The 250,344-nt window shown below is 37.8% G+C and overlaps 3 protein-coding genes and 1 pseudogene across 4 annotated transcripts in view; 2 read left to right on the top strand and 2 right to left on the bottom strand.

The window, feature by feature from the left end:
* Window positions 1–9,702: 9,702 nt before the first annotated feature.
* Window positions 9,703–95,105, top strand: npnta (nephronectin a). 2 transcript variants are annotated; one of them, XM_051703271.1, is made up of 13 exons: window positions 9,703–10,007; window positions 32,198–32,298; window positions 49,521–49,613; window positions 56,708–56,800; window positions 67,217–67,336; window positions 76,745–76,864; window positions 79,863–79,997; window positions 80,382–80,504; window positions 87,967–88,404; window positions 91,402–91,491; window positions 92,616–92,714; window positions 92,822–93,081; window positions 94,149–95,105. In XM_051703271.1, the coding sequence occupies exons 1-13, from the start codon at window positions 9,934–9,936 to the stop codon at window positions 94,257–94,259; spliced, it is 1,857 nt and encodes a 618-aa protein (XP_051559231.1). In that variant the 5' UTR covers window positions 9,703–9,933; the 3' UTR covers window positions 94,260–95,105. The 2 variants fall into 2 exon arrangements, with proteins under 2 accessions (XP_051559231.1, XP_051559232.1); XM_051703272.1 differs by lacking the exon at window positions 56,708–56,800 and having other exon boundaries at window positions 9,704–10,007.
* A 1,547-nt stretch (window positions 95,106–96,652) lies between these two features.
* On the bottom strand, window positions 96,653–175,956 carry tbck (TBC1 domain containing kinase). Its single transcript, XM_051703263.1, has 26 exons — window positions 175,820–175,956; window positions 174,060–174,278; window positions 170,945–171,017; window positions 165,992–166,106; window positions 165,073–165,146; window positions 164,429–164,570; window positions 162,272–162,332; window positions 162,104–162,165; window positions 160,052–160,113; window positions 159,504–159,652; window positions 159,008–159,146; window positions 158,765–158,864; window positions 156,712–156,761; window positions 155,152–155,281; window positions 154,472–154,570; window positions 154,021–154,083; window positions 153,605–153,731; window positions 151,731–151,781; window positions 151,541–151,624; window positions 151,043–151,128; window positions 144,712–144,748; window positions 141,696–141,857; window positions 124,005–124,180; window positions 103,591–103,766; window positions 97,794–97,953; window positions 96,653–97,504 (listed from the first exon to the last, which is right to left on the bottom strand). Exons 2-26 carry the CDS (start codon window positions 174,250–174,252, stop codon window positions 97,394–97,396), a joined length of 2,682 nt encoding a protein of 893 aa, XP_051559223.1. The 5' UTR covers window positions 174,253–174,278; window positions 175,820–175,956; the 3' UTR covers window positions 96,653–97,393.
* A 3,841-nt stretch (window positions 175,957–179,797) lies between these two features.
* Window positions 179,798–192,623, top strand: LOC127444283 (aminoacyl tRNA synthase complex-interacting multifunctional protein 1-like; annotated as a pseudogene).
* Window positions 192,624–228,886: 36,263 nt separating this feature from the next.
* Window positions 228,887–250,344, bottom strand: part of LOC127444100 (dickkopf-related protein 2-like) — a 24,238-nt gene continuing 2,780 nt past the window's right edge. The window contains exons 2-4 of the mRNA XM_051703289.1: window positions 237,372–237,522; window positions 237,138–237,263; window positions 228,887–231,913 (exon numbers count right to left, since the gene is read on the bottom strand). Coding sequence (XP_051559249.1) covers window positions 231,663–231,913; window positions 237,138–237,263; window positions 237,372–237,522 — 528 coding nt within the window. The 3' untranslated portion in view covers window positions 228,887–231,662. The remainder of the gene's footprint in view (window positions 231,914–237,137; window positions 237,264–237,371; window positions 237,523–250,344) is intronic.

Genomic DNA, 250,344 nt, shown 5'->3' with positions numbered 1-250,344 from the left:
CCACTGCTCAAAAAAACCAACACATAACCCGACAGTAGTCGACAACTACAGACCAGTCTCTCTCCTACCTTTCCTGTCTAAAACTGTTGAGAGGGTCGTATTCAACCAGTTGTCTGCTTTTCTCTCACAGAACAACCTACTCGACAGACATCAGTCTGACTTCAAAAGTCTGACTGTGGTGGAATGAGATTTCAACCTCCACACAATCTGCTGATACCATCTCAACATTCAAGAACCAGCTGAAAACACATCTGTTCCACGAGCACTTAGCCAATCCACACTAATTGCACTTACTATTGAACTTAACTTGCACGTACTGTACACACACACACACACAAAAATACTACTGATTCTTTCTTCTACGCTAGCACCTATACTACTCCAGCCACCTTGAGAGCTTGGCAGTTCAACACTGTAGATGGTGTTAAAATTTGTATGACAAATTGCTTGCTATGTTCCTCATTTGTAAGTTGCTTTGGAAAAAAATATCTGCTAAATGACTAAATGTAAATTTCACCAGGTAAATTTTTCCAAAACAACAACAGTAGCTACTATCTGCAGAAAAGGAGTACTTCATTACTCTGAAACAACAATAAAAAAAAACACAAAAGTGTCAGACATCAAAAGCTTCAATCCCACTGTTAACAGTTTATAGTACTTAGCAAGTTAAGCCCCATTAAAAAGGGCCCATACAAAATAATGTAATTTCGTTACCTGTCTTGAGGGTATATGTCATCTCTGGCAATCATGTTGAGCAATGTAATAACGTGGGGTTGCATTTATCTTTATGTTTAAATATGTCCACAAATATAGAAGTAAAAGCTGGACACAAACACTTTGACATGCCATGTTTGTTCGTGTTTGAGGTAGTCACGTAAAACTACCACATAGCCACGTAACTGTGATGTCACCATTCGGATTTCAAGTCAGTGGAAAAGCTTGGCCGATTTACGATAGGCTCCAGATTGCCCCGGCTGTGAACCAGCCGAGCACAGGCTCAGCACGAGAACCATCGCAATTTCGGTGGAAAAAGGCTATCAGAGACACGGGTTCTGGTCCCATGGAAACCACAAAGTAATTGTGCTCACATAATTAATGGTGAGCATGATTTGGAGGTTACATTTTCCCTCTAAGATTAAATTTCTACTCCGTTTACGGTTAGGTTTAGGGTTGTGGTTAGGTTACGTTACGTTAGGTTAGGTTAGGGTTAGGGCATATGGTTTGTAAGATATGCATTTCTGTTCACTGTTATATCATATACAACTAAAAACACACCCTTTACAACTCGCTTTTGGTGCCGCTCTGTGGACATTTCACCCCCTGAAACTGGAGCTCACATGTGCCCATTTGTTCAACAACATTTCCAGCTTCAACCACTGGGGGCAGTGGTTCGAATTTCAGTAAGCACAGAGCGATTTTAGCTGAACTTTCAACCTACTGTCGCCAAATTCACAGTGAGATCAGTCCGTTTTAAAAGGAGGAGAAAGTACTTCCCAACTTTTTTGTTGTTTACAACAAAGATTGTGCGTCCAATCAAACTCTACGATATTTTGCCGTAATTCATCTATCACATGGCAGAAGTTGGCCAAATTAGGCAGATTCCAACATGGACAGGTGCATACACCTTCATCCTGAAAAACCATGGACAAAGCCAAACAAGGTTAAAGAAAATACCGTCCAGGCTATGTTAAATAGAGGTTCACTCACAACAAGGATGAACATGTTTTGCGATGTTAAATATTTTTGCCAGTAATCGCGGTGGTACTAAGCCTATTACATTTAGCTATTTCTGATTTTTAGAAACCAAAATTGCAGATTTTCACATATTGTTATTCCTATGAAGTATGTGTTAATATTAATACATTTTAATTAACATTGAATTTCAGATTGATTCTAAGGACAGTTTTGTTGCTTTTTTACAATAAATAGTTTTGGCACACCACTAGATGTTGGGTCGCCACTTGATGTCCAATGTAAAATCTGAGTCCTGAAGCAAAACAAGCTGTGAAACACTGTACTACAGCATACAATGATATGTATACTATTCTTTCTTACTTTACTAAGTTTAAATCCATTTAGTCATTCAGCATGCCTTTCATTCGGTTTGCTTGCTATGGCCTGTCACATGTTTCCCTTCTGAGGAAGTGAACAACCTTTAAGCTTTGAGAAATCAAGCTAGCAAAGCTCATTTGAATTCTGCCAGCAGAGTCAATCTATGTGAGTGTGAAAGACTGGAGACAGGGGCACCTTCCAAGAGCTGGAATCATTTCAATGGGAAATGCTCCTTTTCCCAAAGATTGGCTCTGGGCCCTAGCCAAGTGTACATGAAAAAATGCCTACAGGATAGTCCGGGAAAATAAGTACATAATATAAAGTGATTCTGTGATGTTGATATAAATATATATGTGGTTGATTCTTCTCCATTTAATTAATAATAATAATTCCTTACATTTATATAGCACTTTTCTAGGCACTTAAAGTGCCTTACATAGTATGGGGGAATCTCCTCACCCACCACCACTGTGCAGCATCCACCTGGATGAAATTCTTTTCAACATTTTAAGCAATATTAGCAGCCATAGTGCACCAGTACGCTCACCACACACCAGCTATTGGTGGAGAGGAGAGTAGAGTGATGTAGCCAATTCAGGGATGGGGATTATTAGGAGGCCATGATAGATAAGGGCCAATGGGGGGAATATGGCCAGGACACCAGGGTACACCCCTACTCTTTACAAGAAGTGCCCTGGGATTTTTAATGACCACAGAGAGTCAAGACCTCGGTTTAACGTATCATCCGAAGGACGGTGCCTTTTTACAGTATAGTGTCCCCATCACTATATTGGGGCATTAGTACCCACACAGACTGCCGGGTGAGCATCTCATGCTGGCCTCCCTAACACCCCTTCCAGCAAGGACCTTAGTTTTCCCCAGAAGGTCTCCCAGCCAGGTACTGACCAGACTCAACCCTGCCTAGCTTTAGTGGGCAAACAGGCGAGAACTGCAGTGTGATATGGCTGTTGGCTGCTTTCCTCTGTACCTTTCAAACAGGAAAGTCAGTTTCATTTGAAATATCACAGGAGCAATGTGCAATTTCACCTGTAGCAAGGCGCAGAATTCATGAGCAAATCAAGCCGCAATCCGCCTTAAATTCATCTGTGACAAAACCTAATCAGAAAGCGTGGAAGGCTCTCCAGTTCTGAAGTGGTTGAAAACAAGTTTTCTCCATTGTCATTATTCATTGAGGCCATGGACATATCTCCATGAATTTAGAGTGACCGTGTCTTTTCTTAACGTAATGAAATGTCACCGGCGTAGTTCGTACTCACCTGGACTGGAAATACACATGCAAAAACCAATGCTTCAGATTTAGCTTTGATACTCATGTCAAACTTGAATCCTTTGCTAACCAATACAAAACTACAGTGTATATATTTCTTAGGGGCTACTAGTTACAAATCAAGGGGGTTAAACATAGTGTAAGACACAAAATTGAATTTATTTACACTTTTTGGCTAAAGAAATCTAGTTGAGATTTGATTGATTTAAGTCAGATTTTCCTTTGCTTCATAACAAAATTATAAGATTTTAAGAATGCGAATTGTTTTCCTCACCTACCGTAATACATGCATGGTTTGTTTTCCATTCTGAATCTTTGAATGTTGATCTTTACTGTTTTACCTATCAACATAAACACATGCACATATATTTTCCCTCATCCACCATCCTCTCTAGATTTAAAAACGTAAATATGAAAATGAGCTGACCTGCTTTGAGATACAGGACGTTTATTGTCATGTGTTTTGTGTGCATAAATATGTGTGCTTCATGGCACTCAAAAGCACTTAGGTTGAGGTTGTCATAATTGTGGAACCCTGAGCAATCTAATGAACACACCAACTTGAATACTAAGTAGGTTTTACCTTACTGCATTCTAAGGCTATTGTATGTTTACACTGCAGCTGAATGTAGCCCGTAACTGATATTTTTTCCTCACATATGACACCAATATGTTATGTGTGCGTGTGTGTGTGTGTGTGTGTGTGTATATATATATATATATATATATATATATATATATATATATATATATATATACAGTGGCATGCAAAGTTTGGGCACCCCCGGTCAAAATTTTTGTTGCTGTGAATAGTTAAGTGAGTAGAAGATGAACTGATCTCCAAAAGGCATAAAGTTAAAGATGAAGCATTCTTTTCAACATTTTAAGCAATATTAGTATATTATTTTTATTTTGTTACAATTTTAGAGTGAAGAAAAGGAAAGGAGCACCATGCAAAAGTTTGGGAACCCCAAGAGATTTGAGCTCTCAGATAACATTTACCAAGGTCTCAGACCTTAATTAGCTTGTTAGGGCTATGGCTTGTTCACAATCATCATTTGGAAAGGCCAGGTGATGTAAATTTCAAAGCTTTATACATCCTCAAACCTTGTCCCAACAATCAGCAGCCATGGGCTCCTCTAAGCAGCTGTCTAGAACTCTGAAAATTAAAATAATTGATGCCCACAAAGCAGGAGAAGGCTATAAGAAGATAGCAAAGCGTTTCCAGGTAGCCGTTTCCTCAGTTCATAATGTAATTAAGAAATGGCAGTTAACAGGAACGGTGGAGTTCAAGTTGAGGTCTGGAAGACCAAGAAAAATTTTAGAGAGAACTCCTCGTAGGATTTCTAGAAAGGCAAATCAAAACCACTGTTTGACTGCAAAAGACCTTAAAGAACATTTAGCAGACTCTGGAGTAGCGGTGCACTGTTCTACTGTGTAGTGACACCTGCACAAATATGACCTTCATGGAAGAGTCATGAGAAGAAAACCTTTCCTGCATTCTAACCACAAATTACAGAGTCAGAAGTTTGCAAATGAACATCTAAACAAGTCTGATGCATTTTGGAAACAAGTCCTGTGGACTGATGAAGTTAAAATATAACTTTTTGACCACAATGAGCAAAGGTATGTTTGGAGAAAAAAGGGTGCAGAATTTCATGAAAAGAACACCTCTCCAACTGTTAAGCACGGGGGTGGATCGATCATGCTTTGGGCTTGTGTTGATGCCAGTGGCACAGGGGAACATTTCACTGGTAGAGAAAAGAATGGATTAAATTAAATACCAGCAAATTCTGGAAGCAAATATCACACCATCTGTAAAAAAGCTGAAGATGAAAAGAGGATTGCTTCTACAACTGGATAATGATCCTAAACACACCTCAAAATCCACAATGGACTACCTCAAGAGGTGCAAGCTGAAGGTTTTGCCATGGCCCTCACAGTCCCCGACCTAAACATCATCGAAAATCTGTGGATAGACCTCAAAAGGGCAGTGCATGCAAGACGGCCCAAGAATCTCACAGAACTAGAAGACTTTTGCAAGGAAGAGTGGGTGAAAATCCCCCAAACAAAAACTGAAAGACACTTAGCTGGCTACAAAAAGCTTTTACAAGCTATGATCCGTGCCAGGGGGTGTTACTAAGTACTGACCATGCAGGGTGCCCAAACTTTTGCTTCGGGCCCTTTTCCTTTTTTGTTATTTTGAAACTGTAAAAGATGAATATAAAAAAGTACAATTGCTTAAAATATGAAAGAAATGTGTCAACTTTAAGCCTTTTGGAAATCAGGCCATCTTTTGCTCGCTTTTATATATATATATATATATATATATATATATATATATATATATATATACATACACAGTATATATGTTTGTTTGTTTTTGGATGTCATTGTGAACAGCAAAAATCACAATAAATGACAATTCTGATCTTGGTCACTTTCATATGGGGAAATAAATTGTATACATATCTGATTTGTTTTAATATGAACTCAGTGTGAACTGTCAGGTAGGAATTTATGTGTGTTTTACATCATTCAACTCAGTTGCCATCAATATTGTGTTTTTTTTTTTTTTGCTGTCAAGATGGAGGACAGTGAAAATGTCAAGTAGTGAAATGACAAAGTGTTAGATATTAATGTTTGAAGCTCCTTATTGTGCTGTTAAATATATGTTTTATAATTTTTTGTAGTTTATTTAAAATTATTTTATAATATATACAGTTATATAACTTAGACATACATAAAGTATGATAAAAAAAAAAAAATCCATAAAACTGCCAGGGTAGAGTGTTTTACGCATGTATGTTTAGGTTTAGGAGCGTCACCTAGACTAGTATCTAATATGGGACACATTTAAAAGGTCATATGAACAACCTCACAAAAATAAGATTTCAATAGATAATTGGGATTCACCACATTGGTTTGTGGTGTGATGGTAGCTGTGCCCAGTTACTGTTTGAGTGCAACTTTTTTTCCAATATCTCACTATACTGTGATGTTTCTCCTTTGTCATTTTCTGGAATATATCATACTGAACATGAATATGTGGGACACAGGACTGATTTAAAATGCAGTTGGTCAATATACAATATAGATCTGGACTAGAATACTTATGTTTCTAAGTGTTCACCCTATGAAAATGAAGTTGAAACATAATGACACACTTTGCCATATTTCCCCGAAGTTATGGGGAAACAGAAAGCGAGAGTAACCCTGCACATGACTTGTGAGATGTGAAACTCAAGTGATGAGTTAGAACCATAAATCTTTCTTCCACCAGTTTTACGTGTCAAACACGAGTGCCCTACTGTCTGCAGACTTTTTAGCCAGTGATTTCTTATCAGCATATGTACAGACCAGTTTACCTACAGTACAACCAAGGACTTAAAAAAGAATAATTCCTGCAGTTCCGGCATTCCGTGCCCTCCTTTCCAAATGATAATTGGTTAAAATGAAATAAAATAACGGGTAATAATGATCTTTTTAAAATGACAGTTCTGTGTGCTAAGTGTGGGTGTTATACAAGCTGCAGTGTCACCAGATCTCACAAGAAAAACAAGCAACCTGGTCTGGAAAAACCAGCCCAAACAAGGAACTTGCGTCAACCAAAATAAGTGAAAATAAGCTAATATTATCTGGCCATATAAAATCAATTAATAGCCTACGTGTCTCTCTCCTGCATGTACACACACTGTGTGGGAGCGTTGGACTAAACATCACCTTATGCAGGCCGAATTATTCATAATAATTATTATTATTATTTTAACTTATTTTAAACCTTTGTGTGCCCACAGAGAGCACATGCACAGACCATGTTCTTCTGGTGCTAATAAAGTTCTGAAAATAACTTTATACTGATTTAATAACCAACACTGGGGTAAAACAGAAAGGAGAACAGACTCATTGCTCTTGGATCTTTAGAGGTAATAAGCCATATGAAACTGAACATTATCACAGTCCTATTTAAAGAGTAAACTGTATGTGTAATCGGTCCTGCTCGACCCACTCCAAGAAGGATTTGAACTGGGGTCTCCGGCATGGGAGGCAGGCGTGCTAATGAGGAGGCTAAAGGCTACAGCCTCTAGCGCCAGATACTAGTGCACCTCTTGAGGCCAGGGGAGTGAGGTTTACACACACTGCACAGCACGTACCAGCTGGCTACCGCTACATATGGATAATTTAATTTTACTGCTTCTCAGTCAGAATCTGGCAGTTTCAAATCTGTATTAATGCATTAAATCTAACAATAATTCAGTGAAGACTTGGAAACAACTGAGAAATATTTTTAGCGTATATTTTTCCTTGTATCTTTATTAACCGTGCATGTACATGTAGTAATTATATATAGTTGTCAAGGTTTTTGGCATGTCATGGAAGGCTGCATCCACAATGTGCAATTAGGCAAAAAAAATGTGTTGCAGTGGTTTCCTTCAGAATCAAAGCGCATGCTTTTCTTGTTCAACTAAAAAGACAAAATCCTACATTTTTCAAGCAACAGGAAGAGGTGTAATTATGACAGTTTACTGTGATAAACCCTTCTTAGTCTTTGGTTTCTTGAAAAAATTATTGGAACAAAATTAAACTGTTATTAAATAATGTTTTCACTCTGGAGTAATTGAAACTTTGTTTCCGTTTTTGGTTACGTTCTGCAAAAAAAACAAACAAACAAACAAACAAAAAAACATTCAATTTTGTTTTTTCATTCCCTAAACCACTATTTGTCCTTGCCAACGACAAACATAAAAAACAATGGATGGTCACACGTTGCATTAAATTATTACATTGTAATAAAAGCATAATAACTCAGTAATTACAAAGAGTACTGCATGCAAAAAAATTAACGACACGCGCTTAGTGTTATAAATGTGCAACAGGTTGTAATTGTATCCTGTAATGTGAAAAAAATATCTATGAATTAAATAGTAAACTATAATTGAAAGAAGGCCTCCATCATTTGTTTCACTGAATTTCAATATGAATGCTGTTTTAAACCCTACAATATTGAGAATGTGTATTTTTTCATACTTAAAAAAAGTATACTTGTGGTGGTACACAGTAATGGTAAATGACTGCCAAAGTATACCCTACACTGTAAAAAATAGGAGTGCGGTTTATTTTTTAAAAAAAACCTTTTTTCTATGCTATTTCTATGCAGAAATTGCTACTAAATTTAACAGACCATTTTTTCAAGTAAAGGCTACACACAGTTCTTGGTGGCTTTAATTAGAAATTCTCAAGTTAACTTTGTAATACTCTGTTTCAAGTACATTTTACTCACTCTTTCTTTGTACATTTTACTTAAGCAATGTAGCACTGAATTAAGCCATGCATTTGATAGTGTACTAACATTTCAATGCCTTTTAAACATACTTAGTCATGTAACACATGACACATGGAAGCTTTCCACAGGGTAGCTTAATGCATGCTATGCTTGCTTTTAGACAACATCACCTTGCTTTAATGCTGATAGAAACAAGATCCAGAGCTGCGCACGCAGACCCGAACACTTGGTGCACAAAATACAATGACAGTAACAATCAAAAGATACTTTTTATTGGTCATGAACAGGTCAATTTGAGTAGAAAATGAACTTCAGGCTTCACAAAGCAAGAAGTTCCTAAACTTAACAAAAAAATCAACAATAAAAACCATGTAAATCAACTTGCAAACAGTGAAACCATGCAAGTTTATTAGTTATAAAGCTGGGAACACCAGCTTAGAAAAGTTAAGCAAAATGTACTCAAATTAGCAAATAAATATAACAAGGTTTTCTACTTTAGGAATGGTACATGATTACACACTGTAAAGATAACAAACATTTATAAGTAATATATATATATATATATATATATATATATATATATATATATATATATATATATATATATATACATACATTTTTACATGCTTGAATTGAGTACAAATGTCAATTTACTCAATATTTTCAAGTTCACGCTTAAACTAACTTATTCAGTGTAGAAAGTACTTAATCTTTTCTGTTAACAAAATCATTTCCAGTATATTCATGTAGCTACCATTGTATTTGCATGGTGCTCCAAGGTAGGCTACTTTAAAGAATATGGGGTTTGGTACATTTCCCAAAATGATGGGAACCATGATAATACCGTGATTCTGTTTAGTACTTTTTCTTAGCGAATTCTTTACATTTGTGATGCCACTGTTTTGCTATGAAACTCATATTTACAGTAATGTATAGGCGCTGCAATGCATAACGTTACACTGTAATATGTAGAATGTTAATTAGTGTATAATGAAGTATGCACACTAAAAGTGTGTACGCTCTGGTCTCTCCTTATTGGGCGCACTGCTTGTTCAGAGGGTGTGGAGAGACAGAGAGAGACAGCAGAGCGCACCGACTCCGCGCTTCAGTCCACGGGTCATTCATCTGATGGAGCGGAGCATTGACGGAGCCACAGCGCGTTTCTCTTACAGGTGAACATCAGTAAATGCCTTCTCCAGGACCCACTTTGACGCCTTAAACAGTGTTGGATCTAGCTATCACCATCATTCCCATTTAACCTTTGGAGACCTGCGGCGACATTTGGATATACGGCACCATATAGTAAGCGATGGGAATGTGGATAATAAAGTTCGTGTTGATTTCTACCTGCTGGGTCGGAGTACACGCTGACTTCAATGGCAGGTGAGATGTTCATGTTTGTATTATTGTGATGCAAAGACATTTATTTGAGTCGGTAGATTTGAAAAGCATGTGGTATCCTACTTAAATGCCGTTTTGCGTGATTTAATGCAATTTTATATTAAAGCGTAACAGGTATTGCTATTAAAAAAAACCTAGATGCCAAGTTCAGTGCTGTTGGTGATCGGTTACATTTAGGATGGCTTTAAATAAGTGTTACAATGTCGTCAATTAACATAGTGAACTTGTGAACCGCTGTCTACAGCTGCTCTTAAAGAAATATCCATTTATTTTACAAATGTATTCTGAACTGCTCAATATGTTTAGAATCTAGTCTATATAAAATTATTTCAAAGTTGCAGTTTGCACAAATGTGTTTAAAAATCATTTTCTTTCCCTTGTTGGACAGTGAGCGTACGCGTCCCGGTACGTTTTCGTGTCCCGACATGTAATGTGAAATATGCGGTGAGCAGAAACGTGCCTAAGATTCAAGTATGATTAAAGGGGATCAAATATCCGTGCTTGAAATTAAGTATGCGCTTTTGTAGAAGTGCCGTTATTAGAGGGCTTTCACCTGATCCTCTCACCGGATGTAACTTCTTTCAAATCAGGATCTCAGCGTGTGCATCATGTCATCATATTATTTTGCATAGCTGTATTATGGCGCGTCATTTATTAAGTATGCATACAGAATCTGGTTACTGATTCAGTACATTGCTTAAGCACACTTATTAAGTACGAAATGCAATTAAACTTCTAGTACTTGATAAGTGTGCTTAAGCAATGTAACACTAAAATGGCATTTAATTATGCATAGCTTAATTACATCATGTATTATGAATGCATGGCTTAAGCGCAAGTTCACAGCATCATGCCAGTTTATTATTTTGTATCACTTTATTTATTATGAAGCATCATGTATTAAGTATGCATCACTACATCACATGCTTTCTAAAGTATGTAACCCTTAATTGCGCAGTTACATGCATTTCTTAATTACAAAAGTCTAAAACGCTTAATTTAATGTGTGCATCATATCCGCTTGTTATTTTGAGTTGCTTTATATGTTATGGTGCGGAATTTAATAAGTACCACTGATTAAGTATGCACTGCTTAAGCGCACTTTTTAAGAACAAGACTCCTAATTGCGTAATTTAAATTCGCACACTTTATTCGCACACGCCATTTATTATGTAACACTAAAATACTGCATTTGATTATGCATAGCTTAATTATGTCATGTATTATGTATGCATCGCTTAAGTGCAAGTTCACAGCACCTACATCATGTCAGTTTATTATTTTGCATCACTTTATTTATTATAACGCATCTTTTATTAAGTACGCATCACTAAATCACATGCTTCCTAAAGTATATAACTTTTAATTGCACAATTATATGCATTTCTAAATTACAAAAGTCGAAACGCTTAATATGATGTGTGTGTCATGTCCGCTAATTATTTTGCTTTGCTTTATTTATGGCGCAGAATTTAATAAGTACCACTGATTAAGTATGCAATACGCATTACTTAAGCACACCTTTTAAGTACGAGACGCATCACTGTGTTATTTAAGTTTGCATACTTTTTTTTTTGTTTTGATTTTCTCCCCTTTTCTCCCCAATTTGGCATGCCCAATTCCCAATGCGATCTAGGTCTTCGTGGTGGCGTAGTGACTCGCCTCAATCTGGGTGGCGGAGGATGAATCTCAGTTGCCTCCGCGTCTGAGACAGTCAATCCGCTCATTTTATCACATGGCTTGTTGTGCGCATTACCGCGGAGACATAGCACGTGTGGAGGCTTCATGCTATTCTCTGCGGCATCCACGCACAACTCACCACGCACCCCACCGAGAGCGAGAACCACGTTATAGTGACCATGAGGAGGTTAATCCAACGTGACTCTACCCACCCTAGCAACCGGGCCAATGGGTTGCTTAGGAAGCCTGACTGGATTCACTCAGCGGCCCTGGATTCGAACTTGCGACTCCAGGTGTGGTAGTTAGCGTCTTTACTTGCTGAGTTACCCAGTCCATAAGTTTGCATACTTTATTTACAACATTTATTAAGTATGCAACACTAAAATACGGCATTTAATTATGCATAGCTTAATTACGACGTATTATGAATGCATCGTTTAAGCGCAAGCTCAGAGCACCTGGGTCATGTCAGTTTATTATTTTGCATCGCTTTATTTATTATGAAGCATCATTTAAGTATGCATCACTAAATCACATGCTTTCTAAAGTATGTAACCCTTAATTGCGCAATTATATGCATCTCTTAATTACAAAAGTCTGAAACACTTAATTTGATGTGTGCTTCATGTCCGTTTGTTATTTTGCGTTGCTTTATTTGTTATGGTGTGGAATTTAATAAGTACCACTGATTAAGTATGCATTGCTTAAGCACACTTTTTAAGTACAAGACTCATAATTGCGTAATTTAAGTTTGCACACTTTGTTCACAACATTTATTAAGTATGTAACACTAAAATACGGCATTTAATTTTGCATAGCTTAATTATGTCATGTATTATGTATGCATCGCTTAATTGCAAGTTCACAGCACGTGGGACATGTCAGTTTATTATTTTGCATCGCTTTATTATGACACATCGTTTATTAAGTACGCATCACTAAATCACATGCTTTCTAAAATATGTAACCCTTAATTGCGCAATTATATGCATTTCTTAATTACAAAAATCAGAAATGCTTAATTTGATGTGTTTGTTATGTCTACTTATAATTTTGCGTTGCTTTATTTGTTATAGTGCGGAATTGAATAAGTATGCATAGTTGAATCACATGACTGATTAAGTACGCATAGCACACTTATTTAGTACGAAAGGCATAATTGCATCATGTACTGAGTACGCATCCTTTATTTTCATCATTTAAGTGTGTAACACTAAAATATGGTTTTTAATTATGCATCGCTTAATTCATGTATTAAGTGTGCATAACATAAGCACAAGTTCTCAGCACCTGTCATGTCAGTTTATTATTTTGCATCGTTTTTTTTTTTACTATGATGTGTCTTTACATGCTTCATAAAGTAGGGCTATATAATGCTTAATTGGATAATGTAAATATGTATTGCTTAATTACTCAAGTACAAAACGCTTAATTGTGTAATGTATTAAGTATGCATCACTTAATAGCACTGTATTAAGCATGCATTGCTTTATTACAAAAATGATTATGTAGCACTTAAATACGTAATTTAAGTATGCATCGCTTAATGTAATTTATAAACCAAGAAGCATTTAAATACGTAATTTGTATGCATCGGTTGATTACGTCATTTGTTAAGAATGGATTTATCTTTTTTTCTTATTAGCAACACAGCAGAATTACAAAAATAATGTTTTCTGAAAACTCCCCCATCATCCATCAGTCTGATAGTCCTGCTACAAACTCATACCATTGGTTGAGCCAGTGTTGCTATGTTGGGCTGGTCGGGATGCCCATACAAACAGAGCAATATTGTGATTGCACCTCAGAATTTACACTTTTCGAGGGGATCAGCCAAGAAATGACTCTCGCATAGTTGTATCCGTATATTAAGCTGGGATAGGAGAAAGCATTTTAAAACTGAAATAATTACACATATCACCTCTAAGTTTGCAATGCTTAATTACTTCCTGTATTAAGTATGCATCGCTTAATTGAGTCATGTATTCAGTATGCAATCCTTTATTACATCATTTATAAAGTATGTGACAATTAATTACATAATTTGTCAAGTATACAATGGTTAATTTTACTTTTATAGTCACCAAGCTTCAACAATGCATTCTGCTGAGACACTGTGGCAGAGTGTGGAGTTCTATCTGAATACAACTCATATGGTGGTCTTCATGACATCTTTGTTTCTACTCTGTTGGGAAGCATTTTATCTTTTGGCAAGATGAGCAATAGCTGTCCGTCCAAATGGACTGGAAATGTATTTACCACCATAAGTATTTTGTGGGTTAAAACTAGGCTTGGCTACTTTATTTCTATATGTTTGCCTTATTTATCATCATCAGTTGCCTAGAGGGAGAGCTATGTGGTTTCACTAACGCATCCATAAGCAGTTAGGGGCACATTAATAACAGGCTTTCTGTAAAATATTTCCAGCACTATTTCAGAGACATAATGAATAACCAGTGCATACTTGTTTGTCATCTGTATTTGTCTACAGTACCTAACCATGCTCAGATGGCAAAATACTGCAATTACTTGCTTTTTATACATTAAAACTTCTCTGTGTCCTCCCATGCATCATAAGTTTAATGTTTGTGTAAGTCTCAGACTGTCAGGGTTATATGTGTTTTGTTCCATGACATGTTTGTTCCTGTTTCCTTGTCATGTGATCTTGTCATGTGGTCCCCTGGTCATGTGATTTCATGTTTCTCTCCATGTTCATGTGTCTTGTTTTCATTGGTTTATTGTCTAGTTACCTTGTTATCAGTTCTGTCTTGTCATTGGTTTTCATTGTCATGTTTCTCCCTTGTCCATGTATTTAAGCCTCATGTTTGCCATTGTCCATTGTCAGGTATTGTTTGTGTAACGTCGTGTTATTGTTTATGCCAAGTTCATAGTCAAGTCATGTTAAGTCAAGTTCATGTTTATGTTTTGTTCAAGTCAAGTTTAGTCAAGTTCATGTTTTTATTTTGTTCATGTTTGGAGTTATGGTTTTTGGATATCACGTTTGTAAATCAAAACTGCACTTGGGTTCATCACACATCATCGTCTCTTCGACTACATTACAGAATACCTGACTGACCAAAATGAACCCAGCAATCTAGCTTCTGCATCTTCACCAGGGGAATCGATCCCTGGAAAATTATGTGGAGGACTTCTGCGCTCTGGCCTGCCGGGTGGACTTTAATGAAGTCGCCCTCAAGGACATTTTCCGGGTGGGATTGAATGAGCCAGTCTCTTCCCTGATGCCTGGCGGTCGCAGTCCCATCAATCTGGCTCAGTTTATCGACCTTGCCCTGCAGATAATTGGTTCTATGTTCACTGTGGGGGAGGCGGATGTCAAGCCCGAGTCCCACGTCATGGCCGTCAAGCCCGAGTCCCACGTCATGGCTGCCAAGCCCGAGTCCCACGTCATGGCCGCCAAGCCAGAGTTCCTCGTCATGGTTGCTGAGCTAGCGCCATCTTTTGCCCCGGATCCTGAGTCTGTTCCATGCCATGTCACAGCAACGCCTCAGCCTGCTCCATGCCATGTCACAGCAACACCTCAGCCTGCTCCATGTCACAGCAATGCGTCAGCCTGCTCCATGCCATGTCACAGCAACACTTCAGCCTGCTCCATACCATGTCACAGCCATGCCTGAGCCTGCTCCATGCCATGTCACAGCCGCGCCCCTTTCTGCTCCATGCCATGTCACAGCTGTGCCCCTTTCTGCTCCATGCCATGTCACAGCTGTGCCCCTTTCTGCTCAATGCCATGTCACAGCCGCACCCCTTTCTGCTCCATGCCATGTCACAGCCGCACCTGAGCCTGCTCCATGCCATGTCACAGCCGCGCCTGAGCCTGCTACATGCCATGTCACAGCCAAGCTTCATCTGCTCCATGCAATGTCTCAGGCTCACCTCTGGTCAACGAGCCAATGGCCATATCTGCCACGGTCAACAAGCCAACACCCACGTCTGCCACGGCCAATGAAGCAGCGTTGCAAACCTCGTCCGTTCCAGAGCCATCTCTCACTGGGCTATTTAAGTTGGAATTGGTTCCCACCCTTGTGCCCACCCTGAGTTCTCCTGATCAGCCAGTTCCCCTCAACCCACCAGCTCGATCATCGCCCTCTGAGATGTCCCAGATACAGAGAACTTTTGAACCTCCGACTCCGCCTAGACCCTCCGAGCCCTGGACTCCGCCTTGGCCTGTCGATCCCTCGACATCACCTTGGCTCTACGTTCCCTCGGCTCCACCGCGGTCCTTCAGCCTGTCAGCTTTACCAGGGTCCCTCATCCCTCCAGCTCCTCCTTGGTCTGTCGGTCACTTGGCTCCGCCTTGGCTCTCCGATCCCCTGGCTATGCCTCGTCTCTCCAATCCTTCAGCTCCACCGGGGATCTCCTTCCCTATGGCTCCGCCTTTGTCCTCAGCCCCACTGGCTCCACCTCAGTCTTCCGATCCCCCAGCTCCACCTTGCTCCTCCGATCCCCCAGCTCCGCCTTGCTCCTCTGAACCTCCGGTGCTGCCTTGGTCCTCCCTGCCTCCGGCTCCACCCTGGCCCTTCGAGTCTTCGGCTACTCTCTGGGTATCCAGTTCTCCATGGTTTCACCCCTCAAGCCTCTCACGGCTCCACCTTCCATGGATCTGCCCCTCGAGCCTCTCATGGCTCCACCCCCAATGGGCTCCACCCTGGTCTCATGCTCCATGCCATGTTTTCACCAGACCACGCCCCACACATTGTTTCACCATGTTTACATGTCCTGCCAAGTAACCACATCAAGTCGCTACACCCCCCCCAGCTCCCTCTTGAACATTGCGTTTTTGTAGAGGGGGGTGATATGTCAAGGTTGTATGCGTTTTGTTCCATGCCATGTTTGTTCCTGTTTCCTTGTCATGTGATCTTGTCATGTGATCCCCTGGTCATGTGATTTCATGTTTCCCTCCATGTTCATGTGTCTTTTTTTCATTGGTTTATTGTCTAGTTACCTTGTTATCAGTTCTGTCTTGTCATTGGTAATCATTGTCATGTTTCTCCCTTGTCCATGTATTTAAGCCTCATATTTGCCATTGTCCATTGTCAGGTATTGTTTGTGTAACATCGTGTTATTGTTTATGCCAAGTTCATAGTCAAGTCATGTTAAGTCAAGTCAAGTTCATGTTTATTTTTTGTTCAAGTCAAGTTTAGTCAAGTTCATGTTTTTGTTTTTTTCATGTTTGCAGTTATGGTATAAAACTGCACTTGGGTTCATCACACATCATCGTCTCTTCGACTACGTTACACAGACACAATGTTGATGCTGTTCTGCTGGGCATGGCTTGCACTGGCATTTCAGGAGCTGGATCTGCCCACTACAATGAACATGTACATTAACCTGTTGGCATATGTTATTAATTTCAGTCGTGATGGAGGGAGCTTGTCACCAGGGCCATTATTTGCCAATTTGCCCTCTTATAAACCTGCTTCACTGCCCCCATCTAAATTCATACAGTGAAAATAGTGCAAGAGGGCATTGCAAGAGGTCCATTCATTATCTTCCGGCCCTTAGCAGGGGCCGTTAAGCTGCTGTCTAATGGCTTGTGCCATACCCGAGGGATGGCTCCCTGTTAAGCTGCAAACTTGTCATTTGGTGACATGATAACAAGTGTAATCAATTATGGAGAGAGTCTTTAAAGTGTCCAAGTTCCCCCTCTGAGCATTTCGCCATCCATTCAGGAGGTCTGAGCGCCCATTTGAAATTTGGCAACTGCCATGACATTGTTGATGCGCATTTCACGGAAACTTCAGTGTGAACTGACCATAGAATTTACTGTCTCTTGCTATTTCCTGTGTAGTATCGGTTAGCCAGATTTTGACAATTAGCATAAAGTCTGGTACACTTTGCAGCTTATTCTGGCAAAAAAGCTCTTTTAGACAGGAAGAAACCATCTAACGAGTGCTTTAACAACTAATCGATAAATCCAAATAATTGATCATGAAAACAATCGACAGTAAATTTGATTATTGATTAGTTGGATATGTGTGGCATGCATGGAAAAACGTTTTCAGTGACGTTACTGTACAGTAGGTAAAAATACGTTTGCAAGACAACTCTGATGGCGAAGACAAGTTGAAGCTTTAAAAAAACATGACCAAAGTTGTCCAGCGTATGGGAGCACTTTGTGCAAGAAATAATATTTTAGAAGAACAGTAATTAACTGCACAGAGTCCCTTATATTTATAGAATAAGACATTACAACATTCTACCTCTTACAAGTTAACACTTAGATTGTGTTTTTTTTTTTTTTTTCATAATTGAGTGGTATAAATTGACTTGCTGCATCAAAACTGAGGACAAACGAAATTTTAAAAACAAATTGCATGCAATTTATATTGTAACATTGATATTTTAAACCAATGTATAGCATTCAGTCATAGTTCTTTAAATTAATAAATGTAATAAAATGCAGAAAATAAAATTAGGCTTTTTTATCCGATTAATCGAAGAAATAATCAAAGTTTAATCGATTATCAAAATAATCATTAGTTGCAGCCTAAAAGTAGTAAGTAATGAATACTTATCAGATAAATTTTGCTCGAGAATATCTATTTTACTTGCATGATCACACAGGAAATCAAATATTGGTTCCGAAAGTTCATGTATTCCGAAATCAACGTCATTCAGCCAGATCACTGAAATGCGCAATCCTTCAGAAATTTTTGCATCAACTCAAGTGTAATCTCATTTCTCTCTAGTGCAACTTATACCATTCTGGTCCCTTTCGAAGAAGGAAATAATCACGTTTACATAAACAATGATTCAGAGGTTGCATTTTTGCTTTGAAATTAGATTTTTACACCACTGATGGTTAGGTTTAGGGTTAGGGTTAAGGTGTAGGGATAATAAAAGTTGTATTCCTGTTGACTAGGGCTGAAACAATTAGTTGACATTATCGACAACATCGACAACAAAAAATTGTCAACAAAAATGTTTGTTTTCGAATAGTCGTTTGATCTCATTTAACATAGCATGAGATCATATGAAACTCTAATGATGGCGCACGAGAGGAGCACCGCAGCTCACGCCTTACTGAGAGGAAGAAAACACATGTCCAGATGCACTCTAAACTTTCCAAACAGCTTCAGTTGATCTAGATTGCAAAGTATGAGGGAATTATAATGCAAAAATACAAATTAAGTAAATACAGAAGCACTGTCATCGTGAAATAAAGCAGAGCCGGATCTGGTATTCCGCTTAAGCAAAACCTGCATGTCAGAGCGTCTAAAAAGCAAACAACCTGCCGTTATATCTTTGATGCATCCTTTATTAGACAATAAGGAAGTGGGCCATAAACAAACTCAGAAAATGGCATGTCTCTGTGCAGTCAGCGCCGCTTCTATGAGTCGCGTGAAGGTGGAGAGATTGAAACTGCACCAGACTGATGAACACTCTAGCAAGGGGATGCTCATCCCTCGTGCGCGTTTGCTGCAGCTAGATTATAACATGATGGCTTGCGACTTATTGAATCATAATATACTGTAGCCTATGTGTCATGATGTGTATCTTATCGTGAAGAAAATCGGCGTTTTGTTTTTGTGAGTTAAAGATGGATCGAAGTAAACATAAAGGTGAGAGAGTGTAGTCTTAGCCCATTATACACTGCAACAAAATATGTTTTGGATTAGTGTTTTTTGGCTTGTTTTCCAAAAATAATATCTAAAACTCCTTTAAAACAACATACATTTACATTAGGAGCTATACTGCAGAAGAAAAAATTGTTATTGGAGAATGTTGAATACAATATTTAATATTTCATTATTTTAAAATATTAAACAAGATACATTTACCTGAGAAGCAACATATAAGATATTTAGACTTGCTTTTAGAGAATATATCTTGTATATGAGTATATTTTTTTCATTACAACTTTTTCATATTATAAAGTGAAAAAATACTCTTATATAAAAAATACAAGTATATTCAAGATACATTCTCTGAAAGCAAGTCTAAATATCTTATATGTTGCTTCTCAAGTAAATGTATCTTGTTTTAAGGATTCTTAGATATTTTAAATGGAAAACAAGACAAAAACTCTTGATTATAATAGGATTTTTTTGCAGCGATTTTTTTTAATTTGTTTTTACTGAATTAAACTTAATAAAAAAAGAAAGTTTATTTCCTTGTAATTCAATGAATGTCATTTAGAGGTATTTTTAAAAGATGATTTTGTCCTCTTTATTATTAGTAAGCACATTTAATACAACCTTTTAAGTCTAGGCACAAGCTGAATAGTCGGTTAACAGTTAATGATTAATCGTTGCAATAATTGACCGAATAGTCGAATAATCGTTCTAATAATCATTAGATTAGTCGATTATCAAAATAATCATTAGTTGCAGCCCTACTGTTGACTGTATAACATCATTTGCAACTATAAGACAACTCACTTTTGGTAAACATTTGTAACTTGAAAACTGGAGCTCACACAAGCCCATAGGTTCAACAACATTTCCAGTTTCGGACAATGGGGTCAGTGTTTAGAATTTTGGCAAGCATAGACCGATTTCAGAAGCAACATTTTTGACCTACTGTTGCAGAATTCACAGTGTGATTAGTTTGTTTACTGCTACTAAGTGCCTCAAACAAAACCTCTGAAAAAAGATCTGTTTCGACTGACCTGGCAAACAAGCAATATGCTTGTTTAATAAGCAATATGCATCAGATGTTTAGTTAACAGACTATGGTCAATATAACCATAATTATAGGAGTAGTTCACTGTGCTGTCTTGAAATGTTCATCATAGACAGACAGTTTCATGCATTTGGCCCTTAAACCAGAGGAGCATTAATTTCAAACATACTGGCTACATTTAATTGCTGCTTAGCATAGTATAAGCTGGTCTTTGCTTGATTGATATGTCAGTCTGCAAACCCATGTATTCTGAGAGACTGAAACTTCTGAGAGTTTTGAAGACTTGTGTCTTGTCTGTCAGTCCGTGGAGGTGGCAGAGGAATATAAAGGGTTGTAATTGTACTCCCTTGTACTTTACCCGAGCTCCGCTGGATGTCATAATTCATATACACGTGTGAACTCACTATGCAACCACATGAATAGCGAAAGACCACTGCAGGCAAATAGAAACATGAATTCCTTGAATCTTTCATGACTTCTCTTGTCTCAAATGTACCAGAGCCAAAAATAATAGCATCTACTTCTAATTTTGTGACCCGGCTGCCTCATTTGAGCAGCGAGAATTGCATTGTGGAGGTATTCGTCATTTGTGTAATACACAAATCCCAGACCGAGCTGGAAATTGAAACTGGATAATAGCTACATCTTTAACAAGGTGAGTAAAGATAATCTCTCAGGTGACAGGGGATTTGTTGTGACAGTCTTGTTACCTCCACTAAGCAGTGAGTATGGCGCCAGTTTCTCGTGGGCGATGCACTCTCTCTCAGTTTGGTGTCTCCTTGGATCAGGCCCAGAGTTCGCAGATTGCTGACTGGCACGCGATTGCTTGCTCTTGTCTCTTCAGTGGGACAAACGCTGACTTCTTCTGCTCCTTAGATGTGTAGAAAGTTCCTGTGATGAAGGTCTGTCTTTTCCTTCATTGCTATCTGTTTTCTTTCTTTCTTTCTTTCTTTCTTTCTTATGCATTGCAGAAAATATGAATTATACTCTTGCCAGACTAAGTCATTATTATTTATTTAATTTATTATCTTATTATTATTCATATTTTGTCAGGCTTACTGTCTTATTAGGTGTGCTTTCTAAGGCAAGAGTTCCTATTACTTTTTCTCAAACTTAGGGTTAGAGGGGTTTGTATGGATTATATGGATGTATAATAAGTTGAATAGAATAAATTATAGAGGAAATTGATGGAAAATGGCCTGAAATTGTTCATGATATATTTATTTGTTTAGTTAGATACTTTTTTTCAAATAATTTCCTTTAGATGCACTCTTTGTTTTTGTTGCACTGACACCTAGTAGCGTCGATGCAGCATTACATAAAGACAAACTTTTTTAAATGACCATTGCCATTAGGATTGCCCACTGCCCTGTATTAGCAGTGACATCCCGTATTTTGGCATAAATGAAGACATCCTGTACAGGACTCCTATTGTTCCATGTTTTAGTGGATGCCTCATATTGAATGCGCTGTGTACCGTATTGAAATGGTAAAATGCTCAAGGGGGAACCCCTCTCCCAAATATTAAAGCTATTAATATTCGGCTGATCATATGATCTCAACATGGAAGCGTTCATGATTGTTTGCACTGCACCATATGTAGAATAATTCAGCTTTCTCCAAAACTGATACTTTATGACTGGATTCTTCATCTCATGTGTGTACACGATTTTAAGCATGTTTTTCAAAAATACTATTTATTTCTTTTTGTTTAAATGTTACTAATTAGAAAAAGGAAAAAAAGAAAAACATGGAGTGCACCTTTAAATAATATCACTATACCGTATTTTTTTAATGTATTGTCTAGTTGGCTATGAATGCATGGCATCCATTGAGCCTCTGCTGTAAATGTGATTAAATGTGTTTCAGGTGACATACAGAGGAGTGATAGCCAGGAGCTGAACACAACCTTGTTAGCATGCACACTGTGTCTCTAGAGCTGTTGTGAAATCACCTTTCCCTCATAGCTCTGTCAGGCTGCATATACTAACATTTTTCCTCAGCCTGTCATTCTCACTTACTGCTTAGCATCATGGTTTTTTTACCGGAGTGACTGGCAGCAGTAGTGACCACATTAGCATTTTCACTGCCTTGCGATCAAGGCTAACTGAAGAAAATGATGCAGTGTGTGGCAAAAATCAGCAACTTTTTTTTTTTTTTGCACTTACATATAGAGTATAGCACATCCACGCACACACGCTTTGTCTTTTAAGCTGATAAGATGGCGCCACGAATGGCAACCTCGGTGTGGAGCTCTCCAATTCTTTTGTTGTTTTTGTTTGTTTGTCCTGTGTTAGTAATCTTTTTCCAATCAGTTTTACCAGGGACGAACTGCTGAACATTCAGCAGCATATACCAGACAATCTTTTCCTGGTATTTGACTATACGGACGCTTTGCTGGACATTTTAGTCGGAGGCGCAGCTGTGTTGTTTAAGAGATGCAGGCGAGGGAGACGAGCTGGCGCACTGGTCAAGCTCTGTCGGCGCAGCTTTCGAACAGCCCTGCCAAGTATTCATCTAGCGATTCTCCGCTCTCTTCCTAACAAAACAGACGAACTACATCTCCTCACCCATACAAACAAGGACTTTTCAACCTCTGCTGCGTTGTGCTTCAAGGACAGCACGTTACATCTGCCGGGCTAACCCACGTATTCTATATTGAGACTCTGTTAAACAAAGACAGCTTGACTCTCAAGCACATGTTTTGAAGATGTCTGTCTAATTGTCTGTCAGTCCGTGGAGGTGGCAGAGGAATATAAAGGGCTGTAATTGTACTCCCTTGTACTTTACCTGAGCTCCGCTTGATGTCATAATTCATATACATGTGTGAACTCACTATGCAACCACATGAATTGCGAAAGACCACTGCAGGCAATAGAAACATGAATTCCATTAATCTTTCATGACTTCTCTTGTCTCAAATGTACCAGAGCAAATGTATAGAAAAATAATAGCATCTACTTTTAATTTTGTGACCCGGCTGCCTCATTTGAGCAGCGAGAATTGCATTGTGGAGGTATTCGTCATTTGTGTACAAACAAGGACTTTTCAACCTCTGCTGCCTTGTGCTTCACAGAAACCTGGCTGAGTGAAGCCATTCTGGACAGCACGTTACATCTGCCGAGATTTCAGCTATTCAGAGCAGATCGCATCGTGGATTTAACAGGGAAAACGAGAGGCAGTGGAACATGCTTTTACATCAATGAAAGGTGGTGTACAGATGCAACAATGTTAAAGAAGATGAGCTGTCCTAATCTGGAAGCGTTCTTTATTAACTCTAAGACTTTCTACTCACCACGGGAGTTTTCTTCTTCTATTCTGGTGAGTGTTTATATCCCACCACATGCGTGCATGAGTGCTGCAACAGCTGGCTGATCAAATCACAGACACGGAACAACAATACCCAGACTCAGTTATTATTATTCTTGGGGATTTTAACAAAGCAAACCTCACCCGTGAACTGCCCAAATACAAACAGCACATTACATGCCCAACCAGAGACAGAAATATACTGGATCATTGCAACACAACAATAAAGTATGCATATCACTCTGTCCCTAGAGCAGCTTTGGGACTCTCTGATCATTGTCTGGCTCATCTTCTTCCAACCTACAGGCAGAAACTAAAATCAGCCAAACCTGTAGTAAAGACTGTAAAGAGATGGACCAATGAAGCAGAGCTGGAACTACAAGCCTGCTTTGACTGCACTGATTGGAGTGTTTTTGAGGCTGCAGACACGAATTTGGATGTTTTTGTGAGGATATGTGCATTCCTACTAGGACTTATTTAACATACAACAATGACAAACCTTGGTTTACAGCAGAACAAAGGCAGATTCGTCAGGCCAAAGAGGATGCTTACAGAGGTGGGAATAAAGTCTTGTACAATCAGGCCAGGAACACACTGAATAAGGAAATCAGAGTGGCTAAAAGAAACTATTCTGATAAGCTGAAAAACAAGTTTTCAGCTAACGACCCTGCATCAGTGTGGAGTGGCCTGAAACAACTTACGAATTACAGGACTCCTGCCCCCAACACTGTAGGGAACCAACAACTGGCTGACGACTTGATGTGTTCTACTGTAGATTTGAAAGGCACAATCTCACACCCCACACCCGCTCTGACCTTCACTTCACTTCACAAAAACACCAACACCTCCTGCAACCCCCCCTCCTCCCCCCTCCCGCTACTTAACCTGCACTTAAGATCTGTGAAGAAGAGGTGTGCCGTGTCTTCTGAAAACAAAAGACAAGGAAAGTACAGGGCCCAGATGGCGTTTCACCCGCTTGTGTTAAATGCTGTGCTAACCAGCTGGCCCCCATCTTCACACTGATCTTCAATAGATCACTAGAGCAGTGTGAAGTTCCATGTTGCTTCAAATGCTCAATCATCATTCCTGTCCCAAAGAAACCCAAAAACACAGGACTTAATAACTACAGACGTCGCCCTGACATCTGTGGTCATGAAATCATTTGAGAGACTGGTGTTGGCCCACCTGAAGGACATCACTGGACCCTTTCTAGATCTCCTTCAATTTTGATCAAACAAGTCTGTGGAGGATGCAGTCAACATGGGATTGCATCATGTCCTGCAACATCTGGACAGGCCAGGTACATATGCAAGGATCCTTTTTGTGGACTTTAGTTCGGCTTTCAACACCATCATCCCAGCTATTCTCCAGACTAAATTACACCAACTCTCTGTTCCCACGTCTATCTGTCAGGGGAATACCAGCTTTCTGACAGACAGGCAGCAGCTAGTGAGACAGGGGAAATTCACTTCCAGCACCTGTACAATCAGTACAGGTGCCCCCCAGGGATGTGTGCTCTCCCCACTACTCTTCTCCCTGTATACAAATGACTACACCACCAAGGACCCCTCTGTCAAGCTCCTGAAGTTTGCAGATGACACTACTGTCATCGGCCTCATCCAAGATGATGATGTGTCTGTATACAGAAGGGAGGTTGAACGGCTGGCTTACTGGTGTAGTCAAAACAACCTGGAGCTGAACACACTCAAAACAGTGGAGATGATTGTGGACTGGATGATTGTAGGAGGAACACCCCAACACTGACCCCCCTTACCATTCTAAACAGCACTGTGGCAGCAGTGGAGTCATTCAGGTTCCAGGGCACTACCATCTCACAGGACCTGAAGTGGGAGACCCACACTGACTCCATTGTGAAAAAGGCCCAGCAGAGGTTGTACTTCCTTCACCAGTTGAAGAAGTTCAACCTGCCACAGGCGCTGCTGATACAGTTCTACTCAGCAGTCATTGAGTCTGTCCTCTGCACTTCAGTAACTCTGGTGCAGGTATGAAAACGGATATCAGAAGACTACAAAGGACAGTTTGGACTGCTGAGAGGATTATTGGTTGCCCCTTGCCCTCCCTTCAAGAACTATACACTTCCAGAGTGAAGAAAAATGCTGGACAAATCACTCTGGACCTCACTCACCCTGCCCAATACCTTTTGGAACTGTTGCCTATATATTTATATAAATATACACACTACCGGTCAAAAGTTTTGAAACACTTACTCATTCTTTATTATAATTTTTTTTCTTCACATTTTATAATAATATTAATGTCATCAAAACTATGGAATAACATAAATGGAACTATGGGAATTATGTTGTGACTAAACAAAATCCAAAATAAATCAAAACTGTGTTATATTTTAGCATCTTCAAAGTAGTCACCCTTTGCCTAGAATTTGCAGACATGTACTCTTGACATTTTCTCAACCAACTTCTTGAGGTATCACCCTGGGATGCTTTTTAAACAGTATTGAAGGAGTTCCCATCTATGTTGGGCACTTATTGGCTGCTTTTCTTTATTATTTGATCCAAGTCATCAATTTAAAAACTTTTTTTTTTTAAATAAAATGTAAGTTTTATAATGAAATAAATTAATATGGTGGCACAATTATATTTTTGTCTACAAAACTAATTTCAAACATTTAAGCATTTGCTTCAGAGCAAGAGATTTTTAAGATCATGAGAAACATTTCAGTCAAGTGTTTCAAAACTTTTGACCTGTAGTGTGTGTATTTATATATATATATATATATATATATATATATATATATATATATATATATATATATATATATATTATTGTGTATTCTATATATACTTTATTTTCTATTCAATTTTTATTTTTATTCTATTTTTATTTATTTTATTTTTTAATTCTTTTTTATTATTATCCATGTCTTGTTGCTGTATTGTATTGTTGTGCACTGGAAGCTCCTGTCACCAAGACAAACTGTATGTGTAAGCATACCTGGCAATAAAGCTGATTCTGATTCTGATTAAAACCTATAGTGAACTGCCTACAGTAGTTGTCTATTGCCTACCTAGGAAGTTTTCTTCTAAGGCAACTTCATAGCTATTATGAAACCTCATAAGTGAACAATTTTAAATGCTCTACATAGGCAGCAACTCTGTACATCCCGTGAATGAACTTTTAGAATGAGTTTTTAGAGTTAGCATGTTGCTAAGCTAACATCACAATACTAAGTACATAAATACAGTGGCAAGAGAAAGTATGTGAACCCTTTGGAATTAGCTAGTTTTCTTTATTGGTCATAAAATGGAGTGGAGTGGTGGTGGTGTAGTGGACTAAAGCACTGAAATGGTAAGCAGAAGGTTGTGGATTCAATCCCCACAGCCGCCACCATTGTGTCTTTGAGCAAGGCACTTAACTCCTGGTTGCTCCAGGGGGATTGTCCCTGTAATAAGGGCACTGTAAGTTGCTTTGGATAAAAGTGTCTGCCAAATGCATAAATGTGATGTCATCTTCATCAAAGTTACAAGTATAGACAAACACCATGGTGCTTAAGCTAACATCACACAAACAATTATGAACTTTCATGTCTTTATTGAACACATCCCATTAAACATTCACATTTCTGTGGAAAAAGTTAGTGAATCCTTGGATTTAATAACTGGTTGATCCTCCTTTGGCAGCAATAACCTCAACCAAGTGTTTCTGGTAGCTGCGGATTAGACCTGCACAACATTCAGAAGGAACTTTGAACCATTCTTCCTTAGAGAACTGCTTCAGCTCATATTCTTAGGATGTCTTGTGTGAATGGCTCTCTTGAGGTCATTCAGCAGCATCTCTATTGGGTTTAGGTCTGGGCCTTGATTTTGTCTGAATTAATTTTTCCCTCGATGATGGCAAGTGGTCCAGACCCCGAAGCAGCAAATGAGCCCCAAATCATGATGCTCCATCCACTGTACTTCACTGTTGGGATTATGTTTTCATGTTGGTATCTTGTACTCTTTTTAGCTGCGTGTTCTTCCAAAACAGTTCAAACTTAGTTTCATCAGTCCACAGAACATTTTCCCAGTAGCATTGTGGAGTGTCAAGGTAGTCTTTGGCAAACTTCAGGCGCACAGCAATGTTTTCGTTGGAAAGCAGAGCCTTCCTTTGTGGTGTCCTGCCATGGACACCATGCCTGTTTAATGTTTTCTGAACATTAAACATGAACAGGGATGTTAACCAGTTCCAATAATTCCTTCAAGTCTTTAGCTGTCAATTTAGGGTTCTTTTTTACCACATTGAGTATTCTGATGTGTGCACTTTGACTCATCTTGGAAGAGTAGCCACAGTACTAAATTGTCTCCATTTATAGACAATTTGTCTAACTGTGGACAGATGGATATCTAAGCTCATCAAGATAACTTTGTAACCTTTCCAGCTTCATGCAAAGCAACAATTCTTGATCGTAGGTCTTCTGAGATCTCTTTTTAGTGAGGTATGGTCCTCGTCAGCAGATGCTTCTTGTGAATAGCAAAGTCAAAATGTCTGAGTGCTTTTTATTAGTCAATGTAGCTCTAACCTACACCTCAAATCTCGTTTCATTAATTAGTTTTGAATGAATTTTAAGTGTATTTCTAATCAGTTATAAGAAAGGTATCTAAGAAACAGAATAATTATGCTACTTAACTTTTGAAACCATTCGCATTGGGTAGGCAGCTCACTAGGTTTTGTTTTCTCCTCAGCCATAAAACTGTATCTTTCTTTCTTTTGTTCTCATGATCTTCCTTACACTCACTATTTCTTTCTTATTTTCTCCTTTGTTTGGTAATAGAGCCAGGCACTTTAAGTAGAAGTTTAATTTTAGCTTTGCTTTGGCAAAATTTGATGTTTTCCCTGTATTTCTTACCCATGATTCATTTTCCTTACGTCATGTGACCCTTGTTCATTCCCTTTTGCTTATTTTCTCAGACCTTAAATGGTTCTGTGCTCTTACTTCTACACAAAAACATTTAGACTGCTGCTTGTGAAAAAAGAAATCAGTAATCCCAGTTTGAGCTGCCAAGAAACTCTCCGATTCAAAAGCGATTCAACTGCTCCTGTAGCTATACCTTTCTAACTTTGTGGAAAATCGTTTTTAAACAGCCTTTGCATTATGTTTTCAAAAAATATGCCTTGTTCACCCTCATTGTTGGGTCATGTAACATATCTCACTGTAAAAATCATACTATTTCTAACAGCTTCCTGCTAACTTAAGGCTAGACACAGTTTGGGTTATCTCTGCTCTGTGCATCCAGTATCAGCAGATGAGAACATCTGCCCCTGGTATGGCACAGCAGGGTGATAACTCAAGGTGGTCTTAAGACCTGTGTCACAGAGCACAACGGAAGCTGTGTTTCTGTAGATAAGACACCGCTAGATAACTGATGCTAGGATAACCAAACAAGAGAAAAAACAGGAACAATAATAGATGCCTCGTGACTAGCACATGTGCAAGAATCTTTGCCAAATTTGTTTTTTAATAGTATATTTTACTAAACAATGCATGCAAGTAGAACTACGGTATATGGAGGGATGAATGGATAGATAGATAGATAGATAGATAGATAGATCATGTCAGACCTAGAGACTGCATCAGACCCCACTAGACCTCATCAGACCACTTAGAGTCCACATCAAATCCCATTAAGACCAAGTCAGACCCCAAAAAGACCTCATCACACCACCTAGAGCTGGATCCGACCCCATTAGATTGCATCAGACCCCATTAGACCTCAACAGACCCCCTAGAGACCACATCAGATCTCTTGAAAACCATATAAGACCCCAACAGACCTCATCAGATCACCTAGAGATCACATTAGACCCCATTAGACTGCATCAGACACCATAGAAACCACATTAGACCTCATCAGACCCTATTAAACCCCAACCAAACCCACATCAAATCCCATAGACTGCTTCTAACCACATTAGACTGCATCAGACCCCCTAGAGACCACATCAGATCCCCACAGACCATATCAGACCCTAAAACACCTCACCAGACCACCTAGAGACCACATCAGTTCCCCTAAAGACTATATCAGACCCCAATAAACCTCATCAGACAACCTAGAGATTGCATCAGACCACATTAGACCTCATCTGACCCCCTAGAGACCACATCAGATCCCCTAAAGATCATAACAGACCCCAAAAGACCTTATCACACCACCTAGAGCTGATCCGACCCCATTAGATTGCATCAGACCCCATTAGACCTCAACAGACCCCCTAAAGACCACTTCAGATCTCTCGAAAACCATATAACCCACATCAAATCCCATAAAGACAAAATCAGACCTTTATAGACCTTATCAGACTGCCTAAAGCAGTGTTCCCCAACCACTAGTGTGCCGTGAAAGATTGTCAGGTGTGCCGTGGAAAATTATCAAATTTCACAAAATAAATAAATGCATAAATAAAAAAATTACAAATAATCAGGGGTCGAACTCCCGCTTGATTGATTGACAGCAGTAGTCAATCGCATTCTTGGCAACCGCAGTCCTACTGAGGCAGATCGCTTGATTGGTTACAGCTATGGCCAATCGCGTGCATGGCTACAGCAGTGCGTGCACAGTGAATCTGTGTCTGACAGGAATGGAGCTTGAACTCTGAAGAAGAGACACTCGTGAAACTTCTCATTTGTAAACGAGCTGAATGACCTGGTACATGCATCGACCGTCTGAATGAGAGGGGCATGTTCTTCGTACACTTCGGGATCTATCGTCTTCGTTGTTCATCAAAGAGAGAAAAGGGTGGAAGAGCTATGATAAATGTGTTAAAGTGAGAGATGTTTTTACATGTTAAGGGTCTTTCACATGACTCTCATTAGCGCTGCCGAAATCATTGAAGTCTATGAAGTGACGCCACTTTTCACCAAAGTTTTTTTCCACACAGGTTTTTGCTTCACAAATAATGTCTTTGAGAGTACAAAGCAACAAGAAATATTTAAAATCTCTCCAAATTTGTGAAGAGATATTGAATGTTCTTTTAATTAAATATTACCTTATTGTTTCCAAGTATCAGAGACCCCAGTTATTGAACTAATTAAAATTTACCAAGAAAACGCTAAGACCTAAACATAAACAAGTCCTTTTATTACTTTCTGCTATCAAAGCAACAGCCAGTTTTTTTTCTCTCTCTCTCTCTCTTCCAAATACATGTTTTCAATGTTTATTGTACACATCTCCCGCTTTCTTGCATAGCAAACTCTAAAAATCGCCCCTCCGTGGCGCTTTCTGCAACTCTTGTCATGTGGAGGGCAATGCGGCACTTGACGCTGGTGTTGAACGGAGTGTTGACACCTCAACTCAACTCATGTGAAATGCACTTTACAATGATGAAAAAACACTATTTAAACTTAAAATTATTATTATTAGGCTATTATTGTCCTCTTTTCTGATAAAAGTCATGCTCAGCAGTTTAAATAGGCAACTGTAGGAAAATGATACCGTAGATCTGCTTTGTACTTATAATTCTTAAAAAAATCTACTGAAGTCAGTAGATTTGTAGTCAAGCAAGTTTTAATGAAGGAGAAGAACGTTATTAAAACTCACTGTTATTAGACTATTACTGTTGTCTTTTTGGATGAAAAATAATGCTCAACCTGAAGGAATGCTTAAACACTATAAAGTCTCTTCGGTCATAAATGACTCAAAATGATTCAATGACTCACTCATAGCACATAAGATGCTCATTTGTCGCCACCTACTGGCATCTCCAGAAGTGGTCACTGAATTAATAAGTTAATTAAATTGAACAAATTTGTGACACAGAAGCAAGCCACACTAAAATGCCCTTTATTTTTGCAGCTAATTCTGCAAAATTGTGCAGTTAATTTGTTCTACTTGAATCATTATAATCACTGGAATTGGTGCTTTTAGCTAATTGTTAAAAAAAAACAAATGTTCGTGGACCAGTGATTCTCTTACCTTTTTGCCCTTCATGAGTTTGCATTCCTGTAATTTGCTGTGGCATTGCAAGAATTCATTTGCAAGAACAAATCAACAAATTAGAAAAGAAGCAAATTTGTTGTTTTTTCATTACCCAATTAGCGCTCTTGCCACCTGTGACTTCACTACATATAAGTAATGTAGCATACCTACGTGACTTGATAGTGGTGTGCCGTGGTATTTTTTTTATTCGTAAAAAGTGTGCCGTGGCAGAAAAAAGGTTGGGAAACACTGGCTTAAAGACCACATCAGATCCCTTAAAGACCACATCAGGCCCCAGTAGACCTCATTAGATTGCCTAGAGATCACATTAGACCCCTAAAGACCAAATCAGACCCCAGTAGACCTAATCAAACCACCTAGAGACTGCATCAGTCCTCATTAGACCTCTTTAGACTCCCTAAAGAACACTTTAGATGCTGCTCTGGATACATCCAGCATAACATGTTTGTAAGAGTAACATTAAGAGCAGCTGTCACTGTATTTAAGTAATTCTTTGCCAAAGTATGTACATTGTTTTTCCCGCGTAACTGTCTGCTGTGCAGTGATTGGCCAAAAACTGATCAAACTGTCTCCTGACAGGTGGCCCAGACAGATGACCTCATCCAATGGGCTGTGCCGATACGGTGGCCGCATCGACTGCTGCTGGGGTTGGACGCGTGTCTCCTGGGGCCAGTGCCAGCGTGAGTAACTGACGCTAGAGGGGGTGAACAGGGCTTTGTGGGGCTAGCTTTGGGGGCTTTGACTTTTTAGAGCCAACACATAATAACAGCACAGCAAGTCACTAGTTCAGTGGAGTAAATACCTAATTTCAAACATGGGTAGCCTAACAAAATTGTAGAATAATACAGCCAAAAATGTCCTGTCATTATTTACCCCCATTTTGATCCAAAACATATGACTTACTTTTTTCTGTGGAACACAAGAGGAAGAATTTTGATGAATGCTTACTGAGGCTATTACTGAGGCTATCAGTCCCTCCTTAGCATTCTGCTTAAAATGTCCTTTCTTCCACGGAAGAAAGTAAGTCACATGGGTTTGGAACAACATGAGGGTGAGTACATGATGACATTTATGGGTGAACTATTCATTTAATATGAACAGTACTCAATTCAAAGATTGGCACAACGTTTAAAATGCTGAATTGTTAGGATATAATGGATTGGTGACTTGCAACGCCCTTATAGAAGTACTATCTAGCAGCTAGGTCAGATCACTTGGCTAAGCAAAACTTTGTTCTGGGATATATTGCTTCTGAATTTCATGCTAACTAACATTGGGATAGCATAGCTGCAAGAAAATACCTCTATGAAATCCACATTGCCTTCAAGATATTCTACATGACACCCCAAATTTTGTGGTTCAGTCATTTGGAATAAAATGTTGTTACAAATTATTGCTTATACTGTTCAAACCACCTGACTCTAAGCATTAAACTGCAACTCATCCAGCTCAGTTTGTACTATAGACATACATAATTTTCTAAGTGATGTGACGATTTTTGCCTGGCAGACGACAGAAACAGACAAAGAGGAAAATGCGGTAATTTTCTGTCATTGCATTACCTTTTGGCCCTGTGTTGAAGCAAGCATGGATCCTTAAAAAAAAATGTGCTTTCATCTCACTCTAGAAGTGATAAGGCCTCTCAGATTGTTCACCACATTAATCACATAGTGATTTTCAAGCATGAATTAGCTTTTTTTATTGCATTATCATGGAATCAGAGAATGTGCCTTTACTGCCTTTATTAATAGTGTCTAATGTTTCATTCATCAGCTGCCATATTTCTGCTACAAATCCAAAAATGCACTATGTAGCATACTTTTGCACAAGTGTTGGACCATATAACAAAATGGATTCATACTCCGTGATGCATTACAATATTAGCAGGACAGTGTATCAGGCAACTTGACAAATGCTAGATTCTTTGCATGGCTTGTGCATATGATAGCCCAACTGTTGGCTTTGCTGAAGAATTTCAGTTTATCTGGGGTCACACGGTCACAGGCTCAAAAAGGCTTTAGGCTTCAACACTAACACTTCTCTGCATGTAGATTGCTGTTATTTAATTTTTTGTCATACAGTATTTCATCATATTTGAAGCAGTTTGCAATATTTTCTCTGTGTGTTTGATTGTATGCGTGTAAATGTCTCTCACACTTTATGTGGAACAATGTTGGGGAGCAGCTAGCTAACTAAAAGTAGCGACACTTCTAACCTACTGTAACTACATTTTCAGTAGTGTACGTGACAGAAGTTCAGCTGTTTTCAAAACAGAGTAGCTTTTTTAGGAGCAATCTACTTTTTCCAACAAGTGGCGGTGTAGCAAAATGCAACATCACTATTTTTGGTTAAATTGTGTTACATTTTGTCTTAAATTGTCACATGTAGCTTTACAGCTGAGCAAACTGAGGTAAAAATCAAATGTGCTTACTTAAAATATCTATATTTAGTCAAATGGTGCTGTTATCACTATTGTCTATTATGTTTATACAGTTGTGCTCAAAAGTTTGCATACCCTGGCAAAAATTGTGAAATTTTGGCATTGATTTTGAAAATATGACTGATCATGCAAAAAATTGTCTTTTATTTAAGGATAGTGATCATATGAAGCCATTTATTATCACATAGTTGTTTGGCTCCTTTTTAAATCATAAAAATAACAGAAATCACCCAAATGGCCCTGATCAAAAGTTTACATATCCTTGAATGTTTGGCCTTGTTACAGACACACAAGGTGACACACACAGGTTTAAATGGCAATTAAAGGTTAATTTCCCACACCTGTGGCTTTTAAAATTGCCATTAGTGTCTGTGTATAAATAGTCAATGAGTTTGTTAGCTCTCACGTGGATGCACTGAGCAGGCTAGATACTGAGTCATGGGGAGCAGAAAAGAACTGTCAAAAGACCTGCGTAACAAGGTAATGGAACTTTATAAAGATGGAAAAGGATATAAAAAGATATCCAAAGCCTTGGAAATGCCAGTCAGTACTGTTCAATCACTTATTAAGAAGTGGAAAATTTGGGGATCTCTTGATACCAAGCCAAGGTCAGGTAGACCAAGAAAGATTTCAGCCACAACTGCCAGAAGAATTGTTCGGGATACAAAGAATAAACCACAGGTAACCTCAGGAGAAATACAGGGTGCTCTGGAAAAAGACGGTGTGGTTGTTTCAACGAGCACAATACGATGATACTTGAACAAAAATGAGCTGCATGATCGAGTTGCCAGAAAGAAGCCTTTACTGCGCCAATGTCACAAAAAAGCCAGGATACAATATGCCCGAAAACACCTTGACACCCCTCACAGCTTCTGGCACACTGTAATTTGGAGTGACGAGACCAAAATAGAGCTTTATGTTCACAACCATAAGCGCTATGTTTGGAGAGGGGTCAACAAGGCCTATAGTGAAAAGAATACCATCCCCATTGTGAAGCATTGTGGTGGCTCACTGATGTTTTGGGGGTGTGTGAGCTCTAAAGGCATGGGGAATCTTGTTAAAATTGATGGCAAGATGATTGCAGCATGTTATCAGAAAATACTGGCAGACAATCTGCATTCTTCTGCACGAAAGCTGCGCATGGGATGCTCTTGGACTTTCCAGCATGACAATGACCCTTGGCACAAGGCCAAGTTGACCCTCTAGTTCAAGGTTCTAGAGTGGCCATCACAGTCTCCTGACCTTAATATCATCGAGCCACTCTGGGGAGATCTCAAACATGCGGTTCATGCAAGACGACCAAAAACTCTGCATGACCTGGAGGCATTTTGCCAAGACGAATGGGCAGCTATACCACCTGCAAGAATTTGGGGCCTCATAGACAACTATTACAAAAGACTGCATGCTGTCATTGATGCTAAAGGGGGCAATACAGAGTATTGAGGACTAAGGGTATGCAGACTTTTGAACAAGGGTCATTTCATTTTTTTCTTTGTTGCCATGTTTTGTTTTATGATTGTGCCATTCTGTTATAACCTACAGTTGAATATGAATCCCATAAGAAATAAAAGAAATATGTTTTGCCTGCTCACTCATGTTTTCTTTAAAAATGGTACATATATTATCAATTCTCCAAGGGTATGCAAACTTTACTAGAGCTGTCTGAATTAATGTGTTAATGCATGCAATTAATTAAAGTTTAACTTGTTAATTTATCTTAATCGCAATTAACACACTTGCCATTAATATACCAGCATAAACATTAGTTTGAAGGGTGTAGCCTTTGTAATGTGTCATTACATTGACGCACACTTTACAACACACACCAGAGCCCTTCTAGTCTACAAGCTTAGCATAAAATAGTATAACACGCTAGTTGACTGTTACACTCTCTCCTATGATAAAGCAGTGGAGGTTGTTATCTTAGTAAATAAAATAATCTCTGCACACACAACAGCGCTTCCATGATAACATGATGGAGAAAGGACCTCTTAATGCTATTTGATGTACAAAACAAGCCATATGGGACTTGTGATAAAATCAAGTAATTTTAAGCCTATGTAAGGTGCATTTTATTACCACAGAAGCACGTCAATGTAACGTTGGTATGTGGAGAGGAAGAGAGGAGACGCAGGAGTAACTTTTCAGTCTTTTAATGGTAGACGCTGGAGTGGAACAAATGGCATTCAAGGAATCAATATAGGAAACATGCTGGAGTGGAACAAATATCTTACAAGGAATCACACAAGGAAATACGCTGGAGTGGAACACTACAAAGTAACAACTCAACATAACAATACATAACCAACTAGTAACAATTCAAGAACTGACAAAGGAAGGAACAAACTAGAGGGTATTTATACACAAAGGTGCTGATGAAGGAATGGAGAATAGGTGAGGAGGATTGGGAACAGATGGCTGTGATGAGGGCAGTGCATTATGGGGAATGTAGTTCGTGGGAAACTAAGGACAGATGATGCAAAACCATTTCAAAATAAGAGTCCATGGAACAGAACAGTGAATAACTGTGACAGGCAACTATCACCAAAATGCAGAATGAGAAGTTTTTGTCTTCATGTGGATTTCAAAGCAGCACTGGCATTGATGCCCTGACGCGAATCACGAACGTGGCTTCACAATTGCTGTTGCAAAGCGGATAGCCACAGTCTACCAGCAGATTGTGTAGGATATGAGTTTAACAGATTTAATGCCCATTGCAAAAAAAAATGCAACCTATGGGGAGACTAGTTCTTTCAATTTGTCAAACTCCCAATTAGACTTTGGGAAACGTTTAATGTTACTTGAATTGGTGCTATTTTAGTGCATTTCTGTCTTTATACTGTGGAAGGCTTTGTTTAGAAAATGTTAATAATGCATTATATTGTTACATTTTGCTTTGTTTTCTTTCCTAAGATGGAAATAAATGCATTTTGACAGGAAAAGAATTATATATAGCGTGAAATTTAAGCACTTTCAAAATCTGTGATTAATCACGATTAAATAGAAAAAAAATAATGCGAGTAATTGCGATTAAAATTTTTAATCAACTGACTGCACTAGTTTATACATTTTAATATTTTCTAGTTTTATTGAACAGTATTTAGTGTAAATTGATCTGTTCAAGTGCTGTTTTATACCCTAATTACTTATTTTGAAAGGAAATTCATCAAAACAGGCAAGAAAACTGTACCCATCACAGGGACTTCAATGAAGTTAGCAACATTTTAATAATAGCGAGTAGCATTACTAACTAGTTTTTCAATAGGGTATATTGACTGTAGTTAATCTACATTAAATACTGCATAGCTTGTAGCTTGACAAGCTGGAGTTTCAAAGTAGCTTCCCCAACTCTGTGAAAGACGTACACCTTTAGCTGTGCCTCAGTAAATTTCTTATTTGGCCCAGCATGATAATGACAAAGACCTGTATTATTTCTTTAGCCTTAGTAGGGTTGATACAGACAGCTGAAAATGGTAATTGGAAGTAAATAAAAGCGCACAGTGGGTGCTGAACCGACCGACTCTGTATCTTCTCCTCAATCACAGACAGACAGCAGGACTGCCAGCAGTTTGGCTCACTCATTTGAACTTGCAATTTCGGCAGTGAATAGAAAGTGTGCGGGGGGACATCAGGGACTACATAATTACTTATTACAGGATTGCTGCATCTCACATCTTTGATGAAATTGCTGCTGTTTGTTTTGGCCAGTCAGTGATCATACAGGGTGAGGATGCACATTGAGAGTGAAGGCCTTAATGAATGTGCCCCTGAACACAGAGTCCTCTGGGAAAGTGAAGTGCGTGGTTCTGAAATGCCTTTCAAATATGCCTTCATTCAAGTCAATGGCTTTGCAAGGCACTGGTACCATTCACTCTTGGGATGTGGATATTTTCAAAATCGACAAGTCAGAGGGTGGTCTAAACCAGAGTATGTGAGTTGATTGGAGCGACAGTTATTTACCTTCTCCAACCAAAAGTATTCTGTAATCAGTCCACACCAACTCCATTCGGGGTTTTCCATTTCCCCCTTCTTGCTCACAGGTGAAATAAATCCCGCTTTGAGTTTGCTCCATAGCAAAAAAATGTCCAGGTTCTTTCAATATGTTTTCTGTATCATAAACGCTCATGTCATGATGCAACGCTGTAAGCGTGCTAAAACCATCTCCAAGAAGTTGTGTCTCTTAGTTCATCTCCTCAAAATTTTATTTTAAAAGCTAATATCTAGCCAAAATAGTTGATAAACAAGTCCAATGACCATTCTGCCTATCTATAGTTCACACACCAATAACGATGAAGCTGCAATATTTGACTCTCTGAAAACAGCTGCTTTAGGGGGCAGCCCTCGCTTTCATACGCTGAATACTTAATTAAGATTAGTCCTCAAACAACTGAAATTGGATTCCCCACTCATAACACCCTTATCATCTCAAGTTAACAAGATCTGAAGCTCTGAATGAATTTCGATGAAGTTCCTTCAAGAAAAAGATGATGACCCAGAATGTCTGAGAGTGAAATAAGGATGTAGGTAGGGCAAAATATCTCAAAGGTACAGACATCAAGACACTTTTTACTGGAATATATATCTCTCTCTCACTCTCCCTGTCTATTATTTTCTTACCCTTAAAGGTGGATTTGAACTGGAACGATTAGGCCTAATATTAACTTATTAACTTCCCCTGGCATAGAGAGCTTTGATCCCAATAATTCATAGGACATGTCAGAAGTCCTCTTTGCTAATTAGCAATTTGTCACCAATTACTGTTAACTGTCCATGTGGTCAGTGATTGTCCATAGTAAAAAAAAAAAAAAAACTATATATATCTATTATAGTCACAGAAAAGTTTAATGATGGTTACGGGAGGAATGTGTCAAAACACACAGTGTATCGCACCCTGCTGTGTATGGGGCTGCGTAGTCGCAGACTGGTCAGAGTGCCCATGATGACCACTGTCCACTGTCGAAAGCGCCTATGATGGGCACGTGAGCATCAGAACTGGACCTTGGAGCAGTGGAAGAAGGGTCACCTGGTCCGATGAGTCATTTTCTTTTAAATCACGTGGATGGCCGTGTACGTGTGCACCGTTTACCTGGGGAAGTGATGGCACCAGGATGCACTATGGGAAGACGACAAACCAGTGGAGGGAGTGTGATGCTCTGGGCAATGTTCTGCTGGGAAACACTGGGTCTGTCCATTCATGTGGACGTCAATTTGACACGTGTTACCTACCTAAACATGGTATTGCCTGATGGCAGTGGCCTCTTTCAGCAGGATATTGCACCCTGATACACTGCATACATTGTTCAGGAATGGTTTGAGAAACATGATGAAGAGTTTAAGGTGTTGCCCTGGCCTCCAGATTTCCCAGATCTCAATCCGAATGAGTATCTGTGGGATGTGCTGGACCAAAAAGTCCAATCCACTGCGTCTCCACCTCACAACTTACAGGACTTGAAGGATCTGCTGCAATGTCTTGGTGCCAGATACCACAGCACACCTTCAGGGGTCTTGTAGAGTCCATGCCTCGATGGGTCTGCGTTGTTTTGGCGGCACGTGGAGGACCAACAGCATTTAGGCCATAATGTTTTGGCTCATCAGTGTAGATTTTATTGTTTAAGCCTTGTGCCAGACTTTTAATATTAAACTATGAAAATCCATTATAAAAATACAAATGATTACATTTTTAAAACAATGATATTCTAATTTCAATATCTAAAGTGTGAGAATGATTTCTATCAATTTTTCCAAAAATTGTGATTGTCCCACAAACAAACAAACAAAAAACTAAAAAAATAAATAAATACATAAATCTCCTGTGATTCATACACATACAGTGTTTGACGTTGTTTGGAACAAATAAAAAAAATAGTGAAGTTGAATAAAACATCCATACATTGTGTGTAATCTGTTTTGTACTTTTTTGTAAAATGTGCAAATATTTGAAGAATTATATGAAATTATAAAGACATATAGCCAATAATTATTTAATAATTATTTTTTTATATTATAGTCAGCAACCAATAAGATATTATCTATACTGTTTATATAAATTGTAGAAATAAGTTTTACATTTTATTATTTTTATGTTGTATTTCATAACTGAATAATTTTGTATGGATTATAGAAAAATCAGCATTCATACAAAAGCTTCTAGCAATCTATTATTAATCAGTCGATGCTATAAGTGAAACCAGGCATCAAAATATACTATACAGCAGAAATTATAGATAACTGTTTATCATCTGGATAATGGATACTGTACATTTTAATGTGCAGTAGCCATGATGGATAACCCTTTAGTAGACATAGAAATATCGGCCTAATATTTGTAAAATCAGTCTGCCGCTTATATTAAAAAACTATATATATATATATTTTTTTTATATTGACAGATACCAATATGGTCTCAGATATATTGTGCATATTTCTTTTTTATTAACACAGTCTGTCTCTGTTTTGTCATGAAATGGAAATGAATCAGCAAGAAATTACATTTGATTACATTATTATTTGCCATAAATGTAAGGTTTATGTTATATAGCTCATGACCACGTGAAGTGTGAGAGACGAAGCTTTGTTTGTGTCTATACATTGTGTGTTGCTTTTGGAATACTTGTTCATCAACAGCATGGCTTCCAAGTAATGTTTTCATCTCACTTAGACAAAGCTTTCTTTTTTTTTTTTTTTTTTTTTGTCTGGCCGTTTGTTTTGCAGCTCTCTACATCTTAACCCACAGAGTAATCAGGATTAGGTGCCAACCCCAAGGTTAGCACCACATCATATTTCCTTTTCAATCATCTTGACTAAGCATCATTCTGAGCATGCTTCCCAAATTTGCTGTTTATTTATAGTCCACCCATACGCACTTCTCATATGTGTATATCCTGATATCCTGTGAACACTTCACACCTGCTGCAGCTACCATTTAAATCTGGACTCTCTAGTTTATTTTCATACAAGCAAAACAAGCAAGTAAAACCCCTCATTATTTATACCATGATCAATGGAAACATGGGTAAACGCTACAAAACAAAAAGAAACATTTAATTAAAGATGTGAAAAAATGTGACCCAAATGATGAAAAAATATCTTTGTAATGTACCTAATTAGAAGGTCCCTTGTATAATTAACAGCATTAGCTGAGACAGAATTTATTTCATATGTAAGAAAAATGGACATTATGGGCCCTAGTTTAAGAGCGCTTGCACTAAGCATAGCGCTATGTGGTAAGTCATATGCGCAAAGTCAGTTGGGATGGCCATGAAGTTTTGGTATTTTCGTGCAAGCATGCGCTAAGTCTAGGCGCAAGTGGGTTTCGCAAAATTACTCGCACAAAGCGCTAATAGGGTGGGTCAATTGCAATTTAATTCTGAGGTTTTTCTCTGGTTATTGCACCGTCTTTGTCCTATTATATCGTCCATTCCCTTAAGCAACAGCTATATAAACAAAGACAGCACATTCATAAGTTGGTAGTGTAAACAGGCTGTATGCAATATATTAGAAGAATAGAAATACAGACTTGCGTTCTTTTGTACATTCCTTGTTAAATGTCAGGCATATTTCTATGACTCCTTTTTATATGCATGAAAAATGGATTTGGATATAGGCTCCCTTAAAATATAGAGAATGTAAGTATTATTAATCATTTTCATCTACTGACACAATGAAAATATAATCGAAGTAATGAAGTAATGAAAAAAAAAATCATACAAAATCCAAACATTTCACCCTCTATAAATTCTTCTACCGGCCCCTTTTGCAGTGACAACAGGTGGAGAAATACCAGTATAAATGAGATCATAAATACGATTGTAAATATAGCCTAAACATAATAATAATAATAAATGAAAAAATAAACCATGACTTCTAGAAAGTTAAACACAAATCTCATACATGTTTGTTTTATAAAATGGATACAACAGTGATTGTCAAGGACATTATTTGATGTTCTGTACTTTCAGAGTTTGGAAATGAACTTTATTACAACCTACCTGTGGAATCTCCAAACTGCAAATGCAGGAACTGAGTCTAAACTTTGCGCTGACATTAGATGTGCTTCTCAAACATCTTAGCGTAATGACTTATTTCTTAGGAAAATAGCAAATTGTGCTTTGCGCCACTTTTTTATGTACAATACACCCCAAGTTTGCGTGCATGCACCCACAGATAGCGCAAAAACTCCCACCCACCCCTGCTTGCTCTGGTATGAAAATTGCACTTAGAATTAGCGCTCTCACAAAAATAGGATAAGACATAGAACACTGTCATTGTACATAGCATTGCGTGTAGCACTGCGCTTAGCACGGTCATGAAAATAGAGCTCTATAACTGAAATATACCCATATAAATCATAATGGAATCTGAATCAAATCGAGAGCTTGTGAATCAGAATCAAATCGATCAATACGCAGCCCTAAAAGCGAAGCGACTAAACACTGACCCTATGGTCCTAACCTCTACACTTACACAAACCTTCAACTAACCCTCAAATCAGAAGGATTTAATTGTCACGTCTGTGACGTCATCATCCCTTCTTGTTCACGGACTCTTAGTTTGACACTGTCATGGACTTTTATGTTGTAGTTTTTCCCCACACTGCATTTCCCAGCATGCACCATCATCATTACTTTCACCTGTTTCCCATCAGTGTTCCCAGCTGTACCTTGTATTGTGATTTCCTGTGTTTGTATATATTCCCTCGTGTTTCCACACTCGTTGTCTAGTCTCGTCTATTGTGGCATTGAGCTAAAGTCATTCTTTTGTTTACCAAGCCTAGTGCTATTTCTATTTGTATATTGTCAATCATCATTATTAATAACTGCATTTGGGTTCAATCAGCATCTCTCTCCTTGTTCATGCTGACAGAAGACTAGCCCTTCAACATGAACCCAGCAGTTTGCCTTCTACAGTTAAGTCAGGGGAATCATTCCCTGGAGGAGTATGTTGTGGACTTCTGTGAGTTAGCCAATGAGGTGAACTTTAATGACGTGTCTCTTAAGGACCTCTTTTGGGTCCTGGGTAGCTCAGCGAGTATTGACGCTGACTACCACCCCTGGAGTCGCAAGTTCAAATCCAGGGTGTGCTGAGTGACTCCAGCCAGGTCTCCTAAGCAGCCAAATTGGCCCGGTTGCTAGAGAGGGTAGAGTCACATGGGGTAACCTCCTCGTGGTTGCGATTAGTGGTTCTCGCTCTCAATGGGGCGCGTGGTAAGTTGTGCATGGATTGCGGAGAGTAGCATGAGCCTCCACATGCTGGGAGTCTCCGCGGTGTCATGCACAATGAGCCACATGATAAGATGCGTGGATTGACTGTCTCAGAAGCGGAGGCAACTGAGTCTTGTCCTCCGCCACACAGATTGAGGTAACCGTGTCATCACAAGAACCTACTAAGTAGTGGGAATTGGGCATTCCAAATTGGGAGAAAAGGAGATATAATTATTTATTTATTTTTTTAAAAAAAGGACCTCTTTCGATTTGGCTAAACGAACCAGTCAAGTCTCTTATGCCTTATGGCAAAAGCCCATGGACTCGATTTATTGATCTGGCGTTGTTGCTGAGTGGATCAGCCTTCACTGTAGGAGCGATGAACGAGCCCAGGCCTGCCACGGTCAATGAGCTAACGCCCACGCCTGCCACGGTCGACCAGCCAACGCCCACACCTGCCACGGTCGACGAGCCAACGCCCACGCTTGCCACGGTCGATGAGCCAATGCCCACGCCTGCCACGGTCGATGAGCCAACGCCCACGCCTGCCACGGTCGATGAGCCAACATCCACACCTGCCATGGTCAACGAGCCAACGTCCACACCTGCCATGGTCGACGAGCCAACGTCCATGCCTGCCATGGTCCATGAGCCAACAACCACACCTGCCACGGCCAGTGAGCCAACGCCCACACCTGCCACAGTCAACGAGCCAACGCCCACTGCTGCCGTGGTCAACGAGCCAATGCCCTAGCCTGCCACAGTCAAAGAGTCAGTTCTTGAAGCCTCTGCCATCCTAGAGCTAGCGCTTGAAGCCTCGTCCGTCCCAGAGCCAGCACCCATTCCTGCTCCAGCCCTAGAGGAATTTTCGGGATTGATTGATTCAGGATTGATTCCGGATCATGTTCCACTTGCCAAAATCACAGTCACACATTCTATTATATTCAAAGTGAGACCTATCTGAAACTTATTTATGTAGAGTTCACCATTTACATTTTCCAACATATTGCTTTGAAGCTGCCATCAGCTCATGTGTCATAAAAGTGCATGGATTGTAAGGTATGCCATGCCAACAAGTAGAGTCAAGTGGGATATATGAGCATTTGTGGTTGAGAGCGGAGCTGGCCGTTTTGAAGCCAGCGGGACTGTTTGATGTGTTTTGTCAATAAAGTAGGGCACTTCCCCTAGCCCATTTCGCCTGTGGTTTGGGTTTCAAGCATTGACATTTTTCCAAATCGGACCACAGGGGATTGGTTTCCATTTAAAACCCCATCTTAAGCTCCTTATACGTCAGCACTTAAAAATATACTTACCATTGTCTGTGATCACATATCATCACCCCAGAATTAAGCCACGATTTTATCACGCTTGATAACTGGCTGGCTGGCTAGAATCTAGATAAGCTAACTGCTCAGATATACTCTCTATGTCAGAGAACTCGGCTGGTTTCTTTGTTTGTCTCCTGCCAGCTCAGGCTTTACCACCAAATTATAGCCTGTGTTTGTCCTTTTGTGTTTTAACTCCAGGGCTTGATCTCACTATCTAACTCCTATATTGAATAACACAGGTTAAAAGCAGGGTGAACATGGCTCCTTGATTTGCTCACACAATCTAATAAGGTGGAATGAGACAGGTTGATTCTTATCTCAGCATTTTCAAAGAGTTGCACTAATGCTTTCTGCCTTTGTGCAGTTTGAACCGTGTTCAGATATTGAAATTAAATCAATGTATCTCTTTTATCTACTGTATGAGGTGTAGTAGAACAATCAGGATCTAGTCTTGCTTCACCCATCTTGGGCCCAATTGAATTTGAGATGAAAACGGCTCCAATGGCTTTAATGTATTTGTCTAAATGTCATGCAGACGGTCATGTTATGTGCTTGTACCAACATCAATGTTTATCTGTAATGTTCATAACATTATTAACATTATTTGACTCTATAGACCTTAGTCAGAATATATGGATATTCTATTCTAGTTCCATAACATTTCCATTGACAGTTCTTTTACATTACCTACATATTCTGACAAAACTCTGTTATGAATGTGAATATTATCTACAGTATATGTTGATATATGAATGACCAGTCAGTAATGACACTGATTTAACATGGTTAAACTTCTTTGTTAGTTTTGATCAAGTCGGATAGGAACATGCTGTTCAGTTAAGGAGTCAGATTTTAATTCTGTAACCACCCTGACTGATTCAGTGAATGAGCCATTAGGCCAAGAAGTTTTAGATTGATTTGTGAGTTGTTAGACTGATTCTTTAAAAAGAACCGACTCATAAGATGCATTTGTTTAGGATTCACACTACAGTAGTCGTGCATCATTCATTGAAAAGATCCAACTCAAAAAAACAATTTGCTCACAAATCAGTGTTAGCTGTTAATTTGTACTGTAATATTTACTTGGATGCATATTTATTGCATATTGTAAATCAAAGGTCTGTTTGCCCTCTCTCTCTCATCTGTCATTCTGACAATGGCAACAGCGAAGAACATTGACAGCTCTGATAGGCCTCTATAATTGGAGACTCAATGAAGCTTTTAATGGAAATTAGTCTCAGCTGACTGCAGGCTGGAGTATGAGCCATGCTTGAGCATTTTGCAGTAAGCCTAGTCTAGTCAAGTCCAGTCTAGTATCACAAAGAGGGAGGTACAGCAGCTGGTGTTTTGGCTCAGTGTGAACAGATAAGATTGTGCCACCTCAGCCCCCCATCAAGGATAAGACACTGCTCACTGCATACTGAACAGTTAAAAAATATGCATTATGCAACGGTAGTAACATATGATATGAACAGTAGTATGCTACAATGTTGTCACCTGACCTCACTATGTTGCGTGTTTAATTTGGTGAGTGACATCCAGTTATCATCCTGCTAACAAATATAGTTTACATGCATTTTTAATCTAGTTTTGTGCAGTTTAGTAAAATAATGAGTCAAAAAGCAAATGTTAAAAATTACGGTTGATATCACTTGCAGTTTATTCATCACATTGGAAAAGAAAAAAGATCATGACAAGCACGTTACACTCACCGGCCACTTTATTAGGTACACCTGTACATCTACTTATTCATGCGATTATCTAATCAGCCAATCGTGTGGCAGCAGTGTAATGTGTAAAATCACGCAGATATGGGTCAGGAGCTTCAGTTAATTTTCACATCAACCATCAGAATGGGGAAAAATGTGATCTCAGTGATTTAGACCGTGGCATGATTGTTGTTGCCAGATGGGCTGGTTTGAGTATTTCTGTAACTGCCGATCTCCTGGGATTTTCACGCACAAAAGTCTCTAGAATTTACTCAGAATGGTGCCAAAAACAAAAAACATCGAGTGAGCGGCAGTTCTGTGGGCGAAAATGGCTTGTTAATGACAGAGGTCAACAGAGAGTGGCCAGACTGGTCCAAGCTGACAGGAAGGTAACAGTAACCCAGATAAACACGTTACAACAGTGCTATGCAGAAAAGCATTTCTGAACACACAACACGTTGAACATTAATGCGGATGGGCTACAGCAGCAGAAGACCCTTCCAGGTACCACTACTGTTAGAACAGGAAACTGAGGCTGCAGTGGACACAGGCTCACCAAAACTGGACAGAAGACGATTGGAAAAACATTGCCTTGTCTGTCAAATCTGGATTTCTGCTGAGGTCCACAAATGAAAGGCCCACTGCAGCCTCGGTTTTCTGTTATTGGGTGACAGAAGTGGAAACCAATGTGGTCTTCTTCTGTTGTAGCCCATCCTCCTCAGGTTTTGACATGTTGTGCATTCTGAGATGCTATTCTGTTCACAACAATTGTACAGAGTGGTTATCTGAGTTACCATAGCCTTTCTGTCAGCTCGATCCAGTATGGCCATTATCCGTTGTCCTCTCTCATCAACAAGGCGTTTTCGTCCACAGTACTGCCTCTCACCGAAAGTTTTTTTGTTTGTTTTTGGCACCATTCTGAGTAAACTCTAGAGACTGATGTGCGTGAAAATCCCAGGAGATCAACAGTTACAGAAATACTGAAACCAGCCCGTCTGGCACCAACAATCATGCCATGGTCGAAATCACTGAGATCAAATTTTTTTCCCCATTCTGATGGTTGATGTGAACATTACCTGAAGCTCCTGACCCATATCTGCATGATTTGATAAATTACACTGCTGCCACACGATTGGCTAATTAGATAATCGCATGAATAAGTAGATGTACAGGTGTCCCTGATAAAGTTGCTGGTGAGCGTACATTGAGCAATGAGCAATGTTCATTCTTCCACCAATAATGCTTAAAGTGATAGTTCACCCAAAAATGAAAATTCTCTCATCATTTACTCACCCTCTTGCCATCCCAGATGAAAGTTTTTTTTTTTAGAAGAATATTTCAGCTCTGTAGATCCTTACAATGCAAGTGAATGGTGGCCAGACCTTTGTAGTTCCAAAAATCACATAAAGGAAAAATAAAAGTAATCCATTTGACCTCAGTGGTTAGATCTATATCTTCAGAAGTGATATGATAGATTTGGGTGAGAAACAGATCAAAATTTAAGTCCTTTTTTTACTTTAAATCTCATGTGGTGTCATGTGGAAAGTCACATGTGGTGCCTGTTTAGTTTCACTTCCACATCTGAAAAGTGAAAATAGAGAAAATTTTGAGAAAAAAAGGACTTAAATATTGATCTGATTCTCACCCACACCTAACATATCACTTCTGAAGACATGGATTTAACCAATGGAGTCATAGAGATTACTTTTATGATTCCTTCATGTGATTTTTGGTGCTACAAAGGTCTGGCCACCATTCACTTGCACTGTAAGGACCCACAGAGCTCAGATATTCTTCTAAACAATGATTGTTTGTGTTCTGCTGAAGAAAGTAATGTACATACACATCTGGGATGGCATAAGGGTGAGTAAATGATGAGAGAATTTTCCTTTTTGGCGAACTATCCCTTTAATAAGCTGAAAATGTATGTGATCATGTGAATGCCTTAAATGGAGTCGGCCATTTCTAGGCCTGTCCCATTCGCAAAATTGTCTCAGTGCACTGAAACATTAACTCCCTAAAAACGCTCAATTTCCAGAAATGTCATCATTCTGAAGTACCTCAAGTCATTAAAAGGTGAGCACAAGTGTAAAATTCTGAAGTCAAAGCATTATTTTCTCTTTAAAAGGGATTTTGTTTGTAATTGTCTTTTATCTATAATGTGCATGAAAGGGAAACAATCTTTTTAACATAAGAGTTTTAGCAGAAGATTAAAAATACACTCCTTTGTATATTTATTTCTTCATTTATGTTATTTAACTTTCATAGTAACACTGTACGTTTTAATATCTACAACGAAAATGCCTGATATTTTGTTTCATACAGCAATGTTGTTGATTAATACCAGATGTGTTTTAACTCGTGACCTTGAAATCGTATCATAGGTAATGAGTCATAAGTGTACCAATGTTCAGTGGATGAACACGCTTGCCAGTGTCCGAATTCGTGTTCATGATATACTGATTCACGATATAGGGAACTAACGTGATAAAACGCATCCACTTTTACCGGCATTCTTACCTGCTCATACAATGTGCACTAGTGTTGTGCGCATGCCTGTTTACATTTTTACATCAAAAGCAGAGAATGGTTTGATTTCAAATCTCATTTAAACAGTTTTCACTGGAATTTTTTAATAAGCTGATGTTTGTAGTTTCGGTAGCGAATTGGTATGCATGTAAACGTGCTCATTGTGGGATGCAATATAGTAGGTGCTAAACAGAAAAATTGCATACTGTGGACAGTGTATTGCATACTACTTTCTATCAAAAATAATGGGTGATAGTCGTTTAATTTGACTAGAGCCTCAATTCACCTTACTGTACATCAGCTCTTGGGAACTTCACCACCAATCTTGTATCTTAAAGGTTTCCAACATTGCACAGCTCTGGCTCCCAATAAAAATGTGAGATGTAATGAGTCATAAAAAGATGTGAGGTGGTCCGTACACTCTCCATGTCCCAAGTTCATTAAAACGACCAAGGCAAACAATGAATTATTGATGTAGGGGGCCAGTGCTCCAAAATAATGATTTTGTGTCTCTCTCAACACAATATCCTTAAAGTCTAATTGTACAGACACTTGTTCTTATTTCCCATAGCAAGTAAGGTAGATTTTTCTAAATGGGAAAACTAAAGGCTGTTTCATGTTACATGTTTCTATGTCTAATGCACTGACTCTGGCATTTGGTGTTGAAATGATACTGATCATCATTTTTGCCTACAGCTGTATGCCAGCACGGATGCAAACATGGAGAATGTGTGGGACCCAACAAATGCAAGTGCCATCCGGGTTACACAGGAAAAACATGCAACCAGGGTAAGTACTGAAGTACAAATCGATTAAATTAATTAATTAAATGAACTTAATTCTTAAGTGCCAATTTGTCAATGACTTTATTTGGTCTCTTGATGTAGTTGTCACCCTGTATTTCTAATCAGCACAATGTATTGACAGTAATGGGATTAACCACAGATTATTTAGCAGAGATGGGCCTCTTCTATTAAAATGAATGGGAGAAATTGGAACGCTCAACCAAGAAGCTCTGAGTGCCCAATGGTCAACGGATGTAGAAAGGAAGTCCCACCTTACAGTTAAAAGAGCCAATCATCTTTTAGATACTGACATCGCCTGTCAATCAACTCGAGAACGATGAGTTGCAGACTCACAGCATGCAAATTAGCTATACAAGCCGGGAACATTTTGTTTTGCGTAATATGAAGTAAAGAGTCAAAATTTATGATACCAGTATTGTCAGATTTTATTGCTGATTTGAAATATGTTCTTTGATCGTAATCTTGACCAACCGTTTTGGAGATTTCGGTCTTTCCCCATTCAAGTAGATAGGAGCTGCACGGACATAACTGGAAATAGCATCCCGAGAGCGTTCCAGAAATGGCCGACAGTGGACTAACTTGCTAGAAAGACTTTGGATTAACACTTGCCAATCACCAAATGGATAAATATTTGCTTTGGCGAATACAGAAAACGACATTAACTGCCAGTTGGCCAGAAATTTGATCAAGAACGGTAACATAGTACCATTTAAATTGAGCTGAAATAATTATACTCTAAACGATGACATGACATGAGCGATTCAAATAAAAAACATACAAATGGTCTACTGTAGAAAAAATATTTTTTGCGACGTGCACATCGAATAATGACTTTTACCACTGTGGAAAATTCGAAACATCGTACGTTTATTTAGGATGCCTTAAGTTTTCTTTTCCCTAGAACTTGTTGTGGCGACACATAGAGTGTGTGGCATATTCTTTAAATGTAATTTACATAAAGATAATTCAAAATACAGTTTTATGCCCCGTAAACATTTTTTATTTTATTTTATTTTTTTCTCAATTCACCCATCATTGGCTGGTGTGGCAAAACATTAATTCGGGGCCCTGGATGTTGTATCAAGTTTTATAGTGATTCAGGAAGTGAAGCTTACCCCTTTACACGATAATATCTCAATTACGGCTGAGAACACAGCACCGAAATAAAACTGAGCCTTGGGACTAGATACTGTCTGAAGTCATCTCATCAGAAGAACGCCGGAGATAACCCCTGATTTAAAACAGCACATTTCCATTTGAGAGGAGGAAGCTAGGAGACTTAGAGAGCGGATTCCGTGCCCTTGCAAGGCAAAAGGAGAAGGTGTAATTAAAAGATGGGAGGGAAGGAAAAACAATCCCCTGTGGAATGTGGAATAGTATCTTTTCGGTTTCTCTTGCGTCGTGGTCTTGTGTCAAGTAGATGAAGCTGCTTTGCCTTGCTGGAGAGAGCAGAAATGATTTCTTTTTCATAACAGATTACATTTCTATCAGCTTAAAAAGGCTCTTATGGCCAAAGCGATTAAAAGTATCAGATGGTTTTAAGGGAAATGACAGATGATTATATGATGCCTAGGGCTTATTTGTCTTGCATGCTTTAAACGTTGACAGGTGCTGTTTAGAGCAGATGCCTGGGTGGCATATTAAAATTATCAGTGGAAATAATCAAGCCTTTAATTTTCAGCGGCTGACTGAAGTGCTTATCAAGCCGCTAAGTGTTTTTGTTTATCGGATTTATCTATAGCAAAACAATCAGCATGCTAATTAAGTAATTGCATTCAAGATGCCCAATCACTTTTATTTCATTAGATATTTCAATTGCTAATATTATTCATGATTGATTTTTAAACAGGTTTCAAGCTGGTATTTTGTGCCATTTGATCTGAACAACGCAAAGTCAGAATTTCTGTTTCTTTACAGTTCTACATAACTGTCTCCATTGTATTTAAAGGTGCACTCAGTAACTTTTGTCTTTGTGTCATCTTGCACTTACACTGACACCTAGTAGCTTGGATGCAGCATCATTTAAAATCTATAGTTTCAGATTCCATTGTAGAAATTTAGAATTCACAATCAGCCATGATTAATGTAATCCATGAGTTAAAGTGTCCAATAACAGAGCGGTTACTAAAGTTAAGTGAGAAATATTCATCAGGTCATGTGATTCTAACATGGCAGCCTCCCATGACAGGACCCTCTCCATGTAGAATAAAACAACTTTTATAAGGTTACTGATATGACTGGAGTCTTCATTTTAATGTGAGTGGTCATAATTTCCTACATTGCAAAATGTAGTTAGTTAAACTTTTTTAATGAGGAAAAAATTACTGAGTGTACCTTTAATGATGCAGATATAATATAACATTAAATTCTATATTATATCTGAAACACAAATAAAATGGATAGTTTTGTAAAACAGTATATAGTTTCAGACTCTAAAGTCTGATTGCAATAAATTTGTTTGCAAAAAGATACTTAGCTTTGTATTGCGCATAAGAATACTCCTTAACCATAGTTAAATCCCAGTAACGGACAACCTTTAGTGGCTTATTGTTTTAATAAAATGGAGGCATCAGCAATATGATTAAAGACACATTTAATAAATAAAAAGATTAGGTACAATCAGGCTACATCCGCATTAATACGGGTATATTGGAAAACGATTTCGAAAGGCTCTCCGTCAACACTGAAATTTTCAAGCATTTTCCAAAAATTCTCGTCCACACTGGAACGTATGAAATCTCTTAAATCCCCTTACCAAAAATCGCCATTCCTTGTACAGTCTGAAATGCAATTGTCCTCGTGTTCCATCGCCGGGCAGCAATTCCGAGTAAACTTCCTGTTGCCTTTGAAGGAAGGTTACAACATGCAATATGAAGGTTGTACAACGTAACATTTATTTTTAACAATGCTATCAAAGTGAATATCAGACACAACAATGTTGATAAAACATGGGCCACCATCTTGATTGCTTTGGGTTGAATGGATAACGTGACTGCGTCACATAACAGCAAATACGTCATCGATTTCAGATATCAACATTTTCCCTTTCCACACTACAACGCGAAGATGGCGTTTTCAAATGTATTCACTTGGGAGAGCGTTTTCGAAAAGCTCAGTTTTTGCTGTCAAAAATGCCGTCTCAGTGTGGACAGAAGGCCAAAACTTAGAGAAAAAGATGCGTTTTCAAACGAAAGCGTTTTAGTGTGGACGTGGCCTCAGACGATCTGGTCTGAATTCTGGAGAGATGTGTAATAGATAATTGCATTTATTAATAATAATAGCAATAAACAGTATAAAATCATATAGTTCATTCAGTCGCAATACTATTGAATTTAATTGATGTGTGGTAACAGTTGTGCGGATCACTTCAAACGAATTTTGAAAATCTGAGCTATAACTGGACATTTTATTTTGTTTTTGGTCCCTTTTAACTCATATAGATAAAATCACAGACATTAACTTACAGAAATCCAGCAAATTAGCTTTTTTTGCAATAAAAGCATGATTAGCATTGGCATCCTTTGATCTGTTGTGTCAAGAGTGCCTGGAGTTGATTTTCACTGTAATGTCACTGTCATGGAGATGACATGAGGCAGATGGGCATCTTTGCCCAGAACAAATAAACTCATTAAACACTAATTTATTTAGGAGTGAGATGACACTGTGCGGCATTCGGCTCTCCACAGATCAAATCAATTTAATAAGGTGCTAATATTTAGCGGGGGTCTCCGTAAATAAGAAGCTGCTTACTTGCTGTTCATGGTGCCTGTCAGGAATCCATTATGGGGCCTGACTGTGTACATCAAGCGTTGTGGATTTCTTTTCAACATCAAGATAGATCTGTTTTGGAGAAGGACATCTAACAATGTTTAGATGACTTTATCCAGGGTACACTTCCTCATTGTCATCCTACATGCGTAACCCATGTTGAACACTCATTTCATTAAAAGAGGAATTATCATGGAGCTGCTATAATATCCCTAATACCTGACAGATATCACTGAAATTAGATGCTCCAACATAGTCTTATGCCAAAGTTGGCAAAATCATAAATTATCATACGAGCTGGCTTGTACAAAATGCATGATTTGTACTCCAATTCAGACAAATCAATTAACCAACGCAATTTCAAATCAGTGCAATACAGGATTTCATTTTAAGCTAGCTTGCTATTTAAAGGCGAGGTCACATTTACCTTTGCACAGCGAAATTTTGCGGGCTAAATACAGTAATCTCAGTGGGAATATGTGCAATCGTAAATTTCACGCAATGGACTTTTGGTGGTGAAGAATTTCACTTCACAGATTTTGCATGGAGTTCAAGTTTGGTAAACTTTGACAGGCAAATTCGCCGTGTTGACCGATGGGTAATTACTTGGTTTGGCAGTGACCTCTGTGTGAGCGGTGCTTCACAGCTGCACTGAGTATTCACAATAGAAAAGGGTATAATTTTAGCGGTGCTTTTGTTTTTAACTTCACTCTCACAGAGTATTAAGTGCACCATGAAAAGTAGGCTTATTTCACAATTCGTTTTTTTTGCTGGTTTCACATGCGCTCAAAGTCCACCCATGCCTCCCTTGCCTGCAGAATTACGGCGTGCTAAGGTAAGTTAAGACTTTAAGCCTTTATACTTTATCTATAGAGGATAAAATGTCCCTAATATCTGACAGATATCAGCAAAATTTATGCTCCAACAAATTCTCACACTGCGTCCGAATATCCATACTTCTCTACTATATAGTATGCCAAAAGCAGTATGCCAATGGAACAGTATGTCCAGCAGTAAGTGAGAAATACCCGGATGACCTACTATTTCCGTGAGATTTTTAAGTGCGTATCGACTGGACACTTAACGGTCCCATTCCTCGGGAGCTGAGGCGACATCACGTCAAAACACTGAATTTAAATGAATGCCAGTGAATCTCGAGTCGGACACCTCTTCTCAACTGTAAGTGATATATATACCAAAATATCTATATATATCAAAATATAGCCAATATCGATGTTCTTACATCATATATTTGGGTCACGAGACGATGCCCGCGTCCTCAGAGTAAGTATGTCCGAAATCTATTCATACTACTCGCATGCATAGCTAAAAGAACGTACCAATTTACCAGCCGAGAAGTGCATCCTTCATCAAATACAGTACATACTGTAACAATATGCAGTTTCGGATGCAGCATCACATTAAACTCATAAGTAAGCAGCTAGAAAAATTGTAAGATGACGAACGAGTTGGCTCATACACTACTATATGACTGTCCACAATTTTACATCAACACCTATTCAGAATTAATTAATTGGCCCACCCTGGTGAACAACAGTGTGACACTCTGTGAACATAACATACGACTTACTTACGAAGAGGTCAACCAATCATAACAGAACTTATGTACATATAGAAGTCTTAAAGGTACAGTAACAAAAACAGCCTGTATAATTGTCAGTGTCTAGAGAGTGGGAAATGATATGGTAAAACCAAATTATGGCTTTTTTTGGTACAAGAAAACCTGACTAACATTATAAGAGAACTTAAAATGAAATAAAATTGTATGGCAAAATCATGAAGATATTGACTCTCACTGTTGGCACAAGCACACATTTAAACAGCTGCATAGTTTGCCTCATCCATCTAAATGTTTGAATTTTAATAAGACAGAGGCATAATAATAGTTAATGTGTTTTGTTTATGGAAAAATGCTGTTAATTTCCATGTGATATTTAGAAGTTGGAAAGCCAAGCACAGCTGAAAGGATTAAATGGGATTCTTTACATGTCACCATGTAATAAGGCCATGAAGTGACTGCATTGTTCTGTAACACTGACATTCCCTCCTGTTTTCTTTTTTCCAATGTCAATCATGGACAGTTGTCGGTCACTGTACTCAGTTTTTTTGAAAGCAGAAGGGTTATATCACAATGTTAACACTTTAAATACCCAACCCTACTGGCACTCTTATGCTATATTTAGGTTTTGTCTCTTTGTTCAGCACTAATAATAACAGAAATGTTCCAGGCATGGTGCTTGGTGCTCACCATGTAATTATGCAGCTCAAACCTAGCGCTGCCTATTTGTATTTTTTTCCAAAATCAGATTGAGGACAAAATACTTCCGATAATTGTCCATACTATCTATTCTCTACAGACCAGGAATGCAACATTGTACTTTCTTTAAAGAGAACATGAACTCAGATTTGACCCCATTTACTTGAAACATGTTACATTTGTACTTAAAAGCATACCTCGGGTCTTTTGGTGACCTGAATCATAAAATTATTTCCCGTCCTACGTTATTTTCCACTAAATCTTCTGTTTATTTTGGAAATACACTAACTGAGCACTTTTTTAGGAACACTGTGGTCCTAATAAATGGCTCAACATGGTCTTCTGATGTTTTAGCCCATCCACCTCAAGGTTCGACGTGTTGTGCTGAGATGCTATGCGGCTCACTACAGTTGTACAGAGTGGTTATCTGAGTTACCATAGTCTTTCTGTCTGCTAAAACCAGTCTGGCTATTCTTCGTTGACCTCTCCCATCATCAAGGCCTTTCCGCCTACAGAACTGCCGCTCACTAGATTTTTTTTTGTTTTGGGCACCATTCTGTGTAAACTCTAGAGACTGTTGTGTGTGAAAATCCCAGGAGATCAGCAGTTACAGAAATACTCAAACCAGCCCGTCTGCACCAACAATCATGCCATGGTCCAAATCACTGAGATCACATTTTTTCCCCATTCTGGTGATTGATGTGAACATTAACTGAAGCTCCTTACCCGTGTCTCAATGATTTTATGCATTGCACTGCTGCTACACGATTGGCTGATTAGATAATTGCATAAGTAGGTCTACAGGTGTTCCTAATAAAGTGCTCAGTGAGTGTACGTCACATCGTGAACATTAGATGCATTGCAAATACCGCTTCATGTTTTCTTTAACCCACCTAAACATAATCATCTCAATGCCTAATGTTAACACTCTCCTCTCCAGGAACATGGATTGCTCAAAGGTGTGTTTTGTAATTGTTTTTGTCCTCATTATCCTGTGTACTTTTATTTCTCTGTTGTCTTCAACCCTAAAGAAGAGCAGGCCTATATTATCCCCCCATCGTGGCACAGTCACCCTCCTGTTTATGTTTCCATGGACCACCAGCCGATGGGGGTGTCGTCAGAGGGTGAGCTAATCCTCTGTGTGTGATTTTCATGTAAGACCGCTTATCGGATGACGCCTCTGGCCCATGTGCATGGTGCAGTCTGCTTAGCCCAGCGAGAGTGAATAAAATGGGATCCCGTTTTAGCAGATCCCATAGCCTACACAGGCATGGCCGGAATGACATGGGGAAAGCCATGCATGCCTTGGCAGAAACACACACACACACAAAGCCTTTTAGAAGAGGCAGTGCTGTTTCACCCTGCTTTCTTTCTCCCACACACTTATCCTGTCTATGTCTGTCAGCTCCTCTGAACTTCTGATGCAGGACATCTTTCATCTGCGAGCACACAAGAGGTTGCCAAGCTGCTCTCCACCGATCTGTCCCTCTTTAACCTCTCCTCTCCTTCTTCTGTCCTTCTCTTCAATTTTAGGCCCATCTCAAGTATTCCGTCACTTGAATAATGTCTGTCATAATATCATTGTTGTCGTCCATTTCTATGGACACATCTGAGTGATATATCAACCCAGATAGCACAAGTACATCTTAGAGATGTTTGTTTTAGATATTTTCATCTAGAAAGCATCACAAGAAAATCATAAACATCTCAAAGACATCTGCTGAATGTCTTATTGACATCTGAGAGGAAACGTCTTATATATGTATTGCAGATAAGCAAACAACATAAAAAATATGTCTTCTAGATGTAAAAACACACATCAAATAGACGTCTGGGTGATGTATGTATGCTATCAGGGAAACGACTTGTGAAATTGTCATTTTAAAGTGAACTCTCCTTGCAAAAACTTACCATGGTAACCGAAGTTCCCACCAAAATACCAGTAACTCCTGTTATTGTTCCCTTATGCAATTTTATAGCAGTAAACATAAATAACTACCAAAAATCAGCTTATTCAAAATATCCGACAATGCAAGAAAATTGAATTTACATGAGATTGGAAATCAGAATATTCTCAGCTTTTGACATCAAAACATAAACAGTCATGTGCACTTAATGGGCAAAAATCTACATGTGCCAACTGTTTATGACCTAACCCTGAAAAGGAAAGCCCTTTAAGTCATTTACATGATCATGACCACACACGCTGTCAGCTTATTAAGCATTGTTCATGCTAATAGATTTATTAACTGTAGAAATTGGTACTTTGACAGAAACTATGGATTTCATCTGAAACTATGGTTCCCATTGTAAAAGGGTGGTATAATGGCTCTCTGCTTCAGGTTTTCAACATCTTAACACTTCGTACCCTCTGTTTTCTTCCTACCAGATTGGACAATTTTTTTTTTATTATTTTTTTTTTATTATTATTATTTTGATCATTAGTTTGCTGTAGCTCAGAGATGTCTCCTGTCAGAAATGGCTATTCTGGGAATGCAACATTTCGTTTTTGCTGTTTTCAGCTTTATTTTAGTGAGCAACGGGCCAATGAGTCTTCTGTAACGGCTAGAAAAGTCTCCTCTTCACCTCCCTTGACAGTAACAGAAGTTTGTACTGAGTTGCCTCATCGTTTTTCCAAACATTTTGTCTTAGAGCAGTTTGTCCACATGGTGCTCAGAGAGTTACTGCTTACTGACATATCAAAGAGAAAACACTTTAGGGGAGAAAAATGAACAGGATGGAAATGCAGGGTTGGGATTCTGAGAATTTACAGACAATTTGTTATTACTTGGTACAGTGTGTAAGGTCAGGTTAGCTTTAGGGACTGCATACCACATTATTATAACTTAAAGGAATAGTTCACCCAAAAATTAAAATTCTGTCATAATTTACTCACTTTCATGTCATCCCACACTTGTATGTTTTTATCTTCTTCGGTGAAACACAAAAGGCAAAATGTCATAGCTGCCTCATATTTTGATATATCGTATTTGAATGTATGCAAGCACAAATGAGATTTGTGAGCTATGATAGAGATGTTTCAACTAATGATGTTTTATATTCTGTTCCTGATAATATATATGTATATATATATATATATATATATATATATATATATATATATATATATATTTGTACGAATGCTTGGAATGTAGCATTGAGATGAATGGGCCAATTTAATGGTGCTTTTATGTCATCTTTTGGAACATTATGCAGCCCCCATCCCCATTCACTTTCAGTGGATGGAAAAGAGCAGCTATGACATTCTGTAAAACCACTTCTTTTGTGTTTTAGATTGGGATGAGAGCAAATAAATATTGACTGAATTTTCATTTTTGGGTGAACTATTCTATTAATATTCATTGTAAATTATTCTTTTTCCAAATGATTTTTTGTCTTGCCACATTTCCATTTTCTAATTTCAATGGCTTTTTTCAGTCCACAGATGATATCCACAAGAAAAGAGTGTGTCAAAGCAATGGTCAACGTTAGTCAATTATCCCCTAATCATCATGAAATTGCTGCCTAATTAGGAATTTAAATTCTCTCTGAGGGTGTAATTACGGTTTCTTAGCAGCTGAAAGCTACATATGTGGTTAGAAGGGATTGCTGCACTGTGACAAGGTGTTGAAGATTTTAACTTATTTTTCTTTTCATAGATTGTTTTTTTTTCCTTTGGTCAATTTTTAAATTGTTTTCTACTTTGCAACTGAGATATTAATTTGATCCTTTTTTGGAATATAGAAGTGTAAGATGGACAAAATCTTGTATTATTACAAAACAAGTAGTTACTGTAATATAATTACTTTTTTAGTCAAAAGGTAGTGTAATACATTACATTTGATGATCATGTATGTATCATGAAAAGATGATGCAAGATGGCGCCATGGATAGCAGCCTCGGTATTGTACGGTTTCAATTCTTTTGTTGTTTTTGTTTCTTTGTCCTGTGTTTAGGAATCTTTTTCCAATCAGTTTCACCAGGGACGAACTGCTGAACGTTCGGCAGCACATAGCATACTTTTCCCGGTGTTTGACTATTTGCATGCTTTGCTGGACATTTTAGTCAGAGGCGCAGCTTTGCTGTTCAAGAGATGCAGGCGAGGGAGACGAGCTGGCACGCTGGTCAGGCTCCGTCGGCGTGACTTTCACACAGCCCTGCCAAGTATTCATCTTGTGAATCTCCACTGTCTTCCTAACAAAACGGATGAACTACATCTCCTCACCTGTACAAACAAGGACTTTTCAACCTCTGCTGTCTTGTGTTTCACAGAAACCTGGCTGAGTGAAGCCATTCCGGACAGCGCATAACATCTGCCAGGCTTTCAGCTGTTTAGAGCGGATCGCGTCGCGGATTTACGGGGAAAACGAGAGGCGGCGGAACATGCTTTTACATCAATGAAAGTTGGTGTACAGATGTAACAACGTTAAAGAAGATGTGCTATCCTAATTTGGAAGCGCTCTTTATTAACTGTAAGCCTTTCTACTTGCCGCGGGAGTTTTCCTTGTTTATTCTGGTGAGTGTTTATATCGCTCCAAACACATGTGTGAATGCAGTGCTGCAACAGCTGGCTGATCAAATCACACAGGAACAACAATACCCGGACTCAATTATTATTATTCTTGGTGATTTTAACAAAGCAAACCTCACCTGTGAACTGCCCAAATACAAACAGCACATTACATGCCCAACCAGAGACAGAAATATACTGGATCACTGCTACACAACAATAAAGGATGCATATCACTCTGTCCCTAGAGCAGCTTTGGGACTCTCTGATCATTGTCTGGTTCATCACCTTTCAACCTACAGGCAGAAACTAAAATCTGCTAAACCTGTAGTAAAGACTGTAAAGAGATGGACCAATGAGCTGGAACTACAAGCCTGCATTGACTGCACTGATTGGAGTGTTTTTGAGGCTGCAGACACCAATCTGGACAAGCTCACAGATATTGTAAGATCATATATCAGTTTCTGTGAGGATATTTGCATTCCTAGGACTTATTTAACATACAACAAAAACAAACCGTGTTTTACAGCAGAACTCAGGCAGCTTCGTCAGGCCAAAGAGGATGCTTACAGAGTTGGGGATAAAGTCTTGTACAATCAGGCCAGGAACACACTGAATAAGGAAATCAGAGTGGCTAAAAGAAACTATTCTGATAAGCTGAAAAACAAATTTTCAGCTAACGACCCTGCATCAGTGTGAAGTGGCCTGAAACTGCTTGCTAACTACATGACTCCTTCCCCAACACTGTAGTGGACCAACAACTGGCTGACGACTTGAATGTGTTCTTCTATATATCTGAAAGGCCCAATCTCACACCCCACATCCGCTCTGACTTTCACTTCACACAAACACCTACACCTCTTGCAACCCCCCTCCTGCTACTCAACCTGCACTTAAGATCTGTGAAGAAGAGGTGTGCCGTGACTTCCGAAAACAAAAGACAAGGAAAGTACAGGGCCCAGATGGCGTTTCACCCACTTATCTAAAATCCTGTGCTAACCAGCTGGCCCCCATCTTCACACTGATCTTCAATAGATCACTGGAGCAGTGTGAAGTCCCATGCTGCTTCAAATGCTCAGTCATCATTCCTGTCCAAAAGAAACCCAAAATCACAGGACTTAATGACTACAGACCTGTCGCCCTGACGTCCGTGGTCATGAAATCATTTGAGAGACTGGTGTTGGCCCACCTGAAGGATATCACTGGACCCTTTCTAGATCCCCTTCAATTTGCATATTGAGCAAACAGGTCTGTGGATGATGCAGTCAACATGGGATTGCATCATATCCTGCAACATCTGGACAGACCAGGGACATATGCAAGGATCCTTTTTGTGGACTTCAGTTCAGCTTTCAACACCATAATCCCAGCTATTCTCCAGACTAAACTACACCAACTCACCAGTTTTCTGACAGACAGGCAGAAGCTAGTGAGACAGGGGAAATTCACTTCCAGCACATGTACAATCAGCACCGGTGCACCTGTCAAGGTCCTGAAGTTCGCAGACGACACTACAGTCATCCGGCTCATCCAAGATGACAATGAGTCTGCATACAGAAGGGAAATTGAACAGTTGGCTGTCTGGTGCAGTCAAAACAACCTTGAGCTGAACACGTTCAAAACGGTGGAGATGATTGTGGACTTTAGGAGGAACACCCCAACATTGACCCCCTTCACCATTCTAAACAGCACTGTGGCAGCAGTGGAGTCATTCAGGTTCCTGGGACCGGTTGCACCAGCTGTGCGTAAGTTCAAACTTAGCCTAGTTGTGGCATAAATGGGCACTAAGTCACAATTTACGCACTACTAAATATTTGAGCATTGCACCATTAAACTTAGGTAGAACGTAACCCTATGTATAAACTAAATATTTACGGAAGCATCCGACCAGGAGTAACGGATGAAATAAAAAAGCAGACTGATTTTTTTATGACATCAATGAGCTCATGTTTTGTGTGACAGGCATCAATCATTTGGACATACATTATGATGTTGACATTTACGAGAGAGAGAGCGAAAATGTTTTACTTTAGCATCTCTTCAGCATGAAACCGATCTAACGGTGCAGTTTTCAGGGTGCATCGCCCGGTATCAAGTTTCAACACATTCAATATATATATATGATATTAAAATGAATAAATGTCTATTTTTTCAGCCTGTTGTATTAGTATTTATTTATCACCCATTATTTATTTTAGATACAGTTCCTATATATTGTTATTTACACAGGGCAAATATATTATTTATCAAATCTACTTTTATTACGTATCGTATTTTTATGGGGATATAATTTATTACAGCTGACAGTTACGTGAGCAAACAAGGTTTGAACATCAACCGTAGCGAGATAAACTTAAATTCACAGCTTTTTAACACTTCTGTGTACAAATTTGAAGGCTGCTTATTGGATAAATACAGGTAAACGTCATATTATGTGACTACGCAGTAATTTACGGAGAGCTTACGACCTACTAGTTAAGTCTTGCCTTAAGAACAGGTGGTACTTAGTTACAAACTAACTAGTAGTTACTAAGACTTTAGTGTGAACTTTACGTCCCAACTTACGTGAGAATTTACGCACAGCTGGTGCAACCCTACCCTGGGCACTACCATCTCACAGGACTTGAAGTGGGAGACCCACATTGACTCCATTGTTAAAAAGCCCAGCAGAGGTTGTATAACCTTTGCCAGTTGAGAAAGTTCAACCTGCCACAGGCGCTGCTGATACAGTACTACTCAGCAGTCGTTGAGTCTGTCCTCTGCACTTCAGTAAAATGTCTGGTCTGGTGCAGCTATGAAATCAGATATCAGAAGACGACATAGCAAAGTTCGGACAGCTGAGAGGATCATTGGTTGCCCCCTGCCCTCCCTTCAAGAACTATACACTTCCAGAGTGAGGAAAAAGGCTGTAAAAATCACTCTGGACCCCACTCACCCTGCCCACTACCTTTTTGAACTGTTGCCTTCTGGCCGAAGCTAAAACTGCCCTATTGAGCAATAATTAACAGTTTAAAAAAAACAGTTTAGTCTTTTTATATTTATCCAACACATCCTAGCTCTGACATTACATTCCCTTACACTGTATATAACAGATTTATATTTGCACTACGTGTATATATATATATTCTTATTGTGTATTCTATATATACTTTATTTTCTATTAATGTTTTTATTTTTATTCTATTTTTATTTATTTATTTATTTATTATTATTTTTTATTATTTTCTTTGTCTTGTTGTATTGTTCGTGCACTGGAAGCTCCTGTCATCAAGTCAAATTCCTTGCACGTGTAAGCATACTTGGCAATAAAGCTGATTCTGATTCTGAATTCTAGTAATCAGATTGCAGTTACTTTGAATTAAATTACTTTTAAGTACATTAATACATTGCACATTTCTAAAATTGTATTATTTATGTAGAATTTAAAACATTATGTTTATGTGTACATCTCTTTGTGTTTCTGTGACAGCTGAAGGGTGTGCGCCCCCTAATGAGTCATTGTAAGTGAGAAAGGTGTGGTGCTGAGTGCATGACTTGCGTGCGACAATAAACAAGGAAATACAGACATTATTTTGGGATGATTTGAACAAAAAAACAACTTTTCTGTGAAGAGTGTTTAGGAAGTAACTTAAAAGTAAAGCAGTAAATAATGTGATTACTTTTTCTATGAAGTAATTAGTAAAGTAATTTGATTATAATTTCATATAAGTAATTAGTCATTTGTAGTGGGTTATGTTTTTTGAGTAATTTACCCAACACTGATCACCGTAACGTCATTTAAGGCTGGAAATTAAACCCCCAACATTTTTCTAAATCACATTATCATATGTAGACATTTTTTTGAAATCGCTTCTAATGTAATCATTATTTCTAGAGTGAAAGTACTTGTCTGCGACACAGTTTGCAGAGTAGTCTATTGGTTTCGGCTTGTTTTCGCAAGATTGATATAGCGTAATCTCGATCGGTTAGCACATTTCTATCGTTTCCCTGTATATACCGCCATACTGCCCAGCCCTAATAGATAGTATTTCTTGACTAACATTGTCCTCCCCCACCTCTGCTAATCATCACAGTTAAGTGACCTCCCAGCGGTGCCAATTGCCATTAATACAGTGTAATAGCTGTGGCATTTATCTATTTAAATATATGCCACCTGTCAAATATAGCTAGCATGCGGTTCTCGAGAATGCATTCCATGCATAACCGACCACTAAAGATGGCGCCATTCTCTCAGAACTGGTCCACACCAAAGACACACATGTACCCCAGCCAGAAAGATCTATTTTCAGTCTGGTGCAAATGAGACTGCAGGCATCACGCTACGTGTCTGGCCTGTAAACTTGGCTGTGTACCTTACAGTATTGAGATGGAAGTGATATTGCTAAGCTGATGACCCGTTTGGATAATACTTCAGGATGTATAGCTGAGTACAGTGGTAAACCATGTTCAAACAGTACATGGTGGCTTTAGCAAAATCTCGAATCGAAGTGGAGCATTACTCTCTTTTTCTTAGAGAAAAATCTTTAGACAATATTTTGGTTGTTATTGCCCTCAACCTATGGTAGCCCCTTTGAGAAATCGCTAAATCAGTTAAACCAAAAATTATTAAATGTATGAACATGTATAAAAAGATGACAAATCAAGAATTTGAAAATGAATAAATAAATAATAAGATATAGATAAATATATTTAAATACTGTATTTAAACATATATTTCACATATGTAAATAATACAATTGAAAGTACTTATTTTTAATATTTGTCTACAAAAGTATGTCAATGTTTCTATTAAGTATTGCCCTTTAATTGATTTTCCAGCTGTCATTGTCAATTATTTTAAAATAAAAAGGAAAATCAATTAACAAAAAAATAAAAGATTGACATGACATTTTTCAATGTAGCTATTGAAAATCAGTGTTGGGTGTAATCTAATTACACTGTAATAAAATTACTTTAGTCAAAAAGTATTGTAACTATGATACATCATAGTGTAATACTTTTAAATTCCTGTAATCAGATTACAGTTACTGACTCTCAATTAAGTTAATTACTTTTAAGTACATTACTTGGGTTACATATTTCTACAGTAAAATTATTGATTTAAAACATGAATTACATTTATAATACATAAATCGTGATACTGTTTGTGTTTCTGTGACAGCTGAAGAGTCCTAACAAGTCATTGTAAGGGAGAAACTTGAGGAGCTGGGTGTATGGCTTAATATTTTGTTGAGCAGAAAAATAAACTTTTCTGTGAAGTGTTTAAGAAAGTAACTTAAAAGTGAAGTAATCAGCAATATAATTACTTTTTCAATTAAGTATTCATAAAAGTAATCTGATTACATTTTAGAGTAAATAGTAATTTGTAGTGTATTACTTTTTTGAGTAACTTACCCAACAATGCTGATAATTTTGAAGCTATAACAAATGTTAAAATAGTTATTTTAAATATGATTTAGATATAATTGATTTTTGTATATACATTCTAAAAACAATTATAAGATTTACACATTTCAATTTCATAACAAATGTCCATCAAATTGAATTCAGTAATTAAAAAAGTAAAATAAAAAAATAAAAAATATTTTACATTTTATTAATAACTTTTTGTTTAATAATTAAACAATTCAGGGGCCTGGGTAGCTCAGAAAGTAAAGACACTGACTACCACACCTGGAGTTGCAAGTTTGAATCCAGGGCGGGCTGAGTGACTCCAGTCAGGCTTCCTAAGCAATCAATTGGCCCGGTTGCAAGGGTGGGTAGAGTCACATTGGGGTAACCTCCTCGTGGTTGCTATAATGTGGTTCTTGCTTTCGGTGGGGTGTGTGGTGAGTTGTACGTGGATGCCGCGGAGAATAGCATGAAGCCTCCACACCCGCTAGGTTTCCGCGGTAACACGCTCAACAAGCCATGTGATAAGATGCATGGATTGATGGTCTCAGACGCGGAGGCAACTGAGATTCGTCCTCTGCCACCCGGATTGAGGCGAGTCACTACGCCACCACAAGGACTTAGAGCGCATTGGGAATTGGGCATTCCAAATTGGGGAGAAAAGGGCAGAAAATAATAATAATAATTATTATTATTATTCAATTTGATGGAAATTTGTTATGAAATTAAAGGTGTAAGTCTTTGTCTGTTTTATATTGCCCTATTATCAATTTCGCAATGAGCCAGAAGGGAGGCGGCACTCAATCTGCTGTTATTCAAATGTTCCAGAAGCTGTCAGTGAGCGTGTTTGCATGCACAATCTTACACCGATTATGCTTAATATCTTGGGTCATGTAAATGGGTTAGGGTTAGATAGCTTTCCTTTATCGGGTAATATCATAAACGATTTTTGCCAATTACACCGATTTCACGTTGCATGTAAACTATTACCGGCTTTTTGCCGGCTTATTCAAGGTGCATGTCTTGTGCACGTCTGTTAAATATTTTGACATCAAAACTGGAGAAAAAACAGGAAATTTCAAATGTCTTGTAAACATGATTTTCTTGCATTGTTGGGTTTGTAGAATGAGCGAATTTTTGATAGTTATCAACGTATTGTTGTGCATGTAAACACGCTTAGTGGTCAAGGGTGCATATGGTTTATGTTCTCGCTCTTCAAAGTCTAGAAAAAGGGTAAATAGTTTCAAAGTTTATAACATGTTTTAATGTTTTCAAAGTCTAGAAATTAGCTAAAAAGTTTAACTTTGCAGTGTTGTCACAAGGAAGATGTTTTGTGTCTCTGCATCGAAATCCAACATCGGGACTGAGGGTCTTGTTGAAAAATAGATCTCCAGTATTGGAAGCTAAAGAACAGGTTTGTTTAAAATGTATCATGCTGTTGAGCGATACACTTAAGGGTGGGCCTGTCCAGACACGGTGCCCTGTGGTTTCACCCTCTTCCCGTAGACACCGCCTCACAGCTTTGAGAGGATTGCCCTTTCAAATGTAACCTCTAGTTAAGCCTAATTCCTGGCCCTCCCGGCCTTTTCCCTTAAACACGAGGATGTTCTGACCCCCCTCTCTGTTGTTTCTATCGCAGACCTGAACGAGTGTGGCCTCAAGCCTCGACCCTGCAAACACAGGTGCATGAACACATACGGCAGCTACAAATGCTACTGCCTCAACGGATACATGCTGTTACCTGACGGCAGCTGTGGAAGTGAGTCATGTCTCTGGTTTTTTGCAAGTGGTGTCTAACTGTGTCTGTCGCTGTGTTGTTCAATAGACCTTAAAACTTTCTCTTGATTGAGAAAAGAAAGAATGGTCCTGCTACCAGCAGTAAACCACAATAAGTATATGTAATGTGTCTACAAGCGAGATGGCTCAGTTCAGTTAAATTCAATTTGATTTGTATAGCACTTTTCATGATGTATTGTTCCAAAGCAGTTTTAAGGCAGAATAGTGCCTTAAAATTCCTGTTAAGCACTTTGGCCTCTAAAAAAGTATTTGGACTCTTAATTCTCTTTTTCTTGATTGAAAAAGGAAGCATAATACTTGAACATTATATACAGTGATGTATAATGTTTATAAAAGCTAGATGGTTCAATTCAGTTAGTTTTACCATTATGTACAAACTGTAGAAATGGACCATTTTCTTTTATATTCATGCATTTAGCAGAGACTAACAAAGAGTCTTGTTGGTTTAATTTGATTTCAAATGCATTTAATTTAATGCAGGTTGTCTATGTTTGTGTGTGTGTGTGTGTGTGTGTGTGTGTTTGTTTTGGGTTCGTTTTGTTTCGTTTTGTGTTAGTTTTGTTTTACTTAGTTTTGTGTTAGGTTTAGTTTTGTTTCATTTTGTGTTAGGGTTTGTTTTGTTTTTGTCTTGTTTTGTTTTGTGTTTTTTTTAGGGATAGTTTTGTTTTGTGTTAGTGTTTGTTTTGTTTTTATCTTGTTTTGTTTTGTGTTAGCTTTTTTAGGGTTAGTTTTGTTTTGTTTTTGTTTTGTGTTAGGGTTAGTTTTGTTTTGTGTTAGGGTTAGTTTTGTTTTGTTTAGTTTTGTATTTGGGTTAGTTTTGTTTTGTGTTAAGGTTAGTTTTGTTTTGTGTTAGTTTTGTTTTACTTAGTTTTGTGGTAGGTTTAGTTTTGTTTCATTTTGTGTTAGGGTTTGTTTTTGTCTTTTTTTGTTTTGTGTTGTTTTTTTAGGGATAGTTTTGTTTTGTGTTAGGGTTGTTTTGTTTTGCGTTAGTGTTCATTTTGTTTTTATCTTGTTTTGTTTTGTGTTAGTTTTTTTAGGGTTAGTTTTGTTTTGTTTTTGTTTTGTGTTAGGGTTAGTTTTGTTTTGTTTAGTTTTGTATTTGGGTTAGTTTTGTTTTGTGTTAAGGTTAGTTTTGTTTTGTGTTAGGGTTTGTTTTGTTTTTGTCTTGTTTTGTTTTGTGTTAGTTTTTTTAGGGTTAGTTTTGTTTTGTGTTAGGGTTAGTTTTGTTTTGTGTTAGTTTTGTTTTGTTTTGTGTTAGTTTTTTTTAGGGTTAGTTTTGTTTAGTTTTTGTTTTGTGTTAAGGTTAGTTTTGTTTTGTGTTAAGGTTAGTTTTGTTTTGTTTTGTGTTAGGGTTAGCTTTGTTTCATTTTGTGCTAGGGTTTGTTTTGTTTTTGTCTTGTTTTGTGTTAGTTTTTTTAGGGTTAGTTTTGTTTTGTGTTAGGGTTAGTTTGTTTTGTGTTAGGGTCAGTTTTGTTTCGTGTTAGTTTTGTGTTAGAATTAGTTTGTGTTAGTGTTCATTTTGTTTTTGTTTTGGTGTTTGTTTTTTTTAGGGTTAGTTTTGTTTAGTTTTTGTTTTGTGTTAGGGTTAGTTTTGGTTTGTTTAGTTTTGTATTTTGGTTAGTTTTGTTTTGTTTTAGGCTTAGTTTTGTTTAGTTTTTGTTTTGTGTTAGGGTTAGTTTTGTTTTGTGTTAAGGTTTGTTTTGTTTTTGTCTTGTTTTGTTTTGTGTTAGTTTTTTTAGGGTTAGTTTTGTTTTGTGTTAGGGTTAGTTTTGTTTAGTTTTTGTTTTGTGTTAGGGTTAATTTTGTTTTGTGTTAAGGTTTGTTTTGTTTTTGTCTTGTTTTGTTTTGTGTTAGTTTTTTTAGGGTTAGTTTTGTTTTGTGTTAGGATTAGTTTGTTTTGTGTTAGGGTTAGTTTGTGTTAGTGTTCATTTTGTTTTTGTTTTGTGTTTGTTTTTTTAGGGTTAGTTTTGTTTAGTTTTTGTTTTGTGTTAGGGTTAGTTTTGTTTTGTGTTAGGGTTAGTTTTCGTTTGTTTAGTTTTGTATTTTGGTTAGTTTTGTTTTGTTTTAGGGTTAGTTTTGTTTAGTTTTTGTTTTGTGTTAGGGTTAGTTTTGTTTTGTGTTAAGGTTTGTTTTGTTTTTGTCTTGTTTTGTTTTGTGTTAGTTTTTTTAGGGTTAGTTTTGTTTTGTGTTAAGGTTAGTTTTGTTTAGTTTTTGTTTTGTGTTAAGGTTTGTTTTGTTTTTGTCTTGTTTTGTTTTGTGTTAGTTTTTTTAGGGTTAGTTTGTTTTGTGTTAGGGTTAATTTGTGTTAGTGTTAGGGTTTTGTTTTTGTTTTGTGTTAGTTTTTTTAGGGTTAGTTTTGTTTCGTTTTTGTTTTGTGTTAGGGTTAGTTTTGTTTTGTGTTAGGGTTAGTTTTGGTTTGTTTAGTTTTGTATTTTGGTTACTTTTGTTTAGTTTTTGTTTTTGTTTTTGTCTTGTTTTGGTTTAGTTTTTTTAGGGTTTGTTTTGTTTTGTGTTAGGGTTAGTTTTGTTTCATTTTGTGTTAGGGTTTGTTTTGTTTTTGTCTTGTTTTGTTTTGTGTTAGTTTTTTTAGGGTTAGTATTGTTTTGTGTTAGGGTTAGTTTTGTGTTAGTGTTCGTTTTGTTTTTGTTTTGTGTTAGGTTTTTTTAGGGTTAGTTTTGTTTAGTTTTGTTTTGTGTTAGGGTTAGTTTAGTTTAGTTTTGTGTTTGGGTTATTTTTGTTTTGGGTTAGGGTTTGTTTTGTGTTGTTTTTGTTTGCTTTTTTGTCCCCTCTACTCCACATAAAAATCATTGTGAGAGCTCATGGCATCCCTACACTCAGCAGAAAATGTTATAAAGACTCACTAAAAATATGATTGAGTTACCCTGCCAGTAAAGGCTAAGTCTGATTGGCCTTGAGCAATGCTGACTATGTCAAGTGGACTGTGCCTGAGCTTGCCTGGTGCTAGCTGCACTTCTAAAGGGTTCAAGATTCCACGCTCTGATAAATATTTTCTCACCTCACACAGCAAAAACCACAGAATCACAAGTTAATCAAAGTATGGAGCAAGTGTCTTTTAAGTGGGTGGTAAAGAGATGCTTAGATCATAGATTACTGCATAGTTTTGAGAGGTTTGGTGTTGATCTGATAAGAGTCTGTTCAGGTTTACATGTCTAAGTAAAAATATTCATGTCTTTATGTTAATACACATAAAAATGCTGTATTTTGAACAGAGCTGTTTAGCAGCTGTATGTCATATTAGAGTCAAATATGCTGACTTCATAGGGTTTCCACCTGGGATGTGTTTTAAACAGTACTGAAGGAGTTCCCATGTATGCTGGGAACTTATTGGCTGCCTTTCCTATCCTATGCATCTCATCCATTATTTATTTATGTATTTAATTAAAATGTTAGTTTTCTTAAAAAAAAATACATATACATACATTGTCAAATGTATACATTTTTTAACTTATAATATAAACAGTAGATATGATATTTATGACTAAATAAAATCAATTCAAATTAAATGTATTTATAATATTTATTATATATTAAATGTGCAGTCAATAATTATTTCCTCAATTTTTTTTATCCTAAATAAACGAACAGTAATTTTGAAACATATGTATAAAATCATGAGCATGAGAGGAAGACTCCAGTCATATCAGTAACCTTATAAAGCTGTTTTATTCTACATGGAGAGGGTCCTGTCATGGGGGCTGCCATGTTAGAATCACATGACCTGATGAATATTTCTCACTTAACTTCAGTAACCGCTCTGTAATTGGACACTTTAACTCATGGATTACATTAATCATGGGTGAATGTGAATATTACATTTCTACAGTGGCATTTGAAACAGAAAACTGTTGATTTTAAATGATGCTGCATACAAGCCACTTGGTGTCAGTGTAAGTGCAAGATGAAATAAAAACGTCATGGTTATTGGTGTAACCTCCGTTCCCTGATGGTGTCGATGTAGTGACACTAGGGGTCACTCTTGGGAGCCCGAGACACCTCTGGTCTTTGATAAAAGGCCAATGAAAATTGGCGAGTGGTATTTGCATGCCACTCCCCCGAACATACAGGTATAAAAGGAGCTGGTATGCAACCACTCATTCAGGTTTTACGCCGAGGAACCGATATAAGGTCCGGCCATTTCAGCGGGTAGTTCAGTGTTGTGGCAGGAGGGACCAACGTCTCGTTCCCTCCATCAGGGAACGGAGGTTACACCAATAACCATGACGTTTTTATGTCATCTTGCACTTGCCAGCAGGGAAATGAATTAGCGGAAGATATAGATCGCATGGGGTTAGCCTTACAGGGAACCGCCACATGCGGAGCACCTACCCCAGAACCGGGCTCTTAGTTACCGCGTGTCTCTCCGAAAACTCGACTGCCACGGCTCAGAGGAAGTCAACCAGGGAACAACTTTTGTGAACACTACTGGGAATTAACAGCGCACGTCTTCAGCTCAAAAGGAGGTGGAAGGCACTATGTGCAAGCGATACACCCAGCCGGCTATCCCAGGCTTATCCGCTTGTGTTGCGTGCCATTACCTGGGACGAAACCGGTTCCTCCCGGAGGTTGTAGATCCTTGCAAAGGTGTTGGGCGTTGCCCAGCCCGCTGCTCTGCAAATGTCTGTTAGAGAGGCACCTCTGGCCAGGGCCCAAGAAGCCGCTACACCACGGGTAGAATGGGCTCGTAGCCCTACCGGGGGCGGCATGTTTTGGGCGAGATATGCCATAGTTATGGCGTCAATGAGCCAGTGGGCGATCCTCTGCTTGAAGACAGCGCTTCCTTTCCGCTGTGCACCAAAGTAGACAAAGAGCTGCTCAGAGACTCTAAAGTTCTGCGTGCGATCCAAATAGATGCGTAAAGCGCGCACCGGACACAGCAACGACAGGGCTGGGTCTGCCTCCTCCTGGGGCAGCGCTTGCAGGTTCACCACCTGGTCCCTAAAAGGAGAGGTGGAAACCTTGGGCACATAGCCCGGTCGGGGTCTCAGGATCACGTGAGAATAGCCCGGACCGAACTCCAGGCACGTTTCACTGACAGAGAATGCTTTCAGGTCACCTACCCTCTTGATGGAAGTGAGCGCAGTCAGGAGGGCAGTCTTCAAGGAGAGTGCCTTAAGCTTGGCTGACTGCAAAGCTCAAAGGGGGCTCTCTGTAGACCCTGAAAAACTACAGAGGTCCGATGAGAGAACGAGGCGCGGCCTGGAGGGATTCAGCCTCCTGGCGCCTCTTAGGAACCTGATGATCAGATCATGCTTCCCTAAGGACTTACCGTCGACTGCGTCGTGGTGTGCTGCTATGGCAGCAACGTACACCTTCAAGGTGGAAGGGGACAGCCTCCCTTCCAACCTCTCTTGCAGGAAGGAAAGCACTGATCTGACTGCGCATCTCTGGGGGTCTTCCCGACGGGAAGAAAACCACTTAGCAAACAGACGCCACTTAAAGGCATACAGGGGCCTCGTAGAGGGAGCCCTAGCCTGAGTGAATGTGTCTACCATCGCAGGTTGGAGACAGCTTAGGTCTTCCACGTCCCGTCCAGGGGCCAGACATGGAGATTCCAGAGGTCTGGGCGTGGGTGCCGGATGGTGCCCCTTCCCTGAGAAAGAAGGTCCTTCCTCAGGGGAGTTTGCCCGGGGGGAGCTGTCGCGAGGAGCGTGAGGTCCGAGCACCATGTCTGGGCGGGCCAGTAAGGTGCTTACCAGGACGACCTTCTCCTCGTCCTCCCTGACCTTGCACAGGGTCTGTGCAAGCAGGCTCACTGGGGGAAAATGCATATTTGCGAATGCCAGGGGACCAGCTGTGTGCCAGCGCGTCTATGCCGAGGAAGGCCTCGGTCAGGGCGTACCAGAGCGGGCAGTGTGAGGATTCTTGGGAGGCGAACAGGTGCACCTGTGCCTGTTGAATTGACTCCAAATCAGCTGGACCACCTGAAGGTGGAGTCTCCACTCTCCCTCGAGGATAACCTGTTGTGACGGCGCATCCGCCATAGTGTTAAGGTTGCCCGGGATGTGAGTGGCTCGCAGTGACTTGAGGTGCTGCTGACTCCGTTGGAGGAGACGGCAGGCGAGTTGTGACATACAGCGGGAGCGCAGACTGCCTTGGTGGTTGACATATGCTACCGCTGCCATGCTGTCCATCCGAACTAGCACGTGCTTGCCCTGGATCAATGGCCGGAACCTCCGCAGGGCGAGCAGAATTGCCAGTATCTTGAGGCAGTTGATGTGCCAACGCAGCCGGTGGCTGCGTGCCCGTTGCAAAAAGCGCTCAGCCCGTTTTGGAGGCGTCTGTCGTGACCACGACACGCCTGGAGACCAGTTCTAGGGGAACACCTGCTCGTAGAAACGAGAGGTCGGTCCAAGGGCTGAAAAGACGGTGACAGACCGACGTAATGGCCACGCGGTGAGTCCCGTGGCGCCATGCCCGTCTCGAGACTCGAGTCTGGAGCCAGTGCTGAAGCGGCCTCATATGCATCAACCCAAGCGGGGTGGCCACCGCCGAGGATGCCATATGCCCCAGGAGCCTCTGAAAATGTTTCAGCGGAACCGCTGTTTTCTGTTTGAACGCCTTCAAACAGGCCAGCACCGACTGGGCGCGATCGTTCGTAAGGCGCACCGTCAAGAAGTCTGAGTCCAACTCCAAACCGAGAAAAGAGATGCTCTGAACCGGGAGGAGCTTGCTCTTTTCCCAGTTGACCAGAAGCCCTAGTCGGCTGAGGTGTGAGAGCACCAGATCCCTGTGTGCGCACAACACATCTCGAGAGTGAGCTAAGATAGCCAGACGTCGAGATAGTTGAGAATGCGAATGCCCACCTCCCTTAACGGGGCAAGGGCAGCCTCTGCGATCTTCGTAAAGACGCGAGGAGACAGGGACAGGCCGAAAGGGAGGACTTTGTACTGATACGCCTGACCCTCGAACGCGAACAGCAGGAAGGGTCTGTGTCGAGGAAGGATCGAGACGTGAAAGTACGCATCCTTCAGGTCTACCGCCGCGAACCAATCTTGATGCCGGACGCTCCCTGGAATGCGTCTTTGCGTCAGCATCTTGAACGGGAGTCTATGTAAAGCCCGGTTCAGTACTCGCAGGTCCAAGATCGGCCACAACCCACCGCCTTTTTTCGGTACAATGAAGTAGGGGCTGTAAAACCCTTTCTTCATCTCGGCTGGAGGGACAGGTTCTATCGCGTCCTTCCGTAGGAGGGTAACGATCTCCGCCCAAGGTAGCAGCGTTTTCGTCTTTCACCAAGGTGAAGTGGACACCGCTGAACCTGGGCGGATGCCTGGCGAAGTGAATCGCGCAATAGGGCGATCGACCCCGAAGGGAGGAGCCCAGCTGAGGCTTCCGACTGGACGAGCCCGCTCTCCGATGCTGCGCTCGAGAGATCATCACTTTCGCGGGCTCCGACTAAGAGGTCGAACTCGCCGTGAGACGAGCCGGCGGACTCAGCCGGAAGCCCGATCAGGGCAGACGAGCGTGCTGGGGAATGGGAGGTCCGCGGGGGGATACCCGGCGGAGGCGGTCTCATTGGGGTCCCCAAATCGCCCCCAGTGCTAGCCGCGCTGGCCTCAAACCCATGGGTAAAAGGACCGAGGCGGGAGCCTCTGGGGTGTCTCACTTTCTTACAAAGGCGAGCCGCGACCGCAACGTTGCCATGGACATATTCTCGCAATGAGAACATGACCATCCACGAACGCTGTCTCCGCGTGAGCAGTGCCCAGACACGAAAGACAGTGATCGTGACCGTTAGAAGGCGAGAGATAACGAGCACAACCAGGAATAACACACAATCGGAAAAGCATCTTTAAAAAGACGCGTCTTTAAAAAGACGTTCCGTGTGTGCGCTCTTTTAGAGAAATATTTACTCTTTTAGAGGGGAAAAATGCTCTTTCAGAAAATATACTCTCTAGTTTTTCTGCCAAAGCGCCCAGGGGCATTCTCTACAGTGCACCAGTGCAGAGGAGGGAGAAGCCGCTAAAATGCGCCGTCAGATCCAGCAGAGGTGAATGAACAGCAGTATTCAGCTCAGTGAGCATGACCGTTCGGCTCCGAAGAGAAAATCTGAATGAGTGGTTGCATACCAGCTCCTTTTATACCCGTATGTTCGGGGGCGTGGCATGCAAATACCACTCGCCAATTTTCATTGGCCTTTTATCAAAGACCAGAGGTGTCTTGGGCTCCCAAGAGTGACCCCTAGTGTCACTACATCGACACCAACGTCGAATGAGTGACAGATAGGGAACAAAAATTACTGAGTACACATTTAAGGGTTCCTGGGTAATGGAAATCCTGGAAAAATCTGAGAATTGTATATTTTGATTTCCTGGAAAATATATGGAAATTAACTATTTAACTAATAATAATTATTTATTTTTAATTTTAATCATGATTAAAAAGTCCTTGGATAATTCACGGAAGTCATTTTTAGCTTTAAAATATTTAATTGGCAAGAAATTAATCATTGTGAGTGTAATCTTTTTAAAGTGTTTTAAAAATATCTTTATGGAAAGAGATTAATGTGAAATTTCCACATTCTCAACCCTCGACACTGATTGAGAATGTGGAGTGCTGTTTTTCCGCAGGGCTAGTGTATCACAGCAGAATCTAATAAAGCAAGGTTATCTGCTTCACTGCCCATTTCCTTCAAGGCCATGAAGCTAAATCTAGAATAGTGCACTCTCTTTTGCGAACCGTGTGGCCTTGCACCTCATTTAATGAATGATGGGCTATCCATCTGTGTTCATATGCTTGGTTGCTAATATATGGAAAATCTATAGGTAAATGTTGTTTTGCATGAAGGGGAGACTGGGGCTAGATGTCACACTTTTTATTCCAGTGAATATTTCTGTGGGTATATACATTTTTTTTTAAAAAAGATGTGACAACTTGCCCCAAAAATGTGATGACTTGCCTCGACTTTACATTTATTAAAAATTTACTTGTCTTGAGTTCACCCTTTTGATTAAATTCTGCCTTTATTCTATATTTGACCCTTCCCTGAATGTATACCAGTGCAGTCTTAATGTGTTCACTTATTAACCCAACAGTTGCTACAAAATATGGTGTTGGAGGATAGAAAAATCATTATATTTTGAGAGGGTTTTGAATTAGGTGTTTGAAATAAGCATACAAAACCACTACTAGAGAAAACATAATTGTGTAGTTGGGCTTTTGTCAAAGCCTTATAGTACCTGAGATACAGCCCTTGCAATGACTTCTTTGTACAATAATTTGCCCCTTACCTAGATTTTCTTTGCATCCACTGTTCTGTGTTGTATTGAAAGTGGCTGCAAAAAAAAAAAAAAAAAAGTGACTCTTTGTATCAGAACTGCTAAATCCACTATCCGTGTTTCTCGCTCAGATGCCCGGACATGCAGCATGGCAAATTGCCAGTACGGCTGTGAAGTAATGAAAGGAGAGGTTCGCTGCCAGTGCCCGTCCCCAGGTCTACAGCTGGCACCAGATGGCAGGACCTGTGTGGGTATGTGTTCATGGGTAATGCATTGCACCACAAGCCAATCACAATTTAATTCTTTACTTTTTTACTTTAAAGGGGTCATATCATGTGGAACCACATTTTCCTTGATCTTTTGAGATAAAAGGGTTCATGCACTATGAAAACATACTGTAACTTTCTGAACTCAAAACTTCCTCTCCAGTCCGAAAAGAGAATCTATTGAAACTGAGCTGCTAAAACAACTAGTTTTGAAATCCTTGGATTTCTAATGTCAGAAAAACACCAGATAAACTATTGATATGAGTAAAATATAGGAAAAGCGGCCAAATCCTGTGCAGTTTCTGTCTGCATGTAGCACCTGCCACTCTGCATATCCATATATGAAGAGGGCATTTACACAGAAGTCTTAACCCTTAAATACATACAGTACCTTAAGAAATTAATTAAAAACAAAGAGGCAAAATTGCTAAAAATATATTTTTTCCACTTGCTTAGTTACCAAAAGTGTATAGGGTTGTTAATGACCTGAGATATGTATGGCAATATACATTTGCGCTTCCATAAATTATATTTTTATGATTATTTCATATCTAGATAAGTTTACTATCACAGGAAATCTATGTCTTTGTTTATTACAAGACAGATTAGTACCATATTCCTACAAATGACTACTACACTGCCTGGCCAAAAAAAAAAAAAGCTGCCTTTAACTTTGATTATGGTGCGCATTCATCGTGGCATTGTTTCGACAACCTTATGCAATGTCACAACATTTATTTCCATCCAGAATTTTTTCCCGAGATCTTGTATTGATGACTGGAGAGTCAAACCACTCCGAAAAGTCTTCGCCAGTACATCCCAAAGACTTTCAATGGGGTTAAGCTCAAGAATCTGTGGTGGTCAGTTCATATGTGAAAATGATTCCTCATGATTCCTGAACCACTCTTTCACAGTTTGAGCCCGATGAATCTTGGCATTGTCGTCTTGGAATATGCCTGTGCTGTCAGGGAAGAAAAAAATCCATTGATGGGATAACCTGGTCATTCAGTACATTCAGGTAGTCAGCTGACTTCATTCTGTTGCCGCATAATGTTGCTGAGACTAGACCTGACCAATTGAAGCAACCCCAGATCATAACACTGCCTCCAGAGGCTTGTACAGTGGGCACTATGTATGACAGGTGCATCGCTTCATGCGCTTCCCTTCTTATCTTGAAACACCCATCGCTTTGGAATAGGGTAAATCTGGACTCATCAGACCACATGACCTTTTTCCCTTGCTCCACAGTCCAATCTTTACGCTCCCTAGCAAATTGAAATCATTGTTTCTGATTAGCCTCACTAACAAGTGGCTTTCTTGTGGCCACATAGCTGTTTAGTCCCATTCCTGTAAGTTCTCGTCGCAATGGTGGTGAATTGTTGATATTCCAAATGTGTGTACACGTACATATTATAAAGCTATTTGTTTCTCAAAGTCATGCTGTTGTTTCAGTGATTCACTTGATTTACATTTGACATTGCTATTTGACAAAGAAGCAACATGGAAGTAAACTATAGCAAGTGTAACACATGAACAGTATGATATGGTTATTGCCGTCTGGGTGTATTATTGGAATATGTAAGTTGTACATCAATTTAAACACAATACGTAACTGAGAAAATACATATGTGTACTGTAGCTCAATGTGTGTTTGACTGCCAGTTGTGTCTCATAAAATTTCAGTGTGAAAGTAATGAACATTATATCTTTGATAAAAATATAACATCAAAATATAGCAGAACATATACTATTCTATTATTTGTGTTATTGTCTTGAAAATTCTTTAAAAATGTTATGCTATCTGGGCATTTTGTATATCCATTTCTAATAGATATACGTGCTGGGTCACCCAATGTATGTGAAAATGCTTGGCAAAAAAACAATTTATTTAAGGGTTTAATGTACAGCTTGTAAAAAATGGCCCATTTAATTCTAAGGGTCAGTGAGAGGGAGGAAAATGGTAATGAAAACGAAATTCTGATGGTTTTTGGTGCAAATATATACTTTACTAACATTATAAGTGGACTTTCGGAAGAAAATGTAAAAGAAAAACAAAGAAAAGAGACAATTGGATCTCTTTGCTTTCTGACTCGTCGTCCTTTAACATTATTGTAAAAAAAAATATTTTATTCCATGGTTGTCAGAAAAAGACCTGCGCTATTACGAACATGTCATGAAACACTTTCGCTTGCATTCAATGCTCTGTTCCCATTAATTACTGTTGAAGTGCCAGGGGATTTCATTGGGGCATTCGATAATGACTGTTTTAATGTCATTCCATACTCACAGAGACTGAATGTTTAATAGCATTAAAGCAGCATCCATTCAGAAGTTAACCATGCAGATCACTTAATCACAAATGGAATGTGACAAATTGAGTAAGTTAACCTGTGGCTCTTTTAAACACATATGTCCTGGTTGTCTCTTTAATTTTCCACGTTTCTCTGTCTTTGTTTGTCTGGAGGCTATGAGGAAGAGCAGGCAACAGTGTGAAATTTTTAAAAGGGGGCCATCAATCAGGGACTGGCCATCTTTGCATTTCACGGCACAGGTGTTTGGCTCTTTAGGTATTTTTAGTAGAAGACTTATTGCTTTGGGGGAAAGAGTGCAGCTTGTACTGTACATGTACAGAAATGTGTAGAGTTTGATCGAATTCGCTATACACTGGTCTCAGCCTCAGATGACACGCCACTAGACCATTCTGATGCATAATGCATATAAAAATGGCAAAACCTTTTTCAAGACTGCAAATTTCAGTCTGATTGGCTGGTTTTATGGTTAAATGTGACAAAGAGCTTTGAAATAGCTTCATAACAGTTTACCTGCAGAGATGATCAAACCCAGGGCGATGCTGACTAAGCCACCTTGAGCTTACGCTCTAAATTGGTCTTTAATTCACCAAGAGAGACCTTTTTAACATTGATCCAATCTGAATCAAACAACTGAGGAAGCATAATGATGGATTGGTCTGCTTGTTTTGCAGATGTGGATGAGTGTGTCACAGGCCACGCTGTTTGTCCCCGCTTCCGTAAATGCATCAACACGTTTGGAAGTTACATCTGCAAGTGCCATGATGGCTTTGATCTGCAGTACATCAATGGGAAATATCAGTGTGTAGGTAAGAATGTAAACTAGCCAAATATATATATACATATATACTGTACGTTAGTTCATAATGCATTAACTAAGGTTAACATATACAACTTTTAATTTAAAAAATGTAATAGTATATTTTGAAATGAACATTAACCAAGATTAATAAATGCTGTAAAAGTATTTTTCATTGTTAGCTCATGTTAACTAATGTAGTCGAGTAATGATAACAAATGGTACCTTATTATAAAGTCTAACTTTTATTCTTTTTCTTCTCTTTTAATTTTGGGGTGAAATATGACCTGGAAATGTTTTCATGAAATTCACCAAGTTTGCTTTGATTTCACATACTATCTCAGCAGGTTGATACTTTCTGGTTTAATTTTTTATTTCAAATTTTTTTTTCCAGATGTGAATGAGTGTTCTTCAGGTCAACACCTGTGCGGTGCCTACGCCACCTGCTATAACACACATGGTTCGTACAAGTGCAAGTGCAAGGATGACTTTAGAGGTGTGGGCTACAACTGCAAACGTAAGTAGGCAATCTATAAAATTACTGCTACCATTACATATGATCTTGCGACAATGCTCTGTAATCAATCTCCAGTGATACAGTGGGTATAGAAATCCACCTCTTTTAAATGAATATTCTGGGTTCAGTACAAGTTAGGCTCAGTCGAACAGCATTTGGGACATACTGATGATTTCCACAAAAATGTTCCACTTTTCTTTAACCCCCTGAGACCCAGCGTCCACATGGGTGGACATTACGTTTTGGCTTCGCTATAGGCTATGCATAATTTAATTTAATTTAAACTGACTGATCTCAGTTCAAGAGACTCTGCACTGTCATTAAAGGGTTAAACTTCCGACGCATCGAGTCATGTGACAAAACAACATGGCGCAGATTACAGCTGGGTTTGTCTTTGGGAGTAACGGCACCAAAACTACATCTTGTAAGAAACCTCGTGAAGTTTTTACATTAAAACCTGTTTAAGTCAAAAGAGTAGAGTCTCTAGTTTCATCTGAAATGCCATTAAAAAAATTTTTTACCGATTTATTGTGAAACGGCACGTTGTTAAACACAATGACCATGTACGTGTACTATAGGCTCATTTTCCTTAAAATATCCTATATTCACTGAGAATCAATGGATGCATCCAAAAGCTGGAAAATATTGCTTTTAAAGGCTGTATACGGAGTAAGGATGAAAATAAGGGGTATTTCAAACTGTTCTGGGACCAGTGCAGACAGACAGCACACTGGAGGTTAAGTCATTCCCTAATAAGAGAGCAAGGGAACATCCTACTGTATAGTTTTCCTATGCAGCCAACTGCATTCACTCCTAACATTCAGTCAAATGTTCAGTTTCAGGCTGCAGATTATGTTTGGACCACTCAACATGTTTGGCAGACATGGGACAATGGTATTCAGTACTTAGATTCAGAATTTTTCATGCAAAATTTTATTTGAACAATGTTGGCAGTGATTGGATGATGCTGGCCATTACATTTAAGTAGAATTTTTTATGCTAATTTCTGATGTAATGTCTGTAACGTCCCAAAAACATGAATAACAATCACTCCTGGAAACATAATAAGCAAATAGATTGAAAAAAATCGGACTTTCTATAGCTTGGTAGGCCTATTATTTAAAATTTCACAACTTAGTCCCACTGTTTACATATGTGGACATAATTTTTTTAGGAAAACTATTTGGTCTAAAAAAACAAAATGATGTTTTTTAGGGGCTACTAGTTACAAATCAAAAAGTGGAATGGAAAATGCCCACAGCTGCATTCTCGGGTGTCAGGAGGTTAAGAAAACCAAAAATCTGGGTAACAGTGAGGCACTTACAATTAAGAATATTAATGTCAAATAATCTTTAATAAATAGTCATTGTTTTGATTAATAGTCATTCTTTTTTTGTGATCAAATGTTTATTATTTAAAGAAATAAACAAAGATAAAACACGTTTTATCCCCCCTCCCCCCTCCTGGTGGTAACCCCATTGTCCTTTCCATTTGAACCATGGGGACCTTAAATAATACAGCCAATTTGTAGTTTAAGGAGTAGAGCTCAAGAGGGATTTAACTGCCTCACCAGCGGCAGCCCAAGCCTCCACAGAATTTTAATTTTAGAGGGGAAAATGCAGTCTCTGAATTGCGTTGGTAACTGATTACATGAACATGATTACTTTCTGGTTTCTATGTGGGATCCGAACCCGGATCTCCCACACTTCTGATGCAACATGCTTCCGTTCGCGCCACAAGTGAAGGTAAACACACTTGAGCCGAAGCAAAAATGTCTGATAGGAGATGCCACTTGTCAGTGTGTCGGCATAATGTGGCCAGTCCTAGGGTACCAGCCGCAATGAGCGCTCATTATATAACTTTAAAAATAACAAATACCAGCACTGGATTGCCTCTTATTATAACAAATGAACGAAACTCCTGCTTAAGAACTGGAGATGTTTCTTCTGCATTAGACCCTTACCTGACGAAAGCATTTCAAAAAGTGGTGGCGACAAAATTGGCAAAGGCAAAAACTGGTAGGGACATGTCCCACCCATGAATGATGCCTATACTTTAACCATGTAAATTTCAATCCACAAAACATCTTTTGAAAGAGAAAAGTTGTGGGTTGTACACAACTGTGTCAGCACATGTTGAGATTTACAGATCAGGCAACAATGTAAGACCCCATCTCTTCTTGGTTGTGATTTTGATTAATTCAGAATAAAAGTAGCAATTAAAAGTAGTAGGTCTTGAAATGTTCACTGCTTAAATGCATTTCAAATCAAAACAAGGTAGAAATGTGCTTTCGAAAGCTCTTTAAGGTTAAGCTTTTGAATAAGCCAAAGCATAAGCCAGGAGTCATTAGTAAAAAGACTTTCAAGCACAGCAGCACAGTCAAGGTTATCATTAAGAGGTGGAAGGTGTACAGCCATCCGTCGAAACAAGATTACCAAGGAGGCTGATCAGAAACTTGCCAGCCGCTTGATGGATTTTAAAGGAGCTACAGGATTTTATGGCAAACACTGGTTATTATGTGCATGCCATTTCACAAAGTCTGGCTCGAAATAGAGGTTGGCAACTAAACAGCAACATTTAGACCTATAGTTTTTAAAATTTAATGACCTAGTTAAAAAAATACAAAGGTCATATTATACATTCAAACATTTTGTCTCGAATGTGCCAAACAGTGTACATCTTAAACTGAAACACACCATTACTGCTACACGGTGGTGACAGCATGCTCTTGTAGGAGTATTTACCTTCGGCTGCTTTTGGGGCACTTGTCAGAAAAGAATAGAAGATGAATGATTCGAATTCTTGATGAAAAGCCGTAGCCCTCAGCCAGGAGGTTGAGCGTCGTCACCTTTCAGCATGACAATGTCCCACAGCATTTCACCAACCAACCAAGCGTACAGCAGTTGAAGGACAGAAGGGTGAATGTTCATCATGTCTGGGTGTGTCAACCGTGGCTTAAATTCCTTTAGAAATGGCTTGAAGATGGCAGTCCGTCAACAGTTACCATGCATTTCTTATGCATATCAATAAATGTCTTTTTTTGTAATTTATTTGTAGTCTGTGCTGCCAGAAACCGTGAATATTGTTAAACTGAGTGGCACTTTCCAAGAATAAAGTGCAAAAAAGGGCCTTAACCTTCAAAAAATGTTGATCGGCAATCTCAGGAGGTCAAACTAAATATTACATGAGCCGTTTATTTTCTATTAATTTTAAATGAGGCTTGTAATTTATGCGATCCTTGCATTTTGTATAAGAATGTGTCGTGGAATCAGAATATTGTCTTTGTGCCATGCTGTAGAAAGGCTCCAAATGATGTTACTTCCTGGTTGTCACAGTTTAAGCAATGTTGCATTTTTTGTTAAGGGGTAAATCATACAGTTGAATATTTCATTTTGGTCATTAAAATAAATAATTAAAATAGCATTTTATTAAAATGAATTTAATATCAATTCATCCCATATGTATAATTTGTTGTATTGTTTTAATTGTTGGAGACTGTCAAAAAGGTCATGATCTCTGAGGTGGTACAGGCCAAAGTCACCATTTTATGGGGAGAACGCTGATAAGCTACACTATGTAACTTTTTTTTTTTTTTTTTTAAATAACAAAATGTTATTAATGAGAGAGTGCAACAAAAATCCATCTTCCAAACAACGTCTTTACCCAAATACACTTTGATAAACTTATAATAATGATTTATATTTTAGAGCTGTCGGGACAGATTTCACGGGTAATAAAACCCAAATCAACGTCGGATTGGCTTTTCAGAGGTGGTGACACCTCCGAGATCTGAAAGGATTTAAAAGCGACCCAGAGATGGCTTTTTTTCTTACTCAACAGTTAAAATATTTTATTGATATGGTTTATGTGTAGTTGTGTAATCACACACACACACACACACACACATCTGTGTGTGTGTGTAGTGAAATACAATAATTATACTGTAATCGGTGCAGAACTTTTAACTTGCTAACACACGTGTGTATCTTTCTTTATAACGGCAATCATTTATATATATAAATCCTTTAGTCCTAGGCTTGCCAAGGACATGTGAGTCTTTAAATTATATTGACCACTGGTTGGTAACAAGGACAATCTATAAATTAGTTACTACCGTGGTCTATTTGGCCAGAATATCCTGCAGTTATTAAAAACTTTACAACGTTTGACCTTATCAGACTAGCAATCATTATGTCTAATGTTAACGAGCGTTGCCTAACTTTTCTAACGTCATTTATTTCAAAACATCAATGTTTCCAATAAGTCAAAACAACAGATATGGCACTTATCTGCTCAGATGACATGTTTTCGGATATCCGTCTTTTCCTTTCTTTCATTATTTATTTGTCCATTCGCTCTGATAAGATGTCCTGTATCCTTGTGTACACCGGTGCCTCGAACCACATTCATCCGCACAGAGGAGCACAGCCGAAGCACAACTTGTGTCATTACCATAAAATTTTTCTTCTGCAAGACACATGCAGTTAGAGGGCCAAAAGTTACATAGTGTAGCTTTAATGTGTTCAATAATAGCTACTTTTTATATGTTATAATATTAAATATTAGATAATAGTTTATCTAAATTAATATCTATTCATTTTCAGAATAAAAAACAATAGTTTTTGTGCCTCTTATGCTTTCAAAAATAAGTAATGGGACACTAAAGTGTACCTTTTTTGTGACACACACACACATCCATAACACTCTTTTCCAATTATCTGTTGTTCAATGTCTGTGTTTCTTTGCCCACTCTAACCTTTTCTTTTTGTTTCTCTGTTTCAAAAGTGGCTTTTTCTTTGCAATTCTTCCCATAAGGCCTGCACCCCTGAGTCTTCTCTTTACTGTTGTACATGAAACTGGTGTTGAGCGGGTAGAATTCAATGAAGCTGTCAGCTGAGGACATGTGAGGCGTCTATTTCTCAAACTAGAGACTCTGATGTACTTATCCTCTTGTTTAGTTGTACATCTGGCCTTCCACATCTCTTTCTGTCCTTGTTAGAGCCAGTTGTCCTTTGTCTTTGAAGACTGTAGTGTACACCTTTGTATGAAATCTTCAGTTTTTTGGCAATTTCAAGCATTGTATAGCCTTCATTCCTCAAAACAATGATTGACTGATGAGTTTCTAGAGAAAGCTGTTTCTTTTTTGCCATTTTTGACCTAATATTGACCTTAAGACACACCAGTCTATTGCATACTGTGGCAACTCAAAAACAAACACAAAGACAATGTTAAGCATCATTTAATGAACCAAATAGCTTTCAACTGTGTTTGATATAATGGCAAGTGATTTTCTAGTACCAAATTAGCAATTTAGCATGATTACTCAAGGATAAGGTGTTGGTGTGTTGGCTGCTGGAAATGGGGCCTGTTTAGATTTGATCAAAAATGACTTTTTTCAAATAGTGATGGTGCTGTTTTTTACATCAGTAATGTCCTGACTATACTTTGTGATCAGCTGAATGCCACTTTGGTGAATTAAATGATAAATTTCCTTCCAAAACAGCAAAAATCTGTACATTATTCCAAACTTTTGGATGCCAGTGTATATATAAACAATAAATAAAAAATAAATGAATACATTTGCTAATAAAATTTAATGTTTTATGTAGTCTATACTGCCAGAAACTGTAAATATTTAAAAACGAGTTGTGACTTTCTATATGCATGTCTGGTATGGTCAGAAATAAAACAAGAATGGAATAAAAAAGAGAGAAAAAAATTCTAGAATCATTACTAATGATTTTCTGTGATTAATACTTTTACCAGGCCATGCCTGCAGCTTAAGGAATTTCTTTTTGGTGTGGCTACACTTCAGAATAGATGAAAGAAAATCTCTCTGTTTTCCTCTCTGGAATTCTTTTGTCAACTCCATCTTTAGTCAGCATGGACTTCAGCTTCATAACTACCACATTCTTAATCTTTGAACCAAGGAGGGCTCACCGTCCTCATCGAATGACATCACAACTGTACGCTCTCTGCACAAACTGTCTGCTTGTTTTAACTTTTACCCACCACCGTCAGTGGCTTTGTATTACATTATTCTCCATGGCAGTCTGCTTAATCTAGTTATTATTGGTTAAGTGAACAAAAATGCTGTTTGTGATCCTGACACCCACTTTAATCATTGTTAAACTGAAGAAAAAAACAATCCTGCTTCAGCATTTGTGCCAGGTGTGTCTCAGAGGGTATGAAAAGGCATAGGATATCAAAGCTTCTGTGAAACCTGAGAAGGCATTTGCACATCCAAAACTTTAGTGATCCCTACTTAAGAATGACACAAGCACGAGGGTCAGTCTGCTCTTTTGTTTTAAACGTGAGCTGAAAGTGTCCAGTATTAGATTTTTGGCTAAATAATGAATGTAAAAGTTTCTACTGAAGCCTAACTTGGCAGCAGGCTTCCAACTACCAAAATTAAGGGTTTTATAGACAAAGGTGCACAGAATCTCAGAAGTCAACATGAATCCCTGTAGGAAGGAGAAATATATTTTATGAGATATTAATTGTTTCATAGCGTGAAATGTGATTAAATGCCAATGGAGGTCAAATAGAGACTTTCGCTTGAGTCTCTCACTTGTCTCTAACGTTTCAGAAGAGATCAAAACATTGTCTTGTGACTTAGTGTGACTTAGACTTCAAAAATCTAAAGTCAAAAATTTCAATATGAACTAAACACTGAAATCCCTAATAAGTTGACTCTACTCAACTGATTGAGTAAACTCGTTCCCTCAACTGAATTAAGTAATGGTGTCTCCAAAACTTGTTTAATTAAGTTCTCTTAACTTGGTGTTCATATAGAATTAACTATTTAAGTTAAGGTAACTAGATGCAAGTAGACTTAACTAAAATTTGCTATTTAAATGTTGTTGTTTCAACTTACTTTTAATTGAATGGACTCAAATTTAGGTCATACAATACACAGCTTAAATAATTTAGATTATAACTTATTTTTGACCAATCATTAAAAAAACTTATTTCTCAAAGAAAGTCTATGGATTTTAAAAAAATAAGTTCAAGGAACTTAGATATTTGAGTTATGAGCCTAGACATTACAAGTACTGTTAAATTAAGTCAACTTGATTTTTCCAGTAATGTCAACATTAGGGTTTACTGTGAAATTTGGGACAACATTCACAACCTTTTTTACTTCTGTAATGTTATTAATATCAGAGTCAAACAGAAATTCAACTTGAAAAAATGTAGGACTTATCCATTGGGAATTGATTGTGTTGTGAAAATTGGGCATTCCATCCCAGAATCGAGCCAGACCTGAATGCAAGTTTGCTAAAACAATGGCTAAATTGTTATTTGGTTATTTGTTAACATTATCCAATAGCTCACATGGTGACATCAGCGGAAAAGGAAAGTCGTTTCAGATGCAGAGCAAGTTAGCTTCATCAATCGAAAATCCTGTAGAAATGGTAAGGAGTGTACTTCATAAATGCTTTTTTTTCCTCTCTTTTAGCCATCCCAAAAGTGATAATTGACCCTCCACGACCAGGAAAGACCACACCGAGCAACAATAACAACAAAGGGGGAAACAAAATTCCAGGCTTGGACCAAAAGAGGACAACCACAACAAGACCACTAATGACCGCTAAACGGATCTCACCTACAACAACAACCATCACCAAAGCTCCTCCAACGAAAAAAGTAACCCCTTCAGCAAAATTCCCAACGACCACCCCACATAGACCTCTCATTCTGACTCGTAGACCCACGGTGGTGGTGACACCCAAACCAAACATCCCATCTCGCCAGCAGCCCACCACAACCACCACCAAATACCCTGTCGCTACAGCCGTTCCTTTCGTCCCGACACGAATACCAGTCATCCCGTTTGTCACCCCGATTGACAATAGCATAAAAGACAACAACCAGAAACAAAGAGGCGATGTTCACAGTAAGTAAACCTCACTTCAAGTTGAATCTGATTTTAACAGTTACTCAACAGATTCTTTCCTGGAGACTTTAATGTCTATCAGAGACTTAAATTAGGAAGAAACAGGCCACTTGTTGAAAAATTAATGTAAGAAATTGCAACGTTTTTACCATGACATCTGTAGAAAAGGAAGAACATTTACATTTGCACATTTGTTTTCTGTATCGTATTGGTCGTAAAAAACTATATCAGTTGACCTCTACACTCGAGCGCCCCCTTTGTAGCAGCTATGCACCCTTGATGTGTCCATTTGCTGAGCCCCCACTGGTAGTAGTCTACCACCAAGTCACCAAACGTGTGGCCCAGGGACTGAAGGGTTAAGACCATAAGGGACTTTGATCTATGCAAGAAAACCATTTCCTGCCTCAAAGGAGTTGTTGTGCCCTGCATGTTCAGACTCTTTTTAGGGCTACCTCTTGTGTTTGCCAGAAGGTGAAACCGCTGGCCAGATTTTTAGGAAAGCAAATTGCATCTGAAGGCGCTGTATCCAGATGACAGCCCCTAATGAAAACAGAAGACACACCTAGAGGAGATTACATTTCCAGTCTGCGCAGCCTCAGGACATAAATCAGATCCCCTGCACTGTCACTGAAAGCCCTCAATAGCCCTAATAAATAATGATGGCTTAGAAAATACCAGCAAGGAAATAAAGCAAAGAGACACCTAGAAATTATGTGTAATTATGACTCTTTAATCAATTAGAGGCAATAACGATCATGTCAAAGTTATGTAGCCCCAGCTTGAGCACCTGCAGTAATCAGATATGACCTCAGGCTGATATTTGTTAACTACATGCTTTGTTCTTATTAAGAGGGCGGACATTGTTTCTAGTGGAGGGGTGTACATAGTGCTGTCACAAGCAAAAACTTGAGGGATAACTGAAATCAATAGACTAATCTCAACCTTGACTTCCTTCCAGCGGTTATCGTGCATTATATGTGACGGACATACACATTTGCTCGTCAAATGTCACCGATCCAACATTAGGTCCATATTTCGGTTATGGGAGAAAAGATTTAGGGGATAAGTTGTCTTTGTGGAATTCATGATTAGGGGTTAAAGCAGCTATAATATAGTTTTGAATACACAATATATATATATATATATATATATATATATATATATATATATGATCTTAAAAATATTTTGATCTGAAGGCGTATGCTTAAACGTTTGAAATTAATTTTGTAGACAGAAATATAATTGTGCCACCATATATACTAAAATTTAATTTAATGAGAAAGTTTTCTCATTAAACTTGGACCAAATAATAAAGAAAAGCAGCCAATAAGTGCCCAACATAGATGGGAACTCCTTCAATACTGTTTAAAAATCATCCCAGGGTGATACCTCAAGAAGTTGGTTGAGAAAATGTCAAGAGTACATGTCTGCAAATTCTAGGCAAAGGGTGACTACTTTGAAGATGCTAAAATATAACATAATTTTGATTTATTTTGGATTTTGTTTAGTCACAACATAATTCCCATAGTTCCATTTATGTTATTCCATAGTTTTGATGACTTTACTATTATTCTAAAATGTGAAGAAAAAATTATAATAAAGAATGAGTGTTTCAAAACTTTTGGCCGGTAGTGTGTATATACATATATATATATATATATATATATACATAGACACACACACACACACACACACACTACTGGTCAAAAGTTTTGAAACACTTACTCATTCTTCATAATAATTTATATATATATATATATATATATATATATATATATATATATAGCAATTACATTGTGTGTGTGTGTGTGTGTGTGTATGTATATATATATATATATATATATATATATACACTATATGGACAAAAGTATTGGGACGCCTACACATTACACCTACAGGAGCTTTTATGACATCCCATTCTAAATCCATAGGCATTAATATCGAGTTGGTCCCCCCTTTGCAGCTATAACAGCCTCCACTCTTCTGGGAAGGCTTTCTACAAGATTTTGGAGTGTGTCTGTTGGAATTTTTGCCCATTCTTCCAGAAGAGCATTTGTGAGATCAGACACTGATGTTGGACGAGAGGGCCTGGCTCGCAATCTCCTTTCTAGTTCATCCCAAAGGTGTTGGATCTGGTTGAGGTCAGGGCTCTGTGTGGGCCAGTCAAATTCTTCCACACCAAACTCATCCAACCATGCCTTTATGGACCTTGTTTTGTGCACTGGGGCACAGTCGTGCTGGAACAGAAAAGGGCTTCCCCAAACTGTTTCCACAAAGTTGGAAGCATAGAATTTTCTGAAATGTTAATGCCTCAGCTTACCAAGCCATTTTGGAAAATTCTATGCTTCCAACTTTTGGGATGAAATAGAACGGAGATTGCGAGCCAGGCCCTCTCGTCCAATATCGGTGTCTGACTATATATACAGTATATATGTTAAGATTTATGCATTTCAATTTCATAACAAAATTCCATAAACTTTTGAGTCAACAGGAATGCATATTTATTTCTTTAACAAAATAAAATAGAATAGATTTAAAGTTTTATTAATTTAATTTAGTTAAAAAAGACCATTCAATTTGATGTAATTTTGCTATGAAATTGAAATGTGTGAATCATAAAAATATTTTTTATTTTTATTTTATTTTTATCTTGTCCTTTCAATTTAGTTTAGGTTTTTTTTTTGTAGTCAAGTTTCAGTTTAGTTTGATTTTGTCAGTATATTCTTTAAATATGTGGCTGCTAAAGCGCTGTTTCATTAAATGTTCTTGACAATGTCAGAAAGCCTGGTTCTAACAGTATGTGGTATTTATAGCATATTCTTTATCAGTACCATTCTTTTAACAGAAAAAAATGACCCTAAGACAATAGAAAGGTTAAGGAAGCTAGAAGCAATAATGATGAAATTTTAAATGTGTCTAAAATGTGCAGATTTGTAGTTTTTGTACAGTTACCAATAGAAGCAGATGTCTAAATGTTTGTTTTCTTCTTCCCTCTAGTACCACGAAACCATGGGCAGAACAATGTGCTTGATATTGATTTAGACATTGAACTGGGCAACACAGAAGAGGAGCTAAAGGATGAGCCAGGTAAGAGAAAGCTGCTTTTATCTGCTTAAATTGGTGATAGATTTTTAGAGAGTGTTCAATGATTGGTCCAGTCAGTGCTAGTTTAGTATGCTGTCAGTACAGACCATTTGACACAAGTCAGAGTGTATTTGCAATGTTATTTCTTATTTAATGGACAGACTTTCTGCAGGTCAAAGAATTTATCTTCTGATTGAATCAGTAGTTTAAGGTAAAAAGCTTTCATTGGCCATCAAGTAAACAGACAAACTTGACTTATCCAGGTGGTAAATAAGGAATAGCACAGTTTTGAGTTACTTTTCATTTATGCTGACTGCAAGGCCAGTAATAGGGTACCTTAGTTAATGTGGCATCTTGAATTAAGCCTGCAACACTGGCAATACAGCCTAGAGCCTTAAATGTTAGGCTACCTCCACTAAAAATGGGTGTGAATTTTCATACTGTATATGTGGCAAAATTTATGTTTTTTGTTCACAACTTTATGGTACTATATGGATTAATCTCACAAAAACATGTTTAGGTAACTAGTTGAAATGTTACCTAAACATGTTTTTGTGAGATTAATCCATAAGCCTGTTTTGAGCCTAAAGCCACGTTTTGTATTGTCTAATCAATGCAATTTATTTAAATCTCAATTACACATTATATATATATAGTATATATAAATATATATATATATGTATACACACACACACACATACACATGTTGGTGCTGCTATCCTTATTAGAACTCTTCATAGACAATTATTTTTATACTGTATGAACTACAACTTCTATCCCCTAAACCTAACCCTCACAAAATATTTTCTGCATTTTTCATTTTCAAACAGTATATATTTTTGTATGTTTTTTAAGCAATTTGAATTATGGGGACACTAGAAATGTCCTCATGAACCAATTTTATTGCATAATACCCTTGTAATTACCAGTTTTTAACCTAAAAAAATGTCCTCGTAAACCACCCAAACCCCCCCCCCCCCCCCCACACACACATGCACACACAGTATATGCTTCATTTTCATCGAGGAAAATATAATTTCAAATTTCTTTCTTTTGATATTTAAAATGCACTTTACATTACATTGTAATACAGAAACATTTTTGAGCAGCTGTGTAATGTTCCACAGATAGTGGCTATCTAAGCTGCTCTTTTGATCATGGTCTGTGTGGCTGGATCCAGCACAGAGAGGGAGACCTTCACTGGGAGACAGCTGCAGATCCTTCTGGTAGAGACCACTTTTTCAATGTAATTTTTGATGTAAAAATGTAATTTTTAATTAAAAAAAAGAAAATTTTGAATGCACCCATGTCCACTTATTCCTCTCTGTGGCAGGTGGGCGGTACCTGACCATCTCTGAGGGCGGAGAGAAGCTGGGTGGTCGTGGTGCTCAGTTGATCCTCCCTCTGACTACGCCCTGGAACGAGGGTAACCTCTGCCTGGCATTCCGACACAAGATGGCAGGGCATCATGTGGGCATGCTACAGGTGTTTGTACAGAAGGCAAGGCAGCACAGCCCCACCGTCTGGGGTAGAACAGGAGGAAATGGCTGGAGGTCAACGCAGATCACGATTTGGGGCAATGGACTAGAGAGTGTAAGTACTTAAATTTAATCATTTTACCAGTATATTTATGTTGGCATGAAACACTTTGACCTGATTAGTGTTTTTCCAAAATCCCTAAACGAATACCAAAGTTTATGATTTTAAGTCCTCCTAGAGCTTTTAAGATACAAGATATGCTACAGTATGTCTTTAGTAAATGATTGGAACTGTGATTTTCGCACAAAACTCAAAAAGATCACACTGACTTATATTGACGGAATGTTCTATTGTTCATCCATCCGTCCGTCCGACATCTATCTACCCACCCACCCATTGACCTATCCATCATCCATCCTTCGACACATTCATCCATCAATCTATTGACCATCTATCTGCCCACCCATTGACCCATTCATCCATCATCCATCCATCTATCGACCATCCATCATCTATCTATACATCTATCTCCATCCATCCATCTATCCATCCATCCATGCATCTACCCACCCATTGACCCATCGACCCATTCACCCATCATCCATCCATCTATTGACCATCCATCCATCTATCTATCATCCATCCATCCATCCACCCACCCACTGACCCATCCACCCATTCATCCATCATCCATCGACCATCCATCCATCCATCTACAGTTTCTATCCTTCCATCCATCGACCCATTCATCCATCATCCATCTATCTATGGACCATCCATCCACCCACCCATCCACTGACCCATACACCCATTCATCCATCATCCATCGACCATCCATCCATCCATCCATCCATCTACAGTTTCTATCCATCCATCCATCAACCCATCCATCCATCCATCCATCCAGAAAGGCAAAGTTTGAATTAAGTATGGTACGTTTGCATCATCAACATGAGTACCACCGATGGTTTGCGACTGAGTTAAAAAAAATTCTTACACACCAAACAAACGAACCGAACACTGATGTCAAACGGATTTAGTAGTGCATAAAAACCACTAGTTTGAAAGCCCCTGGAATTAACCTTGTTATTTGGGGGAAGGACTGTTTTTACACAAGGCTTTATGATAATAAGTGATACATTTATTTAATTCATGTTATTTTGTCGTTGATTTCTCTACAGGTTATTGTGAAGGGTGAACGGCGGAGAGGTCGTAAGGGTGAAATAACTCTAGATGACATAAGTCTCAGGAAAGGTTCCTGTCAGGAAGAGCACAATCTGAGGAGACTTTAACACCAACCACTTAATGGACAGAGACTTTTAACTCAAGTTTGACTTTAATTCACAGACTCCAGGAGGAGGGACACCCCAAAAAAAGGAACAGGGCTTTCTGTTAGTCCCAGTACAATTTTGGGTGCACTTCCACTGGCCTCTGTCAAAGGCTACAAGTGCATGTCCAAAAAAGCCAATCAAAATTATTCCTAATGTCTAGGGTAAATAGGATATATGGGTTTCACAAGTAAGATTTACTTTTGTAAATTTAAATTTTTGTAAATGTCAGATTTGTCTCCTGTTTTAAATATATTTTTCAAAATGTCAAACCAACAGTGTCATGCCATTGTTACTGCAAGTTGCTCAGTTATATAATTACAAATGATGCCCTATTACAATCCCTTTTATTAGTGCCCTCAACCTCACCATTTGGCCCATTTGCTTTCCTAGCAGCTATCTGAGTGACGAACTATTTTTGGTGTATTATAGTAAATGTATTCATACATGTGTATATATATATATATATATATATATATATATATATATATATATATATATAAAAATATATTTCAAATATGCTTTGTAGGTGCATAAATATGTGAATTCTTCATCGTTAAAGTGCTGCAGGACAATGTTTACATTACACAACCTGATTTTGAGTGTTTTGTGGACGTATATTGTTAAGTGAAAACTAGTAAACTGTTTTGAATTTTACTTCTTAATGGCTGTATCAGCCATTCTGTAATATCATCGCAACCATGATTACCATTTAATAATGTATGTTGAATATGAAAGATCTTGGTTTAATATGTTGATGCAAAGACTCAAAGACATTAAAAGATGTGAACATAAAATTCCACGTTTACTGTGTATACAGTATATGGTGATTATTTTTAATCAACCATATTGGCTATTCATTGAGGAGGTTTTAGGTTTGACTATTTCAGAACAAGTCAGAGTAATTACTGAATGAGAAACAAATGCCAACTGATTAAAAGCTAACAATATGGAGTACTTATATAGTTTATTATGTTTGGTGTGATGTCACCCGTCATAAAATCTGGACTTGTTTAGCTTTTATAGTCATACATTTCTTAAATTTTTGACTTGCATTCCTTTGACGGCAAAACATTATGGTAAGTAAGACTGAATTGTGCATCCACTTTTAGGTGGCTGGCAGTGCAGTGGTTCAAGATCCAGCCGTTATCTAAAATGATATCAATTTTATTGATCCCCAGGGGGAAATTGAAAATTGCTCAATTTGCTCAGCACTAAAAATGGCAGTGTTAAAATGGCAGCAGTCACCTCTAGAGGCATGATTTTACGTTCTATGACAATAAAGTTTATACTTTTAGTGGCAACTTTATTAGGTGCATCAACCTAGTTTACTAACTCCCCCTATTGCCTCCAGCAAAGCCTGAACTCCTGCAGCAGTATTCGCATCTGTGCAGACTTAAAAGAATCGTGCAGCACCAAATAAAGTGCCAAAGGACATCCCACAAGCTATACCATTGAACCAAGGCAGGAGTGGTCTATGGCATCAAACAATGTATAATTTGTACCAAATTACAAACCTATCATCTACATATAGAAGCATGTTCCCCCAGTCTTCACTTCTACAATTTTTGTGAACAAGTATTCACTATAGTTCCTTTTTATGCTCTTAACTGACAGGAATGGAACCCGCAGAGCACTTTTCTAATGCTTTACACACTTTCACTTCAATATTCAACACACTGTGCATTCACAGATAACCCTCTGCACACTAATGTTGGAGAAATTGCTATTAGACTTTTCTTGACCTTTCTGTCATTTTGGATGGGCCTGGCCATTAATTAGGCATTCTCAACAAAATTCTCTGGAAGTTTTAGAAACTGTAGTGCATTAAAATACCAGGCCTGCTGTTTTTAAGAAACTTAAGATCCATAAAAGAGTTAGACCGCTATAAATCAGTTTTACCAATGAATCTGTGCCAATTTTTGGAACTATCGTTTATCGGTAAAATTTTGCGGCAATAGTTGTTTTGTTTTTTTATTCCATTCCATGTTCCTCCGGAGGAGGATTCTACAGTTCTTCAGTCTTTCATAATTGACAATATTATACATATTTTTGTCCTCACTTCGCCAGCACATACATCTTGTCTCCAACTTAATATTTTGTGAATAATAAAACAAAAATCTGGTATATATACAGTATTTATATATATATACAGTGTGTGTGTATATATATATATATATATATATATATATATATATATATATATATATATATATATATATAAATCCTTAATCTGGAGAATATATAGGCTATAAAAAGCTTAATTTTGTAAATACCTAAATATAGAGAATTGTAACAGATCCAAGTCTTCATTCTTTAAAAAAAAAAAAAAAAAAAAAAGAGTTCTGAAATAAGTACATTTATTCATGGTTAAAAGTCCCGCATTATGCACCAAATCTTTTTGGTGCACCATTCTTTTTTTCTGGTTATTATTTGTATTTTGGTTTCACAATAAACAGCTTCTGGGATTCTATTCATTTTGGACCCTTGCAGCATCTATGTCTGTGCCCGTCTCAGTAAGGAAAGACAAAGACATTTTTTTTTTTAAGATTCTCTACAATGATTTTTAAAAACGATCAAAACTAATAATAACAATAAAAATTAAGCAATAATTTTCAATTTCAGAAACTTTTTATAAATGAAATATTTTCTTTCTTAATTTACTTATATTATATGGAGAAAAAAAGTGGCTGATAGTCTTTAAAAATCACCTTTTTTGTTCCACAGAAGAAAAATTTAGATTTGGAACAGCATAAGGGTGAGTAAATGATGACACAATTTTCATTTTTGAGTGAACTATTCCTTAAACTAAATTACGCACAAACATGTATGACTACAAATATAGTTAAAAAAAACAATCAAACTTGGTTTTATTCACATATTTGGTCCCAAGAGTACATTTCCTGCAGCAGAAACAAATCACTACTGAATGCAGTTTTGTTATTCACTTTAAGTTAAACTTCTCAGTGTTGACCAATGTATTGTTAAGCAACTCTTTGACATGATCCAGAGGAAAAATGTATAAGCTGAGATGGTTTTGTCACACTATGAATGTGCTTTACGAGACAATTTCACTTAAACAAAAACGAAACATTGTGTTATATCTGTGGTGATGGTACGGTAAGCAGGCCAGTAGACTTCATTTTGTTCATTCCACCATCCAAGACACAAACACGAGGGAAATTCACCTTCACTAGATGAGCTGCAAACTAAGGGAGGGAAAAAGGTAGTGATCATAATCATGCTCTAAACTTCTGACTAAACAAAATGAAGTTGTTCACATCCTCACAATAACTATGATTAGAGTTCTTAAGAGAAAAACTCAATCCAACGGCATTAAATAAAGGCAAAATCATTTCATGCATTTGGCAGACATTTTTATTAATACATTTTTTTAAATCAATATGCGTGTTCCCTGCTAATCAAAATCATGACCTTAGCAGTGCTAGTGCCATGGGAACTATGAATAAATATCAGTAGGACGATAAACTAATTTACCGTTGTGGCGTTCTTCATGATGTTGCTGAGGATCACGATGACACGGAATCTATACCCAGCAAGGGTGCTGGTGGTGGGGCATTGGAGCAGTTCTCCCTCTGGACCAAACGTAGAGGTGTATGGAATATTAATGCTGCCTGGGATGTGACCACGACTGAAGCTACACAGGTACGGTCAAGGGCCATTTCCTTGTTTTGTATTACAAGTCCAATTTTGACATTACTTTGAGCTGCTGTAGTCATTAGACCAATTTTCTGGCTTCAACAACAAAAAAGAATGTGTCATGTTTTCACAGGGTTAAATCCTGAAACTCATGGTGGAATTGAGCATGATTACCGACACTTAGGGTGCTTTCACACTGGCAGTTTAGTTCGAAACACAGCATGGTTCGCATGAAAAATTGGTAATGTGAAATCTGTCATGCGGACCGGGTAGCGCACCACGGTACCGAACCCAAGACTACCTGTAGGAGGTGGTCTGAGTTCGGTTGCAATGGAACTGTAGCGCAATTCGCGTGAATGTGAAAGCAACTCGGACTCGGGTGCGCACTCATTCAGGAAGTAAAGTAACCTGCGCATGCTTTTTAGCCGATGATGACATCTAGCTATCTATCTATCTATACACCTTATAAATACTATATATAAATACTATTATATGTTATAAATATAGGGTATAATATGAGATGACAGTGGTGATAACTTCACCTTGGACACGAGCGTAAGCGTGCAGTGTAAATAAAGATGCAAATGAATTCCTTGCAATCAGCTGTCTCCTCAAAAAATGCCGTTTGCGAGCTGCAGCAAGCCGCCTTCCCCTGGACATCTGATGAGTTACACCATGAAGCGCACATATACGCAGCTGTCGTTCACTCTGCTGTGCATAATGGCACCAAAATAACAAAAAAACAAAAAGTATGATGAGTCGCGTTGTGTTCTCCATGCGTGTTTGTGATGATGTAAGATGAACGCAAATGGACCGGGGTTCGATAGAATCAAGTGAGTGTGAAACAAGACCAAAGCTGCGGGGGGCACTGGGAACAATCGCACTCGGAATCGGACCGCAGCAAACGTGCCCAGTGTGAAAGGCCCCTAATGTCATAGGAGATTTCTGCCTACAACTGGCAGAGGGTTTGATTTACAGAGCAGCACATTCTAACCAACATCAGTCAAGTGTGCTTCCATAGTGATTGGTTAACGATCAGTGGTTTTAACAGTGCTTCAACTGTGCAAGAATATAGATTGTGATGACTCTTACCAAGTTTAGCTCTATTGTGTGTGTTATGGTGTATTAAAGGAATTTTCCGTGTTCGATATAAGTTAAGCTCAATCGACAGCATTTGTGGCACAATGTTGATTACCACAAAAAATAACTCATTTAGGGTACGTTTACACGACAACGATGTCCTAAAAACAGAAACGTTTTTCCTTTGCGTTTTTGAAAAGTTTCGCGTACAGACGATAACGTTGTCAAAACGATCTCCGTTCACACAAAAAAAGAAACACTACGTGCCTGCGCACATAAGCATTCTTCCAGAGAGCGGTGTATACAAACAATGAAGATGGCGATCGCTGGTCGTAGTAGTGATGCAGTAAATCTACACTTTGCTGGAGAAATGTCAATAAACTCAAAATCTTGAGCAGCACAAACACAGTCCTGTAGTCCGCCATTGTAGTTTTGAATGACTCGCGCGCATGCCTATAGACTGAACACGTAATACGCGTGCGCATATATTGCGTTTTTGTATGTTTACACAGAGACGATAACGGCATCGTTTTCAAAAACGTGCACTTTGAAACCCGTTTTCAAAAGTTTGCGTTTTCAGGCCCCAAAACACCGATGTCATGTAAACTAACAGCCAAAACGCATAATAAGTTTTCCGTTTTTAGTTGAAAACGTTGTCGTGTAAATGGCCCCTTAGTAAAAAAATAAAATAAATAAAATAAAAAAAGCACTTACAAAGGAAATAAATGGGGTAAGTTTACAAAATGTTTTAAAAGTATTGCCACAGGACTAAAACATAACATGCTTATAAAAGGCGCAGTCACATTTACCTTCGCACGCCGAAATTCCACAGGATAAATACAGTCATCTCAATGGGAAATCCACTGGCGAAGAATTTCCCTTTGCTGATTTCGCATGGAGTTCAAGTTTGGTGAACTTTGACAGGTGAATTTGCAGCGTTTACAAATAGGTAGTTGCATGGTTTGGCAGTGGCCTCTGTGTGGCCGGTGGATATCAATTTAGTGGCGAGTTTCTTTCAAACGTAACTCTCCAAGACTATAAATTGCAACATTAAAAAGAGGCTGCTCATTTTTTGCTGGTTTCACAGGCGCACAACATCCACCCATGCCTTCTTTGCCCATGGAATTTGACCACCCCTTAACCTTTTCTGTGTAAATTTATTCAACTTCATTGTCAAAAAACCCTGTAATTTTCGTACGATATATGGCAGGGGAAGTTTCATTCATATTTATTAGTAAAGCACAGGGGTAGGGTTAGTGTTGGGTTATAGTTTGTCCGACCAAGTCAAGTAGCGTGTTCCTGATGAATATTACTGATTCGTCCAATAAGGTATGGTTTTCTTCATGAATGATTCTTCCCCTGCCATCCCACATTTTGGAAATTTGCTCTCTGCACAAGGATACCAAGAAGAGTAAAAACTGTCTGCCCTGTATTTACCTGACATCAGGTGACGACACACTGTGTTGATGTACTGGCACCACACATAGGAATAACGTTGGTGAAGCATAACAAGTTCATCCATTTAGAACAGTAGTCTCACTGCAAAAATTACAATTTAGACAACTTTACAGGTCGAAAAATTCATGTATTTTTACTGTACAATTAGTGCAAGTGCTTTCAACGCTTTGAACGCTGGCGCCATTTCCTTCCATTGTAAGTGCCTTAATCTAACCCTGACGAGTCAAAAGTAATTTTTGTTGTAATCAACATTATGTAACAAATGCTGTGGATTGAGCTAAACTTGTATTGAACCCGGAACATCCAGCAGTGAAAATCCAGTATTTTGGTGTTGTGAGCTGAGCTCTAGAGCTGTGCATTTGTAATTGTGTCAGGTAAAGTTAACAGGATTTACAGAACAAACTGTAGACAGACCACAGGCTTTGTGGAAACTTTCCAACTTTATCCAAAAATCACTAAAGAGCTACGAAAAGACAGAGGGTGAGAGACAGAAAGAGAGAGAGAGAGAGAGAGAACAATGAGTGCAGGACAAGATGAAGAAATGAGTGAAAAATAGAAGTCAGTGCCTTGGGACATTCATTGAATATGACCAAGACAAGTACAGGTAAGAGTCACATCTCAAAGACAAGCACTGAATAAAATCACTTTGGGATAGAAAGATAAGAAGAGAGAGAGATAAAAAAAAAGAGTGTATAACTAATTGAGTAATAAATCTTCTTTACTGCCTTCAGTTACAATCACTGATATTTTGTGATACATATTTTAACAACGATGACTATGCGTGGTACTTCTTAGAAACATCTAATAACCTTTCTCTGATGGTGAAATGGTCCACTAAATCATTAATTCATGCAGATTTAAAAGGCATTTAAAAATAAACATATGTTAAACATTTAGATTATATATTGATCTAGTTTCTGTAAAACACAAAATGAGAGTACTATGGCGTTATATTTGTGCCACAATTCTGGTTGCGCAAGATGATATTTTCAATGCACAAAAATATTCTGTGCACAAGACATTTGGAGTGTGCAAGATGAGATTTCGAGCGCACAACGTTCTGCGTGTACAAGATGATACTTTGAGTGCGCAATATGATATTTTGAGAGCACAAAAAGTTATTTTGGGGGCACAAAAATGTTCGAACATTTGTGAACTCAGTCAGGAACGCAATGTATCTTCTTGCAAAGATGAATTCATTTTGAGCATCCCTTTTGTGCTCCAAAAAAGTTTATTTGAATGTGAATTTGCACAGAATTCTGACATTTATGTAACTCCATAGTTTTTTGCACTTACAAGATCTCAATGTTTTCTTTCCTCATACACACATGTGCTCAGAACTTTGACTGCTCAAGTGCACAACACTTACAATTACTTAATGTCATTTCCTTAGATAAAAATATATCAAAGCAATTGGCATTTATTTTAAAGATAGAATGCACAAGCACAATTTTCAAACAAACCATTTCAGGATTTTTTAATTTTTTCACCCAATTTGGAATGCCCAATTCCCAATGCGCTTTTAAGTCCTCGTGGTCGCGTAGTGGTTCGCCTCAATCTGAGTGGCGGAGGACGAATCCCAGTTGCCTCCGTGTCTGAGACCGTCAGCCCGCACATCTTATCACGTGGCTTGTTGAGCGCGTTGCCACGGAGACATAGCGCGTGTGGAGGCTTCACGCCATCCACCGGGCAACCACACTCAACTCACCACGTGCCCCGCCGAGAATGAACCACATTATAGTGACCACGAGGCAGTTACCCCATGTGACTCTACCCTCCCTAGCAACCGGGCCAATTTGGTTGCTTAGGAGACCTGGCTGGAGTCACTCAGCACGCCCTGGATTTGAACTAGCGAACTCCAGAGGTGGTAGCCAGCGTCTTTTACCACTGAGCTACCCCGGCCCCCCTAGGATCTTTTTTTTTTTTTTTTAAGTTTTACGTTTTCATTTAGATTCATACATCTCCTAACAATTACCTTGGGACCACTTGGTTAAAAGTAATTACAAGAATTTATATGTGATATATGTATTTTATATTTAAATTATGAGCATGTTAAATGAGCATGTTTTGGGTGTCCAAATACTTTTTGTGATCACTGTATGTCCATACTGTATACCAACTCAAGTCTAGCAGTTTTGCATGCATCCTATTGTTACAATGTGGCTGCTCATTTTTTTTCCTCAAAGCACTTCATACTGTACATTTATTATGAATGCTCCAATTATGCAATCCCACTTGGGTGCTATAATAAATCTACTTACAGCTGCACTATGCAAACATTAACAAACCTCATATAACAGATGAACCACATCGCAATCATGCCTCTCCCACACATTCCACTATGGTGTCACTAATAGCAACAGACAGAAATATTACTTAGGGCTTGATTGTTACACAGTCTGACTTTTACATAATGTATACCTGTCAGCCAACTCTCATAAAAGAGGAAATCTGAAAATAACTTGAAGCTAGTTAGCTTTCCATTTAGCTATTTTCATTAGCTAACTGGAAATCTGTTAATGATAGTGATAGTGCAACAATACATACCTTTAAATGACAAGACACTAACTATTATTGTAACTCTGCAAGTACATTTATGTGAATGAATGATAGGTTTTGATTGGACCTCAACAAAGTCTCAAGAAAAGCATCTGGTTGACATTTACTAAATAAATGGATGTTCAGCTGGCCATGTTGGTGGTTTCTCTAGGGCTAAGTCTTGTGATAGGATTAAAGGTGTAGTGGTGTTTACACGTTATGGGCCACTAACCAAAGTTTGATCTGCTGCAATCTAGTTAACAAAAACTAAGGACAAATTAATGACTGGCTAAAACTCTGAACACAAGTCACATGCTAGCACCTGCTATGGGAAAAAGTGTTATTGGGTAAACAGTGATATTGAATTGGCGTATAAACTTTTACCTTAATACGGCATTTTAATCCACTGAAAACTGAGTGTTTCGAAAATGAACTCCATTACCTGCAAACGTTGGAAATCGATGAGGTTAGAAAAGTTCAAACGAAAAAGGATTAGTGTGGTTGTGGCCTGTGAACCTTAAAGTAAAGAGTGTTTTTAAAATTAAGACTAAAAGGATACTCCTCAAGGCTCCGGATGTCCACTGCCAGGATCTTGGGTTTCCCAGTCCTGGCCCTCTTGACGGGGGTTTTAAAGTAAGCTGGTCCACTCAGCTCACACAGATCAATGAGATCCTCGACAGATATACGCGGAGAGACTTCTGCTTTCAGCTCACTCAGCTTCAGTGGCTCGCGGCTCTGAGAGTTCAAAAGCAAAAAGTGAAGAAGATAGATAAACATGTTTGAAGAAACAGTGAGTGTTATTTTTTTTTTTTTTAAATGTGTGAAAGTAATGTGTGGATTGAGAGAGACAGGTAAATGTTAGGCCATGTCCAGGAAAAACTGTGAAAAGTCAAGCAGTACATTCAGAAAATACTGTTTTTAAAATTACACTTTACCTACACACATGGTGGTTTAATTAAACATGGTAGTTTAGCTGTATTTGCATTTGTATAGCACTTTTTACAATATATATTGTTTAAAATTCTTACAAAAGTCCTAAGTGAGCAAGACAAAGGCAACAGTGGCAAGGGAAAACTTCCTGAGATGTTATATAGATGAGGAAGAAAGATTAGGAGATACCAAGTCTCAGCTGCAGAAGCCCACCTCTTCGAGCTAATACCAGAGGTTGCATTAACTGCAAGATTTTTGCCATTTTCAGAATTTTAAGAACATTATATAGGCCAGGAGAGAGACTTAAGTGAGGATTTTGTGTTTGTTTGTTTAGTTTGTCTTGGGTGACCACATAGCAAAACTGCAGTATCTGTTTTCTTTTTTCATACTGTGAAATCAAAAAAGCCAAAGAAGCCTAAGAGATCTTGATTAATAAGTTCTTGTGTCATGTTAAAAATACTAAGCATTACAATTTCTACAGATGGATAAAAACAGCTTGACGGACAATGTACAACGCTGTTCATAAAATGATAGACAATGATTATTTCGAAGCAAAAACTCTGGCTGGCATATTATTTGAGCATACATACAATACATACACAAAAACATAAATATATGCATGCAAAAATGCTTTAACAGACAGTTCCAGGTAGATCCTATTCTCCACTGTCTCATCCCTTCTCAGCTAAATCAGTTGGGAATGTTCACTCTGCATCCCAAACCCTGACTACTGGTATCCCACAAGGTTCTGTACTCGGTCCGACACAATTCTCCATTTACACCAGATGACTTGGTTCTCTCATCCAATAGCATATCTTCTCTTTTTACTGCCATGTCGACAAAACTCAGGGCAACATTTCATGCCTCTCAGAGAGCATCTCAGTACATCTCGACCTGAATGAATAATCATCACCTCAAGCTCAACCGGGACTGACCTGAGCTACTCTCGAGAAGACTTCCCACTCAGTCTCTCTCATTGTGGTTGAAGATCATGCAGTTGCTGCCTCAAGGTAAATAAAAACTCTTGAATTTGTTCAAAACGCCCAGCTCACCTTCAGTGAACACATCACTGCAAATGCCCTGTCTTGCAGCATTACAAAGCACAACGCAAGAAAAATGAAGCCTTTCTTTGACCCCAACTCTATCCAACTTTTTGATCAACTGCTACCTTTCTTTATAGTCAACACCTCAGACAGAATGCCCACGAACAACCCACCATTTTAACAGTATGCCATGAAACAAAATTGTGTTTAAAATGTACAGGGTTGATATCATGAGCACTTCTGAGGAAGAACTATTCACTATATTTGCCAAAGTTTGCCAGGCAAGTAGAATCAAATCATGTTAACATACTCAGGGATTTGTTTAAGGCACTTATTACCAAGTAAACTAGATATCCACAAGCACAATTGTATATTCTGACCACACTTTATGCCAAAAGTCAAAAGTCTGGCGTTTTTATGATTACAATTCACAGCTCGTCAGCTTACTTGCACCTGCCACATAACACTTTAAGGGTCAGACTGATCTCACAGTTAAATCGGAAACAGTAGGTTAACTGTTTTTGAGCTAAAATCGGTCTGTGCTTACGAAATTTTTAACACTGCCCCTCAGTGGCCAAAGCTGTAAGTGTTGTTGGGTGTATGGGCATGTGTGAGCTCCATTTTCCGAGTGTAATGCATATTTTTTTAAACTGTACCCCCCGAACCAAACCCCAAACCTAAACATAACCATCAGTGGAGTAAAAATCTGGAGTGGTGATGGCGTAGTGGACTAAAGCACTGAACTGGTAAGCAGAAGGTTGTTGGTTTGATCCCCACAGCCACCACCATTGTGTCCTTGAGCAAGACGCTTAACTCCAGGTTGCTCCAAGGGGATTGTTCCTGTAATAAGGGCACTGTAAGTCGCTTTGGATAAAAGCATCTGCCAAATGTAAAAATGTTAGAGGGAAAAATGCAACCTCCGAATTGCACTCGTCACTGATTATGCGAAAGCAATTACTACCTGGTTTCAACATGGGATCCAAAATCCAAACATGGGATTCAATGCAGTTGAAACAATGCACTTCTGGTCATAAGGTAAACACATTGGAGCCGATGCTCAGTGTCTGATGTCAGTGTATCTGCATAATGTGGCCAATCCTGGGGTATCGGAAACAGCATGCCGACTTCCCATTTGATCATGTTGCAAGGGTATCCAAAACACTGCTGCTTAATTCACAGTTAACCTTCAAAAAGTATCACAAGTTACTGTACATCTTTGTTCAAGCCTCTACATGGGGTGCCAAAACTTGCCAGAATCAAATTCAAGACAATTTTCTGGCCTGCCATTGCAGCCAATGCCCTGGGCCCCTGATACCTACTGTATAATACATTAGTAAACTTTGCATCCTATTCAGGCTGCCGCAATTAGCTTCTTCCAGTCTCCAAACGCAGCCCACCTGTCTGGAAATTTTTCCATCCTGGTCACGTTGCGATCATTAGTAGAATAGCAGATGGAGCAGTTACACTTAAAAGGAGACACTCCCTTTCGAGTTGCTGTTTTCAAGATTAACACTAGCCCTCAATAATAGTTCTCATCCCTGACTCACACTCAGATAACAAAATTTCTTGCACTCGACTAAATAGGACTGTTATAGTTCTAATTGGCACTTTAGGTACTGGAGTATCATTAGATGTTATATCAGGGTGGAAAGGACCATTTCAAAAGGCACAATAGTTAAGGATGAGAATCCAGGTTGTTGCTCTGGGGCCAGTTGCACCAGCATAAGTTACAACTTAGACTAGCTACAGTGTAAATGGACACTAATTTACAATTTACGGACTACTAAATCTTTGAGCATTGCACTTTTAAACTTAGGTAAAATGTAATAATATGTATAAACAAAATATTTAAGGAAGCCTCTGACCAGGAGTAATGGTTAAAAAAAAAAAAAAAAGTACATTTACAGAATGACATCAATGAGATAATATTTTGCATGGCAGACTTCAGTCCTTTAGGCATAAATGATGATGTTTGCATTTATGAGAGAGAACATTATGTAAAAAAGCTTACTTCTTAGTGAATCTTCAGGGTGCACTTTCCTGTGTGTGGTGTCACTTGCATGCAAAATTTATAAATAAACATACATTTTTCCAGTCTGTTATATTTTTTTATATAAGTATTTATTTACTGTCCCATAATCATTTTTGAAACTGAATATTATTTCTTAAATATTTAAATGTACTATTTATTATTTGTACTTATTTTTTGCACATCGTTTTTCAGTGGAAAATGTAATTTATTACCGCTGACAGTTATGTGAAACAAAAAAGGTTTGAACATCTCCCGTAACAAAAAAAAAAGTCATGCATTTCAACACTTCTGTTTAAAAATATGAAGGCTGCTTACTGGATCAATAAAGGTAAACGTCATATTATGCGAGTATGCAGTCCTTTCTCGGAGAGCTTACGACCTTTTAGCTAAGTCTTGCGTTAAATGAATATTCTGGGTTCGACAGCATTTGTGGCATAATGTAGATTATGACAAAAATTTATTTCAATTAAAAAAAAAAAGCAAAAATCTGTTACAGTAATGCAGTTACAATGGAAGTGAATGACAATATGAGTGTTTACATGATTTTAATTTGATACAATTGCTTACTAAACTATTCTGTGTAAAGTTACATCCAGTTTTATGACTTCGTTGCCTTTACGACTTGACGCCATAAATCCTAAAATGACAGTAAAAACAATGATTTAAACAACTTTACAGCTACAAATTACACACACATTTTAACAGAAGAAATAATGCGTGCTTTTATAAAATTATGAGCTTCACATTTCTGCCTTTAAACCCTCCAAAATCTGGGCCCATTAACTTCCACTGTAAGTGCCTCAATGTAACCTCCATTTCTGCTTCTTTTTTTTTTAAGAAATCAAAATAATTTTGTATGATAATCAACATGATTGAGTTTAACTTGTATTTAACCCGGGATATTCCTTTAAGAACTGGTGGTGCTACCCTAAACAGGTCTTGACATCCCAACACTGGCCAAAACTATTAGTATATTTAGTTTTTAGTTTATCAGATTTCCATTCCTCGTCATTTTTTAATCAACATACCATCTTTCGAAAACACCTGTCATACAGATGTTAATCCATTCAAACACAAACTTGTTTGCGGATTGCTATTGGTAAAATATCCTTTTAGCACATTTCTGGCACATATTTCGTCATACCACCAAACCCTAATTACAAACCATTCTATCGCTGAATTCCACACTTCTCAGGGCAGGAGGAAAGGGCAGCATGGGTATATCTTGCAAATGAAAATGTTCAGCAGCCCATGAAATCATTCCAATCAGTGACGGAGTGCCAGCCTCCCACAGAGTGCAGCCAATTACCTGCGAGGTCACCTTAGCTATAGAGGTAAGTTTGAGGCTGATGTCCAGTGGATTCTGTATTAAAGTGCATTAGTTCCTTTGGGCTTGTGGCATTCTAATCATTGCCTAAAAGTGGGCCTTATGCCCTGGTTTCTGACAGTCTAAATGCAGGCAAGAGTCTTGACCCTTTATTATTAGCAGTGGCATTTCGATAGACCATAACTTGGATGCTCTGTGCTTTTGTAGAGAACCAAAGGAATGAGGGGCCACAGAGATGGTCTGGACACAAAGTCAAAATGGTAAATGTTCAAATTTCGGACTCAAGACTGAAAGGACCACAGCAGGACACAAAAGAGCTGGCTTAAAAAATGGAAAAATAATCAAATACATGTATACATGCCCATGAGTATTTACTCTCTGAACTCGATTACCTTTGGAAATCTGCAAACAAGCCTGTGTTGACGAGGGATGAAAATCTGTCATAAATTCAATCTTGTGACAATGCCCTGTGCTGTTAAAAATGAGACAGACCATCCAACATCTGTCTAAACAGCGATACATTTGCAATGAATCAGGTGACTAATTTTTCAAGGCTGCCACACTTTAGAGCCTTAAAGAAAGACATTCTGGAATCCAAATAAAAAGGCAGATTCAAGACATTAAGAAAGAGATGTGAGTTGGAGTGTTGAGTTGGTGGTCGAAAGATTACAATGCATCTAATTTAACAAAGTGGCAAGAATAGTATGTGAACCCTTTGGAATTACCTTCATTTACATATAAATTTGTCTTAAAATCTGGTTTAATCTTCATCTAGTTTACAATAATGATCAAACACAATCTGTTTGAACTAATATGACACAAAATATTGTATTGTTTATGTACATACTGAATAGATCATTCAAAAATTCACAGTGTAGGTTGGAAAAAAGTATGTGAACCCCTAGCCTAATGACGTCAACAAAAGCTCATTAGAGTCAGGAGTTGGCAAACCTGGCATCCAATTAATAAAGTGAGATTGGAAGTGTGGGTTAGAGCTACTTTGACTTATAAAAAGCACTCAAATATTTTGAGTTTGCTATTCACAAGAAAAGATAACTCAGAAGACTTATGATCAAGAATTGTTGCTTTGCATAAAGCTGGAAAGGGATACAAAGTTATTTTAAAGAGCTTAGATATTCATCTGTCCACAGTTAGACAAATTGTCTATAAATGGAGACGATTTAGTACTGTGGCTACTCTCCCTAGAAGTGGCCATCCAGCCAAGATGACTCAAAGGGCACACCGCAGAATACTCAGTGAGATCAAAAAGAACCCTATAGTGACAGCTAAAGACTTGAAGGAATCACTGGAACTGGTTACAATCTCGGTTGATGAGTCTACTATACGGAAAACATTAAACAGGCATGATGTCGATGGCAGGACACCAACAAAAACATTGCTGCATGCCTGAAGTTTGCCAAAGACCAACTTGACACTCCACAACGCTACTGGGAAAAAATTTTGTGGACTAATGAAACTAAGGTTAAATTGTTTGGGAAGAACATGAAGCACTACACAGAGTGTAATAAGGGCACCACATACCAACATGAAAACATCATCCCAACAGTGAAGTACGGTGGAGGTAGCATCATGATTTGGGGCTGCTTTGCTGCCTCGGGGCCTGGAGCGCTTGCAATCAGAGAGAAAAATGAATTCCCAAGTTACCAAAATATCCTACAGGATAATGTCAGGGTGGCTGTGCGCCAACTGAAGCTCAGTAGAAGTTGGGTGATGCAGCAGGACAATGACCCTAAACATCGAAGTAAATCCACTAAAGAATGGCTTCAAAAAAAGAAAATCCACCTTTTGGAGTGGCCCAATCAGACCCCAGATCTTAACCCAATATAGATGCTGTGAAATGACCTCAAGAGAGGTGTTCACACCAGACATCCTAAGAATATAGCTGAGCTGAAGCAGTTCTGTAAGGAAGAATGGTCCAAAATTCCTTCTGAAAGTTGTGCAGGTCTAATCTGCAGCTACTAGAAACGCTTGGTTGAGGTTATTGCTGCCAAAGGAGGATCGACCAGTTATTAAATCCAACAGTTCTTCTTACTTTTTCCACGGCACTGTGAATGTTTAATGGGATGTGTTCAATAAAGACATTATAATTGTGTGTTGATAGCTTAAGCACATTGTGTTTGTCTATACTTGTGTTTTTGATGAAGATGAGATCACATTTTATGACCAATTAATGCAGAAAAATGTTTCTTGCCACTGTATCAGGGAGAGATGTGTACAGGAGCATTATTATCAGCAAAAATGATAATAAAACCTATTGCCTATTGAAAATTCCTTCATAGACTGCCACTGTTAAGAATGACACAGTGGCCTGCCCACTTCCTCACTTCTAGCCAATTAGAACTCACCGTGACAATAACCTCGGTTCACGGAAAAGTCATTGGCACGTTGTCATACCGACAGTCAATCATTATCAGGGTAACACAAAGGCCAGCATGTACACAGCCTTGAAGGAATGTTTTTAATAGGATTACCTATAGTTCTTTGGAGGTCTGGTCCTTTGTGTCGTGTTATTGAAATCCTTGTTATAGAGTTATAGAGTAAACTAGCTTATACATGTAACAAGCCACAAACACCCTTTAAAAGCAGCCAGTAAAGTTTAACTAATGGAGGGGAATTCTTCACAAAATGCACTGATATTACGATGTGTTTAATGGTGGAGGGTTTGAGGGTAATGAACAACTGTTAAAACTGCTTGAAGAGAATTGTTGAAGTGGAAGGATTAAGGTACAGAAATTAATTTGCAGAATAATATGTGAATACGGTCCATAACAGTATCAGAATACGAGGCAGAGACGTGATGCAAAATGTATGTAATAGCTATGTTTAATGCTTTTGATAACACTCTGAAAACGATTTTTTTTTTTTTTTAAGAAATTGCCAGCATTTTCTGACTGCCTTCAAGACATTTTGTGCAATTATCATTATCAAAGAAAGACATATTTAAATTATATACACCTTATTTTGACAATGAGCCTCTCTGGGAGTTTTTAATGCATTTAGTGCCACATATGGCAAAAAAAACTACTTTATAATGCATGCTTTACCTTCCTCATCTTAAGTTATTAATTGGCTATGCTTTATAGCATGTAAACAAGAATATGAATGTAATAAGCATTGTTTGATTATTGTTCGCATAATATTGTTGAATGTTTGATAAGCAAACTATGTGAACAGATTCATTGGAACATTGTATAAATTGAAAATGAACAATAGTCATACTGTTGCAGTCTATATAACTATTAGATTGTCCTACCTAATAGTTCCATAGTTTTTTCCCCATTGCTTCTATTTTACTTTATTGTTTTTTCTATTCGTTCTACTGCTTCTATCTTGTTTTATTGTTTTTTGTATTCCTTTTATCTTTTTCTATTTTTACTATTGCTTATATCTTGTTCTACTGCTTTTTTTTTCTCTTGCTTCAATCTTGTTATATTTTTTTATTGCTTATATCTTGTTCTATTTTTTTCCTATTGCTTCAATCTTGTCCTATTGTTTCTTTATTGCTTCTATCCTGTTTTATTTTATTTATTTATTTATTTCTATTGCTTCAATCTTGTCCTATTGTTTCTTTATTGCTTCTATCCTGTTTTATTTTATTTATTTATTTATTTCTATTGCTTCAATCTTGTCCTATTGTTTCTTTATTGCTTCTATCCTGTTTTATTTTATTTATTTATTTATTTCTATTGCTTCAATCTTGTCCTATTGTTTCTTTATTGCTTCTATCCTGTTTTATTTTATTTATTTATTTATTTCTATTGCTTCAATCTTGTCCTATTGTTTCTTTATTGCTTCTATCCTGTTTTATTTTATTTATTTATTTATTTCTATTGCTTCAATCTTGTCCTATTGTTTCTTTATTGCTTCTATCCTGTTTTATTTTATTTATTTATTTATTTCTATTGCTTCAATCTTGTCCTATTGTTTCTTTATTGCTTCTATCCTGTTTTATTTTATTTATTTATTTATTTCTATTGCTTCAATCTTGTCCTATTGTTTCTTTATTGCTTCTATCCTGTTTTATTTTATTTATTTATTTATTTCTATTGCTTCAATCTTGTTGTATAATTTATTTTTCCTATGGCTTGTCTTGATCTTTAGCTTTTTTTTCTTTTTTCTTCTAATGCTTCTATATTGTTGTTATTTTTTCTTTTGTGTCAATCTTGTTCTATTGCATTTATTTTGTATCTGTTAATTATATTTTGTTCTATTTTTTTAGTTTTTTTCTATTGCTTCTGTCTTGTTCTATTGTTTTTTTTTGTTGTTTTTTTATTGCTTCTATCTTGTTGTATTATTTTTTTAGGAAAAATCTCTTATAGATATTAAGCTTTTTTCATTTTTCTTCTATTGCTTCTATCTTGTTCTTTTGTTGTTTTATTCTTTGCTATTGCTTCAATATTGTTCTATTGTTTTATCTTTTTTATTGCTTATGTCTTGTTCTGTTGTTTTTTTTCAATTTTTCTATTGCTGTTTTATTTGTTTCTATTTTGAATACTATTCTGATGCTAGTGAAACTTTATGGTATGGCACTTTTCATACCACTGTCTCCTTAAGATGATTCGCTTTTGTTTTTCCTCTTTTGTAAGTCGCTTTGGATAAAAGCATCTGCCAAATGAATAAATGTAAATGTAATGTAAATGTATTGCTTCTATCTTGTTTATTGTTTTTTCTATTTTTTTTTTTTTTTTTATTGCTTCTATCTGGTTGTTTTTTTTTTTTTTTTTTTTGGTATTACTTCAATCTTGTTCTGTTGTTTTTTTTTTTTTTTTATTACTATTGCTTATATCTTGTTCTATTGTTGCTTTTTTAAATTGCTTCTATCTTGTTTTGCTGTTTTTGTTTTCTCTGTTTTTAATTTTATACTGATGGTTTGCTTGTCTTGAATCATTATTTAAAGGGTCCTGAAACCCTAAGACACATATTTTGAGATATTATCACATCATTGAAAACAATTATAGCACTTATTGTGTTTATTTATTATTACATCTATCTATCTATCTATCTATCTATCTATCTATCATATATATATATATATATATATATATATATATATATATATATATATATATATGCAGGTGCATCTCAATAAATTAGAATATCGTGGAAAAGTTCATTTATTTCAGTAATTCAACTCAAATTGTGAAACTCGTGTATTAAATAAATTCAGTGCACACAGACTGAAGTAGTTTAAGTCTTTGGTTCTTTTAATTGTGATGATTTTGGCTCACATTTAACAAAAACCCACCAATTCACTATCTCAAAAAATTAGAATATGGTGACATGCCAATCAGCTAATCAACTCAAAACACCTGCAAATGTTTCCTGAGCCTTCAAAATGGTCTCTCAGTTTGGTTCACTAGGCTACACAATCATGGGGAAGACTGCTGATCTGACAGTTGTCCAGAAGACAATCACTGACACCCTTCACAAGGAGGGTAAGCCACAAACATTCATTGCCAAAGAAGCTGGCTGTTCACAGAGTGCTGTATCCAAGCATGTTAACAGAAAGTTGAGTGGAAGGAAAAAGTGTGGAAGAAAAAGATGCACAACCAACCAAGAGAACCGCAGCCTTATGAGGACTGTCAAGCAAAATCGATTCAAGAATTTGGGTGAACTTCACAAGGAATGGACTGAGGCTGGGGTCAAGGCATCAAGAGCCACCACACACAGACGTGTCAAGGAATTTGGCTACAGTTGTCGTATTCCTCTTGTTAAGCCACTCCTGAACCACAGACAACGTCAGAGGCGTCTTACCTGGGCTAAGGAGAAGAACTGGACTGTTGCCCAGTGTTCCAAAGTCCTCTTTTCAGATGAGAGCAAGTTTTGTATTTCATTTGGAAACCAAGGTCCTAGAGTCTGGAGGAAGGGTGGAGAAGCTCACAGCCCAAGTTGCTTGAAGTCCAGTGTTAAGTTTCCACAGTCTGTGATGATTTGGGGTGCAATGTCATCTGCTGGTGTTGGTCCATTGTGTTTTTTGAAAACCAAAGTCACTGCACCCGTTTACCAAGAAATTTTGGAGCACTTCATGCTTCCTTCTGCTGACCAGCTTTTTAAAGATGCTGATTTCATTTTCCAGCAGGATTTTGGCACCTGCCCACACTGCCAAAAGCACCAAAAGTTGGTTAAATGACCATGGTGTTGGTGTGCTTGACTGGCCAGCAAACTCACCAGACCTGAACCCCGTAGAGAATCTATGGGGTATTGTCAAGAGGAAAATGAGAAACAAGAGACCAAAAAATGCAGATGAGCTGAAGGCCACTGTCAAAGAAACCTGGGCTTCCATACCACCTCAGCAGTGCCACAAACTGATCACCTCCATGCCACGCCGAATTGAGGCAGTAATTAAAGCAAAAGGAGCCCCTACCAAGTATTGAGTACATATACAGTAAATGAACATACTTTCCAGAAGGCCAACAATTCACTAAAAATGTTTTTTTATTGGTCTTATGATGTATTCTAATTTTTTGAGATAGTGAATTGGTGGGTTTTTGTTAAATGTAAGCCAAAATCATCGCAATTAAAAGAACCAAAGACTTAAACAACTTCAGTCTGTGTGCATTGAATTTATTTAATACACAATTTTCACAATTTGAGTTGAATTACTGAAATAAATGAACTTTTCCATGACATTCTAATTTATTGAGATGCACCTGTATATATATATATATTATTTTTTATTTATTTTGTATTATTATTTTTTTTAAACATTCCGTTATTCCAGTTTAAAAATGAAACTTGTAGCAACGTTGTAAAATATGAGGTATATGCATAAAATCTGAGTTGTGCTTGTTATTAGAGTATGCTAATACATCATTTGCAGTGGTGTAGCCCTACCAAAAAAAAAAAAAAGTGGTTTACTATTGCCCAGTCTCTGTTCGTCTGACTAGGGGTTGTTGTACTATAGATTGTACTTTACTATTACTGTAGACTGCGTAATCTGCGTATAGAGAGCAGGCAGAACTGCAACTCTGTACATATCATAAATGGGTCATTCCTGCAATTCTGTGACAATCCGGCTTTGAAACTTTTGAAAAATAAAACATACTTTTATAAGTTTCTTCATGTTTCATCATTACAGGGACATATTAAAGATTGTATTAGTCATACTGGTCAAGCTAAATTACTATAAAATTCAGATGTCCATCCAGTTAAATGGGCAGCATCAGGGTGGACATTCAGTGGATAAATGAGCCACTATTGATATCTAGGAAACATACAGTATTTGTAAACTAATATTTACAATTTTATTTCTGTTAACATACTGTATGTTGAAATTGTATATATATTAATTTGTTATATTATAACACTTGTAATGGGGACTTAAATCACACAGAATTGTAGGAATGACCCATATTTACAGGCGTTCCTGCGCGAGACGCTGCTTTACATTGAAAAACATAATGCTACATGATAATGCACCAATTACAACAAAGAATCTCCAGTTTCACAAAACAGCATCCAATACAGTTAAAGGGAAACTAACGTCAGTAGATTATGGACTTCTGAAGCAGCAAAACAAGTGGGTATACTGAGGGTATACGCAAATATTGATCCTTAGAAGTCGTTATACAAAAACAGCCCTGGGAAAAAATTAATTACATGCATATCATTCGGCATATACGTGCGTATGGCCCCAAATACACCACTGGTCATTTGATTCTAAGCGTTTCCTCTCACATTTTTTTTTCCTCCCTAATTTGGAATGCCCAATTCCCAATGTGCTCTAAGTCCTTGTGGTGGTGTAGTGACTCACCTAAATCCGGGTGGCGGAGGACGAATCTCAGTTGTCTCCGCATCTGAGACCGTCAATCCGCGCATCTTACCACGTGGCTCGTTGAGCGCGTTACCGCGGAGACATAGTGCATGTGGAGGCTTCACGCTATTCTCCGCGGCATCCACGCACAACTCACCACGTGTCCCACCGAGAGTGAACCACATTCTAGCAACCACGAGGAGGTTACTCCATGTGACTCTACCCTCCCTAGCAACCGGGCCAATTTGGTTGCTTAGGAGACCTGGCTGGAGTCACTCAGCACGCCCTGGATTCGAGCTTGCGACTCCAGGGGTGATAGTCAGTGTCTTTACTCGCTGAGCTACCCAGGCCCCCTCCTCTCACATTTTGATGTTCAGCCGTGAGTCAATTGTTGTACTTGACCCCCCTCCCATCCCACCCACACCTGCTCAACTTTTTACATATTTTCACACCCCTTTCATGACCATTTTATTCTTTAAGTCTGAGGTGTGAATGACTGGTGATCAAGTAGGGGGGGTTTCATGACACTTTCAGAACTTGAAACAATGTTTATTTAATCAACAATTGAGTTTTGCAGTGATGTTGAAATTGGTATTGAGAATCATGAAATTTCACTGGTATTGGTATACAAACTACAAAAATGTTGTTATCATGACAACCCTACTACAACTGTCACAATAAAAACATAATGGTTATTACCGCACACCTTGACAGTAATTTTCAGAGCTATATCATCTACAACTACTAAGTGTTTCTCAAAAACGTATTCAGCCATGCCCACATGATGTTTCTCAGAATCAGCTAAAGTTACTGCTATCATCTCTCTGTCAAACACACACACAGGTACAGGTACACACACACACACACACACACACACACACAAACCCTGTTGCTGACAGCAGATTTGGCTATGAGCTCCGACTTGTTGGAGTCAGGCTTTAGAGATGGCGCCTGTCAGATGGCCAAGAAAGAGAAGCAGAAAGCTTGTTCAGCAGACACATCATGCTCTAATGACCAGGAGATGACAATCAAAAGCAGCTCTAACTGCACCATTTACCACCCACAGCACAACCAGATAAAGAATGAGAGTTTTTCTGCACTGAGAGAAGTGCTAGTATGACAGAGGATGAATTAATATTACGTTTAGAAGAAAATAAATCTGAATTACTTTAACAACAGGATGGGTTTGGAACGCAGATGGTCTTATTGAGCCCAAGACAGTAGATCTGAAGTAATTAGGCGAGACCGCAGTTGGTTGGCACACGTTTTATTCTTTGTTGAATATCTCTGATGGAACAAACATTAAGATACCCCAAGTACTGTAGGTTCAAATGAAAGCTTAAGTTCTTAGGTAAAAAACAAACACATTCAATGTGACCAGATACTTATTGACTTTTGTTAATTAATGGTCAAACTTATGTTGTGCATTTGTGCCAGCCAACCCCAATATGGGGTTGGTTGGCACAGGACGTGGGGTTGGTTGGCAAAGTGTTAAAACACTATAGTTTTAAGAGAGAAGCAGCACAAATTTTAAACTAGGACACGGAGCAACACATATTTGTCTTCTATCATTAATATGAGTAATGATTATATAATTAATATGATATTATTAATATATATACAAATTTACAGATTGGAATTAATATGAAAAATGTTACTTATATAAACTTGTATAAAGATATAAATCTTTCCTTTTATTTTTTACTTTTTTTTAATTATCTTGGCTTGAATTGTGTATGTTTAATAGGCATAATAATAATAAGAAGAAGTATGAATTATTAATATTAATATACATATATGTAGGTATGTTACACATTTTCACATTTTAGAATAATAGTAAAGTCATCAAAACTATGGAATAACATAAATGGAACTATGGGAATTATGTTGTGACTAAACAAAATCCAAAATAAATCAAAACTGTGTTATATTTTAACATCTTCAAAGTAGTCACCCTTTGCCTAGAATTTGCAGACATGTACTCTTGATATTTTCTCAACCAACATCTTGAGGTATCACCCTGGGATGCTTTTTAAACAGTATTGAAGGAGTTCCCATCTATGTTGGACACTTATTGGCTGCTTTTCTTTATTATTTGATCCAAGTCATCAATTTCAAAAACTTTTTTTTAAATTAAATTTTAGTTAAATTAAATTTCATCCACAGCACTATAAAGTAAAAAAAACCCATCTCAGTAGAATTTAAATTGATCACTTAAGTTTTGTGGTCTGTGCAGCGATATCGAAAGAAGCCAGATTGAGTAGCACGAGTGATTCCGTTCTGCGCTCTCCTCTATTTGGAGCAAAAATATCGGAAAGCCTAGCACACGCACCACTCACGTGAAACGCAGATGTGCATGTCAGATGAAAAGCATATTTGGCATTTAATAAATGTCAAATGCGAGATTGATGTAATTAAATTTGCTTAAATTTCGCTTAGGCAGAAAAACCCATATTACAGACCAGTAATTCATCCAAACTTAACATTATATGGAATTTTGCATTTATCAATGCAAAAGTTGAATTGGAAGTAATAAACTGGAAATAAATGATATTCTAGTCTTGCCGCTAAAATAAATTTAACAGCTAAGATATTGCACTTGAGATGGTGATTCTACCAAAAAAGCAGATGATGACAGATGTCAGCCATAATTTCATTGTTATGATGAGATGTGCTATCTAGACCTTGAAACCAAATCAATTAGACACAACATGGAAACCAAGGACAAATTCGTTGGAATGATTATGTAATTATTTAAAAGAATAAATACATTTCTCCTGAGCCATATACTGTACATGCCAGAGTACAAATCTTTGTAGAAGTTTGCACTCAGTATGTTTACATGCACATTAAAAGTTTGATTTCAGTTGGACTAAAACAATAATTCATCTTTTTGAAATGTTATGCAAATGCTTTAGTCAGACTGAAATCATACCAGTCATCATTACAGTGCATCGCATCTACAGGAACAATCCCCATGGAACAACATGGCACTCAAGGGTACAACAGTGGAGTTGACCCCTTGGGGATTCAGACCTATTCACTTACCAGCCCGGATCTTTAAACACTTGGCCACATCATGTTTGATCTCAGTGCATGACTTGCACTCTTAGCTACCTGCTTATTGTCACTTAACGTGCCTTGTGCACTTTCTCATTTATTGCTTTGCGAAGAAAATAGATGCAAATGTACGTGTGGGTGTGAAGGCATTTGTGGCTTGTGAGATCATGAGTAGAATTAACATTTCTAAGCTTTATCAGATATGAATGTAACTAGCTACAGAATACTGAAGCAGTGGATTTGCAGACATAAGGCTGTGTACAGTGAGAGAATAGGGAAAGAACAGGTCAATAGATGAGTGTTTGTGAAGCTCAGCTCTGCCTCAGGGCAATCTTTGATGAAACGCAAACAGAGAGCCATCCTCAAAGAGGTAAAAGGTTTCTATCTTGAGTACATCAGATAGTGGCTCTCAAAAGTGACTCGAAATATTTCCGCCAGTCACATCTGATCTATGAAATGAAATCTCTGCCAAAATCACGAGCACGAGCAAAGCTGTTTACATTAGTAAATGGGATGGCAAAGCAAAGAGGGCTGTACTAGACATCGTATAAATGAGAAATACGACAAAATAGCTCTCAAGTAGACAGATCTTGTTTGTGGCCAGATTATTATTTTAGGGCTGTTCTATAGAAGAAAAAAATATGTCAAATTATAGCCCAAACACTATGTGATTTTTTCCATTTTTCTAACTTTTGCTAGTGAAGTAATTTTTTTCTAAACAAACAATTTTGATTCATTCAAAAACCCATTCAAGCTTGTGTTCACCTGATTAGGGTACAGATTTTAATTCATGTTTGATCATACAATGGCTGTAAATATTTTTATGTTCAACTTTTTTCACATTTATTACACACTAGCTGGTATTTTGTTTTTATAAGTGACGTAAAAAGTAGTAGTGTTCCTGTTCCACTCCACCATATCCACCATTAACAAAAACAGAAATTCAACCTAGCTGTTGGATCAATGCTACAGCAAAGAAAAAATGTTTAAAATGTGTTGTATCTGTTTATGCAAAATATTTCTAATTTCTGATAAATTAAAATTGTTAACACATAGTCTAATACAACTTTAAGATTCACAGTTGTTTTGAATTTAGTGAATCAACAATGCAATGAATTGAAACAAGTGCAAGGTAACCAATTCAAACCCACTTTAACTCTTATGCACTGCTCGGTCATTTTTGAACGAAATTAATTTTCTTTCTTTAATAAAAATAGTATACATTTGCCATCTGAACATACACACAAAAAAACGGGACTGGATTCGATGACGTTAGGCCACGTGACATAAAAAACAACACTTGTGTTATTCACAGTCAAATTTGATTGACTACAGGAAATGAATGGGCGAGACTATAACACAGAGCAATTTTTTTTCGAATTTGTCAAATAAAATCAACAAGTGTGGGTGTGACGAGGAGGAAGGTGTGGCCAGGCCGTGAGGGTGCACAGCCGGCGCCAAGTCAGTTAACCAGAGGGAGAGAGAGAGATAAAGGGGAGCCGGAGACGCCAGTTCGAGAAAGAGAGAGAGACACACGCGGCCGCGCTGTGTGTGTTTAGGTTTAAGTTCATTGTTTAAGTTCATTTATGCATTAAAATCTTATGTTAATTGTTCAGCTGGTTCCTGCCTCCTCCTTGCCCATCCTTTACCTGTTACATTGGTGCCAAAACCCGGGAAGGAGGAGGGATATGCTGTCGTGGAGTCCTCGCCGCTGCCGGCCCCCAGGAAGGGGAGGAACCATTCTGTCCGCCAGGGGTCGAAGGACTCGCTGCCCTCTGCCCAGGGAGGAGTGGCTGTCGTCCGCCAGAGGGCGGAGGAGTGGCTGAGGACCAGGTGACGGCGTGTCCGGGGACCGGCGAGCAAGTTTTTCTCTCTCTCTCTCTCTCTCTCTCTCTCTGTGTCTCTCCCGCTTGCCCTTTCCCTCTCCCCCATCCTCCCCTCGGCTCCCCAGGTTCCCAGGAGGTGGGGTGGACCATTGGCTGGCGGAACGGCCGATAGGGCAGCATCTCCCCTCCAGAGATTGGGGGGGAGTAGGCCAGTCCAGATGGCTGGCACTGAGTCAATTAATCAGCGGGAGAGATAAAGGGGAGCCAGAGATGCCGGTTCGAGAAAGAGAGAGACACACGTGGCCGCATTATGCATTAAAAGTTTATGTTGATTGTTCAGCCGGTTCCCGCCTCCTCCTCGCTCATCCTTTACCTGATACAGTGAGACTATAACACAGGGCTATTTTTTTAAATTTGTCAAATAAAATCAATAATTCAGCCACAATGCAGAACACACACATAAATTTGTTCAAATTTGACCACAAACAATACAAGTCTCAGTCTAAAACGAACAGTGCACAAGGGTTAAATCCAATTCATCTAAATTTCCACTAACTATAAGCTACCTAATGACATTACATAAAATATTAGCCACAGAGTGTTTGAAACTACAGTAGCTTATGGTAAGAACAAATGAATTATATATCATGATACAATTTTTAAAGTATAAGTATTACCTTTGGTATTTGGTGCTGTATTGTATGTGAACATGTCAAGCATGGAGATTTTCAAAAGATGAAGTAACAGACAGGAAGAGTACTGAGCAGAATCAGAAGGTCAGGTCATGAGAAAAGTTGGATGAGATCAGCGAATGGCATATTTATGGATTAGGGCTGAACTCTCACATAAATTAAGACTTTGCCTTCACAAATTAATGGCGACATTCAAGGCAATTGAGGTCAACTGATGCCTGTAGCCTACATATGAGCGTTTCTAGCAGAACAGGAGGTAGAAACACAAGACGAAAGAAACAGAAGAAATTTAGATGAAATTCCTGCATTAACAATGGAAATGATAAAGAACTAAACAGAAATTTGAATTATTAACTATTACACCAGTCAGAGGTGATTAATTGGTATGAACAGTGATTAATATAACCGACACATCTGCTGTGTTCATAGAAATCTCATCTCATAACTATATTGCTAGTAAAAAAACTTCTGTGTAACATCAATATAGAGTAAATTATATAAAATACTGTAAGACCAATGCAGGTAATGCAAGCCAATTTAATTGTTTAAATGCCGAACAATTCATTCAGTATCCAAAGGTTTTAATTTTTTTATTTTTTCAGAAAATTATGAAAATTCAGCATTGGGCTCGGTGTTAATAGTTTGTATCTTTGAGTCACAACACACTATGTGAAAACAGTCTAACCTTTTGATTCAATAAAATGAAATGGTTTGAATCTCTATTGTTTAACACATTTTTTAGAAAATATATCTGAATTTGTCAATTTCTTGAAAAACCCTTGTCCTGATACACCACGTCTATGACATTTACAGTAATTAACGTGATTAGTTTTTACTCGTTTTGTTTTCTAAGGTCAAGCATTAGTGCAAGGCCTAGCAAGTGTGCAAAAAAGCAAAACTAAAATAAGTAATCATTTAAATAATTTAAAAAGAATGTCTGTCCCTTGATTTCATGTCATTGGTGTTATCAATATTAAAAACATGTTTTTTCAGAAGTTTTTAAAAAGTGATTACAAAGTGATTTTGATATTTTAATTTTAATGTTCATTTAAATATGTTACTTTGTTTAATGTTCATGTGAAATATTTTTATTGACAAAAATATTCAGATCAGTGGTGTGTGTTTTTTGTGATGGTATTGACATCATCTTAGTAAATGAATCTTTTTAAGAATTTAAGAATTTGTCACTGGTGTTAAAACCAAATATAGATCTACAGTCAAGTTGTCCTTTATGATTAAAAATGTCAAGATAATAAAAAATGTTTACCCTCAGATTTTATGAATTTCAATATTTATTTATTTTTTTATAAGAAAGGCAACATTTTTTGAGAATGACCCATTTCCAACATTTAAGGTCTATTTAAGTTTGGCTGTAGGCATTGGAGTGTTTATTAGCGAGTTAAAAGCATCTCATTAAGAAGTGAATTGTGGGCGTTTGAGATCCTCAGTGGCTAAATTCACCACTCTTCTGACCGCAAACCTTCATGAACCATTTGACTAGCAGTGGATAATTGGCTGAACTTCATAGTCTTTGACTTTACCTTTCAGTGCAAGGCAATTTTTAAAAGTTCAATCCAAAAAGGGCAAAAAGAACTCAGCAAGATGTCGAAGGCAATTGCTTTTATAAAGGTCAATGTGTTTTTCTTTTATATTTTAACTTCAATATCAACTGCTCTCATGAAAGCAACATTATAGTGAAAATAAAATGGTACTAAGTTATTCGGTGGCCATTCACCAATATATATCATCAAAATTTGCAAAAAGGAGGAAAATTAGAAAATAGGTTGGCTACAGTAAACAATGCTCTGAAATTCATTCAAAGACCACATGAACTGGTTTGATGAACAGTTTTCTTTCATGTGTTGACATATTTCCAAATGAAGCAGGAAATTGGGGAGGAACATATCGACCGGCTCATCCCTCTTAACAAATGAGCTTATTTTGGCAATAGTATTTTTTTGAACAAAAATTGGGATAGGACATGAGTGCAAGATGTCATCGATATTTTTGCTCCATTTTACCAAGAAGAGAAAGACTGTACATTTTATATGTGTATATCTGCTAAAAGTTAATTTAGTCAACAATTAGCATATAGATGACCTCATAGATATCAGGCATGGCCTAAAAGACAAAAAACTGCAATTCTGATTTAATGGGGCCTTTAATTTCTAAGTGCTTTAATTGATTTAATTTATTTCTTTAATTTATAAAGAAACCTTCTCTCTGTTCTTGCAACATACGAGATGTTCGCAATGCTCTTGCATTTTGAGGTCCATTCGAGACACTTACCAGGTCCGTTTTGCACAGCTCCTGATATTCTGAAGAGTAATAGGAGGGTGTTTTCCCAAAGCTGTTGCTGTCATTGGCAGGTTTGTTTGGCTGTGCATGCTGCCGGTAAGTGGCACTTTTAGGAGTCCAGCAGAAAAGGTTGATGGATTCGCGGACACAGCGTTCAATGTCAATCTCTAAATGTAAAAGAAGAGAAGGAGAGGAAATGTTAAAACCTGGCTGAATTTTGTTGAGCAAGTTCAAATTAAAGTTTGTATAAACTTTACATTATAATATATTTTAAAAAGGGATTACACTTGGTTCTTCCTTCAGCTAGTGTCACAATCCTGTCCAGGCTGTGACAACTTTTAAAATATTGTATGGAACTGTACAGAACTAAAAACAGTGCAAACTAAGCTGGCATAAGAAGCATGTCTAGGGGTGTACCAATATATAGCTCGCTTTGTTGGTCAATTGCTGTGCTAAGCATAGAATAGTTACTAAACTACACTCTGTAGTGCCTCCAAACAGCATGTACTTAGCATGCTTACATTCACTTTCACTAGTTAGTACATAAAGAAATAAAAGAGATTTATTTGAGTTACATCGACACATCTAATTTTGTTGGGTTTACTCAATCCAACTAGGTTCTTTCTACACAAATTGTTTGAGTTGAGATTACATAGCAATTTTAAGTTAAGAAAACTAATTTTAAACATGTTGAACCACTGTCCATGATTGAATCAAGTTCACCCAGCTGGGGTTTTTTTTCATCGTGGGAGTATCGAATTGTGAATTCAGCATAGTGTTTCAAACCAAATCGCATTTGCTTAGGTAGCTACTGAATTTAAATTCAGACACTTAAAGCATTAAGAACAGCAGCTTTATGTCCATTTGCCAAAGTCACTGTCTAACGTCCTTATTTAACCTCGGGTGACTTTGGAAACCCTCTCCCGAGAGTTTCGCTCCAACCGCGCCAAACACTCCGACTCCCTGCCAATGTCTCATTCAGTCACACACATCAACACTTTATTCACTCTCTCACAGTAAAAGACGAAGAAAAGATGGGAAATTCAGCTGATCGCTTCAAATGCAAAGCAAAATCTCTTGAGCCGTGCGCCTTAAACCAGAGATTAAAGTGACAGGGATTCACACGGATATAAACAATATGGGAATCTTCTTCCACTCAGATTTGTCTTCTATCTATCTATCTATCCTGTTAGTGGAAAAAAACACATCCTAATGAAGTGCTTTAGCATCCCTGGCCTACTATTCAAATCAAGCCAAGTATGACAGTCTCATTTTATTTAAGAGGAAATGATCTGAATACTGGATTATACACACTGGACTTACACTGAAGGTCTGTGATTACAGTCCTCGAAAAGAACGGAGGTGAGAGAGAGTGTGCGAGACAGAATGTGACAGCACTGATTCTTGAGACTTCAGACAATACAGAATAAAGGAATGAAAAAGTAATGGTTTATGTACCAAGGAATTATTTTGGATTTATCTGTTAAACATGTTCTGATATATTCACATTTGCCTGATTCTTCTATTTTCTCAAAAATGCGGTTGTTCACTCAATGTGTCAGCACTGTCATACTGTATTCAAAAATAATGTGTACCGCCTCGTCAAATATTTATAACAAATACTGAAAATATAGAATTAACTACGATTAACAACTTATTGAGAATACAGGTTAGTTTCAAACTGATTTTCAGCTCCATCTGTTAAATTGTCACAGCCATCAGACAGAAAATCTGTCTATGGTACTGACAAAATAAACATAGGTATTTTGCACATCACTCATGTATTCATTTCAGTAGCTCTTTGTTTTTCTGGTGTTGCTAGCTGATAACAGGACTGTAACGGGTTCACACGATGGGCAAGGAGGAGGCGGGAACCGGCTGAGCAGTCAACGTAAACTTTTAATGACACAAATGAACAAAACACAACATAAAACTGACGCGCACACACACAACTTTGTGTGTCTCTCTCTCTCTCTCTAACTGGCATCCCTGGCTCCTCTTTATCCTTCTCCCGTCTGATTGGGCTTATTCAGCGCCGAGCATCCATCGTTATGGCCCAGCCATGCTCTCCTCCTCGTCACAAGGACCTACTTAAAATGAGGGAAATAATCTAAAATTTTAGTAATCTTTACAATTTAGATGATGGAGTTGACATCATGGTTGTGATAAAATATAAGTACAACTACATATCTTTATTTAAAACTCACAGGACTACAGAACTCACTAGACTAGATCTTTTTCAGCTGTGTGTAATTCATAGCCATTGAAATATAGAAAGAGTCTGACTGTTATTGCCTGCTTTCATAAATATCTGATGGTTCTGGCAAGAAGTAGTCACTGTCAGGATTCAGTCAGGACATAGTAGTAATGTTTCTTTTAAAGATATATATTTAAGGGGGTCTGGGTAGCTCAGCAAGTAAAGACACTGACTACCACACCTGGAGTCACAAGTTCGAATCCAGGGTGTGCTGAGTGACTCCAGTCAGGCTTCCTAAGCAACCAATTGGCCCGGTTGCTAGGGAGGGTAGAGTCACATGGGGTAACCTCCCTAGTGGGGCGCGTGGTGAATTGTGCGTGGATGCCGCGGAGAACAGCGTGAAGCCTCCACACGCACTAGGTCTCCGCGGTAATGCACTCAACAAGCCATGTGATAAGACGCGCGGATTGACAGTCTCAGACGCGGAGGCAACTGAGATTCGTCCTCCGCCACCCGGATTGTGGCGAGTCACTAAACCACCATGAGGACCTAGAGTGCATTGGGCATTCCAAATTGGGGAGAAAAGGAAAGCGAGAAAAAAAAAAACATATATATATATATATATATATATATATATATATATATATATATATATATATATATACACTATATTGCCAAAAGTATTCGCTCATCTGCCTTTAGACGCATATGAATTTACATCCCATTCTTAATCCATAGGGTTTAATATGACGTCGGCCCACCCTTTGCAGCTATAACAGCTTCAACTCTTCTGGGAAGGCTTTCCACAAGGTTTAGGAGTGTGTTTATGGGAATTTTTGACCATTCTTCCAGAAGCGCATTTGTGAGGTCAGACACTGATGTTGGACGAGAAGGCCTGGCTCGCAGTCTTCGCTCTAATTCACCCCAAAGGTGCTCTGTCGGGTTGAGGTCAGGACTCTGTGCAGGCCAGTCAAGTTCTTCCACACCAAACTCGCTCATCCATGTCTTTATGGACCTTGCTTTGTGCACTGGTGCGCAGTCATGTTGGAACAGGAAGGGGCCATTCCCAAACTGTTCCCACAAAGTTGGGAGCATGGAATTGTCCAAAATCTCTTGGTATGCTGAAGCATTCAGAGTTCCTTTCACTGGAACTAAGGGGCCAAGCCCAGCTCCTGAAAAACAACCCCACACCATAATCCCCCCTCCACCAAACTTCACAGTTGGCACAATGCAGTCAGACAAGTACTGTTCTCCTGGCAACCGCCAAACCCAGACTCGTCCATCAGATTGCCAGATGGAGAAGCGTGATTCGTCACTCCAGAGAACGCGTCTCCACTGCTCTAGAGTCCAGTGGCGGCGTGCTTTACACCACTGCATCCGACACTTTGCATTGCACTTGGTGATGTATGGCTTGGATGCAGCTGCTCGGCCATGGAAACCCATTCCATGAAGCTCTCTACGCACTGTTCTTGAGCTAATCTGAAGGCCACATGAACTTTGGAGGTCTGTAGCGATTGACTCTGCAGAAAGTTGGCGACCTCTGCGCACTATGCGCCTCAGCATCCGCTCACCCCGCTCTGTCATTTCACGTGGCTTACATGGCGGAGTTGCTGTCATTCCCAATCGCTTCCACTTTGTTATAATACCACTGACAGTTGACTGTGGAATATTTAGTAGCGAGGAAATTTCACGACTGGACTTGTTGCACAGGTGGCATCCTATCACAGTACCACGCTGGAATTCACTGAGCTCCTGAGAGCGGCCCATTCTTTCACAAATGTTTGTAGAAGCAGTCTGCATGCCTAGGTGCTTCATTTTATACACCTGTGGCCATGGAAGTGATTGGAACACCTGAATTCAATTAATTGGATGGGTGAGCGAATACTTTTGGCAATATAGTGTATATATATATATATATATTTATTTATATTTCTCTTTTTATTAAATGCAATACCTATATGAATGTATGGAGGTATGTGGACACAGGTGATAATGTTATAATTTAAATAAAAATGTAACTGTATACTTGTGTAGAGAATATTTGACACTGGGAAAAAAAATTCTTAAATTTAATGGAAAAAGAATTTAAAAAAAATGCTACAGTAAAAAACTGGTTAACTAGTAGTTTCCTTAACATGTATGGTAAAAAATTATATTTTATTAAAAAATACATTTAACTTTACAGTACAAAAATAAATAAAAATACTATATATTAATAAAAAGTATGATTTATCTCATAGTTTAAAGTAAAAATGTATATTATGTTTAACAAGACATAAAACATTTTTATGGTAAACTATCGTTTAAAATTACGGTGATAAACATTAATTGGGCATTCCCATAAGTCTCTGCATGACCTATCACATTTGATTACACTATTAATATTAAATATGTTTCTTCTTATTTTTTATATCATACCAGTTATGTACATTAGGATGTTTTATGCTAAATTGTATGTTATTAAGGTAATGTTTATTGTGGTACAGTACATTTAAAAGTGCCAAGTAGATTTTGTACTTCCAGTAGGTTGGTATATTAATATACAGTAGTGAACTGTAAAATATACAGGCACCAAAATGACATCCCGCAATGCCTGAAACATGGTAACTGTATTTTTATGGTTAATTTCTGGGAAGCACAGCTGCCGTATTTTTTGCCGTACATTTAACAGGATTTTATTTTTTTTTACAAACCAACACCTCCTGATCCCTTCTACCACCAGCCTAAATCCGGGACAGAAGTGAGGCACAACGAACAAGGTAGTCTTGCTTGCAGTGTGTGGATCATAATAATGGTGCCCCATCACCACTGTAATTATTCTAGCATAATGCCTCTCCTTCACTGAGAATGGTCTTCCCTGGTGCATGCACCAGGTGCCCTTGTACAACCTTCATTAATCCCAGCATCACAAAGACACCACGTACACGGTTTTACAATACAGATTTCCCCAAGGACACTTATTCCCTTCTTTATTTGCATTCATATTTATATGCCTCTTCAACATGCCAATACTTTGTCTGTTTTCACTCCCCATCACAGAGACACCAAGGGACATGGGGGGAAAGAGTGAAGACAACAATCAATTCACAAAAGGCATGAATGTTGCATGAAACAACCCCTTTCATTCAGCTCGCCATTCCCAATGTGGTCGAGACAAATACCATCCAATCGAAAGACGAATCTGGCAATGCATTCAACTAAAATCTTCCACAACCTTTCAAAACATAGCTTTTGTCACAGAATTAGCTGCAGACATTTTTCGGATATTGATATCCACAATAACATGTGTGGGGCCGCAAGGAAACAGGCATAAAGGAGCCATCTGGATTCAGTGGTAAAGCGGGATAAGAGTGACAGACTACTAAATTCTCCCAAAGCCATCAGCCACGGCTAGAGCTTACAAAAACAGCCCTCTAAAACATGTGGAATAGAATGACTTGACTGGACAGATAACACAACCTAAATGTAACATTAGCCTATGTCTTTAGCCAAGGATTAGAGCTATTTTAACATAGATAAACATTAAAGATACATTTCAGAATTGGGTCCGAGACTGCGTTCACATACTTGTACTCATACTAGTACTTGTAAAAATGTTCTAATACCAAAAACCGATACTGTCTGACGTACGAATGTCATTGCGTAAACATTCAGTGCATGAATGAAAATTACGATATGTCCTAGTGTGATTATTAAACCTGAAGGCTGCGATTTAATGAAATAAATGCATAGTCTGCATGTGCTGCATGCTTCAAGGTGAATGTGTGCTCATACACCAACAAAACCTCATTTTGAGCATCACACACACTCTTGTGTAGTAGATGACAGAGAGCAGAGCACTCATTAACCTTGAAGCATACAGCACATATAGACTACATATATATTTAAGAAAATCACAGCCTTTTGTGGTTTACTAATCACACTAGGTCATGTAGTGACCTGCTTTTCTGGAGGTGTGATGCTGTCATTGAAAACATACAAACTTAAAGGGCTTCACTCAAAATAAAAGCTTCATATAAATGGGAAAAAATGTACAGAAATTTTTACAGAAATATATCACTACTGTATAGTTATGTAATATTCACTGTAACAATAATACTAATAATAAATTAATAATGTAATTGTATTATATTAAAGCAAAATCTCACATCTGTGATACTCTGTTGTGTAGCACTTTATTTGACAAAAAACTATATATTGATGCCAGATGGGCTGGTTTGATTATTTCTGTAACAGCTGATCTCCTGGGATTTTCATGCACAACAGTCTTTAGAGTTTATTGAGAACGGTGCCAAAAAGAAAAAACATCCAGTGAGTGGCAGTTCTGTAGATGGAAACGCCTAGTTGATGAGAGAGGTCAACAGAGAATGGCCAGACTGGTTTGAACTGACAAAGTCTACGGTAACTCAGATAACTGCTCTGAACAACTGTGGTGAGAAGAATATAATCTTAGAATGCTATACTAAAATGCAGATTGGCACTGTTTTGGTGGCATGAGGGGGACCTACACAATATTAGGCAGGGGGTTTTAATGTTATGACTGATCGGTGTGCATATATATATATATATATATATATATATATATATATATATATATATATATATATATATATATATATATATATGCACTGATATATACTGTATATACAAAAACCTTCATCTGGTAAATACTGTATATAGGCTATAAAAAGCTTAATTTGGTTAATACTTAAGTATAAAGCATTATATAAGAGCCAAGTCTCGGTCATTTCAATTTAAGAGTCCCCGGTGTGTTTTGGGCTTGTTAATAGATACTGTAAAAGTCCTGCATTATGCACCAAATCTGATTTTTTTTTTTTTTTCTGATTATTATTGGGATTTTGGTTGCACAGTAAACTATATCTTGAATTGTATTTATTTTAGACTCTTGTAGCCTCTATGTCAGTGCCTGTCATAGAAAAGAAAGACTAAGAAATGTTTTATCCATAAACCAATTTTAAAAACGATCTGTCAATTAATCGATTCTCGGCCTTTTCCACCACCTTAGTTATTGGTATCGGCAATAATCCACTATCGGTCGACCTCTACTCTAATGTTGTATTTTGGATTGTGTTGTGAGGATTTGTATAAAAGTACTTTAAACCCCCAAAAATAAAATAAAATAAAATGCAATGTTATGTTGAACATTAATTGTTCCTTTTTCATTTGATCAATGTTTCTAATGAATTAATTTATTTAGACACACTTTTGATGATAAAATTGAATTATAAGCCTAATTTACATAAAAAGGAGGCATGTTTACACGGAAAGGAATGACAATGACTTAATTTAAACGTTCAAGACACAGTGCAATTTCAGCGCTGATTGCGTTGGTTAAACTAGATAGCAGGTGGTTAGTGAATAAGATGCAGGGTTTTGTGCTAAAATATTGGGACATCCCTATTAGAGACTCTTAATTTATGTAATTTTTTATAGTATTCAAGTAAAGAAGGAAACACATGTACTTAATTGGGGTTGCATGACTACTTATTTTTAATAGTCTACTAGTCGAGCCCATTACTCGACGTTAACGCTATATTTAGTTTAAAATCAACAAAACCGACCTCCCTGCCCTAAACAGTAAACCATAAACCGTAAACCTAACTGATAGATATATCCTACCTATTTGGCCACCCTCCTCTCTGTAAATATCTACAACAGTATTTGCTGTTGAAAAAACCCATATCTGTCGAGCATTACTCTGAACAGTATTCGGAGCTGCATGAGGAGCCCTACTTCTCTTGGCAGTAGGGATTAATGTTAGTGTGTCCATTCAGAGTCCACAAAATAATAACAAAGTGAAAAGAGAGTGAGCATGGGCCATTTAAAAGCCACTGGCTTGTGACTACATTTCATCAATGTCATCGTTTTCCACACAAAAAGTGCACGATAAGGCAAAGAAAAGTTGGCCTTGATACAGGTGATGGCTTTTAGCTAACGCCTCTTTATGTGCAGGATAAAACCGACTGCGGAGGCAAATTCAGCAACAGGGATTTTCTCAAACTAAAAAATAATATAGCTTGCTTCTGTGATTGTCAACTGAAAAGGATGTCTGCATTTTGTGAACAAATATGTTATCATGGACCCAACCCAACCTCTAGGATTTTTTGAGTAACCTGTATGAGAAAATAAAAAGGTTACTAATGGGTTATTGACAAGTTATGGCACTTGCGTACAGGAGGCATGATTTACAAGGCACCGTTCCACGTTCCAGTGTGTACGCAAACAGTCATGTAGCAACAAGTGGGTCAAACAAAGCATTGGTACAGAGGAATGTGATGACAATGCTTACAATCTCAAAAGAAAAATGTCTTATTGCATATTATGCAAATGGTAGTGGGAAGATGCACGGACGAGATTTTTACATTTTTTGCTGTTGCTTGTTTACGACAAACTCACCACTGCAATGCTAGTGTGTTCTGGGTGGTTTTTAGCATGATGCTATGCAGTTGCTAGGGTGTTCTGAGCTGTTTTTAGCATGTTGCTATGTGGTTGCTATCATGTTCTGGGTGGTTTTTAGCAAGCTGCTAACTGATCCTACTTTTTCTTCATTTGGTACTATTTAAGTTATAATTGCAAAAAAGAGATATATATCAAATAACTGCATATATTGTGTCTAACATTTAAGTTACTCATTATCAACTTCTTGTTCATTGAACTGTTGTTTAAAGGAAACATCCAACTCACAGTTGAGCTGTTGTGCTCAATATCAACACAACAGCAAACGTCCTATTGCTTCAATATATTTATAAAAAAGTTAGAACTAAACTTCAACTCCCTGGGTACTTCAATCCAGTAAATAATTTAGCTCATTGGGGTTGAGCTAACAGCAAGGGTTGTCAATCCCTGCTCTATATTATTAAACATGTGCAGTCAGTGATTCATTTCGCCACAAGAATTAAACAACCCATTTGGAGGAACAATGCACAGAACTGCTCCAAATCACTGTGTGTGTGTTTTGAGTGTGAGTGTGTTTGACAGTAAGATACCGAGAGGGCGTAGGTAACCACCGAGCAAAAATATTTTAACTATAAAAGGAGTTTTCTCACTCACAGCTCCTCACAGACGTTCATGCAGCTTGCCAGTAAAAAGAACAGAAATATGAAATCCCTGGATCTCAACAATATCAACCCACCAGCACCCCGTCAAGATACAAAATTCTTCTTCTTGCAAAGACATTTAAATGTTTAATGCCACTCGCTCCTCTGTGATGGGGAAATAGCCATTGATACAAGCGATTTGGAGACAAACGAACCAAAACAATCTCAAGATGCCAGATAATGGCCACACACTATGGATGCCTGCCAAATATCCAGTTACTGCTGAAACAATCACAGTGCATGTGATGCAGTTTTATTATCACTAATGAAAACTAAATGAAAACATTTTTGTTAACTGAAAAATAAAACCTACCATAACTAGATGATCTGAAACTAAACTAAAATAAATGTCTATAACTCCAAAATTGACTAAAAATAAAAATGACCACTCATTAAGTTTAGCTTTTACTTTATACATAAAACCTTTACATCCCACTAGCTAGCCCTGAGAAATGTAATACAGTTAAATATATTTAAATGACAATTGGTATAAACAAAACAAAAACATGAATAAAAGAAAATTATGATAACCAGATAAGAGTAATGCAATAATATTCAAATGATATCTGTTAATGTACAAACATTGGCAACCCTTAAAAAAAATAAAAAAATAAAAAAATAAGAAAACAAAATAATAACCTGTGAAATTTAACACAATCATATTTAAATTATATCAGTTAATGCGTTAACTTTGGCAACCCTAAAATATTAAAACAAAATAAAAATCATAAAAAAAAATAAAATAAAAAAAAAAACTGAACACACATTTATTCTGTGAGCACTTTACCAATCGTTCTTCTGTGCTACCTTGTACACTACAGCTACTCTGAGAACTTAACAGTGCGATACTGCAGATATTGTTGACTTTTGTGTGACAAATTGCTTGCTATGTTGGATAAAATGTCTGCTAAATGACTAAATGCAAAACAAAAAACAAAACAAAACACCAAACCAAACAAAACAAAAAACAAAACAAAACAAAATAAAACAAAACAAAACAAAACAAAACAAAACAAAACAAAACAAAACAAAACAAAAAAGATAACCTGAGAAAATTTTTATTTAGATGATTAAAACAGTTATTTTTATATGATATCAGTTAATGTGTTGCCTTTGACAGTCCTAAATTATTCAAACAAAACAAACAAACAAACAAAAGCACACAAAAAAATAAAGAAAATAAAATAAAGAAAAAATAAAAATAAAGAAAACAAACAAAAAACACAAATCAAAACAAAATCCAACACGGAAAAGCTAAAAATAAACTACAAATGAAAAATAAACAGAAATAATTAAACATTAAAAACTATAATAACCCTGATATGAGGCAATTAAAAGGAATCTGAAGCATGCATTAGAGGCAAAAGCAGAACTCAACATAATGCCGTAAAATAAACGACAGCCGTGACCTTCTAAGACATGTGTCTGCATCTTCTGCAACATTCTCCTCTAAATGACTCCCCCACGCAGTGTTAATTACACCACTGTCACAGCCACAGAAAGAAAAGAAAGAAAAGAGATGTCAATCCTCGAGACCCCAGTCAACCTGCGGAGAGAGCTCCACGCTCGGCTTCAAAGCAAAACTTTCCAGGACGTTTAATTCTGTGAGAGGCTGTGTGGTTTATGCAGAGTGATTGTGGATTTCCACAGCATAATATTACTTAGTCAGTAAGCTGACAATAAGCTTTGCTTTGAAACAAATTTGCTGTTTTTCTGATACAGAGATGGTGCTTACATCTAAAAAATTCCAAGCAACAATTAAAGACTTCACATAAGGAATAATATGGTGTGTATGAATATATATCTCTCAAACTGTTTCTGCGAATATCCAAAAATCCGACCAAAACAAACTGGCTGAACTTATAGGTCATGTGGGTTTGGAACGACATAAGGGAGAGTAAAATATGACAGAATTTTTATTTTTGGATGAACTATCCCTTTCACCCTCCTATGGTATTTGGTAATTTTTGACCCAAATACATTTTTCTCATTTAATAAAAATGGTTTCCTTTATCTGTGCAGTACAAGACTTGGTGACTTTTCCTCCATTTGCCATCTGAACATACAAAAAAAATTGGGCTTGAATCGATAAGTCTAAGTGGTCGTAAAAACAGTTTTGAAAAAAAAAAACAACACCTTTGGTATTCGCGGTCAAAATTGACCGACCATTGAAATTGAATGGGAAAGACCAAAAAACAGCAAATATTTTTTTTAATCTGTCAAATACAATCAATCAATCAGCCACAATGCAGAAAAAAAACAGACAGAAATTACAGGGTGAGACTAAAAAATCCTCAGTGCAAAACATACACACCCACTCACACAAAAACACACTTACACACACAAAAATGAACTGGTGAGAATATAACACAGACCTTTTTTTTTATTTTTTTTTTACATTTGTCAAAAAACTAAATAAATCAGTCACAATGTTAAATAAACACACACACACACTCAGAAATGAAGGGGTGAGACGATAACACACTCACAATGAACCAGGACATTAATAAGTGGAGCTCTACGGCCATCTTTTGGTCATTGCTGGCATTACAAGTCATCTGTTGTTTTCCAGCTGATGACAGCAATCTGACACACTCACACATGTTTGCAAAATACATTTTTACTATAGAAAGTTTAAAATTGCAAAATGTTTACTCTGATTCTTCTGTTTTATACTCTAATTGAATTTTCAGAATTTTGCAGTTCATTTCTGTTTCTTGATGTTCTTTTTCTTGACATTATTATGTATTTTCTTTTTTTATGTTTGAAATAAATTATTGGTAGAAACAATTTTACTCTATGTCTTCTCTTTGTAACACCATGGTCAGGTTTGATGACAAGCATAATTACATAAACTGCAAAAACTGACACTTTAAATTGATTTTAAAATGCTAAACTTTGACAAATAATAGTTTGATAATGTCTAAATATATATCCAAATGCATATATTGTGATAAAATATAAAATTAGGTTACAACAAGCCATCAGTCTACACAGTTGGTGGCTACCGCCATCTACTGGCTGTTTCTGGCATGACATGGTTTTCAAGTCATGTTATTTATATTTTGTTCACCTGATGGCAGCAATCTGCTTCCAATTTATGTCACATTCTGATATTTTCTTCATGTTTCAACTTATAATAGTGTAGGTTTTGAATTTATTTATTTATTTTCAAATAAATTGCTTATTTGTATATGCAAATTAATGGTAACATTTAGAAATGTACATGTAAATAAGATCAGAATAGCATAAAATCCTAAAAGAAATGCATAATTTTATTGTTCTTACTTCAGGGAAGAAGAAACTATATCATTGTCATCATAAAAAAAAAGGTTTACACATCTGACCCTTCCAGTCAAAAAGAAAGGTGGCATTTTTCAATACCATAGGAGGGTTAAAATGAAATGACACTTGTTTTGATACAATTGACAGCACAACAACAGCACAAGTTAATTTGTCTTTGGGAGAAAGCTGATAGTGTTTCGGCTAATGGTGCATCTCTGTTGATGTCAGGTGCGTGGTAATTTTTGATGGAGAACTGTCCTGTTAAATCTCTGCAGCTATTTCATGGTTGTCAGTGACAGATGCTTATTAGCCCCTTGCAGTCGGATTCTCTTTTGTCAAAATGTGATTGTTTCGCCCCTAGCTGCGTATTTGTCTTCTGACAGCATGGAGTAATGGCATGTCTCTTGCGCTGCTGTTGAACATCACTGCAATGTCTTTAACAGATTTCTCTGTGATTGTTGCTATCGCCATTTAGCTGATGTTAAGCTGATATGTTTAGAACACATTTTAAGACATTTCTGTCCAACCAATTACAAAGTGACAGTCAGGTCATAGATAATACACTTGATTAAACGTTTGCATATTCACGAGCGAACTTGCGTTGTTTAGCAGTAAAAACAACGCAAGTTCTCACGTGAATGTGTGCCACTTGTATCGAATGCGTGCCACCGAGCTTTTATCTTGTATCAAGATTTTCACTAAAATATTACTTAAATTGGGTTTGTTTCTTACTAAAACTCTAAAACTCATTAAACAAAAATAAATGACTTTTGTGTTCCACATATGAAAGAATATAATACAGGTTTGGAACAACATGAGGGTGAGGGTGGACTATTCCTTTAAAATCTTTTTTTTGTATTTTTTTTTCTCCAAATTCACACTATCACCAAAAAAAAAGCTATTTGTTTACAGTTACACCTGTGTGTTTTTGGCCTGTGAGACACACTGACAAGTTTCCCGCTTTCATCCGCCATGGTAACGGGTATTTTTCACATTATTTTGGGAAGTAATCCCTCCATTGTGACTGAGTGTACACACCATCCCAATCTCCCTGCAGCTCTGAATGCTCGCAGCTAATTCCCTCACATTAGGCTCAATCATCGTCCATCACTCCAGCCACGCTGAACTACTCTGTGTTGACAGCAACTGTGGGGAATAACGGCCAGCAGATGCCAGTGGAAGCTGAACCCGAGCTGTCTCGACCGGAATGCCACTCATCAGGCTACGGTGGTGCCAGATGCATCTCCCAGCATGCCATGCAGAAAGAATGGCACAAGCCGCATAACTTATCCAGAGCTCATTGCAACCAATTCTCAACTGAGCACCGGCAGAGAGCAGCTTACAGGGAATAAAGCACATTGCTTGACAGAGCAGAGGCAAGGCTATGCTTAACCCGACAAGTGTGCATTTCTTTGCTGTTTTGAAAGCGTGGCTGCTGTTATTTCTAAGTTTGGATTCGCAGTGACTGTAGCAGCAAAAATCTCACACATCTAACATTTACAAGAGTCCTTACTGCACTACATACAAAGAGTGTCTGTATAGCATATTAGTGGAATTATGTACCTGGCATAAACTCATTCATTTAAAGGGAACATGTCATTGTATTTCTTGACCTTTTTAAATAAAAGTTTGATGCACTAGTAAGTAGTAGGGTTGGGAACAGAGAACCGGTTCTTATTGAGAAATGGTTCACTTTAAAAAAAAAAAATAAATAAATAACAGAATCGAATGATTTTCATGACACAAACGTGCAGTCTTTTGCTGATGTGTGACCATTGTTCGATTCCCGAACGAATTACTCTTATGAGTCGGTTCGTTTGAATCCTCAGTGCAAAACAAACACCATGACCAGTGTAGCCTTATACACAAACAAATTACTCTTATAAGGCGGTTCTTTTTAATTTACAGCATAAAACATACACCATTACCAGTTCCCAAAGTCCTCGAGGTGGCGTAGTGACTCGCCTCAATCTGGGTGGCGGAGGACGAATGTCAGTTGCCTCCACACCTGAGACCATCAATCTGCGCATCTTATCACGTGGCTTGCTGAGCGCGTTACCGCGGAGACGTAGCAAGTGTGGAGGCCCATGCTATTCTCCGCAGCATCCATGCACCCCACCGAGAGCGAACCACATTATAGCGACCACGAGGAGGTTACCCCATGTGACTCTCCCCTCCCTAGCAACCGGGCCAATTTGGTTGCTTAGGAGACCTGGCTGGAGTCACTCAGCACATCCTGGATTCGAACTCGCGACACCAGGGGTGGTAGTCAGCATCAATACTTGCTGTATGAGCCGGTTCTTTTGAATCTACTGAACAAAACATACACCATGACCAGTGTAGTCCGATTCCCAAACGAATTACTCTTATGAGCCGGTTCTTTTGAATCTATAGTGCGAAACATACACAATGACCAGTGTAGTCTGATTACTGAACAAACGACGAATGACTCTTATGAGCCGGTTCTTTTGAATCTATAGTGCGAAACATACACAATGACCAGTGTAGTCTGATTACTGAACGAACGATGAATGACTCTTATGAGCCGGTTCTTTTGAATCTATAGTGCGAAACATACACAATGACCAGTGTAGTCTGATTACTGAACAAACGACGAATGACTCTTATGAGCCGGTTCTTTTTTAATCTACAGTGCGAAACATACAACATGACCAGTGTAGTCCAATTAACGAACAAACGACTCTTATGAGCCAGTTCTTTTGAATCTACAGTGCGAAACATATACAATGACCAGTGTAGTCCAATTAACGAACAAACAACGAATGACTCTTATGAGCCAGTTCTTTTGAATCTACAGTGCGAAACATACAATGACCAGTGTAGTCCAATTACCGAACGAACGTCAAATGACTCTTATGAGCCAGTTCTTTTGAATCTACAGTGCGAAACATACAACATGACCAGTGTCGTCCAATTACCGAACGAACGACGAATGACTCTTATAAGCCGGTTCTTTTGAATCTACAGTGCGAAACATACAATGACCAGTGTAGTCCAATTACCGAACGAACGACGAATGACTCTTATGAGCCGGTTCTTTTGAATCTACAGTGCGAAACATATACAATGACCAGTGTAGTCCAATTAACGAACAAACAACGAATGACTCTTATGAGCCAGTTCTTTTGAATCTACAGTGCGAAACATACAACATGACCAGTGTAGTCCAATTACCGAACGAACGACGAATGACTCTTATAAGCCGGTTCTTTTGAATCTACAGTGCGAAACATACAATGACCAGTGTAGTCCAATTACCGAACGAACGACGAATGACTCTTATGAGCCGGTTCTTTTGAATCTACAGTGCGAAACATATACAATGACCAGTGTAGTCCAATTAACGAACAAACAACGAATGACTCTTATGAGCCAGTTCTTTTGAATCTACAGTGCGAAACATACAACATGACTAGTGTAGTCCAATTACTGAACGAACGACGAATGACTCTTATGAGCCGGTTCTTTTGAATCTATAGTGCGAAACATATACAATGACCAGTGTAGTCCAGTTACCGAACGAACGACGAATGACTCTTATGAGCCGGTTCTTTTTGAATCTACAGTGCGAAACATACAACATGACCAGTGTAGTCCAATTAACGAACAAATGACTCTTATGAGCCGGTTCTTTTGAATCTACAGTGCGAAACATATACAATGACCAATGTAGTCCAATTAACGAACAAACAACGAATGACTCTTATGAGCCAGTTCTTTTGAATCTACAGTGCGAAACATACAACATGACCAGTGTAGTCCAATTACCGAACGAACGACGAATGACTCTTATGAGCCAGTTCTTTTGAATCTACAGTGCGAAACATACAACATGACCAGTGTAGTCCAATTACCGAACGAACGACGAATGACTCTTATGAGCCAGTTCTTTTGAATCTATAGTGCGAAACTTACAATGACCAGTGTAGTCCAATTACCGAACGAACGACGAATGATTCTTATGAGCCGGTTCTTTTGAATCTATAGTGCGAAACATATACAATGACCATTGTAGTCCAATTAACGAACGAATGACGAATGACTCGTATGAGCCGGTTTTTTTTTTAATCTACAATGCGAAACATACAACATGACCAGTGTAGTCCAATTAACGAACAAACGACTCTTATGAGCCGGTTCTTTTGAATCTACAGTGCGAAACACTTTTACAAAAAGAAACATATTACGACACATATTTACACTTCAACTCTTATTGATTATTCAGCAACTTGGCCTGCCCTGACGAATGACAATGTGAACTACACCAGTAAGCAGAGGACAAACAATTACAACAAAGGTCATTTACATATACTGTAGAAGTCTTAAAGGGACAGTTAAACAAGTCAATTTAAATCTTTTTTTTTTTTTTTCTCCCAATTTGGAATGCCCAATTCCCAATGTGCTTTTAAGTTCTCGTGGTCGCGTATTGATTCGCCTCAGTCCGGGTGGTGGAGGACGAATCTCAGTTGCCTCCGCATCTGAGACAGTCAACCCGCGCATCTTATCACGTGGCTTGTTGAGCACGTTGCCACGGAGACATAGCGCGAGTGGAGGCTTCACGCCACCCACCGCGGCAACCACGCTCAACTCACCGCGCGCCCCACCGAGAACGAACCACAATATAGCAACCACGAGGAGTTTACCCCATGTGACTCTACCCTCCCTAGCAACCGGGCCAATTTGGTTGCTTAGGAGACCTGGCTGGAGTCACTCAGCACCCCTGGGATTGAACTAGCGAGCTAGCGAACTCCAGGGGTGGTAGCCAGCGTATTTTACCACTGAGCTACCCAGGCCCCTATAAGTCAGTTTAATTCTTAAAGTCAGAGGGTAGGAAATGGTCATGTAAAGCTGTTTTTGATTCTAGAAATCTTGTTAAACATTTTTAATGAACTTCAGGGAAAAAATAATAAGCTACAAAAGCATACAATTTGGGCCTTTAATAGAAGCATACAGTATGTACAATTACATGTAAACTCTTCTACTGTTAAATTATTGAATGAGAAAATTGGCAAGTACTTTCCCATGAACTATAATTCTTGAGCATTGATATTTGGCTCTTACCAGGCAGATCAGAGAAGAGCAGGATGCACTCGTTGAAGCCATTGGCCAGCAGACGGTCTCTGAGCTGCTGTAGAATAGCCACACCGATGCAGAAAGGAAAGGAAGAGTTTCCTAATAACAGAGTGTCCCACAGGTGAAAGATCTTGTGCAGGGGAAACACATCTGGGATAGAAATGGGAAAACAAATGAGTTACTGCAAATGTAGTTTGTAGTTTTCACACTGTAATAGTTAAAAGAGTGCATATGCAGTAGAATCAAATCAGCAACAGAGATTCAGTATACTGATATTATTTGAGAGGAAATGGTGGTCATAAAAAATCAGGACATTCTCTGTTGATGTGTGACTATCAACAGCAGAGCATCTTGAGAACACAATTGAGTTTTTACAGTTTTTACTTGCTGTTTGTAAAGTAACAGACTGCACAATAAGCTTGATGAAACAAAGCTCAATTACAGTCCATCAGTGCTTACTGTTTTGGAAATTTACTGTCTGAAGAAGAACAATTCTTGCACATCCTCATCAAAGACGTAAACAAAACATTTTAAATACTATTAAAGCAAACATCTATAAATTATTACAAAGCATTTTAAAATCACCCCATTAGCTGTATTGTTTGGTCGTTTTAGTATTTAAAAAAAAAAAAAGAAAGAAAAACATCAAAATGGGTGAATCTCACAAAATCTGTCAAGAATATGTCTGCAAAAAAACAACAAAAAAAAAACAACATGAACATGAAGCACATTTTAAGACTATCAAGATGCGAAAAATCTCATATTCATTACCGTAATGCAAAAAACGATCCTATACTTTAAACTGCGAATAGTATTTACACTTCACAGAAGTGAAGTAAACGCTAACATTTTACAATAAGTTTGTTTTTGATAACATTAGTTAACTACATTAGCTTATGTGAACAATGAACAATACTTTACAGCTTATTAATGACCTATTACTCTTAATGTTAATTTCAACATATACTAATATATTTTTTTAATTAAAAGTTGTAAACATTAATAGTTAATGCATTATGAACTTATATATTTTCATAAATTAATATGAACCAAGATTAATAAATGTAAAAAACATTTTGATCATTGTTAGTTCATGATACCTATTGCATTTACTAAAGTTAACAAACAGAACCTTACTGTAAAGTGTTATTAAAGTGAAATAATAATATAAAAGTACAAATCACTGAATTACATTAATGAGTAATTGTCCTGATTTTAATTTTAAAAAGTGCATTACAGTACAATGTCATTAGATTGAGAATCTAATTAGAATTAGTAAAACATCTGGACACATTACAGTAATGAAAATGAGGTTATCGTAGTATCACAATGCAAAAACAACGCTCTTTAATAGGTTAAAAAAATAGGCTTCATTTTCATTATGAAAAATATTAGGGCTGTCAAATTAACACGTAAATTCAGTGTGATTAATTATATAAAAAATAACGCATTAAAAAATTAAGGCATTCAATCATGTCCCTGGACTGTAATAAGGAAGATTCCTGAGCAATTCAAGGTTGAAGTACCACCTGTTTCCTCCAGGGGGCAGTAAGCAAACCTTCAGCTGTATAGGCAATTCGCAGCCGGAACAAACCAACCCTTCAGCAGACAGCACAACACGAGGAGGCGTTTAAAATACAGCTTGATGGAGCACAAATCCGAATTCAATTATCTCAAGACGTGTTTTTCTAAGTATTAAACTACGTTTAACTTGACACAGCGACCTAAAAATGGTATGTTTATGACGCGACGCAACCAAACTGACGCCCCAAAAGCATCTGTCTGATGCAGGCATACATTGACGCGTCCTGAAACAAGCCCTCATAAGAAATCTCGGACTGATTGACAAATTCAATTGCAAAATGGATTGCTCTGAATGTAGGCCAGTGATTGGCTTATGTTCAATAATATGCAAATAAACAATACATTGGATTCTAAAGCCACTTTTGTTTTGTCTTATCAATACTTAACTCCTCTGCCACAATAATGTAATGCATTTGAATGATCTGAATACTATTTTTTTTATTATATATATATATATATATATATATATATATATATATATATATATATATATATATATATATATATATATATATATATACACCGATCAGCCACAACATTAAAACCACCTGCCTAATATTGTGTAGGTCCCCCTCGTGCCACCAAAACAGTGCACACCGCATCACAGAATAGCATCCAGAGGTGCTATTCTTCTCACCACAATTGTACAGAGTGGTTATCTGAGTTACTGTAGACTTTGTCAGCTCTAACCAGTCTGACCATTCTCTGTTGAACTCTCTCATCAACAAGGTGTTTCTGTCCAGGGTTATTCCACCAAATATTGATTTCTGAACTCTTCCTAAGTTAAAACATTAATATTGTGTTGTTTAAAAATGAATATGAACTTGTTTTCTTTGCATTATTCGAGGTCTGAAAACACTGCATCTGTTTTGTTATTTTGACCAGTTGTCATTTTCTGCAAATAACTGCTCTAAATGACAATATTTTTATTTGGAATTTGGAAGAAATGTTGTCAGTAGTTTATAGAATAAAACAAAAATGTTCATTTTACTCAAACACATACCTATAGATAGTGAATCCAGAGAAACTTATCATTTTGCAGTGGTCTCTTAATTTCCAGAGCTGTATATGTAATATATATATATATATATATATATATATAATTTAATCATTATATATTGAATTATTGTTATTTGAGGGGCTTACTCAGCAAACATTTATATAAGAGATTAATTCGATTAATTAATTTGCACACCATGTAATTAATTCGATTAACATTTTTAATCGATTGACAGCCCTACAAAATATTATTTCTTACTTTTTTTCCTTTTGATTTTGGGGCGAAATATGACCATGACATGTTTTTGCGAGATCATTCACTCATATCATCATAACACTGTGCTGCTTTCATTGTAAATGAACATAAAATAGATAAAGGTTACCCTCAGCTATAGGTCAGCATTTATTCACTGATACTTACGGGTAAACATTGTAAGAAACCATGGGATTGCGTACAGCTGAAAGGAACAGAAAGAAAAAAAAGAACATTCAGTCTAGCACAAAAGCTATTTGTACATGAGCAACACTTTGATTAATATGAATAAACAGCACGGGTCCTTTTGTATATTCCCAATCACACACACCACAGTGACTGTGAAATTCAGCAGAGGAAACCTGTTTGCAATTCAGGCCTTTGCTTGACATCCCTGTGTGAAGTGTGAAATGTGAAATGTGAGGGTGTGTGTGTGGGTGTGTAATGAACAGCCGACATTCTCCCGTCTTTTTCTCTCCCTGTCTCCCACTAGCACCTGTTCCAATACTGCTTCTTTTCCCATGCTTGTGCTTGGTTGCAGTTGGGTAGGATGTGTAATCCATTTCGGCAGTTGATTGGTGGCTCAGCCTCAGGGAAGCTAAAGGAAAATGATGGGCGGGTTTCAGTCTAGCCAGCTCAAGATCCCTGCTGGGAAGAGCTCCATCTCTGTGTGATAGACTGACCGCTGTTAAACATGACAGCAGCTGTTGTGTACGAGTTTGTTCCTCTCAAGTTAAAGGTATAGTTCACCCAAAAATGTAAAAAAAATTATGTAATTGTTACTTTCATGTCGTTCCAAACCCGTGTGACCTTCTTTCTTCCGTGGAATATAAAAGCTGAATTTTTTATGAATATCATGGCCGCTCTTTTACATATAATAAGTAAATGGTGACTGGGACTAAAAAGCACCATAAAAGTATCCTAAAAGGAGTCCATACAATACGAAGCCATGCCTTAGCTTTTCTTGGCACATTCATGAGAGTTTACGAAAAAAGTAACAATATCAGATTCATAGACGAATCATTGTTTTAAGCTGGATGAATCAGTTGATTTAGTTCACAACCCCAGGCTGAACGATTCGTTCATGAATCAGACTGATCCATTTCTCTTGTTTAACTCACTGATTCGGCTGCAGTGGTTAACAGCTCACTGTGAAAAGGAAATATTATCAGTGAATAACGACTTAAATTTAATAGCGCATAAGTTTAAAAAACAAAAATTTATATATATATATATATATATATATATATATATATATATATATATATATATATATATATATATATATATATATATTGCACATAAGTCATATGGACCACTTTTATGTTGTTTTGTTTTGGTCATTTTTTAAGCTTGACAGCCCCAGTCCACATCCACTTTCATTATATGGAAAAGAGTGGCCAGGATATTCCTAAATATTCCGCCTTTTGTTTTTCACAAAAGAAACAAAGTCATACTCTATGGTTTGGAATGACATGAGGGTGAGTAAATGATTACAGAATTTTCATTTTCAGGTTTACTATTTCTTTAAGAGGCATGCATGATGGGAAAAGGTCCAAAATGACAACTTGACACCAAATATACAGTCTTAAAGGGATAGTTCACCTACAAATGAAAATTCTCTCATCATTTACTCACCCTCATGCAGTCCCAGATGTGCATAACTTTCTTCTGCTGAACACAAATGAAGATTTTTAGAGGAATATTTCAGCTCTGCAGGTCCACACAATGCAAGTAAATGGTGGCCAGAACTTTGAAGCTCCAGAAAGCACATAAAAGCAGCATAAAATTAATCCATACGACTCCAATGGTTTAATCCATGTCTTCTGAAGCGATCCAGTTGGTTTGGGGTGAGAACAGACCAAAATCTAACTTCTATTTCATTGTACATCTTGCCATTGCAGTCTCTAGGCACAATGATGATTTCAAGTTTGATTACACTTCTATTGTTTAACCCATGCGCAGAGCGTTAGATGTGCCATAGGAAGTGTAATCGAGCTTGAAATCATGATCGCCAAGGAGACTGCTGTCAAGATGGACAGTGAAAAAGGAGTTACATTTCAGTCTGTTCCCACCCAAACCAACTGGATCACTTCAGAAGGCATTGTATGGCACTACAAGAGCTGAAAAATTCTAAAAAATCTTTGTTTGTATTCTGCAGAATACATTTTTGGATGAACTATCCCTTTAAAGACAATGTCATCAACAATATAATCATACAAATTAACACAAGAGAATAAACCCCACCCTTGAATACATCAATGATTTCATCATTAACAAATATTGAAATGAAATGATGTGTGCTATTTTGCCTGAGAAACTTTGTGGATGTTTCGAGAGGAAAGCAAAATAAAATCGGTTAGTTTTGGCCAAATAATGCAGAGCTATACAACATTATCAGAATGCCAACATGAAACAGGACAGGAAACTAGGTCACTTTGCTGAGAATTTCAGGCCTTCCAAAGCCAAATATAATAACACTCATTGAGAAATTATTATACCGATCCAAATCCACTATTAACTTCAGCAAATATGAATTTAAGCCTCATAGACAGTTTTATAACAACAAGAAAAGTCAAGTGAAGATCAAATATTATCCCAGCTATAATGAAAATTAAAACGACAACTGTGAGAAGAAACAGCAATCGCTTGAAACGTACAAATGAAATGTAGGTATTGTGACAAACCTAACTTGCCCTGATTAACGGTACGTGGAGCATAGCCAGTTATAACAGCAGTAATTAAAATGTAGAAATCTTAAAGGAACCGTAGCAAAAATTGTGTTCAATTCTAAGGGTCAGAGAGAGGCTGGATAATGGTCTTTTAAAACTAAATTATGACTGTTGTGGTAGACATTGGGAAAAGAATACAAAAAATCTACAGTTTAGAAGGCTGATTCTCACGAAACCTGTTAAGAAATAATCCTGGTCCTATATTACTCCAAAATAAAAAAATAAAAAATAGAAATTATATTTTTCATGGAGAAAAAGAAGCCTATTTTATCCCCCAAAACTCATTACCGTAATGCAAACAAGATGGTAATCCTAACTATTATTATATTATTTAAATTTTGGAGTATTTAAACATCATTCTAGTACTCCCTTTATACTGCCTGTCATTTTCACTGCTTTTAATTTAAACACCTTACATTGGGGGGCCTGGGTAGCTCAGCAAGTAAAGACGCTGACTACCATACCTGGAGTCGTGAGTTTGAATCCAGAGTGTGCTGAGTGACTCCAGCCAGGTCTCCTAAGCAACCAAATTGGCCCGGTTGCTAGGGTGGGTAGAGTCACATTGGGCTAACCTCCTCGTGGTCGCTATAATGTGGTTCACTCTCAGTGGGGCACGTGGTGAGCTGTGTATGGATGCCACGGAGAATAGCATGAAGCCTCCACACGCACTACGTCTCCGCGGTAATTCGCTCAACAAGCCACATGATAAGATGCGCGGATTGACGTCTCAGACGTGGAGGCAACTGAGATTCATTATCCGCCACTCGGATTGAGGTAAATCACTATACTAGCACAAGGACTTGGAGCGCATTGGGAATTGGGCATTCCAAATTGGGGAGAAAAGGGGAAATTACGCAGAAGACGGTCCCTTTTAAAAAAGGTGACGTTGGATTGTACAGACAAGAAATGTAAAATGTACTGGGAATCATGGCAAGGTTAAGTGTATACTGTACAATAGTCTGTATATAACAGTCTATACAACTATCTGTATATAACAGCAATAGATTATATCCTCTCATAGTCTGCATATTCTTGTTTATTCTTGTAACTACAACAAAAGAGACTGAACAGCACATCGGCTCACTACACTGCATCAGATACAGATTCAACATTTATTCCCATAACAAAACTCCCCACACTTTCCCACACATTCCCTTAAGAATTATTCCCACATCTTTTAATTGGATGAACAAATTTAGAGGTTTGTTCTCTGGATTTGTCTGTGGGGGTCAGCTTTCCATCAGTGTACTGAGACGCCATCCCAGTGTTTGAAAAAGAAGGATCCAGTGTGTGTGTGTGTGTGTGTGTAGAAAGCTTGGCAAGTGCTCAAATCTCAGGGTTATCTGTGTGTGTGAGCAGCCCATCAATGACATGACTAACAGCCAACCTGATGTCTGACAAGGATGTGAACGTACAGATATACTCAGTCACTTTGGAGACGATTTGCCTTCAAAAACAAGCAACTGCACATGTGATCAAATGCATTATAGCTCTGTTAGGTCTCAGACTATTAACAATTCAAATGGAAGACTTCAAAGTTGATTGAAACACATCTTACTAATTACAGTACCTCTGATGATTAAGGATTGATTCATTTGATGACCACTTGAAAGAGCTTCCCTCATTAGTGGTACTTACTAAGTAAAGGGATCACTAATATTATTGCTCATACTTGATTTTAGGGATTTGAATAAACCTATACCCTTAATTATTAAACTTTAGCATGTAACTTGTCCCATGTGGCAAGGTGTGCTACTACTTTTCTAAGAGCTCACATCTTAATAAATAACTTTGTCTTATAATCTTCCTGAGAGATGCGGTGAAGGGGAAAGACTTTCAGTGAACTGCAACTGTTCCTCACATAATGCTATCGTATGGCTTCAGAAGACTTGGAAAAAAGCACATGAGTCATATAGACTGCTTTTATAACTTTAACCCCTTAAACATGCCTTTTTGGGCTGCTGCCTAACATTTTTCACACTCAAATTTAAAAGCTCACCATTCACACATACTGTGGACTAATTGCAAAAAATGTGTCTCATTTTCAGAAAACCCCACAAATTAAAAAAAAGACTCCAATTATTCATAAACAATATTGTATGCGTTTATACTATTATGAGCGACAAAAAGGTTTTGGTTTTGTCCTAACTTTGTAAACATGTAATTCTTGTTATGTTCACTCTATCACACTTTGAAAGTCTTATTTCATTTCACTAGATGGCAGCAAGCACTAGAAAAAATATTTTTTCTCTATCACATTCCTTCACAATATACAGATCTGAAATGTAGGTGGCGCTGGCGCTCTAATGCATTTTAGCCCTCAAAGATGTGCTCGACCATAGACATTCACTCTTATTTTCAGTTCAATCACCACCCTCGTTATTTCATCAAATCTCATGTCGGCCTCTGAGTGGACTAGAAGCTCAATCTAGGTGTCATTAAACAGCTGAGATCCTCGCCTTTGTGGTATGTATGTATGTATATATGTATATATATATATATATATATATATATATATATATATATATATATATATATATATATATATATAAATCATCAATAGTCGAAAACATGATTTGTTTAGCATGCATTTCCCTCTGGATGATATATTTTGTTCTGGACATCTAAGATATAACATTGGATTATTCAACCAAGCAAGCTCACAAGTAAAAAATGGCAAATTGTTTTGAAAACTGCCTAAGGTAAGAGCAGATATGTAAGCGCAGCGTAGTTCTAGCGGGAAGACTAGCAGCTGTACATCAGGTAACTCCTTGCCAATCATATGTAAGCCATTGCTTTATAAGTCTGCTCACAATCTATCACATTGCGGTTTCAGTGTGCTAACACGACAACCTCCACCACCCCACTGCCACCAGTTGAGTCCCGTCCTGCACGGGGGTAGGCTCCTCGCCCCTGCCTCCTATCTCCGGCAGGATCTGATGGTTCCGAGTACAACTTCTTCGGCCCGCCAGACGGGGCTTACGCCAAAGAGAGACACTACATTCCTGTTTTATATTCATCAAATAAATGTAATCTAAAACGTCACTCAAATCTGCAAGTCTTACTGATAGAAATAATGTTTCTGGCTACTTGGGCTTACAGCAGCAATGATCGGCAAATAAAAGAGACATTTGTATTTGATGACTTCCTGAAATCATATTTCACTTTGTGATTCTTTTGAAAATCTTTCAAACTGTGGTATTAGGGCAACAAAAATAACTGTATAATCACAGTCCTGTGAATGAGAGTTTTCATTTGATATATGAATTGTCCATTAAGGTGCTATGTCAAAGAATTTTATAGTCATATTCATATTTCTACCCCATTACCTCTAGGGGGCGCAAATTTGCGATGTGAATTATTTTAGGCCTTATTTTGTTATTTTATGTAACATAAATGGAAAAGTGATGATATTCTCTGAAAAAATCAGATTCTAAGCTTGCAAATGATATCTCATATGCATGACTTCTCTATATGGGGACATTTTAAGAGTAAACTGTTTTTGCGATATAAAGCCCCCATTTGGACCCGCTGGCCGGTCCATAGAGTTTAAGGGGTAATCATGTTTTTTGGATCTTGACAGCTGTGGTCACTGTGAACTGTTCTTGAATGGAAAAAAACAGCATGAAGTTTCCTAAAAAATTCTCCTTTGGTGTCCAAAAGAAAACATAACGGGACTGGAAAGACATGAGGGTGAATACATGATTATGAATGTATTGTTCGGTGACCAATAACCTTTAAAACATTCATCTCAGTATGAAACTTACATCTGGTATGAATCCAATCTCGTTGAGGTGATTGCTAAGCTCGGGATCATGGAATGCAATCATCTGTGAGAAGACAGTCAGATATTCTAAAAATAAAAGAGAATAAGAACATTCAGGCATTTCCACTCAGGCCTGAAACACTTTGCCACCGTTATACCTGCGACAGGACAAACACTCAGCTCAAAGCTCACTCAGTGAACAAAACAGAGCAATTCTGGCCCTGAAGTGCTGACAGCTGAGTTAGCAAACTCAAACAACAAACATGCCCAAATGTCACGCTGCAGAAATCCTTTTAGTGTGTACGGCTGTAATCACTGTAGTGGAACGGCCGTAAACAGCTGCAAAACAAGCATGCACATGCAAACTGCTGCACGCGACTCCTGGATGTTGTAAATTGTTGAAATGTGGGAATTTTTTTAGCCTATAATGCAAATCAAACCCAAGTTCAGTACTGTGGTTGTATGCTTTTTAAAAGGTCTGAGAGAAAGGCTATCTTACCTTGTATTACATGAGAATTGTCCTTCAGGAAAAAGTTGTACAGATATTTGGGGATGAAGGCTGACATGCATGCATACGCAAGAGCTATAGGAGGAAAAATAGAAATAAGACTTCACTAGAACAATGTAAGTCACTTAATATCAGAAAGAACACTTAAAAGGGTCATTTTTAAAGCCTTCAGAAACTATACCTTCATTGTTGAAATTTAGATACAGGAAAGGTGCACAAAGTGAATCCAATCCTAAAGCAAAAACATCCAATGAGAGACATCAACATACTGGTTAAACATGTATGAATCTCACATAAACACTCGAAAAAACAAAATCAGAAGAAAAACATTGGAAATTATGGTTGCACTTTATAATAAGGTTACATTTGTTAACATTAGTAAATGCTTTAGGTATCATTAACTAATAATGAACAATATATTATAACAATATTGATTAATCTTAGTTAAAGGAATGTTCCGGGTTCAGTACAAATTTAGCTCAATCAGCAGCATTTGTGGCATAATGTTGATTGCCATGAAAATTATTTTTGACTTGCCCCACCTTTCTTTAAAAAAAGCAAAAATCTGGGATACAGTGCGGCACTTACAATGGAAGTGAATGGGGCCAATCCGTAAACATAAAAATACTCACTGTTTCAAAAGTATAGCCACAAGACGTAAACAATATGTGTATTAACATGGTTGTAGTGTAATAAAATCACTTACTAATAATTTCTGTTTAAAGTTAACTCTGTTGCTATGATGATGTAATGCCAACAAACCCTAAAACCCTAAAATGACTGTAAAAATGACAAATTTAAACAACTTTACAGCTCAAATAATACACAAGTTTTAACAGAAGAATGAATGTAATTGCTTGTATAAAATTTTAAGCTTCACATTTCTGCCTTTAAACCCTCCAGAATTTGGCCCCATTGACTTCCATTGTAAATGTTTCACTGTAACCTTGATTTTTGCTTTTTCCAAAGAAAAGGAGGGACGAGTCGAAATGAATTTTTTTGGTAATCAACATTATGCCACAAATGCTGTCGATTGAGCTTAACTTATATTGAACCCAGAATATTTCTTTAATGTTAATTTTTAAAAATATAATTGCGCATTATTAGTTCAAAACTAATATTAGCACATATAACTTCAAATTAAAAGTATTCGTATATGTTGCAATTAACATTAGCCAAGATTAATAAGTGGTGTAATATTACTGTTTATTGTTAGGTCATGTTAACTAATGTTAACCAATGTAACCTTATATTAAAGTGTTACCAAATTATATATGGCTTAAAGAAAATGAAGCCTATTTTTAAGGCAATATTGCCTTACAAATAGGCTTCATTTTCTTTACAATTTTTATTGTATAGTCTATTATTTGTTGTACTGTAATTTATGCTTATTTTAATTAACAAATGTATTACTAAAATATTTTTACTTTGATTATACAACAGTTTGCATTTGGCAGACATTTTAATCCAGAGCAGTGTCAGAAATTAACTTTTTCCATAAAACGGCAATAACTGCCCCCTTGATTTCATTCTCAAGAGTATTTTACGTTTATAAGGGCTATTTTTCTTCTAAACATATAAAACATATACTGAGTCCTTCTTTTATTCAAATACTTTAATGTTATTTATTCATTTACAAAAATACTCAATCTGAATAATTAGGCTGAGAATGTATATTACCTCCTACACAAAAAATCCAATCAACAACAAATAATATTTTATGTGCCAATGTCTATAACTAGGCTTAGAATAGAATATTAAGAACTATTTCGGATGTTTTAAATAAAACTTGTGAATAAATCTTTTCCCCCCTCACATTTTGGGGCATTTCAGGGGCATTTTTGTCACTTTTGGGGGTATTTTTGCCACAAGCCCCCCTACATTTCTGACCCTGATCCAAAGTGACCTACAGTGTACTCATCATACTCAAACCCGTACCCATATACGATATGTGTAAAGCTGCAAGATCCTCTGCCCCACATGTGTCTTTGGTGACATCAAGTGGCAGGATTGAAAAACTGTGCGTATGGCACCACCCAGCTGTTCCTCAGTCACCTTGCCAGTAGACCAGGTCAGGATGAGACACCACCCAGGCCTTCAGCACCCGTCTGAACTTGATGTGACCCTGAGGTGACGACAGCAGCTCATCATACTGATGACAGCGAGGAATATCCACTTCGATCTGTGCGACAAACCACAACAAAATAAAGGCTGAACGACATTCTAAAAGAAACTACCCAGTATGCACCCTTAAATAAACTCAGATGAGTAGCTGGATGGGTCATCAATGGTTTTGACCACCAAATCTTTTGAAATATTCAGCAGTGGATAGTCAAATCTTAACAGGGCTTCAAGGTGAAGTGAGGCACTCGGCAAACAAAGTGAATTATTCAAAAGACTGATCAATTATTCAGTACTTCAATAACTTTAATCAGTTCCAAGACTATTAAAGACATGGAAAGGATTTTCACCTGTCTGTCAGTGGGGATGGGCGTGTCCTTATCGATGCTGTCGTATTTTGATTGGATATCTCCCTGTGGAAGTATACAAACTGATTTGAATACTAAAGCTGTGAAAACTATTAACGTAGTCAGCATTTAAAACTTTGCTGTGCAACATACCGTGATTAATATTTCAATGCATAACGTTACTGCTTAAGAGTGAAATGTGCATTGGATTTATGTCAACATTTGATTCGTTGTGCACATTCTGCAAATAAAATAAAAACACTCAAGAATCAATAGCCCATTAATGATAAAGAAAATGCCAGCCTTGCTTTTTAGTTGCCAAATATATTGACAAGGCTCAAAAGAAAATTAAGTTAATCAGTCTAGAGTAAAATGAGGCATAAGACATTAAATGCCGAGAGCTTTCAATCTATATCTTGGCAATCAAGGTGTATAAATAAATAGTATTGCTTACCTCAACTCCCAGTAAAGCAGCCCAGGCCAGACCTCTGAGAAGTGGAGGAACATCCACTCTCGCCTCCTTCCAAATCTGAATCTTCTTGTATGGGTACGCCTAAGAATAAACAACAAACGTCCACATCGTATTAGTACACATTATGAGATAATAGGAGTCACACCATTAAACCACATTTCAACTATATTGAGCTGAATCTCTTAGTTAAAGAGTTGCATGTTTAGCTCAACCGACAGCATTTGTGGCATAATGTTGATTACCTATAATCAACTCGTCCCTCTTTATTTAAGGAACTTATAATGGAAGTGAATGGGGCCAGTCCATAAACATTACACACTGTTTCAAAAGTAAAGCCAAAGGACGTAAACATTATACATGTTAACATGATTTTAGTGCAATAAAACTGCTTACTAACCTTATCTGTGTAAAGTTGTAAGCAATATTACAACCTTGTTGGTAAACCCGGTAATCTGGTAACAAACGGCGTATACTGTAACGCCAGCAAAGCCCTGATGTTATCACACTAAAATCACGTTAACATGTATGTTTACATCTCGTGGCTAAACAGTTCTTCTGAAACAATGTGTATTTGAATGTTTATGGACTGGCCCCATTCACTTCCATTGTAAGTGTAAATTGATTTCATCATGTGTGAGAGTGTGTCTGAGTGTGAAAATCACCTTGAGCAGTCTGTCGAAGAGGACAATGCGTGTGAGCTGGTACTCAGTGTCTCTCTCTCGGATAATGAGCGGCAGTGTGACAGTGGCTGATAGTTCATTACTGCTGTTCGACTGAGGCAGACTGGATTGCCTGCGGGACCATCACACAGGCACAACACAATACTTACAGACCCCACTACTTTTTTTTTTTTTTTTTTAAGAAATGATAACATGTCTTCTTCCCTGAAGGAAAAACGAATACAACTATGCACTTCTTTTGGGATTTTATGTTTTTTAGATCTTATTTGCATATACATTTCTCGAATTCACTAATTATTGCAAAATATATGCAAATAAGCGAATTTATTTAACTTTAAAAACAGTAAAAACCTTTACTTCTATAAGTTGAAACATAAAGAAAACATGAGAATGTGACATATATTGGGGGAAGATTTCTGCCATCTGGTGAAAAAAGAAAAATAACATGACTTGAAAATCATGTTCTGACAATAATAGCCAGTAGGTGGCTGTAGTGTTCTATGCAGCCATCAACTGTGTAGTAATTCTAGATTTTATCACAAGTTGTGCATTTGGTTACACATTTAGGCATTATCAAACTATTATTTGTAAATGTTTAACATTTGTTTTTTGTTTACTGTTTGGAAGTGTCAAAAGTTTTTACAATAATGTTACATTATGCTTACAGTCAAACCTGACCTGGTGTTACAAAGACATCAAATAATCATTGTGTTACCAATCATTTATTTCAAACATCAAAATGTAATAACTCAAAGTCACTTAATAATAATGTAAAGAAAATGAACAGTAATAAACAGAAATGAAACAGACTGAAAATTGAGACTTTGTTTTCTCTCTCTCTCTCTCTCTCTCTCTCTGTGTGTGTTTGTGTGTGTGCTGCATAGTGGGTGTGTATGGTCTAACCCCCTCATTAATGTGTGTGTGTTTTCTGCATTGTGGCTAATTTATAGATTTTATTTGACAAATTAAAAAAAAAAATGCTCTGTGTTATAGTGTCACCAGTTCATGGGGGGGGGGTTGTTTTGCACTCTTCATGTTTTATAGTCTCCTCCCATCATTTCTATGTGTGTTTGTTCTCAATTGTATTTGAGAATTTAAAAAAAAATTCTCTGTTTTTAGTCTTTCCCATTCATTTCCTACAGTCGGTCGATTTTGACCGCGAACAGTAAAGGTGTCGCTTTTTTAAATTTCTTTATAACTACTTAGACTTATCGAATCAAGAATCAAGTTTTTTGTGTGTTCACGTGGCAAATGGAGGAAAAGACACTAAGTCTTGTACTGCTCTGATAAAAGAAGCTATTTTTATTACATCGGAAAAAGTGATTTTGGTCAAAAATTACCGAACAGTATAGGAAGGTGAAAATGTACAGTTTTTGTCTTCTGTCTTTCAACATGTCCTGCCTGATTTTTTTCTGTTACAGTAGGAAATATGTTAAACATAGGAAATATAGTATATATGTTTGTCAAGGGATTTCATGGGTCTCTAAAATTTGGAGATACAATGTGAGCTTCTGATGTAAAAAAGAGAAAAGGTTCTCTTACTCATTATCTAATAATGGGTAGTATGTCTCTCCAGCCACATCCTTCAGTCTCTGGAATGAAAACATTAGTTTCAATTTAGTATTAGCACATATACTCATGTTCCGTTTAATGAATTTGCTAGACACAAATATGGAGCACTGAATGTAAAATAAAACAAAAAAATAACAAATATTGTCCAGATGTAGCAACACAACTTTGCAACAATTTTTTGTACATTTTGTTCAAAAATAATACCCCCCCCCTCCCCCATTTTTTTTCATAAATAATATTATATATGTTAAAATCTTATGATAAACATAAAAAAAATTTTTTAGCTTTATTTTAGTTTTGTTCCTGTTTTCAAGCATGTAATTCATGTTCTGTTCACTCCATCTCCTTGTCTCCATTGTCAGTTCATTCCGCTAGGTGGCAGCAAGTACTAGGAAATAATTTTTCCTCTATCACCATGCATCTTAACATACAGATCTGAAATGTAGGTGGCGCTCTAACGCAGCGGAGCACTCACAAATGTGCTTGTCCATAGACAAAAAGTGTACATTTAAACGACAACGATGTCCTAAAAACGGAAACGTTTTTTCCTTTGTGTTTTTGAAAAGTTTCGCATACAGACGACAACGTTGTCAAAACAATCCCCGTTCACACGGATCCGCGAAAACGACTAAAAACGCTGTATTATGCATGCCATGCCAGTAGTTGGCGATGTCATTTTGTAAAGAAACACTACGCGCCTGCGCACATAAGCATTCTTCCACAGAGCAGTGAATACAAACAATGAAGATGGCGATCGCTGGTCGTAGTAGTGATGCAGTAAATCTACACTTTGCTGGAGAAGCATCAATAAACTCAAAATCTTGAGCAGCACAAACACGGTCCTGTAGTCCGCCATTGTAGTTTTGAATGTCTTGCGCGCATGCCTATAGACTGAACACGTAATACGCGTGCGCATGATGTCATCGCTTTCACAAATTCGCGTTTTTGTATGTTTACACGGAGACGATAACGGCATCGTTTTCAAAAACGTACACTTTGAAACCCGTTTTCAAAAGTTTGCGTTTTCAGGCCCCAAAATGCCGTTGTCGTGTAAACGAACAGCCAAAACGAATAAAAAATTTTCCGTTTTTAGTTGAAAACGTTGTAGTGTAAACGGCCCCTTAGAGAGCATAGACCTTCCTCATTGTTTCATCAAATATCTCGGCTGCTGAGTAGACTAGAAGCTTAATCTAGGTCTCGTTGGAATGCTGAGACCCTCACCTTTGCGATGATGTATAACATTTCATTTAATTTCATTTCATTTCTTCAATAGCTGAGAACATATTTTGCTGATGATTTGTGTATCATGCTTTTTCAACCGGACTGCATATTTTGTTCTGAACTACTGAGACATAAAATTGGATTATTTACCCAAGCATGCTCACAGACAAGTAAACAATGGCTCATTATAAAGAAAACAGCCTAAGGTAAGAGTTGATATAGAGTTTGTGGCTATTTGGGGCTTACAGCAGCAGTGATAAGGGCAGACATGAGACGTTTGTCTTTGATGTCTTAAAAAGCTCATATTTCATTTAGTGATTCTTTAGATAAATATTAAAACTGTGGTATTATGACAACAAAATAAACTTCATAGTCACATTTCTGAGAACTAGGGCTTTCATATGATGTATGACATGTCTATTTAAGTGCTAAATGAAAAACGTTCATATTTATATTTCCACATCATTACCAAAAGGTGGCACTCATTTGCGAAGCGGAGGTTTTCAGGTCTTATCTTGTTATTTTATGTAACATAAATGCAAAATTGATGGAGTTCTCTGAAATGTTTGGATTCTAATCTTTCAAATAGCACCACACGAGTGACTTTTATTTTGTAATCATAAACTTTTTACACGCACTTGGCCCCACTCACGGACATGGTACCGGGTTGGCAGAGTTGAAGAGGTTAAATAAATATATATTTTGCACTAAATATTTAGCTAACACATAATTTAAAGCAATGGTTTTGTAGCACACGTTATTTTACATTTGACTGCCCGTATTTGCGCGCACACACACTTACATTTTTGAGCTGATATAGGGAAAGTGTCACAATCGTATCATCCAGGAGGAAACTTCGGTCTCTCCGTTGACCAAAAGATTCTCCATCCTCCAGAATGAACCTAAAGAGCAAACACACACACACACACACACACAACACAATGGACAAAATATGAGTACATGACATCGTTAACAAAGACTTATTCTAGACATGTTCCAAAAGCTGTCATTATGTGGTTCAGAGAGATCAGAGATGTGTGGGTACTTGGGAAGGGTGCAGACTGGAGGTTTGGATTGGATGATCTCTTGATTGGTCAGTTCTTTCTCCAGGTCTCCTCCCGCCAGACACCAAAGGTGATACACCTCATCTATAGCTCTCTCAGACAGGTAGTTCTCACCATCATCTGCACAACACAATCACAGCGATATACTCTTTAAAGTATCAAAGGTCTTGGAGCTGTTTGATGTTAAAAATGTCACAAGTAACTTTATAAGATTAAAAAAAAATTTTTTTTTTTGACAGAAACAGCAGGCATATTTTAATACAATCCTTTTCTCTTTTACTGTGAGATTCAAAATTAATTAGATAGTAAAAACACTCAGGCCTACTAAATGTACTGTATTTAACCCAGAATATTCCTTAAACAATGTTTGTTCAATATCTTGGTAAGTAGACTTACACAACACTGTAAAACCACATTTTTGAAAGCAGGCCTCTTTATTAATGTTTTGTCTTTTTAAATGACCTCAAACGAACAAACCTTTACAGAGTTCACTGATGTCCTCAGGAAGCTCCAAATGTGCACAGCGGGGGGAGGCGGAAAACAGACGCACAGGGCTGTCATAGGGTATATACTGGGAAGAAATGCTCTCGAAAACAGAGTCTCCCAGAAGCTCAGCAGGGGTGGGCCTAAAAAAAAAAAACATGAACCAAGTGAAGACACTATTATTATATCATACATTTGCCCTGTCATGTGTTTTCAATTACTCAACAGACATGAAAGGCCTGTAATGATTTTTTTTTCTTTTCTTTCAATAAGACCCATTCAAACAACTTGCCGTTATAAAGCACTTATAGGAACCAATCAGGCTTTAACACCCTATAATTTAGGATAAGAAACCAAAAAGCACATATAAAATGACTGACATGTTATTCTCTCGTGCAAATTCACAATGTAACACAATGTGTTTGAGAATTGAGAAGAGCATTTCATGGAATAATGACATAATGCCAGGCCGTCCCTACGACAGCATGAAGAAAGAGCTGCAGGAAGATCTGTAAGGAAAGGATAGAGGTGGTGAAGGTTACCTTTTTGAAGGGAGAAATGTTAGGCATTTCCTCAATAAGTCCTGCACATTTTCAGGCAGTTCCTGGGAAACACAAGGACAAAACACATTACACTGTCTATACTGTAAGTGACTAATGACAACAAGTCACGTAGCAATGGATTGAGTCTGTTTACAATGGAAGTGTTGCACCTAGCGGAAGCGGCACGACTTCTCAGAATGTTTACTAAAACTTACCAATCAGCGATAAGCTTGATTTGCATCTTTGGCAGCAGTAAAATGAGAGAATAACTATGTATCCAACTATATTTTCAACATAAATCCACTGGTTTAAAGTTGACTTAACTTATAATACCTAATAACAACAACTTAAAATAATTATTATAATAAGGGCTGTCGATTTAACGTGTTAATTTTGTGCAATTAATTATACGAAAAACAACTAGGGATGTAAATCGATTTAAAAAAATGTGTACATGGTAAATTAAAACAAACATTAAAATATAATCATAAATATATGTATTTATACTTCGTCTCAAAGAAGTTGTAAGAAATTGATGAGTTAAATATGTATATGTTCAAATATTCAGTGTTTTTGCAGACAGAATTAATTAGACACATTTTTAAAGGTATAAATCTTTGATTCAAGTATATGTATTCATGCCATAAAATCAGTATACATGCTGTAATTAAAAGTGTGGTAAAATCTTCTGGCATTTTCCAGTGGACTTTGTGGACAATGCCCGTAACTCCCCCACACCTGGCTCACCGCTTGCATCTCTCTGTACTGTAAATCTGCTCTCATGTTTATTATGCCTGTGACATGCATCGCACGTAATGAATAAAATCAATTTCCATGATAGGGTGTGCAGTCGAGTCAAGCGTGCACCTCGTGAAAATTTATATATGGCAATTTTAGCCACAGGAAGATGTGAAAAACATCAGTCAAGTTTCAGGAAGTAAAAAAAAAAAAAAAACTGATACTGCACTAACTGTGTAAATATTCTTTTTACGAGTTAAACAGTCAACTATTAATCGCAGAAATTAACATGTTTACTTTCCTAGCCCTAAAAATACTACTAAAACATTTTACGTATTTAATCATGCCTCCGACCGGTACGTAAATTCCATAATACTTGATGCAGTAGGGGGCAGTCAGCACGCCAGGCAACACTGCTCATCAAACCAACAAGCAGGCAGCATACGACCTTGCACAGACGTGCTTTGTATTCGAAGACAGCTGAATGGAGCACAGCAGAATGCAGGGATTTTGACACATGGTTTTCGAAGTTTCAAACTGTGTTTAACTTGACACATCACGCTAAAAATACAGTGCTTATAACCAGAGGCACTGGAAACTAGTGAGATGCGATGCAACCAAAGTGAGATGCTCCAAAAGCATCTGTCTGACGCAAGAGTAGATAGACCAACATAAACATAGAGCAGAGGAAAGTAGACCACTAATTAGGTTATGTTCAATGATATGGAAATAAAACAAACACTATTTTGACTTTAAAGACTCTATGTTTTGTCTAAATGCTTTACTTGTCTGTTGCCACAACATATATATAAGTATATACGTATATACAGTATGTATATGTATATGAATTATTATATTATATATATATATATTTAAAAAAAACATTTATTAGTAGAAAGGACACCGGAAACATTATGAGCTGACTTTGACATAATGGTCAGAAGTTATTTGACAATAACATTCATGTAAAAAAAATTCTAATAATAAATTACACATGACAGTTCACATGGATATAAATGCTATAAATCTGACAACACCAAAAAATTTATTTTTTATGAAGACATTTGGAAAACATTAGCTGTAAGGCTAATGCATACTCACTTTAATGGGAAGAAGACCTTATCTCAGTGGTTTCCAAGTAAACTTTTCAAAGTAAAAACCTTTCGAGATTAAACCACTAAGATAAGCATGACACTGATTATGTACTATTTTTGTATTGCATTAAATGGTTTATAATCAAACTGGGATCTATTTTTGCACTGAGTGTAAAGTACAAAGATAAAAGACTCCATCCATTAAGACAAACATACTCACCTTAATTGTATCTAAGCACCCGTGTTCCTCTGCCAGAACGGTGATTATGTCATCCATGCATCCTGAAGTGATCATTAAAAAAGAAAAACAAAATATATTCCAATGGTGAAATACAGTTAACATACGAGTTCAAAGTGATGTGAAAGTATAATGTAAAAGTGAACTCACCTAAGGTGATGATGAATTTCATTCTCTCAGTAATATCAATGTTCTGTAGAATCTGCCTTCCCTATTGGTAAACACAAGTCACATGACTTTCACATTCTCCAATGATTGTGTCAGTCAAAATCAGTGAAACAGATCAATAAAACAATTGTTTGCTGTTGCTGTTGATATGAAAGCTGAAATAAAGTCAGATTGGCTGTGTTAGGAGCATACTACCATACTACTTGTACTATTTTTAATAGTACAGTAAGTATATATTTCTGTATGTACAAAATACCTGTATGACCTACTATATTTGCCAAAATGTATAGTATCTTGCAATGCAATGTGCTCAACTTGACCTACCATTTTTAGTGTAATGAATGAATCAGAAACAATATAATTTTGTGCACCCTTTATTTGATCGGACAGCCAAAAGCTAAGATATTTTTACACTAAATTGGACACTGGATGCAACTTGTGGAAATAAATCATGCACTGTGATGAGGTCATGTGACAACAATCTAGCATACATTGTTTCAAATGTATACCTATGTTGTTATATGCTAAGTTATGTACACTGATGAGACAAAACATTATGACCACCTGCCTAATATGCTGTCCTTCGCATGCCGCCAAAACAGCACGCGACAAGACCCCTGAAGGTGTCCTGTGGTATCTGACACCATGACATTAGCAGCAGATCCTTGAGAACAGAAGTTGCGAGGTGGAGCCTCCGTGGATCAGACTTGTTAGTCCAGCACGTCCCACAGATGCTCAATCGGACTGAGATCTGGGGAATTTGAAGGCCAGGCCAACACCTTGAACTCTTCATCATGCTCCTCAAACCATTGCCGAACAACGTGTGCAGTGTGGCAGAGCGTATTATCCAGCTGAAATAGGCCACTGCCATCAGGGAATACCATTGCCATGAAGGGGTGTACCTGGTCTGCAACGATGTTTAGGTAGGTGGCATGTCTCAAACTGACATCCACATGAATGGCCGGACCCAGGGTTTCCCAGCAGAATATTGCCCAGAGCATCACATTCCCTCCACTGGCTTGTCATCTTGGCACAGTGCATCCTGGTGCCATCATTTCCGCAGGTAAACGGCACACACATTCACTGCCGTCCACGTAATGTAAAAAATAAATGAAAAAAAAAATGGGACTTATCGGGCCAGATGACCTTCTTTCACTGCTCCAAGGTCCAGTTCCGACGCTTGCGTGCCCATTGAAGGTGCTTTCGACGGTGGACAGGGGTCATTCATTGCCACTCTCACCGGTCTACGGCTACGCATCCCCATATGCAGCAGGGTGTGATGCACTGTCTGTTATGACACATTCCTCCCGTAACATCATTAAAGGTTCCCCAGTAGACCTTCTGTCAGTTCGGTCCAGATGAGATAGCCTTCGTTGCCGTTGCACATCGATGAGCCTTGGGCATCTAACACACTGTCACCGGTTTGTGGTTTGTCCCTCCTCGGACCACTGCTGACCGTGAGCACCCCACAAGCCTTGCGGTTTCAGAGATGCTCTGATCCAGTAGTCTGGCCATAACAATCCGGCCCTTGTTAAAGTCGCTCAGGTCTTTACTCCAGCCAATTTTTCCTGGATTCAGCACGTTGACTACAAGAACTGATTGTTCGCTTACCAACTAATCTACCCAGACCTTGACATGTGGCCTTGTTAGGAGACGATCAACATTATTCACTTTACCTGTGAGTGGTCATAATGTTTTGGCTCATCGGTGTATACAGTATACTGTTTCAGATACTATTTTTAAAAATTAGTTGACAGTATACAGTTATATTGCAAATTATGTACTATGCAGTATGCTAGTAGTCCATTTCAAACACAGCCATCTTCATCACCATACACAACATTTTGCTACCACCAATTTGTATAACAAAATAGGTCTTTTGGGGAAAATAATTAATATTGTTTTCTAAATAAAAAGATAGTCTTGGTTTCATATATATGCACAAATATGCAAAATGTAAGTAAAACTATGGAGACACCTGTTTTTGTATACAAAGCATATTTATGTGACATTATGAATAATAACTTGGTTTCCTATTTCTATGAGGAAACAATAAAAAACGAATGATTTTCAGAAATGTAAAATTCAGTGCAGTCCTCATTGGTCTAAAGCAACTCTGTGAAAACTTTGAGAGCATACCACACAGAGTTCAAACAGAAGAACCCCAAGAGACCAAACGTCTGTTTTGGGCCCTGAAGGAAGAGGGGCCTCAATGATGGAGGGGTCACTGGAATAGAAACAGCCTTGAGCAATCACCTCTGGAGGCAGGTAAGATGGATACCTACAGGAACAAAAATCAAAAAGAAAACCAGGGTGTCGGAAAGGTCTTACAGAGTGCAGATGTGGCCCTTGAGATGACAGATAACCAAAGACACGCCATCTCCCACAAAACCCAAATCACAACCGGATATAACAAAACAACCCCTGTGAGAACATGAGGGCCCCTGGTTGTGCCACTCAGCTATGTTATTTATGACGCCATATAAGGAAGCCGCTTTGATATCCAGGATCTGCTTTTGATCAAAACAAAGATGGGCCACGATGATGCACATCTAATGTTAGTTCATTTTTCTTTATTACGAGAGCACAGCGTGACCCTTTGATAATTTTTCTCATGAAAGGCTGACGCTTCGATCCAGAGCAACGATGCATCTTAAAGAGACGGCGCACATGATTTAAAGCTTGCGCTGACTTTGCGCTCAGCACAAATTTTATCTGTGCCCTGATATAGACTCCAATATAGCAGAAAACAAATGGAAAACATTACGGACGAAATTACGTACCCAATGGGGAAGTCCACATCTGCTCCGTGGTCAGTCATGTGATACAGTCCGAATTTGGCCAACTTAACTTTACCCTGTTGAGTTTGGGAAATAAAACTTAATTTAATGTAGCAGAGGCAAAATGCAATATTAATTAACAAACACCTAGATGTGACATGTTTAAACTTGAAGTGTGCAACTTTTTTGGTGGTAAAATGCTGAATACTTTATTCTATCTCAGCCGGGGGGGGGTCGGGTTATATTAAGATGGCTGTTTGAAAACAATATTTAATATAGTGAATAATTTTATATAGTTTAATATAATTTAATATAGTTTAATAATTAAAAATAGTGTTCGGTGGCGCTATTGGCACAGAAATTACACAATTCAGCTTTTACGTCGCTGCAATGATAAAGACCCCATGAAATCAAATTTAGAGTTTCGAAGCATTTAGTCCAAGTGTGTTTTGCTTGTAATTATAGCATATCAAATTCACTTTTAGTAGAAATATGCAATTCAAATTTTGTTTTTCTCTTCTCTGAAAACAGACCAAAAATATTACATTGAGAAAAAAAATAGATTAATTACAATTTATTAATAACCGATCTTGCACTACAAAACTTTTGTCCAACAAAAATTGAAGTCACTAAAGCTTATTGGCTATTTTTTATTTTATTTTATTTTATTTAAAAAAAAAAAAAAGAGATGAACCCCTCGATATGCCCCACATCAGCTTCCTGTTACAATTGCAAATATGTCAACACAAGACAGAAAACTGCTCGTCAAGCCATTTCATTGGGGTCTTTAGCAACACTGGTTAAGTAAATAGACATAAATACTAACTGGCTGTGTAAGGTCACCAAAAATGTATTCTTACATCATTCTAACACAATGCAACATGTCTTTGAGTTTTGAACACACTTCAGAGTTTCCACATACCTCACGATCCAGGAGCACGTTGTGGGGGGCCAGGGCACGGTGCACCATTCTGTGTTTATTCATGAACTCCAAACCTTCCAGAACTTCATAGGCAATATGTAGCAACTTCTCTAAACTGAGAGAGAAAGACACAAGACAAAAACAATAGAAGATGAATCCATCATAACTATATGCATCTTTTAACTGATTTTACATTTATTCAAAATCAATCTCTTAATTTATGTCACATTTATTGAAATTCAAATTCAATCTTTCACCATATTTCAAAATAATTCAAATTCAAATTACATATTTTAACTTATTTCACATGCATTCAAATTCATATTCAATCTTTTAAATTGTCACATTTATTCAAATTCAATATTTTAACTTATTTCACAATTATTTAAATAAAAAAACATTTTAACTTATTTTACATTTATTGAAATTAAATCTTTTAACTGATGTCAAATTTATTCAAATTCAAATTCAGTCTTTTAACTGTCACATTTATTCAAATTCAATGTTTTAACAGATGTCACATATATTCAAATTCAAATTAAATCTTTTAACTGATGTCACATACTGTATATTAAAATTAAAATTCAATCTTTTATATGATGTCACATTTATTCAAATCCACTTTAATCTTATAACTTTTTTCACAATTATTTTAATTCAAATACAATCTTTTAACTTATTTCACATTTATTCAAATTAAAATTGACTCTTTTAAAAGATGTCATGTTCATTCTAATTTATATATAATCTTAATATCACATTTATACAAATTCAATCTTTTAAATTCGCACATTTATTAAAATTCTATCTTTTGTCACATTTCTTCAAATCAATCTTTTAAACTATTTCACAGTTTGGGGAGCGGCCTCCGTGGCCGTAGGCACCAACAGAGACTGGGGAATGGCCTCCGTGGCCATGAGCACTGGCAGCTGCAACTGGGGAGCGGCCTCCTTGGCCATGGGCACCGACAGAGCTGGGGAACGGCCTCTGTGGCCATGAGCACTGGCAGAGACTGGGGAACGGCCTCTGTGGCCTTGAGCAACGACAGAGACTGGGGAACGCCTCTGTGGCCGTGAGCACCAACAGAGACTGAGGAGCGGCCTCCGTGGCCGTGAGGATCGACATGGACTGGGGAACAGCCTCCATGGCTGTGAGGACCGACACAGACTGGGGAACAGCCTCCGCAGCTGTGAAGACCGACATGGACTGGGGAACAGCCTCTGTGGCTGTGAGGACTGGCAGTGACAGGGGAACAACCTCCGTGGTCATGGGCACAGGCAGGGGAAAGATCTCCTTCGTCGTGAGCACAGGCAGTGACAGGAAAATGACCTCCATGGCCATGAGCACTGGCAGAGACTGGGGAACGGCCTCCATGGCCGTGAGCAACGACAGAGACTGGGGAACAGCCTCTGTGGCTGTGAGCACCAACAGAGACTGAGGAGTGGCCTCCATGGATGTGAGGACTGTCATGGAATGGGGAACAGCCTCTGAGGCTGTGAGGATCGACATGGAATGGGGAACAGCCTCCGTGGCTGTGAGGACCGACATGGACTGGGGAACAGACTCTGTGGCTGTGAAGACCAACATGGACTGGGGAACAGCATCCATGGTTGTGAGGACTGACAGTGACCAGGGATGACCTCTGTGGTCATGGGCACAGGCAGGGGAACAGCCTCCATGACCGTGGACGCTGGCAGCGGCAGGGGAACAGCCTCCGTGGCCGTGGACGCTGGCAGCGGCAGGGGAACAGCCTCCGTGGCCGTGGACGCTGGCAGCGGCAGGGGAACAGCCTCCGTGGCCGTGAACACTGGAAGGAGAACGGCCTCCATGGCCGTAGCCGTGGACGCTGACAGCAGCAGGGGAATGGCCTCTGTGGCCGTGGATGCTGGCAGCAACTGTGGAGCAGGTGCCCGGCTTCTCAGCATCCAGACACCATGTTCCGGACATGAAACAAAACCGACCAAAGAACACATGGCAGTAACTCACAACCGGACACGTGCACTCACACAAAGAACATACACGAAACACAAGACATGGGATGATGATGTCACGGTCCCGTCAGACAAAACCCCAACCTGACAGAGTGACAGCACTGTGACATTACCGAAGAGCGCACGGCGGTAACTCACACTCGGACCTGTGCACTCAACAAAAAGACAGGACACAAAACACAAGACAGAACATGGGGCAATGATGTTACGGTCCTGTCAGACAAAAACCCAACCTGACAAAATGACAGGACCGTGACACAATGACCTTCTCTTTGACGATTTCCCTACAGCTCACATTCCTGTGGTCATCAACAGTACAGAAACTGAGATTTTATGAATAAATTCTTACTGTATTTCATTTAATAAATATAAACATGTTAGAATTAAGTTAAGATTTAAATTTATAACTGACCAATGCAGGATTTGTAATTTTCCCCATCAAAGACATAATCTGGAAGTGTTTATGGTTATGAGTACGTAATAAAAAAAAATTAGGATGATCAAATAAATTACTAATAAATGACTCTAATCAGTGTGTGCAGAATGGAACGTTCCTCTTGTCCTTTTACTGGAAATGGTTTTGATGTTGATCTCGCTGTGCATGTTTTGCATGAAACACATCTTAGAAACAGTAATTTCTTAGAAACAGTTACATCTTAGAACAGTTATTTCTGACTAGAAGCTTGTGGAAAACATATGCATGATGAGAAACATGTTCCTCGGTAAAGATCAGGAGACATTATTCAGTGGGGGGTAAAATAACGCTAGATTTTCTAACAACTGATTGGAAATTATGATTTGATGTTTTTGTAAAAAATTAAAGCTTTCCTGGTTTCAGTCTCTGACGAGGAGGAGGGCGTGGCCGGGCTGTGAGGGTGAAGGCCTGGCGCTGAGTTGCCCCAATCAGCGGGAGAGAGATACACATGGAGCTGTTTGTGTGTTTGTCTGTGTGTCAGTGTTCTGCTGAAAAGCAAAGTTTTATGTTGTGTTTCAGTTCAAGCCAGTCCCAGCTTCCTCCTTTCCACTCAACAACGACCCTTGTTACACAGTCATTTTTCCTTGTCTTTAGTAATACAGTGCTTGCAAGGCAACACTGTACTGATATTTCTCGAACATTCTGGTTAGTGTTTGTTCTAAACCTCTGATTCTAAATATTCAATTTCGGCAATTCAAACAGTCAGGACTGCTTATTGTACAGGTGCCATGCAAACTGTTTTGTAGGTAAATTCAGCCTTAGGTGTGCAATCTATTTTTGGTTTTAGTAAACATTTTTAGTTTAGTTTTTTAGTTTAAGAAACTTAAGATTAAATTTGGAATTTTTTTGATTAACATTGATAATATTCAGCATTCAAAATGTAATAATGGGATGATGTCATCATAATAGGCATCATTTGCATACTGAATTGTGATTGGTCTTGTCTTGCATATGTTTAACCATTTACTGTATGTCCGCCTTTGTACTGCACAGTGACTATGTTGATTCTCATTTGCAGCCAACTCATTTGGAGTGGTGGTGGCGTAGTGGACTAAAGCACTGAACTGGTAAGCAAAAAGTTGTTGGTTCAATCCCTACAGCCAACACCACTGTGTCCTTCAGCAAGGCACTTAACTCCAGGTTGCTCCAGGGGGATTGTCCCTGTAATAAGGGCACTGTAAGTCACTTTGGATAAAAGCGTCTGCCAAATGCATTAATGTAAATGTAAACCCTAAACACTTTTGTACTGCTGCCTTGCAAGCACTGGTATTTCCTTTAGGAAATGCGAATGTACTTGAGTAATAATCTATCAGTAATTGTATAAATTGTTGGCTCAGTAAAACACCTTTTACTCCAAACTCTCTTTCAAATAAACTAAACTGCAGTCTCATTTAGAACCCAAAACACTAAACACAATACACTGGCCCAATATTGTGGGACATTGTCAGGCCAAAGATAACACACTCTATGATCAAATGCTTTTAAGACTTTTAAGCAATGGATCTGTTGACCTACAATATATTCAACATCTTTTTTTTTTTTTATTATTATAAAACTGCTGACCACTACAGTTTTATACTGAGTGGATTCAGAAGTGCATGTGTCAGGACCTGACAGTTCAAATACCCCTTCCAAAAAAATAAAAAATACTGTGGCAGTACCATGGTTTAGTGATGATATCAGATAGTACTCTAAGGTACTTCAAAGAATACCATGGTATAACCATGGTAGATATACAAAACACCTTGGTGTTATCATGGTACCATGTCCAAAACACTAGGGTACTTTTGGTCCTTTATTGATAGTTTGAATATGATTCAAATACGACATGCCTCAGAAGTCACCGAATGGAAATTCATCAGTGAGAGAGATTTATATACATAAACATGCTGTAATTCTAATTTCAGTTTCACACAACATGTTTGAAAATTAACATCGGGTCTACATAAAAGCAAGCAGCCCATAATTAAACATGACACAAGAATTTAACTGTTGTGTCATTCCACCACAACGGTAATCCAACTATCCACACACTCTTATAATCAGAAACATCTTGCCCATTTAAACTGAGGGGGCACGCGCACAATTACTGTTGGTAAAAAAAAAGTGTTTGTCTAAAATCCTGTCTAAATTTGGTCAGTCCACTGAGTCGCACCTTCCCCGGGTCATTCACTCAGTGTCACTCAAAGTAACTTGTATGTAACCTTTTTCCCGTGGAACTCAAAAGAAGTTATTTGATTGATTTGAATATGCTCTTGCATGAGAAACGAAAACTTAACTCTAAACCAACATGCCTAATGCTTACAAATATAACTAAATGTAATTTAAGTAGTTAAAAAATGTAAAAAAAAAAAATTTTGGTCATGTTTTATCTTGCCTATTTCACTGAATGAGTCAGGACTGCCACCGGTGCCCCCTCATAACAAAAATGGTGCACGAAGCACCTGTTTATATTCTGTTTCACGCTTTAGATCGTGCATGGGTTACCTGACTGGTTTCCCCTGCTTCAGCAGATCCTTCAGGCTTTTCTCATAGTGCTCAGCCACAATAACCAGCCGTTCTGCAAAATGACAAGACAACAAGTATACAAGTTAGAAATAGCTCCTTTTGTATTAAGCATGAGTCCATGCCAACTACTAGGTCTGCTGTATTAGGCTAACAATCTAAAATTGTATCTACACATAACCTTTATAACATTTTTTGTGTTGTTTTGAAATTCAAAATGTATCTGTGTTTTGTTAAGGTGGACTTTACTGTTTTTATGCTTGGGGTTCCAGAGACCCTAATGATGTGCGTGTAAAAATAATACTGGTAATTTCATAATTAACCTCCTATTTTCCCTTTATATTCTATTAATATGTTCTTCTGACCTAATCAAAATCCACTTATACAGATATTACTGAAGCTTTAACCATCGGTTTTATCTCATCAAGTACACTCAACAAAAAAATCCGAATCAGCACAGTCTAAAAAAAGAACTTTGGCTCTTTGAAGAGGAAAGACATTAATAACCCAGTCGATATCCTCGGAAATAAAATGTCCCTCCAGCGAGATGATGACCTGCACTGGAATTCATTTCTTAAAAATGAAAGGAAGTTATACCACTAATAAATATGTATAACATGTCCTACAACAATTAAATGTCATAAAGGACTTCAAACAAATCTTGTTTGATTGATCTCAAAGGGATGTCTTCTCACCGAGTAATCATGCATGATACAAAGAATATTGTCCATGAGAAATACTGGACTAACATAACCATAAATCACCCAAAGATAAAAAGAAACATTCTCACAGCCGGAATTTGCAGATGAATAATGTCAATAAACCGCAGTGATAAACATCACAAGGATAAAAGAGGATAAAGTAAAAACAGAAACAACAGAACAAGACTTAGAACCAAATGTCACGTCATTAAAAAGATAAGGCACGTGGACACATTTCAACCCTATGAACTGCTAAAAATTGTGGCATTACAACTACCATCAACTCAAATACCCAATGAAATCAAAAATGTATTTTTGTCCCATTCAATTTATGCCTGTTAGCTTTGAGGCTATCTACAGTATTTACTAGAATATTTATTTTAGCAGATATACTGTACATATTTAAGTATTTCACTTACAGGAAAACAGACAAAAACTGAGGGCTCTAAACTCCTCCTATCCAACCACCCCACCACCTGCCCCCTTGATCCTATTCTTTCCCACCTTCTCCAAGCCATCTCTCCATCCATCATACCTGCACTTACAAACATAATTAACACATCTCTACTTACAGGCACTTTTCCCACCACATTTAAGCAGGCTCGAGTAACCCCGCTGCTTAAAAATCCTGCACTTAACCCCATGCAAGTAGAACACTACATACCAGTCTCTCTCATCCCATTCATGGCGAAAACACGAAAGGTAGTTTTCAATCAGATCTCTGCCTATCTCTCGCAGAACAAGCTGCTGGATGACAATCAGTCAGGCTTCAAAAGTGGACATTCCACTGAAACTGCCCTGCTGTCTGTCATAGAGTCACTGAGACAGGCGAGAGCTAGATCCAGATCAACTGTCCTGATTGTACTGGACCTTTCTGCAGTCTTTGATAACCATCAGATCCTATTGTCCACCCTCTCTACTCTGAGCATCACAGGAACTGTACTTGACTGGTTTAAGACCTATCTCTCAGGTAGGTCTTTCAAGGTAGCCTGGAGATGTGAGGTGTCCAAGTCACATCAGAAACTTACTGGGGTACCTCAGGGCTCAGTGCTTGGGCCACTTCTCTTCTGTATATACACAACATCACTGGTGCCCATCATTCAAGCACATGGGTTCTCTTACTATTGCTTCATTGATGACACACAGCTCTACTTGTCTTTCCAGCCCAGCGACACCATGGTGACTGCTCGAATCTCGGCCTGTTTGGCAGACATCTCGGACTGGATGAAGGAACACCACCTGTAACTTAACCTAGCGAAGACTTAGCTCCTTGTTTTTCCAGTCAATCCTGCTGTTGAACACAACATCACCGATCAGCTGGGTTAAACTACAGTAACGCTTTCCAAAACGGTCAGAAATCTAGGGGTAATCATCAATAACCAACTCAATTTCACAGACCACATCTCAAAGACAGCACAATCATGTAGATTTACACTCTACAATATCAGGAAAATAAGACCCTTCCTATCTGAACATGCCACGCAACTTCTTGTTCAGTCACTTGTTATAACTAGACTAGATTGCAGGCCTCCCTGCATGCACAATTAGGCCCTTGCAAATGATCCAGAATGCAGCAGCACATCTGGTCTTCAACGGACCAAAGAGAGTACATGTTACACCACTCTTTGTCTCTCTCCACTGGCTGCCGGTTGATGCACGTATCAAATTCAAGGCTCTGATGCTGGCATACAGAACAGTCACTGGGTCTGCTCCAGCATACCTAAAATCATTCCTGTAGAGCTACGTTCCCACCAGAAGCCTGCGGTCTGCTAATGAGTGGCGCCTTGTTGTACCAACACAAAGAGGCACCAAATCACTTTCCCAGACTTTCGGTTTCACTGTACTTCGTTGGTGGAATGGCCTTCCCAACTCCATCCATGAAGCAGAGTCACACTCTGTCTTCAAAAAACAGCTAAAGACACATCTTTTCCATGAGCACTTAACCATTCACTCATTAAAAAAAAATTTTTTTGTTGAACTCTAATCTGTCTTGGATAATAATATTCTGATGCAAGTGAAACTTTGTAATGCAGCACTTTTCGTAATGCTGTCTCCTTAAGTTGAATCGCTTATGATGTATTATTCCTCTTTTGTAAGTCGCTTTGGATAAAAAGGTCAAATGTAAATGATATTGGTCTGTGACAAAAAATGAAAAAGGGGGGACTTGCCCTTCAACAGGAAACACGTCAGCACACAGGAAATTAAACTCATCAAGCCATTTTGAGGTGTCTTTAACAAAACGACATCTCCATTCCAAACTTCCAATTTCAAACACTAGACACTATGAACTTGGGAAACAGCAGTCATCCATTAGATATTCTCATTTTATATTAATATTATCACAATGGGAAACCCCTTACTGAGACACAACAGGCAATAAAGAACTAAAGCCATACCGTGCTTTCCTCTGGTGATGTCCACATATTGGCACAGTCTGGGATGGGTGATGGTCTTGAGGATCTGGAAGCGCCCCAGGATCTTGATGGAGTTGGGCGTAAGAGGAAGACCATTGCTCCCGCACACATCATGAGGAAGAGGAGAGGCGAAGAAGGTGGAGGCCCCCAGCTCAGCATCTCTGAGGGGCTGCATGGCGCGTCTGATGCCTAACAAACACGCTGACACAAGAAAAGATAATAGACAGTTTTAAATGCATCCTTACATATATCTCAATAATTTCCCTCATGAAAATTTACAGAAGAGTAAGAGAAAAAAATAAGAAAATTGGTTCATGCATAGCAGCACCCAGAGTTGTGTTTGTGCACTACTATTTTCCAACTAATGCACTGTCTTCTATCTTCTTTCACCACTACTTGTATTGCATTGCAGAACTTCTCATATTATTGCCTCCTTAGGATGAATCACTTTTATTTATTGTCATGTAGAACAATATTATTTTTTAAGACTTTTATTTACATTGTCCATTCTTGTTGTGATTTCTACAATTAATGCATTGTAAAATTTAATTAGTTGACCTTACTTAGATTTTTTTAAGGCAACAGGTTTGCATGCTTTTTCTAAGTAAACATTCTTATGTGGCCCAAGTAAAGTTAACTTAATTATTTAAGTACAGTTTACTAGTTACAAATAAACTTAACTCATCTGTGATTAAGGTATCGTTCTTTTTCTTTAATTATTTAAATTGAGTTATAGCACATCTTGTACAGTATAAGGGAAATTATGACTGGAATCTAGGATAGCCATATTATGGCACATTGGATTCTCCTCAGTACTTATTAATTCACATAAATCTGTACTTTTATAAAGTACAAATGCAAAAAGAAGAATGACTTAAATTTAACAGGCGCCAAGTTCACCAGAGGTAACACTATTCACCCTAATGGTGACTTCACACAAATCACAACTAGCAACCAACAAAACAACAACAATAGATATTAAGAATCAAAACTATATTAATTTTTTAATAATTATTATTATAAGTTCCCTTGTCTTGAACAAACATACATAATGAATTCAAATGCAAGGGCTTATTATGGGTATCCAAAAGAACCACAATTTTGTACTTGATCATTTTGAGGTAGTTGTACTCGAAGCCAAAGTTTAAAGAATGGATATACTTGAGTTATGATTCCAAAATGTGGCATTTCAAGTACTGTTTAATTAGGACCACTTCATTTTTTCTATTAATGACAATTTTAGGGTTTAGAGAGTAATGGTAACTTAATTAAAACTAGTAAGAATAGTCAAAAATAAAGCTTAAGTTGAGTCAACTATCTTTTTTTATTATTTAGGATAACTATTAGTACTTTTAGTGTGTTAAAAATTAACAACATAGTAATTAAAAGTAGTGCTACTATAGTAAACTATGCTAAATTATTTTAACGGTTGTATATATAACACACACACACACACACACACACATATACACATTTATATATATGTGTGTGTGTGTGTGTGTGTGTGTGTGTGTGTGTAGGTATGTATGTATATATATATATATATATATATATATATACATTCTCATGTATTCTGTAGTCGGACAGGATCATAAACTAAAACATAAAAACTATAACAACAGTTTTTAAATGTCGATGCATGCATATGCATACATGGATGAATGCCGCCCAATTACTGGTGCTTCCAAAACCTCATTATTTGAACAGTGAATCACAAATGCAAAATAATAACAACAGCATACCTGTTTAGTTGAAGTGGAACATTGTTCATTTGATTCACGTCTCCACTTATAATTTCAAAGATATGTTTTTGTGATTTTGATAGCTCAGTAGACTCTTCCTGCTACTGTAAACAGCTGAACCACACGTGACCGTGACGTCATCAGTACGCGACACCGGTCAGGGGAGCGAGTGTGCTGCTGTGTGATTTACAGTACAGAGACGATCCGATTTATGTGAGTACTAGAACACATATAGAGATTTCCGTTCGTGAGTATTGATGGTTTGTGTATGTAATGGCTTAGAAATGTAGTTACAGCAGTTGTAATAGAGCTGTTATCGAGTAACACGAGCCGGCTCATGATGTTATGAGTGACATGTGAAGTGACAGTCAGCAGTGTGTGTGTGTGTGTGTGTGTGTGTGTGTGTGTGTGTGTGTGTGTGTGTGTGTGTGTGTGTGTGTGTGTGTGTCCATATACAGATATTAATAATGCCATCAGTAATGATGCTCCTGTATCCGTCTCAGAACTGCTAAAGGCACATATTGTTTCTGGATTCAAAGTAGGAACGCACTTATATATTATAATAATTATGATTCAGTTGTTGTTGTTTCTTCCTTTGGGTTGATTGTCTTAAAGGTGCACTCAGCATTTATTTATTTATTTATTTATTTATTTATTTATTTTTGTCGTCATCATCTTGGACTTGCACCGATCACACTGACAACTGCGAACATGGCAGCCCCCATGAGGGGACCCTCTCCATGTAGAATAAAACAGCTTTTATAAGGTTACTGAAATGACTGGAGTCTTCATCTCATGCGAGTGGTCATGATTTTATACATGTATTTTAAAAGTACAATTAATTTCTTTAGGAATAAAACGTTAGCCTACTGAGTGCACCTCTAAGCCATTATTATGTACTACAAAAACTTTATATATATTATTGAGGCCACAAATAACATAAATGCCTTGTTCTAATGAACTTTAATAGGCTCCTGTTGCCTAAAAACAGCCCTCTTTTACGAGTCACAGATCAATTTATTGCACTAATGCAAGGAGGTGTTGTAAGTATTACTAAGTATCATAAATCTGTTGGTTCCACTCTTGTTAGAAAGCATGTGGTGATAAAATACACAGTTCCAGATTTCACCACTTTGTTTGTCAAGCTGTAGCTCCGCTGTGGAAGTGCATGACAAGACAGCAATCTTAAAACTTGAGATGTTAAGTTGGTGTTAAAAGAAAACCATTTTACAGACCCTTTGCCTCACAATACCCAGTCTGAAGACATCATTTATTATTCCTCTAATTTTATTGACCCCCTAAAGCAGTACAATGCGTATAATTGTATTTTATTTATTTTTTGTTTGTTTTTTTTTCAGATGCAATTGTAATTGACTAACTATTATACACTGTAAACCCTAATGTTGTTATTACTTTAAAAACCAAGTTGTCTTAATTAAACATTACTTGAAATGCCAAGTTTTGGGCTCATAACTCAAGTTCCTTGAACTTATTTTTTTTTTTATTTATTTTATTTTTTTTCAAAATCCATAGGCTTAAGATTTTAAGTGTTAATAACTCAAACTATTGTGTACAATATTGAGGCTATGGGAAATGCCTTGCGCTTCAGTTATTTAAGTATGTTTCCTGGGACAAAGGGAACATATGGGGGCATATAAATAGTTGAATAGTTGTTATTAATAAGTTATAGAGGGTTTAGCTCTTTTGTAGTATTATTTATGTTGTTTTGTTGCAAATAGTTGTTTTGTGTGATGTCACCATTAGGGTGATCTTTGTTCCCTTTGGTCAAGTTGGACCCCATTAACATTATCTCAGTTTTCTTTGTGCATGTGCAACTGAAGTACAGGCATATATGCATTTCTGTGGAGAAATACATTTATTTAATAATTGACCTATAATAAATGTAATCTTCATTATTTAAGCTGTGTTACTGCATGACCTAAATTTGAGTCAATTCAAAATTCAATTAAGATTATTAAGTAGAAACAACAACATTTAAATTGCAAATCTGAGTTAAGTCTACGTGCATCTAGTTACCTTAACTTAAATAGTTAAGATCATTCTATATAAACACCAAATTAAGTTAACATAATTACACACGTTTTGGAGACGCCATTACTCAATTAAATTTAGGGAGAGAGTTTACTCAATCAATATCAGGGTTTTCAGTTTATAAATGGGTTAGTATTAAATCAGTCCCAATTATTAATGATGACATAGAATTCCTTAAAGACTCACCCAAAAGAAAACAATTGAATCTTTTTACTTTTGCGGATGATAGATTCAGATCAGGCTTAAAGGGACAGTTAACTCAAAAATACAAATTCTGTCATCATTTACTCATTCGCTCACCCTAATATTGTTCCAAACCCGTATACCTTCATTTATTCTGTGGAACATCAAGAAATATTGAATAATGTTGATGCTGCTCTTTTTTTCTTTTTTCTTTTTTTTTCATGCCATGAAAGTGAATGGTGACTGAGACTGTCAGTCCCATACATTTTGCCTAACATCTTCATTTGTGTTCAATGAAAGACAAAAATACAGGTTTGGAACTACATGAGGGTGAGTAAATTATGAAAGAATTTTCATATTTGGGTGAATTATCCCGTTAAACAAGGTGTCTGTTGCAAATTGTTGTATTTTGATTGTAGTTGTAGCAAATTTTACATTTATTGCATGGCTAACATTCATGATTATTGACTGTTATGTGGTGGGTATGATTATCGATGCATGGCTTAATGTGAAAGCAGTGACAATGCTTTTTGGATGGTTTTTGGTAAATGTTTTGGGTCCCAACTCATCCCGAGACTCGTTTTCAAGGGTTATGCAAATGAAAACAGTACTGGCATGGTGCTCATGAATTCTTCCACCACAGTCCCATTTAAAGCAGTTCAAGAACTTCAAAAAGAAGAGACTTTGATCCACAATATTATCAACTCCAGCTTTTTTATGTTTCTAATTTCCTCATCTGAACGCTTGTTTTCATCACGAGCCAGCTGTTGTTTCCAGCACCACCCTGCTCTATGTGTTATTATGTGTTCTGCTCTTTTCCTACGCCTTGTAAAAATTCCCTTAGTTCTTTTGTGTGCAGCGGATGAGTTGGAGCCAGATCTGTAATGTCCGTGTTTCTTTACCATGTTCCTTTAGTCTTTGGACTCAATGGGAATTTGCTGTTGTTTGATCCCATCTAGAGCCAAAGAGGATTCCTCCATCACAAACACTATTATAGCATTGGTGAGGACAGGGAGGACATTGATGCAATTTGAGTTTTTTGTCCAAAATCTGTGAACAAAAGAACACACACATTCATACAGCATATGGTTTGATTTCTTCCCCTTCCTTGTTGGGAAATTTGTGCGATCAACTTGACCCAGTGATTATCAACAGCATTCTGAAGTTTCTGTTGATGGCTATCACTTATGGTTAAAAACAGTGTAAGGCCACATCCACACAAAACCTTTTTCATTTAAAACTCAGTTTTTCGTTTCCTAACGTCATCAGTTTCCAAAGTATGCGGTAATAGAGAGCATTTCAGAAGTCTCAATTTTTTGCAGAGGAAAACGCTGTTCCAGTGTGGATGAGAGGTGCAAACGTAGCAAAATGTATGTTTACAAACGAAAATGTATTGGTGTGGATGTGACCTAAGGCTTTGTTCACACTGCACAAGAATCCAATCTTTTTTGCTTTTTTTTGTTTTGCTTTAACTTTGTTTATTATTATTTTTCTCCATTCACAGTTAAAATAAAAATGAATAATCATTTGACTAGTTTAACAGCTGTGATTGATTGTACATTGTTGTCACAGGTGCCGCAAACTTCTAACTCTTAGCCAGTGCTAACTGGCCTGTCCTCCTTTGGCAGCAATAACCTCAACCAAGCATTTCCGGTAGCTGCGGATTAGACCTGCACAATGTTCAGAAGGAATTTTGGACCATTCTTCATTGCAGAACTGATTCAGCTCAGTCATATTCTTAGGATGACTGGTGTGAAGGGCTCTCTTGTGGTCATTCCACATCTCTATTGGGTTAAGGTCTGGGCTCTGACTGGACCACGAAAGGTGGATTTTCTTTTTTGAAGCCATTCTTTAGTGGATTTACTTCAATGTCATTGTCCTGCTGCATCACCCAATTTCTACTGAGCTTCAGCTAGTGTGCAGCCACCCTGGCATTATTCAGAGGATATCTTCATAAACTTGGGAATTCGTAGTGCTGCGTGTTCTTCCCAAACAATTCAACATTAGTTTCATCAGACCACAAAACATTTTCCCTTTAGCGTTGTGGAGTGTCAGTGTGGTCTTTGGAAAACGTCAGGCGTGCAGCATTGTTTTTGTTAGAAAGCAGCGGTTTCCTTCATGGTGTCATGCCATAGACACCATGCCTGTTTAATGTTTTCTTTACAGTAGACTCATGAACAGAGATGTTAACCAGTTCCAATGATTCCTTCAAGTCTTTAGCTGTCACTCTAGGGTTCTTTTTTACCTCATTGAGCATTCTGCGGTGTGCCCTTTGAGTCATCTTGGCTGGACGGCCACTTCTATGGAGAGTAGCTACAGTACTAAATCATCTCTATTTATAGACAATTTGTCTAACTGTGGACAGATGAATATCTCTTCGAGATAACTTTGTATCCCTTTCCAGCTTTATGCAAAGCAAGAATTCTTGATCGTAGATCTCTTTTTTGCGAGTGTTGGTCCACGTCAGCAGATGCTTCTTGTGAATAGCAAACTCAAAATGTTTGAGTGCTATTTTGAGTTTGCTTCACATACTTTTTCTTGCCACTATATTGATGATCTACTGTGAATAAGAAAGTTTTTCTAAGTTAATCGATTTGAATATCAATTGGTCATTATCAATATCGGCAAAATCAAATATCGGTCGACCTCTACTTGAAATCCGATTTGATAGTTAAAAATTGCACAAATTCTAAAAATTCTGATTTTAATTATAATAATTATAATTTAATTATTACAATACTAATAAATAATATTTAACATCTCAAATCTGGGTTTGTAAACATCCCTTTTTTTTGCTGTTCAGACTACTAAAGACTAAATGGATTTGAGTTGTACTCTAAGGCTGTCAAATTGAAATTCGAATATTCGGATAAAAATGTCTTTAAAATTTGAATGTCATTTGAATTTTGGTAATATTTCAGTGAAAATTAGAATTTTGTTTCTCAGATTTTTGGTGCCTGTCTGAACAAAGTCTAAAGGTACTAAAGTGCCAATCAGAAGCAGGGTTTGCTACTTCAACGACTGAAATTAGAATGCAGGATTTATACTTTGATGAGGTTTTCATATTGTTTGGCAGTCCGCATATCTGTTGTTGGAGCATCTGGCTAGTGTCAGACCTTTCAAAATAATTCCCAGGACAGAAACTTGGCTACAACTCGGTTTAAATTTCAAATTAAAGAACCGTGTACAGTTTGCCAAAACACCTCATGTTTACATGCACCAAAGATCTAAAAGATCTCATTTAAAGAGGTCGTGCCCTCTTGATGCTAAAGTGGCGTGTGTGTTCCCAAAAAGGAATTGGGTGTCCTTATGGGTTCTCTTTCCTTTTTTTGAAAATGTTTATGAGTGATTATTAAGAGTTCCTGTGGCGTTTGATCTTTCTCTTGACTTGTTTTCCAGGTTCCTGGTTCGATCCCTATTCAAGATGTGAGGCCACACACCCTCACTCCTGAGACTGAAACAGAAGGCGGCAGAGGCCGACCAGATCGACCAGATCATTGAGTACCTCAAACAGCAGGTCCAGCTGCTGAAGGAGAAAGACAGTAAGTTGGAGACCTGGAAGCGCAAAGCGTACCGTAATTTTCTGCCCACAAACAGTTACATATGCAGGGCAGTATTTGCCCCCTCTAATTGATTTTCAATAATCACAGTAAATGGTAACGTTGAGAATATCCCTGTGATGAATATGTTGTTTGGTGTAGTTGTGCAGGCCACCGTTAGAGAAGAGAAGAAGCTAATGGTGGAGAAAGCCAAACTCAAGAAGGACATTGAGGAACTGAAGAGACAACTTCTGGAAAAGGAAAGGAGGTACATCATCACCATTCATAGGAAATCTTGAACCATACACAATTGCTTCTCTAAATGTAATAACCTGCTCCGACTCAAAAACGACTTTCTTTTTCACTTGACGTCACAAATTCCTCAAATTTCAACCCCAACTACTTGTCACATAGAGACCACTTTTCAAGATCCAGTCAATTCCTGATTGATAAAATAAAGTCCCACCCTTCATTTTGTTCTTGTTGAATATCCTGTTTAACTTGGAAATGCATCAGATTATGAAACTATGAGTTGCGAACATTACTTCATGTTGACTTTAGCCTTCTGAGACCCCTGCGTAACTGCTGTGTTCATTTTCCATTCCCCTTTTTAAATTGTAACTAGTAGCCCCTAAGAAACATGCAAACATGCAAAATAAAAATAAAAGAGTTTTTAGACCAAATAGTTTTCCTAAAAATTGATTTCCTCATATGTGGACAGTGAGACTAAATTGTGAAATTTTAAATAATACCAAGCTATAAAAAGTCAGATTTTTTTTTCCATCAAATTGTTTATGTTTCCAGTAGTGTTGGTTAGTCATGTTTTTGAGGTGTTACAGACATTACATCAGAAATTAGCATAAATAATTCTGATACAAAGTATTGGCCAGCATCATCCAATCACTGCTCACCATATTAAAATAAAATTATACATTATAAATTCTGAATCTATGTACTAATTACCATTGTCCCATGTCTGCCAAACATGTTGAGTGTTCCAAACATCATCTGCAGCCTGAAACTGAACATTAAATAGGAAGTTTGGAGTGAATGCACTTAGCTGCATAGAGAGCTATTGTATGGTCCCTTGCTCCCTATTTAGTGAATGACTTAACCTCCAGTGTGCTGTGTGTCTGCACTGGTCTCAGAACAGTTTGAAATGCACCTTATTTTCATCCTAACTCCATATAAAGCCTCTGAAAGCAACATTTTCCAGTTTTTGGATGCATCCATTGATTCTCAATGTGATAATGCACAGTAAATATAGGATATTTTATCTAAAACTGAGCATACAGTTCATAAATGTGGTCGTTGTGTTTAACAGCGTGCCGTTTCACGTTAAATTCATGCTCAAATTTTAAAAATGGCATATTGGTTGAAAATAGAGACTCTTTTAGATATATTTTGACTCAAACTGGTTTCAATGTTAAAAATTTATTAGGTTTCTTACCAGAGGTACAGTAGTTTTTTTTGTCATTTCAGCCAAGCACACACTCCTAACCATGCTGTTTTGTCACATGACTCCATACGTCGAAAGTTTAACCCTTAACTGACAGCACAGAGTCTCCTGAACTGAGATCAGTCAGTTTAAATGAAATGTAATTATGCGTTGCGTATAGCGAACGCAAAATACAACAGCCACGCATGTGGACGTGGGGTCGCACAAGGTTAAAGCTGAAGTATGTAATTTCTGCGCCACCTAATGGAATTGTAAAAATTATAATTAAAAAAATTATAATAAATATGACGTTGATCAAACAAACAGATAGTCCCGCCCCCAACTTGCGGCATTGGTCGAGTCAATGTTATTGTGTCTCTTAAAGTGGGTCGCTCAAAACAAACCAAGGAATTTTTATAGCGCTACAGAGAAACAATGTTTACAGTTTTCAAGAAAATTAACCTATGAATGGCTTACTTATAGTTGTGCATATTAAGTTGGGATAGGAAAAAGTATTTTAACACTGAAAAAGTTACATACTTCAGCTTTAAACAACTCCACATTGTCTTTATAATTGAGCTGTTCAGTTTGTAGTCCTAAAGCCCAGAGGAAAATTAGCATGTTTAAGCTATGGGTTCCCCAAGGAATTTCCAATGATTTTTTTTTTTAAAAATGCTTTTTGATTTATGAGTAAAATAACATCTGTGCTTAATGAATGATTGTCAATTAACAGTTGTAGTTCTTACATAGCAGCTTGTTAGCAACTTAATCTTTAAAAGCACTTCAAAATTCACATTTGAGGTATGACTGTGTGTAATTTATGTTGTAGAACAAAACATGAAAGTCGCTTCAAGTAATATTTACCACATACTTTATTATTATTTAACTCATAAATCTGAAAACGCTTTTCATCAAGAGGGAACCCATGGCGAAATAGCCTCCCATGTTGAACGGCTCTATTAGACAAATAAAATTAGCATTTACAATTCACAATGTTTTATTTCTGGCAATAACAATGTAAAATAATGTGATTTGTTTGTTGTCAGTGAAGGAAGTGCCAGAAGCACAGACCAGAATCCTGTGTGTGTCTAAACCGACAGCCCCAGAGCCACCTGCCCCAGCAGCCCCTTCTGTCCCTGCTGCTCCAGCCACAAAAACCCCACCATCCAAAGACAATGATGCCACCAAAAAGATGAAAGCTGAGAAAAAGGGTAATCTTACTTCTTGGAATATTAGTATGATTTTTATCTGTTCTTTTTGCAATAGTTATTCCTTTAAAATAGTTATCAGATGTGCAGTGGCAAAGTTGCCAGACTTTTCTGTTGATTCGTTTGAATTGGAATCCAAAACATGGTCAGAAGATCAGAAAAGTTCACCAGTTACACTTGGCTAACACAGAGCTTTTTTTATTTTTTTATTAGTAGAAAGCGTAGTACTTTGGAGAATCTACTCCCAATCATAAATATTTAAATCTGCTCTATTTGTTGTTTTATGTTTTTAATTTGAGTTAAAAAAAAAAAAAAAAAAAAGTATATTGAGCACAATTGAAAAGCTTAAAGGGATAGTTCACCCAAAAATAAAAATTCTGTCATTGTTTACTCACCCCTGTGTTGTTCTAACCCTATATGACTTTCTTTCATTTTCTTAACACAGGGAGAAATTGTGGAAAAAAATGTTGTGCTCAATAAGGTTTGGTGAGAAGCAAACCGAAATCAAATGTATTATTTAGTGAAAATGTTCACTGACCGTTGATCTCCTGTGTGCGTTCATGATAGGGCACGAGATCAACAGTTCACTCAGCCCCTCGCGACATTGGGGCGTTCAAGCGAAAACTCATTTTGTTTATCTAAAAACAGGTTCTCCACAGCGTTAGCGACAACACAGCTGCATACAAAACAGAGAACAGAACTTACTAAACATGTCTGAAGAGTTTGAAGTCAAAGAATTGATGCATTTCTATGCCCAGCCTTATTTTTTTGAAAGTTTTTGGATCAGTGCCAGTTCACAGTGGACGGAGTTACCTGCACGATGCCAAAAATAGAAAACAAGCGACCAGTAGAATGCACTGTTACTCGTCACTGCTGGTTAGGACAAAAACTCTGATTAACATAGGAAAGATACCTTTTATCGCATGCCATTTGCCATCAGGTTAGGACACGGTGTGACTGGGGCTGCCTCTAGCCTCCTTTATGTTTCTGTTTAATTTTGGAATGCACCGTTCAAAGAAATAAGGCTGGGCATAGAAATGCATCAATTCTTCGACTTCAAACTCTTCAGACATGTTTAGTAAGCTCTATTCTCTGTTTTGTGTGCAGCTGTGTTGTGTTCTGTTGTCACTATCCCTGTGACAGACCTATTTTTAGATAAAAGATTTTCGCTTGAACGCCCCAATGTCACAAGGAGTGAATTGTTTATTTCGTGTTCTATCACAAACGCGCACAGGAGATCAACGGTCAATGAACATTTGCACTAAATAATACAGCAGATTTCATATTGTTTCTCACCAAACTTTATCGTATGCTTTTATAACAATCATGAGTCTTGTGGAATAATTTATTAGACTTCTGAATTATACTTTTGCATTCTTTTGAAGCTTGAAGAGGTAGTCACCAAAAAACTGCCATTGTATGACATCACTGAGCACAAAATTTTTTCCCAATTTCTCCCTTTGTGTTAAGAAAAAGAAAGTCATATAGGGTTATAACTACACTGGGGTGAGTAAACAATGACTGAATTTTCGTTTTTGGGTAAACTAATCCTTTAAAGGAATATTTCACCCTCATGCCATCCCAGATGTGTATGACTTTCTTCCTTCTGAACACCAATTAAGATTTTTAGAAGAATATTTCAGCTCGGTAGGTCCATACATTGCAAGTCAACAGGGTCAAAAACTGTGAAGCTCAAAAACGTTCATAAAAGCATCATAAAAGTAATCCATAAGACTCCAGTGGTTAAATCCATTTCTTCTGAAGTGATATGATAAGTGTGGGCGAGTCAATATTTAAGTCCTGTTTTGCTATACAGTCTCCTCTCTGCCCAGTAGGTGGCGATATGCACAAAAATGTGAATCGCTAAAATTAAAAGAAGAATAACTCTTAGGAGATAAGAGTGCTTAGGAGGGCTGTTTGAAAGTGGTGATTATAGTAAAAAAAGACTTAAATATTGATCCGTATAGATAGCATCTGTTCCTCTGCCACAAATAAAATTATTTTGACTCGTTGCTCAGTTTGTAGAAACCAGCAAAAATCATGTTTACAGTAATGCGCTTACAATGGAAGTCTATTGGGCAAGACATTATTAGGAAAATAAACATTAAAATACACACTTTTTCCAAAGGATAGCCACTATAGACTAGTTTGATATTGCTTATCAAAGGAATGTTCCAGGTTCAATAAGCTCAATTAACAGCATTTGTGGCGTAATGTTGATTTCCACAAAAAATATTTTTTAATACATCCTTCCTTTATTAAAAAAAAAAAAAAAGCAAAAATTGCATGTGTGTGAGGCACTTACAATGGAAGTGAATAGGGTCAGTTCATTAACATAAAAATCACAGTTTCAAAGTATAGCCATAATATGTAAACGTTATGCATGTTAACATGATTTTAGTGTGATAAAATCACTTGCTAACCGTTTCTGTGTAAAGTTGTATTTTAAACCGTGTGTAATGTAATGTTTCTGGACTGGCCCCATTGACTTCCATTGTAAGTGCCTTACTGTAACTGCAGTTTTGCTTCTTTTTTTTTTTTTTTATAAACAAGTTGAAATACGATAGATAGATAGATAGATAGATAGATCAACATTATGCAACAAATGCTATTAAATTGAATATATATTATTCAATATTATTATTATACATATTGAACCTGAAACATTCCTTTAACCCTGTCTTTGCAAAGTTATATCCAATTTGTCAACTCCTGTCATGACTATGTAAAGCCAGAAAACCCTGTATTTCACATGATACGTGAACAAGGATACAGAGGTACCAGAAAGAGAAATTGTATGTGCAACATTGCATTGTTAAAATGAATAAAGGTACAAGGAGCAAATGTCAAGAGTGAATTCAAGTCTAACCCATTTGAGTTATAACAAATCTGAAGGCGAACCAGATTTGTAGACGTCACCTTCATCTGCAAGGTGTTAAATTTCTTGATGTTCCTGCCCTAAACAATAGAGCAGATGAAATGAATCAGTTTCCCTTTTATGGTTATTTATTATGAAAATTACTGTCATTTCAATTGACTGGAGTCCTTTCAACTTGGGAACGCTCTGTTCAAATCTAAGTACAGATCATGGACCAGATGTCAAACGTAGTTTCATAATTCTCTTCGTCGTCAGTGTTGATGAATGTTGTCTTTTGGTGAAGCTTAGAGCCTCTCTTACACTTTCATGGATGTTATTTTTTGGCAGTACTGTTTGCCCTCTCAAATATAGGCATCGAGGAATCTTGGCACATTCAGACTTTTAAATAAGCACAGAAAAATTAATCGAATTTAAATAGAAATTGTGGTATGGCCTTGTGCGATTTATTAAATCACATAAATGTTTCCAAAAGCTCTTAGAATATGCACAAAGGTAACCTTTTGGAAGACTTGCAGGGTGAAGTGTTTGTCCAAGAAAGCCCCCCACTCCTCAGTTCTGGAAATGGTGATAAAGTCATAATATTTTCAAATGACAAGGCATTAAAAGAAACAAATGCCATACTGAAGCCATTGTTGGCTGAACCGTTTTGCACTTTTGGGAAAAGCTCAGAAACAGAACAGGGTTGACAGACCAGTATAATTTCCACTTGTAGACTTTTAAAAAGTATCCCAACAAGTCCTTGGAGACCAATATCTGAGCTAAAAAATACCTTTCAAAGAGTTGTGTAAAAAGCACCTCACAAACTAAAAGCACATTTCCTCTGGTTGGACACGTAATGCCATAAAACACCAGAATGACACAAATTGTACTGGGCTTAGTACAATGACTCTGTAAACATCCCTTTTTCACATACATTTACGGAGTGCTAGATGATGATTCAGAACTTTTGCAAAAACAACCATCTTTGTCAGTGGAGTCTCAAACACGAAAATATCTGTGCAAAATAAAGTCACACTCTGGGGGAAAATCGTCAAGAATGAATTGGCTGTGCCGATACAGTCATATGTATATATATTGTGAATCTTTTTCTTGCAATGTTGCATCGAAACTTTCAATCCTTGTGAAGCTTATATTCTGAGATTTTGCCAGTTCTGCGTTTCTAAATGTGTGATCAGAGCCATCGCACTCAACATAAGAAAAGTAATTTGCTCAAGATTGAAATCCCGAAGATTTACTCTTTCTCAGGACACGATAATAACGCAATGTCAATTGGCAAAAAGAAGGAAGGCATGTTTGCGCTGGAGAAAATGACAATGGTTTAATTTAAATACTGGTTTGTGTGGTTGGTTAGGGATTAAGATGCGTTTTTTTGCACCAAAATACCGAAGTGACACAATTTGTTAGTGAATTCTTTTCTCTGTTCCTTTACGTTTTTGGTCCAGGTGAGAAGGAGAAGAAGAAAGTAGTGGCTCCTCCTCAAGAAGAAGCGAAAGTATATGTGTCTTGGTTGGATCTGCGAGTGGGCCGCATCATCAGTGCCTGATGCCGACTCTCTCTTCGTTGAGCAGGTGGATGTTGGCGAAGCGGTTCCGCACACCGTTGTCAGTGGTCTAGTAAAACGCATCCCTCTGGAGCAGGTACTAACCCCTCTACCTCTTTACAAAACACCTGTGTTTACCGTTGAACCCAGTTTTGGAGATTGTCTGAATTGCCGAATGCCTTATGTTTTAAAAACCTTGTGGTAATGCTTCTTCTCATTTTTATTTGGAAATTGATCGACGCAAACCTGAAGGTAAGATCATTCATTACAGCATTATATAATGTAATACTTGAGTTAAAAACTGTTTAAAACAGTTAAACTAATATTTAAACAGATAGAGCTGATTGGATAAGCCACTAGGGCTAGGAGTTGATACAGATTTCTCAATTCCGAAATTCGAAGCTCTCGATTCGATTTGAAATCGATTCATATGGGTATATTTCAGTTATAATGTCCCTCTTGCTTACATATAAAAGAAATTCTTTTCCAGCTAATGCTGTTAATTATACAGGGGACCTTCTAAATAGGAACATTATGAAAATATAAATTTTACTAATTTTATTTTATTAGTTTTTCATCATTTTGGTCACATTTTGGCTTTTTAAAAATGAACAATTCCACGTATTCAATCAATAAATAAGATATTATATTTTATATATAATTTAAATGTAATGTTAATAATAATGTTTATAGTTTAATTGTATAATTTGTACTATTTACAAGTATTTACATAGATTTTTTGAATACATGCAAAAACCGGTACTGTCTCTTTAAGAAAACCGGCATTTCTGTAAAGAGCATCTGTAGATGAGCGCATGTTAACGAGAGAGACTTGAATGGCTTTATCTCATCTGTGCCATGCATTATTAGAGTTAAATTTTTACTTTTTGTTGTTTTTTTATCAATAACTGACTGTAGAGAACAGAGAGGGTATTAAAAGAGATATTTTTATTCAATGACAAATAGGTCACGTGGATCTCGTCTTTGGACACACACACACACATTACACAGAACAACTTTTACTCTCAACATGCAGTGAAAGGATCTCGCTGTTGAATACTACACCACTAAACTACACAATTACTGGTGAGTGAAATGTAAACATTTACCAACCTGCTGCCAAATATATACATTTTATTTGCATAGCGCGAAATTTGGATGGAAATGCGAGTGGTTTCCTCTCATTGTAGTAGAGGGTTGCACATAGAGTAAAACACCGATCTTGGGATTTAAGAATCAATATCGAAATCGTTCAAATGTAGACCGCGATGCATCTGAAAATCAATATTTTTACCCACCCCTATAAGCCACATTAAAAGTAGTGATTAATTAGCCGATCAGTGCACGCCACTTGAATTATAGATTAATGCAGCAAACAACTATACGTTTTTAGTTTTTATTATTGAATAAAAAAAGAAATATTTATTTATTGGTTTACTTAACCCTTATGTATGTTATTTTGACCCGGATTACTTTTTTTTATATACATTTAATTTACTTAAACCAATTAGAATAAAATTCCTTGACATTTTTCACATATTGAATTTAAAACCACAAAAAATTTAAATGTGGACCATTCCCTTTACATTTTATTTGTTTTATTTCATTTTGTTACACCTTCTGTGTTCCCTGTCAAAAAGCCATTGGAAATGAATGGATTAGACTATAAAATACAGATTTTTTTTTTTTCTCCCCAATTTGGAATGCCCAATTCCCAATTTGGAATGCCCAATTCCCAATGTGCTCTAAGTCCTCGTGGTGGCGTAGTGACTCGCCTCAATCCGGGTGGCAGAGGACAAATCTCAACTGCCTCCACGTCTGAGACCGTCAATCCGCGCATCTTATCACGTGGTTTGTTGAGCGCATTACTGTGGAGACCTAGCACGTGTGGAGGCTTCACGCAGTTCTCCGCGGCATCCACGCACAACTCACCACGCACCCCACCGAGAGTGAGAACCACACATTATAGCGACCACGAGGTGGTTACCCCATGTGACTCTACCCTCCCTAGCAGCCGGGCCAATTTTGTTGCTTAGGAGGCCTGGCTGGAGTCACTCAGCACGCCCTGGATTCGAACTTGCGACTTCAGGGGTGGTAGTCAGCGTCAATACTCGCTGAACTACACAGGCCCCCCAAAATACAGAAATATTAAGTGTTCAGGAGTATCCCAGTCCTTTAGATGAGCAAATATGTGAATGTGTGTCTGCACACTTAAAGTCCTTGGACATGTGCACACATACACACACTCACACACACACACACACACACACACACACACACACAATGTGTGCATCATCTTTCCATGTACACTCATTTACTAAAAAGGAAGTTGACAAAAAGATCTAATGCAATATCTTTGGATAATATATGCAATATGAGTCATATTTTTTTTTAAATATATATATATATATATAATTAAAAAAAAAAAAAAAAATATATATATATATATATATATATATATATATATATATTACAAATCATACCAAAATAACCAAAATTGTATCATACATCATATAATTTAGTAAACAATCATAATCATATTTTTGTAAGAGCAAATATTTACACCGCAATATTGGAAAATGTTTTGGAATAGTCAAAGAAATAACTTGTAATGCTGTAAATCTCGCTACCTGTACCTGAAAGCAATCTTTGTTTGCCATATATATGAATGCAACTCTTGTTGATTAGGTGTTATGTCAAAATATTTTGAAGGGGGATATTTCACTTTTACGGTTTCATATAAAACGTCTGTACTACCACGCCTCATGCAGATCCATAAACCTGCTCCATTTGGTATTCACTGCATAGTCTTGCGTTTTATTTTCCAGAACGCTGAGTTTACGATTTGTTTAGGGGATTCCTAGCTGTGTTCTTCATTACACCTATAAAAAGCATCTGTTTCCTTCATGCATTTAATCATTTTGGGTTCCCCCTCTGGTTATGACTGAATTACAGTTGGTTTAAGTGCATTCCTGCAGTTGAATTAATAATGAATGTTTACAGTTCATTTTGCACAGGATTTGAAAGTGTATGAGATGAAAGCGCTTATTTTATTCATTCATTTTTAGTATTTTCTAGGGGACTGTTCATAAAAACTAATAATTCCATTATTATGTTATTTCTGCATTGTACAAGATGTTGTTTGTTGGAAAACATTGCATAACTTTGAGCTTTTTTCTGGATTGGACACAGTTGGGAAGAAGTCTTTTGTGGGTGGTTTCTCATTTTCTGGTGTCATGCGTAATATATTTCATTTTTAATATACCGTTTAACCGATAAAAGCATTACAAATAAGAAGTTCGCCTTTGAATGCTGTACCAATCTGTAAGCATAGTCATAATGAAGCTGTCTTGTGTTCAATTCCTCAATCTTTAGTTGCAGAACCGTATGGCTGTGCTTCTGTGCAACCTGAAGCTTGCTAAGATGAGAGGTGTGTTGTCCCAGGCCATGGTCATATGTGCCAGCTCTCCAGAGAAGGTCGAGATCTTGGATCCCCCCAGTGGAGCCGTACCTGGAGACAGAGTTTCCTGCCAGGGCTTCCCAGGTAACTTTCATATTTATACACAATAAAATTGTCATTATTTAGTCAGACCTTTACAGCTCTTGGAAAGCGTGTTAAAACTCTTCAGTACTACACTTTATTTGCCTCTTTGTTCTGTTGGCCTAGGTGAGCCCGACAAAGAGTTGAACCATAAGAAAAAAGTTTGGGAGCAGGTCCAACCGGATTTGCGCACTGACAGCAAATGTGTGGCCACTTACAAGGGAGCTGCCTTTGAGGTTGCTGGCAAAGGGGTGTGCAAAGCTCAGTCAATGAGTAACAGTGGAATTAAATAAAAAAAACTCTTTGCAAACACCAGATGTTCGGCAACAACTTCCTTCGGTGAGAAGAAGAGCCTATTCTTCAACCTCTGTAACTCTGCTGATGGAAAGGAAAATGTTTAAGATTAATAAAATGTTTGAATACTATTCCTTGAATGTCTCTTTAAATGCCACCTACTGAGTCTTGGTACTGATCAGTAAATAGATAGAATATGTGTTTGTATAGACAGGAAAACTTTAAAAACAAACTGCACTATAGTAATGATCAGAGGTTTGCTAACACCTTGTTTGGTACAGTAAAAAAATGTGTGTATATATATATATATATATATATATATATATATATATACACACACACACACACACAGTTGTGCTCAAAAGTTTGCATACCCTTGGAGAATTGGTAATATATGTACCATTTTTAAAGAAAACATGAGTGAGCAGGCAAAACACATTTCTTTTATTTCTTATGGGATTCATATTCAACTGTTGGTTATAACAGTATGGCACAATCATAAAACAAAACATAGCAACAAAGAAAAAAATAATGACCCCTGCTCAAAAGTCTGCATACCCTTAGTTCTTAATACGGTGTATTGCCCCCTTTAGCATCAATGACAGCATGACAGCGAAGGCTTTGGATATCTTTTTATATCCTTTTCCATCTTTATAAAGTTCCATTACCTTGTTACGCAGGTCTTTTGACAGTTCTTTTCTGCTCCCCATGGCTCAGTATCTAGCCTGCTCAGTGCATCCACGTGAGAGCTAACAAACTCATTGACTATTTATACACAGACACTAATCGCAATTTAAAAAGCCACAGGTGTGGGAAATTAACCTTTAATTGCCATTTAAACCTGTGTGTGTCACCTTGTGTGTCTGTAACAAGGCCAAACATTCAAGGGTATGTAAACTTTTGATCAGGGCCATTTGGGTGATTTCTGCTATCATTATGATTTAAAAAGGAGCCAAACAACTATGTGATGATAAGTGGCTTCATATGATCACTATCCTTAAATAAAATATTTTTTTTTGCATGATCAGTCATATTTTCAAAAACAATGCCAAAATTTCACAATTTCTGCGAGGGTATGCAAACTTGAGCACAACTGTATATATATATATAATTTATTCAATGTATTTTAATAATGTTATTCAAAATAATGTACCGTACTTGACATTAGACAATATATCTCATGTGTAATTAAATAATTTTATAGATTTTAGCATATTGTTAGATTTAAATGCAATTAAATTAACGATAAAAATTTTTTATTACATTTTAATTATTTCATTTAAATAATGTAATGATTATAATCTGCAGTATGTGACATTAGACAGTATATCTCATTTGCAGTTCAATAATGATATCGATTTTAGCATATTGTTACACTTAAATTAAACAAATAATTTTAATTACATTTTAATTATTTTATTCAAATAATGTAACTATTACAATCTGCAGTTTTTGACATTAGACAATATCTCGTGCAATTAAATAATTATATAGATTTTAGCATATTGTTACATTAAATTAAAAACAAATACATTTTTAATTACATTTTAATTATTTTATTTAAATAATGTAACTATTACAATCTGTAGTACTTGACATTAGACAATATATCTCGTTTGCAATCAAATATATATATTTTAGCATATTTTTACATTTAAATTTTAAATGTAATTTGTTAAAACATTAAAAATATATATTATTTAATACATGTAATTATTATAAGCTGCAGTACTTGACATTGAGTGGTATACTTATTTGCAAATTTAAAGATACAGATTTAGCGTATTGTTACAATTTAATTAAAAAAAGTTTAATTTTTAATTACATTTTAATTCTTTTATTTAAATATTTTATTTAAAAAAAATATTTAAATTGGCAATAAAACTCATTTACACTTAAATAGTGATACAGATTTTAGCATATTGTTTAATTTAATTTTCATTTATAGAATAGATATTTATAGAATATTAGTTAGAATATTAATTATTAGAATATTAATATTAAAAATAGCCCATAAATTGTAGCATCTTAAAAGTATAGCAAGATTAAATTGCTGGAAATTTGTAGATAAGACTGCACTATTTCTATTTTATAACAAACATTTACTTTTATGTATTTGGCAGACGTTTTTTTGTGAAACGACTTGCAGTGCATTCGAGCCATATATATTTATCAGTACATGCACTCCCAGGGATGTGACCCATGACCTTGCCATGCCAGCGTTATGCTCTGCCTGTTGAGCTACAGGAACATAAGACTAGGTTTTCTTTGCTAAAGTTCCATAATGGAATAATTATTCTTAACAGGCTTTTGAATCATTTTCATTTCCTCTATTTTAATCTTTTGAAAATTTTAATCTGAGCTTGGTCCTTCAAGCCATTTTGATTTGTCTCTTGAAAGGAACATGTTAGACTTTCTCACAGGAAGTGTCACTCCCTACTGAACGAATTCTGCTCTTGTGATCCACATTGTTCTATTTAACGGATGGATTTATACGTCCATCCCAACCCCATTCTTTCAAAAATAATTATGTCCATAAGTGTAGCTCAAAAACATAACCGCTTAAAAAAAATGTTACCACCTCATTTTGAATTTTTTTTTGCATTGTTTTAAATCTCTATTGCATAATCAAATAAATGTTTTTTTAGTAATTGCATGAAATTACCCAAGTAGTTTAGAGAAATGCTCTACCATGATCCCTTGTGTCATTCCTCTTTTAGGCACACCCTTAACTGACAGGTACATCAAATCAAGAATACAGCCATGCAATCTCCTTAGACAAACATTTGGGGCCATGTAGTGTATTTATAATATAAGTTAGAGTAAACTGTATACACTTACCTCATAGAAAATTCCACATCATTTTAGTCTGCCTTGTTTACGGATTAAGCAAACATTCTTCATTTATTGTTCAAACATTTGCAAATCAGCATCATGTCAACATCAAGGGTAAACTGTTTATTTGGAAGAAGACTGTGTGCGGTGAAGATGGTGAATGAAGGGTTCCTCTGGGGACTTCCTTCTTTTTCAAGCTTTGAGATTTGTTTTCCAAAGACAGGTCGTGTAGTCAGTTTTACACGACAGGATTTCAAAGCCAGAATGTCCAGAAAGACAACTGGTTTTATGTGATGATTACAAACATTAGATGACTTGTAATGAGGCAAGTGAGCACTGGTTTTATGATTGCTTAGGTTTTAAACACAATACACACCCTGTGATTAGAGAAAGATTAAAAAGTCATCGCCAAAGGGCATGAGTGGATCTGAACATTGGCGTACGGGACAACCCAGCAGTGGATTGTTAATTCTCATGCACAGTGGACAGAACCACTGAATGTTTAATTCAGTCTTGCTATTCTGGCTTACATTTGAGCTCTTTATTTATTACTTCAATTGCCCTAAGTGCTGTTTAAGATTTAGGGTAGATATTCATTAGATATTTAGAGATTCATGGCTATAAAGGGCCAAAGTTAAAACAGCCTTGCTTAAGGGACTCATTTCTCAATGTTTTTATGTTTTCTCAATTCTTCTGGATTTTAATCTTGTAAGATCTTTGTCTTTTAAATGTTTTACTGTCATTTATACTGCAGGTTTGCTTTCGGTGCTGGGAACACAACAGTTGATGATGATAATCAGGCCACACAGTATCTGCGCCTACGGAATGTTCCACAGATTTCCACAAAATTAAAATGCCCATAGTCACGAACTAAAACATATTCCTTGACCCCTGTGTGTTAGTTTATGAAATATTTTAGCTAACTTGTTTATGCTTTTGGCTACCAATTAGAGTATATTACATGCGGCTCCATTTAACACATTTAAGAATGTTTCAAAACATTCTACAGAATGCTATAGATTTTGGCCCAAAATCAAGGCAGAAATGGTTGGTTAGTTGGTTGGTTGGGTGGGTGGTTTATTAGTTTTTTGGGTGGTTTATTCGTTTATTCATTTGTTGGTTGGTTGGGTGGTTCTTTTGTTGACTGGTGGTTAGGTGGTTCGTTGGTTTGTTGGTTCATTAGTTTGTTTGTTTGTTGGTTCTTTGGTCGGTTTGTTCATTGGGTGGTTCGTTCGTTGGTTGGGTGGTTTCCTTTATTGGTTTGTTGGTTGGTTGGGAGGTTTCCTTTATTGGTTTGTTGGTTGGGTGGTTTGTTCTTTGTTCATTATTTATTGGTTGGTTGGTTGGTTCGTTTGTTGGTTGGTTAGTTGGTTGGGTGCTTCATAGATTGGTTTGTTGGTTCATTCATTGGTTGGTTGGTTGGTTAGTTGGTTGGGTGGTTCATTGGTTGGTTTGTTGGTTAGTTGGTTGGGTGGTTCATTGGTTGGTTTGTTGGTTCATTGGTTGTGTGGTTCATTAGTTGGATGGTTTGTTAGTTGGTTCACTGGTTGGGTGGTTCGTTAGTTCATTTGTGCGTTGGTTGGTTTGTTGGTTCATTGGTTGTGTGATTCGTTGGTTGGTTGATTGGTTTGTTTGTTGGTTCTTTGTTTGTTTTTATCATTGGGTAGTTTGTTCATTGGTCGGTGGTTTGTTGTTTTTTCATTTGTTGGTTGGTTGGTTGGAAGGTTCATTCGGGGGGTTGTTAGTTGGGTGGTTTGTTGGTTGGGTGGTTCATTCATTGGTTGGTTGGTTCATTGTTTGGGTGGTTCATTCCTTCATTGGTTGGTTTGTTGGTTCATTGGTTGTGTGGTCCGTTTGTTGGTTGGTTGCTTGGTTGGTTGTTTTGTTGGTAGGTGGTAGGGTGGTTCATTGGATTGTTGGTTCATTAGTTTGTTTGTTTGTTGGTTCTTTGGTCAGTTTGTTCATTAGGTGGTTCGTTGGTTGGTTGGTTGGTTGGGAGGTTTCCTTCATTGGTTTGTTGGTTGGGTGGTTTGTTCGATTGTTCATTAATTAGTTGGTTGGTTCGTTAGTTGGTAAGTTGGTTGGGTGGTTCATAGGTTGGTTTGTTGTTTCATTGGTTGTATGGTTTGTTTGTTGGTTGGTTGGGTGGTTCATTTGTTGGTTTTTTTGGTTTGTTGGTTGGGTGGTTTGTTTGTTTCTTCGTTTGTTGATTCATTGGTTGTTTGTTCATTGGTTGGGTGGTTTGTTAGTTGATTGGTTGGATGGTTGGTTGGTTGGGTAGTTGGTTGGTTGGTTGGGTGGTTGGTTGGTTGGTTGGTTTGTTTGTTAGTTTGTTGGTTGGCTGAGTGGGTGGTTGTTTTGTTTGGTTCATTGGTTTGGTAGCTGGTTGGCTGGTTGAGTGGTTCATTGGTTTGTTTGTTGGGTGGTTTGTTCATTTGCTGATTCGTTGGTTGGGTGGTTTGTTGGTTGGTTTATTTGTTGGTTGGTTGGTTGGGTGGTTCTTTGATTGGGTGGTTCATTGATTGGGTGGTTGGTTTGTTAGTTGGTTGGTTCATTGGTTGGTTGGGTGGTTCTTGGCTGGTTTGTTTGTTGGTTGGTTGGTTGGTTGGTTGGTAGGTTGGTTTGTAAGTTTGTTCGTTCACAGTTCAGTTATGTTTGGCATTCCAAAACGTTTTCCAACAATCTTGTTGTTTGTTTAGAAAATATACTTTATATATTCTTTATATATTTTTAATATACTTTATAGTCCCAGTAAGGGGAAATTATTGTTGTGTACATCATGTTTCCCACATGATTCTGCATGTTGTATATAAATAATGACATAGTGAAACTTATTATTTGCATCTATATTTGTACAAAAATAGAAGATTGTTATTTGTATTTAAATGTATTTCCTGATAAGTAAACCCATTGAATTGTATGAGGGTGGGCTTCACATATTCTTTAGACAAGCCTTCAAACAAGCCTTCAGAATGCTTGTCAAGTGTGTGAAAGATTTTGTTGCACTTACTCAACATGAAGCCTTCTCTGATCACAAATTTGTTACACATTTTTGTGCCTTTTTGTGGTTGAATGTTGTGACAACTTCCAGCCACAATAAGGCAATATCCTTGAGTTACGTAGAATTTTCCATATCGCTTTTAAACTCATAGTAACAACAGCAAACAAATCAATTGTTTGGCATTCCTCTCCCAAAGTGACATTGAATTAATTAGCTGCAAAATTTAAGATGTTGAGGCCGATTGATTTTAACAGGGATTTAAAATAAAAAGTCCATCAAAGCATAGTTGGAACTTGTCAAGGCATATAGGGGCTGATGAACATATACAGATGAGAAAGCATAACATTGTTTTAGGCAGTGCTTTAAAGTAAATTAACAGTGCAATCCCAAGTCAGTTTTTTTAAATGAAGTACACAATTAAAGAATATCAGAGCATAGCAAATCTGTTATTAATGTTAAAACCCAATTGATGATTTAATTGCATAATTCCTATGCATAATGACAGCATAATGTTTCATTTAACATGCCTGTCAGAATTCATCCATCGTGTGACAAGGTTTGTAAGCATTATATGCAAATTATTCCACTTATATACTTAGATGTGTTGATTATTAAAGGAATGTTCCTGGTTCAATACAAGCTCAATCAACAGCGTTTGTGGCATAATGTTGATTACCACCAAAAAAACAAAATGAAAATCTTCATATGCTTTACTATTAGAATATGCTGTCTAGATAATTTTTAATGGTCCTGAAAAGTGAACAATGACAGAGGGTGAAAAATGAAGTTAGTTTTCAGTAATTCTTTGCTTACTTGCATAATTCCAGTTCCATGTTTACAGCGGGACATGGGCGCTGCTGCTGTGTGCCTGTATTATGTGGATTTGGCAAGACAACCATGTCAAGTTAAATAGAGGCTTTAAAACATCTCTGCATGAAATTTGTCATGACAGACTCAACAAACAAGAGAACAGACTAGAAACAAAATACTTTACTGTGTTCAGCCGTTGCTGCTGTCCCATAATCCAAACACTAAATAACTCGTTTGAATTAATCTTTGTTTAGAACAATATGAATTATTGGCCATCCCAAGCACTACATGTGGTGCAGTGACTTAGACTGCAGTGACTTTTTGGGTTTGTATCTCTATTCCAGACAAAGAAGTTGGAGAGTAGAGCGTATGATAAAAATATGTAATTTAATTCAGTGTGGTTGTCCTGCACGCAGCCTATAGATCACAACATGTTAAACAATTAGTTAAACACTCATCACCATGCGGTTTTGTTCCCATGGGATAACTATGTTAAGGATCAAACTTTCTTCTGTTTGTACTTAATATCTGACTGAATCTGAATCTTATTCTTAACTCATTATTTGATTGGACTGCCAAAAATGTTGTCATTTACCAAATTTAAAGATAAATGATAACTGGACGCCACTAGCTGAATTAAGAATGCACCATAATATGGTCATTTGACAACAACATTTCACAGTTTGTTAAAAAGTAGGCAGTATACTGTGCAGTATGCAGTAAATAGAATACTAGTGTCTAATTTCAAAAACAGTCCATGAGTCTTTCTATGACATCACTTTACTCATGCTCACCTAGTTTTGAAGTGTGACAGAGGAGTTGCCATGCAATCCACAGGAGGGCATAGCCCAGTCTGAACACTAGAGGTGCTACAACAACAACTTTTATTCCCTTTCACACAAATCACGTGTAAAACAGTTCATTAACACTTTCTTTTTGCCATGTTCCTTACACAATGCTATTTTATGACATCAAAAAAACTCTTGACTTGTAAGGTGATTGTAACATTGACTCCGTGTGTGGTTTATTAACACAACAAGTTCAGAGTACAAACAGGCGTGGGTAAAATAACCAGGGCAACCAACAATATCAGAGACAGGGCAGTAACGTAGTCAAACAGGCAAAGGATCGGGGCAGGCGGCAAAACAGCGATAGAGATAGTCCAGCCAAACACAGTAATAGGCAGGCAGCAGAGAATCGTACAAGGTAAATCCAAAGCAGAGTCAAACATGGGTAGATCAACAGAGTAAGTAATAATACTCAGAAATGTAGCCGGGGCAAACAAGACTTCGCAATGAATGAACACACACATCGGGCTTAAATAGCCTGAGTGATATGAGGCAGGTGTAGGGTAATCAGTCCAGGCATGTGGGCACTTGGTAAGTGTAGTTCAATGTTAATATTCAGGTGAGTGAGACTTCCAGTGGTCGATTGAGGAATCTTCACCGGCATTCGTGACAGAGCCCCCCTCTGCAAGCGGCTCCTTACGCGAGAGCACATTCGACGTCGGGGTCTTCCTCGAGGCCGAGGGGCTGGTTTCTCCGGGTGAGTCCTATGAAATTCTGTGATGAGATTGGGGTCGAGGATATCATCCGCCTTGACCCAGGACCTCTCCTCCGGACCGTACCTTTCCCAATCTACCAGATATTGGCTTTCCCAACGTCTGGAATCTAGCAGATCTCATACTAGGAATTCCTCCTCACCATCCATGATCATGGGTGAGGGGCCTGCATCACCGCCTTCCTCCTCCACCCTCGGACCACCGGCAGGTTTCAGCAGAGAGACATGAAAAGTGGGAGAAATACGATAATTAGCAGGTAATTGGAGGCGATATGACACAGGATTCATTTTTCTTAGGATTTTGAATGGACCCACATACCTGGGACTGAGCTTCTTGCAAGGTAGATGGAGACGAAGGTCCCGGGTTGAAAGCCACACCCACTGTCTTGTAACGTAGTTTGGACTGGGACGATGATGGCGGTCCACTTGTTCCTCTCTCCTGTTGATGACACGCTGTAGATGGACATGAGCTTGATCCCAAACAGCTTCACTACGCTGAAACCAGTCATTAACAGCAGGTACATCAGACGGTTCACCAGACCATGGAAATTGAGGGGGTTGGAACCCCAGAACACACTGAAAGGGCATCAGTTTTGCAGAGGGTTTGAGGATCGAGTTCTGCGCATATTCTGCCCAAGGAAGAAAGTGGCTCCAGTCGGCTTTATTCTGTTGACAGTACATGCGAAGGAATTTGGTGAGTTCTTGATTCAGACGTTCTGTCTGGCCATTAGACTAGGGGTGATAACCTGAAGTGAGACTTATATTGACATTAAGTAGTCGAAAGAAAGCTGTCCAAACCCTTGATGTAAACTGAGGGCCCCGGTCAGAGACAATGTCTTCAGGAAGACCATAGTAGCAGAACACTTAATGGAAAAGATGATCTGCAGTTTCAAAGGCTGATGGAAGCTTAGACAGGGGTATTAGTCGACATGCCTTAGAAAAACGATCAATGACAGTTAATATGGTGGTGTTACCTTGGGAGATGGGTAGATTGGTGACAAAATCAATGGCGATGTGGGACCAAGGTCATTGTTGAATGGGTAGAGGTTGTAGCAACCCTGCCGGTAGTGGTCTGGGGTTTTTTGCTGTGGCGCAGGTGTGACAGGCATTCACGAATGTACTGGTGTCTGCCTGTAATGTCTCCCACCAGAACCGATTTCTTAACAATCGTACTGTGGTAGTAATGCCTGGATGGCCAGAGCTTGTGGAGGAGTGCACCCAGCAGATTACCTTTTCTCGTAGAGTAGGTGGCACAAACGTTCGGTTGGGCGGACATTCTGGAGGGACCGGGTTCTGTGCATGTGCCTGGGAGATTTCGGACATGATGTCCCACTGGACCGGAGCTAGGATCAGAGAGGATGAGATGATGGGTTCTGGAGAGGGATTCTGAGGAGTGGATTCAAATTGACAGGATAGTGAGTCGGCTTTGATGTTTTTTGATCCTGGATGATAAGTGATTGAAAAGTTAAAACGAGTAAAAAATAGTGCACATCTGGCTTGTCTGGGGTTTAGTCTTTTGGCTGAGCGCAAGTATTCGAGGTTGCAATGATCGGTTAATACCTGAAATGGATGTCTGGCCCCCTCCAGCCAGTTTCGCCATTCTTCGAATGCTGCTTTCATGGCTAACAGTTCACGATTGCCCACATCATAATTCTGTTCAGCAGAGGAGGGTTTACGTGAGTAGTACGCACAAGGGAAAAGCTTAGGAGGATAACCTTGGCGTTGAGAGAGGATAGCGCCAATACCAGTGTCTGATGCGTCTACTTCAACCACAAAATGTACATTGGGATCAGGATGATGCAGAATAGGAGCAGAAGTGAAGCGACTTTTGAATTAATTAAAGGCTTGGATGGCGTCAGAAGACCAGCGAAGCTTGGTATTACCTCCCTTTGTCATGGCAGTGAGTGGAGCAGCGACAGTTCTTAAGTTTCAAATGAATCTTATGTAAAAATTCGCAAATCCTAAGAATCATTGTAGTTCCTTTACAGTAGTGGGTTGAGGTCAGTTTAGAACCGCTCGTACCTTGCCCTTGTCCATAGACACCCCTTCTGGCCTGATATAACCGAGGAAGGAAATTTAAGTTTGGTGGAATTCACATTTCTCTGCTTTGGCATACAATTGGTGTTTCATGAGACGCTTCAGAACTACCTGGACCTGCTTGATGTGTTCCTTCAGGGTGTCTGAATAAATCAGGATGTCATCTATATATACAATTAATCCCTGGTTAAGCATGTCTCTGAATACGTCATTCCAAGACTGGAACACAGATGGACTATTGGACAGTCCGAACGGCATAACGAGATATTCATAGTGCCAGCTGCTGGTAGAAAAGGCAGTTTCCCACTCATCCCCCTCTCAAATGCGAATGAGGTTGTACGTGCAGCGTAGATCAAGCTTAGTGTAAAACTTAGCAGTTCTTAGTTGTTCCAAAGCTGCGGAGACCAGGGGTAAGGGATATCTGAATTTAACCATTATATCATTTAGACCATGATAATCAATACAATGACGAAGGCCCCCATCCCTCTTTCCCACGAAGAAGAATCCTGCTGCTGCCGGTGAAGTGGATGGACGAACGAAACCCTTGGCCAGTTCTTCTTCAAAGTACGATGTCATGGCTTTAGCCTCAGGTTCTGACAGGGGGAAGATTCTGCTTCTAGGAGGTGAGGTACCAGGTAACAGATCAATGGGGCAGTCACTAGATGGATGCGGTGGTAGTTGCGAGGCTTTGGTTTTACTGAAGGCTTCAAAAAAATCAGCATATTCAGAAGGTTAATGTGGTGCTATGTTGGACTCGTTAGTCATCATAGTGGTACTCACAGACATAGGGATGATTGGTTTGAGACACTTGGACGAGCAGCTGGGATCCCATCGCATGATCTGTTTCTCACGCCATGATATTTGCGGGTTATGGTCCTGCAGCCAGGGTAATCTGAGGATAACTAGGTGGTGTGGAGAGTGGATGATGAAGAGGCATGTTGTCTCAGTGTGTAAAATTCCAACTTGCAGAATGAGGTCAGTGGTGGTGTACAGAAACTGGCAGGTCCCCAGGGGACGCCCATCTAGCGCTGCCACTGCCAAAGGAGAGTCGCAAGGAATTAGTGGTATCTTATGCTGTCAGGCTAAATTTTCATCAATAAAGTTGCCCGCTGCCCCCGAATCTAACAAGGCTTTAGCGATGATGGTATCTGACAGGAACTTTAATTTTATTGGCACTTCAGTACAAGCAGTGGTTTGGATAGAGGGAATCAACACACTTACCCTGCGATTGTGTGTTTGAGGGGGTGGTGTCGGACAGTCAGCTCTTAAATGACCAGTTTGGCCGCAATATAAACAGAGATGGTTCCTGATGCTGTGTTCACGCTCCTCTGTGGTGAGATGAGTTCGACCAACCTGCATGGGTTCAGCGACATCACTGGGTTGATGCGTTTGAGTGAGAGGACTGGTAAATCGATTTGATCTCCTGGAGCAAATGAGATTGTCAGTACAAATAGCGAGGTCGATGAATTGGTCCAGGGTTCTGCCTTCATCACGGCAGGCCAGCTCAGATCGCACATCAATGTTTAATCCTTGACGAAACAGCATTTTTATTGTGTCCTCCACCCACACAGTCTGTGCAGCGAGAGTGCGAAAAGACACAGCATATTCAGCTGCAGTATTTCTACCCTGACCAAGCGCAAGCAGTTGCTAACCAGTACTCCTTCCTCCCTCGGAATGTTCGAACACCTCTCTCAGACGTTGAACAAATTCATTGAAAGTGGTGCCGTTTAGTGTTTGATTGGCCCAGACAGCTGTTGCCAATTCCAACGCCTTACCCGTGAGCAAAGAACACACAAGAGAAAACTTACTATCATCAGACGGGTATAACGAGGGCTGTTGAGCCAGGAACATAGAGCATTGCATAAGGAAGCCTTTACACTTGATTGGGGTGCCATAAAATTTTTCTGGAAAGGCTAAACGTGGATTAGCAGTCACTGTACTATGAGGCATTGAGACTGGTACCTGACTTGCTTGAGGCGTTGTGGAAGCAGATTCAGGTGCGGGCTGATGGAGACTCCGCACGGATTTCACTAACCCTTCCGTTAGTGTGGTGAGTCAGCAGAGTTGTTGTTGGTGAGATGCCAATAGGTGGACAGATGCATGAGGACCCCTGGATCGGTAGTTGGCGAAGTCTTCTGTTACACTGACTCAGGCTGAGTGGGATCCATGTGCAGTTTATTAACACAACAAGTTCAGAGTACAAACAGGCGTGGGTAAAATAACCAGGGCAACCAACAATATCAGAGACAGGGCAGTAACGTAGTCAAACAGGCAAAGGAACGGGGCAGGCAGCAAAACAGCAATAGAGATAGTCCAGGCAAACACAGTAATGGCAGGCAGCAGAGAATCGTACAAGGTAAATCCAAAGCAGAGTCAAACATGGGTAGATAAACAGAGTAAGTAATAACGCTCAGAAATGTAGCTGGGGCAAACAAGACTTCGCAATGAATGAGCACACACATCGGGCTTAAATAGTCTGAGTGATATGAGGCAGGTGTAGGGTAATCAGTCCAGGCATGTGGGCACTTTGAAAGTGCAGTTCAGTGTTAATATTCAGATGAGTGAGACCTCCGGTGGTCGATTGAGGAATCTTCACCGGCGTTCGTTTGCACTACATTTTCAAGCTTGTTCGGGTGCGATCAAATTGAACAGTAGCATTGCACTTGCAATGTAAATGAACAAGGTAAGAGTCCTCAAGAGCACGTGAGTTGACACGTGAGGCGAAAGTGTCATAGAAGCACCACATAATGACTCCAAAATGCTTCAGCGAAAAAAATTATCTTACATTTGCTTTTTATGACACTATTGGTTAGGTTTAGGGTAGGGGGGTATGTCAGTTTTGTTTATTTAAAACTCAATAGAGCAATAACCTTAAAAACTGTGGTCTTGGAACTGTAGCGCAACGTAATGAACCACATAATATAATTATGCAAAGATGTCACCATAGTCACTTAATTTACAGATCAGGCTGGAATAAATACATGTGTTTTCGATCTCCAAAAATGACATACAACCTAATTTTTGAACATAATTTAAGTAATTATTTGCAGCCGTGGCTCTAAAGTCTTATTATTCACATTTGCGTATATTCAGATATCAACATTGTCTTATAGAATGAACATTACTATAACTACATTTTTTGCCAACCAGGTTTTACATGTTGCTTTCTACGTTTTGCTGAATTTTCCTGGTGAAATGAACGCTGGAGGCGCTACAACATTTTATTTACTTTCACACGAATCACGGGTACTATGGCTGTTTATGAATTTAGAAACACTTATTTTTCACTCTATTACTCACACCCTGCTATGTTATTCTATCAAAACACTTTTACTCTAATGCATCATTTGAAAAACTATACATTTTAATGCTTGTATTATATTACAAACCCACCTACATTTACACACTTATTACAACGAGACTAGCTTGCGCGGTAGCTCACCTGATAGATTGTTGGACTTTGGACTCGGAGAGTGAGCATCGAGCCCAACCAAGGATGCTTGAAACGAAAGTGAAAGTGAAGCTAAAGTACCATAGAAGCAACACGAAAATATGTTGTTGCTTCAGTAAATGTGCTTTTAATGTTGAATTTGCTTTTAAAACACTATCGGTTAGGTTTAGGAGTTAGTTTATGTTAAGGATGTCTGTTTTGTTCACCTCTCATTTATTTTTTTGAACACTATTGGTTAGGTTTAGGTTAAAGTTTAAGGTTAGGGAGGTACGTTTTACTGATTAAAACTCATTAATATTCACCTTAAAAACTTCGTCTGCTTACAACATCATTTCACTCACTTTTATGCCCCCCGCTGGACATTTCTCTGGGAAACTGCAGCCAAACGTGTAATGAAGCATGTCATTTTGGTTTGCAAAATTGTTGCCTTTGTCATATAAATTTCGGATCAGACTGTCATATATGCCACATGAGGACACAAAGTTCCAGGTTTAACGTCAATGATGCCAGTGATCTCGACTCGTCTTGTTTGAATACCAAGCAGTACAAATGAGATTTTAGAGCTACAATGTCTTTAAGAGCTCACACAAAGCTATTGAATGGCTTCCGAACATTTGCAATATGGGAAATCCCCTTTGGGAAAACTTTGAGGTGAGTACTGTTGTCAGTGTAAAACAAGGACTGCGCTGTCCCGCAGGTGAAATTAAGAGGCCGATGGCCAAAAAAAGCCACCTTTGTACAAATGTAGCTTCAGCACCCAGGACCCATCTGTCGTGTTAGGTTCCAGGCCTCTGTGAAGCCTTTTTGTGTGAATGCTTAGCGCTGCTGCCAGTTACCACACTTTTGGATAGCCTGATGTATTCTTGGTTTTGCTGAATAATACCCACACAACCTCAAAACATCATTCTGAGAAATATTTGAGTACACTAATGGCCTGTAGACTTATGATCTTACAGAGTGTTTGAAGCCTCTTACAGGGATTTTCCAAAGATATACTTTGCATGTGAAATTCATTTTCCAATTGTGCTTGTGGACAATTTATTATAATGCGGGCAAGTGTAAGTGATATTAGTACAGTTTGTCTTGTAAATCCAGCTTTGTGTCAAGTTACACTTGCTATGCCCAGCAGGGCAGCTGGTTTGACTATAAACAAAGAGAGAGTTATGGATGCCCGCAAAACTGTGCTGCCAAATCGTAAGTGATGGCTTTGTTTGCCCCAATTTGTCTGTTATGATTTGGGAAACCCCTGACCAAGTCTAAAATATTGTGGAGATTATTTTAAGGATGGAACAGAAGACAAGCAATATTTTTAAAGGAAAATGTTATCCAAAAATAGAAATTCACCCTCGTATCATTTCAAACCCATATGACTTTCTTGAAAGCTTTATCTCCGTTAATTGTAACTGCATGGAAAAGAGCAGCCAGCATAGTCTTCAAAATATCTCTCTTTTATTTTTATTTTTTTCATGGAAGAAAGAAAGTCATGCACGTTTGGATAGAAATAAGGTTGAGTAATTGTTTTTGATTGAGCTATTCCTTTAAATTTCAGGAGGTTGTTTGACACTTTTGAATATTATCCAGTGGATTGTGCTTGGAATCTCATAACCTACTTAGGTGATTGCAGCTGAGATTTGGTGCATTGTATCTTCTTGATAAAAGGGGAGATGAATCTGGAATACAGACTTTTGGAAAGTCACGATCAAAGAAATAGAAACCAGTCGCACTCGGTGTTTAAGACTGTTTGCCTTTATTGATCTTTCTGTGGCGGTGAGTGACGATCATTTGAAAGGAAGCAGACAAAGTCGTGACCCATTATGGTTTCTGTTGCTGTATTGCATTATGTTCTGATGATTAAAAACGTGGAAAATCCACGTCACTGCAAACCCCATGATGAAGAACACAAAATGGGTGAGTTCAGCCTGCATTTGTCAGTACACTTACTATACCAAACCATGACTAATATTACCATCAGTGTGTCTTTTACTGATTCCGTATAGATGGGATGATAGACTAGTGTGTTCTAAAACCTAATGATGTCTCTACTGTATCTAGTCGCCATTTTAAGGCATTAAGATTGTTCCAAAAGGTAGGTAGCATAATTATGCTGCATTTTTAGATACCCTCTTTTGGACAAATTTTAAGACAGCATGTCATATATTCTTCACGAAAAGGTTAAAGCAGATCAAAGGCTTTCTGCATGTTTTTTTGACAGTTGGACAATTTGACATATGGCATTTTTAAAATGTGAGCGATCTATCACAAAACGGCATGCTGTTTAACACGATGATCACTATAGTGGACAATAGAGCTAGTTTTTCATTAGAAATCCTATACTCACTATGCATTTTCACATTGAGAAAAAAAAGAATGTTGGTTTCAGAGGTTTATATGGAGTTAGGATGAAAATAAGGTGCATTTTTAATTGTTCTGAGACCAGTGTCAGACAGCACACTGGAGGTTAAGTCATTCAAATAGGGAGCAAGGGAGCATCCTAAAGATTTCCTATGCAGCTAAGTTCATTCACTAAACAATCTGACTAAAAGTTCAGTTTCAGGCTGCAGATGATGTTTGGACCACTCAACATGTTTGGCAGACTTGGGACAATGATAATCAGTACATAGATTCAAAATGTATAATGTATAATTTTATTTTAACTTGGTTGGCAGTGATTGGATGATGCTGGCCAATACTTTGAATCAGAATTAATTTATGCTAATTTCTGATGTAACGTCTCTAACGTCTCAAAAACATGAATAATCAACACTCCTAGAAACATCATAAACAATTTGATAATAAAATTCTAGATTTTATTCTGTAATACTGTAAAGTAACTTTCATTTCATTAACAAACCATCAACCATATTTTAAAAAAGCTATACCATTTTTTTTTTCACAATATTTATAATATTTTAATATTCATTGAGAAATTTCGATATGTGTTATATGTCAGTGCCTGCAAGAACTTGCCATACTCTTGGTTGAAAATCCCAGGTATAGAGTAATTGTTTTCAAGGACCATAATTATTTCTGTTAATATATTTGCCTTCGTTCAAGGATTTGTACATTGACTACTTTTCCAGTTCTGCACATTGCACATAATTGGATTCTGCTTGGCGGCCACAAATCTGAAGATTCAAGCCAGCACAGCTCCTCTGACACTGGACAGAACCAGCTTCACAATCTTTTCAGCAGTTTATCATCTTCCAACAGTATGGCCAAATTTACTTTTAGATCATATGATGATTCCAGATGTATTGGAATATTATGTAAATAATGATACCTACTGGTCACACAGACAAACATTATATAAAAGAACTACAGCTTGGCTTTTTCAAGGTTCTCCACTTTTTAACTTTCATAGTCTTACCTCAGCCCAAACAGATTCTTTCTAAAGTAATGCTATCTATCCATCCATCCATCCAAACTCATCCCATCCATCCATCAATCCTACTTATTTTTAGAGCATTCTATAATGTTCTATCTGTTTCATTGCAGTTTTGATTATCTTGCTCTCAAAATATGTTGTCTGATATGGCAAAAAGCAATCACTAGAAGAGAGGTCACTAGAACAGACATTAAGCTTTTTTGGATTTGGGTGTCAAAGCACTGCATTCACTGACAGAGGAAGAGATATGGGAAATGACCTTTGACATCTGCATTACAACTGGCCTCCATTAACCCTCCATTAACCTCAACTGTCATTCAGTGACCCTCTATCTCAAGCACGTCCATCACTCCTCTAGTCATCACTAGGCCATTTGGACACTTTGCCCAATATCACGTACAAGCTAACTATAGGAGAAATGCTATCTGCTTCACCTGAAGCAACATATCAGGTTACAACAGAAACATCTATAGTCCTGAAAAGGAACAAAAGTACACATTGGCTGTTATGCGTTTTCCAAAAGTTGCTCTTCCACACTAAAACATATGAAAATGCATAAATTCCCTTACTGCCCATGCGAAAAATCACCATTCCATGTATGGTTTGAAATACAATTGTCTTTGTGTTTTGTCGCCGGACAGCAGTTCTGAGTAAACTTTGTGTCGCCTATGAAGGAATGCATTGTGAAGGCTGTACAAAGTAACATTTATCTTTAACAATGCTCTCAAAGTGAATAACAGGCACAATAACGCATCTAAAACATGGGCCGCCATCTTGATTGCTTTGGGTTGAATGGATCACATGACTGCGTTACAAGACAACAAATTAGTCATCGTTTTCACATATCTCCTTTCCTGTCCACACTACAACACAAAGATGCCGTTTTCAAATGTATCCACTTGGGAGAGCATTTTCATAAAGCTCTGTTTTTGCTGTAAAAAACGCCATCTCAGTGTGGACGGAAGGCCAGAACGTAGAGAAAAAGATGCATTTTCAAATGAAAGCGTATTAGTGTGGACATTGCCTCAGACACTCTAAACTAAGTTCAGTACTTTCAAAACAGTTAATTCGGTTTAATTTGTCTAATGTTTTTTACATAACAAATGTGAAGTTGTGAGAAAATGTCTTGCAACTTGGTTTTATATTTTGTATACAATGCAACTGTGTAATAATTGTGTGACTTAAATGCCAAAAATTGTTCAAATACTTTTTGGGGCCACTACATATTAGGTGCCAGGGCACATTTAACTTGGTGATTTGGTTAACTTGACCGGTCATAGTCACTTTTGTGTAGTCTATTAGTGACCCTTATATAATAGAGTCAAAGTTCATTTACTATATTTAACATTGTACATCTTAAAACATTTGGGGCTATCCATTAAAGATTCAGGGCAACAGCCCTTCAGCCCAAGTTTAACAACTCCCCTGTATGTCAATCATGGTGGGAATACTCTGCTCAAACTGTCATGGCTGTATGTTTCAGCTTCAGTATAGATCTATAAGTAAAGAATGGATCACATGGGAGAGGTGCAATTTTTCCGTGAACACATAAAAGGGCCCCATTAAGAAACCACACTTAACTGTCCCTTGGAGACATTTAGATAAACACAGCGCTCCAATGCTCCAGGTGTCCTGTTACCACAAAGGACGGGGCAAAAGAATAGAGTTGCAGTAAGAGCGTTGGGGAAAGCATTGCAGTTCCATTTTTTTGTTTTCTCTTTCTCTACCTGCCTTGTTTTGTTCTGGGTGATTTATATAGACCGGACGCCACGTCATTTTCTCATACAAACACAAAAAATTATTCTGTAAGGATGAAAACAAATGTCTGTGGATCCCATCTAACAATGACAAGATGAGTTTTTATCCCAGGGTCCAACAGTGGCCTGGGGATATGCTGAGGAAAAGAAACAGGAAGTGTAGCGCCTGCTCGCTGTCTAGGGCAAGAACTCTTCACATGAAAGAGAAGCATGAATTGGCATGAAAGTAAAGGTGAAGGGTCACCCTAACCCTCAGACAACCCAAAACCCATCAAGAGGTTTGTAAGACCGCAGTCTGAACCAGTGTTGTCCTTTAAGAAACTGTATATGAAAACTAAATAAAAGCATTGCTGTTAACTGAAACAAAAGAAAAATTACTTATTTACAAACATTTAAAAACTACATAGAGTAAACTCAAATACATTTTATACGGAGTTCTTCAGAGGACAGGGAGGGAATTTATTTTCTAAAATAGTTTTGTGTTCCCTCGTAATACCTTTATCCAATGGTTTACAATAGCTGAACTGATAATTGTAGAAAAACCATAGTAACCACACAATTTACCTTGGTTTTACTCCAGTAACTATAGTTCAGCTATGGTATTTATAGTAAAACCATAACCACAAAATTTACCATTTGGTGATTACTACGGTTTTACAACAAATACCATAGTTTAACTATAATTACTGTAGTAAAACCATGATCAATTTTGTGATTAACGTGGTTTTGCAAAAAATACTGTTGTTCAACTACAACTACTGTAGTAAAACCGTGATACGTTTTGTGATTACCGTGGTTTTGCAACAAATACCGTGGTTCAACAATACCATGGTTCAACTACAATTACTGTAGTAAATCCGTGATACATTTTTTGATTACCGTGGTTTTGCAACAAATGCTGTAGTTCAACAATACCGTGGTTCAACTACAATTACTGTATTAAAACCATGATAAATTTTGTGATTACTGTGGTTTTGCAACAAATACTGTGGTTCAACTACAATTACTGTAGTAAAACGTCATGGTTACTTGTGTAACCTCTGTTCCCTGATGGAGGGAACGAGACGTTGTGTCGATGTAGTGACACTAGGGGTCACTCTTGGGAGCCCGAGACACCTCCAGTCTTTGATAAAAGGCCAATGAAAATTGGCAAGTGGTATTTGCATGCCACTCCCCCGGACATACGGGTATAAAAGGAGCTGGTATGCAACCACTCATTCAGGTTTTATGCTAAGGAGCCGATATAAGGTCCGGCCATTTCAGCGGGTAGTTCAGCGTTGTGGCAGGAGGGACACAACGTCTCGTTCCCTCCATCAGGGAATGGAGGTTACACAAGTAACCATGACGTTCCCTATCTGTCACTCACTCAACGTTGTGTCGATGTAGTGACACTAGGGGTCCCTATACAAAACTCCACAATTGGCTGAACTGTGTTACGTGAACTGGCGGTGTGTGGTGGGCAGACTACTGTGTGCCTCATAGCCAGCACACCAGGTCGACACGTAACCTCCCCCAACATATTTGTGAGTGTCGAACGGCCCTTTTTGGGGACAAGTCGACTACCTAAAAGATAGAGACAGGCTTAACCCAGTCGTGGCCTCTTTTCCCCTTCTTTTTTTCCCACTCCCTAAAAAAGAAGGGGGATTATCCGACTGGGCCGCCAGGTCTAATAGTGGGGTGTCCCTCCCAAGGGGAAGACACAGCGGAGACCACACCTCGCCCAAAGAGAGGGGGGGATATTTAAGTGGAAGGATACGTCACATGGTCTTTCCAACCATGTGGAGAGTCTTCAAGGTAGATCCTGCCCAATGGGGGAGGAGTTACTACAACATGGAGACTGGGACAGAGGGGCTTTGCCCAAGGAAGACGCAGTTTGCCAACAGGGAAACGAATTAGCGGAAGATATATAAATTGCATGGGGTTAGCCTTACAGGGAACCACCACATGCGGAGCACCTACCCCTTGACAGGGGAAAACTTGGCTTCTTGGGATGCAGAGTTCAAAATCTGAACAGTGTGTGGCCTGAATGAACCAAAGTTATGGCATCAGCACAAGCCATTTGATGAAACATTCAAACTTTCTGTGGCACTTGTATTCTTTTTTCTTTCTTTCTGAACCTATGAAGACAATTGTCTTTGAATCAAACTTTCTCAGTAACCTTGAGTATATTAGTGAAGATAAAACAAGCCAGAGATATCAAGAGCGCTGGCTCCAGTCACCCAACGACTTATGGAAAGCGTATTAAAACTGGCTATCAATAAGCTCCACTGCTCAGCAGGACAGAAATATACATAAATCTCCACACAAGTGATATTAGAAGCTTTTTATTCATTAAATACATTTCTGCTTAACCAAGATCATCTTATTTCATTTATAAGATGAAAGAAAGAGAATATGAGATATTATGTGTTTTATTTTTATTGTTATTATTACTATTTTATTTTATTTACCCTAACTCTAATCAAATGATGCATTGCAGTGATTAAAGGGCCCATTTGTTTTAAGAAAAAAACTTTAAGAAACAAAATGTTTGGCCACATAAAAGACTGTGAATAGGGGACATATTTTGTTACAAAAAGACTTTCTAAAAGCATTTTTGCATGTTATTTTCATCAAACAAAATGTAGTTTTGCTTCATACAGTATGTTATATTCTGATTTCTCAACCTTCAAACTTGTGAAGCTGGATTTTTCTTTTGCACAGACATAGAAGTAATTGTGCGTTAAATAATTTTGTAATTAGTGGTGCTCGTTAAGGCAAGCTGATAAGGCAAGTAAGTTATAATTGCAGTACAATATAGATTATTAAAACATAAAACATTTATTTATGTCTTTGAGGGTAACAAATTAATCGTTTAACGAATGCAAACTACAGACAATATTCTAACTGGTAAGATTAAGTCTTGGTGCTAATGGCGTATTCGTACTGCACATTTTTCTAACATTACCTAAGCACACACACTGCCACCTTTCCTTTTATTTCTAGTTCTACTCCTGAAATGTCCTTAGTGTGCAGTTTATTTTTAAAGCTGTTGTTCCAATTTCCATGGATACTTCACATAGAGAGGCACCAATAGTTATATAGAAACAAGTGTTTTGCCATATCCCCACAAAAAAAGAAATATCACTGCTGTTAATTTCTCATGACAGTGCATAGTTTGTTTGTTTTTTTGTATAAAAGTATCATTTTACTTGCCAAAGAATTCATCATTCCTCCCACGGTGCGACCCAAATCTATGTCTTGGCTTATGGCAATAAACAGATCATTACATTTCCAGTGGTGCTGCTCTAGCAAAGTGACAATGCATGGGAGACTCCTACACTACTTTCTCATACAGATGGAGGTGGTTGGATGTGTAACACCAGTCTCCAGAGGGGTTGAGTAGACAATTAAGCAGGGTTAGGACAGGTTAAAGGGCAGATTTTCTCAACACTGAGTCAAATGCTTGACAGAGTCATTCTAAAAATTCAAAGTTAATGAATCACGAAAATGTAGGGAATGCTATGGCTCTGTTTCAAAACCAAGTGAGCTGCCTACATAAATAGCATTTTAAGGAATCACAGGCGACATCTACACTAATCAATTTTTGTTTCAAAAAGCATTGATTTAGCTAGTTTTACGCCTCTCATACACAGGGTTGGGGAGTAACGGAATACATGTAACGGGATTACGTATTTAAAATACAAAATATAAGTAACTGTATTCCACTACAGTTACAATTAAAATCATTGGTAATTAGAATAGAGTTACATTCAAAAAGTATTTTGATTACTGAAGAGATTACTTTGCATTTTATTGTCATTTGTTACATTTAATATTTAGTCCTTTCAGATGGAAAACATTTATACATATAAATGATGCGATCCAAAGTGCATTTGAACAGCGATGAAACACTTTCTTATGAGGTGTTACATTTATATGAGCAGACAGAGAAGTAAGTTTGAAGTAAGTTTGGAGCAGAAGAAATAGAAATAAACCTTGTGTAAATTGTCAGCTTTACGCTAAGCTAAAATGCTATTTCTAGCCATTTTACATGCACATGTTATCAGGCACGATCATATTTTATTATCAAGAAAATTCACGTTGGATCATAATTTCTTTTTCTAGTAAGACCTTTCATATTAGGGCAAAGATCGTATTCTTGATAATAATTTTTTATTGTTTTCCTGTAAAAATATCAAAAAATCCTAAAAACAAGATCAATTTGATTTATCTTGTTTTAGAAACAACACTGCATAAGATATTTAGGTTTTTTAGAGAATGTATTTTTAACATGTGTATTTTGTCTTACTGTACTGGCAGAGTTTTTATAGTCAAAACAAGTGAAAAAATCTACCAGTGCTGAAGAAGTAATCCAAAGTATTTAGAATACGTTACTGACCTTGAGTGATCTAACGGAATACGTTATAAATTACATTTTACAGCATGTATTCTGTAATCTGTAGTGGAATACATTTCAAAAGTAACCCTCCCAACCCTGCTCATTCATAATGGAATGGCGTGGAGACAAAAATCCATCCAAGATGGCGGATGAAGCGAGATAAATCTTTATTTTTAATATACTTCATTCACAACCGAAAAGTATGTATAAAAATAGCTTAATCTAAATAAAACTGGATTCATTTCTCATTATTTATGTGTATTTAGCTGTTTCCCAAAGGACGCACTGTGCACTTACGTTATACACTATGCACTCGGCCAAGGGAAGTATCGTCCCAAATGGAACACTAACGGTTTTTACTACAAGGAAGCATTCAGTGTTTTTCAGCGAAAAGCAAGTGATGTTTCAAATGCACACGATGTGTAGCTGCTAGCTTTAGCACGTTATCCAATCTCAGTCCAACACATATATCTCAAAAAGTGTACATATTCACACAGTGTGGGGTGATGGTAAAGCATTTAACTCATATTAGCAAGGTGCTGTCTTCACAGATTTTTCGATACTTCTCACATTCATCGATAAGTACAGTTGTTTTGTCAGGCTAGCATCGCAGCAAGGTAATCCCGCCCCTTCTGCTGCATATGTTAAGCCAAGAGTGCTGAGTGCATGAAGTGTTCAACATTCCACACTACTACAGTGAGCGAAACAATACAAAATGGTGTAAAATAGTGCAGAAGTATGCGATTTGGGATGCAAATATAGCAAATATAGCACTTTTGTATAGCGTCATTAGCTTAGCAACATGCTAACACCGAGCGCTATTGAAATAAAATGTGAGTCAAGTCTCCCACGCTATTTGTATTGCACACAAAATTTCTGCCTATGTAAAGTGTTTCAGTTCAGTCACTTATGATGTTCCATTACAGTTAGGATGTTCCATTAGAAGGCAGCTGCCTATGTAGGTAGAAGACAGCGTTTTGGAAAAGGGCTGTTGAAATAGTGACATACTGGTTTGGCGCAGGTACAGTTCTCACAATGCACACTCAATATTTTGAATTTTCCTTTGTGTGGGCTGAGTGATTGGTAACAGAAGCGCAAGTGACCTACAGTACAGTACACTGAGCTAAATCAGGGTGAACAAAAGAGCACAGCTCTTTCAGTACTTTTATGTTATGATGGATAGGGCTGACAAGCCAAAACTGAATGCTTAAGAATTTATTATCTGGTTTGCCACACACTCCACTCGTGAAGAAAGAGTATACAGCTATGTTATCAGTTACCAAGAAAACTTTTGTAGTTCACTGTTTCTTAAGATAAGGGCCACATTTTTTTTTTTAAATCTGAGTTTTTATTTTTTTAATAGTAAATTAATTTGAAATTGATATATTTGTAGACAAAGGTCTCAGCTAACTAACCATGTAAGGGAACAGGTTTTTATAAAAAATACTTTTTTCTGAAAACTGACATTTATTCACTTCATAACTTACATTTTAATGTAATTTGTGTCAACTCTGTCAGACACACAAAAAGCATACTGTTTTAATTCGATCCATCCAAACAAGAGTGTAAAGTATTGAATTATATAATAGTTTTCAGTAAAGGAGTTAAGTTATAAAATACATTCTATATATATATATATATATATATATATATATATATATATATATATATATATATATATTTTTTTTTTTTTTTTTTTTCACACTATTCTGAAAATTCTGATGGAGTTGACAAAACTGAATATTTTTCCATCTTAATGATGTATTGTACACTGGAGCCATTTAGTTTTTTCATCAGTTGAAGCTGCCTTGATAACCTGAACTAAAATGCCAAAATGTATCCCACGATTCTAACAGAAATTGTCATAATGGGAATGACGGAGTTGATATGTTGAAGCTGTGACCGCAGAGACTTAAACATTGTTCGTTTAAAAATATAAAAATGACCAGACCACGTGTCCTACTGTTGCATCCACCATGAGCAGGAAGTGGGAAAGGGGTCCTCGGTGTTATAGCTGAACATGATATTGTCTGATTTATTCAAGATTATACACAAATCTGATGGAGTTGACGCAAAGTGAGTACACAAATTTGATTGCATTTTTTTAATGGAAAATAGAATTTAAAGTTTACTTTATATATTATTTGATAACTTAAAGATCACTACCTTTCATTTGATATTTATATTTAAGAATTTGTTGCATTTTAAAACACTTATTTTTTTATTTTGTTTTGGCAGTCTAACATTGTGACCTCTTGCTGAGGACAGTTTAAGTTACATGTGCTTCTAAGTATAGAGCATGCATTTATTTTTTTTATGTTTTTATCTAATGAAATTATTTATAAATATTAGTATAAACATTTCCATTAGATTTAACTTTTCCAGCATTTTTATTATCACCAATTTCTTGATTTTATTTCATAAAGATGACTTTTGTATGTAAGACATGTTTTGTCCCTCATCTCAAGAATCAGTGAGTTACAACTTTTCTTCTGATAAACTCAGCATTAGCTTTACCAATTAGCATTAGCATTGTACTATTCTAGTTTTAAAAATTCATAGTATTTGGATGGTGATTCAAGCACTGTCAAGATTCGACATCATAATGGATTGGTTCTCAACTGGTAGGTCACGACCCAAAAATGGGTCAAAGGTCTGTTCTCATGAGGTCGCGAACAGCAAACAATGCTAATTGTGAATGATAATAACGAGCTGCATGCACACAATCATTATATTTGCAATTCCGTTAGGTGACATTAGAGGTGCAAAAATTCAAACAAGCCTTCAAGGACATTTTATTTACACTTGAACAATTTTGGTACAGTTTTGGGTCACCACTTGATGGCCAATGTAATATCTGGTTCCTTATGCACAACCAGTTGAAAACCACTGTCATAATGGATATTACCAAAGCAAAGGCTTTTTTGATGAAATCAAACAAAGTATAGATTGTGTTTTCGCCGCAATGAATTCAACTCTCTGATATACATCAGTATGTTAACAGAGGTAAAGCTCGCTAAACATCAGCCTGATTGTTCACAAGATCTTTCCCAATGCTTTTCCCAACCGATGAATGATGGGATTGTAGAGGGGAGGGAGGAGGCGTAGCAGTGCGTTAGAGGAAAGACCCAGGTAAAGTTATCCTGTGGGAGCCGCCCAGTTTGTGTGATCTGCCCATTTATATAGTGGGATGTGGGAAGGTGGGGTGGCTGCTCTTTTTAACCGCCAGAGGAAGGATGTCTCCTGCCTTGATGAAACTCTGGCGTCCCTTTTGTTGTTTTTAAAAACAAAACAAAAAAGGGCAGCGAGTGAAAAAAATACGGAGAAAAAAGTTTGAGCCAGTCAGCGATAACAATGCAGTCTGCTCACTTGAAGAGACATGATGTCACCAGGGCACCGGAATCCCTAGTGTGGAGTGAGCAGGGTGGGGTATGTCCTACCCTCGCTACAATTTGCCCCTGCCCCTATCTCTTTCCTTCTCCCGCTCTCTCTCTCTTTTCATCTTTCTCTTTCCTGTCCCTGTGTATGTGTATGTGGGGAACTGGATGTGGCAGCTGCTGAGCACATAATAGGATGCCTCATAGCTCCACTTCCGAAGAGTGGTCACACAAAACGCCCATTTCCAGGTCATTCATTCATTGTGGTCCCCCATTTGCATGGCCGAGCCTGCTAAAGACTGTTAAAGGATCGCTCCCACGAGGAGGCTGTGTGTCATGTGAGAGGAAGAGATGGCTTGCTCTCCACATTGTATCATGCTAATCGTGTTTCTTATCTGAGGCTGCTCCAAACTCAGAAACACATTTAAAGCATGCTAGGATACATGGCTTGAAAATATTTTTGGTGGAGTCAACCAAAAGCCAACAACAAATAGCGAGAATTGGGAGAACTTCAGATATTTTTAATAAGAAGCATTGCATTTGATTGAAGAGAAATGTAATTCTTAGCTGAAACTAAGCTAAATGGCTTAGCTGCTTTTAGCTGGTCTAGCTAGTCCCCCAGCCTGGCCAAGTTGGCCTTTAGCTGGTTTAGCTTGTTGGCCAGCTGGTTTCTCAGTCTGAAAAGCTGACAAGTGCACAAAACCCCTAAAAAATCAGCCAACAGACCAGCAAAACCAGTGTAGCCAGGCTCAGAGACAAGCTAATACCCTTTTCAGGAGCAGCTTAACTGTGCATTTTTAAAATTCAAAAACTACTGAAAGAATAAAGAATAAGGAGATTAAAATAAGGGTTAGGTAAACAGAAACAAAAGCTGTGTCCCATATGATGCACTATACACTGTGCACTTACACTATAGACCTACACTTAGCCAGGTAGTGTATGAATTTTTAAAGTGTTGTATTAGCCAGAACAGAACACTAACACTTTTTTATTAAACAGAAGTATTCTACATTTTTCAGCTGACAGGAGTGACGTTTCAAACACGTGATGTGTTTCCGCTAGCTTTTGCGCATTAGCAATGCTCAGTCCAACACTTATATATCAAATTGTGTACATATTCACACAGTGTGGGATAGGGCTGGGCGGTATGGTATGGTATATCGTAGTGACGGTATAACGTGTCAACCGGTTGAGATTTTTCTATACCATGTATATTGCGGTATATAAATATCTGTGTGCGCAACGCTCCACCTGGCTGCATTTGAGGTTGAGGGTGAGAGAGATGAAAAACATGGAGAAAGATGAACACACAGAACTGAACTGACTTGACACACAGAACTCGGAACGACTCCCAAACAAGTCAAATGCAGAAGGAGGAATTTCTCATTGCATTAAAAGGTGCCGTTTCCTCATTGTCTTGGTTCTCTGTATTGGATTGCCAAAGAGAGAGAGAGAGAGAGAGAGAGAGAGAGAAGAAAGAAAGAAGGCACGTTAAGATGGTTAAAAAGAAAACGGATGTGTTAATTCTGTTCTCCGTGGGGCGAAACTGACCCTACACTACAAGCCCCGCAGCCGTTGGTTACTGTTGCTGACATCGTCAAGCTTTTCTACCAGAATCTGTTCTTCCGCAAGCATAGAGAAAGAAGCGATCACACTAAGTAAATTACCTCAGGAATTATTAAATAACACCTTTGTCAACCGTGCACTTATATCTAGTGTAACTGTTTTGTCAGGCCACATTTGTGGCCAGGTTACCATGAGCGCTGAGAGCATAAAGTGTCCAACATTCCACACCCTGTTTTTCTGTTGAAGAAGTACATCATTTGGATACTCGTATTACTCTTCTTCTCGTTCCATTTTTAAGTGTGAACACACGACTTGCATTATACACTACAAAGTGGCATAGAATAAAGCAGAAGTATGTAATTTGGGACTCAGCATCTGAGAATAGTACAATGCTAATGTTAATTTTTAAATGCTAACACTCCTAACTGTTAAAATGAGATCATATTGCTGTGGTGTAGCAGTTAGCATATGTGCAATGATATGTTTACACTATAGACAACACTATATCACTGTCAAAAACAGTGGCAAAAGTCACAATTTTTTTTTTTTTTTTTAAGAATTAATGTGTTTTCAAATGTGTAACCAGTCTCCACAAACAACTTTGCAAATGAAAGTTGTTAACGAAACACCCTAAACAATACAATCATAATGGAAGTTCCTAGCATATACACGTATTTCCTGGGTTTGATTTCAAGCTATATGTTGACAAAACAGTTAAGTATATGTCATAATAAAGACCTCACACACATTGTTTCATTACTCGGGAATGCATTGTGAATAATCCGATGAGCATTAGCCTTTCTAGACGAATGTTCTGAAAGGGTGGTCAGTGCCAGGGTGGTCAGCAATTGATTTGTGAGAGGAACTTGGAAACAGCAGTCCACTTAAACACCTTTCCATGTAATGTATGATCAGGCACAAGCCAGTAACATACATGCGATTTAGTCAAACAAGTGTGCTGACAGCGAAAGTAGAGCCTGCTACCCTTCCAGCCACCCATTCACTGTCTTTCAACAATAAGCATATGTGCCAGATGAAGTCATGGCCTTTGGTGTTCACCAGTAAACCAGCTGCATAGATGCCACTGCGGTCTCCGGCGTTGCTTTCACAGAGCGTTTTAGACCAGAGCGCATGACCAGTACCAAAATGGTTGGTGATTCTAACTCAGTTAAGTCTAAATGTGTTGAAGTGGCCTCTGGCAAACATGGTTAAACCCAGCCCAATAAATAAAACCTAAGTATGAACTTGCATGTCTCCTAACCAGAGCTTAGCATGTGGTTCTGCTTTTAATTTGATTACAAACAGACACAGCTGGCTCCAGCTTTGCACTAAAAGCTTTCCGTGACATTCCACCTCAAGTCAATCTCCGGCTCCATTGTCTCCTGGAAGCGTTGGGAGATCATTGAGAGAACCGAGAGATGCGCTGAGTCACCATGGACTTGGATAATTGTTTGGCCTCCTCCTGTATTTGGACAGGGGGAAATTGTACCCTTTGCCACCCACAAGTACTCAATAAGGCCTATCCAGTTAAACTGCCAAAGTGAGACATCTGGACAAAGAGCCCTTTTTGGAGATGAGGGATAACACTGGATGTGGATGGGATGAGGAGATTGGAGACCCCCTCCTGGGAATAGGAGTGGCAATGCCGTTCTGAGCCGTTGAAAGGTGAACAATACAACAGGATATCATATTGTCCCGTCTGACAAATGGATTTGCTGTAGTGAGTGGGGCAAGAGGTATTACTCTTGACCAAGACATGGCCATTTAATGTTACTACAAGGAATAGTTCATCCAAAAATGAAAATTCTGTCATTATGTACTTGCCCTCATACAAACCTACATTACTTTCTTTTTTTGAACACGTAAGGTGAATTTTTGAAGAATATCTATTTCATTCATTTTTTTGTGAACTATCCCTTTAACAAAACCCTTGACGATGTGAAACGGTTGTTTAAAGGACTTTATTAGAATATTGCTGACAGATCTCTCACCCACACACAATGATTTGTGAGATCCTATTGTACATAAACACCCCAACTGATGCTTCTCCTAGGCTGTTGATCAAGGGTTTGTTACACTGGCAACCGCAAGAGGACAAGAACACGATGGATACTCAAACATTGTGCAAACAAACACTGCCAGTGTTTGTTCGTAGACAAACACTTAACCCCAAATTTTGCTGAAGAAAACAAACAGGAACCCTCATAACTATTATGAAATGACATGTAACAGAGCTCTACCTCATAAGTTGTGTTCTGTTTGTAACTTTAAGCACCAAGAATATGAAAGATGTTAGGCCTAATGAATAAAACATGCACAGTACATGGCAAACTATGAATATCACATACTGTTGGGACGAAAAGATAAATGTATCTCCATAAAAAAGACTGCTTGAATTGTGTTTATGCTCCTTTGTTTCCTTCTTTCAGTAAAATGTCATACAAAATCTCCACTATGATAAATAAGGAAACCGGTTGAATCTCATTGGCCAAGTTTATTCACCATATGGCTTTTCATTCTGAGATATGCCATTAAATATGAATCTATCTGTTTTCATTTATTTCATTTGTTCAGTGTGTTTTATTGTAATTCCATATTTCAACTAAAAAGGAATATTTATATACAGTATACCTGTATACACATAAATACAGGCTTAAGTGCATCATATATAAAGCTCTGTAGAGTTCCTGTAGCTGAACTGGTGGAGCATGGCACTGACAATGGAAGGTCATGGGTTTGATCCCCAGAAAACACACAGTACAGCTTGAATGCATTGTGAGTTGCTCTGGATAAAAAAGTCAGCTGAATGCATAAATCTAATGTTTAAATTCGTTTTGTATTAAACTGAGGTAAAACTGGGTCAAAAACATTGTTTGCGGTAATCAACAGCATGCCACAGATGCTGTCGATAGCCATTTAGTTGAAAATAACCCGGAGTATTCCTCTAAAAAAAATATTTAAGTCCTTGCTTGAGCTCATTTCTATGTTTTTCCCTTGAATAAAACATGATCATGATTAAAGTAATGAAAATTGATTATGGTTCTATGTGACTCCAAAAAGATTTTGGCATTTTAAAATACACGGAGTTCAAAGCAGATCCTTTGAGATTTAAGATAAAATCTTTTTTCATTTAACAGTTCCCTGATGTCTATCTTAAGATGCGTCACATGACATATGTATCATATGTAGATGAAAATGAAACATAGTGTACTCGCTTGCACCAGAGTCAGCTGTCCATCTATACAGTATGATATAAAGAAACAAGTGAGAGCATTGTGGAGCCATATTTAATTAATAAATAAATATTGAATAAATAAATAATGGACAATGCACTGAATTTGGGAAGTGAAGTGACCTGCTGATCAAACCTGGAGCAGCCAGTTCAAAGTAAATAAACAGATATCTGTGACGCACATGGCATTCTTCTGTTTACAACATTATCTGTCAGATTCAATCAGTTGTGTTTGGACATGTGTCTAGGCAAAGATGCACATATGATCTCTTCTTCTTCTTTTTTTTTTTTTTTTATAATATTGCAAACTGCACTGTAAAATACTGCAAGAATTTTAAAAGATTTAACAGTCCTTACAATAAAATACTGTTTACTGTGAAATCAGGCTAGGCCATTTTCTCTCATAACATAAGAAAAGACTGTCAAAAAAAAAAAAAAAACTCCATTGTGGAATAACAGTCTAATTAGCTGTTTCATAATGGTGATTAGAGTGCTTAGATATTTTAAATACATTTTCACCCAGGTGGTGTTACAAAGAGAAAGCAAGCTAAACTTTGTGATGAATTCCTTAGTCTTAACTTGCAATCTACTGTACATTGCTAAATTTTGTTACTGCACAAAAGCAATTGTATATCACGAAAATATCACAACAAATACAGTCTATTTGTTCCAAGAATTGAAACATTCATTGCCTTTATCTAACACTTTAGAATTCCCAGTCATTGCTGGTTGGAATACAGCAAATCTGATATGGTTAATCTAATGATGACATATCATCTTAAAACGTCTTGTCCTCTCAATTGAAACATGTTTGTCTCCTGATTAAAACACACCTGGGTTATGACAGGTACACGACTTACTGGAATTTCTAACAAGCATTAATGTTGCCGTTTGATGGGTTCTGCACAGTAATGATGAGGAGCAAGCAGGACTGATTGTTTCCCAGGAAGGGCTCCAGGAATAAGGGACTGGCATTTTTCAGTCAGTATGTTTGGATTAAATCTAAAACAATTATGACCCATTTCTTGGCCTCAGTGCATGTGGTAGGTTCGGCCTGATTGAAATTATTTCAAATTCACAAGAAAATGGTTTATGTCAACAGCTGAAATAGCAAAGAGTAATGGAAACTTTGAGCCTTTTCTGAAACTTTGATCTGGTCTGGTCTCAAGGGGGTCTGATAGGGTCTACTTTGGTCTTATGTGGTCTCTAAGCTGTCTGATGAGGTGTCATGGGGTCTTATATGGTCTCTATGTGGTCTGATGCAGTCCACTGGGGTCCATTCTGGTCTTTATGGGTTCTAATGCGGTCTCTATGTGGTCTGATGAGGTCTATTGTGTTCTGATGTGGTCTCTAGGGGGTCTGAGGGGGTCTAATGGTGTCTAATGTGGTCTCTAAATGATGTCAATTGGTGTCTGATATGGTCTTTAGGGGTTCTGTTGTGGTCTCTAGGGGGTCTGATGAGGTCTGCTGGGGTCTAATGTGGTCTTGAGGGGGTCTAATGAAGTCTAATTGAGTCTAAAATGGTCTTGAGGGGGTCTGATGCAGTCTGAAGAGGTCTACTGGGGTTTGATGTGGTCATTATGGAGTCTGATGAGGTCAAATTGGGTCTGATATGGTATTTGGGGGGTCTGATAATGTCTAATGGGGTCTGATGCAGTCTCAAAACAGTCTGATGAGGTCTATTGGGGTCTGTTGTGGTCATTAGGGAGTCTAATGGGGTCTAATGTGGTCTCTAAGTTGATGTCGATTGGGGTCTGATATGGTCTTTAAGGATTCTGATGTGTTCTCTTAAGGGGGTGTGATGTGGTCTGATGTCATCTACTGGGGTCTGATGTGGTCTTTAGGGGATCTGAGAGGTCTAATGAGGTCTGATGTGGTCTAATGGGGTCTTAAGGGGGATTGATAGGTCTCTAGGCAGTCTCTAGGCAGTCTGATGAGGTCTTCTGGGGTTGTTTGTGGTCATTATGGAGTCTGTTGGGGTCTGATGAGGTTAAATGGGGTCTTATGTGGTCTTTAGGTGATCTGATGGGGCCTTAAGGGGGTCTGATGAGCGCTAATGGGGTCTGATGTGGTCTCTAGGGGGTCTGTTAAGGTCTAATTTTGTCTGTTACGGTCTCTAGGCAGTCTGATGTGGTCTTTTGGGGTTTGTTGTGGTCGTTAGGGAGTCTGATGGGGTCTGATGAGGTCTAATGGGGTTTGATGTGGTCTTTAGGTGATATGATGGGGTCTAATGAGGTCTCATGTGGTCATTAGGGAGTCTAATGGGGTCTAATGTGGTCTCTAAGTTGATGGCGATTGGGGTCTGATAGGGTCTTTAGGAGTTCTGATGTGTTCTCTTAAAGAGGTGTGATGCAGTCTGATGTCATCTACTGGGGTCTGATGTGGACATTATGGAGTCTTAAGGGGGATTGATAATGTCTAATGGGGTCTGATACAGTCTCTAGGCAGTCTGATGAGGTCTACTGGGGTTGTTTGTGGTCATTATGGAGTCTGATGGGGTCTGATGAGGTGAAATGGGGTCTGATGTGGTCTTTAGGTGATCTGATGGGGTCTTAAGGGGATATGATGGGGTCTTAAGGGGGTCTGATGAGCTCTAATGGGGTCTGATGTGGTCTCTAGGGGGTCTATTAAGGTCTAATTGTGTATGTTGCAGTCTCTAGGCAGTCCGATGTGGTCATTAGGGAGTCTGATGGGGTCTGATGAGGTCTAATGGGGTTTGATGTGGCCTTTAGGTGATATGATGGGGTCTAATGAGGTCTCATGTGGTCTTTAGGGGGTCTGATGTGGTCTCTAGGGGATCTGATGGGGTCTTAACGGGTCTGTTGAGCTATAATGGGGTCTGATGTGGTCTCTAGGGGGTCTGATAAGGTCTAATGGTGTCTGTTGCAGTCTCTAGGCAATCTGATTAGGTCTTTTGGGGTTTGCTGTGATAATTAGGAAGTCTGATGAAGTCTAATGGAGTCTGATGGGGTCTTTAGGGAGTATGATGGGGTCTAATGAGGTCTAATGAGGTTCATCTGGGTCTGATTATGAATAGTGTGGTCTCTAGATTGTCTGATGAAGTATACTGCAGTCTGATGTGGTCTTTGGGGGTCTGATGATGTCTTATGGGGTCTGATCTGGTCTATAAAGTGTCTTTTCTCAAAAGGTAAAAAATTAACAAATTCTTTTTACAAGTCCAAAGGCAAAGCTGACTCACAACGAAAGTGAATTTCCCCAGTACTAGCTGGTGTCATCTGCCCCCTTGGTGTTTGTGTGGCCTTGGCGTTCAGTATTCCACACGTAATGTCCAGGAAAGTGTGCCACATGCTATCTCAGGCACAACACCAGGGCCCTCTATCAATCAACAGCGCATTAAGCCTGTTGGCACACACTCAGTCAAACAGAGGGCCAACGCTAACAACTGTGTTGGATTATGATGACACATTTGTCTTAGTGGAGAGACCAGCTTTGGGCCGCAGACATCACTTTGAACCAATTAGCAGATTACGGGTGCTGCTCGTAGCTTGTGGGTGGCCGACTGTTCCCTAACTTCTCTCTTCTGCTTCGCTCTTCCGTTAAAAAAAACAAAAAAAAAAAACTATATTCAGCGTTATATTTCACCTCGGATTTGAGGTTCAATGCCCATCAAGGGACTTTTCAAAGAGTTTCTTTCTCGCCAGTATTTTTATAAAAATGAATTGATAGTTAGCTCAAGGAAAAGAACAATACTTACCTTGCTCCCAAAGCCCACCCAATGCTTTAGACACAAGTCATTATTAAGAATAAAAAACACCTGTGAAACATTACACAAATGTCTGGATAGTAAGGGAGAAGCGTGACTTAGCTGACCATGAGCTGAAAGGTTGTGCCTCTAGACTGTTCAAAAAGTTGAGAAAATGATTTATTATGGGCTGCAACACCAGAAACTAAAGGCCTTTAAAAGTCTGTAAAAGTAAACCATTTAGAAATGACTTTCACAAGCCCTAGATCTCCATGACCAATTGTTTTTAATGACTATATGTGACCAGTTTATAATAGTATAGTTCATTATTAATTCAACCTCATGTCGCTCCAGCTCACATGACTTTTTCTCTTGTGCAGAAAACAAAAGAAAACATTTTAGAGAATTGTTGTGATCACCGATTTCCATACAATATCACTAGATAATGACTCACTTTAGAGCTTAAAATGCACCCAAATGTGTCATAAATGTAGTCCATGTGACTCGTGCATCATATTCCAAGTCTTCTTAAGGCATATGATCCCTTTGTATGATGAACAGACCAAAATTTAAGTTGTTATTCACCCTCAACTCAAATCAAATCATTGCGACGAGTCAAGAACATCCAACCTCATTGTCGTGTCACCGTATTTGATTTGGCTCTGTTTACATGAGTTGATCACTGATTTGATTTTATTTAAAAATGAATAACAACTTAAATTTCATCAAGTTATCGTATGCCTTCAGAAGTCTTGTAGAATGACACACAGGTCACGTGGCCGTTTTCCATGGTCACAGAGAATTATATGGGCCATTCAGCTTTGTAAGTGGTTTGTCATGTTAACAGTCTTAGATACTTTATATTCTTTCGTCTGTACTCATAAATTGTCTGCCAGAAACACAAGCGTCCAGTCACAACTGGGTTTTATTGGCATGTTAGACTTACAACTGGGAAAAAGCACAAAAGTGCCTAACATAAGAGCCCTAACAGTATTAGCTAGTAAATGTCATTACTTATAGAGTCACGTAAGTACAGTGCAGACCACTGAATTTAGAAAACTACTGAGAAGTTAATTTAGGTTCAGTCTCAGAAACTGTGCCATTTGTGTCCCATTTGAGCAGATTGTGTAGATTTAGGCTACAGATATTACAAATTAACAGGATACTGAACATAGTCACATTATTTGATAGATTTAACTGTTGAGTGTGTAATGCAAAATAAAGTATTTAAATAAAACATATATTTTTAAATATTTGTTTTTAATTGTAATATAAGCCAATTTGCATGTCCCCATGCATTGTCATTATTTGAATGGGTAATTATAGCAACATTTTTACCAAATGTTTTTTTTTTTTTTTTAAGTTTCTAAAATGCTTTTCAGAGAAATCATTTTTTGTTCCTTGCTTTAGGTTCTTTGTTCAGAAGCTGATTTATTCAGAGCTGAAACAAAGAGAGCATTCAAATCCTTGTAATACAAAATACATTCTTTAATCTGTGTAAATCAATGTAAATACACATCGAGACATATGAGAAATATAACAGCACTGTTACAACATAGGAACAAAGTAAGGAGGAACCCAAAAAACAGACATTAAAACAAATACACAAAATGAGCTCTAATTTCTGTTTGAAAATAATTTAATAATAATAGTTCTGCATGAATATTTTCATATCTGTAGCGTAAAAATATAGAGATTGACAAAATGGATCTCATACTATACTATTTTTAAAAAAGTAAGTCGAAAGTAAAAAAAGGGATTTATGTCTTTAAGGAACTTTATTCATGAGTTCCTTTCTTATCAATATATACATGATATACAACTGCTTTTTAAATACATTTTGCAATCTTTGCATGTTATTTACAATATAAGAGCTTATCAGTTTTTATTATTATTTTGTATTTTAGCTAAAAGGTGGTGTGGATCATGGAACAATACAATTTTAAACATAAAAAAGTATAGTTGATGAATATGATTCATAAAGTCGTTGTTATAAAAGCACATTATAATATCTGAACATTCACTGAACACTGCTCACATTGTAAACAACTTCCCTTAAAGGAATAGTTCACCCAAAAATGAAAATTCTCTCATCATTTACTCACACTCATGCCATCCCAGATGTGTATGACTTTCTTTCTTTTGCAGAACACAAACAAAGATTTTTAGAAGAATATTTCAGCTCTGTAGGTCCATGCAATGCAAGTGAATGGTGACCAGAAATCACATAAAGGCAGCATAAAAGTAATCCATACGAATCCAGTGCTAAAATACATATCTTCAAACATGATATGATAGGTATGGGTGAGAAACAGATCAATATTTAAGTCCTTTTTTACTATAGATTCTCCTCCCTGCCCAGCAGGTGGCAATATGCACAAAGAATGCGAATCGCCAAAAAAAACAAGAAGAAGAATGTGAAAGTGAAAGTGGAGATTTATAGTGAAAAAGGACTTAAATATTGATCTATTTCTCACCCGCATTTTTCTAATCAGTTCTGAAGACATTGATTTAACCACTGGAGTTGTATGGATTACTTTTATGCTGCCCTTATATGCTTTTTGGACCTTCAAATTTCTGGCCACCATTCACTTGCATTGTATTGACCTACAGAGCTGAGATATTTTTTTATAAATCTTAATTTGTGTTCAATAGAAGAAAAAAAGTCAAACACATCTGGAATGGCATGATATCCCTTTAATAATCAGAACTGATTTAGTTTTTCTGACAAAATAAATCGTATGAAAAAAAATATGATCTATGACTATTGTGTAATGAATAAATCTGAATTAATAATATTTCCCAGGCAAGATTTTTTTACTAGTACATAACTAAACATCTGTTTGGGTGCCATGTACACATAGGATCCTTCTCATTCTTTGTACAGTCATACTAAAAGTGCACTTTCAGAAGTGCAGATGTGTGGTATTTAGGACAAGGCCATTGCTCAACGTTCATCCACGTGGACCAAAACATAAAAGTACACCAACTTTTCCCCAGCAACAGCGACAACAAAGGTAACTTTATATACTGCCTGCAAAACCCATTACATTACGTGTTCTTCTAGAGATTGGCACTTTCCGCTGTTGACTCTTAAAATATGCATTTGGTTAGTTTTATCTTGATGGCCAATAACAGAGTTTCACCCATACATTTAAAGCCAGTCTTTGATTTCCCCCAGTCGCACATGATGACAATGTCTGGGATAATGTACATCCCATCCCTCCGAGGATCCAATAAAACTATTTATCTAATGTCATATTTCAACTTTATACAGTTTAATAGAGTGCTTATATTTAGGATTAAGGGGCGAACTTGGCAGTTGCACATACTGCTTTTGCGCAAAGTATTTCAGCCAAAAAACCTGCATCTTATTCATTAACCATCCACAATTTAGCATAACCAGGTTCTATCTGCGCTGGTATAGCGCTGCACTAATAAAAGCAAAAACTTTTGTGAGCGAAATCACTCCTTTCTATGTACATTATGTTTATTATAGATTGTGCTTTATTCACAAAAGTCAGCGCTATTTGGCTGGTGCAGTTAATGTTGCGCTATGACCAGCCATGGAAAGCAGGCGTTAAACATAGTTTTATTTCAAAGGCATTTTGTGAAACTGCACCATGCAAATTGACCTGATTTACATTAATTCCTGCACTTAAACTGGGGCTGAAAAACATGTGTGCAAATAAATGCGCAATCAGTGTGTGCAACTCATTCCCTCTAAATCTTTTGTGAATAAAAAGTTCTGCTTTGATACTATGATACTATGTAGAATGGATGGACAGAGTGAGACATTAGTGATAAATATGGCTTTTAGATCAATACACCTCGCTACCGTGAAACATATGCAGCAAATATTTTTTTTAAAAGAGGCCCGGAGAGCTCCCCCAATGGCTGCATTTGAGCATCCATTAGTTAATTCCCATCCCAAACCCACCCAGTTCTGGCACACATTCATCTGTATATCACCCTTTCTCCATATATCACAGTTGAGTAAGTCCTGGAAAGAGGAGTTCTTGCCAGCGGGACTCATGTGCCCCAAGGTGCAGCTTGTTTGCAGGGGCCTGTCATCTCAGATTCTCTGGCATACGTGCAGTCTGGACCGGGAGTAGGAGGTGGCATCCTTCCACACCTTGCAGGCAAGTCCCTTGGCACAGTCACAGCGCTGGAAGATCTCCAGACCGTGCAAGCCTTTCTTGCGTTGTTTTGTGCACACTTCACCCTGTTGCAGCACTGGCTTGCAGATCTTCGTCCAGAAATGGCGAGCACAGCAGTAGCCCTCCGAGCAGTCGGACGATCGCAGGCAAGGGTCGCCCTCGTGACCTGTAGGTGAAAAGAGAAGGCTCAGTGAAATATAACTATGATGGAGATGGTATCTTTTTTTCCATAGAGAAAGCAATTGCAATAAAGGAATGGTTCATCCAAAAATTTTAATTCTGTCATTTACTAAAAAAAGAGAAAGAAAAAGATTATGGGAAGATTATCAATAATAACTTATATTTCGGCTTGTTCCTCACACAGTTTTGGAATGATATTCACAATCAGTCTTGGGTAAGTACCTCAAAAAAGTAAGCCACTACAAATGACTAATTACTTCTCTAAAATGTAACTCCGATTACTTTATTATTTACTTAACTGAAAAAGTAATTACATTAATAATTACTTAACTTTTACGAAACTTTCTAAAACAGTTTTCCACTTGACAAATTCAAAATAATATTTTTTTGTGCTGTCAGTCGATTAAAATTTTTAATCACGATTAGTCGCGTAATTTTTCGTAGTTAATTGGGATTAATTGCAGATTTTGAATGTGCTTACCTTTTACTCTATATATACTTTTTTCCAGTCAAAATGCATTTATTTCCATCTTAGGAAAGAAAACAAAACAATATGTAACAATATAATGCTTTATTAACATTTCCAAACAAAGCCGTCCACAGTATAAAGATAGAAATGCACTAAAATAGCACCAATTCAAGTAATACTTTTCCCAAAGTCTAAGTGGGAGTTTGACTATTTGAAAGAACTAGTCCCCACATAGGTTGCATATTCATTGCAATGCGCATTAAATCTCTTAAACTCAAATCCTCCACAATTTTAATCAGTCGGCAGACTGTGGCTATACACTTTGCTACAGCTATCATCCAGCTGCATTTACGATTCGCATCAGGGCGTCAACACCAGCGTCAAGCTCCGCTTTGAACTCCACATGAAAAGTGCCTGCAGACAACGTCTCTTTCTGCATTTTCATTACCGCTAAGATTTGACGTGCCACTGTGGTAGTTAAAATGTGCAGTACAGATTTCTCTAACAAGTCCAAACTGGGCTTGTTTTGTATAACAAATAGTGTTAAGAGGTCCTTTCCCCATCATTTGACACGGCTGTTGTGTGTGTTTGTGGTGTCTGCGTCAGTGTAATGTTTTTGGGCAGACATATCGCAAAGGTTCTACCCTACTCTGACCAGTGTTTATGCTGGTTTATGCTTTATTAACGGTAAATGTGTTAATCGCACTTAAGAAAAATTAACGTGTTAAACTTTTTTAATAACTTGCATGCGTTAACACGTTAACTTTGACACCTCTAGTTTTTTTTTCTATTTTAAATTAAATCAATTGAAAGTCATTATCTGTAATCTGATTACAAGAATTTAAAATGTAATGCGAGTAATTACTTTTGGACTTTTTTAATTAGATTACAGTAACTAATGACTTTGTAACTGGGTTACATTCAACACTGTTCACAATTTATTTAAAATAAAAGAGTAATGAAGTAAATCTCATCTCAATTAAACAAGGAAATAATGAGTAAATAATTTCTAAAAGGCAGAAAAGCAAGTAAAAAAAAAAAAAAAAAAAACTGCAAAACTGTATTCACAAAAATAAGGTTTATGAGTTCCTCCCAAAGTAACTGTTTTTGGAATATAGGAAAAAATAGCTACTCAGGAAAATAGTTCTTTTTTCTTCCTTCACAGCTGTTGGCTGGGTTGACATCTGGATGTATTTTCTTGCAAATAGGATGTTAGAGTGATTTTGTATTACACTGTGGTTGTTGAGAACGGTCCCAAACAGCTAATATTTTTTAGACAAATTTCGGTCCCACTTTATATTAGGTGTCTTTAACTACTATGTACTAACATTAAACTGCATACAGTACAATGGACTTATTGTGTAACTACATGTTGTTCTGCTAAATTCTCACAAGATTCACGTTTTCTTGAAGTTGAGGTACAGGAAGGTTAAGGAGTAGGGGTTAGGGTTTAGGGTTAGGATTAGGGTTGAGGTTAAGGGCTGGGATAGGGTTAGGTTTAGGATTAGGGGTAAATTTAACAGTGTAACTACAGTTGTAATTAAATACAGGTAGTTTAAATGTAAGTACAATGTATCAACACATATGTACATAATATATACATTGTATCAAACGCTTAAGTACATAGTAATTAAAGACACTTTTTATAAAGTGGGTCTCAAATTACTTATTGATATAACAGTGGCACTGTATGTTGTCTGTTGAAGTACATACATTTGTAATTATAAATTGCAAGTACAGGAAAACAGCCCATCACATTGTTTTGGCTTTCTTACAAGGCTAAGAGCATTTTCTGTACTCCATTACACTGCACTTTGAATTGCATTACTAGGCCTGTATATAGAAACTGTGTTGGGGCCCCCTACTTTGAGCAAATCATTTCCTGAAATATTAAGTAATTCAGCCCATTCAAACAGAACTTGATATATTCTTTGCCGATGGTTTATTTTAATCTTCAAAGGGATATTCAGTGTAGCAAATATTTATTATACATATATGTTACCTAGTCAAGCAAGTTTTTCTTTTTGTGACACAATTGAGCGTGAAGATTTTTCCTGCCAAAGGCTATTTAAAGCAGAAAGTGGGCTTTCTTGAACAAAACCACAGTTTCCTGTATGATTTCCCCAATGCGAACTCTGATCAGAAGTGTCTATGTAAGAGAGGGACCCCAACAGACTGTAATCACTCATGTGCACATGTGGTTGAATTTAGCATTACCAGTAATCACAAATTATTGTTTTGTGGGTAATTTTCACTAAGACTATAATCCTATTTTTATTACAATCTTGATTGATTTCTAAATGCTTAATATTTGCAAAAAGGTCATTTTGATGGATAAATTAACCAACTACTATGGGGAAGGAGATGGGGTTAGATCAAGTTCCATTAGCACTATTTTTTTAAAAGTTGGTCAATGTAGACATGTGCCAGATGGATGTCTACATCGCGTCTGGCTGTTTTTCAGCATCTCGTGAGTGTTACATTTTCAAGAAAGTGTGTTAAATAAAAAAATATGAAATACACTGATGAGCCAAAACATTAGGACCACCTGCCTAATATGCTGTTGGTACTCCACGTTCTGCCAAAACAGCACCGACATGGACTCTACAAGACTCCTGAAGTTGTCCTGTGGTATCTGGCACCAGGACATTAGCAGCAGATCCTTCAAGTCCTGTAAGTTGTGAGGTGAAGCCACCATGGATCGGACTTGTTGGTCCAACACATCCCACAGATGCTCAATCGGATTGAGATCTGGGGAATTTGGAGGCCAGGGCAACACCATGAACTCTTCATCATGTTCCTCAAACCATTCACGAACTAGGGCAGGGTGCATTATCCTGCTGAAAGAGGCCACTGCCATCAGGTAATATCATTGCCATGAAGGGGTGTACCTGGTCTGCAACAATGTTTAGGTAGATGGCACGTGTCAAATTGACGTCCACATGAATGGCCAGACCCAGGGTTTCCAGCAAAACATTGCCCAGAGCATCATACTCCCTCCACCAGCTTGTCGTCTTCCCACAGTGCATCCTGGTGCCATCAATTCCACAGGTAAATGCCGCACATGTACACGGCCATCCACGTGGTGTATAAGAAAACGGGACTCATCGGACCAGGCGACCTTCTTCCACTGCTCCAAGGTCCAGTTCCGATGCTCGCGTGCCCATTGTAGGCGCTTTCGATGGTGGACAGGGGTCATCATGGGCACTCTGACCAGTTTTCGGCTACGCAGCCCCATACGCACACATTCCTTCTGTAACCATCATTAAAATTTTCTCTGACTTGTGCCACAATAGACCTCCGTTCAGTTCGGACCAGACGGGATAGCCTTCGTTACCCTTGTGCATCAATGAGCCTTGGGCATCCAACAACCTGTCGCCGGTTTGTGGTTGGTCCCTCCTTGGACCACTGTCGGTAGGTACTCAGCACTGCTGATGGGGAGCACCCTGGACCGAGATGCTCTGACCCAGTCATCTGGCCATAACAATTTGGCCCTTGTCATAGTCGCTCAGGTTTTTACTCCTACCCGTTTCTCCTGCATTCAACACGTTGGCTACGAGAACTGATTGTTCGCTAACCATCTAATCTACCCAGACCTTGACATGTGGCCTTGTTAGATGATCAATGTTATTCGCTTCACCTGTGAGTGGTCATAATGTTTTGGCTCATCAGTGCATTTTACGAACGCATCTCAAGACCCCTGCGTTCTGTTCTACTCATTTGCATTCCGTCTACCTGTTTTTTGATGCAAAATCAGAATCAGACTGCTAGCAGCTAGCAGAAATGCCATCATAACAAATCACAAAATTAAAAACGAGGTCCTATTTTGGCATTTTTGCCTAAAGTTGTTACTTGACTTTGAGAAATTATAAGTAAAAAAAATAAATAAAAAAAAATCAAGTCTCGATTACTTTAGTAAGGTTGTTAATTTTGTAACATTAATATAATTTGCCTGTTATTCAGTACTTTAAATGTATGATATATTGCAATTGGTCCGTTCATTATAAACCTCATGAAGAACCCATACATTATTCTAAATGGCAGTCAACACAGCATTTGGGGTTCCATAAAATGTCTCAATGTCTAAATTCATGTTTTGTGGTTTAATTTATTTATAAGTGTGACTGTGCAGTCAGCATATATGTAACTAAGGCGTGATTATATACAGTAGGTGTGGGAACAGCAATGCATTGTGCTTCATCCCACACAAGCCTCGCGCTGCGGTTAAATCTTAAGATATACGAGCTGCTAGTAATTACAGCCAAATTTGTGGCCTCCATCCCACTTAAGCCTAAGCCAGTGAATCAACTCATTGCATATAGTTAACCCTTCCTTGCACTCAAAAAAGGATTTTTGCAGGTTGTTCAGTTTACTTTATTAAAATAAACTACAGCAACACAATTGTAGAACATTTTGTAACAATTTGATTTAGTTGCATTCTGTCTAGTTAAATTGGTCAAATTTGAGTTTACTTAATGCATTTGAGTTGGGACTACATAAATACTTTTTGTAGCATTAATTAAAATTAAATAAATTAAACATCGGACCCATTTAGAAGCATTTTAAAAATGGGTCAAAATGACCCACTAGACTACTGAGGGGTTAATATGTGAGGACAAATTCCAATCTCTTAAAATTAAACAATCAAGCTCTTTAATCTCAAAAGATCAATGAAAATGTTATTCTTTATAATATGACCCCTAGTTTTTCATGCATTCTGAGATCTTATGCCATTCCTCACCTTTATGAGAGATCTTGGCTTGAGGTTTCCCATTCCTCCTCCAGCCTTTGTCTTTGATAGAAAGCTTGTTATGCTCCTCCAAAGGTGATTTATGTGAGGACAATACACTTTCCGAGATGCAGATATCTAAAGAAAGACAGAGGATTCCAGTGTAACTTAACTGTGTTTTTCAGCTGAAGTTAGCCTGAAGACATTCACTGTAAAACAACAGGAAACAGTCATACAAGTACTTACAGTTGCTGCAGCGGTTGCCGGGGCAGCACATGGCGTCTCTATGGCAACGCTTCTTTCTCCTGCGGCAGGTGAGACAGCGAGACGGGGCGTGTTGAGGACTTTGACAGTAACTGCCCACCATGCACTCTTGATCACTGCTGCATGGGTATCCCTGTGAAGAAAATGAGAAAAAGACAGATTAGGTTCAGTCCTTCTTCACCAAGTTCTGTTTTCAACACTGGCTATCAACATAAACTTGAACTCCTGAATTTCCATTCTAGAACTTTAAAGGGATAGTTCACCCAAAAATGAAAATTCTCTTTCTCATTTACTCACCCTCATGACATCCCAGATGTATATGACTTTCTATCTTCTGCTGAACACAAACAAAAATGTTTAGAAGTATATTTCAGCTCTGTAGGTCTATACAATGGAAGTGAATGGTGATCAAAACTTTGAAGCTCCAAAAATCACATAAAGGCAGCATAAAAGTAATCCATACAACTCCAGTGGTTTAATCCATGTCTTCAGAAGAAATATTATAGGTGTGGGTGAGAAACAGATCAATATTTAAGTCCTGTAGGTGGCAATATGTGCAAAAAATTTGAATCGCCAAAAACAAAAGAACTCTTAGGAGAGAAGAGTGCTAAGAAGGGATGTTTGAAAGTGGAGATTTATAGTAAAAAAAGGACTTAATATTTATCTGTTTCTCAACCACACCTATCATATCACTTCTGAAGACAAGTATTTAACCACTGGAGTCTTATGGATCACTTTTATGCTGCCTTTATGTGATTTTTGAACTTTAAAGTTTTGGACCCTGTTGATTTGCATTGTATGGACCAACAGAGCTGAGATATTCTCCTAAAAATCTTTGTTTGTGTTCTGCTGAAGAAAGAAAGTCATACACATCTGGGATGGCATGAGGGTGAGTATTCATTTCTGGGTGAACTATTCCTTTAACTCTTACTACTGGTGAGACTCATTTTATTGATTGCATGCCACAGAAGGTTACTAGTAAAAATAAAAAATTATTCTTATTAGTTCCCTAAACAACTAGTCAGTTATTCTGAAATTAAATCTTATGTTTATTGTTACAATACTTTGAAAACCAGTAGGAAGAGCTAGGAGTGACTGCATGTGTGCATTATCTGTTAACTATGACTTCTCACAAACAGGATACATAAAACTCAAAACACTCTTGTAACATAAGCAGATAAGTATCGCTAGTAATTTAGTTTGGACTCGTTTCTTGTTTTCTTTTAAAAAGCTTAATCGAGGTTACAGTGAGGCACTTACAATAGAAGTGAATGGGGCCAATTTGTGGAGTTTAAACACAGAAATGTGAAGCTTGTAATTTTATAAAAGCACTTACATTAATTCTTCGGTTAAAACTTTGTTACTTGAGGTGTAAAGATGTTTAAATCGTCGTTTTTGAATAAGGTTTTAGTGTTACAGCATTACGTCATCATGGCAACGAAGTTGTTGGATATAACTTTACACAGAAACGATAAGCAAGCGATTTTATCACACTAAAATCATGTTATCACACATATTGTTTACATCTTGTGGCTATACTTTTGAAACACTGAGTATTTTTATGTTTATGGATTGGCCCCATTCACTTCCATTGTATGTGCCTCACTGTAACCCAGATTTTTGCTTTTTTTTGAACAAAATGAGGACTAAGTCGAAATTCATTTTTGTGGTAATCAGCATTGTGCCACAAATGCTGTCGATTGAGCTTAACTTGTATTGAACCCGGAATATTCCTTTAACTGTTGCCTACTGTACATGGATGACATTCCGGTCTCTAGATGATCCATTCAAGACCATGTCAGAAGAAAATCCTGAACAAACTCCAAGCATTTGAACACCCTTGTAATGTCATCATCATCTCAAAAGGCTATGAAGGTAAATCAGTAGCAAAACTCGAGAGCTTGCATATTTGGATTTGAGAACTTGTACAATAAATATTTGTACTCGTAAGTTAAAACTTACACTTACAGCACAGGTGTGAAAACTTGTAAAATAAAAATGTGAAGTTGAATGTTGCAATCTGCACTCACAGACAATAATTCAAAGCTTGTGTCCTGAATTCACAATTGCAGACAAGTGGTCACAAATGTGTAAAATGACATTCACATAAATACAGCTACAGACACAAACTTGTATTACACATTTACTTTTGTACTTTAATTCATTTTCGCAGTACAACCACAAATCGGCACTTACAACCTCTCAAATCTGGCACTGCAACTTTAAATCTTCACGCCTTGACTTTTGCAACTACTTTTGTGAAAAACCTGTAGCAAAACTCACTTGTGCACTTGTAAAATCCTGATGTAGGAGAGCAAGACCAGTGTTCGGCGGAGTCAATGTAGTCATTTTATTGGTTGATGCCTAGCCAGTAAATGCCAACGGTGTGGACCATGTTAACTGGGGATGTACGCGTGCATGTGAATAATTTAACTTGCCTTTTCAGCAGATTCGTTCAGTGTGAATTGCCAAGGAGCAAAGAAAAGACGTTTTGGACGTAATGTTGGTAACATTATTAACCCGATTTGTTTCACTGATGTCTATATGTCCTATACACTTAAATTACAGTTAGTTATTTATTTATGAAAAATAATATCTTGATAAAACTATTAATCTCTTTTCGTTGGTCTAGTGGTAGTATGTCCGCTAACCATGCATATCAACCTGGGTTCAAATCACCTGTGAACATTTGTATTTTTATTTTCATTGTTATAACAGCATCCTTTACTTTTCAAAGGTTATGTGCATGACAGTGTCATATGTTTATAACTACTCATGACACTGCCAAAAGATGATCTTTCAGAACAGCGTTTTTTTTTTTGTATGGTTTTTGTTTTGTTTTGTTTTGTGGAGAGCAAGTACAAATGCCAAATTGACCAATGGGTGAGACTAAATGAGAATTAACTCTGAGAAAGCATGATAAATTTCTTCAGAAACTTAATAATTCTGTTTGTTTGGCAAAATCTTAAGATTTTCAATCTTAAATTGGTTTGACCACTTTTTAAAAGCCTCTTAACTCTTAACTGTTTTTTTTTTTCTTTTTTTTTTTTTTCTCAGTAAATCAAGCATACTCGGAAACTTCAATAGATTATACTGTAATTACTGGCTGTCCAATTCAGTTACAATTTTGATTGATTGATTTAAAACAATTTAATAAGTTGTTTGTCTGTGTATGTGTATGTGTGTTTTACAAAATTGTTTTCATTATATCTGATAAAAATACATCAAAATCTGCAGCAAAGCTACAAATGCCTGTCTGACCTGGATTTGAACCTCGGTCGCTGAATGTACTGCCAGAAGGATTAACCACTGGATCAGCATCCCAGCTTTATTTGATCCATTACTTTGTTGATTTTCAGGTTAATCAAGTCATTTTTCATTATAAAGAAATAAGGCAATTGAAAATATATTATTGACACATATCAGCTTATGATACTTTAATTTAGCAAATAAAATAATTCCACTTGTGATTTACTGCTCTGACAAGTGTAATCTCCAGTTCCCATTCAAACCAATGTCCCACGTTAACATAGGCAATCATGTTACCCTGTGAAGTCGTTAAAATCACTCTTAAACTGTGTCAGATTCATTAGAACAAACATCAGTGAAACAAAGTGGGTTAATAGTGATACCAGCATTGTTTTTATGATGTGCAAAACGTCTTTTCTTTGCTCCTTGGCAATTCACATTGAACAAATCTGCTGAAAAGGCAAGTGAAATTATTCATATGCACGTGCACATCCCCAGTTAATACGATCCCCAGTTGATCTGCTTTGCCTTCACAAACAGCCATGGTCAACAACATGTCTTTACACACCCAAACTCTCCAATCTCCAACAATACCCACTCTATGATCTGGGACCCACAGCAGCATTTGCAAAGGTGAAGATGCTCATTTCTATAGTGCAAGTCCAAGAGTATTTTAGGAGACAGAACAGATGGTAGCACCTTGAATATTTCAAGACTTTGTACCAAAACTCTGCATGGTGCAAAAAAAGCTATTTTCCTGGATGGAAATGTGCATCAGAGGTTTCTAAGAGTTACCTCATCTTGGACGATTGCTTCTCAAGGTGCCTTGAAAATCTACCCTGGACTTATATTGAGACATTATAGCCAAATTAAACAGTGCCAGTATTGGTTAAATCTCATTAACTTTGAAACCTTAAGACAAAATCAAAATTTTATCAGCAAAATCCACAATCAGGGTTGGGAGGGTTACTTTTGAATCAGATTACAGAATACATGCTGTAAAATGTAATTTGTAATGTATTCCATTAGATTACTCAAGGTCAGTAACGTATTCTAAATACTTTGGATTACTTCTTCAGCACTGGTAGATTTTTTCACTTGTTTTGACCATAAAAACTCTGCCAGTACAGTAAGACAAAATACACATGTTAAAAATACATTCTCTGAAAAACCGAAATATCTTATGCAGTGTTGTTTCTAAAACAAGATTAATCAAATTGATCTTGTTTTAAGGATTTTTTGATATTTTTACAGGAAAACAATACAAAAATTATTATCAAGAATACGATCTTTGCCCTAATATCAAAGGTCTTACTAGAAAAAAATTAATTATGATCCAACGTGAATTTTCTTGATAAAAAAATATGATCGTGCCTGGTAACATGTGCATGTAAAATGTCTAGAAATAGCATTTTAGCTTAGTGTAAAGCTGACAATTTACACAAGGTTTATTTGTATTTCTTCTGCTCCAAACTTACTTCAGACGTACTTCTCTGTCTGCTCGTATGAATGTAACACATCATAAGAAAGTGTTTCACCGCTGTTCAAATGCACTTTGGATCACATCATTTATATGTATAAATGTTTTCCATCTGAAAGGACTAAATATTAAATGAAACAAATGACAATAAAATGCAAAGTAATCTCTTCAGTAATCCAAATACTTTTTGAATGTAACTGTATTATAATTACCAATGATTTAAACTGTAACTGTAGAGGAATACAGTTACTTATATTTTGTATTTTAAATACGTAATCCCGTTACATGTATTCCGTTATTCCCCACCCCTGTCCACAATTAATGCCCGAAAGCAAATTGGCGAGAGAAATGTACAGTAAATGTAAGTTTTTATTCAGTTAATCTGTCAATTCAATAATTTCATTTCAGTGACAAATTATGAGGGGACCATCTCCATGTAGAATAAAACAGCTTTTATAAGGTTACTTATATGGCTGGAATCTGCCTGTTTAAAACTACAGTCACAGTCACAAACTACAGAACAGAAACCAGCTAATGAAGATTTACTAAGGGACACGGGTTACAAGCCTCAGTTGAGCACCAAACGCAAAACATGTGTTCTGACAAGGAGAGAACTATATCTCAATATCTAATAGCACTTAATGAAAATATTCAGAGCTTAGAGCAATCTTCCTTTCTTGTTAACGTAACAGAGAGTTCATAACATTAAAAACACATGATGAAACCACGCCAAACCACCAATGATACATTCACAAGAGGAATAAGAAAACAAATAATGCCCATAAAGATTTTAAATACTAAAAAGTCACTGACCTCAAAATCCAGTGCTCATTCACTGCATCATTAGTAAGTTACTGAGTACATTAAAATTGCAGATGAATGTACCATGTAAAACAGTTCTGTACAGATTTAGGTATTATTGCCTAGGGACAGATGGTAAAATGTGGATTGATTGAATTCATATAGTCCTATATTGTATGGCTAATGAGTCTTCACAGTACATGTTATTTGAAGAAGAAAAAAAATACGTAGAAAAAAGTAGATATATTGCACTGAAATTAAACTATTCTCTTATTTATTCAAGGCATTTCACATAGAAAAGATAAATCACAAAATATTTGTTTTTCTTCTCCCAGACAGCAATAAAATTAATGGACATCAAAAGGAGACTTTGCTTTTTATTCTGAGCAATAGACCAAAAAATAAATAAAATGTGTCGCCTCAAAGTTTCAGGAGATATCGTAACAATGTCATAAACTGTGCTCAGATTTACCAATATGCAAAAGTCAGATATTTCAATATAAAACTAAAATATTTCTCATAACATTCTTATAATACAAAGTTGGAATTATAGGACAAACATCTGAGGCAATGTTGAAACCTAAATAAGATCTGACACTCAATGAAGTTTGCTCTTTGATACTGATCTGAAATCTTCTTTATGATACGATAAAGTTAGCAAATAGATGGAACAATATTAAAGTGTGGAACTGGTGAGGTAACCGTAAAGTTATGACGAGGCTGAGGTAAACCAATGTTTGATTCCCAGGCTAAAAGAGTCGCCCGCATGACATACCCTTCTCTACACAGCATCACCTAAACCGCAAGCCAATGTCGACACAACCATGTCTGCAGATGATCTGGCAACGCCATCACATCAGAGTTTAAATGACCCAGCAAACGCTTGGATATGACTCAATGCTCCTCATCCCTCACTGATTGCACAGTCTGTTTTTATTCCTTTCATACGTTCATGTGTGAGATAAGTAGCAAGATGATAAGCTTTGAGACAGACAGTGATGAGGGAAGCCCACTGGCTCCTGTGTCACTGCTGTCATGCTAGCAAAAAAAAAAAAAAAAACCTGGACTTTGAAGACTAAATGTGTCATGCCTTTGAAATTTCCTCCCTATCTGAATTCTCCCTCATCCTTTTGGGGATTTATATCAGGTACTACCCAAACTACATCAAATCTTATCTTGTTAGTAGCAACAGGTAAGCATGTTATACTTGAACTATTTGAATCGTATTTGAGCCTGGCAAGGCCTAATTCCAGGGCTTGACATGAACACCCGCCCATCCGCCCACCCGCCAAATTCATATAGAAATCGGCAGTGGCAGGTAAATTCGTCAATGTAACTAGCCACTTTGGCAGGTGAAGTTATCAGGGCTTTTCCTGCACTGAAAATTCTGTGAATTAAATTATATTCATCTTGCATTCATTGCTTTATAAGCACTAAATATTCTTCTCGTCCGAAACACAGGCGAGTATTGCGCAGCACGATTGATGCCTGGTTTTGGAGCCAACACAGACCAACTCACACGACTGAACAGCTCAGCGCTATCCTATATCTGGAGCGCGTGCGTCCCTTTTATCCATACATCATTATTATGCGCACATCAGAGACAGGATAGCGCAGAGTTGATCACATGCTGGATTCAATCTGGCTTCCCTCGATATTGCAGTGCAGATCACAAAACCTATGCAACACATTAGAAATTTTGCACATAATTTTCTACATTACAGGGCATTGAAGGAAGTCAAACATTTTAAATGGCTAGATATATAATTGAGCTAAACACATAGTTATAAACTGCAGATATTTAGCTGCAAATAGATGTAAAATGCAGCACATGGAGTTGTCGAATCGGTTCGTTCAGATAGTTCATGTAAACAAACTGTTTAAAAACCCCTTAAAAATGTATTCAAATTAATTCACTAAAATGAATGCTTCCTATGAGAAAGAGAGAATAGTTTAAGTGAGTCAGAGACAATTTAGTAGAGACAGACTGGTATTAGCTCCTCGTGCTGGTATTAAAATGAATGGGAGAAACTGGAATGCCCAACGGCATATTGGAAAAAATCCCACCTTACAGGTAAAAGAGCCAATTAAGAAGCACAATTTATGAAACAGATTTTACCGCTGATTTGACACGTGTTCTCCGATCGTAATTTTGACCAACTGTTTTGGAGATTTTTAAATGGACAAGGAGGGAAAGTGTGACGCAAGACTGAGAGACACGTGGCAATACAGAACAACGGACAATGGCAACATGCACTCATGCCAAACGACAGACAAGACGGGATATTTGTGTGAAGGCTTGACCACAGATAAACATGCAACCAAGACCGAAGTGGCCGAACTTCAGCACACCATGTCAATGGATCGCGACCCGGATGCGCAGCGCAACAAGAGCGCGAGAGACAAACACAAAACAATTGACACAAGTGCATGCCACAAGATGACATAAGAGCAATGCACTCGTGCCAATAACCAACAAGACAAGAGAATGTATGACAACGCCAAATGAGCGAGCCATGCATTCTCACATAGACTAGACAAGACACAAAACAAGGATGTCAGAGCTCAGTCACAAAGACAACAAGACACAATCAACATAAGTGGCTGAACTCTGACAACTATGATTTTCTTAGCCTGATCTCATGAAAATCAAATGGCCGTGGCAACATTTCTGCAAAACGAAATTGCTTCATTACATGTTTTACTGCAGTTTCACATTGAAATGTCCAGCAGAGGCACAAAAAATTAGTGAAAGTCCTACCTAAACTAAAAATTTAACCTAAACCTAACCAATAGTGTTCTAAAAGCAAATGCGACGTGACAAGCATACTTTCTGAAGCAACCATTTAATTTTGTGTCGATTTTATGACACTCTCGTCTCACGTGTCAGCTTGCGTGCTTGACTCCTCCAAGTCCAAAGTCCAACATTCTATCAGGTGAGCTACCGTGCAAACTAATCACATTGGAATTAGTGTGTAAATGTAGATGGCTCTGTAATATAAGCATTGTTTTCAAATGATGCGTTAGAGCAAAAGTGTTTCGATATCATAACATAAAAACGTAGTGTTTATAAAGTCATAATCAGACGTTGTAGTCATGATTTTTGTGAAAGTGAATAAAACGCACAGTTGTTGTAGCTCCTCTAGTGTTAATTTCACCAGGAAACTGCAGCGAAACGTAGAACGAGGCACGTGAAACTCAGTTTTCAAAAATGTAGTTAAAGTAACATTTATTCTATGAGACTAGGTTGGATTTTTTTGAACCCATAGTTAATCTACACAACACACAATGAAATTGTGAATAGGGTTTTCACACATAAACCTCATGTCTCACACATATGTTCCTCTAGGGCCCCAGGGCCCGGCTTAACTTGACCTTGCAAAAGCAAAGCTGACACCTGACACCATGAATGGTGTTAGTGAATTGAGAGGGTTTTCAAGAGTAAAATAAACTATGTCACTGAACAAACAAACCTCATCCACCCTCAAAGGGCACAGCCCTATGGATATCAGATGGCACAGGAAAGCTATACTCTCTCCCACTGTTTGAAGAGCAAGTTTAAAGTTAATCTCAGCAACACTCAAAACATATCTGTAGCAAACCTTTAAGGGCCATGCTTTCTCAAAAGTCCTTTACAAACACAATTAACATAAATATGGAAAACTTTCTCAAGTAGGGCAAAAAATGTTTGCCAGAAGTTTGCAGCTCTTCACTGATAGTGGTGAACCTGCAGCAATCCTTTGGCAATAATGAAGAGTTTGAGCAAATATCATTTGCACGTGAAAATAATGACTGACAAGTTTGTCAGAACTCTCAAGTTTTGTAAGAGCATGCTGCCACAGAATGAGAATGATGGGAAGTTTCATTTTGTCCTGCAAGCCTGTTGCCTCATAAATGGGCTAAATGACTAGCATTTTAGCTAACTTTATTGCTATTCTTCATCAACAGTACGTAAAAGGCAAGGGATTTAAATTGTACATTGTTACAAACTTATTATGAGTCATATCTGGTAATTCCGACATCGTAGTGGTGTTAATTTTTGCCCATTGGTTATTGCTGTTTGAAAATGAAACTAGCTAATAGTATGCTAACTGTTTTAGCCTCAGAATTCTGGAATTCTGCTCCAGAGATGCAGTATTATACCTTTGTGGTGGTAAGACACCCCATTGTGTGTTCTAGACTTCCCTTTTTCCTCATATGAAGGAAATAAAAATTATTAGTCTGGCTAGCGCTAAAAGGCTGCCACACCTTTGCCTGTTTTATTTCACTCTCTCAGCTCGTTAGCATCACTAAACAGTCACTTAACCTCAGAGGGAGCATGAGGGGGGAACGCACCTCGCCTTTTTTTACAAGCCAGACACAAACAGACCCCCACACCAGTCCTACTCGTTAACGGAACTTCAGCGTCAAATTAAATCAGAGGAAAAGTTAAAAGTCCCAAAGCTGCACCATTGATGTGAAACAGCTCTTGTGTTCATGCGAAATACTAGCCTGTTAGCCCGCTAGTTGAGAGGTTAAAGTGGTAAACGTGTCCTGCCAATTTCAATATCCTTCTTTTGGGTTGCACACAATTGGAAACCATCATTGGCCACTACTGAACTTTTACTCTACTCATCTAAAGAGAGTAAGTTTAGTTCATTAGCTTGTCTTAAAGGGATAGTTCACACAAAAACATTTAATTTGTCATATTTACTCACTCTCATTATGTTTAAACCTGTTTTATTTTCTTCAGTAAAAAACAAAAGGATATTTTACGCAGAGAGTTGCACTTGTTCATACATCAAAAACAGATGCTGGTGTTTTATACTGCCAAAATGCTCCAAAAAGGACAAAAAGCATGATATAGTTATCTTAAAAGTAGTCCATATGACTTATGCACTATATTTCAAGTCTTCTGAAAGCATATGATAGATTTTGGTGAGGGAAATTTCCCACTAAAAGCTATTGCATGGCTTCTGAAGACTTAAGGGATATTGCGCATCATTCGCATCGACTACTTTTATGATACTTTTAAAGTGATATTTTTGGTCCTTTTTGTAGCTTTTTGGCAGTATTTGGCAGTACTTTCATTATATGGAAAACAGATACACAATTGTAATTATGCAAAATCTGCATTAAAATCCCCTTTGAATGTAAGTCATCCGGGTTTGGAACTAAATAGGGGTGAGTAAATGATGACAAAACATTTTTGGGGTGAACTATTACTTGAAAAGCACTGTTATTTTGGTTTTTCGTGATTTGTGGGCATGTAAGTGTAAACAGAAATATAGAAAGGCCAACATCTGACATGAGTTTCAACGTCAACATTTTTTTCCAACGGCACATATAAATTAAGCTATAACTACTAATATAGCTCTGGTAATATATATTGGCTATGGACCAGTTTTACTTAGCAAGAGGCAAGAACACACCAAACTGAATTCGGCTTGTCCCCGTTAGGACGGATGTACAAAACTGGGTGGCCGTTTCTCTTGCCTGCCTAATTTGCAGCACTTGGGAGTACGCCAGTGCGGGAGATTTATTGGGAGCTTGTGTTATAATCTTCACCATATCCTTGAGAGTTAGTGAGTTTGAGGTCTTGAGAGGAAACATTTTAGCAGCTGTGTAATGACATATAAAAATGTGAAGCATTCTTCAGATAGCTCATCCAGATGGAAGAGAAAAATGTAGGAAAGTGACTACAAGGATTTCATGGTGAATTAGTGAATTATATCCAGGTTCACTTCAGGGTGCCATCTTATCCTCCCTCCATTCTAGACAATGTGAACAAAGTTAAACCAAAGGCTTATACTTAGATTAACGTGTAGCTTGTGCAAAATGTGAGCTTATTACGATACTTTTGTGGTGTTTTAATTTATTATCTTATTATTTTAAGGCAATCAAGCATTAATTTTAAAGTAATAGCTCACCCCAGAAAATTGTTTCATCATTTACTCATCACCCCATATTATTCAACATGATCATATGGGAATTGATATGTTGCTTCCGAAAGTTTATGTACCCTGAAATCAACCCCTTACTGCCAAATTACTGAGAAGCAGCATCCCTCATCAAACATTTTTGCAACCATTTCAACCGTGGTCACCTTTTTCTTTAGCATTACCTTCAAGACACGGGTTCTGGTGCTGTGGAAACCACAAAGTAATCACATTCACATTAACAATGGTGAGGGCGATTTAGAGGTTGCATTTTTGCTCAAAATTACATTTTTACTCCACTGATGGTAAGCAGGGTTGGGGTTTGGGTTAGGGGTTAGGGTTAAGTTAGGGCTAGTTAATAAAATATGCATTCCGATTAACTGTATTATATTAAATTCAAAGGTGCTGTAAGCGATTTTAGCCATTATAGAATTTCCACAAGCTGAAACGCTGGATTAGCCACGCCCCCTTTTTCCATAACCCCGCACTCCAAAGATACCAAATGAGCTTTATTGAGACCAACACAAAGCAGAAATGGTTGTTATGAGCAACATGGCATAAAAATGGCAGTAAGCCTCAATAATTTGCTGCAACTACCATACTATTAGAACGTGCAAAATGATTGACAGGCAGAAAGCGTCATTGTCCGTGGCTTGCGGACAAATTATTTTTATTTTTTTTTTGCTGTTTACAGAGTCTAGAGTTGTCACAGTGACTGGTGAGATATCACAGGACACTTATTTCATTAATATCTTTCAGGGAGTAGTAATATTTTTTGCATACATTTACAAGAAAACATCACTTACAGCACCTTTAAGACATTAATTACCGGTAATCTTCCCCTCCGCCATACTTCTCAAATTTCATTTACGGTTGAGTTTTTCAAACTCGTCAAGACATGTGAGCAACTTGTCTAAAAAATAGACAGATCATAACACTGTGAATTCGGCCAGCCTGATCTCACAGTGAAATCGGAAAGAGTAGAGCAACTTCTCTTTCGTCAAAATCGGTATACATTGACCGAAATTTCGAAACACTGCCCCCAGTGGCCAAAGCGGTAAATGTTGTAGGGCATATGGGTACGTGTGAGCTACATTTATGTCCAGGAGAGATCGCCAAATGCTAGTAGTGAAGCAAATTGTTTTCAGCTTTACAAGACGTTATACAGTGAAGAGAAAAGCATATATTTATAGATTCTATCCCCAAACCCAAACCTTACCTTAACCATTAGTGGAGCAAAAAAGTAATGTTAGAGGAAAAAGTGAAACCTCCGAAACATGCTCGTCATTGACTATTCAAACGTGGTTACTGCCTGGCTTTGAACCCTAGTCTCCCACACAGCTGATGCAACTCGCTGCCAATCGCATCAAACGGAAAGTTAAACACACTGAAACCACTGCAAACGTGTCTGATAAGAATGCTGCATTTCAGCGCATCAGCATACAGTTGCTGATCCTAGGGTACTGAAACTATCGGAAACATCATGCCGACTTCACGTGTGATCATG

This window comes from Myxocyprinus asiaticus, chromosome 7, assembly GCF_019703515.2.
Source record: "Myxocyprinus asiaticus isolate MX2 ecotype Aquarium Trade chromosome 7, UBuf_Myxa_2, whole genome shotgun sequence".
NCBI classification, from domain to species: Eukaryota; Metazoa; Chordata; class Actinopteri; order Cypriniformes; family Catostomidae; genus Myxocyprinus; species Myxocyprinus asiaticus.
This window is presented reverse-complemented; position numbering and strand designations above follow the sequence as displayed.

Bases quoted from the DNA above. Each gene is read 5' to 3' on its own strand.
- npnta (XM_051703271.1), top strand. From the start codon at position 9,934: ATGGGAATGTGGATAATAAAGTTCGTGTTGATTTCTACCTGCTGGGTC. The intron at 56,801-67,216 runs GTGAGCTAATCC...TTTCTATCGCAG, and splicing joins GATGGGGGTGTCGTCAGAGG to ACCTGAACGAGTGTGGCCTC. The intron at 79,998-80,381 runs GTAAGAATGTAA...TTTTTTTTCCAG, and splicing joins TGGGAAATATCAGTGTGTAG to ATGTGAATGAGTGTTCTTCA.
- tbck (XM_051703263.1), bottom strand. From the start codon at position 174,252: ATGCAGCCCCTCAGAGATGCTGAGCTGGGGGCCTCCACCTTCTTCGCC. The intron at 166,107-170,944 runs GTAACCCATGCA...TTTCTCTCTCAG, and splicing joins AAGCAGGGGAAACCAGTCAG to TTTAGAGAAGTTGCTACATA. The intron at 141,858-144,711 runs GTAAGTATCAGT...TTTCTATCCCAG, and splicing joins GTTTCTTACAATGTTTACCC to ATGTGTTTCCCCTGCACAAG.